Source organism: Triturus cristatus, chromosome 1_2 (genome assembly GCF_964204655.1).
Source record: "Triturus cristatus chromosome 1_2, aTriCri1.1, whole genome shotgun sequence".
Lineage (NCBI taxonomy): Eukaryota > Metazoa > Chordata > Amphibia > Caudata > Salamandridae > Triturus > Triturus cristatus.
The window spans coordinates 938,595,362-938,883,719 of NC_140580.1; positions in this window are offsets into that span (position 1 = coordinate 938,595,362).

Consider the following 288,358-nt stretch of genomic DNA (forward strand, 5'->3'; position numbering starts at 1 on the left):
GCGGAAGCAACCGGACTTCCGTGAATCAATATCACACACCTTCCTGTACCTCCAAACGGCGAACAAGAAATGCAACGTCCCACACGAAAGCTCGTCAATCACAGGTGATTTATTTTCTCATAACATCGCCTATCGTTCCTCACGACGCGTTTCGGGCATCTAGTGCCCTTGATCACATAATGAAATGGCGGTACAATTCAGGTATATATACTCTTCTTTTTTTTCTTTTTTAGTGTTTTTTTACGTTTTTTTTACGTTTGCACCATGTGATAATGGAAAGTGACAACATACTATACATATAGGCTTTTTTTCTTTTCTAACTTTTTTAACTTTTTTAACTTCTCACTGGTTTTCAAATCACTGAAATATATATATATATATATACATATATATGAATGTTCATTTATATTTATTATAAAAACATTTTAAATATCTTTTTGAGATAAATAAACTTTTTTAATTTTCTCTTCTCTATACTTTTGTAGTAGTACAACTTACTCACTTCAAAATGCAATTCACAAACCTATGAGTGTGAATCTCCACATCCACCACTCCTATCTATTCTATGGGGAGATGTAAATTTACTACGATGGGGCCGATTGCGATGCCGTCAGAAGCTGCTCCAACCCTCAGCCGAAGCCCATCCTACTGCATCGTAATCAGCAGTTTGGATTAATTTATGATCGACCCATTTGGATGGAGTTGGTCGGAAATTTATCCAAACTGGATTTCCGAATGGCTTCCGACAGGCTCAGAGAGCCCTTCTGCCATTCAAAAAGCCTCCTGTAATCCCAAGGGTGGCATTTTTTAATCCGAGGCATTACAATGTCGGATTCCGATAGCCTTTCTGTGCCGGCCTTTCTGACACACAAAGGCTGGTAGAAGTCGACTTTTGGAGTCCCCAGCAGCGCCCCCATGGGTGGAAGGCCTCCTGTTGATCCCTGCACCTCGCGGCAGGCACCTCTTCTTTTTACAGAGAGCATGCATTCAGGTCGGAATGCATGCTCCCATTGTAAAGAATAGGACTGTGAGCGAACAGTGAGCCCGATTCACAAAGGTAAAGTTAGAGGAAAGTCTAACTTTATGACTTTCGGTATTCACAAAGGGCATATATGAGTAGTAAATGCCCTTTGTGAATACCGAAAGTCGTAAAATTTGACTTTTGTCTAACTTTACCTTTGTGAATCGGGCCCAGTGTTCAGTCGCATCCTAATTGCTGTGTTGGGACCGCTGACAGGAGGTCGGTCGGTCCCAGTACCCAATCGATGATGGACGGACTCAGATCTGTCCGACATCAAAATCTGCCCCTTAGTAGCAAATGTGCGAGGAACCAGAGGGGAGTGGTGGAAAAAGGGGCATATTTACTACTAAATGGGAGATGTTTAGGGAGCAGTAAGGAAGGTTTTAGGGAGGGACATGCACCCACAAAGGAGTTAGCCCATTGCTTTTCGCAAACAACACCTCTAAATTTACTGAAGTTAATAATGGCACAAAACAGTAGTGAATGTACTTCAGCTTAGAGATAGAGGAAGTCCAGTAACACAAAAGGCAGACCACTGGTTCTGTAACAACCTCCCATTTAAAAGAAATAGTAGGGGACTTAAAATAAAACTGCAGATGCCAACATTCTCACTAAGATTGCTTCTTGAGGCTACAACCCCAGCTATAGAATCTTGTACACCTGGACTAATCGTTTTTTTTCCCCTCACGCCATGCAAGCGATAATACCAAAAAGGCCCTCCACCTCATTGGTATTACGCCATGGGTGCTAAACATGCAGTCATGGTCAAATTGGATGCTGAGAAAGCATTTGACCGTGTTGACAGGGCCGTCATGGCTGATGTATTGAGTCATGTGGGGGTCCTATATTCATGTCTTAGCTCCTACCAGGTTATCAGGCCCCCATGCTATACTCCGCGAAAACATTTTTTTCTCCAACTGGGTGCACATAATCAAGGTGCGCGCCAGGGTTTCCCCCTCTCCCCTCTCTTTTTTGCACCTCACATTGGAACCGTTGGCACAAGATATTTGAAGTAATTTCCAGATTAAGAGAATCCAGTTTGGCCAACAGGACCTTCAAATTACTATGTTTACTGTCGATGTCCCCCTGTCCCAGTCTGATCCTGAAGCCTCTATCCTCCGGGTGCAGCAAGAACTACAGCATTATCAAGAAGTCTTGGGGTTCAAGATTAATGTATCCAAATATGAGAGTCTGAATATATCGACCCCTCGGGCTGTAGTACAGCAGGCAATCACCACCTTCTGATGGATGACAACCTATATTAGAACATTGGAATGTTGAGGTCTCCATTGAGGACAATGGAGTGCTCCGGGCTTGCAATGGCTGGTAGAATCCTGGAGCATCAGCATTCCAATGTTTGGTCACAGCAACAGTTGTGAACCAAGGCCGCACAGAAATCCCATCTGGCTTCGTGAGGCTCTTTTTTTACAAATTAGAACATTCTGCCCTCTTGGGGCAGAATGTTCTACTAACCTTAGAGCCCTCCATAGCGGCCTCTACCCAACATTAAAGGTTCTTCCATTGTTAAAGGCCCTCATCTTTGGCTCAGCCCTTTTAACACTGGAGCGGGCCTTTAATGGCCGGTAGAGCCCACTACGGCGGGCTCTAAGGCTATATTGTGTACTTGAGCTTGGCGTTGGCCTCTACTCTGGCTAAAACTAGAATGCTAAACCTCCAGCATGTTAAACGGAATATCTGCTGCAAAATCAGTAGCTGGAGGCATAGCTCCCGCTCTCTTTTTGGAAAGATTGCTGCATATAAAGTGATAATCTTGCCCAAAGTACTATAGGTCCCATTACGATGGCGGGCGGACTTTGTCCTCCCGCCACCGTAACAGAAAACGGGACCGCCCGCCAGAGGCGCGGCAATCCCGTGGGGCCAATTAGGATGCAACTGCCACCCTGGCGGTCGCATCCCGCATCTTTTACATTGCGGCGGGCGGTGTAAGCAGCACCCGCCGCAATGTAAAAGTTGCATGTTGTGCATTGGCATGCACAACGTGACAGGCACCGCGCGGTGCCTGCCACGTTGTGCATGCCAATGAAGGGGGTAACATAGGTACCCCCTAAGTGCAACCAACCCCGGGGGCCCACAACGGGCCCCCAAAGCCATTTACCGTATGCCTTTCCATGGCGGAGTCTCCACCATGGAAAGGCATACGAACGGCATACATCATAATATGGATGGCGGTGCCTGCACGGCCACCATATTGTGTGCCTTTTCCACCTGGTGGGCCGGCAATCGGTCGGGCAGAAAAGCAACAGACGGACTTTCCGTCCGCCGCGGTACCCCCCGCCAGAGTAATATGGCGGGAGGGAAATTGTGGTGTGATATCATGCGGATCACCACCACCCGCCACCGCCGGCCGAGCGGTGGAGATCCGCACGAAATCATAATAGGCCCCTTTATCTCTTCCAGACACTGACCCTTTGAATTATGAAGGAATGCATAGCTGATCTTCAATCGTTATGTGCCCACTTTATCTGGGGAGGAAAGACGGAGAGGATAGGTTGGAGACAGAGGCTCATTGTGTCCACAAGCTGGTGCTTGAGTTTCCTGATTTGGCCTACTATTATGTTGCGGCCAATCTACGCTATCTTATACACTGGACTCCAAGGGACACAGGAAAGGGTTGGCACTTGATTGACCACAATATGGTAATGGGATCCTAATGGGAAAATTCCCTGGTGGCCTAGATCTGAGAGAACAAAAATGCTCCATGTCTCTCCCATCACAAGGGCAAACTTGGAGGTCTGGGACAGAGTAGGGATTTCCTCCCCTTCTCACCTCTTTGGGTTAACTATGACTTCACCTCAACAAGTGGTTGGAGGGAGGGTGTAAAACAAATCGGACTCGTGCATCCACAGATCCCACTAAACATTCAAACAACTGAAGGAAGAGTTCCACCTCCTAGAGACTGAGAGATATTGTTACATGCAATTGCGCCACTGGCTCTTAAATCCCAGAATTAAGAAAGGAGGCACAAGAACCCTCACTCAGGCCATAAGCATGCAATCTTCATTATATATGGCATGCTTCATACTAGTGCAAAAGAAACAATTGATGGACAGAATGCTGGACAATTCAAACATTCACCCGAGTCACAAGGATCCAGTGGTGTGGTGAGCACGGGACCCATGTCTGGGCGTACCCTTTTCACTTAGTGCGACATATGTAAAAGAAACAATTGATGGACGTAATGCTGGACAATGCAAACATTCACCCCCAGTCACAAGGATCTGGGTTAAATCCATCATTCTTTTACTCACCACACCACCCCAGTTTGGACCCAGCCATATGCAAATCAGTCTTGACCCTGCTCCTTGTGGGAACAGGCCAGCCCTTACTGGCAAGCCAGATCCTCCCTGAACCGTAAAAAAGCATCCTGGGACCAGTTTCAGGGCATCACCCTTCATCAGCCAGGCTAGCTTGAATCCAGTGGTGTAGTGATCACGGGACCCATGTCTGGGCATACCCTTCCCACTTAGGGCGACATGTGCAAAGGAAACAATTGATGGACAGAATGCTGGACAATGCAAACATTCACCCCCAGTCACAAGGATCTGGGTTAAATCCATCATTATTTTGCTCACCACACCACCCCAGTTTGGACCCAGCCATATGCAAATCAGTCTTGACCCTGCTCCTTGTGGGAACAGTCCAGCCTGAACTGCCAAGTCAGGTCCTCCCTGGACTGGAAGCAAGCATCCTGGGACCGGTTTCAGGGCATCACCCTTCATCAGGGCCTGGTAGATGGAGCTGGGTATCACACTCGACCCCGGGCAGTGGACGGTAATCCTGTCGCGGGGCGGACAAGTATGCTTCACATTTGGGAGGGCAGGAAACCATCCTTATGATACTCTATCGGTGGCACTACATTCCAACCTGTCTAGCTAAAATGAAGGGAGGCCATAGCCCCCTCTGCTGGAGAGAATTTGGGGAGGAAGGCTCCTGCCCCAAGATACAACCCTTCTGGTCCTCGGTCCTCTCTGCAATAAAACATATTACTGACTCTGACCTACCTCGGTGTGCAGTGATTCTCCTGGGTCATCCAGTGGCGGAGGCTTACTCATAGTTTGGTTCCCTGGGGAAACTAACATGGCACTTCTTACTGGCAGCTAAGCAGGTCCTCCTAGACCTATTTGGTAAGCCAACTCTGCTGTCTGAACACAAATGAATTGAGCGGCTGTGGTGGATCCTTAGCATGGAGACGCTGGAGCCAGGAGAGGAGAAAATCTTTACCAAGCAATGGGAACACCTTTTACATTATTTAAGGAAGATTATAGGAAGCTATCACGCTTGATGCGCCTCCGCGGACTGAGACTCTTTAGTCCTTCTAAGCTCGAGGACCATTACACTGCAACCTACTGGCATTATAGAGACCAGCTGGACCCCGATATGGTTGACAATGAATTCTGAGAGGTTCCCTTCACAATTGAAATGGTGTGGACATTTTACACGGGGACCTGGGGGGTGAGAGAGGTAGTGCAAATGGCTTGCGGGTGGAAAGGGGGTGTTATTAGAGATGATCTCGTTGCTCACACTTGTGATTGCTAATTCTTCTGATCAATTAATCAATCTATCAATCAATACACTTGTAAAGTGCACTACTCAATCGTGAGGGTCTCAAGGTGCTGGGGGGAGGGGGATACTACTGCTCGAATAGCAAAGGTCTTGAGGAGCCTCCTAAAGGTTAGTGGGTCCTGGGTCTGCTATAGGAGGATGGGGAGGGTGTTCCAGGTCTTGGCGGCGAGGTGGGAGAATGATCTGCCGCCGGTGGTCCCTCTTCAGATGCGGGGGGTGAGGGCGAGGTCGGTGGAGCGGAGCTGTCGGTTCGGGGTGTAGAAGGTGAGTCGTCTATTGAGATATGCCGGTCCGGTGTTGTGGAGGGCTTTGTGTGCGTGGGTGAGGAGCTTGAAGGTGATCCTCTTGTTGAAGGGGAACCAATGTAGGTCTCTCAGGTGAGGCATGATGTGGTTGTGGCGCGGGATGTCGAGGATCAGGCGTGCAGAGGCGTTCTGTATACGTTGTAGTCGTTTCAGGATTTTGGCCGAGGCTCCTGCGTAGAGGGCGTTTCCGTAGTCCAGCCTGCTGCTGACGAGGGCCTGGGTGACCGTTCTTCTTGTTTCGGTGGGGATCCACCTGTAGATCTTGCGGAGCATGCGGAGGGTGTTGAAGCAGGAGGACGAGACGGCGTTGACTTGCTTGGTCATGGAGAGTGTTGAGTCGAGGATAAACCCCAGGTTGCGTGCGTGGTCGGTGGGTGTTGGTGCTGCTCCCAGTGTGGACGGCCACCAGGAGTAATCCCAGGCTGAGGGGTTGGAGCCGATGATGAGGACCTCTGTCTTGTCCGAGTTCAGCTAGAGTCCGAGTTCTGATGATGCTTGACTGATGTTTAAACATGATGTAAAAAGTTAATGAAAATGAATTAAAACCTAAAATAATACTGCAGAGGGACTAATGGTAAATTACATTAAATTATTTAAACTGGTTGAAAATATAAATAAATGTAATTTAATGTTAACAAATATCTAAAAATAAACATTTAACTTTTTATTTTTAAATATTTTAAAAACTTTTGTTGTTTTAAAAAAGTAATGCAGAAATGTTTATTAGAATATAATTGAATTAATTTTAATGAATTGTATACATCCCTTTTAATACTTTTTCGAAAAATTCAAAATAATGTCATTTTAAAATTACTATTACGTTTATTGTGTTGCATATAAAATAAATATCTAAAATTAATTTACAATAATATTTAACATAAAATATTTGTACTTACTTAAAAAAAAATACAAACTTCAGTATTTCTTTTTTTTTTTAATGGTTAACTAACAGAGAGCATCTTAAGCATGATTTATCATCACATAGTGTATTTTATTTTCTCCAGTTGATGTTTCACAAACTGACATTAAACAATAGACTATAGTTCTTCTACAAAAAGGGATCTAGTCCTGACAATCCCCCGATCTTTAGCACCCTTGACGTAAGGCAGAAACATAGTGAGTTTATCAAAAACATGAGTGGGTCTTACCGCTGCTCCTGGTTTTAATCTTCTATCACTGGACAATTTTAATTGATGACTATTCTTCTTCTTTAACTACTACTTAACAAAACACATTACTGTCCATTTATTCCATCAAGGAAGAGGATAGGTTGCTCACACTTCCTACAAACAAAGGCTCATGATGAGCCCACGGCGAACTTTGTACCAGAGCGAGGAGTGGACTCTGTGATGAAGCATGATGCTTTATGTGGGTGCAAGTGCAGTGTCCTGTTGAATACAACCTGACCCTGTAGTACGCATACAGCAGTTATGTTTTGTTATGCTTTTTGGACTTATAAAGTGCAAACAATTACCCGAAGGTGTCTAGACGCTATTAGAACACATATTAGAACGTCATTCTCCAAGGTCAATTAGTTATTAAGCAGTAGAACGAGGTGTGTTATCTATTTCTAGCCATCGGACCATAAGACCCTTTTTTGGGAGAACAGAGTTTAAGCCAAAAGCAAATGAATCAGAAGTGTCATTCACCAATGGTATTGGCTTTGTGTAGTTGCTCATTGTATATGTGATTAACTAGTACACACTTTGTGCAATGTCTTCTCTACCATTATCCTCGTTCCATCTCTTCCAGTCGTTCCCTCACATCCATCTCCACCTCACCAAGGGGCATATTAACAAGAAGCGGCGTTAAAATTATCACCGCTTTGGCGGCAGAAAACTGCAGCTAAAGTGGCGATAATGGGCTTGATAATATGCTCTATGGAATTCCAATTGAAGCCCATGTTAGATGTGAACGACATCTAACCTAAAGCGGCGATAATTTTATCGCCTGTCTTGATAATATGCCCCTATATCTCTACTTTTGTTTATCTTACACCTGTCTCTGTACTGTTAGTCTCCCTCTACCTCTCATTTGTCACCTCCTTCTATGCTTGTCTTATTCTCTTACCTCTGTTCTGCCAGGAGTTCCCATCTCACTTACACTTTTACCTGTGTTCTCTTCCTAGCTTCACCCTTCACATTCTTTTCCTCAACTCTTCCTCCATCTCCGTCTTAATCTCATATTTATCAGTCCCTTTTCATATATCTTCTTTGCCTCATTCTCGCCGTTTTTGCCCCGTTTCATTCATGCTTACTTCCCTGTCCCACTGTTACCCTTCTCTCCCAGTTTTCCATTCTCTACTAAATCTTTCTTTCATCTCTAGCCTTATTCCTTCTTACCTCTACCTCTCTTATATCCACTCCTGTCTATTTAGTTATCTATCTATCTGCTTCTGTCCATCTAGCAATATTTCAAGCGCAGCATACAGCACAAAGAGGTCTCTTGGCGCTTGCTGCATATAGTTACAGAAAAGGATGAGAGTCCGCCGACCAATAACAATACCTTTTAGAGTGACAATTAAGAAAATAATCAACATCAAACTACCACGTTTTTAGCTATCTCCTACACCCCAAGTTATTTATTTTCTTCTCTCAGAGACTGAGGGAGATAGTTCCAAAGCAGAGGCCCTTAAACTGTAAATACAGTAACACTCAAAATGTGATATTTGAAAATGGGAACTGGTCGTTCATAGCAACTTTTGAAGCAGGGTAAAGATTTCAGTTCGGATTGTACTTGGAAAAATTATTTCTCAGAAACAAAACAGGACACATGTTGTCGTTTTAAGGACTCTCTGTCTACAAATCACACCCTCACCTGCATCCCACAGTTTCTTACTCACCTCCAACTCCCCTTCTCTCTTTCCTTCACCTCTCACTCTACCAGCCTCGTTTCTTCGTCTCTCACTAACACTTCTACTCCCACTGCTTTCATCCTCTTACCTGCATTGTCTCAATGTCTTCCAAGTTCTCTTTTCATCTACACAGGCCTCATTCTTTCATTCTAACTTTCCCTGCTACATCCCTCCCTCTTTTCTTTGCCTGCTCTCTAATATCCAATCCCTCCATCCCGCCGGTGTCTGTCGCTGCCCGCTGGTTCTCGGTTTTCTGCTGCTCTCTCGGCTTCCCTGTAATGCATTTCCTTCTATTCGTCCCTCCCTGTCACCTTCTCTATTCTCTTGCCTCTCTGTCTCATCCTGCTATGCATGTTCACCCCCCCTTCAGCAGGCCCTCTCTAACGCAGCCTGCAGACTCATCCATCAAATCCCTTACAAAAGCGCTTTCAAGGCAACGCTCTGGGCTCTCAAAAGCAACATACATCATTTTGGGATGTACAGATGTTGGGATGTTCTGTAGCTGTAGACATATTGCTATTGAGATTAAAGGCAACACTGCGTTTTACATTTCATTAAACATGCCTACATTCGCTAGATTCTTGCCTGTTTTTTCGAGCATCACTAATTTACTTGATTTTGTAAATAGAAGAAAAGACATATGTGGAAAAAAAACAGCTTGTAAACTGCTAACAAGCAAAAGTGCTTTCAAAATATTAACCAGCAGGATGTCTGCTGCAGGTCTCATTGAAGCTTTTTCATAAAGCGTTTGCTACCTTAGCATTGAAACCCAGTGGCGTAACGAAACTTGATGGGGCCCCCCTGCAAAGTACATGGAGGGGGGCCCCCCTCCTAGCGGCCCAGACCACCACCTACCTCTTTTCCCCACCACCCAAAAATCTGGTATATTTTTATTTGAAACAGCCAACATTTAATGAAATGCCTCTCCTTCAAAGCTTTAATAAGAAAGTGGGAAACACTCTTAATACATAAACGACACCATTTGTAACATTATTGTCAAGGGTAGATTTTTTTAACTGAGACAACAATCAGAACAATGCCAAGGAGTGGTCCTATTCGCTTAGGAACTGCCTATCGCTGAATAACAAATAACTATTTAGGGCCCCATTAGTATGGCGGGCGGACATATCCTCGGGAAACGGGACCACCCACTGAGGGTGCGGCGGACCCGCACTCCCGATTAATATGCGCCCGCCACATTGGCGGGCGCACCGCGCATCTGCAACATTGCGGCGGGCGGTGCAGAGAGCACCGTCCGCCGCAATGCCACAAAGGCAGGTTGTGCGTTTCAATGCACAACGTGACAGGCACCGCGCGGTGCCTGCCACGTTGTTCATTGAAAGGCACACCCCCATGTGCACCCCCCACCCCCAGAATCCCTGGGGGCCCGCTACGGGCCCCCAATTGCAAAAACCGCCTGCCAACGCCGCCACGGAAAGGCAACACCCTGCCTGCATAGTAATATGGATGGCGGTGTCTACCAGACACCACCACCATATAAACTGCTTTTCCGCCCGGTAGGCAATCGGGCAGATTGCCTACCGGCGAAAAACTGGTGGACGGTCTTCCCATCTGCCGGGGTCCCCCCCGCCATGGTAATGTGGCAGGGGGAAATTTACAGCGGGCGGAGGTTTTTGGCGGGCGGATCGCCACCGCCATACGGGCGGTGGCGATCTGCCCTTTATCCTAATGAGCCCCTTAGGGTCTGAATTGGAATTTACATTGATAGACAATAACTTGAAACTTTGAAAGACAAACCCAAACATGCAATTTCACAGACTTGACTGACAATATACATGAGGATTACACAAGACATAGCTTAGTATCCTGCCAGCTCTAAGAGAGATAAACTAATGAATTATCTGCATGCCACCCACTTGCGACTGTCAAGGGTGTGCATGATAATAACGTGAACTGAGGAAGCACTTTTAATTTCTACCATCATGTCTTTATCAGTAAGCAGGACAAAAACAGGCATGTAAACGAGGCTGATGATGAAAACTACTTGGATGCTTCAAAACACTTGTGCAGATGTTTGTCTGTTTGAATTGATCATTTCTGTAGTGTAAACAATGCTAATTGCAAGATTTAAGAAGCACAGACAAAAGAAAGCAAAAGCATAAATAACACAGCATGTAGCATAAAAACAAACCATATCAGCAAGTACCTAATGACAGAATCTATACAACTATAGTTGGTAAAGAAAAGGAAAAAGTGCAAATACTTTCAAAGTGCAAAATAAAACAATGACCAGTCCAGCAATATACAAAAATCAAGCAATAGATGCAAGAAGGCGAGTACTCAAGGAAAAGATACAAAATAGCGGAAGGGATGGGATTAGGGGGTAATTACTCAACAGTTGGATGAGGACGATAAGGGCCAATAATGCAGGAGTTAAAGGGATAGATGCAAGAAGAGATGATATAAATGTACGGCTGCAAGGGGGCAGGAGCTAAAGGGACAGAGCCAAAAAGACAGGCGATGAGGGGCTGGAGCTGTCTTGAATGTATTGTATTGTTATATTTATAGAGGGCTTACTACCCCTATATGGAGCACTGAAGCGCTTGCCTGCATGAGTAGCAAGCTACACTATGTGTAGGGTGTGTGGCTGGAAGGGTGTTGTATTTGTTTTGATACTATGTGGGAAGTGTTTCCATGTTGTGTTTGAGGACCACTGACGGGGGTGTGTGCAGCTTAGTGTGCATGGGACACAGTGCTAAGCAGTCTGATGGATTAGGAGGTGTGAAAGATATGCATGCTATTTTGGTTTTCATCGCTCTGCAGGTCCATTTATGCTATTTCCTTTGTTCATAATCCCACTTTAGTGGTTAAAGGACCTCGTCGTCCATTCTGAGATACTGTGTCTCCTGTTTAAAGTTAATGGTCCTGAGCAGGCCTAGATTAAAGGGTAGGGATTTGTGGAGATATCCTCTGGAATGGACTTTGTTAAAAGCATCCCGTATCTCATTTTCATTGTGAGGTGTCAAGAAGTGGTTGCCGGTGGTAGTATGTAGATCGTTGGATCAGATCAGAATAGTCTCTGTGCTGCATAACACGTCTGCAGCAGGTTCAGCTGACTGTGCCTGAGCTTACTCAAGGTGAGGATGAATGATGAGTGTGTGAAGCTGTACTCCGCAAGATGAGCGAGTTCAAGATGACAGTGTGACTGATGCCTTGAGGAGGTATATGCATTTTTGGTGCAAATACCCATCCACAAATAAGTTAATAAATAGGGATTTGCGCCACAAACATGGCTGGTTGGTTGTAATGCTTGAAATGGAAATATAAAAGTGTAAGTACTCCATCATCTGGAGTAGCTGTTTTTAACTGAGAAGCGATGGTACTGTCCTGGTAAAAGTATTGCACTAGCGCTGAGAAGTGCAGGTACCTTCCCAATAAATGTAGTGCACCAGTGCTGAGAAGTGCAGGTACTCTCCCTGTCAAATTTTAGAAGTGCAGGCACTCAGTACCAGACAGCACCTGCCCATTTAAAGCACTGGTTGCATGGAACTGCCCATGAACCACCTATAGTACACTCCCTTGACACAACGTATCGCAAAGTGCAAGTTGTTCTTAACACTGTATTCTTATAAAATTTCTGGATTACAAACTGTAGAAAACAAATAAAGATGGCTCAGACTTTCTAACAGAAAATAAGTTTGACTCTTTACTACTTTGCCGGCAGGAGACATGTTGATGGAATTAGAAACTCTTTAATGTCTCATTAAAAGCTAAAATAAATGCGAGTAGAGGACAAAAGCAAACAGCGTGATTCAGGCTGACCCTCTCTATCTCGAGGGTACCATGAGTGAGGCAGCTCTGAAAACCACAAATCACTGTCAAGTGTCAACCCCCAGCAGCTCCACAGAAGTGATTGTCATCATTAATGCCAACTGTTGATAAAAATGCCTGGAGTGTATTACAAAATCAAGGAAGCCAGGCAGTGTTGTGTTCCATCATAACCACCCAATTGACATCAGGATTCCAGGCCACTGTGCTAGGGTGACATTATTTATGCCCCAGTTCATACAATATATATTTTTCATTAGTTTTGTGGTAAATAACATAGGGGACAGGCATTAATACCTCCCATGTGAATGAATAATATGTTTAAAAAATACATGCATTAGATTAAAATGTAGGCTTTGTCACGCTGCTTATCTTGTTGTACCATTTATGATGACATGAAGCAAGAATATTTGCTATTTGACACTAGGCAGTCTACGGAAGAGGAAGTAGGTGCAATCATGTGTAGTACTTCCGACTACTGCTAATTTCTCTTACATGTTGGAGTAGTGTAGTTAAAATAAATGCCAGACTACTCACTATGCATAGCACAAACCACAAGCTCGCATTTGAAAAATGCTTTGTGGGCTCAACCAGCTCCGAATTCTGTGAATTTCGGCCAATTCAGAATTCCTCCATCCTAATTTACTCAGAGATGTGTGGATGAAATATTTCTGTAGATGTAGTGTTTGTTTCTGCAGCATGATACTCTTTCAGTAAGGTAATTCTTCACGTTGAGGGAATGGGATGTGAGCACACTTGTAATACAAAGAGAAATGAAAATGTCTTTTCCATGATGGGCCTAGATGTGCCGGCACATGTGGTAACTATGACCATCATATTTACAGATGGCCCCATGAACATCTAAAGGATTTTAGGGGCCCTGGGCCAAGCATATTTTGAAGGCCCCTTGTGAGAAGTTGGCCTGGTATATGCTGGTCACTAGTTAAAGTGGCCACCTTGCACCAGTACAATTCGACTCTTATGGTAGATAGGTTTAAGACAACCTTTTTAAGAAAGCTATCCTAGTGGTAGCTGTGGAGAGCAGCCTTCAGGCTAAGTCTCAGAGGAATGTAAAGCAGCTTGTTTTACCTTATAATCTCTTGAATCACTAAATGAAAGGACACCACACAGGTATATATATATATATAAAATATATATGTATTTATTACTAGACACACTCTACTAATCTCTTTATGAGATTAGAAGTTAAGAACATATGCACAAAAAAACGTTTCACAACAAATTAAGCACTTATATGGCTGGGGCCCTAGGGGCGTACCAGACCATATACTAAAAAAGAGGTACAAGAAGAACGACTTGAGAAGGGAGAAGGCCTATGGTCTTCAGAAGCGCTGGGGCCTCACTAATCCACCCAAGGCAGGTAAGTAAAGGACCCACAGGAGACGCATGCAGTGTGAGAACACAGCCACGGATCCCAAAAGACTTCAATGGAGCAAGTCGCAGTTGGAATTTTAAAGTTTTAGGATACTTCGGGAGAGTCTACAAGCAAGTCACTTACAGGGTAAGTAGTTCTAGAGCCAACACACACAGGAGCACCGGAGTACTCAAGTTACCTCACCCAGGGAAGCCGGGTGCATAGGTGTCTTTTGGTGTCGGTTCGCGGCGTCGTTTTCAACGGGAGTCAAAGAAGACTTGCTGCTTGTGAAGAAAGGAAAAGTGTCCGGTGGAATCCAAGGCTGGATTCTGAAGAAAGAAGACCTGAAAGCAGAGGAGACAGTGTTCAAAGTCACTTGCCAGTGACCCGGGCCAGGAAGCTGGATGCCCATAGTAGTCGGGTGATTTCAGGTGATCACAGGTGTCTTGATTCTTCAGCCACGAGGTCCAGGAGGTGTCGACGATGACCAGGAGCTGGATTCAGAGTGTCCCACAAAGTCTGCAGCTTGCTGAGGTATCGGCAACCGGATTGGAGCCAACAAACCTTGGCAACAGCAAGTCTTGTGGAAAGTGAATAAAGTCAGCGGTGCAGACCAGCAAGGTCTGAGGGACTCACCCAGTGAGGATAAGTCAGGGCAGGCCTGGAGCAACCAGGGGAGCTCTTTGGTTCTGTGGAAAAGTCTTCAAGGGACCCACAAGCTAACCGGCAAGGGATCGCAAAGACGCCTCGTGAGGATTCACTTCACAGGAGCCCACGGTCACTCGGGACAAGGTAGGCCTCTGATTTTCGAGGGAAATCCTACTGGAGGCTTGGGCCACAAATGGTCCAAAGTACAAGTTCATAGAACGTCGTGAAGGGGTTGCACTCGACAATAGTGCACGGTACCCGGTTATTGCTGTTCCTCGTCACTCGTGGGGTCCACTCACCTCAGCTTCACTGGGAACTCACAATGGCCATCGAGAAGTCAGGAAATCTACTTCCAGGGCTGCAGGGACTTCGGACTCTGGCGGAAGCGGGAAAGTTTGCGACCGTTGATGCAAAGTTTTAGTGCCTGCCAAGCAGGGGAGTCACTCCTTGACTCCAAAGGGAGATTCTTCAGTCTTCCAAAGGTAGTGGAACGTCGAAGGTCCAGGATTCTTCTTCAGAGCGTCGTCCAGGGATATCTAGTTTGCAATGGCAAGGGTTCCCTAACTTATACTAGAAGGAAGGGAGGGACTAGCTCTATGACCACTCCTATGGGAGGGTCAGGGGAGTGGGTGGCTACACCCACTTTCCTTTGTCCAGTTTCGCGCCAGAGCAGGCGCTGGTAGCCCCTGAACTGGTTTGAGCTGGCATATGCACAGAGGAGCCTACTGCTCCCCCAGTGCAGGACTTCAAAGCACTCTAGGAGTGCACCCACCCAGCCCCAATACACTAAATCCTGTCTGGAAGCTGGTTACACCTCCCTTTGACAGGATGCCTATTGTTGGGCCTCCTCCACTGCGAGCTTCGGTCAGCAGCAGGAGGGCAGCCCAGTGTCTGTGCTGGTGGCATCCATTTTGTGATGCCAGGGCTCTTCAGGATTCTACTGTGTTTCCACAGTGGGTACATGTCTATCCCTGTAGAAGGGTGGGACCATACTCCCACACCAGTTACTGGTGTGGGGGTATGATTCCAAACCGTTTGACACCAAACACGACATGTTTTGATGCAGCCATACCAAAGTTAGCATTTACCGCTAGGTTATAATGCACTTAAGAGTATATGGTTTAACCGCATCCACAAACAGCTACAGAGAATGGACTCTGAGAGCTGCAGAGGGGCCCTGCTCAGGCAGAGGCACCCCCTCACATGGAAACCAAGCACCCTACCCTCAGGATTGATAGGGCCTGCCTTAGGGGTGACTGATAGGTTTATATGTGTGTGTGTAAGGTGAGATATAGGAACCTATACCTCAGTGAGGAGTGCTAACACTACCTCACCCAGGCTGCAGTAGCAGGCCTGTGGTGTCAGATTTAGTCTGCTTCCCAGGGGTGGCATAATACATGCTTCAGCCCCTGGTAGGCCTGTGAAGTGCCTATGCCCTTGGTACCTAAGGTACCATATACTAGGGGTTCATAAGGTACCACAGTATCCAATCACTAGTGCATCTAATATTCACTCCAAGTTGTTTAGAGAGAACAAAGAGGCTGGGGCCCTGATTAGCAGGGACCCAGCCAGACTATAGCCAGAAACCAGTGTAAACATCAGAAAAAAAGTGGGGACAACATAAGTGCAGATCCTACTCTCCTACACCCCTGTTAGGAACAGTTTTAAATGTATGATCCTCTTTCATGTCCTCGTTGGCCATGTCAGAGACAGTGCACAGGCACACTGGTCCAAATTCAAATTATGTTTACATGTAATATTAAGGGATAGGGGATGTGTGTTTTCAATATTGTAACACAGCAGCAACTCACTAATATTAACTGCAAATAATCTCTGTGACACTCTGACATTTCTCATATGTGAGATCCTGATTTGATCTTAAAGAAACTTTGTTATGGCTGTTGCATGTAACATAAACACAACATTTTGCTACAAAATGTCTGTAATAGACACTCACATATCACCCAAATTGAAAATAAAGCAAGTGGTTGCCGAACATCAACTCTGCAGAACATCATCACTTCAAAAATTGCCTAATATTCGCACGGTTACATAAACAGAAATGGGGGCATGTGTAATTTACTTTGAATGTCTGGATGGGAAGCATGATTGGATATTTTTAGCAAACTGAAAAATTAACATTGCCATATTAACAGAACACCACACCGCTCCTCCAGAGGAAGCATGTGAAAATAGAAAACAATTTAGACTTGTCAGTTGTCTGCTTTCTTTCATAGTTCCCCTAGGGTGTAATGGAATTGCTGCCTATAATCCTTAACCCCTTCAGCGCGGCGCAGATTACCGCGCTGTGCTGAAGGTTCCATTGAGCGGGCGGGGCCATGACGGAGTGGTTCCGTCATGCGCACAGCGCGACCAACGCGCATGATGGAACCACTCCGTCATAAGAAGCGATGAGGTTAAGAATGGCTGCAGCAGCTGCAGAAGTCATTTTTATTTAGGTATGTGTCCCCTCTCCTCCTTGCAGTGACAGGAGAGTGACCCACCCTCTAATAAAGAAGCATCAATAAATCTAACAATACCCTCGTAGGGCCACAGGCTTGAATTCAACAATATTTCATGTAAGGCTTTGTGTGGCTCCCCCCTACCCCCATCCCTAATGCGTACTACACACAGCTTTTGCTCTTCCATCAGCCTCTTGTTATCCAAAATATCCATAATAAAAATACATAAATGCCGGGGCTTTCAGTCAGCCTTCTTCATCCAATGGTGTGGTCAAGTGTTATTCTCATTTTGCTTCTGCCGCACACCCCATATAACACTGGGCAATGGATCAGCCATGATGCCTTGCACTGTGATCACACTTTGTCTACCATGTGCATACCGCATGCTGAAAAGGAGTGCACTTTAGTGCCACAGCTGATGTGCCCAGTTTGCTGGGATACTCTATTATTTTGAGAGTTTAATAATATTTTGGGCATTTTTTTCCAAATGCATGTGTGCAAACGAATAAATAAACTTTGGACACTGACCATGGTTTAACTTCCTATCTTTGACAGTGTATGCTGAAACTCCCAGGAACAATTCATGAAGGGCTACTCAGAAGGTGGACATGGCAGCAAGGCCCTGTGCGCCGAGGGAAAGTCCTTTAATGTCTAGGTGGGAAGATGCTCAGCCCATCAAGCACGCAGAAGCTTCAACTCTCTCGTCTAGCCTTCACAAGAGAGAGGAGATTTTGTAATAAGGATTGAAAGGCTGAGTCTGCCGACTGATTTGAGTAAAAGGGTGAAACCTGTCTACTTTCCTCTCCTATCACTCGTTGAGTTTATGTCCTATGTCCAGTGGAGCCCTGTACAGCGCTCCATTGGCTTTTGGCTACGTTGGCACTATAGAAATACATTGTGATAATAATAATTCACCAGTAGGCCGTAATTATGTCCCATGCTTTCTGCATCCGAATTTACATCCAACCACCTGCTGATAATATCCACATTTCGTTCATCCAAGGACGGACGGTTCCCCAAAGTTACAGAAATTTCCCCAAAAGGCCCCCGGCGCTGCTCTTTACAGTCTCCCACCCTCCGCTCCAAAACCCCCGGGACGCTCACCGTGTCCTACAGCCAGGTCTGCACCTAGGGCCCCGCTTCCCTGCGGGTGAATCAGCGGATGAAGCCCAGGTAGAAAAGCAGCAAGTAGTCCAGACAGCGCTCCATGGTCACCGGGTAGGGAGGGGGCGGAGAGCACGGCAGTCAATTCTCCGGGGTGCAGGACAAGCAGGCAGGTGGTCACGGACCCATCGGCCCCTGCACGTGTAGGTTAGACTGCGCATGCGCGTGACAATTCTTTTACACCAGCGCAGCTCAGCCCCATACCGAGGCTCCACTGAAGACAGTGCTGAAGCGCGCACGCGCGCAGAATGCAGTGAAAAGAGAGGACCATAACTTTAAACCTAGGTCACAAAGACGGACACTTGCAGAGTTGCAGTGTGAGTGTACTGCGTGCTGCAGGGGGCCCCCTGGAGCTCGGGGCCCCCCCGCACCGCGGGGGCTGCGGGGGCCTTTGTTACGCCCCTGTTGAAACCAGTAGACATCGGCAGCCAGTGCTTAGCTCACTCGGCTGTGAAAATTAGCTGTATTATGTTACAGAGATTATATGGTAACAAATTGCAAAACAATCTGTGTTTCTTGCTTTCACTCTGTAAAAGAGCTATAGAGTACTTCACGTCGGTCCATCTTTTATTTCATCAAAATATCAAACCACTGTTGTCAGGTAAAAGTGCTTCTGTACAAATAGTTTACATAGAAAAATATATTTTTTTCCGAGGGACGTCTGAAGCCTTTTTTTGTAGTCCTGAGATATTCACTGTTCAGCAGCCTGTGTAGTTTACCATTGATGCCCTTGGGTCACCAACACTATTGCATTCTAAATGAACAACTTAGGGGCCTATTAGGATGGTGTGCGGAAAATCACCCCGACCGCCATGGATCCGGTGTCCAAATTAGGAACAACCTCCAAAAAACACCGACCGTGGCGGAACGAGGCCAAGAAAAACCTCCCGTAGCGGGCAGAGATGGCCAAACCCCGTCCGCGTTGGTCGCATTCGCGGCGGTAAACAATCAAACCGCCGCTAGGACAGCGGAGACACCGCACGTCAAATTAGGATAACCCCAATGCCCCCGTGGTACGTTCCGCAGTTTCCAACCACCGCGGTCGCAAACAGCGATGAATGGGAGAGCCAGCGGAAGAGCTGCAGGACAGCCACCGCTGCAGACGCTCCGTGACAAATATGGGGGATGAAAGAATAAACCCACAACAAGGCCACAAAGTGCACACAGCAAATTAGCCATGCACCCAGAAACACAGAACACACCCCAATGACACAACCACATGGCAAATACAAAAATAAAAATCCCAAGGACAACCCACACAACACAGCTAACAGAAATACCTCATTTGGACAAACCCACATAGCTGAGTATAAAACCAGCCCCTTCCCAGACCACAATCCTTTGCAACATTCCAAGACTGAAGGCCACTAACCCTGACAACAAAGGATAGGCAAAGCAACACACCAGCACTACTCACACCACACACAGCACCACCACCACTTCCACACCTGCACCTCTGACCCTCCTGCACATCACACACCATACACATCACCCCCAACCCCACCACTCACACCCCTGCCCCCATAACCCCTTTGCACATCACACACCATGGCAACACATAAAATGCCAACATTCACAGAGAGTGAGTTGAAGGTTATGGTAGATGAGATAGTCAGAGTGGAACCGCAACTGTTTGGTAGCCTGGTCCAACAGACACCATTAGCCACAAGAGCTCAAATGTGGGCAAGGATAGTCGATAAGGTCTATGCAGTAGGGACCATCCCGCGTTCAAAAAATGAAATCATGAAGCGGTGGCATGACCTGTAGAGGGTTGTCAAACAGAAGAGGAGCAAGAACCGTGAGCTGGCTGACAGGACTGGCGGTGGCCCTCCCATCCCACCAAAACCATTCAATGCATGGGAGGAGAAGGTTCTTGCCATACTGCATCCAGAGAGTCTCACAGGAGTGGCCGGGGGTGTGGAGGCTGGTAATTATAAACAAATGACTACCACCACACTGCTATGTACTGTCTTGCACAACTACAAAGCTACACCTCCTAGGCCAAAGTACATTCATATGTACCACAAACTCCCCAACACGTCTCACAAATCCAACATTCACTCACTCACATCCACCCCAAACGTAGCTAGCAACATCACCATTGGGGCATGTGCACAGGCAGCCAGCACAACAACTTCCACCAGGCCCCCTTGTCCCACAGCTCAGTAAGATGGAGCACTCCACACCCAGAAGCAGTTGGAATCCATTGGCTCACCACAAACAAAATAACAGGTAGGTAGCCATCTTGCTATGGAGGCTGTTTGGGGGTGGGAGGCCTGCACTACAACTCCCACCATGCCCTCTGTCCCACCCCAGAGCAGGATGGAGCACTGCCCCCCCCCCCACCAGAAGCATCAGGAAGCCATTGCCCCACTACAAACAAACTAACAGGTAGGTAGCCATCTTAACAGTGAGGGGTGTTTGTGGGTGTGAAGACTGTACTACAACTCCAACAACACCTGAGCACGATGGAGCACCGCCCCCACCCAAAAGCATGTTGCAGCCATTGCATTGTTGACAGTCATCAAACTTCACAGGGAGGTCTTGTGGGGGGGGCCGCACTACAACTCCCACCAGGCAGCCCTGTCCCAACACAAGCAGTTTGGAGCACTCCACACCCAGAAGCAGTTCCAAGCCATTGGCTCGCTACAAACTAACAGGTAGACAGACATCTTCCCTGGGAGGTCTGTTTGGGGGTGGGATGCCTGAACAACAACTCACCCCAGGCCGACTCGTCCCCCAGACCATCACGATGGAGCCTCCCCTCCCTCCCAGATGCATGTGTCAGCCATTGTATCACTACAAACAAACTAACAGGTAGGTAGACATATCATGCTTGCTTGTCACACCCCTGAGCAGGATGCAAGCCTGCACCACACACACACACAGATGTGCCAAGTCAAAGCCAAATGGGAAAACATAACAGGTAAGTAGCCAGTATGTGCACACAACCATTCTCCTGAAAAAGCATGGTGCCACATGACAACACCAGCCCTCTCATTGCACACACATACACACAGATCCTATTGCCACTCACAGTGTGCACACAGCTAAGCAAATGAAACTGTCACAGCAACCAAAGTGTGACACACCAATGCACATGTAGAAGAAAGTCTGGGCACAATCATGCACAGCACTGAATTCCATGTGTAAGTGCCATGGGGTCAGAGCAGCAAGGACCAAATGAGAAACAAGAAAGCATGGTTGGTGGTACAAATAGATATGCACATGACAAGACCAAGGTATGCAGGAGATGACAATGGCCAGTTCATGCCCAGATGTAACGTCTGACAGGGCAGAGTAAGCCTAAAATAGTCGTCACCTACATTTTTAGTTGCGCTCGACCCTAGATGGCAACATGTCCCTGTACTCACAGATTATGCACGTTGCGCATGGTAGGTATTGACAACTCACACCATGGACAAGTAATGCATGTACCACAGCATCATGTCAGGAGGCACAGTAGTGCACATAGAAAACAAATTGATGATTAGTCAACTGTGTGGTGTACAAACAGTGAAGGATATACAGCTAAAACAAAGCTTTCGGGGTGCACTACAATGACCATCTCCCATCTGACCCACAGGTGACCAAGAACTCACTGCAGAGGACAACACCAGCAACCTGCAGAGCCAGTCTCCCCCCTCAGTACATGGACTCTCAGATGTTGACACCTGGGATTCTCTGGACGATGAGCTCGAAGCCGGCCCATCTGTTGTGCCAGGGCTTAACAGGTCCCAGGACCCCATTGTACCCCCCCCCCCACACATCTGCCGCAATACCAGAGTCTCTGCAGACCCCTGCTGTCACGGCCTGTGCGTCCTCCACCACCACCACCACCACCAGCAACATCACCACCACCAGTGCTGCCTGCAACACTCCCCCTGTCCCAGAGGATGACCACCCCACCGACTGAGGAGGGCAAGGAGAGGAGGCGGGTGCCTACAGTGGTGAGGCAACAGGTCCGTGGCAGCAGGGAAGGTGGTAGGGGCAGGGTCACTCACAAACACCAAGAGGCTGAGACCCAATCCCTGAACCACATTAACAGAGTCCTTGGGGCATATGAGCGTGCCCAGGGACGAACGGGCCGGTAGGAAGAAGTGTTCCGCAAGCTCATCCTGCTGATGAGGTCCATCGACACCCGCATGGGACAAATTGTGGACCGCTTGGGCCAGCAAGTGGCGGTACTGAGTGACAGGCCTGCACCACAACCAACACCTCCACCTCCCTCTGGTGGGCTGTAGGATGACAGTTCACCATCCTCCCCTGCGGCCACAGAGAGGGGTGAGTCCTCAGACCCCACTGGCCCTACAGCAGGGCCCCCTCTGCCAAGCGACGAAGGGGCCGTCCGAAGAAAACCCTGGGAGTAACTGGAGGCAAAGCACCTGCCAAACACCAGTCATGGAGCTAGCCATGATGGCAACCCTCTTCACTACTGCATTGACTTTTTGGACTGTCCTTCCCCACACTGCTTTGTGAATGACATCTGTCTGTTGGACTGGGTCACCACATCAATGTTGTGACTACTCGATTATATCATTTACCACAACTGTCAACTCACTGCTCCACTAATCACCTCAATGTAAATGTTCACCCCCTCACATGTCACCATTGTAAATAATAAATCCTTACACACGTTGTTGTGTCTGCTCCGTCTTTATTCCAGAATGTACAGTTTTCAACATGATTACAATGTACCAGGAGTATGGAATGTATGTAGGCAAGGAGAGGTTGAAGGCACCTAGGAAAACACAACAGAACAACATTCACTAGTCTGGGTGTGGCATCACAGACATCACACAACACCTACCATCAAGATAATCCAACATGCACACATCACAATGGACAACAAGTGCCAACATACACATCCTGTAGATGTACAAAATGTAGGAAGGGGGAATCTGACTGCATGTTTGCCCCCACTTTTTGCCTGGTGTTTTGCTGGTTTTCGACTTAGTTTGGCTGGGATCCTGCTATTCAGGACCTCAGCCTATCTGCTTTCTCCCTTAAATTGGTTACAAGTACTTTAGGTACACTCCAGATTGGATTCTGGGGTACCCTTATAAGTCCCTAGTATATGGTTTACCATGTACCCAGGGCATAGGTACCCCAGAGGCCTACCAGGAGATGCAGCATGTATTATGCCACCCCTGGGAAGCCTTCCAAAATGGCACCACAGGACTGCTACTGCAGCCTGGGTAAGGTGGTGCATGCACCCCTTACTGAGATATAGGTTCCCTATATCTCTCAATATCACTGCACATATAAACCTATCAGTCACCCCTATGGCAGGCCTTACTAATCCTGAAGGCAGGGTGCTGGGTTTTATGTGAGAGGGTGCCCATGCATGAGAAGAGCCCCTCTGCAGCCTTTGGAACCTTTATCCCGGGGTTGTTTGTGATGCAGCCAAACCATATACTCTTAAGTGCATTATAACCAACTGGTAAATACTAACTTTGGGATGGCTGCACGGAAACATATCGTGTTTGGTGTCAAACATCTTGGAATCATACCCCCACACCAGTAACTGGTGTGGGAGTATGATCCCACCCTTCTATAGGGAGAGACATGACAGCACTGGTATACCCGGTACCAGCTAACTGAGCCCTGGCATCACAAAATGGATGCTGCCAGCCACAGACACGAGTCTGCCCTCCTGCTGCTGGATGAAACTCCAGCAGGGGAGGCCTGGACAATAGGTTTCCTGCCACAGGGAGGTGTCACCACATCCCAGACAGGCTTTAGTGTATTGGGGCTGGGTGGGTGCACTCCAAGAGTGCTTTGAAGTTCAGCACTGGGGGCACATTTGGAGTCCCTGTGCATAGTCCAGTTCAAACCGGTTGCAGGGGCTACCAGCCCCTGCTCTGATGCGAAACTGGACAAAGGTAATGGGTGTAGCCACCCCTCTTTCCTGACCCTCCCATAGGTGGGTCCCCAGAGTATGTCCAACCTCTTCCTTGGGTATAAAGAAGGAACCCCTGACTACAGGACTTTAGATTACACCTGAACGAAACTCTGATACTCAATCCTGGAATTTCGATGATCTACATTGAAACTAGATGACTGAAGAATCTCCCTTGGAGTAAAGGGTTTATTACCCTGCAAGGCAGGCACCAAAGACGCATCTGTCCGGTTTGCATCTCTGAAGCTCCCGCCGGGCTCCGAAGAATTTTGCAACACAGGAGGTGGGTTTCCGTGGTCTCTGAGGTCAATCTGTGCACTCAGCAATTCTGAGGCATATATCCCTCGTGGAAGACCGTGCAACCTGAACCCCTGGACACCGCGACCATTTGCAGAAGCATCAGTTTTCCAGCAACTCCTGCAACTGAGCTTTAGGTTACTTGTAGCCCTGATCCCGAGCAGCATTTGCACTGAAGATTGTCCGCTTACACTCCACGAGTGTTCCGTGAGCTGGCCCTATGTGTTGTCTCTTGAGGTCCCTTCGCGATCCCTAGTCCGTCGACTGGTGGGTCTCTGTGAAGGCAACTTTACTTCTAATTGGGCTTACCTGGTTGCTCCAGACGTGCCCTGACTCTCCATCACTTAGGGAGTCCTTGCTGGTTCACACTGAAGCATCTTTTTTGTCTTCCTGCGTGGGTTGCTGTTGCCAAGGCTTGTTGGGTCCAATCCATGCACTGACACCGCAGCATTCGACATCCTTCATGGAACAGTTCGAATCCAGCTCCTGGTCATCGTCAACGCCTCCTGGTTCTCGTGGCTGCAGAGTCAATCTTCACGTCTTCGCACCTGAAACACCCGACATCGGTGGGCATTCGTCTATCATGCCCCTGGTCACTGGCAAGTGACCCAGACTCTGTCCCCTGTGCTTTCAGGTTCTTCTGATCTTCGATCCAGGCTTGGATCACACCGGACACTTCTCTCCTTCCCGGCAGCAGCACTTTGCAGCAGATCGCCATTGAAATCAACAACGATTCCCGACACCAGTTGACACCTATGCACCCGGCTTCCTTGGGTCAGGTCACTCGAGTACTCCGGTGCTCCCGTGGGTGTTGGCCCTAGAACCCCCTAAGTCTAAAGGGGTTTGCTCAAAGTCCTCTCCTAAGTGTCCTTAACTTCTAAAATTCCAACCGCGACTTTCCCATAGAATAGTACGGGGGTCGCGCCTGTGTTCTGACACTGCACGCGTCCCCCGTGGGTCTCCTGTGTCACTACCTTGGGTGGTTCCTTGGGGTCCCAGCGATTCTATGTGCTCTAGGCACTATGTCTAGTCAAGTTGTGGTTCTTATACCACTTTCTTAATATATGGTTTGGTCCGCCCCTAGGGCCCATTGTATATTGTGCTATTTACTGTCGTTTAGAACTGTATTATTGTGTGTCTTGCTCTCTTACTTCATAAAGAGGTTAGTAGAGAGTGTTTAGAAATAAATACATATATTTTATATATATATATATATATATACCTTGAGTGGTTCTCCTTTCATTTGGTAATTCAAGAGGTTATAATCTGGTAAACCAAGCTGCTTTACACTCCTTCAAGATTTAGCCTGAAGGCTGCTCTCCATAGGTACCACTAGGATAGCTTTTAATAAAGGTTGACTTTAAACCTATCACCAATAAGGGTTTGGACTGGTGCAAGGTGCCCACTATAACTAGTGGACAGCATGTGCCAGGCCAAGTTCTCACACAAAACTACCCTGTCCCAGAAACATTGTCATCCACCACTGAGTCAACAACCGACTGCAGTCACAAAGCCCACATACACCTTCACAACAACAGCAACATCATCAGACAATGGATCCGTTGTACACTGTCACTCACCTTCAAGTGAAGTAGCAGGTGATGAGCTGTTGACGCAGGTCAACACCTTCCTCCTCTCCACTGTCCTCATCACTGGACACGGGTTGGTTTGCAGCCGGGGGCCTTTGCTGCCCATCATCATCCTGGATCAGGGTGATCTCCTTGCGAATGGCTAGGTTGTGGCGCATGCAGCATGCCACTACAATCTGACACACCTTCCCGGCCGAGTAAATCAGTGCACCTCCGGTCTTGTCCAGGCAGCGGAAACGTGACTTCAGCAGACCAAAGGCACGCTCCACCACAAGACGTGTCCTCCCATGGGCATCATTGTAGTGGACAGCAACTGGTGTCCTGGGATTCCACAGTGGGCTCAGCAACCAAGGATGGTTGGGCTATGCAGAGTCACCTATGTGTGACAAACACAGATACACATTGCAATGTTGCTGGGTCAGAGGACAGCATGTCACACACACAGCACGCTATTTGACTAGGCATCCTCACCCACAATCCATGCACGCTCGGGAAGCAGATTAGCCATCAGCTGTGGTACAATGGTGTTCCGCAGGATGTAGGAGTCATGTGCCGAGCCTGGAAATTTGGCACACACGTGCGAGATGATCATATCTGCCGGGCACACCACCTGCACATTTATGAAGCGGAAATGTTTCTGATTCCTGTAGATGTGCTCACGTGCCTGTGGTGGTACAAGGCCAACATGGGTGCAATCAATGGCACCAACAACATGGGTGATGTGTCCAAATGATAAAAATCTCCCTTCACAGCAGCCAAGTAATGCCCCCTGGGGAAATGGATATATGTGTCCTTGTAGATCATCATAGCGGACAGAACATCACGCAGCACCATGCTGAACATAGGTTGTGACATCCCACCTGCGCTGGACACCATGTGCTGGAATGATCTAGTGGCAAAAAAATGCAGGGCCGCCATCACCTTAGACGTGGGGGTGAAAGCTGTTGGATATGTTTGGCGAGGCTGCAGGTGGGGCTCCAACTGAGCACAAAGGGTCTGTAGGATGGCTCTATCCAAATGGAATTTCCGGATTCTCCATGACTGCCAGCACTGTGAAGGGACGATGCAGATTTGGTCTCCTCCTAGTTGAGATGAAAGTGGACACATGTAAATGCAATACCAAATCAAATCAAATCAGCTTTATTCGGTAAGTTAATTTCAAACCATAAAAGCATATACAGATTTTACATTTTGACATTTATACAATACAAAAGAATATGAATTTTAAAAGTGCAAATGAAATTTTTTAAAGAATATCTCATATTGACAATAGAATAAAAATATGTGCAGAATAGCAATCTTAGGGTCAAAAAAGAGTCAAATTACTAACATATTTCTTTGCATGTTCAAAGGTTTAGCTCTCACTATGTACAGTTCTACAATCAAGGGTATGGTTCTATACAATACAGGTAAATTAAAAAATTGAGAGATTGATATAATTAAAAAGGATCGAAATGGATATTACAATAAAATGTACGTATAGATCCACAATCTTCATGAAAAGGATAATCAGTTATTATCATTATATTTTAAATGATCGTAAGTTAAATAGATTATGACATTACGAGGCGGAGAAAAAGATGGCCCCCTAGTGCAATATTATGATGTTTTGGGGGAAATACCCAAATCAACGTTGGGTGCCCTATGTTTGAATCGTTCCGTCCTGACGTTTTATATAGTTGGATAGTGAATCCTCAATGGTGTTTAGGCTCTATCACTAGTACCAAGAGAGTCTAAAGCTATGTTATTTCGGCATTTGATGAGATTCTTTAAAAAGGGAATAACATTTAAAATTATGCATTCATTGTCAAGACATTGGAGAAATGCAATACATCATGAGATGGGCACAGCATCTCACGTTTTGGCGGACACAACGCCAACAATGACTGTCATCAAAATTTTGTTACAGACCAGCTGACATGTAGGGACTCCTTCAGCTACACTGATCGTACACCTGTCAACTGACACACAGCAAGTACCTCCAAATCATACTCGCCATATGAGAATGCACATATGGATATGGCCACGTTCACCATGGGCACGTACTCGGAGTATATCATCCAGCATTAGTGTAAAAATGCAACACCACTGTCTCACACCTAGCTGCTGCACCTGACACACCTTCAGGCGTTAGTCGAACCTGGCACACATCAATAACACAATGAGCACAGGCTGAGCGTACATGACGAGTGTGTGTATAGTCAAACATATGCAAACAGGCACATATGGACAATCTTCATCTTGAAAAACATCGCAGTGATTTTCCCTGCACTTTCACACCTTGACATGTGTACACATTGGGGAGTCCATAACAACATTGTCCTGTGTACAGGCCCATCAATATCACAAATGACTTGTGAGGGAGTACATGCCAATCTAAGAAATCACATACACAAACATGGCATGTGTAGTCAGCAGTGGGGTACATGGCACATTGGCATTGTGTGCACTGTGGATGACTGCCAGATGGCCATTGACACAGCATGATGTGTCCATTGGTGCTGTCACAGTCACCCGCCACCCATATCCCAGTCACCCATGTCACTGTATGGCACCCAACTCGCGGTAGCTACCGCCTGGCCCCGCGGTGTGTCACCGCCAATGCCCGGGACACAATCGCGGTAGTGATAGGCATATGCACATAATAAAATTGCGATTGGCATGCTCCGCCACCCAAATCCGGTCACCCATGTCACTGTAAGGCACCCAACTCGCAGTAGCTACCGCCCGGCCCCTGCGGTGTTTCACTGCCATGGACCATGCCCTTACAGCCAATGGGATCTGCTATCGCAGTGGCCTGATGCAATTTTGAAAATCGAGGTAGGTGTGCTCCGCCACCGCGGAGCCAGTCATTGGATGCATTTGAAAGAGGCTGACCTGGAACACCAATTGCAGCAGCTTAGGACCACTGAAACGACACCTGGGGGCTATATATGTGTGGGAGAGAGCCCCACATTTCCACTGCTCACAGAGCCTGCTGCATGGGACCCCTCACCTGCTGCTGTCTCCAGGGACTGCTGCCTGAGACCCCTCACCTGCTGCTGCCTCCAGGGACTGCTGCCTGAGACCCCTCACCTGCTGCTGCCTCCAGGGACTGCTGCCTGAGACCCCTCACCTGCTGCTGCCTCCAGGGACTGCTGCCTGAGACCCCTCACCACCCACTGCCGCCACTGCTGTCTCATGTCCACAGTGATGGTAAGGACAGAGAAGATCTGTGCCAGTCCCTTCACAAGCGAAGAGCTGGATGTCAAGGTGCTCACACAGTGCCCAAGGCTATATGGTGCCCCAAATGTCATGGTAAGTCTTCAACAGTGGGGGTGAGAGTGCAGGGGGGGCACACATCTAGTCGGTCTGATGCAGTATGTGTCTGAGAGTGTGGGGTTGTGTTATGCACTGCCTAACATGCTGTTTCCTAGGGTGAAGGGGGTGTACCCTATTCCACACGTTTCCCTGCCTGCACATCAAGATTGGAGGGACATGTGTTGCCTTGTCAGCCATACAGTGACGCAGCAAGTTGGTAATGCAGGAGTCAGGCCAGTAATTGCTTGTGTGAATGTCTGTGTTGGTCCCTGTTGTCCATCTCAGTGTGAGCCCACCTGGCCTGCACAGTCACCGCCCAATCTGACAAGGACACATCACTGAATGTACAGAGTGTTACATGTGTGTTTTTTGCAGGACTCTCCATCAATGAGCCATCTCAGCCCTGTAGACTGCACACGACTGGCCCTGTGAGAAGGGTGTGGGTTTGTGAGATCATGTCCCTCAATGTGACATACATGACACAGTGAGCAATTCACAGGGCAAGGTCGTTGAGGCCTGCGCAGTGTTGGACACAGTGAGTCTCCCTCCAAACATATGTTGATATGTGATGTATGTCTTGCTCTACCTAGAAATGGACAGTAGATGTGGACAGAGTACACATGGCTTTCTGTGCTGGCATCCTTCTTGTATATGAGATGTACAGGTACTGTGCCCCTCTTACACCTGCATGCATTTAAGTGTGCTCCTCACATGCAGATGTACCATGTGAGATGCATTCCTGTCTCTGCAAGACATATCTGTGGATTTGGGATGAATCAGTTTCATGCTACTGTCCTGAGTGATTTTGTTACATGACAATGTGTCACTGATGTTTGCCCATTCTTGTCTCCCATGCCTGCAGCTCAAAGTACACCAGCGTAAGGCCATGTGGAGGGCCAATGTGAGCAAGGTGCGGGCTCTGGGCGTCTCAAACCGACGGCGCACAGACTGCCACAAGAGGTGGGACGACATCTCACAGCTGGCAAAGAACGTTGCGGAGATGACACTGGCTGGTCCCTCGCACTGGCAGGTTGGCACGGCGCAGCATGACACCACTAATGTGCCGCATCTTGGCCGTGACACACCCTGAGCTGGATGCACGATTGAAGGAGCATCAGCAGCAAATTAGGGGTGAGTATTCTGGGAAGGGTGACTTTGGCTGTGTGTGGCTGCATGTGTACACAGCCTGTGCCAGCGCTGGGCTATGTGATGTTGGTAGTGTGATGCAGTGGCTTGTAAGTGGCCTCTGTGCTGGGTGCAGCTGTCATGCATTTGTCCTACCTGTACTTCCTAAGGGAATTCGAGTACTGGGCGTTTCAATAGCATTCTGGGTGGTGGGCTTCAGGTCTGAGCTATTTGTGTTACTGTTTGAACGGAGCCACGTGCCGGATGTTGTGCTGTGTGGTCATCACATGGCTCACTTATGCCTGGTTTTCTTGTTTACACGCACTGTTTGAGTAACAAAAGTGTGTTTGCACAATGTTATTGCACAGGGTGGCAGGCAACATGTAGATTTAGTCATCTTCATGGTTGCTTTGCTTGCATATGTTTGTTCTGTTGCTGCCACTGAACTGACCCTACATCTCTCTCTCTCATGCAGCATCTCCCGTGGTCACAGAGAGACAGGGGACGGACACCAGTGGTGGGGAAACAAGCTCAACAGCTGGACAGGAGCCCAGTGACACAGATGTGACCAGCGCATCGGAGGGGCACAGGAGTCTGCTGGAGGAATCACAGCCCGAGACGCAAAGTGCAACGTCTTCTGATGCCAGCGGTGACGCATCCATGTTGATGGGCACAGGGAACGGGGACTCTGCATCATCTTCCACCACATAGCGTACAGTGCCCACCCGCCCAGCCACTTCCTCTGGTGCTGCCCGTGTTCACACCAGTAAGAGGGGAAGAGTGTCCTTCATCCCAGTCACCACAGCCCCTGCCCCTGTGTCCCCTGCTGCCACCAGTGCTGAGTCTGTGGACCTTTTGCGACAGCTGTGTGTAGGCCAGACACCTCTCCTCAATGCATTCATAGACCACGACAAAAAATTGGCTCAGGTGGTTGCTTTCATGGAGGGCATACATTCAGACGTGGGTGGGCTGCACCGGACTGTCCAGTCTTTGTCCTCCGCAGTGACAGCAGCCCTTCAACTGGCACAATCTCGGATTCCAGCTCCAGTCCCTTTGTCCACCCCAATGCCAGTGGCCACGTCTGACAATAGTGACCACGCTCCACAGACCTCAATGTCACAATACAGCACATGTAGCACACAGCAGCAGCAGCAGCCCAAGCGGTCCAGGCCGCAGACACCATCCCCACAGAAAACCAAAGCCACCCCAGAGCGCAAAGACAAAAGCCCGTCAGGCGACACCAGGGGCCAAAAAGCAAAGAAGCAGATCTCAGGGTCACATGGCTCAGAGCCATCTCCAGCCAAGGACTCTCCTGTCCCAAAAGCGTCTCGCAAAAACAAGCAGACAATTTCCGTGCCCACTGAGAAGGTGGTGCCTGCCAAGGGTACACATAAGAAGGGCTCCTAGGTAGATTCACCCACTACTTCAACTCCCATTCCAAGCCCAGTGAAGCAGGGAAAGGAGGGCACTGTAGCGGGAACACCTGGTAGACAGGGGATGGAGGGGCAAAGGCAAGGCCATGCGAAGCATACCACTGGATCCAACACGTCCCCAGAGGGAGGGCCAGCGTCTGCACCTGCTGCAGCCTTGGTGTTGAGTGTGCCTGTTGTGTCCACACCACTTCCCATTAATCCAAAGTCAGGCAAGCCATTTAGAATCCCCAAGAAGTGGAAAGGCACCCCTCCACAATCTCCCAGCCACACTGTGTCTCACGGCAGCATGACTCCACCTCCACGTGCCACTACACCACCTGGTCCAAGCAGCCCTCTGGCTTGCCAATCCACTGATAGCTCTACCTCAGCTGGGCCTCTCTCTCCCCAGTCAAGTGCTCCAACAGTGCCCGACACACAGCCAGCTCCCAGTCCGACTGAAAGCCAAGTCTGAATGGTGGTCAACCTCACACACCTGTCTCTCCCACAGCGGTGCCTGTGCTGCCCATCGTGACACCCCAGACTGTGTTGCTGACCATGGCAGGGTACAGTCCCACACATTCCCTGTGCAGCTTCTCATGGACTCACTCTGCACTTAGCCCTGCCCACTGGCCTTGTCCTTCACTGCTGTGTGCCCCCTGCCTGCGCAGCTTCTCATGGACTCACTCTGCACTTAGTCCTGCCCACTGGCCTTGTCGTTTACTGCCGTGTGCCCTCTGCCTATGCAGCTTCTCATGGACTCACTCTGCACTTAGTCCTGCCCAATGGCCTTGTCGTTCACTGCTGTGTGCCCCCTGCCTGTGCAGCTTCTCATGGACTCACTCTGCACTTAGGATTGACTTCCCCACCCCGGTCCCATGTATGACAATAGACCTGTCACGAGCATTCCGTCACCCCCCTTAGTATTAGATAATCTCAACACGACGACTTATTCTCCCTCTGGCATTTCTCCGGGGCGGAATTCATTTTCTGCCACTGTTCCTTATTTACCACTTTTAGAGTCCCCGTCCCCGTCGACAGCCCCCTTCACCAATCCCCCTCCTTCCTATTCGGCTCATAGCGATCTTTCTCTTCCGACTAATTCCCTGCACTCCCCAGAAACCGTTACGGCCCCATCAGATTTGTCGTCCGGCATACTCGGCACGATTGAGCCCACCCAGGGTGATGGCCTGCTGTCTTGGAACGTGGCAGGTCTCCTCGACAAGTTGTCCAACCCTGCCTGGACTCAAATCGTATCCCGATACAGCATTATCTGCCTCCAGGAAACCTGGACCCCTACTGAGCTTCACCTCCTAGGTTATCAGACCTTCCACACCCCAGCTTCTCCCAGCCCTCATGGCAGATATAAGGGAGGGCTTACGACCTATATTTCTGTTGAAACCAGATTAACACCAACCTATACCACAGGGTCCCCCTATTACCAGTTAATCAGTCTGACCGGCGGTTCTACTCATAACGCCGTCCTGGTTAATTTCTACAATAACATACCTAATGCCCACCTGGCCACGGTGCTTAATGGTTTAAAATTCGACCTATTAAATAAAGAGTCTCAAATTAATTCTGATACTCTAATCATCTTGGTAGGTGATTTTAATTGTCCGCTTTGTCTTCAGAACATCAGTGGTGCCTGTGGCCGGATGACCGAAATGGATGATTCCCCCAATCACTTTTGCCACACTAAATTGGGGGATTTGCTAAACGGATTATTATGTCATTTTAATTTATCCTTTGTTAATGATTTATGTTCCCCCCCCAAATCCTTCAAGCCTACTTACAACGGGAGAGGTTGTCACACCACGATTGACTACACATTCATTTCTTCAAGGTACTCTGGCCTGATCACTAACTGGGAGACTCTTGATATTCCTATCAGTGATCACTATCCTATCGAGGTCACTTTAAAGTTAACCTTGAATACCAATGGCACAGTCAGGCAGAACACCAGTTACTCTCCTCCCCTGCAGTTGGGTACCACCACGGGTCTCTCCCTTAAATGGGACAAAGTAGTCCCCGCTATTTTTCTTAATAGGCTGGTCACCAACACCTATGACCATTTTCAAATTTGTCTGACACCGGCGGAAAACCCACAGTTAATATCTAGTTCCTTTTCCGCAATTCTGATAGAAATTAAATCTCTCCTGGCGCGAACCCCGAAGAAACCTGCTCCCTCCCCCCACGGTTGGTTTGATAGGGACTGCTCCAAAGCCCTACGTCTGCTGAAAGCAGCTCTGAAATCCAACCCCAGAAACCGCCAAGAGATCCAGTACGCCAGACACATTTACCGCACTAAGCGCCAGGCAAGGAAAAAGCAGCTGAAGCTGATGGCTTGGGCAGCCTTGGTGGAGGCCTCCGAAAAGAGAGACAACACTGCCTTCTGGAGGGCAGTCAACGCCCCTTTCTTTCGACCCTCTCAGCCCCCGACCTTGGATTTAGCCATCACTCCTGAAACCTGGGTCACTCACTTTAGTTCCTTATATAATCCCACCAACCTGGAAAATGTACCTTTTGAGACTGACTCTGTATCCAATCCCTCCCCTGACCCTACTTCTCTCACCTCGTTACCTTTAAATATTATTTTTGATCACGCTGAGGTTCTTACGGCCTTGAAAGATAGCCCCTCTGGGAAAGCTCCAGGCCCAGACTGTGTCCCCATAGACCTTTTCAAGTCACACCTTGACTTATGGGCCCCTCTGCTCACTAACGCACTGAATTCTATGAACATCACTGGTTTTATTTCCACCTGGCCAGAGGCCATTGTCGTCCCGATTTTTAAAAAAGGCGGGAGGGATAACCCCGCCAATTACCGCCCCATTTCACTCCTAGACTCCCTCATGAAGGTAGCCGGGCGAATTATTTTAAACAGATTACACGACTGGCTTAGTACTCAAGATATTATTTCGGACACGCAATACGGTTTTAGACATGGCAAAGGAACCATCGAACAGAGCTTAAACTTATCCCTTATAATAGCCAAAAATACCCAGGCGAAAAAAAGAAATCTTTTTATAACTTTTGTTGACCTTAGTTCAGCATTCGATTGTGTTGACCATGGACAGTTATGGGATTCCCTTACTGAGATTGGCTTAGATCCCACTATAATTTTATTCATCAAAGAGTTGTATAGGGACGCCTCGGCTCGCGTGAGGTATGGAATCAATGGAGAATGCTCAGATAGATTTGTCATTAGACGAGGTGTTAGACAGGGCTGCATCTTAGCTCCTTTACTTTTCACGCTTTATATCAACTCTGTCAGTTACCACCTCTCTAGAACTTTCCATGATTACCCTACAATTAATGGTAAACCGATTCCTATCTTGCTTTACGCCGACGATGCGGCAATTATGTCCCAGACCCCCATGGGGCTTCAGAGGGCTGTCACTGAATTCACTGAATTCATGTCGACGAGAGGCTTAAAAGTCAACACCTCCAAAACCTACACTATGTCCTGCGGTCAAGGGATTGGAAAAAAGCCATGCACCATTTTCTTGAATGGTAATAAACTAACCAACGTCGACAGTTTTGCTTACCTGGGCATTACATTCAATAAGAGGCCTTCCTGGAGAGCCGCGGTTCAAGCCAGAGGCTTAGCAATGTCCAAAGCAATAGGCGCACTTACAAATTTTTCAAAAAAACTAGGCGGTCGCCCAATACATCCTTTACTCTAGATCTATCGCGCGAAGTGTGTCTCAACCGCCACTTATGGCTCTGGGATCTGGGGGATCGAACCGGCCGAACAAATCCAGCGCCTTGAGAACGCTTTTCTACGCTACCTCTTGGCTGTCCCGCCTGGCACCTCCACTCATATGGCGCATAGTGAACTGGGCCTTACTCATATTGTAGATACTATTCACTCCTCTCCCCTAATCCTATGGCACAAAGTCTGGATTAACGAGGAAACCCCTTTCAATAGGGAAATCATTATAAATTGCCTAAAACTGACAGAGGTCAGAAACATCAAATGGTTAAATTATGTTAAAAGGCTGTCCAATGACATCGGGCACCCGGAATTCTTCGAGGAACCATCTACCCTAACTCATATATCCAGAGCTGAGCTAAAGCGACTCGTTTTAAATCATTTGTATCAAAAACGCTGGCTCTTGGATATACAGAAGCCTACTATTGTTGAATATCAAAATTCGATCACCGTCACTGGCATTCAGCAATATCTATTACTAGAACCATCTCCATTCACCCGTATGCTTCTGACCCGTTTTCGTACCAACACGTTTTTTAGACTTCTAACTTTCCCTAACCCAAACTGCTGGCTCATTGACCTTCAAAAATGCCCTTGTGATGGCCTTTCGCCCCAATCCAATATCCATTGTATTCTTTTCTGCAGATTTTATCAACTGCCAAGGACCACTTTTTTAAAACCATTGCTGAAATCCTGGGGTATACGTTCATGTAAATTGGCATACCTTAAATTGAAAACCTTAGATACCCCCCTAGCCCTGGCAGCCATGTCATCATACTTGAAATTGACGTTGAGGCTGAGATTATCAATGCAATCTTAACCAGCCCCTCACTTTGTTGCCTGACTGTATCTATTTTATTTTTTTAATTCCCGTGATTTTAATCATGTTATTAACTATGTGCAATTCTTGTTGTATTATCGATTTTACATGTATGTACTTCTTTGATATTGTTGTTACATATCGAATAAAGTTCAGTATCTATCTATCTATCACTCTGCACTTAGTCCTGCCCACTGGCCTTGTCGTTCATTGCTGTGTACCCGCTGCCTGTGCAGCTTCTCATGGACTCACTCTGCACTTCGTTTTGACCACTGGCCTTGTTGCTCCTTGCTGTGTTGAACTATTCCCTGTGCAGCTTCTCATGTACCTCATCTGCACCTTGGACTGCCCACTGGCCTTGCTGTTTGCCCCTTGCCTGTGCAGCTTCTCATGTACCTCAGCTGCACCTTGGACTGGCCACTGGCCTAGCTGTTTGCCCCCTGCCTGTGCAGCTTCTCATGGACAACTCTACACTTCGTTTTGAGCACTGGCCTTGTTGCTCCTTGCTGTGTTGAACTATTCCCTGTGCGGCTTCCCATGGACTCACTCTGCACTTTGTCCTGCCCACTGGCCTTGTCGTTCACTGCTGTGTGCCCCTGCTTGTGCAGCTTCTCATGGACATGCTCTGCATTTTGTGCCTTGCTTTTCTCTAATGGGGCCTATCTGTGCAATTTGTGAATAAAGACAATTGCTCCTGTTGTCTGTTTTGTTAGTGTCCTTACTGAATAAAGTGTTTCCTGTGTGTATATGGTTTACTGTGCCACATGCCCTGTGTGCCACTTCAACATTGCCAATGGCTTGTCTGATTTCAGTTCTTCCTGACTGTGATACTTGTGGGTGCAATGATGTTGTTTTTAGATGGTACGCCGTTGTCATTTTCATTCTTTGTTCATGTTGGCTATATTGTACACATGTCAGGTTTGGGGGCCCTGCCAGCACAGTGTGGGATTCTTTCCACAAGTTTGCAGGCAGGCTGGCCAGCAGTGTAGGTGTATGGTCATGTTGTGATGGGCAGTCATCCTAGTCACATGGGTTACTTTCAATGTGTGCACTTGGGTGGTCAAGAAATGAGCAGTGTGAAGGGGGTGAGTTTGTCGTGAGTGTTGATGTGTGTGTGCCCATGCAATGTCAACTACACATATGTGCCACCCAGGAGTAGAGTGCCTGTTTGTGTGATTATTCAGGCTTGTGATTGTGTGCACATGTGTGAGTTGTATGTTGTGCACTGTGCAGTGTGTTGGTGTGTCCTTTCAGTTCTGGCTGACTCCTACTTGTTGCTTTTGCCAATTGTGTGTATGCAAAGTGTATGACTGGCAAGTCAGGGTTTTGTTTTGTTGAACAGCCATTTGTCTTGATACTGTTTGCACTCACTGTGCATACCTTCTCAACCACACTGACATTGTGGCTGTGATATTCTCATGCATTGCGGTCACATGGTACTGTATTGCCTCCAGTGTGGCATGTGGTGTGCGGTGTCATACCATCCCCTATCTGTGCTTCAGATGCCTTGACATTGTGAGTCAGCACTCCCTCTAATTGTGTATGGTACACTCCTGCACACCACTTCACTTTGATGTCAGCTGTCCCCTTGTGTTGCCTGTGTGTGCCTCCCGATCACTTCATTGTGACACCGTGCTTTGTGGTGCAGATCTTTGGCCAGGAGCACTGTGCCACTCTTGACATTTCCCCAATTAGTTATCTGTGTTGTTCTAGTACTGTTCAGCAGGCATGGTTGCTCATGTGCAGTTCAACTGTCTGTGCTGCCCAGTCCTCTGGTCAAGTTGTTTCCACTTTTGTGTCCAAGACTTGTGCATCTGTGGGTGTAGTGTTAGGTGTATGTGTGTATGCTGGGGTACTGCTTGACTTCCTGAGTGTGATGTTGTCAGTGTGCTGTTTTGATTGTTGTTGTGGGTGTTCATGGTGTGTCACTCATGGCTGTGTGGGACTGTTATGTTTTGTGTGCACACACTGCTTGTTGGTCATGCAGTGCTGTGGGTGTATGTTGCCTTGTCCTAGCCTGGTGTGCATCCCCTGATGTCCTGCTGTGTTTGCTATGTGATGTATTGTCATGTGCATCTGTTGTGTGTTTGATGTGGCTGTGTTGTTCTGTGATGGTGCACTTCTTGTCTGTGTTGTGGTATGTTGTCTGTGCATTGTTCCTGACAAGGTTGTACACTCCTGTTGTGTCTGTGCTCCCATTGCCTTCCCACAGTTTGGCTGCACAGGTCATATGTGGTCTTGTTGTGGTTCTGTGTGTGTTTCTGTTGAGTTATGTGTTTGGCTGTTGTTTTTGTGCAGACATTGTGGAGACCCCCAGGGAGTGTGATTGTTTCTCTGTGTATTGACTGGACATTATTGACACCCTTCTGTGTGTCTGACACTGGGGTTGTGTGCTGCAGGTGTGAGGGGGGTATGTGTGATGAATCCTACTTTTGTTTGACAGTCATGGAGTGTGTCAATGTGCCCTGTGTGTTGTGCTGCTAGCATACTGCTTTGAAGTTGTTGTGTACATATGTGTGGTTGTTCACAGTTTGACTTCATGGCCTTCCTTTCACCCCTGTGCCTATACATGGGTTGCCTTGCAGTTGTTGCACTGATGTGACTGTGGTTTGAGTTCACTCACTGTGCCAGCCATGTGTGCTTTGATGGGGTGAGGATGTTGTTCTCTGTTCCTTGTCTTGCATGTGATGTACACATGCTTGTTGGTTGTCTGCTTGGCCTTCCATTCAGTGTGGGGTATGTCTGTGTGACTTGGCAGGCTGTGTGTCCAGTAGGAAGTTTGTTCTTTGCATGTGTGTGTGTGTTCATCCTGTGCTTGTACTCAGCTTTCGTGCCATGAATGTGGTGTTGTTGTGGTGTGTGGGTTGGTCTGGGCCTGTGCTTCTGTGCTGTGTGTTCCGCTGCAGCCACTCCTGCTGTAGCTGTCTCCCTAGTTGTTTGTTGTGTGGTGCAGGGTGTGGATTCACCTAGCTTGGTGTTGGGCATGGGGGTGCACAGGGGGGTGCACATGGCATGTCCATTTATGTTGGGGGCAGTGTGTGGAGTGGGAGGTGTGGCCCTGTGTACTTTATGCCCTGCCCATGCCTGGCGCTGGCCCTGCCTTCTGCATTGTGTGCATGTTTTCCCTTGTCTTCACCGCTGCGGTGACGTGACCGGGACATTACTTGGAGATCACGTGAGTTGTGTGACCTGGCTGCGGAGGGGTGGCTTGGTGGCAGGTAGGACATGTGTGGGTACACTTGTGGATGTGTTCCTGTTCCCACCAGGGTGTCTGACGTGGCCAGGTACCCTGTATCAGCCCATGAGTTGTGTGTTGTGGTTGTGTGTGGGATTGTGTTGTTGCGTACCTGCGGCGGCATCCACGACGGTCCATGAGTTGCTGGTGATGTCTCACAGCACTGGAAAGACCTGAAGAGCTGGATCCATTGGGGTCGGGACCGGGAATTAGGTTTCGTGCTCCACTGTCGAGCTTCTGCCGTCTCTAATTGGGTGGTTTCTCCACTGCGGTGCGACTGGCTTTTTGAGGCATCCTGGGCCCGATTCACAGAACTAACTTAAGACAAAATCCTAAACTTACTACAATTTTGGTATTCACAGAAGGCCCTTACTCATTTTGGTATTCACAGAAGGCACTTACTCATTTCGGTATTCACAGAAGTTAGGACTCCTAACTTTAGGACGCCTAAATGCCTTCTGTGAATACCGAAAGTCTTAAAATTAGGATTTTTCTCAGTTTAGGAGTAGAAAAGTTAGGACTCCAAACTTTCTCCCTTGGAGTCAAGGAGTGACTCCCCTGCTTGGTAGGCACCAAAACTTTGAATCAACAGTCGCAATCTTTCCCGCTCCCGCCGGAGTCCGAAGTCCCTGCAGCCCCAGAAGTAAATTTCCTGACTTCTCGACGGCCATTGTGAGTCCCCAGCAAACCTGAGGCAAGTGGACCCCACGAGTGACGAGGAACAGCAATACCCAGGTACCGTGCACTATTGTCGAGTGCAACCCCTTCACGACATTCAATGAACTTGTGCATTGGACTACGTGTGTTCCAAGCCTCCAGCAGGATTTCCCTAGAAAATCAGAGGCCTACCTCGTCCCGAGTGACCGTGGGCTCCTGTAAAGTGAATCCTTATGAGGTGTCTTTGCGATCCCTTGCAAGCTGGCTTGTGGGTCCCCTGAAGACTTCATCAAACCAAAGGGCTCCCCTGGTTGCTCCAGGCCTGCCCTGACTTACCCTCGCTGGGTGAGTCCCTCAGACCTTGCTGGTCTGCACCGCTGACTTTCTTCACAAGGCTTGTTGGCTCCAATCTGGTTGCCGACACCTCAGTAAGCTGCAGACTTCGTGAGACACTCCAAATCCAGCTCCTAGTCCTCATCGACACCTCCTGGACCTCGTGGCTGAAGAGTCAAGACACCCATAAATCACCTGAAATCACCCGACTACCGTGGGCATCCATCTTCCTGGCCCCGGGTCACTGGCAAGTGACTGTGAACACTGTCCCTTCTGCTTTCAGGTCTTCCTTCTTCTGAATCCAGCCTTGGATTCCACCGGACACTTCTCCAGTCTTCACAAGCAGCAAATCTTCTTCGGCTTCCATTGAAAACGACGCCGCGACCCGACACCAAAAGACACCTATGCACCCGTCTTCCCTGTGTGAGGTAACTCGTGCACTCCGGTGCTCCTGTGTGTGTTGGCCCTCGAAGTACTTACCTTCTAAGTGGCAGGCTTGTAGACTCTTCCGAAGTACCCTAAAACTTTAAAAATCCAACCGCGACTTGCTCCATTGAAATCAATAGGGAACCCGCGGCTGTGTTCTCACACTGCACCCGTCTCCCGTGGGTCCTTTACTTACCTGCCTTGGGTGGATTAGTGAGGCCCCAGCGATTCTAAAGGCCCTAGGCCTTGTCCCCTTGCAAGTCGACATTCCAAAACCTCTTTTTTAGTATATGGTCTGGTACGCCCCTAGGGCCCCAGCCATATAAGTGCTTAATTTGTTGTGAAACATTGATTTGTGCATATGTTCCTGACTTCTAATCTCATAAAGAGAGTAGTAGAGTGTGTCTAGAAATAAATACATATATATTTTATGTATATACGTGTGTGGTGTCCTTTCATTTGGTAATTCAAGAGATTATAAGGTAAAACAAGCTGCTTTACATTCCTCTAAAGACTTAGCCTGAAGGCTCCTCTCCACAGATACCACTAGGATAGCTTTCTTTAAAAGGTTGTCCTAAACCTATCTACCATAAGAGTCGAATTGGACTGGTGCAAGGTGGCCACTTTAACTAGTGACCAGCATATGCCAGGCCAACTTCTTACACAAACACATCATGCTCACTTTACGCCACAAACATGCACCCACAATCTTACGAAGATTTGCACAAGCACATACACTCACACAGTCACAAATATACATATAACACTCCAAAGTTACAAACACGCACAAAGAATGTATTCTACATAATTGCTGTTATTGTTATTGTCTGCAAACTAACTATAAGGAAAACTTACGTACAAGGGCAGGCTCTGTGGAGCTAACTTGGGTGATGTTATAAAAGGTAACATAAAGTACATCTCAGACCAAATGAGCAAGCCCACCAAGGTTTGCAACTGCTCTTACAAATCTTGGTGATCAAATAGACTCCTTAAACCTGTAACAGCAAATGGTGGAGAACTAAACCTTAGACATGATAGGCAAGGAGCAAGAGTGAAAAGATGGTTAACAAACTAGAAGAGAAAAGCAAAGTAATCGCTCCGTCGAAATCAGAAAAACTTAGAACAAGGAAATCTACTAAAAGCAGTGGAAGTTTAAGAAATAAGGGTACAATGGAAACAGTACTAGCTCAGGAACAACGAAGCACTGCTAAACATTGCTTTGAACAGTCCACCTGGATTGGTTTTAGGTGGCGGCTCACAAGCAGCGTTAGCACATTTTGACAGTAAGAACACACAGGCCCCTTTTTTGCAGGGTGTGACATATAATCACCTGGGACTGCGCTGTAGTTTAATGTGGCAGAAACTGTTTATGTAAATTATAATAATGTGTATATGAAGTGTGGTTTGAAGATCTGTCAAGGTCTGTAACTGTCCATCAACCTCAAGAAACTAGGGATCTTATCTCACACACATAGCACTAGGAAAAACATATTTTCACACAAACAGCTATGAATCCAGGCTGGCATTTCCGGGAAGGATGTGTGAATTACTATTGGAACTAGGACATCTAAGTCAGTTTCATACACTCAAGTAATGTTTAGAGTGTTCTTTAAGGTAGAGGACCTGCGTTGGCTAAGAACAACCATGTCCATTCAGCTAGGCGTTATGTTTTCAAAATATTGAAAATACATTAACTTTTGTAATAAGAATCTTAATGTCCCTATAAATCCAATCTCATTTACTCACTGTAAGCATCTCCTAGACTTCGTCAGTCAGTGATGCGTAGTCATTAAGCACCATCCTTTGGTGTTTAAACCCACATTTATTCCACTCTCTATGTCCCTGTTCTCTTTGGGCCTCATTTACAAGCCCCAGGGGAGACGTAGGAGTGGTGCAACAAGGAAAAATACTTAGATTTCTCCTCGTTATTTCTTCTTTCTCAGTGTGCTGCATTCTACAGCATGCACAGAAAGAGAAAAATAGCATCAGTGATTGTTTTGTGCAGAAGGTGTCCCTTCCTGCACAAGAACAAGCATTTGCAATGCAATAGGTCTCGCATTTACGCGAGTTTGACCTATTGGCATTGTAAATGACAATGGCTTTTATTTATGTTTCAAAAACCAAAACATAAATAAAAGGCAATGTCATTTACAATAAAAATAGCTCAAACTCTTGCAAATGCGAGACCTATGGCATTGCTAATGCTTGTTAAACATGCTCTGGGAATTATTAATGCTCCTGCCCAGATGACAATGCTATTAGTGAAGTAAGAGGCGAGCCAGGAATCATGTGTACCCTATATATGGGCTTGATTCTTGTTATACATGGAACAAACATTTAGTTAATTATGAAATCTGTTTATTGGCATTTTTGTTTTTATAGAATACAATGAAAGTACATGGTACAATTGAGCGATCTAGTGGCTAAAGACTGAAATAGGTCCAATGGTACATCTCTAGTCATGAGTATAACAATGAACGTACATGGAACAAACATTTAGTATAGTAAATAACTTTTTTTGTACAGCAGATATACCGAACTTGCATATTTGAATGTGCTCTTTTATGTGATAATAAAGAAAAAGGTGGCTCCACACGACAAAATATTTGCCTTGGATCACACAATTTGTGACCAGTTCACGGGTTAAGTACATTACAGCTAGGTCGAGTAGATTATTAAAGTTACTAGACTTGCAAGTCTAGTAAAAATTATATGATTTTTCGAGCACTGACTGGGCTTACTTTTCAGTGTTGGAAGTATCTATGTCACCTTGTAAGTGCCTCTAGAAAGATTGTGTAAGCTATTTCTTAGGAGCAGAATGTAAAAGTGTTTCTTTCAACAGCTTTACATATATAAATTGCATGCAAAAATTCTCCACCTGCTATATTCCAAAAAATCCTGCATTAAAAATGTACATTCTATCAAATGTTTTACTTACTTCCAGTCCCTATTTTTTGTAAGTGCACCACTGTTTCCCTTCTACCTGCCTCTCCTGTATGTAAGTTATTCTAAATCTGATGCCTATTGAGCTTAAGCTCTTTCGGAAACCATAACTATTTTATTAATTCCAGCAAGCACTTGCTTCTCACATAGCCCGCTCTAATGCTCACATTTGTGTTAATAATGCACCGAAAACAAACTAACGTGAATGCACTGAATGAGCGTGAAAAACTAACCATGACAACTAATGAACTGATCACCAACTTTCAGTATGGGGTAGCGTCCTACTCCGTAAAGCGCTTCAACGCCTCACCAGGGGTAGTAAGCCCTATATAAATGTATTTAAAAATTCAGGCGGGCAGCATGTGGGTTGTCCAAAGAGCAGAAAAAGCAGATTTACAAAACGCTTTTCCCATATGTTATAAATAGAACAGCCAGTCCTAATGGGCTCTGCTAAAAAATAAGTTCTTCCTTCTTCCTCCGAGTAAGGGCAATATTAAGTATCAATTAGCACATGGAAGTGAAGCTCTGAAATAGTGCACGGCACGCAACCCCACTCTGCAGTTTGCAGCACCGCTCTACATGGGCGATCCCAGGCATGAAACACCAGACGGGAAGTCCTTAACAATCAGCTCGTGGTGCGGTACAAGGACCCAACAGCCTGAGTGCAGCATACGACTTGCCGTTCGCAAGTGCTGGAGGTTCACGGTTTCACTGAAGACTCTGACAGTGAGGCCGGGAGTGCACCTAGAGAGGAGATTAAGCGAGCTTCGCTGCCGCCCAGCTCGGCCTCCGCGCGCTGCCCTCTAGATCCACTCTCCTGTGTCTCTGACGATGCTGGCCCGGAAGCACAAGTTCCTGGAGCCGGGAGCGCGTGGCCGAGCATGCCCGCCCGTTGAATAGGAGCAGCATGGCGGCTGAATTAGAATTGCTAGCTGCTCTTGGGTGTGGATCACAAGGAACCGTCACCTGTATTACCGAAATAACCGCTCCGCCGAACCCAGACTCCTTTCTTCCACCCTGCGCACCAGCTATGCTCGGGGACATGGAGCATATGAAGCTTGAGTTTCCATCACTGCCGCGGTTTAAAGAGGACTCGGAGGTAAGAACCCCAGAAGTACTGCTACTGATCAGGGGTGTTGTGGGTACTTATGAATAATGTCAAGGTGTGCTGTGATTACCAGAGACAAGCACTTACTTTGGTGCGTGTTGACGAGCCGGCAACAGGAGGCACTAGCAAGTGCTGAAAGCTACCATAGGCTCCGTCATTGACCCTGTTATGTTTGACACTTTCAGCAGCCATTGAGTTGTGCTTTGTATATGTTTGACATGTAAGTACGGGAATGTGCTGGGAGTACTTAAGACTTGTAGGCACTGAGTTATGGTCTTCATATTACAGAGACCAATTTAAAAAGCTGTCTCCGTGGAGCCGACGTGGGAAAGGGAAAGTGAAAGTAACGCCGTCGTACGCGTTCATGGGCGCGTTCACAACCTCAAGTCGCCCTTGCGTGTGCTCATCTCCTGTCTCCCTTCCGAAGCAAGTCAGTAACAATGGATCTCGCTAGCGCCAGCGCTTCGCGCTGCGTCGCCAGGCGAGACCTAAAAATCATCTCCGCAATGCAGGCACCCTTGCAACATGACACATGGGTGCCTGCTCTATTACTTACCGGTAATCTTCATTACTCTGGTTTCCGTTATCCTCGTCCCATTCATTACAAAGTGGAGATAACCATCTCCCGACAGAAAAAAACAAGAGGAATGCTGGGAACCTAATACTGCCCCTCCCACCGGGAGTACATAAGCAGTACTTACCCAGCATCCCATCTGTACAACCAAGCCCAAACAGGAAGGCCGGCCACCTGGGAGGGAGGGAGGGGCGTATGAATGGGACGAGGACAACAGGACCCGGAGTAATGAAGATTACCGGTAAGTAATAGAGCATTACCCCCAGGTCCCTTATGACCTCGTCCCATTTATTACAAAGTGGAGAATACCAAAGCAGAAAACCGGCCTTCCGAACCCACAAGCACACCCAGGAAACCACAACAAAAGCAGCAACCCAAGGGAGCACCGAGAAGGAGGGAAAGGGGGACTGCAGGAAGCAACCGGCCCGCAACCCAGAAAAGGACAGCAGGGACCAAACAAGGACCGGAGACAATCAGAAGGCCAGGGCCCCAACCAGGAGGCTGCCAACCAGAGAAACCGGAGACAGGGCAACCAGGACCAAGACCCAAAGGACACGGCCAAGGAACCCACCAGACAAGACCGCCCAGCCCAGAACCACCAGGGAGGCACACAGGACCCGGCAGCCACACAGACACAGAGCAAACCACGACCACCCCGAAGAAGGCCAAAGAAAGAAGCCAAGACCAGCCAACAGAGCGCAGGCACAAGCACCGAGACCAACAAGGAAGGAGGAAAGCACAGGCCAGAAACTGGCCCACCCCACCAAACCGAACGACCCGGCCCCAGACAGCCCAGAGGAGAAAGTCAACCAAACCCCGCTGAGGAGGTCTAGAAACCAGGAAAGAAAAACCAGCACCCACAGGGCCACCAAACGACAACCACCAAGCACCCAGCCCAGAGGGAGGAGCCGCAGGAAGAATCCAGGGGCTGAACAGGAGCGAGACCCGAACCAAACCGAAAAGGACAGGGAAGAAGACAGAGACCCAGAACCCCAGGAGGCCAAAAGCCCCACAGGGAAGGAGGCTGCAAACCAAACCAGGACGGCCACCAAACCCAGAACAGAAAGGGCAGAGGAGGTCAACCCAAAGACCACAGGCCAGAGACGCCCCCAGAAAGAACCAGCCGAAAGTCCACCAACAATGGGGAGGCCAACAAAGACCGGAAACCAACAACGAACAAGCCCAGCAAGGGTGGGGACAGGGCCACCGGCCACAACCCCCAAAAACCCCCAACCCAAAAAGGGAGGGAAAACAAGGCAGTACGGGAGTCCAGGGCAACTGGGAACCCTCGGCTGCCCTCAAACCAGGAAACACCCAAGTACAAACCCACCGAACCACAGAGCCAGGCAGCCAGGACCGGAGCCAAGCAACCAGCCAATGCAGGAGGACCCGCAGGCCCAACCAACCCCCGGAAGGAGCCCACGCAGCGCCCAGGCCAAAAAAAAAGGCCAGGAGGAACAGAGACCCCCCAACACACCACAGCCGGACCACATAGAAGGCCAGAAAAAGAAACAGAGGAAACCGCCAAAGCGGAAACCGGAGGAAGCAGAGAAGGCAGAGGGCAAAGCAGCAGCCAAAACCCAGACAACGCGCAGCCAGGAGGGTGGACCCCACAGAGGCAAGAGGAACACCACAGAACCGCACCCCAACCAGAGAAAGGGGCGGGGCACTCAAACAGACACACACCGGGAACAGATCCCGGGGAAGCAAGGAAAGACAGGAGTGAGCCAGGATACTAGAACCAGGAAATAACCAGGAACGCCCAGCAAAACACCCCCCAAAGCTGGCCGAAAAGCGACAGCACAGCCAGCAAACCAAGGAGGCACAGCCCGAGGCCAACCCGAACCAGCAGGAAGCCGGCAGATCCGCAGCAACAGGAGGCAACCCAGGACATGCTTTCCCAGAAGCCCCGAACACCAGGACCCCACACAGGGATGAACAGGGGAACCGCAACCCAGGAGGAAGCCAATGAAGAAGGAGCACCGGGGAAAAGGGGAAAGCCCGAAGCCCAACTGCATCCAGCGGAAACCCCAGGACCAGTCAGAAAAACGGACACCCAACCACAGGCGAACCATGCCCGGGAAAAGAACCGCCGGAAGGAGCAGGCCCAGAATGACCCACCAGGACACGGTCACAAACCCGCATAGCGCCCCGCCAGGACACACAAAGAGAGCACAGGCAAGGACGCAGAGCCGAAAAAGGCGGCCAACAGGTGCTCAAAACCCGCAGGAGTGGGAAAGCCCCAGCAGACACCCAGCCAGGCACCCACGACGGAATTCAGACGAGACCAGGACCCCCCAGGGAGCAAACGCACCCAGAGCCCAGACGGACCACCAACAAGGAGAACCGCAGAACAGAAGAGGGGAAACAGGCGCCACGCCAAGGACACGGCAGCAGCGAAAGAAAGCCAGGCCCAAACAGCAGCAGCATGAACCCCAGGGACCAAAGGCGAACCACCACCGGAAACACACCCCGGGAGGGGACACAAAGGAAAGGAAGAGCAGTCGCCCAACCACACCCGCCAGAGAAGGCCACACCAGGCACCACCAGGCGGCCCCAACCCGGAACAAACCAGGCCCGACCAGGCGGAACCCCATAGACCAGACGAGAGCAGGAACGTCGGCAGAACCAATAGGGGCGGCCAGGATCACCAAAGCAAGCCAAAGGCAAGCACAGTGAGCGACAGGGCAGGACGCTGGAACACAGGGTGGCCAACCCACTCAACGGGACGGAAGCCGGAAAAACAAAAACGCAAACCGGACCCGCAGGCAGAGGGGGAGAGTGTCACAGAGAGCACCAGGCACGATACCAGGAAGCCCCAAGGGGAACCAGGCACAGCCCAAGGGACGGGAAGACCAAAGCCAGGAACCAGGAGTCCCCGTGCACCAACTCCGACCAACCACGCAGAAGCCAGGAAGCAGAGGTGAACACCCAGCACATTCAAGCGGAGCAGAAGCCACAACCAAACAAGCCACCCGCAGCGGAGGCAAGGCCCCCCAAGAAAGGGCAGGCAGACAGACGGACCCAGCACACCCAAAGCCAGACAACAACACCCGCACCCGCAACACCCCGACAGGGATGCACAGGGGCAGCAAAGAAAAGCGGGGCAGCAAAGAAAAGCGGGGCAGACCCCGGCAGGCCAACAGGAACCCAGGGGAGCCCACAGGACCCCCCCCCACGCAGCCTCCAAAGGAGCAGGAACACCGTCCTACCACCAGCCGGGGGCAGGGAGCCGAGGAGGAGCCCAGAGCAGGGAGGACCAGAAGCACACCCCAACAGACCACAACCGAGGATGCAATAGGCGACCCCGACCCACAGAGCAAGCAGCAGGGGGTAGAATGCAAGCAAGCAGGCAGGAGGCCCCGGGACAAAACCGGCACCCTCACGAGCCACAGCCGCCAAAGGGAGCAGCAGAGCCCACAACACTATGACCCCTGCACGGCACACAGCCCTCAGAGCACCCCAAAGGTAGCACCCACAGGGCCTGAAAGCCCAATGCGACATATCCGTGCCATGAGATGGCGATACCACCCCCTCCCCCAGGAAACAAAGGAGGACTGGACACCGGAGCAGGACCCCAACAGCAGAGAAAGCGGTTCACTCCGCCCTGCCCTGCCATGGAGCGCCACAACCAAGGCATCCCGATGGCACCAACAAAAGAGCGACGGAAGGCACCAGAGCCTGCACTCCAACAAGGCCCCCACCGCCAGCGTGCAGACACGTTCATGCTCGGAAAAGTAGACAGAAGGAAGCCCCACGGTGCAGTGGGACGCGGATCCGCCCCTGAACCGGGCAGGCTGCAGCCCGAATAGCTCACTCAGAGGCCAGTCCACCACCGGACCCGCCATCCCCTTAGTTCCCGTGTCCGATTCAATGCCTCAAAGCCAGGAGAGGGTGTTTGCAATGGGAAAGTGCCGAGAGCTAGCGTCTCAGATCCTGGGCGCCAGCAGCAGCCCTGAGCCTGGTGATCAGAACACTGCATCTGCGCAAGGGCACACACACTCACAGAGAAGCACACCACAGGCAGCAGCACGTCCCAGAAGGCCCCGGGAGCCAAAAGCACCACAGCCAAACACACCAGCAGCGCCGAAGCACTGCATAGCAGCGCACATGAAGGAAAGAAACCGGCAGAAGCAGGGAGCATCCAGGAAAGTAAGGAAACCGGCAAGTGGCACTCACCCGGAACAAGTACCCAGGAACAAGGCCCCCACCCCAAACACCATCACACCAGGAGACCGGCAGGAGCACATCCAGCGAGGCACATCTCACCCGCCCAAGCTCGGGAAGACGAGCCCGTGACCCGGAAGAAACCGGGAACTCCAGCCCCGGTCGCAAAGGGCCGGGAGGCCAGGCAGAGCAAGCAGGAAAGAGGCTCCAATAGTGACTGACTCCCAGCAAGCCCGGCAGGCCAGGAGACAGTCCAGGGAACCCCGCACCCGCACAGCCAGGCAGCCGGGCGGGGGGAGAAGAGAGCACCGCCACTCCAGTCCAGCAGGAGCAACACCAGCACAGTCAAGTCCATTCTGTCGACAGACAGAAAAAAGAACAGGCGGGATGCTGGGTAAGTACTGCTTATGTACTTCCGGTGGGAGGGGCAGTATTAGGGTCCCAGCATTCCTCTTGTTTTTTTCTGTCGGAAGATGGTTATCTCTACTTTGTAATGAATGGGACGAGGACATAAGGGACCTGGGAGTAATGGCTGACGCATGGCAGCCAATTATGCGCCAGTGTGCAGGGAAAAGCACACGGATGCCTTGTATTGTTGTTAATATGATGCAACCCTGTGCTTTTAAAATGACGCAGCTCGGCACAGCAAAATGGCTCGTGGTGCCTCACTTCATCATTTTATAGTAAATGGGGCCCTGATGCAGCACAGCACCTTGGTGCCGCAAGCCATTTTCCTGCGTCGAGCTGCGTCTTTTTAAAAGCACAGGGATGCATCATATTAACAACAATACGACGCATCCATGTGTTTTCCCCTGCGCTGTCGCACAATTGGCTGCCATGCACCAACGCAGGTACCCCTGCACCATGTTACAAGGGTGCCTAGTTGCGGAGATGATTGTTTGTGTGCAGGAAGGGACACCTTCCTGTACAAAAACAATCATTGATGGCATTTTCCTCTTTCTGTGGATTCTGCAGAATGCAGCACACATAGAAAGAGGAAAAAAGTAGAAGAAATAAAAGTATTTCTCCTCCATGTGCTACTCCTATGCCTTCCCTGGGGAGGCGTGGGATTCTGGCGTATTCTCAGCTTTACAAAACATTGTAAATCTGGGAATGTGTCAGGCTCCATGGATGATGCCTGGGAATATCCACCGCAACACCCATAGGATGCCTCTTTCGTGCAGAGAAATGCCTGAAAGGGGCCGATACTTACAAGGCTATGAAAAGTCATGCAGGGTGACTTTACATGGCCTGGCAAATATGGGCAAGCCCATTGAGCCACTGGTGCGTCAAAAAAAGTGATGACTCAGCGGCTTCTTATTCATTTCTATTAATTCTGTCATGATACATATTGGATCAGCCTTTTACAGTGGCTCTCTCATGAGAATGCAATCATGTTTGTTTAACAATGTCATTACATGGCCTTAATTTTGTTCAACAAAACCTGTCAATTTCTAACTGTAACTTCGCAGTTGAGAGTTTTCCTGAGAGATATTCAGCTTCCTGCGGAGTGCTTGTCTCTCTTCCCATGCACCCCCCCCCCCCCCCCCTCCCCAATGTTCTCACTGGGATACAGCTCAGGATAGAACCTTTCCTTATGAGTGAAGACTCTGCCCACGTGGCCCCGCATCCATTACAGCTGGGGACTTTTCCGGTGATTTTCTCAAATTGCTGCTAGCGTTTCATCCCATCGTAAATGGGCGCCTGATCACTCAGCGTTTCTCTTCCTCACGCGGCGCAATGCTTTTAGCCTTTGCCCATCTCGCAATTTAGCGTTTCCGTCTGCTGTGTGGGGGATCCTAGGGTGAGTGACAATGCAATAAGAGGGATCTCTCGGCCAATACCAGTGCTTGGTCCACAAATTGGTGCTGACCTTCTTGGTTTCCCATCTCAGATATCGGCTCAGCAAGCATCCCACCAGCTTGTAGATTTTGGGTGCATTTTCTCCATGAGAGTTGCGACCCCTCACCAGAAGTGCGTCACAATCGGCAGCTCCAAAGCGTATGGAGAACGCCGCCATCATTCAACGCACAGCTGAGGCCGTGCTTATCATCTGTCCCCATGATGATGTCTAGCCTGTGAGGGGTGAGGTAAGTGGAATGCAGATAATTGCACATATTTAAATCTAGTATTATGCAAAACTTGGTGTGGGTATTCCAAGATTTTTTCTTATTCCTTATCCTTTTGGGGGTCTGTATATTCTTCTTACCCAATCCACATACAGTCCAATCAATATACTATTTACTATAAGGATTTTATAAAGCCAAGATACCAATCTGTGTCCTCCTCCCAACATCTGGGGATCCTGCAGCACTTCATGAGTTTGTGGATCCAGAGGCTTGGGCCCTCCAACGATCCATAGAGACTGTGTCATGGCCCCATATATCAGAAACTGGGACTCTGGGGGCCCCATTTCTGTCTTTACAGCCTCTAAACCTTTCCAGCCCCATCTTCATAACTCTCACCTACAGTTAATATCCCTGCTTCCACCCTGTCCCCCATTCTACGAGTTGTGAAGAACCGCCCCTCCCCCTGCCCACTGGGGGCCCATCAATGGCAGTGATGGGGCGTATCTCGGATTGAGTGTGTTTTCTTGATCGCTCTTTCTCCGTAGGTCGTGGTCCAGGGAGTTGAAGGAATATTCTTTGTCTAAGCCACTTCTCTGTCACCATGAATTCTATCAAGCCCCAGTCATCTGCCCATTTGATAAAGTCTTGACCTGGTCTAGCTGGAGGGGGCCTGCCAAGGGAGATTGGAGCAGTCCAGATCCAAATCGACTGCACAATTAAACTCGCCACCAGTGTCATTGGGAGGTGCATCCCCCGAGCCAGGATCAGAGCTATAGCTGCCAAAAACAAGGTTTGTTCTGTGTTGGGAGATAAACAGTGCCAAGAGTCAACTGAACTCCAGCTACCTTATCCTGTATCATCACACTTCTACCCTCCTGTCTATCTGTACATCAGCAGCCTCCAATGGCCCCCAGGATCTGATCCATCTCAAGAAGCCACTAGCATTGCATGAGTAGCCTGTGGCATGAATCAGTCCCCTGCGCTTGCAATTTCACCCCTTTTTGGTCTCTGGCATTGTTCTCCTGTAGAAATGCCACACACACCCTCTGTGCTTAAAGTGTGTCCTTCTTAATGGCTCATTGCCTTAAAACTCCCCAGCTCTCTCAATCTCTGCGGCAGCCTTTCCATTTCTCCATTCGTTCTGAAGCAATGCATGGTGCATGCCTACTCGACACCTTTGGTGTGCACGTAGGCCAGTTGTGCAGATGAAAGAACTATTTGCTAATGTATATGTAATAAGTACTAATTTGATGTCTAAAATTTACAGACGTTAAAAGATGTGTTACATGCACTCATGAAACCGAAATCCATCAACTATGTTTAATCTCAGCATGCCCCACAGGCACAACCGTTACAGTCTGTCCGGCCATTTATGTCAGAACATTTGTCAGTTTAAAATATATCACTGTCACGCAGATTCCTCCTGCCATTAGAAACAGCCATCGCTGCATCACATGTTTCCACAGAAATGTTCATTCTCGCAGTGGCGCACCTGGAGACTGACGTGCTTGAGCAGAACTCGTCAATGCAGCTTCACAATATCTTTCCTCTGTGTGTATTCCTGAGACAGCACACCACAAGCTCCTAGATAATATCCTGCATGTATGACAGGTTGAACACCATGGAATTCAATTTTAAGGATATATGCTGCAAAACTCACTATGCCTTAATGTTTTCTGACATTTACCACGGGCCTCCAAAGAGCCACCACCAAGGTAAATTCGGGCATTAATTTCTGGCTATAAAAGTTGTAATCCAGAAAATCAAAGTTGTCAGCTATAGAAACAATAAGGCATAGGGACGAATTATCATGTTGCCCATACAAGCCTCTTGCACACATATAAAATACATAATTACCTCTAACTTTAAGATGCCGTGGACCCACAAGTACCAGGTAGGCTGGATTTTCACGACATAATTGTTTAGCGTAATAATAGGCATAACAGATGATGCAAGAGAATGCATGAGGTGTCTTCTCTCAGAACTCAAAACATATGGAGAAAAAAACTTCTTACTATCTGACCACCAAACAGGATTCTGACTTGGAAGAGGCACAGAATCCACCATGATATCAATTCAGGACAGCCTCAAAGCTACAGTCAATAAAGAGGGAGTGGTAGCAGTCATTATAATGGACCTATGAGCAGCATTTGTCAACACACATCATGAGCCCTTACTGAGCAGACTAAATGATTGGGGCAGGAAAGGAAATATCTTTGACTGGATCAATTCCTACCTTAAAGACTGATCAGGCATTATCTATAGCTCCCCTATTATCTTCGAAACCACTCAGCATCAAGAGAGGACTTCTGCCAGGTACAGTAATCTCATCACTTCTGTTCAAGGTCTATATTAACCACTCCCAGAACTCAGCTATTCCTTCTCACATGCTACAACTATTGTGACGATACCCAAATATTTCTCAAACTGGATGAGCCAAATGACCATGAGCTTTCAGAATTGGATGACTGCTTCAAAGCCACTGAACAATGGGTAATGGAGAGTAATCCCAAACTCAACTCCTCAAAAACAGAAGACCTAACATGCAGGAAATGGGAAAACTACAACCAGCTCATGAAGTGGTCTGAAGAACTAGTAACCCCCCCAACAACCTCCTCTGAGGTAAGGAATTATGATGGATTCAGCCTCCTCCATGATCCTACAAGTACACCTATTGACCAATTCACATTCCCTGCCATGAGGGCACACTAATGCCTCTATTTTCACCTTGAATCGCAGCAGAAGGTTGGGCAACAGCCTCACTCATCTTATCATCTCTGGAACATGCTAATAAAATATATCATGAGGTATCAATATCTACTATAAGTCGACACAACTTTTTCACCTCACGATTCCTGATAACATCTCACTGGCTATAAAGGCAAGGCACTGGCTGCCTGTACCCAGAAGGTCTACCTTTAAACAAGTGCAAAATACACAAAGAAATAAACAGAAAAGGATCAATATTTAAACAGACTGCACTCAAGAAATACTACCAGAAAATTATGGTATGCTCCAGATTCGTCCCTCACCAAATTGCTCTACCCTATAAGAAGACAACTGACATCGGTACAATCCTCACAGTAAAACTGCCACACTACGGGTATATTCACAAGAACGTGTGATAACTACCGCAAGAGTAGCTTAACGCAACTCTCAGCATCGCAGCCCATCGTGGGTAAATAACCCGGTGTCAACGTGGAATTCACAACAAGGCGGTACCATGCGATAGTCTACCTAAACCGCGGACATTATCCGCGATACAACCACCTCGATGGAGATAAAAACACAAACCACAACACAAGAAAACCTGCGATGGGCCAAAGTGCGATGAGGAAATCAGCAATAAGCAGCGCCATGCCTGCAACACACACCTGGCAGGCGGGAAAAATCACCATAAAAGTAGAAAAAACACCCAAACACAAACTGAACAACACCCAAGCACCATGGAGGCAGCTGGAGCAGGCGCAGAAGACGAGCGCAACCCCACAAGCACCCCGGACGACCAGCCTGGGACCTCGAGTACAGGGAAGGGCAAGGACAAGAAGAAGAGGAAGACGAAGTTCAGTCCCCAGGAGTACAGGATCATAGTCACGGAGGTGATGGAACACCATCAACAACTGTTCTTCACATCCAACGTATCATTGGGCACCAAAACTGGAATATGGAGGGACATCGTGGACAAGGTGAATGCCGTCGGAGAGCACAAGAGGACAATGGACGAGGTCAAGAGGTGATGGAATGACTTCAAGAGAAAGACTAAGGAGAAACTCGCAGCCAACCAGAAGGCAGCAATGCAGACTGGAGGTGGGCGCCACAGCTCGTGCTGGATGACACGGAGGAGCTGGTGTCGACAGTCATCAGTGTGGATACTGTGGCCGGAGTCGGGGGACCAGACACTGCTCGACAGGACACAACACAACCGCAACAGGGTGAGTGACCACCAGGTACTGGGGGGACAGGTGGAGATGGCCACGATGGCACACATGCACAATCAAGCATCGCACAGTGCACACCCTCAATGACTCTGGGTCATCGCCCAGATCTATAGACTGTCACAATGTACAATGCCATGCTGTCTGAATGTCATCATGTACCATGCGGCTACATACATGTGGACACATTGCAATACACCATCTCCCCTTCACATTGCAGGGCCACCGTCAACACCCCCTGCAGAGCAGTCCCAGCCACTCTTCACTGATGATGAGAAGGACAACCCCAGCATCGACGCACAAGCCCTCCTAGACATCATTGACATAATCCGTGACTCACCTCCAGTATCAGGGCTCACCAGCTGCATTGAGGAGACCCCTTCCCCCACCCAAACCACCCAGCAGGAGGCACCCACGGCCCCAGCAGTCTCCCAAGACCCCAGGAACAACACACAGCCTTCCAACGCCGTGTGCTGGAGGCCCAGCGGGAGACGGCTGAGCAGGTGAGGGTGGGGTTCGACCTCATGGCCACCAAACTGGACGCCATCCATGGGTGTTTAGGCCCACTCCATGGTCTCCAACGAGCCCTGACTGACATCGCTGGAGTCCTGACGCGGAGAGAAGAACACCTGTCCGCTCAGAGGGGCACCAGCGATACCAGCCGTGAGCTGAAAAGGATGGCAGCCACCGCTGTACATCATCGAAATGTAGCTGGGATCTACCATGTCCTGCAGATCATCATCATGGCATTGCTGCCACAAAGCGTGGCGCAGATGAATGCTGCTGCCCACACACCATCCACATCTCCACCTTCTGGTGTGCCATTGCCTCACAGTGCGGCAGATGTATCCACTCTGGCACCTGATGTATCAGTGGCACACAGTGCCTCAGTCGGTACTGCAACACCCACCGGTGGGGCAGAACACACATCCGGTGATGAGGACATGGATGGGTTTGTGATCAGAAGGCACTAGCATTCATTTCCGCCACCTAGCCTGTTCTTCTGCTTGGTGCCGCACACGGCCTCATGACCTTCCACTGACCCCCGATAAACTCCGATGCACTCACCTTGGACAGCGACATGGACTGCCATATCCTGTTTGATGACCAATGACAGGGCGACCAGACTGCGGACTGTACCCTTCCTCTTCCGCAGTACTTGTCATCCCCGGATGGACTCTGGCTGGCCCTCCACGGGCCCATATTGTGTAGTGTGCTCGGCATTGCCCTGTACTGCTCCAGCTGCAGAACTGCACTGGATGTGCAATAAACATCCAGTGACGCACTGCTGTGTCATGTCTTTCATCATTCATGTATGAATGTGTGGATGAATGTAGGGACAGTGATTTCCCTTGCGTCAATGATGCTCATCCTATGGGATGCCAGTCAGAGGGTGCTACATTGCATATTGTGTACCGGGTTCCGTAAACACTACAACAGGGACACACGCATCAGTCACGTCCATGTCCAGACATGGACTGTACCACTCCCAGAGCCCACGAGTCATTGTTGCAAGCCTTGCGATGGTCCTGCGTACGGCAGGCCAGACCACTACGCTTACGCTCCGAGGGGGGCCATCATTGCTACCCGTCGCAGGCGTACTCTCTGGTGGTGTGCAGGTCACTGGTCTAGTTGTCAGCATGTCACAGCCACTGCCTGAGGGCAGGTTTGCACGCACATCACACCCATCCGGCACAGGCATCACAGGCCATGTGACTCCGCCAACATAAGGGACCAACAACTTCACATTCCCCTCTGCCGGCCGGTGGTGAATGGATGACGGATGCTCCACGGTTCTCCATCATAAAGGGCCCATGAGTTGTTGTGCACAGGGTTAGTGGCACCCGAGGCCTTGTGGCCATCACGGGCCCACCACCACTTGGCGTTGACTGGGGTGGCACAGGGCACCTGGAGCATTGCGGCCGGCACAGGCATCCCGCCACGGGACGGTGACTTTGGGTGCACTGAGTTAATGGCACCTTAAGCTGCTGAGCGGGTGTGCAGCCTGCGACGATGCCCCGTCCTGGCGGTCCGGACAGCTCAGGTTTTTTTGTGCCCTGCTGGACCGCAGTGTAGGCCAGAGCCAGCGGGCAGCACAAGCCTACCGCCACGTGGCTTCGCTTCCGGGATCCCAGAGTTATTGGCACCCATTGGGCTGAGCAGGTGTGCAGCCTGCGATGATGCCGGGTGCACTGGTATGTCCTATGCCATGGAGAAATCAAGACCCAGCACCAAAAGTGAGACCTGGTGGCCTGTGGAGCGGGGCTGCATGGTGTGGAGGGTGCCATGTCCGTGGACCCCGGGCTTGTTGCTTGCAGCGACACGTGGTGGTACCTCCTGTCTACACGCCGGTGGTGGAAGGTGAGCAGTGAGGCCTGGGTGGGCATGCTCTGATGGGCGGCGGGAGAGGCTGGGGTGCCTCTGCCTGGGTGTGCATGGGTGGGCAGGCAATGTTGTCTTGTGCAAGTGTGTGTACTGTGCCAATCATGTATCTGGACTCTGTTTCAGATGATGGCTCTGTCTCAGATGTGTGACCTGGTGTAATGCTATACATACCGGCAAGTGGTTGGAGACACACCGGTGGCAGCAGGTGAGCAGTGTGGCCTGGGTGCGCAGGGGCGGCACTCTCTCTCTCTCTCTCTCCCTCTCTTCTTCTCTCTCTCTCTCCCCCTCTCTTCTTATCTCTCTCTCTCCCTCTCTCTTCTTATCTCTCTCTCGCCCCCTCTCTTCTTCTCTCTCTCTCTCTCTCCCCTCTCTTCTTCTCTCTCTCTCCCCATCTCTTCTTATCTCTCTCTCCTCCTCTCTTCCTCTCTCTCTCCTTCGCTCTCTCTCTGTCCCTTGATGCGCGCAGGGCACACCTTCTCATCATGATTTTTGTCTTGCAGGCTGTGACCTACGGATTGTCCCGAGGGGAACTGCCATGTGTCTTCATTTCATTTCAGTGTTCATTTTATTAAAGTTTCATTTGTTGCTTCGAAAGTGAATGTGTGATGCTCATTTTTGTGACGACACATGCATGTCACCAGTTGTGATTGTGCGACATCAAGCGGATTATTTTGTACATGTTTAGGTGTAGCTGATGTGCCATGTCTTTGGTCGGGGGGTGCCGGGGAGGGGGGTCCTGGGGGTGGTGGCGGCGGGTGTTGTTGCCCTTTTGGCCCTCCGGGCTGCATGTTCAGTTGCCCGGGTGCATTTGTTGTTCTTCAGGTGTGGGTCTGGGCTGGGCTCCCTTTTGTGGTGCTGGCTGTGGCCCGACTTTGCACCAGGTCAGAGCAGGTGTTATGGTCAGAGCAGGTGTTATTTTCCTGCTGCTAACGTGCCTTATCGCCTGTTTTGTGTTCTTATCGCAGTTCTGGCTGGTTGTGTGAATGTTGTGGAGTGGTGTTGACGCGGCTTTTGGCATGGGAATGCCTACTCTGCATCTCATTAGCAATAGTTGCGGGGGTCATCTGTGGCGATGATTTTTGCGGCTGCTATCGCCGGTAAACTGGTGCTGTGGGCTGTTAACAGCAGCTTGTGATTGGGGCAATACGTTTCTCGCAACTTTGGCTGCGAGAATGTGCCGTTAACTCGGCGATAGATCCTCGTTAATATCCCCCCAGGTATTCCACTCCCATAAAAAATACAGGCTACCATAAATCACCTGGAGCTTCGAAAGATGCTGAAAATGTGGCTAATTCCCAGTTGAATCTTAGAATATGAAATAAAATAGGGATGCCGCAATCAACAGGAATTGCACTTTTAGTGTAACAGAGAAACTAGAATGTTCACATACTCCTGACCATGACCTGCAAAATACGGTGTCCTGGAACGTCATATCTGACACGTCACAAACAAAGATGGCATGCCAGGTTACATCTGGAAATGAGTCCTTCTGCTATCACGCACATCTATGCACACCTGAACAGAAATAATGAAATTCCAACAACTTTCAGTGCTCATATAATCTGAATGATACAACTCTGTAATTACAAATAAAAAAAAATGAATAAAAACATGGTCTTGTACTTGCGCTACCTGATATGACACAACTTGTAACCCATCACCAAATTGCATTTGACTTTCATGACAGGCTTATTCAATGACCCTGTTAGATGAATTCATGATTTCAGTCTATGTCTCCTTCTGTCCATTACTGCTTGATATTCCAAACTAAGTCACTGAGATATTCCCACTAGACTCGCTGACCCAGCCTGAACAAGCATGACCCAAAACACCTATAACTGTAGTCTCTAAATACAAGACTGCCATCCAATAATTCAGTGTACTAGGACAACCAAACAACAGTATAATACACATTCTGTAATGCCTGTCCTCCATTCCATTTAATGACAAAGACACAATTAGGAATGCATATCTATACAAAATGTAAGCATCTGCATTAATAACAACATTTCACAGCTAACTTTCTGCTATTCCCGCTGTGGCAACGACACACGTGTTGGCTGGCTAAGAACTTCTATGAATAAAAAAAGAAAAAGAATAAAAGAAACGAAGAACCTCATTACTATGTTTGTTTTGTGATTAAGTGGATTTACATATGCTGCTGCTGTAATTTTTTTTAATAAATAAGCGTGTGCTTGGGATTGCAACCTCTTGCTGGAAGGGAGAGATGCAGCTCTCCCCGAAGCTGGGTTTTGGTAAATTTCATCACTTCCGTAAGACCGCAACTAGTGCTGACATCATCATTGGCCGCCACACCGAGACCCGAGGGAGAGCCAAAGGAGCTGCAGCGGTCGGGCCGGCCTATGGCGGCGCCCTTATAAATTAGTCACATTAATCTTATCAGACCAATAATCGCCTCATTAATAGGCTGGGTGAGTGTGCAGGTGAAACTCCGCTCCGCCGGTGCTTAGATGGCGTTTTTTCCCCAAACTTCGTGCTCTAAACGGAGCGTGGAGTAGCAAAACTACGACAACTTCACCAGAAGAGCAGTTTTTTCCACCTTCCCTTAGTATGCACTAGAGCCATGTGTGTAACATGAATTGAAGTCCACAGCAGAGCCCTTGTGGTCTGGAAGAGCACACCATGGGCACCCTCATTAACCCCTTGTGTGCCCCGCCCTTTCCCCGCCCTGTGCCGGGCGTTGAATTGCGGGCGGGGTTCATGACGAGATAGTCTCGTCATGGGCACAGCGCAACCGCGCTCCATGACGAGACTATCTCGTCATGGGCACTGAAGGGGTTAACTAGTGTGACTACAGTCAGCTACTCAGGCTGTAAATGGCTGAGGGGAGGCAGCAATAAGGATTATTATGAAAAAGCAAGCTTTTTTATATTTCTCTGGCAAGGACAGTTGCGTATCAATCTCTCCCACCAGTTTATAAATATGTCTGTCAATCCCCTGTCACCCGGTCCTTTACCCATCCTTGTGGGACATGGATGTAACATGCAAATGCCTATTTACATGTATTTAAGATGAGTGTGGCGGGTGAGTGACACAATTTACCACAGCCACAATGGAATCCATTTTGAATTTTTCACATACAAGTGGTTCCGAAGGTAAAGGGTGAGAGACAGCCCTGGGAGTAGATGTGAACTGCAGGGCTCCTCTAGGAAAATCTAGGGTTTCCTTCTATGGGCATGAACATATTTGCCTATTTACTTGTATAGAGGATGTGATGGGAGACAGCCTAGACGGTACATGTGAACAAAAGGGAATGTGCTGAACATTCTAGGTTGTCCTTTTATGGCCATGGATATATATATTATGATTTGCATGTATGGAGGACTTGATGAGAGACAACAACCCTGCGTGTCCCTTCAGACGGCTAAAAGCCAATGAGCATTACCACCAAAGATTTTCCCATTGGGAACAGTTGTCATGATCCCTGGCTTACCTTCCAGGTTTTAGTGGGCGTGCCAGCACACTACACTTACTGAGTATAAAGCCTGGCAGTGGTCACAGAAAGGTGGAAAAAGACTTTCCATCTCAGGAGTACGCATCTCAAGAGGAGATCAGCACCCAGTTGAAAACTATAATTCCGATGAGTCCAGAGAACTCTCATGTTGTTTGGAAATGGCAGCGGACATTCTGAACTAGTCGAGGGTAAGTTTCCTCGTTATTCCAAGTGTCCTTGCCAGGCTATCGAGATACTTTGATGTAGCAGCCAAGATTTTGCTTCTAGATCTTGTGGAACCTTTGGAGACTTTTTTTTATTCTTTGAAGCCTGTTTGCCACATGGAAGTTGAACCCAGGAAACAGAATTACCCCTCATTAAAGTGCTGATTCTGGATTACCTTTTGGAACTATAGAACTATCCATTTTGTTGCACATTTATTGAATCCTAGATTACACAAGCAAATGGAAAGGATTCTCTTCACTTAATGACTTTTGAAATATTCACAATACATATATTGTATTAAGATGGGGTTGGTGGCAATGGAAAAGACTAAAGGGTATCAATGTAAGTTATATAAGGGATAAAGTACCCTTCTGTCCATTATAAGTAGGGCTTTATGTTTTATGATAAAACAAATTTAACATTCCAGCTGTATTTATCCATATTTCATAAAATGATAAATTTCCTCATTTATTTAATTGAAAATCATGCAGCTCTAATTTGATGCCTGTCACGCTTTAGCAAATTAAGCGGTCACATACAGCAAAAAGTTACACCGTCAGGTAAATGTTACCGCTATACTGAAAATATATGTATATGCCTATATATGAGGATTTGTTGTCTATCTGCTCAGATTTTGTACTAGAATTCATGAAAGACAGCAAGGAGAGTCAATCACAAGAAACACAATTTCAAGTATTTATCCGCATTTAAAAATAAATACAGATAGGAAAAACATTGTTTTCTTTCTGTGTTTATCTGTAAAAATGGAAAACTGGGAGCCTTAATTATAAGGATATTGCAAATCACAAAGGACTTCCATAGCCTTGTGGAGGAACGAGGACTCTAATGCAAAATTAAAAACTTCAAAAACCTGTTAGATATTTGTTGCAGGCAGATATTACAAACAGTTCTATACAAGTCAGATAAAAAAAAAATAAGCTGTAGCAGCTCAGAATGTGTAGAAACATGAAGAAAGATTGTAGCTTTTCTCTATTTTAGGAGTGCACAAAATAAACATATTCCTCTGCGTGTCATTGTAAAGCAGCGCTTTCCTTGCTTTAAGCAACAGCTTCAATAATGCTGCATGACCGAACCTGTCTTTCTCCTCGGCTGCTGGCTCTTGCAGCAGGCATTGTGATGCCAAAATTCGACTGTAATGTCCTTCAATACTGCCGCGAAATGACAAAACAAGCATCACTGAACGGGAGGCATCGCCTTATTCACTTCAAATACATTAACAGAGCATACTACGCCCCAGAACGCTTGTTTAGATGCGGATTGCGAGAAACTGCCTCATGTCAGCGGTGCAAGGGTCCGTGGCGAACTTTTATGCCCACGGTATGGAGCTGCTCAAGTATACTAGAGTGTTGGGGGAAAGCATTTCATGCGATAAACGAAATTACTGGCCTCACACTTGCTTTAGATCCGTTTTTAGCTCTCCTAGGTTATAACAAAGAGATTGATAAAGATGTTAGACAATTAGTGGTGATGGGGCTACTGTTGGCTAAGAGGAGCGTTGCGATGAGGTGGGGCAGGGGTCCGACTCCTACAATCGAGGAATGGACAAGAGACATGACTTACTGTAATACCAAATCTGATACATACAGCGAACTCCTTCCATTAAAGTCTAGGCCAAGGGCACACTGGAGTATATTTCAGCAGAACTTGGTGGGTAAGGAAACAGTTGAACCTGAAGGCACTGGTGACTAACCCTGGGTGTAGTTTGCATAGTGGCGCTACGCTACGCGAAGTGCACTTCGCACTACGCGATGTACGCGAACTGCATAGTGCGGTAGGGAAAATGCTGTTCTCACTAATTGCACAGTGCCGGATGCTTGTCCGCACTGTGCAATCATTGCAAATGGCATCTTGCACAGTGCAAGCGGTCGTTTTCTGCCGCTTGAGTTGATTTGTACTTGAGCAGCAGCTTTCTCAACGCGGACTGGTAGTTTCTCATCACAAGCGATCGCGAGCATACGCGACCACTCGCAATGAGAAACCTGACCTCCCCGCATTGAGAATCTCGCTAGGAGGTTTATTTTCCACGCTCGCGATCGGCAACCTGTTGTTGCTGATCGCGAACGAGGAAAAAGTCTCGCCGGGATGTCATTTTCCTCGCTCGCCAACTTGACGTTGGGGACCGCGAGTAAGCAAAAAATGCCCGCTAAGCTACCCGTTTTTGCACTGTGCTACGTGCAATTCGTGTAGCGCGTAGTAGCGCAAACTACACGAGCGTAGCGTAGTACTACGCCCAGGGTTACTGGTGACATAGAAGAACCTATTAATCATAATAGGAGTGGGGATGACCCGGTAACCCTGGTTTGAGCCCGTGAAATCCGGGGAATCACCTTACTATACTAGGTAATACCTACTGGAGTTGTAGATAGTATTATGTATGGTTACGTTTCACTTGAAGCGTTCTCATTTAAGCTAATAAGATGCTCCTTGTGATTATGCCTATACAGCATTCTTGAATTATCAGTGTATCACCATATCTGTGTTGTGTTAAAAAGAAAATAAAAAAAATTTGAAAATGACCTTAAGACTGTTGAGTTCTGACATCTTTTCTTTAATCAGCAACTTGGTGCATCACAAGTCGCTGATTATAAAGAAATTAGTGAAGGCCGTCTATCCACGGTTTACAGAATCCCATGTATTATCTGATTATAACGAATTTTTGTTATGTTACAGTTTATAAAAAGGAAACTGTGAATTTATACCAGCACCAGACTGTGTACTTACAAATTAGAAAGAAGTTAACTTGTCACAGGGTTGCAATAACATTAATTACATAACTAATATCTCTGTTGTGTTTTAATAATAGAAGGACACAATAAGCAACAAATTCTGTGCAAGCTTGTAATATGTTTCAAAGGAGCTATATACCTATGTAAGTACAAGCATAATGTCATTTGCTATTATGTTTTGTGAGAGCCGTAAGGGAAGATTGGGGGGGGGGGGGGGGGGATTGGGAGCAAAAGATGCAAAAATAGCACTCCCTGAAACCCCATTGACAATGCAATACTTCTCTGGTTCCTATTAGCATACACTCTTATGGAACAGTGATCAAGCTGTACTCTTTTTTGGTTACTCTATGGGGAGCAGCATAACTAAACAGCTACTAGACAATATTAAGGTATTTTATAGTCAGAGTCCTTACTTAAACTAATGATGGGTATGCTATGTATCTGGTAAAGTGAAGTGTAGACCTTTTGTGGGGAGTATGACAGGTTCGGTGATATAGAATAAGTTTAGTCAATGAGTAGTTGTAAACTGCTCATGCTTGGAGTTTGTCTGTTTCTTGCTTTGAAGAGAGGGCCCCCATATTTTCTCAAATGTCTTCATTTGGTAGTTCAGCTTATAAGTGAATCATGAATCACTGTTATTGCTAGCACTTGAGTGAGTAGGGTTCAGATTTCTCTTACATTTCCTGCGTATACAATCTTAGCTGCTGGTAAGGAGGTGTTAATCAATTTTTTGGTCTTGGAATGTGCATTGAGCACAGGAATATCCTGCATATCATGGATTAATGCTAGATCGATGGAGAAAGTTAAAGCCAGATTACTCATTTGCTAAGATTCTCCATACTGATGACCAAACACTATGCACTTTCAGAGAGAACCAAAGGATACATGTCATATCTTCCCCAGGTTGATGCAATTCCAACAACATGTTGAGGGACTCAGGTTTGCTTTGTGAAGCGTATAGAGGGGAAGGCCAATCATCAAGGATTTTAAAAAGACAGAACTTTATTTAAGCCTCCCCGAGACTTCTGTTATGTGTGTGATGGAGTTCACCCTGTCATCTTATTTGTAGACCTTCAGCAGATGCTGCTTCCTAAGAAAGGTTTCCATAGGTTCATCCACCATCGCCATCATCCACAGGAACACCATCCGCATCACGACCAACACCGACGACACCCTCGCACCCGCCGAGCACCTGCACTTCCAGGTCCACATCAACCCCAAGACCACCCTCAGAGGCACCCTCATCTACAGACCCCCGGGACCACGCACACAATTCAGCGAAGACATCGCCAACCTCATCAGCCCGCACGCCCTCCTCTCCGCTGACTACATCCTCCTCGGGGACCTCAACTTCCACCTGGAGAACAACAACGGCCGCAACACCACCACCCTGCTGGACAACCTCGCTAACCTGGGACTCAAGCAGCTGGTCACCACCCCCACCCACTACGCCGGACACACACTCGACCCCGTCTTCTCATCCAGCAAGGACATCGCCTTCAGCCACGCCACCGGACTCCACTGGACGGACCACAGCTGCGTCCACTTCAGCTTCAGAAGGACCACGATCCACCACCACCAGCAACAGGTTGCACGCAGAAGCTGGAACAAGATCACAGCCGACCAGCTCGCGACCTCCCTGAGCATGAACGCTCCCACCAGCGCAACGAACCCAAGCCAGGCGGCCACCAACCTCGCGAAGTGGATCAGCAACTGTGCAGACGACCTCGCCCCTCTGAAGACCCCGCCTAGCAGACCCGGCAGCAAGAAAGCCCCATGGTTCACCGACGAACTCAAGAGCTCCAAGAAGAACTGCCGAGCCCTCGAGAGAACATGGCGCAGAGACCCAACACCGGACAACATGACTTCCCTCAAGCTCGCCACCCGAAAGCACCACCAACTCATCCACGCCACCAAGAAAACCGCATTCAAGGAACGACTGGACAACAACGCACACAACAGCAAGGAACTCTTCAACATCGTTAAAGAGCTCTCCAACCCCAACGCCGGAAACAACGACATCACCCCTTCGCAAGACCTCTGCAACTCCCTCGCCTCCTACTTCCACAAAGGGATCGCGGACATACACAACAGCTTCAGCACTCAACCGACGCACGCCACGACCGAACCACCGCCCCCCACCACCACCCTCCACGCCTGGACCCCGATCAGCACCGAAGACACCGTCCGCACGATGAACTCCATCCACTCTGGATCTCCTACCGACCCCTGCCCTCACCACGTCTTCAACAAGGCCGACGCTGTCATCGCACCCCACCTGCGGGACATCATCAACACCTCCTTCGACACCGCTACCTTCCCGGAGAGCTGGAAGCACGCCGAACTCAGCGCTCTACTAAAGAAGCCATCAGCCAACCCCACCGACCTCAAGAACTACCGCCCCATCTCGCTGCTCCAGTTTCCTGCAAAAGTCATCGAGAAGACCGTCAACAAGCAGCTGGCCGCCTTCCTCGAGACGAACGGTTCCCTCGACCTCTCGCAGTCTGGCTTCCGGGCCAACCACAGCACCGAGACCGCCCTGATCGCAGCCACCGATGACATCCGAGCACTGCTTGACAACGGAGAAACAGCAGCCCTCATCCTCCTAGACCTCTCCGCGGCCTTCGACACTGTCTGCCACCGTACACTAGTGCAGCGACTCAGCAACGTCGGAATCCAGGAGAAGGCACTGGAGTGGATCATCTCCTTCCTCGCCGGAAGGACACAGAGAGTCCGCCTCCCCCCGTTCAGATCTGAAGCCACCAAAGTCATCTGCGGCGTTCCTCAAGGCTCCTCGCTCAGTCCAACCCTCTTCAACGTCTACATGAGCCCCCTCGCAGACATCGCACGCCAGCACAACCTCAACATCATCTCCTACGCCGACGACACCCAGCTGTTTCTCTCCCTCACCAACGACCCCGCCACCGCCAGAGCCAACCTTCACGAAGGGATGAAAGAAGTAGCCGAATGGATGAAGAACAGCCGCCTGAAACTGAACTCGGACAAGACGGAAGTCCTCATCCTGGGGTCCTCACCCTCCACCTGGGACGACTCCTGGTGGCCCCCCGCCCTAGGCAGCGCACCCAAACCAACAGACCACGCACGCAACCTGGGCTTCATCCTGGACTCCTCCCTCTCCATGACCAGACAAGTCAACGCCGTCTCCTCGTCGTGCTTCAACATCCTGCGCATGCTACGTAAGATCTTCCGGTGGATCCCCACCGAGACCAGGAAGACGGTCACCCAGGCCCTCGTCACCAGCCGTCTGGACTACGGCAACTCCCTCTACGCCGGAACCACCGCCAAACTCCAGAAGAGACTCTAGCGAATCCAGAACGCCTCAGCACGACTCATCCTGGACATCCCCCGTCGCAGCCACATCTCCAGACACCTGAGAGACCTGCACTGGCTCCCGGTCAACAAGAGAATCACCTTCCGACTCCTCACCCACGCACACAAAGCCCTTCACAACCAAGGCCCAGGATACCTCAACAGCCGCCTCAACTTCTACGCTCCCAAACGCCAGCTTCGATCGACCGGCCACGCCCTCGCCGCCGTCCCCCGCATCCGAAGAGCCACCACAGGGGGACGGTCCTTCTCCTACCTCGCCGCCAAGACATGGAACTCCCTCCCGACCCACCTCCGCCTGACCCAGGACCACCTCGCCTTCAGGAAGCAACTCAAGACCTGGCTGTTCGAGCAGTAGCGGACCTCCCTCCCCCAGCGCCTTGAGACCCTCTGGGTGAGTAGTGCGCTATATAAATGCTTTGATTGATTGATTGATTGATAGGTTTGGAGTACTTTTCACAGTTAAATGTTTCCTAGAGGTCAGTTATTAGTTTTTTAGTAGCTACACCATTTAGTCGGGTGTTTATGTATTATATATTCTGGGGTAGTACAGGGCAATCTCCTCAATTTCTGTGTAAGACAGTGTTTCAATTGCTGATATCGCCAATCTTGATTTTGATCGAAATAAAAGTCTTCACACAGCTGTTGGGATGTTTTGAGTGAGCCCTCTGTCAGAAGCTGCCTAAATGTTGGTACAGACCCATTGAGCCCAGTGGAAGAGTGGTATATCAATGAAGCCCCCGAGTCGGCGCGGACCTAGGGTAGGTGGGAAGGCATCCCGTTCTGCGGACTTCTGACACTGTACTATCCGGTGTCTACATCCAGCGCCAGCTCGTTGGATATCGTAGCCCTGTATTCGAGGGCGTTGTACCTCACCTTCACTAGTAACCACTTATTAGGGTGCTGTACGTGTGGTAAGTGCCACAGTAGTCACTACCACTACCAATAAGTGTGTGAATCACCTGGTCCTGAAGAATTGCGGTTATTTAACTAATGCAAGAAACATGTTGACCACACATTACCATAGCGTAAAACAGTCATTTTAACTGGAATATTACGCACTTTATTGTTTTTAATCTAAGAGTGGGACCCCCGTCATTTAATAAACTTTGTTATTTAGGTTTCCCACTACTTATTTTTAACACACTTCCTTCACCACACACTTTTTCACTTTAGGGCCCTCACCTGCACTCACCTACCGGCTATGGAATAAAGATCTCCACTAAAAGGCGCCACTGAGGTCGCCGATCGGGGATTGCAGCGCCGCCCCGATTCGGAGCAGACCCTATGATGATACTTGACATCTGGGCCACATGCTGACGACATATGACAGCTAGTCTGCCGGATGTGTGAGGGTCTTTTTCCTTAAGGAGAACTCTCCTCCTGACTTTGGGGACACGTACATCTCTCTACTCACTATTAGCTCTTTTGAGGAACTGCATACTTCCATAACTATTCATATCAATGAATCACTCAGCATTGTTCCATAATGGAGCGTGTTAAGTGCCGGAAACCATTTAATCCATGTGTTTTATGTATATGGGGCAAGGTGCATATTGTTCGGTGTATGATGAGGTTCATTGGGTCTCTAGTGACATTTTTACTTTTTTATCCTGAGGCATCACTTTGTATGTGTTCTGCTATTGGGACACAGCTGGGCACTTACAGATCAAAATTAAAGTGATATGTCTTTTGAAACAATTCATGTGTTGCATAATAAAGCCCTATGTTATGTAGGCATGGCTCCCCCTGAGTTCATTGCTCTGTGTAGTTTTGCAGCATCCAATTTGGGGGTATGTCTCCCCACGCATAGGATTTGATTGTATTGTTGAAGTGTTTCAGCTGGTTTTGTGGGATACTCATGCAGAAGATGTAGTTAGATCCAGAGGCCACAACCATTATGATTGTTTGGATTCTGCCCCACATGGATAGCTGCAATTGTTCCCACCTTGCGAAATCTGTGTTCAGTTGGTCGATCATGATTGTTAAATTGTCTTTGACCATACGATCAACGTTCCCACTTACAAAGATTACCAGATACTTAAATTTGTGGGAAATCCATTCAAAATGGTAGGACTCTCAGAGAACTTTCCGTTATCAATTTGGTCATGAGCATGGCCTCACTTTTCATCCAGTTTATTCTGCACCCTGAGAGAACAGAGAACGTCATTAAGATTTCCATTAGAATGGGTACTGACACTTTCGGAGAGAAGTGAGTGTCAGTTGTGTATCTTCTGCATAAATCATGAGTTCTTGTTCCTTTGCCTTCATGTTTATCCATGGATGTCTGTGGCCTGTCTGATTGCTATCGCCAGAGGCTCGAGTGCAAGCAGGAATAGACATCAGCACAATGAACACCGTTGTCCTGTGCCCATCTGGATAGTGATCACCTCAGACAAGAATTGGTTACAATTCACTCCTGTGGTTGTATCAGTATACAGACCTTGGACCATCGTGGTGAAAGTGGGACCTATACCCATTCTCATTAGTAAACGTGAAAGGTAGTCCCACTTCACTTTGTCAAAGGCCTTCTTGGCAACTAGAGAGAGGACTACCCTTTCATCAGTTTCTGCCTTGGACATCCGGAGTAAGTAAGAGTAAGTGCAGGAGAGTTCTCAAGTTGCTCCTTGATGTCTTTCTGGGCACAAAGCCCACTTGTTTTTTATGGACTAGAAGCAGGATTGCTCTCAAGGCTCGTTGCCAGGATCTTTGCTAAGATCTTAACGTCACGTAACAGCGAAATAGGCCTGCAGTTAAAATAGCAAAGAGGTCCCTTTTCAGTTTCAGAATAGGTGATATGCAGGCCTTATTTAATTCTGTCCATATTCTCTTCGTCTCTGCTACTTCTCTGAAGACCTTCCCTAATAAAGGATCTGTTTTTAAAGCTTTAATCTTGGAGAATTCGCAAGGAAAAGTATCTTCCTTGGGCACCTTTCACGTTGGTAATGATTTTATGGCATCTGCTATGTCAGTGCCAATGATACCTTGATCCAGTTCCCCATGAAGTCAGCGGGAAGACAGGGCTCTGGAGAATGTTCCAAAATGCCACTTATTGTGGAGTTATGCATATGTTTTGTGTAGCAAATAAAGTAGAAATTTGTAACTTCACTTGTTATCTCAGGCGGGTTGGTGAGCAATGTATCCCACCCACCCCAAGTTACATATCACTGGGATAGTTGATCTGGCTTCTCTTTGCTTGAGCTGCATGACAAAAAACCTGCCTATTTTTTCACCATGCTCATAGTGCTGTTTTTTGAGGTGATCTAACACTTTTTCCACCAAAGATGTGAAGATCGTGTTCAGTTCATATTTTGTCTGTGTTCTAAAATGATACTCTGAAGTTCACTTGTGATAGTTCTGTTGTAGATACGTGATCTCTGTATCTAAGGCTTTGCATGTTTCATTCGTGTTCTTGTGTCATATCGAAAAATCCCGCATCATCAAGCGTAACATGTAGGATTCCCCCACAGTAACTTTGGTGAGGTTAACAAATGTTCATTTTTCTGCAAATGATTCTTGGGAGCCTACAGTGAGCCTATAGTGGGAGATATTTATTCTCCAAGTCTTGATATTAGTGAAGAAAGCATCTATTCCCAGTAATGAGGTAATGGGGTCATAGTCTGACATCAATATTATTTAAATTTCACAACTACAGTCTTTAGGAATCATGGCATTGTTGACCAACATGTAAGCAATCCTAGTTTCGGTTCCAGGGGTACATGAAAGGAAAGTGTGCCCCTCTCCATTGGATGGAACCAACCCCATGGATCAAGGAGACAATGGACTATCATTGTGTCTTTTAATAGGCCCGACTGGTCATCCTTCAGAAGTTTGGGTCTCTGACTTGTCTAGTACAGTTTTAATTGACATGTTCCAGTCCCCTCTAATTATGAGTCAGGATCTTTAGAATTCAATGCTGAGTCTATTGAGTTTTGAGAAACAGTCCTGTTTCTCATTTTTCTGTGCCTCTATGGATCATAGACAAATGCACAGCCTTGTAACTTCAGTTTGGCAAAGACATATCTCTCAAAGGGGTCCGACCATGTTTTCAAAATCTCAGCAGGCAAACTCCGGTGGATGATGATGTGTGTATTGTTTTTCTGAATTGTGGCTCCCTGATGCAGAGATCACCTCCCCCCCAATCTGTCTTAAATTTCTTTTTCAAATATGTGGTTCACCTTGTCTGGTTTCCTGCTGGTCTAATATGCTAGTTTTTTCCTACATTTAACATAGTTTGATAAGCCAATTACCTATAGTGAACCCAGTGAAATGACCTTGGAACCGTTAATGATGATTAAGGACTCTTCATTGTATTAACAGTAGTATACTTTAGTGTAAAAATCTTCACATCCTTAAAAGGCAAGGTGATGTCACATATCACTTGATGTACTGGGGGAGAAATAATGTTAAGGTTACTGCAGAGTATTCAGGTGTTAGTGGCTCACAGGTAAATAACTAAGTAACATGTACAATTTCTAGCACTAGCCATCAAGTGGTGCCACTGCAAGCCAAGCAGAGGAGTTGTATGAGTATTCACAGGGTCCTGCAGGAAATCAGAATTTTAATCAGGTGAGATGCACTTCATGTGTCATTTTCACCACTCGGTGAAACAACTGGTCTAGTCTGAAGTAAGCCAGATTTGCACATATCTTTCAGAGGTGTGTGAGGAAGCCAACCAGTTAAAGTGGAGGAGAATTTCACAAAAAGTGCAGTTGTCATGTTTTCAGGGGTGATTTAGATTTGTCCCTGCCCCTTGGTGGGGGAGGTTCTCTGTCAGAGATTTTGGCAGGTTCTCTTTGGAGGCTCTGCACTTTGCAAGATATACCAGCTGAGGTAAAGTGTGTCTCTTGGATGAGCAGCACATCACCTACTCTATGGAAGCTCTGTACTTTCTAAGATGTGGCGGCTAAGGTAACCTTGTCTCTAGGAAGAGCAGTCTATCACCTTGTGGAGGTCATTTTATGTCCATGATCATCTCTGTATGTTTCTCAACAAAGTGCTTTAGAGTGGAAGTCCTAGTTTTGTCATCTATGGTCATCATGGTAGCTTGATCAAACAACTCATGGAAGGCACTTTTGACTTGTAGCAGGAGGAGCAAGGCTCGTAACGTCTTGTGGATGACATTCATACCATAGGAGAAATTAGCAGCTATGGAGATTTTATGGCTATTATAAGTAAGGGCCACGTTTCCTGATGTTTGGACTACTTATCCGATGTACAGGTGCATTAGAAGGCAAATTATTATAAGCTCTGGTGAAGAAGTGCTAAGCTGCCTCCTTTGCAACAGCTTATGTGCTCTTTGAAATTCTGCGGGCAGTTGGAATTCTATGGGTACAAATTTGGGTAGAAAGGTGGCTAGGAATTTGATCATATCCGTGCCTTCTTCTGTTTCCGGGATACCAAAAATCTGAAGGTTATGTCTCCTGGCCTTATCCTCCAGTATAGTAACCACCTTCTTGAGGTTCCATAGTTCATCGCCCAAGTCTTGGGCATCAAGTAACTGAGCCTTGATCTCATCAATTGCATCTTAAAAGTCACCTCTTCACGATGTATGGATTTTAATTGCTTGGTGGTATTCACAGTGGCCATTTCTACTGAACTTTTAGTGACTTTTAGACTTTTTAGCTCCGCCATCATTGAATGCAGGGCAACAGAGGTCATGTCGGGTTGCTGCAATTGTTGCTTTTTTCCCTTCTACCTCCTGTCAGAGCCTCACAAAATAAGAGTTGTCTGTAGGAGTTATGTTACCCATGTGAGAATTATATACTGAGATGTAAGATATTCTATCGTGTCCCCCAGTAGTTATTACTCTGTAGTTTTATTGGGCACAAGGAATGTTGAAATAACTTGATGGAGCAGATAATACATTAAATATACATTATATGTACAAAGCCAGGGCCAATACAATGCTCTTGTAGTATCTGCGCGCGTTAGAAATGAAAATAACATAACATACCGATGCACTCAGGACCCTAGTCTTTGAAAAAAGAAGTCGAAAACGTACATATTTCCCTGAATTTGGCTCCTCTTTATTCTATCTAGGTTCGCGCCGGGGCAGTCTTGTAGTATCTGCGCGCGTTAGAAATGAAAAATAACAATACCATGTGTGGGAATAGGCAACAAGTATGACCCCCTCACTATTGAGCAGTAAGCTGAGCATTCATACAGTGAGCCTGCAGTGATTAAAGTCCACCACCCAGTGGTGCACTGTCCTCACTCTTTCACAGGCTCTTGTAACTACAGTGAGATGTTGCAGATATGGCCTCCTCCATGTTGCATTGTTACATCATCACAAGTTTCCATGTCTAATCCAACATGGCTGCCACTTTGGTGTTGCAGGGGGCCTTGCAAATCAGCATCAATGAGGTCAGGCAAGATGAGCCATTATCTAAGGCAGAGGACTCCCCTACTCTTAAGCTGCTCCCAGACTCTGCCAATGCTTACCACCTGCAGCGCCCAGACCTCTCTCTTTTCTGCTGGGAGGCAGCTTGCCAGCACCTCTCTGTTGGTTCCTCACCCACTGCAGGCGCTCAGAGGGCTTCACAGTGATGGTCAGTAAGTGACAAAGTATGCCACCTCTGCAGTCAGCAGCCTGGCTCAATGTGGGTTCACTATGGTCACTCTCGTAGTGTGGTGAAGGGCTCATCTTCCCTGTCGCACCAGAGGGCTCCTGTGCTTTGGTCCTGTGGTGATTACTGACAAGAGAGATCACTGAACTAGATGAGATGAATAGTTTAGAGAGGCTTTGCAGCAGAGCTCTCTCAAAGTCCGCCTTCAAGCCCATGGCCAGGACCTGCCTCCCCTATATTCCAGTTTGCACAAATGCAAAGGTTCCATTTTAACAAATGGAATCTGAATCACAGAGATAATTCAAAGGTATATCTTTTTCATAGAACTGACAGATCACTCAATACCGTGATTAGTTACTAATGATATTCTTTAAGCTTCTGATGACCATCACAATGTGTAGATGTCAATGCCAAGCAGAGTGACAAGTCACAGTGGCAATATCCAGTGTCTCTGTTTTCTCTCTTATGCCATTCCTCTTTTTCACAGTTTGTGTCTAATCCATATATTGTCATTGTGATTCGTTGACAGTGGACACTGGGGGCCCGATTCACAGAACTAACTTAAGACAAAATCCTAAACTTACTACAATTTTCGTATTCACAGAAGGCACTTACTCATTTTGGTATTCACAGAAGACACTTACTCACGTCACTTCGATATTCACAGAAGTTAGGAGTCCTAACTTTAGGACTCCTAAATGCCTTCTGTGAATACCGAAAGTATTAAAATTAGGATTTTTCTCAGTTTAGAAGTCCTAAAGTTAGGACTCCTAACTTTACTACTACTAAACTGAGAAAAATCCTTATTTTAAGGCTTTCGGTATTCACAGAAGGCATTTAGGAGTCCTAACTTTACTACTACTAAATTGAGAAAAATCCTTATTTTAAGGCTTTCGGTATTCACAGAAGGCATTTAGGAGTCCTAAAGTTAGGAGTCCTAACTTTACTACTACTAAATTGAGAAAAATCCTAATATTAAGATTTTCGGTATTCACAGAAGGCATTTAGGAGTCCTAAAGTTAGGAGTCCTAACTATACTACTACTAAACTGAGAAAAATCCTAATTTTAAGGCTTTCGGTATTCACAGAAGGCATTTAGTAGTCCTAAAGTTAGGAGTCCTAACTATACTACTACTAAACTGAGAAAAATCCTAATTTTAAGACTTTCGGTATTCACAGAAGGCATTTAGGAGTCCTAAAGTTAGGACTCCTAACTTCTGTGAATACCGAAATGAGTAAATGCTTTCTGTGAATACCAAAATGAGTAAGTGCCTTCTGTGAATACCAAAATGGTAGTAAGTTTAGGATTTTGTCTTAAGTTAGTTCTGAGAATCGGGCCCAATGGGTCTTACTTTGAATTTGGCAGATGGGATACTCTGTCTAAACGAGCCTATATCCCGTCCTCCGTATTACAACTGCCATAGGCTAAAATGAACTTGTATACTGCGGGCGAGAAATTCGCCAAACTCTAATAAGGCCTCTGGTAGCACCCTCCCATGCAGCCATGATGGCTCTCATATAAGTTTGGGAGCAGAGGCTGCTCAGACAGTCAATCTCTGCTTTACTTTAGGATTTTGTCTTAAGTTAGTTCTGTGAATCGGGCCCATAGAAACTAGGAACAATAATCACTAAAATAGGATCTGGGCTACAAGGTTAGTACTTCCTGCCTGACGTTTAGACAGTCCCCCAGGCTACTCATTACAATTAGTGTACCATTAGCAGTGCCACCTGACGACTATATGTGGTAATTCTGTTGTGTGTTAAGTAATAACGTATTGTTCTTTTGCAAACTAAAGTACTGCCTGGACAGTGATCTTTTGATTGTTATTAGATATTCTGTTGAGTTCTGAGTTGCTAAACCCACACTATCTCTTTCAGTAAGACATGAACCGCTCATCTTTTCTAACCTCAGCATCATGTGCCTGGTGTTCAGTTTTTGACACATTAGTATGGTTAAGCCCCATGACACCAGTAATAAATGGCTGGGATATACATAATCTTAGCACAGTATCTCCTGACTCTCCTGGGACTCCTGAAAAGATTCCCACATCCATGGATTTAAAACTTGTTTTGTTGTGTAAGGAAGGCTTCAATTCACTTGTCCAGGCCATCAAGTTCAGAATTTACAACTTTGAAAACATTTAAGGGGTTTTGTATGCAGAACTCGTCACCCCAAGAGTACCATTACAGGCAGTAGCGGCCCTTGGAGGGAGTGCCGCGGGGCGAGGGAGGCGCAGGGTGTTGGGTAGTAAACTCCGGCTCACGGCCGACCGGAGTTATGTAAGTAAGTAAATAAATAAAACAGTGAATTTGGTTGGATGAGAGGCAATATATAGGAACAGGCACTTAGGTACACAAGAACACGTAATAACAGGCATTTACAGATGAATGTATTTATGGTGTTATTCTTTGTTGCTCTTCACATGATACATTCAGCCAACACGTTTTGCCCAAACATGGGCCTCTTCAGGGCAGTATGTTATTGCGATAGGCGTGTCCCTTGACGCGTGTGTCCAAGAAGATTAATAAAACCGAATCCTAGTGCATATAAGTTAAGCTCATGGTAGAGCGAAGTTCTACGGGTATTATGGAGTATGGTGTTCTTCAACGCGGTATTAGCCGCAAGTGAAAACCTGGAACCGTATCCGTAAGCGATGTCCTCAGGCCAGCATGGTAGAAGCGAATTTCATTGCGCGCGCCAAAACGCATTTGGCGTTTCAGCGCGCTCAATGAAATTCGTTTTATTTCAGATATACATGAATAAGAAAGCTTCATTATGTTTTCAAGCAAGTATTTGCAAAGCAAACAGGATCTAATGGGTTGAAACTGGAAGTGTGCGCTCTTGGTAGCTTTGTGAGCATTTCTGTTTGATATTCTAGCACAAGACTTATGTGAAACCTGGCTTTTGGCATGGCATGCACATCTGTTTAGACATTAATACGTTCCGAGGTTGCTGGGCTGTACATCCTATGTGATTCAGTAGTTGCTCCCTTGAACCTTGAAACAGCTGTTCTTCCAGCTACAAATGGACTCAACTCTCATACAGAGGTACATATTCAATCTGAATTTAGTAATTTTCTACCTCATCTGAAGATGTGCATAACCCTTTATTAAGAGACATCTGCAACCCCAGTCCTTTTTGTGACTCATGGGGGTTAAAATGATCTACCTTTTAGAAGGAGTGCATGAACTCTTACATCTTGACCAGATAAACATATGTGTTCTTTCTCCACCAAAACATTTGGTACATGGCTTCCTTCCTGGGATGTGTCTCTTATCCCCCAGCACCCCTACATTGTGGGAGGATGTGTGATAAGGTGCTGTATGGAGAAAATGGCAGAGCACTGTATGGGCATTTGCAGCAGCATATGCTTGGTGAAAGGCTGGTTGGAGGGGAAGTGCAGGGCACCTTATAAGTGTTTGCGTAGGAATGGCAGAACACATCTCTGCTCGTCCCAGACACTAAATTATCTGGCTAACAGTTGGATTGTGGTAGCCACTGAGTGTCCTGCAGGTACTGAAACCCTAGAGTCATGTGCTTCAAGAAGTACTGGATGCTGGAAGACTGACCGCAGAGGTTCGACCACATAAGCCCTTAAAAAATATTGATTCACTAAACCTCTACAAAAGTTAGAATGCCCTGTATGTTCTGCTCAAAAGGGCAGTCTTACACCACACACATTATTCAATGGCATACCAGATCGTGGACTCCAATAAACATGCTTATTTGTAATTGGTGCAGACTTTTCACAAAATGATGAACTAAGGAATGGAGCAAACACTCTTGGGAATATGGTGGCTCCAGAGAATGGTGGTGATTCACTCTGATACAGCACATTGGGTCGGTATCACTCTTTGCAACATAGCGGACTCTTGAGGCTATGCAGACTCCCCAAATATGATGACTTCTCTTCAATGGGACCTATGCTGGAAGACACACCTCTGCCAGATGGGGTGGGCATCCTTAATAAGGACATGGCCACCTGTTAAACTGCAGGAAATACTTTGATAAAAGCTATACCTCCCATCCACTATTGTCTAAAGTCATTTGAATGGCTGAGAAGGATGGAACTAGTAACATAGACTGAAGTTGGCCCACACACTGTGTCTATCACTAAGCATAAATTGCATGCACGTTAAGGACTAAGGGTAATGCTTTTGCACTGGTAAAAATAAGTAAAGGTATAAAAAAAAGTATACAAGGCTAGAGCTAAGAGAAAAAAAAAGAAAATTAGGGGACCAGTTGTGTTTGGAAGATGGGAGGTAAATCGATTGAAATGCTAAAGGACTGATTTTGAATATGGCAGTAAAATCCAATGTTCTCCCTCATTGCATGAGGGTGGAGTAAGGTAGGTTTCCTGAAGGCAAAGTTCCTGCCATCTTCACCATCGGGAATGCCATGACTATAGGCTTCATTCTTTTGAAAAAGCTGATGCACTTGCCACCTAACATAGACTTCTTGATCCACAAAATTGCATGGACCTACCAACAGGGCTCCATAATGTGCTAGGAGAAAAGTTTCAACACTTCAGGAGCACTTGTGATATGGATAGTGTGCTTGTTGGGAACATCTCCTGTAAAAGGCAGTGGCTGCAAATCCCCCATGCCGCCTGGGCTAGTTGGAATTTACACCACAGACCTTTTCCCACTCGCCACATGGCTGAATGGCTGCAAGAGTCATCTCACGAGAAAAAAAAACACTTTCTTTTGTTTTGACATGTGAGAACATGGTGGGTCTTCCTCTACTGGCGTGGCAATGTGTTCATGGCTGTCTTAACAACTGCCATGTAGGAAAAATATGATCGCCCCCTAGGTGTTACTCGAACTATTATATATTACTACAAATGTAAGACAGTTGTGTGAACTGTTAAGTCACTCACATTGCGAATTTCACACCAATATATAATGATGGGGAGTTCCTTGAATAAGGTAAAACATGACTTAATTTGTGGGAGGGGTTTAACTTCTATAGTGGAAGCTTTGCTTACTCTCACTGTTGCATTGTAATGTGGTTGGCTGGTGCGATTTTGATGGGCTACATATAATATGCAACAGATTAATATGTTATGAGGGATTTTTTCTTTTATAGTTTATATGACAAGTGGGCTGTTAGATGAGATATGGCACATATGCGAATAATGTGAGGAAATAAAGAAAAAATATATAAACGTGTTCCCGAATAAACAATCCAAATCACACATATTTATGTTGCTTTTGTCACTGAGACAAGGTGGGAAAACCAATCTGAGATGTGCAATTTGGGAGCGATATGCCCCTTCGCATCAGAAGGAAGTTAATTAATTGGAAATAATATTATTGGAAGAGTGTAAGGAGGTTCCGTCCAACTCAGAGTTGTTTAGTCTTATCAAAGGGCTATTTCAGCTAGAGACTCCGGAGGATGGTGAAAGTCATTCACTGTATCTGTTCTACTAGCTGATGTGCATACGCATCTTTCAGCAGACACATCTACCATGCATTCCAGCATCTATGCCTAGCAGATGCAAATTGGACATGGTCAATGTAACCACAGCCTGGCCAGCCTCCGTCACTTGCCCATTGTAACCAAGAGCATATCCGTAAGTCATACATAATAGTTGTATACCCTAGTATCTTGAAGCAGTATTGTTTTGTGATGGCCACAATACATGGGCAATGAAATTAAATATTTGTGCATTGGATTGTTTATTCAGGAACACATTTATCTATTTTTCATTTATTTCCTCCCATTATTAGCGAATGTTCCATAGCTAATTTTACAGCCCACTTGCCAAATAAATTACACTATAAAAGAATAAAAACGAGAGCGTGGCTTACACGCTCGGCAAGATGGCGGGTGCCCGCTGAGCTCCATCACCTCACGGAGCCTACGAGAGAGATTGCGGCTGTTTTAGGACCTCGTTCCGCGTCTGCTCATCAGAACGAGCTTACGGATCCATGGCGGCACATATTGGTAGCAACTGGTGAGCCCGAACATAATTTTCTACCCACTTTCACCACACCTCCATTTTCCCTAACACGAGCGGCCGCCATTTTGTATGCACGGCGGTTGCATTGCTGAAAACTGTGTGGATCTGCGGTGATTCATTTCGATGTGTTGCGGTGCTTTACCATAATATTGAATGTGCCTGTGCTACCTCAAGCCTCAGTCTTATCCAGATAGAGGTAGTATGCTGGATAATAAATAAGCAACCAAAACCAACAGCTTCTGAGGCAACTGGAATGTCATATGATGCCTGTATGGGAAAGCTCTTGAAATGATCTCTTGTATTTGTAATTGATTGTGGCACCTCCTCAGGATTACCATTGCCTCCATCTCCTTCATGCCGTGCAATGTACACAAGTTATATTACTTCCTTACAGATGGAGACTCTGCCTCATTAATATACTGCCTTCTCTGTTTCTCTCCTGATTTTTACTCTGTGAGGACAGGCTTTTAAAGGCGCTATCTCGTTTCTGTAGGTGTTTGAGGCAATCCTTAGGGACCCCATTGTGTAACGTTCACAGGAGCTCCTCAGAATCTGGGCGATGCACAAAGAGTTCCACTTCGTAACATCCCCAATTCTGAAGGAAAACACACAGAGTTTTGAGGTGATCAAGCGAGGGAAAGGGAATTAGGGTAGGAACAGCTGGGGATGGGATATCTGTAGAGAGGGGACACAATATTAATACAGTTCCGTAAACAAGGGCTACTCTAAAAGAGTCTTACTAATATGATTTGTACCTTTAGGTTAACGCGACCTCTGTGTTCCTTTCGTGAACCAGAAGAGATACCTCTCTCTCACTGGAAGGGTATACTCTTACAACAACAAAGCACAGCCACGTTACACCTCCATCCCCATCGATGGTTACTAATGCATAAACCAAACATAACTCATACGTACCATCTTCTTTCATTCCCAAAAGAAAGGGATGGAGAAGAAGGAAAAACAAAAGAAACAAAAGAAGCGGCTGGTTTCAATCCTTTGATTAGTGCACCCAATCCAGGCAAGACAGTTACTTGAGTCCTTGACCCAATACTTGATCAGAAATGCCAGAGGGAAAGGTTCCACGGAAGGAGCAAAAAGGAGAACAAAAAAAAGTGCACTAAAGTAGCAAGATCGAATACAGAAATATGAGTTGTCTTTACCCCAGCCTTTGATCCCACAATAGTCAGAATGATAACCTCCTTGGTTACCAAGAGAAAGAAAATACTCCAAAAGTCAAATCAAATAGTATTAGGTAAAGAATAAACAAAGTACTGGAGCCGAACACTTGTACCTTTTCTTCCACGCTCCTTAGGTTAAGTGGTCTCCAAATTCGAATGCCGAAACCAAGCCACTCTATCCCGAGTAGCATGGAAGAAGGAGAAAGCTGGAGAACCACTCTTCACGCCGAAGAACAACGGCCCTCGGACAACAAATCCCCTACCGATGCGAGGGGAAGCCTCTAGGGACCAGGAAGCCTAGACAGCTTCGGAGGTGTTACTGATGAAACAAAGACCCCACCAGGCAAGAACCTCCAGACGTAACAAAGTATCCACAGAGAAACGAGACCCATGTAGCCGCACAGCCTCACATACGATTTCCAAACAGGAATTACGCACGCCGCTCGGCATGCGTCATTGGCTTAAATGCACCAAGCCACTCCCCCTTTCAGCGTGGGCATTCCGGGATCTGTAGTGCACGCCTCAACCCACCAAGCTACAACGGATAATGAAGGCGCAACCGAGTCTAACACCTGACACATTGCCCCATTCTTCTCTATGCCTTGCATTGTGCTCAAGCTGCACTATTCCCTTACTGATGGAGTCATTGCCTCATTATTATATTGCCTTCTACGCCATTCCTGTCGTCTTTATTGAAGCAGATTATGCCTACCGTTCATAACTGCCTTGTGTTTGAGAGGATGTAAACAGATTTCTGTTCTGTGTGAGGTATTTTTTTTCCATCAGTTTCTTCATAGCTTGAATTTTATTTGCAATACCTCCACTGTCTAATCTTTACCACGTCATAATTCTGCTATCTGGAACTGCGTTGAGTCATTCATCTGCATTGGGTCTGAAGCATTTTTATATTCTTGTTGAACTTTTTCTGAGCATATATCTTTATGGAAAGGATCTCTACTTATAAAGGACCTCCTCACCGACAAGTTCATTTTATCAAGATGGCTAGTGAAGCACTCTCTCTGGCAAAGGCATCTTCATCTGGTACCAAACCGAAAAGAGCCAAAAATGATCCTCCATTGCCGTTCCAGTCATCCTCAAATCAGGTTTTTGACTCCATTCTAGATGAACTACGTGCATTGAAACCTTTTATGAATACCACTAATGAAAAGCTCCAACTGATTGAGGAACGATGGATTAACATGAAAGGTAAAATGTCTGAAATGGAGCAACGTATAAGCAACCTTCAAGATGTGGCAATTAAAGTACCCTTATTGGAGCAAGAAATTTATAAGCTTAAACTTCATGCAGAGGACTTAGAAAACTGCAATAGAAGGAACAATCTTCGGCTGTATGGACTGCCTGAAAATGTTGAGGGTCCTGATCTCCTATATTTTTTGAAGAAATTTCTATCGGACCTCCTCGACCTTCAGTCCTCAACTCCTGTTAACATTCAATGTGCTCATCACCTTGGTCGTCCGCAACCTCACTCCAACAAACCACGTGGTATTATTATGCTTTTCCTAGAATTTTCTGACTTGATGCCTGTACTAAAAGTTGCTAGAGAAAAACTCTGTCTTGTCTGGTCTGGACATAACATCTTTATCTCACAGGATCTCTCCAATGCTACTAATGCCAGACGCAAAGAATTCTAGCTCTACGTCCGCAGTTAAGATCTATGAATATTTGCTATTGCATCCTGCATCCTTCTCTTTGCAAGATTACTCATGAAGGTGTTTCCCGGTCTTTCGAGGATCCATCTCAACTAAAACAGTTTTTGCATTCTATAACTAGAATACCTATGGACACAAATGTTCAATGTTCTTAAATTTCTCAGTCTGTTAATGCTTCATAATTTGTTATCTCTTGTTACGGTTTTTTGATCTTTACATCTTCACTATGTATTCTGTGGCCTCAATATCTTATAATATTTCAACTCTTTTATTTCCCTATCTTCCTCAGCTCCATTCCTTCTCGTTTGTTGTTCTTGAGCGCTAACATGTGTAATTCTGATTTTCTTCTCTTTTCATCTCAGATGTGGTTTTATGTCCTTGATCTGTCCCTGTTTTTCATTTTATTTTCTGCTTTCTATCCATCTTTTCTTTTTATATATATTCTCTCTCTTTCACCTCCTTTTTACTTGTAATCCCTCCCCTTTTTATCATATCTCTGAGTAATCATTTTACTTGTTCCCTTATGTATTCATTAATGTTAGTATGCTCCATGATCTTTATGACTTATGTTTTCTGTCTTTTATGTTGTTGTTTGCAGTTCGTCTTCAATGTGATCATTCCCCTATTATTTAAACATTATCATGTTTAATGTTATATCGTGGAACATCCGTGGTCGGGGGCATCCTGTCAAGTGTCAAAAGGTACTTTCTCATTTATCAAAACCCACTGTAATGATGTTGAATCTCTTAAACTCAAATTTCAGGGGGTGGGTCACGTTGTTTTCTATCCAGCTGTTAACCGTAAAGGTGGCATTGCCATCCTGTGTCATAAATTTTTTAAATTATAAATTGTATCCACTGAAATGGATATGAGTGGACGATGGGTAATACTTCATGCCACAGTCTATAATAAGCCTATCACCTTTTTTAATATATGTGGACCGGTTAAACCTGACCCAGATTTTTGGCACAATATTAAACTAAAATTATCCTCAATCACTAATCCAAATATTATTGTTTCTGGAGACTTTAATAATTGTCTTGACCCCTTTTCTTATAGAAAATCAGATTCTAAATTTAAACCTGATAAAACACATAAAGCATTGCAATCTGCTATTGCTTCTCATCCACTCTAGGATGCTTGGAGAACTAGTAATCCAGATTGTTACAAATTCACATTCTTTTCCAATGTTCACCATACTATGTCTCGCATCGATTATGTATTGATTTCAAAAACCTTGTTATCCTTGCTTCAGTCTGCTGAGATTGGCTCTATCTTTATTTCCGACCACGCCCCGTTCTCAGTTTATTTTGATTTATCCCTTGCCACTTCCAAACACAATAGGTGGAGATTTAACAACTCCCTATTAGCAGATCAAACTTTTATTTTAAAGGCTACTTCCTTTATACAAGAGTTTTTTCAACTTAACAAACCAAGTGACACCTCTATGCATAACAACTGGCATGTCTTCAAAGCCTCGTTTTGGGTTTTACCATTGCCTACACTGCTTGAAAGAAAAAGTTATTAAACTCCCAATACATCTCTTTCCTCAATCATATTAAAACACTTGAACACTCTTATTACACTTCCAAATCTCCTGTCCACCTCCAAAGTCTAATTAAGGCTAAATCTGAAATAAATAAATAGGCAACAACCGGTGCTTGCAATATTTTACTTAAGATAAAATTCAAATACCAGGGGGACAAAACAATGCGGGCAGAATGCTGGCTAGTTATTTAAAAGTCAAATCAGAAAAGAACGCCATTGGACCTATTCGTAATACCCCTACCAACACTTTATTATATTCTGACTCAGATATTGTTAAGGCATTTTAGTCCTACTACCACTCGTTGTATATGGAAGACACCCATCCCACTCTAACTGATACACAGTAATTTTTTGATGGTCTCCCTTCTCCCTCCTTGGTTCTGGATGCTATAGCTCTTTTGGAAAAAGATATAACTCTTCAGGAGATATTGGATGCAATTAAATCTTTAAAAAGAACTAAGGCCCCTGGTCCTGACGTTTTTTCTATTTAACTTATTTCTTCCTTTTCATCTATTTTGCGCCACATTTTCTTGAGCTCTTTTCCTCCTTTATATTACACTCCAAACCGGAATGCTCCTTTCTCAAAGCTCTTATAGTACTTCTCCCTTAACCCGATAAGGATCTCTCCCTTTGTCAAAATTATCGCCCAATCTCTTTAATCAATTATGATTGCAAAATCTTTGCAAAAATTCTAGCTTCCAGATTGGAAGGGGTTATTCCCTTCCTTATTAAACCTAATCAATCTGGTTTTATAAAGGAAGACTCTCCTCAGATAATGCTAGGATGCTCTCCAATATTATCATGTCAGGGAAAACCTACTCTGAACCCCTAGCCGCATTATCTCTTGATGCTGGAAAAGCTTTTGACTGTATAAATAGGCAATTCATGTTCAAAACTCTCCAATGGTTCCGTTTCGTCCCCAAATTTATTTCACTTTTCAAATTATTATACTCTGATCCCCGGGCATGTGTGTTTGTCAATGGTCTTTTATCTCCTTATTTTACCCTTTCTTGAGCGCATTCTCCATGACCCTTTGATAACTGTTTTTTTCCGTAATTCCCATGAAATCAAATTATCTGCTTATGCAGATGATATCTTCATATACCTTTCAAAACCCTCAGCCTCCTTACCTCCTTTTTTAATGGAGATTGACTTATACTCTAAAGTATCAGAATACAAATAAAATTTCTCTAAAACTGAAGTTTTACCCTTAAACCCTTCATGCTACCAATTCATATTTTCTGCTACCAACTTTAAATGGCATCCACCAAAGATTAAATACCTTGCTGTATGGTTTTCTTCTACCATTCCCCAAACTCTAACCCATAATTTTACTGCTTTAAAACTTAAGATTCAAAACTTACTCTCCTCATGGTCCCCCCTACATTTGTCTTGGTGGGGCAGGTTGGACACTATTAAAATGATGATTGTGCCGCTTATTCTATTTCTACTCTCTAAGTTACCCTTTAAAATTCACAATTATTATTTTAATCAAATTAATTCCATTTGTACTAAATTTTTCTGGAATAATTAACCTGCTCGTATTGCTTCAACTGAACTAATTAAACCAAAAAATGAAGGGGGTGTACGATTTCCCAATTTTAAGCTATACCGCACTGCTTTTCTAATTAGACAAGTATTTGCACTAGACAGACAACACCATGATGCTCCGACACCTAGTTGGATTAATTTTGAATGTTCTTTATTACATGACTTTTCTTTTTATGACATCTGTTTCATGTCCAATTGCACTTTCATATCTAGATACCCTATTTTAAAATACTCCCAACACTTGTAATATTCGCTGTTTATGGATTGTTCTAACTTTCACCAAGCCTTTCTTGCCTCATCTATTTGGTACAACAAATTTATCAGGTTTCGCCATAAATAATTTTACTTCAAACACTGGAAAGAGAAGAATATTATATACGTACACCAACTTGTATCTCATAATTCAGTTTTGCCTTTTGATGCATTACAAGATCACTATGACCTACCCTCTTCCTGTTTCTCTCAATACTCTCAACTATCACAGGCACTTCAGTCATTTCTTTCATCTAAAAACTTTCCTATTACTGACACTCCATTCATTCCCTTAACTCCCCTACATAACATCTCATTTGACTCCAATCCTTAAGCCTCCCTTATCTACAGCCTCATATCTACTTCTATCTCTGACAGACCAAAATCCAATATTGAATTAGCTTGGGAACTAGACCTGTCCATCACCCTGTTGCCTCAAAAATTGGACAAACTATGGCAGAAAGTTTTTTTTCACCTCCAGAGCTGCTAACATTATTCAATCTTTATTTTTTCTTTACAGTAGAGCTGTTAGAACACCAATATTTCTACACAAAATTAACCCATCCTCCTCTCCCCTTTGCGGGTCATGCCTTTCCACCAATGGTACATTATCTCATTTGACTTACCACTGTCCCAATGTTCTCAAATTATGTAGATCCATCTGGACTAAATGTTCCAAGATTTTTCATATTTCTATTCCCCTATCATTTCAAAATGTATTTCTTGGATCCTTGTCTGTTGATCCACATGATACTGTATTTAAGCTGAAGTTATTTGATCTTTTTCTTGCACTTGCATTTAAAGTTATTCTTACTTTTTGGAAAGACAATTTTAAGAAATGTGTATTAACATGGTGAAATCTTATTTGTGACGAACATAGAATTTCTACTGCTTCATCTTCATCTGTAGCTCAAAGAATTAAGTCTGATTTACTCTGGTTACCCTTTACTACTTTTCTATCTACGGACGCTTCTTTCCACAAATTCTTTCCTGTTAGTTCTTCTCCTCTCCTTTCCTCTCTTTTCTTTCTTTACTTTGTCCCTTCTTTTCTTTTTTCCACCTTTTTTCCTTTTTTCACTTCTACAACTCTAAAAATTATTTAGATGGATTATTTATTTGCTAGGTATCCTAATCTTATCCACCTTTTTGTTGTTACATAAGGTTGTATTTGTTGTTACTCTCTTCTGTCTATATTATGTATTATCGTTTCCATTTATTGTACATTTTGCCATGTTTTCTTCATCCCTTATTATAACTATGTTCCTGATACCTGTTTATTATTCAATAAATATTATTTTTTTTAAAGAATAAAAACCCTAAAAAAAATACTAATCGCAGCAAGCAGTCACATTACAGTGCAACAGTGAAGAATTCAATTCTCAGATGTTAAGCAAAACTCTCACTATGAAGCTAAACCTCTCTCACCAAATTAATATGTTTCACCTTATGCAAGGGACACCCCATGATTATAAAATGCACTGTCTACATTATATTTTTCCCACACTATCAGTACGTTTTCTCTTGTGTGCCCTTCCAAGATACCTCTAAAGATCTCTGTCTATCTGACTCAACCTATGTGCGATAAATGTAGAAGCCCGACGCTTGATGCTAAGTATTATTCCGTGAAAGTATGCTGTGGTCAGTAATACATCTTGACCTGTAAGCAACTGAGATAAATCCATGAGATCTCTTAGATGCCACCTTTAGCATTTCATATTTTATCTTATTTAGACATGCAGTTTTGCTGGATGCCATGCTTTTCCAAAATCACCTGATAACCAGGGAACTCTGGTTTTAAATTTGGGGGCCAGATTTACGACATGCAAAAGAGCGCCTCGCAAATTGTGAGTCTTTTGCGACTCGCAATTTGCGAGGCGCTATTTTGCATGTACAACAGTGTTTTGACCACTGTTTGTGATTCCTAATGAGGTATGGTGGCCTGCTGGGCTCTGCAGACCACCACGTCTGGGACTGCTTTTAAATAAAGCAGTTTTTATTTTTAATGCAGCCCTTTTTCCTTAAAGGAAAACGGGATGCATTTAAAAACAAAAAAAAAATAAACGTTTTTGTTTCATAGTCCCTGGGACCACTGCCTTCCCTAAAAAATATTTTTGGAGACAATCACAAAGTAGAAGGGGTCCCCTGGGGACTCCTTCTAAATTGCGACTGCCTTACCACCCTTTTGAAGAGGGTGGTAAATTGCAAGTGTTTTGCGGCCGCAATTGCGGTCACAAAACCTTCGTACATTGATTTGCGGACGAAATTAGGAAGGGAACGCCCCTTCCTAATTGCGACTCCCAGTTCCTAAATAGCGAGTCGCAAATAAATTGCGACTCGCTATTTAGGAATTATGCATGCCAACAGTGATTTTGCATGCGCAAACGGGTTCGCAAACCCGTTTGCGCATGCAAAATCACGCCGTACATCTGGCCCTAAGTCTTTAGCTTTAAACTCACTCTGGCAAAACTGCACTAGGCTCTTCAAACTCCAAAGACCATGCTTTCAGTGTACAGCCATACCTGGGTTGTTGCGTCCATATACAGAGCTAAGTGCCAAAGCTTGCCTTTGAGCATGGACTACATATGGCACAGCTTTTTAGGACCTCACCTGCCAGCGGCAGTGCCCTCTGGACATCTCTAGGATCACTCTCTGTTGCTATGGAGCTCTAAGATGCATGTGCTGCAAGAGAGAATTTCTTTTCTTTTCAAAGTAGCAGGGCCACACGCATTGGCCCTGCCTCCTGTTCTCAAGGAATGTGCCCACTGAGTCTGTAATTTACATTACGGGGCCTATCCACAAACTGCATTTTTTAACATGTTTAGTAGTACTACAATAGTCTGCTCATGTACCGCAAAATGCAATTCAATAACGTAGGTGCTGAGGTCTCTACCTGCCCTTCTTCTATCTTTTGTGGGTGGAGCGCTCACTGCTGCTTTCCCTAACTGTTTCATGCCCACTAGCCAGTTTTAGATTTCACCCATTTTTTCAATTTTTTTTCACATTATTGATTACTTTGCGCTGCGACCTCACTCATATGTTTGGCTCATCATATATGGTTTTAGGATACCATTCGCACTCCAACAAAACATCCTAGAGCTCCTCCCTCACAGTGAGGGGGTTGTAGCCCTCAAAGGAACTAGGTGTTTCCTTTGGGAGGAGAATCCCTATGATGAAGCATGTCACCTTTGGTGAGTGAGGGATTACGTCCTATAAAGGGATCTGCCCTTGGATGATCTTATGAGCACAACTCTTATGTTTATTTAATACATCCTCTGAATTCTTCTTGAAGGAGTATTATCAATTTATATAAACTATTGGTATATGATTAGACCCTAGGATTTCTTTGTATTTGTCATTAGTTGTTTGGGGATATAATCCTCAGTGGTCTTTAAAACCTTTCCCTTGGACCCTCCCTCTCGAACTGCATTATTTTTCAATATGTGGGGATATGCCTTGTGCTTCATGTACCCCATTGCTGGAGTGTGGCGTAATAGGCACAGTCCAGTCAATGGGGCTACATACCGCAGAATGACTTACCTGGATTCCGGCTCCACAGGGTTGTGACATCAGGGTAGAGCTGCTTAGATGTAAGGGGGGCCAGAATAAAGGGATGCATGGCAGAGACTGCTGGGGAGAAGCAGAATTGGGTGAGTATGTATCCCAAACCTTTCCTTTCTGAAGACTCCAGGCAGTCGTTCAGACCACCACGGTCGGGTTGTCGGAAACCCACATCGTAATCCAGATGGCGGTCTGAGATCCCTGCACTGCCCTACGGCTTGTTTTTTTCCAACCGCCATCTCAAAAGTCAGAGAAAGGCTGTAGGAGTTGGCACTCTGTCAGCGGTTGGCTGGAGTACACGATGCATGCATTGTAATCTGGCAGTCGGACCGACCGATTCTGATGAGACCGTGGCAGTCTGACCGCCTCCGATAGGACCACGGAAGCTGGTCTGACCAGCATCGCAATGACCCACTAAATATCAACAAAAAGACAGTTTTTTAGTAAAGCCAAGGACATTTTTCTCACATGCCAATTGGAGTATGAAAAGGTTTCATTGATAACATAAAATCGTCTGTGAGTCACGCAGTACATTCGTACATTGAACGCAGGCAGGTGCCTAGCTGAGCTCAGGAGATAGAATGAGAATACCCTTCAAAGAGTTACTAAAATTTAAACAGTTTTGACATAGCAAGGTCTTTTGGCATTTTAAGCCTTGAGAGTTAAAAAGCAAAAGTGGCTCCATGTCAAAGGCAGGCACTATCAGTGGGCAGTGGCAGCAGGAAACCATGACTGCAGCAAGTTCCAGTTTCACGAATACAAGCGTCTTTTTACACTTTTTTCACAGTCAGGTGCTGCAGGCAACGAACATCTGACACTTAGATTGCAGCTGGATGCGTAACGTAGCGGTATATCTGCCACAACCATCAGGGACCCAGTCCCAGCACTCTGAAACTCTGCCCCTTTTAAAGTGACTTCCTGGTACTCCAGGCTGTTGTAAAGGTAACATACCAGAAATGTTCACCTGGGCAATCCGCCCCATTGACCCGCCTCAGGTACTCTCCAAGTGAGTCCTGGTCACTTAGTGCCACGCCCATCCCTTCTCTCTAAATTCTGGCTTAGACCTCTTTTACACATTTTTGTCACAGATCCACTTGTTACTCCAGCCCTCCGGCAACATCATCTAAATTCTACGCTATTTCGATCTCTAAATGGAAATAGTCTTAATTTAGTGAAAGGGGGACTTTTATGGGCCCCAATTGGATAGCTACTTAATTACTTTGCTTTGACTTAATTTTTGCATTTACTTATCTGTCAATTTTTATTGTATGTCTTCATTGTTTGTAATTATATTGTTTATTTAAGCATACCCGCTTATCACTTTTGGAAAGAAGCCTTTTGTCTGTGGTCTGCATCCAGGGAGCAGATTACCTTTAAGGAAGTATTTATTATTTGCACTTCGTGCCAGAATGCTTCAACCAGATTATGCAAGAATTTTGACACAGAATTAATTGAAACCTCTAACACCCCTCTGACTAAAGAGTGGTTGACCCCAACCCAGACATTTCTGTTACCCTTCCTCTAACCCACTCCTACTCCCCGACCCCACCCAGCACAAACCATTTAAAAAAAAAAAACATTGCCTCAGAGAAGGGCAGGATCTATCAAAACCAATGTAATAAAATAAATAAATGAATCATTAAATACAAATCTCGGTTTTGTGAACTAAATTAACTTTCCATTGCTATTTTGAAGCTGGAGCTCATGACCTTCCAGAGCTGGGAGACCATAACAGCTATTTGAGTTTTACTCTGAAGCTTACGCAGAGCAAAAGCGGTTTTCAGTGGGGTAACATATGTAAAGCACTAGAGACTTGTTACAGCTTCTGAGCCAGTGATTTCCTTGGACACTGAAGTGACGTAATGCAAGTTCTTCTTGAGGGTGGTGAGTGGCTGGGCAAGTTCCAACTCAAAGAAACAATCTGTGATCCAAGTCAAAATTGGCATAAAATGTACTCAATGCAATCTGCATTTTGACATCACATACTTAAGATCTAGGTTGCAGGAAGTGGCTGACTGCTGGACCTCTGCACCGCCCGCTAAGGTCAAGGGGAACCCTGAAGCAGGATTGTGGGCACTTTCCAGCACTCTGGCTTATGCAAGAAGAGAGGGGTGAACAAGCAGCATAATTGGTGGGAGAAGGGTGCCGGCTCTGTCTGATTCTCCCCGAAGCATGCTCATGTCCCGCCGCTGTAACAGGTATTGTGAACTGACCATACAGTGCCGCCGAACACCTCTGCGGACCCAGGAGCTAAACCATAGTGACTGAATAGGCCGTAGGTGATGGGCAGATCTCTCCTTACCGATAAGCTCTACTACCTCAATGTCTAAATCTAAACAAGCCGGGCAACTCCTCAGAAGCCATAAAGCATAGCAAAACGAAGGGAGCTTGTTGGACTTGGCAAGGTCATCCCAGAACTTTTTCTTCCTCCTGTATTTTTTCTGATCTGTCTTTGGTGGTTTGACAACTCTGGGCACTTTATCAGTGCTGTTCAGTGCTAAAGTGCTAGTGCTCTCTATGGTAAACTTGGTAAGATTGGTCTACACCTGTTTGAAATATTTAATTTACCTGTTAGTCCCTTGTACAGTGGTATCCCATATGCCCAGGGCCAGTAAATTAAATGCTACTGGTGGGCTTGCAGTGCTGCTTGCGCCACCCACCAAAGTAGCCTTTCAAACCTGTTTCAGGCCTCTGCCACTGCAGGGCCTGTGTGCACAGTTTACTGCCACTGTGAGGTGGCACATAAAGTGGTTACCACGGCAGTGACTCCGCTTTTACTACATATCAGCCACCCCTAAGGTAGGCCCTAGCTGGCCCAATGGGCAGGGTGTGGTGTATGTAAAATGTAGGACATGTAACTTAACTGTGTGGCATATCTTGGTAGTGACAAACAACCTGTATGGTTTCTCACTGCTGTGAGGCTGCCCTCTCATAGGAATGCATTGGGGATTCTCTGATATGTGCTTCAGTGGTAATTCATGATCTGAGAGGGGTAGCGTGATACAGTTTGGTATGTTTGGAATAGTGGTAATAAATGCTGCGTATTGGTGTTCGCAGATTTATTATTACTATTTTAGAAATGCCACTTTTAGAAGTGAGCATTTCTTTGAGCTGAGTGTCTTTGGTCCTCTTCTAGGATGTGTATTAACTATCTGGCTTTGAGTGACAGAGGCTGGGGAGGTGCGGTGCGGTGGCGTCAGATAGTCTGGAGGAGTCAGCGCTAGGATGAATAGGCCTGGCCTGCATTTGGAGTGGTGGGAGGAGTAGCACCTGCACCTGAATAGGGCTGTGCCTGCCCTCCAAAACGATGGCTCTGCCCCCTGTGGTATTTCTAGGGCAACGGCTTACACTTATAATGGATAGTGTTGTGCTCTTAAAAAATGCCCCCCAGAACTGGTTTTGGACTGGTCTCAGAGCTTTGTGCCAGGGGAGGACAAAGACACTTACCAGTATAAGTATTGGGGCTGTGACCCCATGTCGGAGAGCTTATTTGGGAACTGGATCTAAGGAACACCTTGCCAGGAGGAACCGCCGTGGGATCCAGCTATTACTTGCTGGGAGGCCCTGCATGCTGTCCTGCCTGTGTCCAGTTCTGGCTTGTGTATTCCTGGGGAAGAGCCCTGCCTGCTCCCTGATGGTGTCTTGAAGTAGGGAGACAGGCTGAGCGTTTCATATTTTTCTTATTGTCCAACAGAAGTCAGGCGTAGGTTGTGGGCGGGGCCGCCTTTCAGGAGTGAAACCACTGGAGACTTCATTCTGGGTCCTGCTCCTGCCTTGCAGGGAGCTGTTGCGGTTGGCCCAGGGAAGGCTTACAACGAGGGTGGGTGTGGACCGAGCTGATTCCCGCTCCTTCCCCCGGCGAGGATCTAGTGGAGGCATTGAGTTGCTGACTAGTCCACTGCAGGGCTGGTCCGACTGGGAGGAACAGTTTCTTTTGGCAGCACCATATCCCCACGTGGTCTTGAGGGGTACGCTGCTTTTGGTTCTGCAACCGCACCGCACAATCGCGGGCGGCTGCATCTGGAGGCATATTAGTGTGGGAATACTTGTACGGGGTGGAACCTCAATGGAGGCTCATGGCCCCTGGGTGCCAGGGAGCGCCTGGGAACCACAGAATTCCCTTGTGTCGGCCGGCAGGCGACCCAAGATCCTATGGGGGAGAAAAAAGGTTACCGCTTTTCTCTAAGTGGGAAGTGGAGACTTCTGTATTCAACGCTGAGTGGTGAATTACTGCCTCATAAGCTAATGTAGCACGCTGGCAAGTTACAGGCGCTATGCCCTGAGATGATTATGTTTTAGCTGATACATTGCCAGGGTCCTGGTACCCCATGTACAGTGTCATGATTGTATTGCCCTGATGTAAAGGTATAGGGGGTGTTTTACCAATGGTGATATTGGAAGGATATTCCTAAAATGTGTACTGTGACAAGTTTTTACGGTGGTGCACTGTGGCAGAGGTTTATGCCTAATGTGGTGTACTAAATGCACTCTTACCAGTAGTTACTGGTCGTCCTCACTGCCTGTGATGTTTATGATAATGGCCCAATTGGCCTGTTGGTTTATATCATATTTGTGAAGTCATGACAAATGCCTGCTGGCACAGAGAATAAATGTGATGGTGTTCTAATGCAGTGGTTCCCAAACTTTTTCAACCCACAGCTCCCTTGACCTATTGGCCGCTGGCCGCGGCTCCCCATTATGTTACTTTTTTTGGGCGTCTGGAGGGATGCAAGAGCTGCCTCATGCCGATGAAGGTATTATAATCATAGATGTAACAAAATAAAAATATAACAGCTGTTTAATAAAAAAACTTTAATTGGTTAGTTAAGTCAGAAACAATACTATTTAGCACTGGAGCATCCATATGGAATTTTAACAAAATGGCCTCTAGCATGTTGGAGGAGAAGACACTTTTTTTCTCTTGTTGGTAATTAGAGTGAGGATAGAAGGTGTGTTACATTTTCCAGAGGCGCCCAGTCCTATTGGTATTACTATGTGTAAATGTATTGATTATGCTAATCTTATAACAGAAGAATTGTGAGTCACCTTCTGAGGATTCAAACGTATAATCTGCAAATTATTCTAAGATCTCTACACAAATCTAAGCCTCTGAGCTACTTTAATGGTATACTTTCCTGAGAATATGTTACTAGCAGGGTGCAACTCTGCTGCAGGCATTGTAACATTCAAGCTATCCATCAGTAGTTAAAGCATGCTTGTGGCAAACTGAGGGCCAGATGTAGGTGGCTAAATACTGGTTGGTAACGCCGAAATTCTGTAAATTTCAGCGTTACCGACCGGTATTTAGCCATTCCTAATGTAGGTAAGGAATCGCTAAATAAGGAATCGGTAAATACCGATTCCTTATTGCTCTTGCATTTAAGGAATCGGTAATACCGATTCCTTATATGCAATGTAGGAAGTACATTAAAGAGTGCTTTTGAGCCTTAAGAAATCGGTAATTACCACCAACTACAAGTTGGTGGTAATTACCGATTTCCTTTAAAAAATCACTTTTTTGCTTTTTGTTAAGTGCCATGTGGCACACATTCATGCCCTTAGGGCATGTATGTGCGCCACATGTGCACACATGCATATTTCAGGAGTGCAACAGGGTGTTCTTTTGACACCCTGGCACCCTTGAAAGTGCTCCCGCTATTAGCGATTCAGTAATACCGAATCGCTAATAGTGAATGTCTTCACATTCATTCCTATGGGCCTCCAAGCCCATAGAAATGAATGGGTAGGTATTCCTTATTACCGAATCTCAATTACCTATTCGGTAATAAGGAATATTAAGGATTCGGTATTTTTTACCGAATCTTTACCTACATAGGAAATGCCGATTTCTTAATAGCGAATCAGTAAAATTCGCTATTAAGAAATCAGTATTTCAGATTTACCTACATCTGGCCCCAAGTCCTGTAGTAGGCACACTAGTAGATAAGATAGTAAGGCATCTTTCCTTTGAAAGTGAACATATCGCTAGAATCCTTGGTCACAAGTGCTTAGTTAGTATGCTCTTCTTTGCTCCAAGTCAGTAGGACAGGAGAAATCATAGCTATGGTAACTTTATGTAATTTCCAGGATACAGTGGTGAACATTAACCTAATTCTAAGATGCATATATGGCAGATAGCGGCAGCCATAGTAGAGTGGTGTCTCCAACTTTATTTACCACAAGAAATTGCCCAAAATGATCACAGGGACCTGATTTGTGCACACACCTAATATTTGTACTCCGTCAATGGCATGAGTAGAGGAACACCGCTCCATAATGCACAAAAGGAAAAATCTGAAGATCCTAGACTTACCTGTGGCATTTAGACAAGGATTGAATATAAATGTGTGTGCATATGCTGCTGCTAATAAAAATATAATATATAAATCATAAATAGTATATTTGGGACTTTGTATGGACCCAGCTGCTTTGTCAGCACCAAGCCACATGCTAAAAAGTCACAGTTGACAAAAATAAAGTTTTAAACAACGTTAGGCAATGCAAGAAAAAATATACACACTCCCCCTCCATAAAAAGCCAATAGTAGTGGCTGTATGCAGCCAATTTATGGTGTCCTGTTTATTAATATGGGCAGGACAACGCTAACCAGTGTTACATTGTATGAGAAGTGAATGTTATTTTAAAATGAGCATACAGAGGCCAAGGCCTGTTCAGTAGGTGCCAATAACTGATAGAGGTAAAAAATCTAGGGCGTCCAAAAGTAAAAATTATGGGGTACATCTTGGTCAGAAGGGATTGTAGAGAGCACATCTATATAACAAAATATGACAAGTCAGTATTTCATGTCTCTTTAACAATTACACACCCTCAGTAGATCATGCCTCATTAATAAGACATATTAATAAAAAACTATCTGTTTCCTGCAGCAAACCTGAAATTCGAAATGCTAGAAGACATTACTCTGTTTTATGTTTCTACCAGTCTGCGTACACCATCCTCATATTTTACTGAAGTTATCCTCTTCCACTGCGCACTGCTACAAATAAACATACTCAAAAGTGAAAGTGGAGATAGCCACTTGTGAGAAAATAGTTCAAAAAGGCATTTGCAACTTTAGGATTCCTCGTGTCCATGGCATCTGTCTCTTCGAAGCAGACTAGGCTGCATAAGAGTAATTTCGGGACCCAGGCAGAAAGAGCCCCACGTTTAAAAGATGCAAAGTAGCAGCATTTTCTGAGGCTATGATTGGACGCTGCTGAAACCTTTGTGTGTGTGCCCAGTGACAGCAACAGCTGTAACTCTTTCAGTGCTAGAGATATCCGACATCACTGGAGTGTTCACCTACCAGTGGTTCCCAAACTGTGTGATGGTGCTCATCTGTTCACGGCGCCCCTGACTAGTTTTGACAGCGCACCGGGGTGCCGCGGCGCACAGATTGGGAACCACTGTTCTAATGTGTTTTATGGATAATACAAAGGCTATATTTATATAACCTTGTGTGAAGTTTCTTTTGTGATGTGCCTAGTGTGTCGCTGCTGGTTGAGTGTGTTGCGCAAACGCTTTACACATTGCCTCTGGGATAAGCCTGACTGCTCTGCCAAGCTACAAAGTGGGTGAGCAGGGGTTATCTTCACTGTGTAACTCCCTTGCCCTGACTAGAGTGGTGGGTACTGCCTGGCTTAGGTGCATACCCTAGCCAACCAGAAAACCCATTTCTAACAGAGATAAACCTCCTACATCTGTGGAAATATTGACCTCCTCCTTAGACACGTTACTGAAGGTGCTGAGATCAAAATCACCCTGGGCGCTATGGAAAAAAATAACGGTACATGTAAAATTTCATTCCGCTTGTGGAATTGGCAGGATTTTGGTCACTCCGCATTACTCTTTAAAGCAAAGTTCTGGCTAAATTCCACCATGAGGTGATTGGTTGAATTTTGCTCCAGTTTGAGTAATGCGATGACAATGGGAACAATGCAAGGCTCCAGATGGAAAGCTGGCAATTGCCAACGAGATTTGGCGCCCTATAGAGTGATTTCTGGTCGCTAGGAAGCCTTCCAGCTCTATTTTCTATTGTGGGCAGCTGCGTTCAGAAAGCTGCTTCTTGAGTAGATTTTTTACTCAAGAAGCAGCAAAATCAACTCCCAATATCACATTCGAGCAACTTTTCTCCCTGAACGTATGATGCGTTTTAACGCGAAACACATTTTTTAATTTTCCTTTTTTTTCAACAGGAAGGAATTGCGACAGAGGCTCCAACGTCCTCTTCTTGTCCAGAAGGCTCTCCCCCCACTGCTTTGTCTACCCCTTGGTCACTTTTCATTTGGATTTTGAGAGGAAAGGATCACTATCTTCATTGTCTGCACTCCATGCTGCTTATACCATTGGATTGTTAAAGATTTCTTTTTGAGGAATCAGGTAAGTTAAAGAACTTTTGTATAGGTTTGTTGTGTGATGGAGGGCATGCGCCATTATTTTTTAAATTTTTTGTTTTTTCATTCATTTTGCTGTATCCACTTTGTGGGCTTACAGCCCGCCCATCGCTTTTGAATTTTTGCTTTGCGTGCCCTTCGCAAAGGCTTGGTTCTCTGTGGACAATGTTTGTTATATGTCTCTCCTTTTGTGTGTCAACCCCTTTCTTGGAACATGGCCCTATTACATGTATTCTATCCCTTATGTGCATGTAGGTTTGTGTAAACGCACTATTATTTTCTTTTGTTTCTGCTCATGTTTTCGAAATGCCAGCTTTTCTGCATGTACACATTCACCTGACTGGAGCTCAGCAACGATTGCTGTAGTGCTAATAAACGTACGTATTGGCATTTGACATTTTTTTACTGTTCCGTACTTTGTTTCCAATCAGCCTGTTTTGGGGTTTTGCCATTTTTATTTTTTTTTACAAGCTGCATGTATCTGTATTGTTCTTTTGATTTTGATCATCATGTTTTATAAATCGTATCAGCATTCACCATTTTTTCCCACTTCGGACCTGCATTTTGTTTTTTTTCAGCATTCTATTATTATTTATGTATTTAGTCATGGAGACACATTATACAACATTACATTCATTTGTATATTTTTTTTTGTTTAAGCACAGGGAGATTAGGTGATTTACTCAGAATCACAGCATGTTGAGCCGATGCAGAGACTCGAACCTGGCTGCCCGCGCAAATTTACAGTGTTTGGCAATTTAAACTGAACTAAGCCACCCGGCCTGTACTCTGTCATGGAATACATTACTGCTTCCCCTGTAATTGCTTCCTCCTCTTTGTTTTCCCCTGTGATTGCTTCCTCATCGTTGTTGCATGTAGTCGCCTCCATTCATTACTGTTTGTGGCCCCTCATGCACACCTTTGATTCTGTTTGTTTCATTTGCATGATGCATATTACCATAGCGCATAGTTCAAATGTCGGCGGCACTGTGAAGGCACTAATCTTTTATTGAGATAAAGTTTACTTCAACGATCTCTACTTGCACATACAGTAGACATGGGGATTGATGCTATTTTTTCCATATTCATGGCATATGACAAAATCATAGCGCATCGTCCTTGTGTTGGTGCTCTTTCTCGCTTGTGTTTTCCTCTCATCTCTATCTTTGCTGTTTCCCATTTTCCTACGCTTTAACTTCATTTAACCGCTTATCAGTTGCTCTGACCCCTGTATTTTTTCATTTACTGCTAAACCAGAAAAATGCTTTTGCGCTACGTTACCAGTCCATTTCAGATCGTGAATAGAAAAAGGGCACCCAGGTCATACAAATTGATTGTACGCAAATTATGGACACTAAGGGCACACACTAACTGCAATACTGCCAGTGTGGTTTACCTGATCACATGCCCTTGTGGTTTAAGGTACGTGGGGATGACCGGCAGGCATGTGAAACAACGTATCTGTGAGCACCGGAGTACCATTAGATGCAAGAAAAGCACAACTAAATTGACTGAACATTTCCTACAGGTGAATCATAGAACTAATGACATAAGGTGGACCATCATAGAACATGTAAAAGTTAATGAAAAAACGCAACTCCTTCTGTTAGAAAAGGAACAACGCTGGATATATAGACTGTACACACACAAGGTAGGGCTGAATGACAATATTCTGTGGCACTCATTAAAACAATGCTAGGGAAATTATTTCATATGTGTTTCACACCATCCTCAGCTCCTTCTGTCATAAATATATAGCCGAGTGTAGAGGTAGTTCCGCACACGTTCTGACAATTGTGGGGCCGGGGGGTGAATGCGTCTGCTCTGGACACTACCTTATTTCTGACTGAATAATAGAAGCATTCTTTATTACCCTGATATAGCGTTACAGTGCTCAGGTTTAATCTGTTTTGATACACTCCCCGGATAATTCTGCTTTTAAATAAGCTGTTCATTCCATTATTAAACAACTTATTTATTCACAATGTGATACACTCCCCGCGTAATTCTGGCTTTAAGATGAGCTGTTTCATATTTAACACCTTATTTATCCACATTGTTACTCGATCGCTTTCAACGTGTTAATAAAGTTACGTTGTCACCCACCCAGTACAGGAGGGGTTAACTCTCTGAAACCCTCCTACAAGTCACACGTGACGTCATCACGCCTCACGTGACTGATGCGGAAGCGCTACAGCGCAGCAGCATCTTTTGACTTAAATACACTTGGAACCCGGACACATACATCATCGGGATTCTGTTTTGGGCACCATGCAGGTGCGAGAGGCGGGCGTACGGGCTTGATGGAGTAAGTAATGCTGGTGGTTTCGGCGGACACTCGCATTCGGAACCCAGTGTTTCGCGCTTGTTACTTTCCTTCACTCTACTTCTCTCCTTTTCTCTGTGTGACATTAGCCTACGCCCCACTGCGGTATCCATGGGGCAGGATGAAGTAACACCATAAATAAGCCAGGAACTGCTTTTTCCCTCCTCCATGTTAGTCTGTCTTACATACACACTAACATACTGAGGTACTCGATGTGTGTGTTTTTCTAAACCTTGTGTGACACACTCCAAACCTGGATGCTCACAATGCGGTGAGCACTTTGACACTCACACACTACAATGAACGTGTGTGTATGGTAATCTAAGAGGGGTCTATTACTCACGGTACCCCTGTATAGAGATCATGACCACGAATTTGCTGTGAGTGGCGGTGAGTGCGCAGGTTGATTGCACAATACAATTATCCATCACCAGAGTTGGGTATAGCCAATTGCACTTCATAGTCAGCATAGATGGATGCATGGGTGGTCTTGCACCTTGCTGTAAGTTTACGCTACAATGTGAGATTTACCCTTACAAAACTAATATGTTCGTTTGTTTTGCAGAGTATTTTCCATTGCCTTTCATAGAATGCTGAAAGAAAAACAGTAAGTTTGCGGTTTAACTTGTGACACAGAGACCGGTGCACCTTAGCACTTGCATACCCCTCGTGCCACCTTTGGTCCTTAAGAAAGCCTTGCAAATTTGTAAATCAGGGGCTGAAACATGTAGACCGCGATTCTTTTTCACCATATACACTGTGTGGATGTCACGGGCCAATTTAAAACTGATAAGACATCCCCTACTGCTTTTATTGTTCCATCATAAAATTTTAGGGGACAATAAAGTCAATTTTATATCACTTCTTTTTCACGGACACTCACCCTTTCACCTTAAACATCCTGCTCCGTGGTAATCAGGCATTGAAGCACACCCGAGTGGCATTCGGCTGCTTGGGTGAGAACCCCATGATGAAGCATGTCACCAACTAGGTTGGTGAGTGAGGGTTCTTTTTTAAACATAATAGTTTTCCTATTTCTTGCTTTCATTCGTATTTTTGGCTTAAGATTTGTTTGGAATCACTTTTTATTATTATTCAGTGTGCTGTACAGAATGAACTAAAGGCATTGGCAGAGGCAATAGGTTGCACAGGGGAGTGCTACTGACTGCCAATGCAGGATGTTCAGCTCTGCAGAGGAAGCAGACTTCCCTCACTTGAAGCTCTCTGCACAAGCGCTGGGTCTGAGTTGGTTCACCATCAACTGCAGTTGGGTCCTGTTTGTATGTGGATAATTGGTTCAGCTATGGGGAAACACAGGGAACAATGTATATTATTTTTGTTCTCTAAGATGAAAAAAAACAACTAGACACGATTGTATTTAACAAATTGCAGGCATATTAATACCAGACATTCATTGAAATGACATTACATATAAAAACCAAATGTCAAACTGATATGTATATTTCATTTATTTTTTTCACAGTTTTTTAACAAAAATATATAATCTTTTTTTTGCATTACAAAAATATACATCCAAATATTAACAATTGTTTTTAACAAACTTCATTGATGTGCATGCGTTCATTACATTCTGATAATTAATTGCAGAAAAATCTCATAGTTGTCTTATTTCTCCATTCTTGGTATATTCACAACAACAATGCCATCATATTTTTATGGTCATATAATCAATGATTGAAACCATACATCAATTTAACAATGTAAAAGGAAATGGCACACACCAGCCATCATTTTTTTAAGGATTATTCCATTTTACCCCCTGCCGCCTGCCATATGCGCACACCACCTATAATTTTTTTAAGGATTATTCCATTTTACCCCTGCACCCGCATCTGCGATAGGCGCACACCAGCAATACTTTTTTTAAGGATTATTCCAGTTCCCCACTGCAGCTCCTGCCTGCCTCATGCGTCTCCAAGGCCTTGGAGGCACATAAAGTAAACTTTTCAATCTGTATGTTATTGAAATATTATGTTATTATGATTTGGAATGGAAAAACTATTGTTAATTATTTGTGATGTAACCTCACTAAATTATATTGCCTGCAGATCCAATCTGCAAATGCCATGCTTCATTGAATGTTTTTTGTGTTTGTTTGCTTTTATGTGCAAAAGAGACATCATCACATAAAGGACAGCCAGACACAAGGCCGGCAATGACGCACACCAGCTGAGTCCTCCTCTGCTTCCGCTTGTGCAGCCAAGTGGTAACTGCCAGAGCTAAGAAAAAACTTGAAGATGGCCACAAAGAAGACTGTTCCTTCCAAAAAAGTGGCCAGTGAGGAGAAGAAGAAAGACATTGCCACCACTTGCGTGCTGCCCTTCACCTTTTACTTTCTTAGTAATACCACGGACATTCTTCTCACATGCCAACTGGAGTCTGAAAATGTTTAATTGATAACATTTATTAGTCTATGAGTCACGCAGTAAATTAGTACATTGAACACAGGCTAATGCCTAGCTGAGCTCATGAGATCGAATGGGAATGCACTTTAACCCCTTCCCCGCTCATGACGGAACCGTTCCGTCATGAGCCACGGTTGGCGTGTGCTCATGACGGAACGGTTCCGTCATGACAATCCTGTTGGCGGCCGCTCCGCCTGCGCGGCGCTGTTTCCCCGCCTGTGCGGGGCGACAACGCAAATGGGCGGAGTCATGACGGAACCGTTCCGTCATGAGCACAGCTCAACTGTGGCTCATGACGGAGCGGCTCCGTCATGAGCACAGGCCCACCGCGCTGCCCCCCTGCCCCCCCCAGCGCTGCAGCGGAATGTCCGCAGCAGCGAAGGGGTTAAAGAGAAACAAAAATATAAACAATTTTGTATGAGCAAGGTCTTTGTCGTGGGCAAGAAACCATGGCTGTAGCAAGTTACAGTTTCACTAATACAAGCGTGTTTTTACGTTTTTTTTCACAGTCAGGTGCTGCGAGCAACTGAGATCTGACACTTAGATTGCAGCTGGATGTGTTCCATTTGCGGTATGAACATAGAGGTGTTTCTGCTACAAACGTTTTGGGGTCCACTTTCTGGATCTATTTGCTTCCTGGTACAATACCCGGCTTGGGAGGTTTTGCATGAGGGTCCAGCAGGAGGAAGCTTGGGGGGTGGATGCTCTTCTGATTCATTGGCCCAACCGACTCCTTTATGCTTTCCCCTGATTCCCAGGTGTCTGTCCAGGCTCCAGAGGGGGGACAGGGAAATGATCCTAGTTGTTCCATTTTAGCCCAGGAGGGCGTGGCTCCCGATTCTCAGGGACCTGGCACTTCAAGATCCCTGGTTTCTTCCAGTTTGCCTTTCTCCAGTTCTCATCCAGAGTCCTCTCCTAGAAGCTACAACTATCAGAGGTTGACAGCAGGGGGTGGATGAGGCAAGGATTAGACTACTTAGGCTTTGTATGGGCGCCATTGGGCTAATTTTCAGTCTTAGTGTGCGACTCTTTTGGTTTCTCCAGTTGCTTGTTCCCTTCTGGAGGTCTTGTGCTTTCTTCGGGATGGGCATGACAAGATGTTGGCTATGTCTACCTTGCAGGCCCAGTGGAAAGCTATTAGGGCTTTGTAGTGATCAAGTCACGCAAGTAGTTGTAGTTCAGAGAAGTTTTATTCAGGATAGTTACAAGATGATAAAGAGACCCCACCAGGAGCAGCCATCAAGCTGCACAGCCCACTCAACTGTGTCTTCTCAAGCTGAATCATAACATTCTAAACAGCATCATCAAAGTAACATTCCATTGGTGTTAAATAGCATTGCATTTACTAAAGTCAGGATATAACATATCCCCCTTTCTTATACGGAAAAGCAAAATGAAAAGAAAACGAAAGAGTGGAGATCGAGAGAATTGAACATACCAAAGTAAAGAAAAGAACGAAGAGAAGAAACAACAAGAAGATAGGAAAAGAAAACTGATAGAAGTTCAAGAGAACAAGAAAGATGGAAAAACAAGTGGAAAAACAACTGATAGGCACAACCCATCCTCCCTTCTACAAAGAAAAAGGAAGGACGAGGGAATAAGTGAATATAACAAAGAGCAAGTTAGTCAATGTAAAGACAGTATATGGGTCAAGACCCATAGAATCTTCGAACATCATGTGGAGATTATAGAAGGTTAACCGGATAATGAACCCATGACTGTGAACCCATGACTAAACCCTAGGAAAGAAATGGTTAACAAATGCAAAAATATTCTAATTTATGCATAAATGTGCTAAAGGTACTAAAACCCATAGCAAACTTACAATGTAGAACAACTGAACTAATCGTACAATCCTATGAAGGAAAAAAAATGGAGAAAACTGACTGTAATGTGAATATAACAAATGAAACAATGGACTCCAAGAAAATTATTGTACAACTGAAACCCATTGCAGTCCCAGAGTAGGGAAGCAAAAAGCATGCAAAAAGGGACTCTTGACGGTGAACCTTTGCATAGATCCTCTGCGAGAGGGAAAACAGACTAATGAAATGGACTCTTGACGGCGTTTACCAACTTGGCGTATACCTAGGGTCCATGGACAAAAGTGAAGGCAGACCGGTGATCCACACCGGTGAGCGACTACTCACCCGAGCTTTAGAAAGCACAAGACACCCTAGCATATGGGACAAGACGTAAACATGCCTAACGTGCCACTGTATCTATATTGCGCATATAGGCATTTGTACAGAAACAGTAGAGAACATAGTTTGGTACAAAAATATTACAAATATGCATGAGGACTTTGTGAAGATGATACAAACGCTATACCAGCCCACACAATGCACTTCTTAATATTGATATTTAGGCAATACCGAGTAGAGGGAATACTCGGGTACTGTCTTTAAATCACCTAGTAACCCAGCTGGTTGGTGTGTTTTACTAAATAAGACATGTACATGTGACTTTTCCTAGCTTATTAATAAATACAAAATATAAACTGTCAATCAACTTTAAAGAAACACAACCTTAAGAAAGGTAAGAACGTGCACTGTAGTGAAGGTATAAGTCATGTAATGTAATGTCCGTGTAAGGAAGCACCTCGACTAGAGGTCATATGTTATATACAGGATGATAGGGAAAAACCCAACAAACACACCTCCGGAGAGGTCAAGAGATTGTGCATAGTGGATGTACACCAAGTGTACTATGAGACCACACATTAACCAAATGAGAAACAACAGACCTTGTGTGAAGGTCTGTTAGGCTGCACATGTCGCGATAGCGAAACACCCAGGACTGAAACCTAGACATTGTGCACTGTGTGAAAGTAAAATAGTGTGCATCGTACAACACAAAAAAAATATTGTGCACCAGAAAAAGAGACGACACCCCAAGAGGTAAACACAATGTGCACTGTGTCAGTAAACTGTGTAATTAGAGTAAAACCTCAGGTAGAGGCACAAAATGTATGTACGAGAGAAAACCCAAAAACTAACCCCACGTAGGGCCAACCCTCATGCAAGGGAAACGATACCCCATGAACGGGATCCACTCATGTGTAGGAGCCATGTGAAGTTCAGCTAACCACTGTAAAGAAAACTAAACATCCCCAACATAAGGGAAACTTAAGCAATGAAATGTGGAAGCTGAACTGGCTTGCGGCAAGAACGTGGGCTAAAACATCTCGCAGTAGAGAACTTGAGTGTGTGCACATCATAGGAGACACCACGGAGGCAAGAGAAGCTCGGTATGGCTGAGTAAGAGATAGTGTGCGTGGTAGAGAGGCACGAGGAATTTTCAAAAAGCAGCGGTTGAACTGCCATTTAGCCTTGCTGAAAATCAATTACTTAAAACGTTATTGAAAATGTATTTCCCTTGTAACAATTGAACACACAACACTCGGTTGAATACACAGTACCCAGCAGGCTTCTAAGTGTAGAAGAGCACTTCACTCGACAATGGAACACAAAATCAAGCAGGCAATAAAAAAAACAATGCCAAGAATGCTTGATATGAGGAAATAACCTCTGCATAAAATGAAATCTAGTTGACTGGTACACACATGAGAAAACATACTTCTTCACCAGACAGTGTGTCAGATTGATTGATTAATTCATGCATAAATAAGCAGATGGGACTAACGCCCATAACGTACACCCTGTGTGGAGTAAACTGGACTGTATACTCTATACCCAAAACATATCTCTAGTGACAGTAAAATACATAAGATGCAAAGGGACAATAACCTATGCATAGTCGCCCTGAGTGTAAAAAGATGGGAAATAAAATCAGAACAAACATAGCGTTAATACCCCTAGTGGTGATGACACAGGGAAAACGAAAAGGGGCTGAATAATGTGAGCAAACAGATATGGGTGAGAACCCATATATTTTATGCAAAGGAACTTACACCCATGCATAGCTCCCTGGAGGGAGGTAGAACAAAGTTGTGCACCAAAGGGTCTAACACACCCTATGTATGGTAAACAAATAAGACGAGAGGTGTCCAAGTATGGACAACTAGTGTGGAGCTTCCACACTGTGCACTAAAGCAACATAAATGTTAGCTTTTTCGGGTAGGAACCCGAATACATGGGTAGGAACCCGTGACTTTATGGGGGTAGGAACCCGTGACAAATCTCTATGGATAGAGAAGCTTAACAAAAATGCTAAACGGACTAAAACCGTTGCATAGTTGCCCTGAGTGTAAAGAGATGCAAAAGGACAAAACCTAATGCATGATTGCTTTGAGCGTAGCAACACAACGTAAAACAAAGAACAGTAGCTGTAAAATGAGCAGATGGGACTAAAACCCACTGCTGGCAAAAGGGACTACAACTAAAACCCACTGATGGCAAATGGGACTACAAACCCATTGCAAACTTTCCACTGCAATGTGAAGGGAAACTCCAAACATAGAACATTGTAAATGGAGCTTGGATTCGCTAATGCCATTAATACAGGTAGGTAAAATAAATAGCATGTTAAAATTCCCCACCCCCAGAAATGCAGAAACACTCATGGGAGACTGTGAAATTGGCAAAAGCAAAGGCATAAAAGAGTTCGATATACGTGCAAAACTCTCAAATATGTTACAGCAAAAACACTTTTCAAAGAGACATAAGCAAAGGCACACAGGAGTCCAATATACGTGCAAAACTCTCAAACATGCTACAGAAAAAACACTTTTCTAAGAGACATGTAGTGACCGATATGTCACCCGAGTATCGGAAGTCTGGAAAATAAAACCCTAAGAAAACAACACACCAAGAAAACAACACACCATGATTGTCTTCTGTGCTGGCATACAGTTTACTCCAAGTACAGCGTGTAACGCAGCAAGAGTGCTAGATAAAGTATCTTAGATCCACGAACCAGGGAGTCCCTCTACGATGACAATACCTGAGGTGCACTCTCATTCCCGGTAACAGTTTACTCACACCATGCATCACGAGTGCCTCAAGATGGTGCGACTTGGTTCCTGACTTGACGTGAAGGACGTGATGGGAGGCAGAACTGGAGAAACCGCACACGATCAGGAATCTGCACAGAGGTAAGCACGTGAACACATTGTCAAGAGTTGTGTTTAAATTTGAACAGAGAAGTGTTGGTTGGAAAACGCTGCAGACAGGAGATCTCAGAGTAGCCCAACAATAAAATAAAAATGTGTCTCACCTTGACTTTCTGAAATGTGCACAGAAAAATACCTGACGTGTGAACAGGCACTGTCCTCACAGCAGCGGGTTGACAGCTGTCAATAGAAAAACAATGATGCCTTTTCACAGCAGTAGAAGGGTGACGGTCTCACGGAAAGTTGTGAGATGACCCCAGATGTCAGTCCACGAGTCTAGTCGATGCAGCACCAAGAGTATACACTGGCACAATCAGAACAGTGGTGCTGTTCACGCTGCAGAAAATGCACAATTAGTTGTGAAAAACTAGATGCGGGAAAACAGTTAAACAGCAGAGGTTTTTCTTGGTGGAGCTGCAGTCACAGCACGCCGTGCTTTGGGCTCTAGTAGAAATAGTTGAGATGCTGTAGGGACAGCAGACCAGACCAGCAGAAATCTTTCTTGGAGACTACCCAGGCACTCACCAGGCAGACGCTCTCAAAACAACTGAGGCAGGCAGTAGACAAGGCTCCTTAAGAGAACAGACATCCAGATAGTAGAAACTGTCTTGTCTGAAGCAAATATAGTAGCGCACTTCTTCCCCAGACAATGTGCATACGTAGATATGTGGCAGGTGAACAGAAGCTGAAGCCACAAGACAGGACAAGAAGAGTGCAGGTGTTGGTGAATGCCAGGCTTACAGTACAAAGCGTAGATGTTATTAAGCAGGCTTAAAGAGCGGAACAGCACAGGACACAGACGTTGGGAGGTTTGAAAATCGTCAGGCTTACCATCACTGAAGGCACAGCACTTCCCCAGACGTCAGTAGGCTTACCCTCACTGAAGGCCCAGCACAAGTAGAAGTAGGCTTTCTCTGAAAATTAGGGATGGACTCAGGAGAGTAGACAGCCTTAAGTAGATGAACAGCTATTTAAGTAGGACTTGCCCAGGAACACAAACAACTAACAGACCGCTGTGGGCGACCGATGGGAGGTCACTGGTGGGGTCAAGGATGCTTAGTTTGAGGAACTGAAGAGTCCGTACATGAAGTTGCTTGAAGTTTTAAAGGGTGACATACGCAGGTTCTTATGAAGATCGTCGCCAAAAATTGTAGTGATCAAGTCACGCAAGTATTTGTAGTTCAGAGAAGTTTTATTCAGGATAGTTACAAGATGATAAAGAGACCCCACCAGGAGCAGCCATCAAGCTGCACAGCCCACTCAACTGTGTCTTCTCAAGCTGAATCATAACATTCTAAACAGCATCATCAAAGTAACATTCCATTGGTGTTAAATAGCATTGCATTTACTAAAGTCAGGATATAACAGGCTTTCCGTACTCCATGGGGTAATCTGGCAGATTTTGAGGCTCTGGTGTCCCATTTGTTGAATTATTTTTCTCATGCTCAACCTTTGATTGAGCCCCTTTTTCCTTTGTGGGATCTTCCGTTGGTGCTGACGGCTTTGACCTCTAAGCCTTTTGAACCTCTGGATGAGGCTGATATTGTGTTTGTTACTCTGAAGGTTGTTTTTCTCATGGCTATCACTTCGGCCAGGATTGGGGAGTTGGCTGTTCTTATGGCAAGAGAACCTATTCTCTCTTTTTTTGAGGATGGTCTGGTGCTTCATTTGGATCCTTCTTTTGTGCCTAAAGTCGCTTCGTCTTGCAACCAGAATCGTTAGGTGGTTTTGCCGGCTCTATTGGAAGTTTCTGAGGCTTCTCAGGAGTTGGGGTGCAATCTTTTGGATGCAAAAGAGGGTGTTTCAGGTTTATTTGGATAGTACTTCACTCCTTATCTCCTTTGGGTTTTCTCGTAGGGGTGAGAAAGCTTCCCTAGTTTCCGTTAGCAGATGCATCAAGCAGCCATTTTTTGGACTAACTCTGTTTTAGAGCCCTCTCCCCTCCCTCCAACCCCCAATCCTCCCACGTTATGCATGGCCATTGGAATTTTGGGCTAGGTGTGCTGGATTCCATCTTGCACTGACTTCTTCTGTATCTACTGTTTCTCTTGATTAAAGCTTTTTCAGTTTGCAGCATTTTGGCTTAATGCTGTACCATTTGTTAGGCTTCTACTGTCAGAAGGCCTTGCTGGGACGCTCTGGTATTCCTCATAAGTAATGAATGGGATAGGGACTGAAGGACATAGAGATAATGAAGATTACCAATAAGTAATCCAGGCATTTATGATACACACAACAGGGACCCAGGCCAGTCCCGGCGCTCTGAAACTCCGAGCCCTTTAAAGTGGCCTCCTGGTACTCCAGGCGATTGTAAAGGACCATGCCAGAAATATTCAACTGGGGAATCTGCCCCATTGACCAGCCTCAGGTACTCTCCAAGTAAGCCCTGTTCACTTAGGACCACGCCCACCCCTCCTCCTCTCCTTCAAATTCTGGCTTAGACCTCTTTTACACATTTTTGTCATAGACCGTTTTGTTGCTCCAGCCCTCCAGCAACATCATCTAAATTCTATGCTGTTTCTATCTGTAAATGGAAATAGTCTTAATCTAGTGAAATGGGGACTTTTATGGGCCCCCGTTGGATTGCTACTTTATTATTTTGCTTTGACTTTATTATAGTCTTATTCATTTTTGCATGTAACTGTCTGGCAATGTTTATTGTAATTCTCCGTTGTTTGTAATTATATTGCTTATTTAAGTTTGCCAGCTCATCGCTTTTGGAAAGAAGCTTTGTCCGAGGTCTGCAACCAGGCAGCAGGCTACCTTTAAGGAGATATTTATTGTTTGCACTCCTTGCCAGAATGCTTCAGCCATATTATGTAGTACTTTTAACACAGAATCTTGGAAACCTGTAACACCCCTCTGACTGAAGAGTGGCTGACCCCAACCCAGACATTTCCATTAACCTTCCTCTATCCCCATACTCCCCCCACCCAGCACAAAGTGTTTTAAAGTGCATTGCCTCGGGCAAGGACAAATGAAATAAAATAGGTAAATGAACCATTAAATAAAAACCTCTGTTTTGTGAACTAAATTAATTTCCTATTGCTATTTTTAACTGGTAGCTCATAGCCTTCCAGAGCTGGGAGACCTCAGCAGTTCATTGAGTTTTACTCTGAAGCCCACACAGAGCAAGAGCGGTTTCCAGTGGGGAGGGGTAAAACTTGTAGAGCACTGGAGACTGGTTTTAGCATCTGAGCCTGTGAGTTCCTTGGACACTGAATTGTCGTGCTGCAAGTTCTTCTTAAGGGGGGTGAGTGGTTGGGTGAATTCCAACCCCAAACAATAATCTGTAATCTAAGACAAAATTGGCATAAAATGTACTCAATGTAATATGCAGTCTGACATCACAACTCAAGATTTAGGTTGTAGGAATTGGCAGACCGCTCGTCCTTTGCACAGTCCACTAAGGTCAATGGGAACCCTGAGCTGGCTTTCCAATATTCGGGCCAGTAGGTAACGAAACTTGAGAGGCCCGCCCTGCAAGGTACATGGACGGGTCCCCTTCCTGACTCAATCAGGAGCTCTTGGTTCAGGGTACTGTGCTGAGGGGCCCCTGGAACTTGGGGCCCCACGTACCGCAGGGGCTGCAGTGTCCTATGTTACGTCACTGACTCTGGCTAGTACAAGAAGAGACAAGTGTTCGGGCAGCGGAATTGGTGGGAGAAGGTTGCTGGCCCTGTCTGCTTCTCCCCTGAAGCCCACTCATCCCTCTCCCCTGCAAAAGGTACTGTGGACCCGCTGTGCAGTGCCGCCCAACACCTCTTCAGCCCCAAGGGCTAAACCGTGGTGATAGACTTTACTGCTGCTTCTATGCCTCGCCATTTCCATGACGGGTGCCATCTTGAGTGGGGAAGGACAATGCTGAGTAGCCACCACTAATACAAAGATCTGCTGATTTAATTTGAACGCCAACGCTGTAGATCACAATCATCACATACTTACCCATCTCCTGGACCACAACATCATTTGGGGGCATATTTGGAGACACAGTGAAACCCTGTCGACTGACTAGGCCGTAGGCAATAGACAGATCTCTCCTTACCGATATGCTCAACTAAATTAATGTCTAAACAGGCCGGCCCACTATTCTTTTCAGGTGTAAAGCATAGCTAAATGGAGAGAGGAGAGCCTACTATATGTGCAGAAATATTAACCTCCTCCTTAGACATGTTACAAAAGGAGTTGAAGGAGATCAAAACCACCTTGGGCTTCATGAAAAAAAATATAGGTGGGTGGATGGAATATTTCATTCTTCCTGTGGAATTGGCAGAAATTTGTTCACTCCGTATTACTCTTTATTGCGTAGTTCAGACCAAATTCTGCCACTCACCGCATAGGAGAATTTTGCTCCAGTTCAAGCAACGGTGATGACAACTGGAACACGAGGCTCTAGCAAGCAAGCTGGCGAGCAAGATTTGTCATCCCGTATTTCTTTTTCTGGTCGCTATTAAGCCTTCCAGCATCATTCTCTAGTGTGGGCGGTCGCAAGTGTACATGTTCATTGGGTTGCTTCTTGGGTAGATTTTCTACTCAAGAAGCAGCAAAATAAACTCAAAACTGGATTTTCAATTAACTATTCTAACTGAATGGATTATTCTGGTAATTATTTTAGAGCGAAACACATTTTTTCATTTTGCTTTTTTTTCCAACAGGAAAAAGTGCCACAGAGACTCCAGCTAACTCTACCTGTCCAGAAGGCTCCTACCAGTGCTTAGTCCATCCCTTGGTCACTTTTCAATTGCATTTGGAGAGGAAAGGACCACTGTCTTCTTTGTGTGCAGTCCCTGCCGTATATGCCACAGGATTTTTAAGGATTTTGTCTTTGAGGAATCATGTAAGTTAAAGAACTTTTGGATAAGTTTGCTGTTTGATGGAGGGCATGCACCAATATTTATTTACCTTTTTTGTTTTTTCTTCCATTTTTTAAATTTGATTGTCGGTGGCTTGAAGTTGCAGTAGGAGCCTATTTTGCAATAGCGTTTTTAGTGTTCTATAAGGGGAAACGTTTGCACAGGTTTGACACTTTTAAAGTACTTTTTCTCCATTTTCTTATGTGTTATTTGGGACTTTTGCACTAGTATTTTGTTCATTTTACCGTGGGGCCTAGTATGCCCACCCCACAGGCCACGGACAGCCATCTATTAGTACTAGCTATTGGGTATATACTAAACAACTGTTTCCGTGGTATATGTATTTTTTTTCTAAAAATCTATTGATTTAGGGATGACCCTGGATTGAATCAAAATATATCTTTTTTGATGTAACTTTTTTCTGCAAAGTGTTTAAGTGTTTTGTTTGGGTAGTTATTGATGCCTTGAGATATTTGTGGTTGGTGAACTTTTAAAGTTTTTTTGTGGCATTGCTGAATTAATGGTAGTGATTTCTGCGTGTTTACCATGCTTCTTTGCTGACCAAGTGGGCATTTTTTTGTTTGGCCAATGAGCGCGTGCATTTGCCAAAGGCCACCATGTTGTCTTTTCTTTGTTCTCCATGCCAGGGGGCAGGGTGGCCATTTCCTTTTGTGTAGTCAGTGTGCTTTTTCCATAGGCCTGCACGTGTCCTTTGTTGTCCATGACTTTCCCCTTGGTGGCCATGTGGCTCTTGTAATCAGTGTGCTTTATTTTTGCCATAGGCCTGCATGTGTTCTTTGTTATCCATGTCTTTGCCCTTAATGGCCATGTGACTGGTGGCCATTTTGTAGTCAGTGTGCTTCGCTTCTGCCTTAGGCCTGAATGTGTTCTTTGTTTTCCATGCCTTTGCCTTGGTGGCCATGTGGTTGGCAGCTATTTTCAGTATGCTTTGCTTTTGCCATAGGCCTGCATATGTTCTTTGTTGTCCGTGCCTTCACCCTTGGTGGTCATGTGCCAGTGCGACCATTTTGTGTAGCCAGTGTGTTCCTTTTCTTCCGCTTTTCAAAGGATCTTTCTAGGGACATTGATAGAAGAGGCCGATGCCTTTTTTCTTCACTTTTCTTTTTTTCCCTGATGTGAGTGTAATGTGCTCGAGGATGATTGTAGTATGTATGTACAGTTGGTTTTTAAAGCATTTGTTCCCATTTTCCCATGCTCTCCCATGCCTTCCGTAGGATTTCCCATAGTACCTAGGGAGATTTTTTCAATTATTTGATTTTTCCCTGCACACCCTGCCTGCTGTAGGCTCCCACCAGCAATATTTCTTTAATGATTAATCCATTTCCTCCCTGCACCTTACGCTTACCACAGGTGCACACCTGCAGTCATTTTTGTAAGGATTGCTCAATTTTCCTCCTGCACCCGCTGTCTGCCATAGGTGCACACCAGCAATAATTTTAAGTGCTATTCCATTCCCCCCTGCACTCACTGCCTGCCATAGGCGCACACCAGCAATTATTATTTTAATGATTATTCTGTTTTACCCCTGCATCTGCCGCCTGCCATAGGCGCACACTTGCAATAATTTTTAAGGATTATCCCATTTTCCCCCTGCACCCTCCACCTGTCATAGGCCATAGGCACACACCAGCAATAATGTTTTTAAGGATTATTCCATTTCCCCCCTGCATCCGCCACCTGCCGTAGGGCATAGGCGCACACCAGCAATAACTTTTTAAGGATCATTCCATTTTCCTCCTGCACCTGCCACCTGCCATAGGGGCACACCAGCAATAGTTTTTTTGAGGAATATTTCATTTTTCCCCTGCCCACAAGAGGCACCTTTTAGGTCTTAGGGGCACATAAAGTAAACTTTTCAATCTATATGTTATTGAAATATTATTCTATTATGGTTTGGAAAAGATATACTATTGTTAATTATTTGTGATGTAACCTGACTAAATTATATTGTCTGTAGATTCAAACTGCAAATGCCATGTTTCATTGTATGCTTTTAGGTGCACAAGAGACATCATAAAAAACAGTACAGCCACCCAGAAGACCGGCAGTGACGCACACCAGCTGAGTCCTCCTCTGCTTCTGCTTGTGCAGATAAGTGGAAACTGCCAGAGCTAAGAAAGAGCTTGAGGATGGACCCAAAGAAGGGTGTTCTTGAGAAGAAAGTGGCCAAGTAGGAAAAAAATTAGGATATCACCACCAATGGAGTGCGGGCCTCAACTTTTTTCAGGAAACGTGGTGTACATGCTGCATCCTCATCTGAGCAACAAAAGTCTGAAAAGCAGCACACCTGCATCATCAACAGGTCCACCCCAACTTAAGTCCAAGCTCAAGCTCTTGTCTCTCAGCGAGGCAGCTCTGCAGTCATGGCGATGAGCAGTGAGTCTGAAATGGATTTGTCTCGGCCGCAAACTAGTACCCAATCGTTGCAGGAAAGTGGACAACAGCCAGCAACAGTTCCTTCTGAAGTAAGTGCAAAACAGGAGGTTAAGCTTCCTGCTAAGCAAGAAAATGCTCTTCAATTATTAGCTTCACAATCTCCAGCAAAAAAATGAAATGGTACTCCATCATCTTCTCGAAGACCCCCTTCTGATGATCTGGACATGAATTGGACCCCGGCCGAGTCTGAGACCCACACGAGAGACAAGTGAAAAGGAAAATTCCTGAAAGACTTAGAATTATGGAAAGTGAAAGTGATAAAGATGAACCAGTGATTGTCAGTATGGAGAGCAGCTCAGAGGACACTGAGATGACCCCTCTTATTCAACCTGCTCAGAGGGATGTGGTTTCACCACCACCGCCGGCTTCCATATTTGTAAGACCCCCGTCAACACACCTGTATCCACCACGACCACAGTTGAAGAGCCTTATTACGAGTTTGGTGATCCGTGGACCACCGTACCCACGGTTCAACCGCTGCAAGCTTGACGGTCTGACCGCCATATAATGAGATGGTTGGATTGCCTTTGCATAGACCGCCGGCGAACTGCCGACACCACTCCGACCATGGTGGCCAATGAGGCTGTGAGACCACCAGTGAAACTGTCGGCTCAATTACGAGTTACTTTACAGCCACAGCCAGCGTCACCGTGCCAGTCCAACCACCACATCTGAGATGGCAGAAAGGGAAGTATATAAGGCTGAAACTCACCTCTACCCACCTCTACATGTCTTCTGCCATTATGCAGCCCATCGTACCCGTCCTGCCATTGCTGTACCTGCTCGATCACGTCCAATACCCACTCCGTTGGTGATGAAATCAGCGGTAAGTCATACAACTGCCAGTTTCCATAGACTCCTCAGAAAACCAATGCCCCGCCATGGACCAGGCAAGGGAGTTGGGGTCCCTAAGTAGTATACACGTTTACAGAGATTGTCTGGGATTGTTTCATAAGAATAATCAAAAATACATCTGTAGGATGTTCTCCTAGGACAAAACACTGGTGCTGCACAGGCACACTCTACACAAATGGAAATGTATTTGCAAATTACATACAGTGATAGTGATGTGCGCATTATCTTGTGTTCCACAACAGAATCTTCTCATCAATATCACACACCTATTAATCTCTGTCACACAGATATTTTGCCCTTTATCACTTGTCTACCATGTTAATACTGATGGTCACTTTTCATGCAGCTTACCATTTCTCAAGTGTTGGTAATGTGAGATTGAAGTGACTACAACTACCATGAGGCCCTCTCACTGCAACTCTAACCAAGATGCTATAGTGAATGGGACACACTCACATTGCACACATCCCAGGTCAAGACAAAGAAACCTCTGTATGGATGTGTCATTAAAGTGAAACATACCTTAGTGGAAACACTATCTGCAGGATAGCTATGCCTCTATCAGGGGTAACCCTGATTGGCTGGGGCCCTGGGGAGCAGTACGCTTTGCACACGTCTGACAAACTCAATGTGCACTGGACCTAGGAACTGACGTATATCAGGGACATAAAAAGCAAACACAGCACTAACAGCATGTGGCACGCATCTAGTTTAAGTAGCTGAAAGGTACACAAAAATGGACACATGTCCATGTGGAACTCCACAAAGGTATGACAAGTTGACACCCTGCATGTGTGGATACACAAATATCTAACTTCAACACTTCAAACACATATCCAACCTACAACATAGGGAGAATTGCAACCTAAATAACGTTGACAGTGGCCAAGCCAAGCTGAAATACTTATCATATAACATGTCACCCAATGCAATGTCTGCCCCATTTGGATGTCATCCCACATAGACATCCATCCAACATTTCCCATTGTCCTGTGTAACTCCAGCACTGGCTCCAAGGTCACATCATACAAACCACTTCAACTGCATCAGTAATCAGGGGTGAAACAAACACAACTGTGCTTACACATCACTAACGATACAATAATACCAAAATAGTCAGAAACGTAATGGCAGGAACAATGTCTTCAAAAGTAGGAAAGGTTTTGTTGAATGGATGAAAAACATCCTGTAAAACAATGGCCAATGGTCAGTCCATATTAGCACGCCGTGCCACAGCACAAGACTGTGCCACCACACTTGCCCTTACTGACACTGCCAGTGAACCTCCTCACAAATGGGCATCCATTGGGCATAGCAGGAACCTTGAAGATGGTACTTTGGAAGGGGGTATAGGTTTAGGGAGGGGTAGGTTTAGTGTTGGGAGGGGTCTTCTTGGGTTCGGGGGGTTTTGGGCTGGGTTTAGGGCAGACGGAAGGCTGTTTTTCAGGTGTGGAGTGGGAAGTGAATGGGATGGGTTTACTTTTAGGAAGGTTTTTTCATTTTTGGGCCGGGTTCAGGGGAATAAAGAGACTGTTTTTCAGGGGTGGAGTGGGAAGTGGAAGGGATGGGTTTACCTTTAGGAGGGTTTTTGAAAGGGATGGGTTTACCTTTAGGAGTGTTTTTTTCTTTTTTGGGCTGAGTTCATGGGGGTGGGAGGCTGTTTTTCAGGGGTTGAGAGGGAAGTTGAAGAGATGGGTTTGGGAGAGGTTTTTGAGGCTTTGGGAGTCAATTTTCACAGGCGTAGGGGCAAGAGAAAACAAGACAGATTCACCAGGAAAACAGGTAGGATGTTCAGGATAGAGTTCAGTTTGGGAGAAAAAGGGAATGGAAGTGTGAGGTGTGTCTGCTATATGCATTGTGTCTTGTGTTGTGTCTGTTTTATGGATGACAGTGAGCGTTTGCTTTATTTGGTGTGTGTAATGTGGATGTGCTCAGTGTTGTGGAGGGGTCTGTGGGTCAGGGTGCAGTCTCTGCAGGAATGCTGGGTGTTGTGGAGGGGTCTGGTGCTGTTGGTGTGGTGTCTGGGGGAATGCTGGGTATTGTAGAGAGGGTCTGTGGCTATTGGTGTGGTATCAGCAGGAATGCTGGGTGTTGTGGAGGGGTCTGTGGGTGTGGAAGTGGTGTCTGTAGGTATGGGTATGTCTGTGGAGGGCCCTGTATGTGTTACTGTGGTACCTGGGGGTATGCTTGGGGTGGTGGGGGTGGTGAGGGAGGGAGGCGAGTGTCTGCTGTGTGCATATATGCTTGATTTTTCTGATGTGTTTGTGTGCAGTGCTTGTGTCTGATGAAGTGTGTGCATGCTTAGGTGTGCGTGTGCTTGGGAATGGGAATAGGGATTGTGGATGGGGTGAGGGGCAGAATGGGGTGGAAGGTTGGGATAGGTGGAGTGCTGTTTTGAGGGAGGAGGCCAGAGCCTGAAAAGATCTCTGTAGCCCAGACATGGCAGTGTGAATGCCTTCCTGGTAGGCAACCATCTAGGTCAGCTTGTTGCTTTGCCCCTCGATGGCATTCAGGACTACAGTCTGACCCACAGAGATGCTCTTCAGGAGGCCAATAGCCTCCTTACTCTGAGCAGTGGGGCTAACAGGGGGAGGGGCTGAGGTGCCTGGAGCAAAGGAGATCGCTCCCCTCTTATGGGAGAGGGAATCTCCAACTTGTGGGGGACAACAGGAACGGTAGCGACAGAACTGGGGGTGGTGAACAAGGATGAAGGTGGAACTAATCCTGTTTCATCTGCCACCACTAGGGAGTGTCCACTGGAGGATGACTCAGATAATGACAAGCTTGAGATGCTCTCCTCTGGGGCACTTTTGTATACCATTGTAAAAAGATGTAACCAAATAGGATGCATTGAAGACTGAGATCTGCACAATGCTCAAACAAGACCCAGGGTCAAACAAATCTAACTATTACTCATAACATATCATGATGTCATGAAGGTCAAGCTAAACACCAATGTAGAATCAATTAGTGTTGGGGCAGACATCATGTCACATGCAAATGCTTATTGCACACTGATGATACTTTGGACTTCAACTTCATCATATGTACCCCTACCTGAAAAGTAAATGAAAGCTGGACACGTGTAGTTTAGCTATGTATCACATTTGCCAAATAAAGCTCCCTGAAAACATTGAGATCCAAGCATTTGGGACATAGATATTCTGAATTCACACACCACAACACTCCATATAACCATATGAACATCCCCAATCCTGCTTGGTACAGGTGATAGATTGTATATCCACAAGCCAGTACACTTTTGAAGGTATCCCTATGACATGAAGATGTGGGATCACTAGAGTCCCAATGGGCAGGCACATCACACCACTCTTTAGATTGCGTAATAAGGATCATTGTGGACACTCACCTATGATTCCCCACAGTTCTACATCTCACTCCCTCATGCATGTCACCAGTCAGTGAATGAGTGTTTTGAAACACTATTGCAGATGAAACATTAACTGGTAAAGGCACACTGGCCAACATGTAGGCACTAATGCTGATGGCATCATTGATGTTTGAACTCTCATTTAACTGTTTATCCGGTACTTACCAATGGTAATGGTTGTACAGTCGCATGTACTGTGAACTCTATGTCATGTCACATGCAATAGGGCCACCAGCAAATGAGAGACTGTATTGAGGGCACATCACTCCTCACACAAGCAAGACAAGTTGCATGTGTGGTACAATTGTCTCTCAGATTTACTGAGAACATGAGATGGTTACTCACCTCACTCAGCCAACTGTCTGCTCTAAAGGAGAGAATTGGATATGGACAGGACATCACTTATCCTACATCAATCCTATCACTTGTGAAACACATGTCTGTATTGCTTTTTTGGCTGGGTTCAAACTGGAACGGCATGGTGAGCAAAAAAACGATGGATTTAGGCCCAGATCTCTGTACTGGGGTGAATGTATGACATTGTTCTGCATTCTGTCCATCAACTGTTGTTTTTGCATTTGTCCCCCCGAGTGGGAAGGGTATGCCTAGACGTGGGTCCCGTGCTCTCCATGCCACTGGAATCAAGCTATCCTGGCTGAAGAGGGGTGAAACCCTGAAACTGGTCCTAGGATGCTTGTTTCCAGTCCAGGGAGGACCTGGCTTGGCAGTTCGGGCTGGACTGTTCCCATGAGGCACAGGGTCAAGACTGATTTGCATATGGCTGGGTTCAAACTGGAACGGCATGGTGAGCAAAAAAACGATGGATTTAGGCCCAGATCGCTGTACTGGGGTGAATGTATGACATTGTTCTGCATTCTGTCCATCAACTGTTGTTTTTGCATTTGCTTTTTTTGGCCACAGGCTTGTTTCAATTCTCTGGGTGAACAACCATTACAACGCAACTTTTACAACGCACTGCCATCACAACGAAACTGTTACAACGCAAATGCTGTGACAATGCATGCCATTACAACGCAAGTCTTTACATCGACTTGCACTAGATGGCGTGCTAACATTAAAAATAGTGTAGTTTACTATCCAAACACCTTCCCTACTGCAACGTGGACTGGAGTTAGAATAGTAAATTACCCTTTTTTAATGTTAGCACGCCATCTACTGCAAGTTGATGTAAAGACTTGCGTTGTAAAGACTTGCGTTGTCACAGCATTTGCGTTGTAAAAAATTTGTTGTAACAGCATGCGTTGTAAAAGCATGCGTTGTAACATCATACATCCAATTCTCTGTCGCTATTTCAGGTAAAATGTCACAACCTATGTTCAGTCGGGTACTCCAAGAGGTGCTAGCAGCACTTTTGTGGCACGTGGCCAGCTACATCCAGTTCCCCGGGCATGAGTATTTAGCCACTGTGAAGCAGCTTTCTATGCTTTTGGTCACATCCCACATGTTATTGGATCCGTTGATAGCACACATATTGCCTTAGTACCACCACAAGACAGGGAGAAATTTAATTGCAACAGGAAGCACATCTAGTCAATCAACATGCAAGTTGTCTGCTTACCGGATTTGTACATCTCAAATGTCTGTGCCCAGTTCCCAGGATCGGCCCATAATTACTTCATACTGCAGAACAATGCCACACCCCAGTTGATGTCACAAGTACTAACGGAGAGGGCCTGGCTTGAAGGTTAGTGTGATCTGTCCAAACTCCATGTGGGTGATGTCAGGTAGCATGATCTGAAAGTGTGTAACTCATTGCTGCATTTCTGGCCATTTTTCCTCAAGGAGACTCTTCCATGGTTGTTGGCACCGCTGAGGAATTCTACAGTGCCAGGCAAAGTCCACTTCAATGAGGCCCACGGAAGAACATGACAGCCATTGGAACGGGCTTTTGTGCTACTGAAGGCCAGACTGAGATGTTTGGACAAGACTGGGAGAGCCCTCCTCTACTCACCCGGGAAAGTGAGTAAGATCACCGTGGCCTGCTGCATACTCCAAAACATTGCCCTGCGATGGAATATCCCTTATATCGCAGAGGATGCAGGCCACGAAGACTCACCAGGTGGGGAACCTAAAATAACAAATGATGATGATGATGATGACAGTAGTGAAGAGGAAGGAGCTGACTTGCGTCAAGATCTCATCAAAAACAACTTCTCCTGAGTGTAAGTATGGTATGAGATGTGATGACTTTGACTAGTATTGCAACTCTTTTAGTGATGTTGTGAGGAGGATGTTCATGCTACATACTGGGAATATATGGGTCTGGAAATATCTCGGGAAAGGTGTTTATATTGTAAGTGTAGCTTTGTTCAGCTGTAAATGTTGTCTTGGACTGTGTTCTCTAAAAGTTGACAATGTGATGTGTTCCATGTGTATAGTTCCTTGACTAATCTCTCTGTGTTGGTCTGTTTTAGATTCCTTCACCATCTCCATTTCTACACTTCAGAGTTTTGACATTAGCAGTTATAGGATGCGGTTCAGCTGTATGAAGTTTGGTCCTGGTAATGTCTGTCACAGAGTTTGGGTGTACAAAGCTGGTACCAAGATAGCTTGCACAGCAATAGAATGGAAGTTACCTGGCTTCCATTTGACTTGTTCCTTGTGGTATGTTGGTCCTAATGCAATATGTGTGCCATCATGTGATCCAACAAAATGTTGTGTTGGGCCCAATTCATGCTATTCTGCCTTCACATTGGCTAAATTCTCATTGTGTGTGAACTGTATGTAGCTGTTGATGTGTTGTCCCCTGATTGTAGGCTAAAGTGATTGTGGCACATCACTTATATTTGTTTGTGACATTCCACCAGATACAAGCAAAATTGGATTGAAATTACCCTGTGGTCAGAAACTGTTGTACTGACATGTGTCTTTTTATTTGTTGATTTGATACAGGATTCCTTTTGTGAGGTAGGCAATATGGCTCAAGCTGATGATTTAGACCTAAGTTATTGTTGCCTATTATGTAGGATATTGTCAGATGTATCCCCGCCTTCCATGTTGGAAAGTCTGTAATAGATTATGTGATCGCTGACACAGAATAACTGAATCATGTCTTATTTTTAATGTTTCTGACATCATGGCAGTCTATGATTTGAACAATGAAATAAAGATGTTCTCAGACCAGACACTTGTATGTATGTGCTGTTATGGCATGGTAGTGACCCTGAGTTGGACATTGTTTACATATAACATGCCCATGCTTTCAGAAATCCCTAGTTTTGACATTGCAAAGATCACATGGAAGTACATTGACATTGTTATATGTGAGAATTACAACAGGAGACAATGATTTGGTGACGTGAGTTTTTAATGAAGTGAACAAGGATAAGATCAAGAAATTAACTAAATACTACAGAGTCAACAAAAAGCGAAGTCTTCGTGGATGAAACCATTGTAGTAGAGCTCAAATTGTCAGAAGTCCAAAGTCCAACATTCTTCTCCCATCAGATATTGTTAAGTTTGAGTTTATTAAATAATTGCTAAGTTACTTAAAATGATTGCAAATAAAACATTTGACAAGATATTGTTGCATACTTCAATGTCTTGCATATAAGATAACAGGATTAAAATTGAGTCTTTAAATTCAGATTTAAAAGTATCAATTTGTTAAAAGGGCTGGGTTCAGTATAGTGACCAGAATCTGCCACAGTGTCGCCTGTTAGAAGGCTGTACTGTTCCTGGAAGGATAATGTGTCCATTTTCCTTCAGTAGCAGATTGGGTCTGCCGGGCTAGAGAAATTGTATTTTGACGTAGACTTTGCTCAACCTTCACCAAAAATTTAACAAAGTGGCAATTCAGCTGGGGGTTCCCTGGGTCAAGGCAGGCCAGAACCGCCTGCCTTATTGAACGGATTCCCCATAGATTAAGAGCCCTAGTTAAAAGCTGACTCCTTTCCTCGTGTACAGTATTGCAGGAGCAAACTAAATGTAGCAGATCTTCCTTCCCGGACCCACAGAGGCGGCAGGCATCAGGGAGATTTCCACGCAGCCAGGGTGCTAGGTGATCTTTTACTGGTAGTAGCCCCAGCTGATATCTTAAGAACTGCAGTTTGATGAAGGGTGGGTAATATTTTTGATAGTGTGGCCTTGTCCTCAATGACTGATTGAATTTTAAGTGACTTCATAGCCATATGCTTCAATGCCTTAAGACTACAAGGTGTATCCCAGAGTTGTGTAAGGCCTATAAGGTCGAGGGATTCTTGTAAGTAGACTCTTGCCGGTGACGTGTTGCGGCACTGTAGGTCTTTCCATAGCATGTGGTTCAAGGTGTTTGATTCAGCTTTCCGAATCTTATTCCAGCATATCATGCATGCTCCGCGCCTGGCTAGTGACTTTTTTATCAAACCAAATTCTAATCTTATCTGTGCAGGTGAGGTGTAACTTGGCAGAAAAAAAAATGAATCTATAAGCACAGATGATTGAGGTGTCTAAAGTGCTGGTGCCCCGGCCTCTTAGAGGTTCACTTCCATATGAGGTTGTTGGCAGAAGTTTTACTCTCTCGAGCAGGGGCGTCAGGGAAGGGCCAGCAAGTTTTTTCTTCAGGTTAGGTTATTGAGTGCTATGGCCTGAGCTAGACCTTTCCTTTGCAATGCCTCCTTCTGGACTGTGAAGGTGCCTTTCTTATCAAGGATAACCTAAGGATTTTGTACTACTCCATGCTTTCCAGTCAAGTGTCACCCCAAAAACAAGCCTGTATTTGAGTTTTCTTGTTGTGTTGTTGTAACCCATGTTTTTTGTTTTGCTAAGATTGATCGTCAAGCCATTGGCAAGTGAGTAGGCCTTCATGTTGTCTAGTAGCCTTTGAAGCCCCACCCGAGTGCAACTGATTAGCACCAAGTCATTGGCATAAAGAAAGCTTGATATTACTTTTCTGCCTAATTTAGGAGCATGGGAGTTACAGGTCTGTAGTTGTTCGGTCAGGTTGGCCAAGAAGAGGTTAAATAAGGTTGGCGCCAAGCCACATCCTTGTTTTAGACCATGTGTGGTTGAGATTTTTTGGGAGGGGTGCGTTCCCGCGCCTATCTTGACTTGCACCCCTGTTTGTCTCTGTGCAGCATTATCAGCATATTCATCAGGTTTTGCTGTATTCTCCAGCTTCCTAGCTTCTGCCACAGCCTCCCCCGGTTCACAAAGTCAAAGGCTGCTTTAAAGTCGATGTAACAGAGAATTAGCTGTGTGTTGGAAGTACAGGCATCATCCATTAGTAGAGAGATTGCTAGGATGTTTATGATCATGCCGGAAGATTTACAAAAACCCGGTCTGATTGTATGGTATAATAGCATTGCTGGAGGCCTATGCTGTTAGCAAGCATGGTTCCCGTGAAGTATTTGGCATTGTTGTTAATCAGATTTATTAGGCAATAATTTGCTGGAAGGGACCTGTCTTCACCATTAAAAATTGGAGAGATGTTCGAGGCTGTCCAAGACGCAGGGAGATTACTTGTGCTTCTGATCTGTGTGAACACCAGTGCTAAAGTTTCTGTCCAGAAGGCTGGATTGTGTTTGAACATAGCTGGAGGCATACTGTTAGGGCCCAGGGCTCCTTCTTTTCACCCTTCGGATAATTTGCTTTTTGATGCTTTCTACATCCACCTCGGGCTGGCCTTCGGCTTGTGCTGCAATTGAAGTTTCCCAAGGATCCGTCTGGGGGCTATATGTTGCTTCATGGTTGAAGTGTTTTTTATGTATTGTGCCCACGTAGCTTCAGTGATGTAAGAGTCAATTCCTCTGTGGCCTGATTTAAGGAGTTGGTTCACAGTTGAATAAAATCGAGCACTATTATTGTGTTTTAGGTCAGCGTGTAGTTTAGCCCAGAGTTTATCTTCCTGTTCTCTTTTTATTCACCATTTTAATTTCTTGGTCTGTTTTTTATGTTGTCTTAGAGGTGCAAGGGCGGTCAAGTCACCTGGTCTTTTCCACAGAATTGGAAGAGCTTTATTTCAGTTTTGTGCTCCCAGAATCTAGGGTTGTGTATTGCACAGATGTCCTCCTTGTACACTTTGTTAGCAAAGTTGAGTTTGTTAGCTTTTGCATGTATTTCCCACAGTGGTTCTATGAGGTTTCCCACATGATGACAGCGTCAGATTCTACACCTCAGATTTTGGAGTATATCCCCTGTGATTGCAGGCAGCTGCATAAGATCAGCTGGTGTAGTCTTGACACATCTTTAGTGTGTAGTGTAGGTTTTGTCCGTTGTCTCAACAATATGTTTTGGGATAGCAAGGTTTGAAGAAAATAAAACCTCTTGCGGGAGGTGATTGCTGCCGGGTCTGTCTGAACTATGAAATGAATGAACATATTGAAATATAGAAAGATATACAAAGCTGTAGTCCAGACATGTGCTGGTTCTTTTGGAGTGGAATGTGGCTGCCAGATTGGTATTTTCTGGGAACCTGCCATTCAGGGCCCTGAGGCTTAGATGTTTGAGGTCTTCCAACCAGCGGCTCCCAGTTTTTGTTTGCAGCCCAAGTATGTTTCTGCCTTGGTCGAGCATTTCCCATAGCGCAGTTTGGACTATTCCTAGCTCGCCAATGGATGTGCCCAGTAGATGTAAGTTTAAGTCTCCAGATATAATAAATTGTGGCGAGTCGTCTTCTTCTGCTAACCTCGTTAGCTCTTGCACTATCTTTTTACAGTCTTTGGGCTTGTTTTTGGGGTGGATGTAGATGTTAATACAGATAATGTCACTGGCAGCACTTTTGATTAAGATGGTAAATTGTGTTGCATCCATTCCAGAGGATTTGATGATATCCCAGGCTGTTGCCGAGGCTAAATTGGCTGTCGAGGTGTAATGGAAAAGTTGACAGGAATAGCCCACAAAGTGAATGTGTAGCACACACAGGAGGACATTAGGGGCCAATTTTGTTCCGGCAGTGGTGTGTGTCGTGCCATCCTGAGTTCCTGGAATTTGTGGGCTGACACCCCCTCTTTCTGAGAGAGGGGGGATCTGCAGCTGCTGAGACAGGGGCACGTGCAGGCATGTCTTCCTCTGACAGGGCCTCCCTTCCTGTGACTGCGGCAAATGTTGACGGTCTGGATGTACTCGGACCACAGTAAGGGTTAGATGCAGGTGGAAAAGCCCTGCAAAGGGTGATACTGCTGTCCTGCAGCACCCCAACCAGGAAGGCCATGTTAGTGTTTATGCCAGCCACCTCAGTGTGGATGCCGGCCACCTCGGTGTGGATGTCGGCAACCTCCTGGTATGTGGCCCTCGGCAGCTGCTTCATTTCCCGAATTTCAGTTAATACCTGGCCCATGACACTTTAGGAGTCCTGGTAGACTGCTAGGACTCGGGTGATGGCAGCAGGGAGTCGTGGGCCCAGTGGGCTCACTCTGCGGTCCCACAGTTACCCTCCCACTATGCCTACCCTCACAGGTCTGTGCCCTTGGCACAGGCTGCACTCTCCCACTGAGTTCTGGTTCTTCCGTGACTGGGGTGGTGACAGCTGGCTCAGAATCAAGGACTGGAGGGCACAGGATGGTACTAAATGTGATAGGTGCACAGGTTGGGGGGCAGTGGTTGGCTGGGTTGTTACAGCTGTGGTGGGAGATGTTGTTGTGGGCACATTGAGGCCCACTATTGGGGTCTGCCCAGGCTGACCAGATGGACTAGGACCGTTATCCACGTCCACTTCTTCAGGAGCATTATCATCACTGCAGGCTCCGTCCTGGGGTGAAGAGGAACTCTGTTCAGTTTCCAACCTCTGTGCAGGTGCAATGGCGGGTCTACCTCTTGAGAAATAGAAAACATTGTTAACGGTGGAAGTGAGGTATCTACATCCATGTTGTTTGTGTCAAAGTAAATAGGGACCTAGAATGGAACAAAATAGATCAAGATTAGTACTGTCATCTATTTGCATGAAGTTGAAGTTGGTTACTAGACATTTGAAGACATTCAATAGATGTAGTAGATTTAATCAGCTCATTAGATGTGCAGATATGTGGCATTTTGGCTTTAGGGATAGACATGACATCTCCAAAACCCTGCTACAAACATAGTGCAGTCATAACGTGCATTTGTCCAATCCAAGGCCAAGTTGTGTCTAATACAGGCAAACACTCAGCTTGATTGTATATTTAGCATTGTTCATTATGTGAGAAATGCAGAGTCAAGGGTTTACCTGCCATTGATAATCAGCTGAGTTTCCTTCACGGCTCACATATATTAGGCGTACACTGTTGATATGGTGTCACTCATGCCATCAATAATTCAGTTGATGAGACCAGGGCAGCATCAAGCAAAGTATTCAGGCATATATCTGAGTGGAGCATTGTCTGGACACTGCCCAGTCCATGATCAGTGAAGATCAGTTGTAACATGGCAGGCAAGTGGGAAGGGGCAAAAGGAGTTTAGCGTCTTGTTTAGAGTTGGAGTGACAGGGCCTCATAGTAGTTATAGTCACTTCAATCTCACTTTACTAACACTTGGTAAGCTGCATGATGAGTAAAGATCCGTTGTAACATGGCAGGCAAGTGAAAAGGGTCAAAAGCAGTCTAGCGTGCTGGTTAGAGTTGCAGTGACAGAACCTCAGGGTAGTTGTATTCACTTCAATCTCACTTTACCAACACTTGACAAACGGTTATTGTACCATACCTGTTGGCAACATGCATTTGGGATGGACAATACATTAAAATATTCACACTTATCATGGGTCCTGGATTGCTATTTTTATGGTAATGCACTTACAGACAACATTACAACATGTGACATGTTATGGAGTTGTATACATGTGGTCTTATCTGCAACAATACACATTGACACAGACAAACCAACGTCTCAGATACTTTGATTACTGCATGTTAGGAAAGTAGATACAGAACACAATAGCAAAAGCAGAGTTGAGCGCAAACAGGACATTGTGATATTGTGCTAGTTATTGAAGTTTAACTCACCAGAGTCCACTCCCCTAGCTATTTCTATCAAGCACTCAGAATGAAGAATGGCCAAGACCTTCTCCTCCCAGGGAAAGATTTGTAATGGGGCGCTTGAAGGGCCACCGCCAGCCCACTGAACCTCCAGGTGGTGGTTGTTTTACCAGGTACACAGCCTCAACCTGAGGTCAGTCCACCTCCTAATGTCGGCCTGTGTACGCAGGGTGGTACCAACAGCATTCACTCTGTTTACTATCTTGTCCCACATTTCTGTTCTCCTACTGAGAGAAGTATGCTGGACTTGGGAACCAAAAAGTTGGGCCTCTGCTCTAATGATTTCATCCACCAGGACTGCCAACTCTTGCTTAGTGAAGAGTGGGGTTTTCTGCCAGGCATGATGAGAAAAACAAATGTGAGTATATTAAAGGAAAAACAAACAATTGCTACAGACAAAAAGGTGGAAAACAAATATTACAGGTGATGGGGAGTGCAACATGGGAAGTTGAAAATGGGTAGGTGAGAGAAGGGATGCCTGTCTTGTGGGCTGCAGTTGGAAAGCAAAGGATGCTGGTAAGGAATAGGGTGTGTTTTATAGTGTGATTTGCAGACGTGCCACTTGCCAAAGCACAGCAGCTGTGTAGTTTTTAAATCCATGCAATGGTCACCATTGTGGTGGTTTTTTCACACGTACTGCGGCAGTCTACTGCCTAAGGGTAACCGCCGCTGAGAGACTGCGAGTACGACTGTGTAGTCGTAATACGATTGGTGGGTGCACTGTGGACCTGATCGCATCAGTGGACGCAACGCCAACCTTGCAGTCTTCTGAGGTCCCAGCGTGAAGAGCGCCGTGGCTGCGATTGGCGGGTTCAGACAGCACAATTTGTACTACGGCAGGCAGTAGATCGCAGGAGCAGCGGTGACGTAGAGGACACGGATGGGCCGTTTGGGAGGACGGACCACCAAACTTGTAACCAGGCTCAGAGTACTCACTAAAGAAAGGTGAATGACACAGTCACCTATCTCCAGTTCTTAATGCATGGACAGTGGCACACTAAAAGGGTTCCCCTCCCGAGTTTGGGACTTCTTTACAATCAGCAAGCAGTAGGATAACATTGCAATATGCTCCAACTGTCATGCGTGTTTGTCACGATATGCCAGGATTGCCCTATGGTGCTGGAGGCCAAGGATCCCATCTGAGAAAACATCACACAATCTGTGGGAGGAGCATCTTCAAAAGATAAGTGCTGGTGGTGATGAGAGGGGGGAAGCAGCTGGGTGTCCAGTGATAGAAGAAGGTGGTCATGAGGAAGAAGAGGATGACAGCATTACACAAAGAAGCCCTGTACCCTGTAGCGTGCCAGCATCACCTGCATCAACAAACTCCAAATGCAACAAGACTCAGTTGCAGACACCTCCACCACATACAGTGATTCTCCCAAGATGCACAAGTTTTAAGGGAGTTTGGCGTCCTGCAGTAGCGATGATAGTGATGGAATAATCCCATACAGCTTCAAACATCTTAGTAGAGTTTACAGCAGGGTGTTTTAATGTCTTCGACCTGGAGGTTTCAAAATTGGATTTCTTGCCACGGACAATGGCAGTAATATAGACAAGGCCATGGCATATGGTGGATATTTTGGGGTCCTGTTTTTGGGGCATTGCATCAACCTGAATGTGCAGGACTTTCTCAAAAAAGAAGATATAGTCAGCAACATACTGCTCATCTGCCAAAGAATCTGCACTAATTTCAGTGATTCTTTTAAAGCCCAGAAGCAGTTGAGGATCATTCAGCGTGCAATAGAGTACAGGGATAAGCCCTCATACAGGAGGTGCCAACACATTGGAACTTGACCTACTATTTGTTGCAACGTCTGTTTGAGGAATACAGACTGACCACCAACTATGAGGACTTCAAAGAGAAGGGGATGCAACTGGGAAAAGCATGACAATGGAGATAGACAAATCAGGGGTAGTCAAATGCCTCACACAAATGCTACTTCCTTTTGAGGTTTTCACATGGAAAGTCAGCAAGGAGGACAGTAAGATGAGCCAAGCAATCCTGTTATTGCATCTGCTACAGCAACAGTTGAATAAGGTGTTATAAAGGTTTTCCAGCGTGAACAAAGAAGGATATGAGTTGGTTCAGAGCTTAATCCTTTGCTTGAATTACAAGCCTGCAAAGAGAGATTCTGTCCTCCAAAGCATACATATGTGCCACAATACCTGATCCATGGTACAAACAAATACCGGCCACTTTAATTCCTTTTTCCCTTTACAAAACTTGGCTTGTTGATCAAACAAGAGACTTGGGAGAAGAACAGCTGTAAGTTACAGGCCTGGGCAGAATTTTGGATGTGCAGTCTTCACCCTCCAGAGAGGACAGTGCTGTTGTATCACAGCCATCACCATCATCATCAGCAACATCAGCAACAGCAGAATTTGACCCAACCTTGGCAATGGTTGAGTTTTAAGTGGCTTAAGTCAAGTGTAGAGGCGAAGACAACAGAGGTCGAGGAAGTGAAAGCACAAATAACGATTCAGCGAATGGTCCAAGACTTTCTGGATGACCCAAAAGAGGTCCATCTGGATTAAAATCCATTGGTATATTGGTATTGTTAATATTGATAAAGGCGATGTAAAAGTGAATAACAATACCTTCATATATAAGAACAAAATCGCATCTCTTTTGACGAGTTCGCTCATTGTGAACTCCACGTGAACTTCGACTCAAAAATATGTGGTCAGCAAGACCCCGAGACCCAGGCCTGAGGTCACTTATTTCCAGATCACAGGTGGGGTGGCACGTAGCCGGCAAACAAACGCGTGAAAAGCAAATATCAGATCGATTCCACAGATAGGCGCAGCAACATCACAATGGTCCAAGGAGATTGGCCCCAATAAAGCACACACGGCCAGAGGCATAAATGCATTCCCATAACACCATAAAGTCAGGTGCCACATGAAGTTAGGAGCACACAGTCAATTAGGAAACAGCACACACAGTACACAATACATGCAGTGATCACGCGTGTCCCATGCCGGACATCGGGACACGTTACCCACTGGCCCCATTGTGTTCACACAAGGTTGAGGCCCACCTGGATCCCACACTGAACCATCAATTTATGGCTCCAAAGACCACGGCTCACTTTCCATTCCAAAAAGGATCACCAGAACTATTTTATGCCATTCAACAAAATGTATAAAACCCATGGCCTATCATCTGTACCTTGAGACAGTCCTCACACCGTATGCTTGTAACTGTTCTCCTGGCAACACTGCTTAATTAAACAAACTCTTCCTGTTTTGCCAAATGACTCATGTTTTTTCAAGGTATTTCATTTTCAAGCAACATTTTGACGAGCCGCCGTCGGAGGTGATTGGTACCTTGAACCCAACTGAAGCCAAAGGAAGGGGGCCCCGCCTGGACAGATTAACATCTGTGCAAAAAGGTAGGTGAGCAGACACAGCAATTGATTGGAAGTTCTGTTAAATTTGCGGGGCGGAGATCCATCCTGATGCAGCTGTCACAGTGGGTAAGAGACTACATCAGAACCTTAGTAAAAGCATTTGGCACATGGCAAACTAGGGAGAAGCATAAAAGATAACCTGAGGGCCCTGCCACTAACAGATCACTGCCATACTACCTATTTCGTCCTAACTGAGTATTCGCAAAGTGACCTCGGAGGCAATCCCACGGAATCACCTTTTTTTGATAGTTAGCATGCTAGGAAAGGTGAATGTTTATTTATTCATATAGCCCTTTATGGCTCCCAGGATGCTTTTTTTGTGTTAGGCTATTCTGATTGGGTGGAGTTGGCACCACAAACTTATTTTTTGTAGTCTAAAAGGGTTTTCTTAGTGCCACTGGTTTCTTGCCATTGATGGTTTCTAAAAGAAGTGAGAGGAGTTGGACGCTTGGACCGCTGGGCATCATATAGATGGTACGCTTGGCCCCTGGGTGTGATATAGGGTGTGATTCGGACAGTTAGGTAAAAAGATTTGGACCTAGGAGATTAGGTGTAACTTGTGTTTGGGCAAGCGGGGCCTCTAGTTCTCGAGTTATTCCCTTTTTCCATGAACTATTGTAATTTTCTTTGTCCCTGACTATCAGGCTCACTTAGTTCCGTGTACCGCACAGATCTTCCTCTGGTCACAGGATAGCATAAGCTAAGAGCGGACTAAGGAAATGGTGTAAATTTAATTTAGTCACACCTCAATAAATCACACAGCCCTGGGGAGAGGGATAGGGGTTCGATGAATGGATGGGAAGGGGGATTTGATGGAAAGGTTTGACTAAAACAAACATTACACATGGTCAACATTAATCTTTGCAGCCGACCATCAGAAATATGTTATGGGAGTTAAAGGAAAGGCATGCATGATGATGAGTACTAGTGCAGGTAAACCAAATAAAATTGTCTGTCTGCCCCTAGAGAGACACAAGTTACATTATGTTCTGTTGTACCGAGCTTTGAAAGATAGCAAATAAAATGAAAATATCTGTAGGAGTCAAGTAAACTAACATTAACAATACACACAATTCTAATGATTAAAGAGAAAAAATGATACTGTATTGCCAATTTGGGAGTTGCATCTCCATTCCTCTTGGACTGTCCGTCAATCTTGGGTGCCTGGCGGATGCGGTTTGGTAAGGTAAGTGTGAGTATGTTATATTGTTTTTCCAGTATGACACAGGGTAAAGGGGCTGTAGATTGAAAAGCAAAAATGATATTGAAGAGTCAAGGGGACAAGTTAAACTGCATAAGGAGTGCAACAAGAAGACTCAGAGGCAGCATGGCTAAATATCTGTTTCCTGCAGTTACCTTCAACAACAGGCCCCACACCCAACCACCACTTAGCTTCGAATTTGAGCCAGACAGCACTGAGCACACACACACCCAGCAACATAGCATTTTCCCATTCAAATAAAAAATCAATGCACCGCTGTCAGTCAGACAATTCACCGCCACCACTAAATAGACTTGTGTAGGTCTGGTATTGTTTACCTTTAAGCCACTTCAAAGTCATCATCATCATCATCCAAATCAATTGGTTTCAGTGAATTTGAAAGCTTCCATCTTCTTCTGGTGGCAGTTCTTGAAGTAGCCACGCTCACGCCCACGACCTGAGTCATTCCATCATCTCTGATCCTCCTGAGTCCGACCCCAAGTATGGTGTCTAACTCCGTACCAACAGCGTCCAGAGTCCCGAATCAAAATGCAATAGAATTGCCTGTAGCAGTACAATTTTGTTATTGAACAACAAGAAGGGAAAGATTGAGTCACTTTTTGTGTAGACTAGATTTGTGTTTGCAACTTTGCATTATCTAAGGGACTGGTCGGCTCTGAGTCTTTGAGGAGTAAAAGCATAAAACAATAAAAAACAAAGTAGTGTGGACTGTGCGGAGTGGACCAGGTGAAGGAATCTCGCTAGGAAGGAAAAAAAAAAATTCAGGGGAAAATTATTGATCAGCTGTCGGTACTTAGGCCACAAACATTGTGATGTGAATCTCAATCATCAATAACACATTAAGAGTAACAAACAAACACAAAGTCTCACACTGCCTGCCACCACATGAATCATCTTTTCTCAGTATTAAAACACATGATGATGACATATCACAACAAGTTCACATCACAACAAACAACAATTACTCAGCATGCAATGCATGCCAGCATTTACCTGTTCTTCCGGTGTGCTCACTGTGATCGACTGGTGGTCCATTGCAGAATGCAGATCCTCCATTGTTCGTAAAGCAGAGAATTGCCATTGTAAAATTGAAATATAATAATGTCACATGTGGGGCAGTCCCTCTAGGGTAGGAAAAGATAGTGACAGGCCACGGCCCAGGGTTGGAGGCAGGCACACATTTGTTTGTATTCGCCATCTAATGTCTGACTTGAGGGAAATGGCTTAAGAGGGCGAGTCGGTCGGGACTTCTTCACTGCACAAAATTGCAACTCCAATCCGGCAATAAATTGTGTCTAAGAGTAAGACGGTGGTGATGAATTGGTCAACCAGACACACATAAATAATAAAGTAACTAATGCTCCCTAGCTATATCCTTTTTTGGGGGGCTTCAAAGAAAGAAAGCCTAGTAGTCAGGGAAATAGAGCGCGCCCTCAAACTCTGGTGGTTCACCCAGAAGTAGGTCATCTAACACACTACTTCAATGATCTGAGTCTCCATCATCTTCCACCGGTGGTACTTCAAGTATGGTGTAATCCGTTCATATAAAGTGCTGATTCATTTTGATCATAGTTAATCTCTACATGTTTTGGGATGAGAGACTCGTCCTTCTCACTGTGACAACGGCACGGGCAGCACTGAAAGCACACTCAGTGGAGACACTGGCTATAGGGCGAGCCAGATAGTTTATTGCCAGACTGCTGAGCACTGGTCATTGGCACCTCTTACCAATATACCAATGGGTTTTGATCAAGGTAGAACTCTGTTGCTTCATGGCCTGGACCATCTGCTCAATGTTCATTGCTGGTCTTCCATTTTACTCGACCTCTGAACTTGAAGGCTGCCCCACAGGACTTGTGCCTTGGAGCAGTGGGCCTCTAATTCCCTGCCGTTCTTTTTCTAGCTCACTGCCTTGCTCAGCTGTCCATGTTTTGAATTTTCTAACATCCCGCCTGAAAAAGGATTGAAAGTGGACAGTAATGGTTTGTACCGTGGATCAAGAATTGTGGCGCAGATGTAATGTTTGGAGGGCACAATGTCTCTTTGCACCCTTTTATTAGCAGACAAGCGAAGGATTAAGCTCTCCACCAAGTCATACGCATCTTTTTTTCTTCCACACCTGTGTATATTGCAGACACCTTCTTTAGCTGTTCCGGTAGTATGTGCAACAACAGGCATTCTATTATGACGCTGAATGACCCTCAGCTGTTTCTTGGCTTTAAATGAATGGCTGAAATGAGTGCAGATTCTTCTACAGGTGGACAGTAAGTTGCTTACTTGGTCTTCTTTTTTGAGAAAGTCCTGTACAATGATGTTGATGCAGTGCGTCAAACACAGGACCCTGAAATAACCACCATCGGCCATGGACTTGACTATATTACTGCCATTGTCCATGGTAACAATTCCAATCTTAAACCCTCTTGGTCGCAGCCATTCAAAGACCTTGTCTACCAAATGTTTGCAACTGTATGGGATTTCTCCATTGCGAACATTGCTACTGTTGCATGCTTCCGAGCAGCATTAAAAAGCTCAGCAGTGTGAACACATGCAGATATTTTTTCTCTAGCCCCCCACAAAAGAGTTCCAGTGTGGAGTGATGCACATGTAATCAGTAGCTTGGCAACTGCCACGCATGTCTGTTGTCAGGTGGATACTGTGGACAGCACTCTACTGCAAAGCTTGTCCAAGCAATTCAAGCACATTGATATGCTGCGCTGGAACAGGAACTCTGGTAAAATAGACCCGGCTGGGAACCTTCCATTTCGGGTAGAGGGCTGCAACAAATTCAAGAAAACCCACCTCTTCAACAAAAGAAAATGGAAGGAGGTCCAGTGCTAACATTTTAGCTTGCTTGGCGTTGTACAAACGTGCCTTTGGGTAATTGCGCTCATACTGCCCCACTGCCCTGAACATGGCAGGAATAGTAGCATGAATTTCTTTCTTTCCTGATGCCACTGATGTAGGTGAATTCTTGAGAGCAGACGGTGGTAGGCTCTTCAGGGGGGCAGTCACTGTCCTCTGTTGCCTTGGTGTCTCAACTTGAGTCTTGTTCCATTGCAAAGTTGCTGTTGTGGGCGATACTACTGCACTACTGGCGAGAGGGCTGCATTGCGTAATAAAGATGTCTTTCTCTTCTTCACCTTCCACCTTGGTCGGATTGGATTTGGATTCCCTGCTTAGCCGGCTTTCACCCCCTTCACCAACAACAATTGCAGTTTTTTGGCCGCTAATGTGCGCCCCTCAACGGATCATATGGTGCTTTCTCAAATGGGTTGTTCAGCCCCCGGTACCATAGTTTGTACCAACTTTACCTTGACTAACTGTTGCTCTGCAAAGGGAGCATATGGCAATGTTTGCTTCCTTCTGACTAACTGAAAATAAGTCCCAAACAAGGGAGCTCAACTTTCAGAAGCTGGTGCCACTGCCAGTGCTGGATAAGCTAGCTGTAGATGGGTGGTTTGACATTTGACAGTCTGCAGTACCTACTACTGAGGTGGTGGTGGATGTGCACAGTCCTTCTTTCTGGCAGTACTGTGGGTGGTGTGTTGTTGTTTCTTGTTATCTTTTGTTGTGCACCTAAAAGAAAAGAAGCAAGAAGGACATCAGGGAAACATGGCATTGTTGCAGTTCAATTAGTAGTACAAACAAAAACAATATCATTTAGTGTGGTCACCGCTGTTACTCCCTTAATTAAAGATACAGTGTATATCTCATTATTCGTAAAACAGAAAACCACACCAACATATACTTTCATGGTCACTAACCGACCACTTAGGAAGAATAAGAGAAAGCAAAAACAACAATATACAGATAAAACTGTTGGCTTTATGTGCGGCATGGGATGGGATGGCATGGGATGGCACTCAGGGAGGTTCTGATAAATGACAATGGAAGGAATAATTCCTAGACAACTAATGCTGCTGTGCACCTATAGCAGACATGGGTTTGATTGATGCAAGATGTAGTGGAAATTGGTATGAACAAAAAAATATACATAAGTGAAGTTATCCTCAATGTTATTATTAAACTGCTATTTCAATACTCAACCATCTATGCAACCTATGGCAAAGGGCTGAATTTGGTTGGGCACACAAAATGGCTGCCAATCAGTGGCACGTTGTCATCAACAACAACACTGAGCAGGAAGGAAGGAATTCATTGGAAACAAAGAGAAGACATGCAGGCCTATCGGGAAAGCACACTGGCTGGATCCACAAAATGGCCGCCACCCACATGTTCACAACAAGAAGCAGGAGGCCTAAAACAAAGAACAAACGCATGCAGGCCTATGACAAAAGCACACTGGCTGCCTACATAATGGCTGCCAGCCACATGGTCACAACAACAACCAGCAAGAAGGCATGGCCACAACAAAGAAGACATGCAGGCCTATGGCAAAAACACACTGGCTGCCTACACAAAATGGCCGCTAGCCACATGGTCACAAAAAGACGCCGGCGGCCTAGAACAAAGACCACATGCAGGCCTATGGCAAAAGCACACTGGCTACCTACACAAATGGCCACCAGCCAAATGGTCACATCAAGAAGATGATGGCCCAGAACAAAGAACTCAGGCAGGCCTATGGCAAAAGCACACTGGCTGCCTACACAAAATGTCTGCCAGCCACATGGTCACAAGAAGAAGCTGGAGGCCTGGAAAAAAAACGCATGCAGGCCTATGGCAAAAGCACACTGGCTGCCTATACATAATGGTCGCCACCCACATGGTCACAACAAGAAGCTGGAGGCCTAGAACAAAGAACGCATGCAGACCTATGACAAAAGCACACTGGCTGCCTACACAAAATGGCCACCAGCAACATGGTCACTCTAAAGTCACAACAACAGGCGGCAGGAGACCTATAAAACAAAAAGCACATGCAGGCCTAGGGACAGTCCATTGACTATACAAAATGGGCACATGGCATCTGGAACTAAGGCAAATGTTGGCCAATGGAATACACACAAACACACACATTGGCCAGACAAAGGAGGCATGGTAAAACAGAGGAAAACATCATTAATTCAGCAATGCCAAAAACAAATATTATTGGGCTAAAAGAAATGGTTACAACACACATCCTTCAAAGGCACGCATTACCCCACCTAGTCCTATACACTGTTTGTATGAATAAAAACATAAAGTACCACAAAAAGCACATTTTCTATTCCAATCCAAATCCATCCACGGCCTAAATGCTGTAAACACCACATAAACAGTTGTTTCATTCACCCATGACTAGCACTGGGCCTGCTCGTTGGAAGGCCAAAACATGGAGAATATGTAGTAAACCGTGAAATATTTTTCCTTCACAAAGGAAGAAAAATAAAATGCAGAGAAATCAGTGATCACTAGGCCCCTACTGAAACAGTCCATCCATCACAATAGATTTAAAAAATACATTATCAGTACAAATAAATCCAGGTACATGGCCCCAATCAAACAAACACCACTAGTTTTTTAATTTACTTGTGAAATCTCAAATACAAAAGTTTTTAAATCCAATGTGACGTAGCAGAGTAGACACAAAGAGTGATTCTTCCAGCTCCAAATCCAAATGAAAAGTGACCAGGAGATGGACAAAGCACTGAGAGAAGCCTGCTGGACAGGAACAGAAAGTTGGAGACTCTGAGGGACTTATTTCCAGTTGAAACATAGTAAGAAAAATTAAAAAGACTCCTAGCACAAAACAAACACTGTCCAGAAAGAGTGCTTTTTGTAATGTGGTGAAAATCCGTTAAGTAGTTTTAGAGTTATTTTAAGAAAAATATTTATGTATAAAGAGGGATGAGAATCCTCCAGGGATCCTATGCTGAGATCTGATTGGCTGCCACTACTTCAACCAGGAAGTGGTAGCAGCCATCTTGGGACTCAGGCCTTGGCCTGACTCCCAAGAAAAACATTAAAAAAAGGGAGCGGGCAGGGTAGAAATACCCTGAACCTCATGGTCTAGTGGTGGGGTCCTAAAAAAAAGAAATTTGTTTTTAACTTTGCTGTGAATTTGTGGAGGATCCACAGCAAAAAAAAAAAAAAAAAAAAACAAGCACGGTCTCCTGTGCGTGTTTTTTTTCACCCCCTGGGGTGGCCAGTTCCCAGGGGGATATTTAGCATAATAAAATGTATAATATGGCAGGACCATGAAGCTCCCCTCCCCAGGTCTCTTTCGGTCCGTGGGTTCCCCGGCACCTGGCTTTATAAATAAGTGGGAGGGGGCACGCACCGCCACTCTCGGGACCGATTTTGCCCAGAGGACCCTCTCCCCCGGGACCTGGCCATAAGTGAAAAAGAGGAGGGGGCACGAAGCCCTCCTACCCAGGTCCATTTTGGTCAGGGACCCCATTCCTCTGGCCCAGCTGTTATGGTAATGGGAGGGGAGCCGTGCGGGCCCCCTCCCTGGGCCGCTGCCCCGCCCTCCCGGAGTTAATAATTGCCCTGGTCACCCCATCCCAAAAGGCCAGCTCCTGCTATGTCCTGGGGTGCCCACCCCCAGACAATAGCGGTTTCCTTCCTAACACTGTTGGCGGCAGGCAAACCTGTGTATGCTCTCGCCTGGTGGGAGGAATTTCAAAGCTGCGGCAAAGCAAGAGCAAACACGAAGTGCGCTCCCAGCTGGTGGGAACGCGGACTTCAAATCTGTTTTCCTGCCTGCAGTGTTGCGGGCAGGGAAGCAGATCTGAATATTGCTGCTGCCTATGAGGAAATAAAAATTGTGAGACCTATGTGTCCCCTATGTGCCCCCCAACGCTTTATGTACACATGCATGTAACCCATGCATTTCCCCTCCATGGCCTGTCTATCACGATGCTTATGCTATAACGTGGCCTGCCGTCATCCAGTCTCCCATGAGAGAAACGACAAATCTGCACTGAGGCCTACACGTTTTGCATCATGTTTTCCCGCATTTTCATGAAAAACCCATGTTTGTGGCTCAGCCAGAACCGAAAAGAGGTTTCAGGCCTCAGACGCTCTGAGAGCTGCAGCTGCGTATCCTTGGCCTTGCACACTTGGGCCTCAGCCAAAGGGGCCCTGTCCGAGGTGCCGAGACAGTATTGAGCACGGTTATCTGCTTACTCCTACTGAACCACATTCCTGCCTGGAGAAGGAGGAATAAACACGACCCGTCTGCAAAGGAGAGAGCCTAGCCTTTCTGTCTCTTTTCGTGTGATTGCAAAGCTTACGTCAGTGAAAAGCCCATAGCCCCCATGTAAGGCCTACGCAGTGAATGAAGAAATAGATGCCACATTGGCTCTTGGTGATGGGCAACCTATGTCACAAATCAGTCCATGCCCCAGACTTTAGATATCAGATAATACAAGATGTGCTGGTCGTCCTGACACTGAAGGCCTCACTTCCAGACTCCCCGATTGCACAGCAGCCCTTCCCCACGTCAGTTACACGTCATGCTCGAGTTGAGCACAAGTAAGGCAAAGTTCCAGTAAAGTTCCAGCTGATCACGCAACCCCTTCTAGGCATCCACCCACCCATGACATTCACCTATGATCATCAAGTGGACGCCCACATGGACGCCCACCTTCACGCCTACTTACACACCCACATGCTCTTATCTCATTCTCTCTTGCTCTGCCTGAAGCACTCCTGCTTACGTATAATATTGAATGTATATATACTGTACTCTGTGAATAAAAGATTGAGAATTATTGAGAAATCCCAGACCCTTCCTGATCCCTTGTGGTGATGGAACTATTCTCCCTATAACTCGAGTTATTGGAATAAAGCCCTTTTGAACCTGATACCACAGACTCAGCCTCTTGCTTTATGCATGATCATATTGATACATATAGAAATTATGAGTGCGTAATACTTTATTTACGACATTAATGGCGCCCGAACAGGGACAAATCTCTTTCCCCACGCGCCGGAGATGAAGGTCCAGTTTTGCCCCCTTCCACAGCCGTGACGGACTTCAAGTGTACACGTCGCGGGTTTTTCCCGCCAACTCCCTCAGGCCAACGAAGGAGACGGACTGCGACCAGGCATCCATACGAGGCGGTAAGGATTGCGGATCGTCCCGACCCAGAGCCCTCCCTGCGAGAGAGCTGTGTCCGAGGTTTCTAGAGATCCACCAAAGATACGCCATTCCCTGCGCAGCGTCAAGTGTCCGAGGCCTTCAAGTTCTGCTTCCCGGTGAGTTTTTCATGGGGGTTGCATAAAGACGGGTTCATTTAATGAACACGGTAAAGACGTGTCTCACTTGTGAGACCGGTATGTTTTCAAGTTTTCAAGTATTCAAGAGCATGCATCAAGTATTAAAGAATTAAAGTAATCCAAGCATTCAGGTGCACCGATATAACTGTATGAATGTTATTGTCTTAGTCAGGTTCAGTTAGGTTTGAATGTGTCAGGTTTTTATGTAAGTTTGTTTCATTGTGATTTTTGTTTTTTGAGTCATTGTGATTTTTGTTTCCGGTTACATTCCAACATGCCGTTGTTTTCGAAACTGCGTAAGATATGTACCAGAAAAGGTGTACTAGAGGAACCAGTTAACATTCCGCCTAGAGACACACCTAGACATTTCATGTACTGTAAGCATGGTTTAGATGCCGTGTTGTTTTTAGAACTATGGGTGGATTACACGAAGGATTTAGAGACAAAGTATAGATGGCCTATCACGGGAACGTGGGATGCGGAATGCATCATGAAGGTAGAGGAAGAGCTATGGAAGAGAAAATGTAGACCTGCTCAGAAGGATGCCATTGAGTTTTGGCGCAAGGAGTCACATAGAAGAACAGAAAAAGAGTTCCACAAAGCAGAGAGAAGTAAACAGGAGTCCGAAAAAGCCAAAGAAAAGAAATTACAGGAGGAAGGGGAACGGGTAAAAAGAGAACAGACTGAAAGAGAAAGAAATACTGTCGTTGCTGGTATTTATCCCGTCCTTTCAGAGGAACTAGCAAGAGTGGCCCCAGTAGAAAGACCCATTAGAGTGCCACCGCAAGTACCCCGAAAAATAAAACCAACAGCATCCGAAAAGTTTATTAACACCTACCTAGAGGAATCCCCACCAGCATACGTGGACGGATCTTTCCCTGCACCCCCAACGCAAGCCCAGCTCCAGGAGCTCGAGGACGGCGGGGAGGGAGGATCCGGGACAACATCAGGAGGGGGACCGACAGTAAAAGTAGACATCCCCGAATGTATATATGATCCAGATCCAGGAAAGGGCAGAATGCTCGTGTTTTCACTAAGGCTTAGACGAGCAGTCGCAGATTTGGAAAAATTACCAGATATGGATAAACATCTAAAGAAAATGTACACATTCATAAGAACAGGGGAAGGTCCTGAGTGCATAGCAGAAGCCATACAAAATAGAAAAGTAATTATTAAGAACTTTATCCTTCGCTTCCTGATTAACTGTCTGATCAGGGAAAAAGACGAAGGTGACGGGGACGTAGACCGTTGTTATATTGGTTGGAGTGATCGCATAGATGCCGGTCAGCATGATAAATCAGGTCAGACAGACAACATGTTGGCCAAAATCCGAAAGGCAATAATAGCCTCACACAAAGCAGGACCGGACGAAAAGGCTGAGTCAGCCTCTGATGACGAAGCAGGGGACAAAGACAGGGTACTATATGTGGGCCATGCCCGACGGTTCGAGAGGCCCAAGGGCCTCAATCACCGTAAACAGGGAACGGCTATAAAAGAAAGATATTCCCTTGAAAGTTTATTCCAAATCACCGAAAAAGCGGTGAATAAATGGTTAGGTAACGATCAGCCACTCACCCCGACCGAAAATGAATTAGCACGGTCAGCCACCCTGTAGGTATCCCAATATGATACATATAATAATGATATCGTAGCACAGACGTTCTTGAGCCTCCCACCAAACGAACAGCGCATAGCTGGTGTTTACATGGTCCAACATTTGATTACGTTGTATGAGAGTCAATATTCTGGTCCTGGTCTATTGTATAAGTTGCTGGACGACATAATACTAGACAGGTGGATGAACATGGGTACTGAATTGATTAATGTCATCCTGGATCAGCGACACAAATATATAGTATACGTGACTAGGTCCCTGCTTCCCGCTCCACCACAGGATAAGGGACAGTTATACGACAAGCTGAACCCCCTACGAGAGGTTAATCCTGTAAAGGATGCAAACAATGTGCTGCAACGGGTGTATGTCTACACCCCCTTGTCAAAATTAGAGATACTGGAAATGAAAAAAATGTTGCCCTCCCATGATAAAGACCCGGGGGGTTTTCACCGAGAACTAAAAGACATTCTCCGCTTAGGAGAATATACATATGCTGACATTCTAAAGTTATTAAAAGTACTATTGCCTGCTGGTATTTACGAGAAGCTTAAAGGAAAGGACTGGGAGGTGGGAGAGAAAAAGATTAGCTGGGATCTGTTGGAAACAGAGGAAGAAGAAAGAGGCCCGGGGGTTGGTCTGGGTCCCCGAGCTAAAGACTTACCTGAACTCCTTGTACAAGTTTTGCCTAGATTATTAGTTACTAAGAAAGAAGACTGGGATGCTATTTCAGCCTGTAAACAGAAACCAGACGAGGACACCAGCGATTTTTACTCTAGGTTTGAGAAATGTTTTACTATCAATAGTGGCCTTAAACCCGGTAGCGATTCATATCCCCATCTGTTCGTGAGCAAACTAGTAGAAAATTCCCTGCCAGAGGTAAAGTATAGGGTACTGAAGGTTGAGAGTACTTGGCAAGCAAACAGCCCTTCCCAAATGTTACAGATGTTACAATATCACCAGAACAGAATTAGAGAAGAACACGACCAGGAAAAGAGATGCATGAAAGACACAAAGATGAAGATGCTGGTGGCCCAATCGACACCGGCACACACAAACACGAACAAGAATAGCACGAAACAAACTAGTGGGACCTGTAATTATTGCAAGAAGCCAGGCCACTTCGTAAATGAATGTGCAGTCCTGAAACACAATATAGCTATAGGTAAAACAAAGCCACGTCCTTATCCTCCCAAGGAAAATAACACACATCAGACATCAGATACGTTTCCACCGCCGCCACCGCCTGTCCATGCACCTGCACCAGCCCACGCCACAACACAAATGTATGAGCACGCTCAAACTAACTATCCAGAATACCAAGCATATTCATGAAACAGCCCAGAGAGGGAATTCGACTTGCCCCTTATTCCAGTTCCTGTGGACCAAGAGGGTCCCTATGTACATGCACGTTTACTAGGACAAGATAAAAAGTTTTTGATTGACACTGGGGCGAGTAGAACTACCATCAGTCATTCCGAGGTTCCAGGGGCACCCCTCTCGGGCTCAAAGAACATATCCCTGGGCTTTTCAGGAAAGCCTATTATTAATGAGGTTTCAGAACCAGTCTCTTTAGGAGTTGGTCCACTAATACATACAACAGACTTACTGCTTACTAAATCATGTCCAGAAAACTTACTTGGTATAAAGACATTAAAGGAACTGGGAGCAATTATCTGTTGCTCGCCAGAAGGAGTGCAACTGTATTTACGTGATTTCAAGGGACATTTTGTAATGAAAGATATTGACATCAGGCTCCGAAATGTACCACAGCACCTATGGGCACAAGGCCCGACTGACGTAGGTTTCATGAACATTACACCACACCAGGTCACCCTCAAGGAAGGAGTAGTGCTGCCACGGATTAGACAATACAAAATCCCACCTGAGGCTGAAGTAGGGTTACTGAGAATAATCGATGAACTCATTGCACAAGGGGTGGTGGTAGAGACGGATTCAAACATATGCAACTCACCTGTTCTTCCTATTCTTAAACGAACTGATCCCAATACAACACCTGTCTATAGATTAGTTGTGGACCTGCGAGAATTAAACAAATGTGTGGTGCCACAGTACCCTGTGGTCCCGGACATTTCTTCATTATTGACTACTATTGATGCGAAGGCTACGTTCTTTACAGTTATCGATCTGAAGAACGCATTTTTCAGTATCCCAATACATCCAGACAGCCAATATCTTTTTGGTTTCAGTTTAAAAGGCCGCAGCTTCAGATTCACAAGAGCACCACAGGGCTTCACGGAAAGTCCTAGCATCTACAGTCAGGCACTCAAACGACAACTAGACAGTATTCATATGCCTACCACTACAGCACTGATACAGTATGTAGATGACATTCTCATCCCTGCAAGATCGGAAACTGACTGTGAAAATGCATCACTCACGGTTTTACACTTCCTGGCTGACAAGGGGCACAAAGTGTCCCCTTCGAAGCTACAATTCTGTGAACAGCAAGTGGCGTACCTTGGGCACTTGCTATCCAAGGAGGGCAGGCGACTGACACCAGAACGTATTCAATTGATTTCTGGCCTTTCACAGCCCAAGACACAAAAGGAGGTACGTGCATTCATTGGCCTCACTTCATATTGTAGGCAGTGGATCCCCCAGTATGCTTACATAGCCAAGCCCCTAATACAGTTGATGACACAGGAGGCAGCTTCTACTAATGTCCTCCCTTGGACACAAGAACACACTGTGGCATTTGAAGAATTAAAAAGAGCTTTATGTCAAGCACCAGTTTTAGCAATCCCTGATTACAACAAATCTTTTATGCTTTTTGTGACAGAGCGAGATGGAACAGCACTATCTGTCCTAACACAAGATCATGCAGGAAAACACAAGCCCTGTGCTTATTTTTCTAGTACATTGGACCCAGTAGCACAGGCTTTGCCTGCGTGCCTAAAATCTGTTGCAGCAACAGCCTTAGCCATAAGACAAAGTGACTCGATAGTGCTGGGCCACCCCCTGACAGTACAAGTACCACACGCAGTGGAGGTTCTCTTGAACCGGACACAAACACAACACCTGACTGTAGCGAGACTGACAGGTTATGAGCTGACGTTATTTCAACCACACATAGAGATCAGACGATGCAACATACTGAATCCTGCTACTCTTTTGCCTTCTAGTACAGAAAACATTCCACCACATGACTGTGTTGAAGTGATACATACCGTGACTAAATCAAGACAAGACTTGACAGATGTTGCACTCCCAGACCCTGACCTAACACTCTATGTTGACGGCTCTTGCATGAGGACGGGGGCGGGAGAATTAGTGGCAGCGTATGCAGTGACCACTGCTACTGAAATCATAGAGACTAAAAGAATAGACATACTGTCAGCACAAGCAGCAGAGCTCATCGCCCTGACACAAGCGTGCATAAGAGCTAAGCACTTGAGGGTAAACATTTACACCGATTCACAATACGCATTCGGGGTAGTTCATGATTTCGGAGTACTGTGGAGAGAAAGAGGTTTCTTGACCTCTCACGGGGCCAAGATACAGCATGGCCCCCTTATACAAGCCCTTCTGGAAGCGATACATTTGCCGACAGTCATAGCTATCCTGAAATGCAAAGCACATACTAAAGCCACAGATACCATTTCTCAAGGCAATGATCTGGCAGACCGAACTGCTAAACAGACAGCTCAGACCCCACTAGACATGACGAACTCACAGATACCATCAATGACCAAAGCCATGACAGTAAGGGATCCTTCCAGGGATGTGCAAGACATACAGACACATGCTACCCTAGACGAATTAAAGAAATGGTCGGAACAAGGAGGGGTACTGACTGATCAGGGTTGGATGACTAAGGGCAAAGCAACATGGTTTCTTCCTGATTCGATGGTACAAGTGATCATAAATACCGCACATAGTCCTGCACACTTAGGAGAGAAAGCAATGCTAGACAGCTTACAGAATATCTGGTTCAACAAGCACCTGCGTGCAGCAGCGAAACAAAAAGTCAGAACATGTATGATCTGTTGCCAATTCAATCCAGGTAAAGGCATTCCGATGGAACAAGGTGGATTCCATCCACCTGACCACCCTTTTGAAGTCCTCCAGATGGATTATATCCAAATGGACAGATGTAGAGGTTACAAATATGTCCTGGTAGTAGTATGTTCACTGACAAGGTGGACAGAAGCTTATCCAGTTCCTGATTATACTGCTGTAACTACCGCCAGACAATTGGTGCGAGAGTTTTTCCCACGTTATGGATTACCGCGTGTCGTATATTCCGACAACGGTCAGCCTTTTTCCTCTGAACTCATGAAACAGGTGTCTCTTCTGTTAGGGTATACCTGGAAGTTCCATTGTGTACGACATCCTGAGGCAGCAGGCCTTGTAGAAAGACACAATCAGACCTTAAAGATAAAACTAGCAAAGATTTGCGCAGACAAAGGTGTAGATTGGATGGTAGCCCTGCCGGTTGCCCTCTTTTACATGCGAATGGTAGCCCATTCTAGAACAGGCTTATCTCCCTATGAAGTGGTCTTTGGTAGACCACCGAATATGTGGGGCACTCCAATGCCTAAAAAGATTACTGATGTTGATAGTAACATGCTGACAGATTACCTGGCTTCCTTGATGTCTGCACTACTCTCTTGTCGTTCGCAGGTTGCTGCCGCCTTCCCTGACAACACCCAGGTCAAGGAACACTCCATCGCTCCTGGGGATTATGTCCTAATAAGGAACTTTGATAGATCGAGCCCTCTTGAGCCGAGGTGGAAGGCGCCGAAGTTAGTGTTATTAACCACGAGGACAGCCGTTAAAGTCGAAGGACGGAAAGGATGGGTTCATCTTCATCATTGTAAATGCTACTTCGGGAATAACGATTCTTTTAAAAAGGACACAAACTTTTCAGACTTTGAGCCCCCTTTACTAGAGGAGACTCCCCAGCAGGAGTACAAAGCTAAACTTAGATCTAAAAAGTCAGAACCCGTTTGATCAATTAAGTCCACTAGGTGGTGAAGCGGTTGAACATGTATTCTGGCTTGCATAAGATCTCGGACAATAATAATGATAAAAAGAGCAAGATGAAAAGCAAATACTGTAAAATATTACGTGGTAGATGTATAGTGACTTTGATTTTTCTATCTCTTCTGTGCATCACGATAATATGTATCAGCTTAATACTACATGCTATTTTTCCTCCTATTGCCTCACTCTTACACTCCTCCACTAATGATACCATAAAGCACACATTTAGTGATCTGCCATCCCATGAGCTATCATATCGACTTGCCTTACGCAACAATACCTTTATTCAGATGCTGCACCATTCACATCAGACTAGCAATGCTACAGACTGCTGGGTCTGTGGCCGACTTCCCCCGTATCAGAAGGTGAAGGGAGTTTTGCCTCTTTTCCCTTTTCTATTCTCCCATAATGGTTCTTGCGGAGCATGGTTTGCCTTAATGACATCCATCAACGGTGATGCCAAAGAATGTCAAAACAAGGAGTGTAGTGGCGACTGGGTATGGGGTAACTTGAATAAAGTCATGAATGAAGCATGTTTCCCAGATGAAGAAGGTCTTCCCCAAAGGAAAGGTACAGATCTAGAAAATGAAGAGTATCTGCAAGGAAATGCGACCCTCGACTTTATAGTGTTGAATGTCAAGCCCATACACAATTTAGGTCCATCCTCAATTACAGTCCTGCCAGTAAAAGGGAACTTGTGTGTCAGAAAAGAAGGCTCAGTACATTTGGGGCACAGCGAGTGTAATGCTATAATAGTGTTTAAAGACAAAGGAAAGTCCTATTTCAGAGCATCACGACACACCTACTTTATTTGTGGCCAGACAGCCTATGTGCAACTGCCCTTAGACTGGGGTGGGACGTGCTACATATCATTTCTTTTACCACCCGTTTTCTTGGCCCCATCGAACTATCATCAAGATCTCCAACTAGCACTTATCAGACACAGACGAGGGCTCGATGCCTCCGGCATTGACCAGACTGAGACAGCTTGGGAGCAATATACAGATTTCAACAAAGGATTCTTTTTCTTCATAGGTCCCGTCCAGAATAGTAAACTTATCCGCAGGCTAACAAGGATTCTAGAAACAGTTGCAAATGAGACTGCATCAGCCCTGGGGAACTTGACCCAGGAACAGTCTGCTATGAGAATGGTCGTTCTTCAGAATCGTCTTGTTCTTGACGTCATCCTGGCGGATAGGGGCTGGGCTTGTAGGGTCATCGGCTCCAGCTGTTGCGTTTTCATCCCTAATAACGCACCGTCTGTATACAAAGCAATAACAAGGCTCCACAAGATTGCCCAAAGCATACATCAAGACCCAGGCACGTGGACTTGGTCCAGTTGGCTCTGGGGAATAATATCGGCATGGGGATGGAAAGTGTTGACCGTCTGTGGATTAATACTACTAATGATATTCAGTTGTTGTCTATGTCTGCAGTGTGGCCCGGCCGTTTGCGGTCTGTGTGCTACTGCATGTGTTCCACATCCCCATTTACAGAGCATTGAAAATGGAAAAATAATGCTGCAAGAACAGATTGACTGTCTCATGAGAATAGATGTGACATGAAGGGTCCACTAGGGGACAAGGAGGGAATGAGGAAATAAAAATTGTGAGACCTATGTGTCCCCTATGTGCCCCCCAACGCTTTATGTACACATGCATGTAACCCATGCATTTCCCCTCCACGGCCTGTCTATCACGATGCTTATGCTATAACGTGGCCTGCCATCATCCAGTCTCCCATGAGAGAAACGACAAATCTGCACTGAGGCCTACACGTTTTGCATCATGTTTTCCCGCATTTTCATGAAAAACCCATGTTTGTGGCTCAGCCAGAACCGAAAAGAGGTTTCAGGCCTCAGACGCTCTGAGAGCTGCAGCTGCGTATCCTTGGCCTTGCACACTTGGGCCTCAGCCAAAGGGGCCCTGTCCGAGGTGCCGAGACAGTATTGAGCACGGTTATCTGCTTACTCCTACTGAACCACATTCCTGCCTGGAGAAGGAGGAATAAACACGACCCGTCTGCAAAGGAGAGAGCCTAGCCTTTCTGTCTCTTTTCGTGTGATTGCAAAGCTCACGTCAGTGAAAAGCCCATAGCCCCCATGTAAGGCCTACGCAGTGAATGAAGAAATAGATGCCACATTGGCTCTTGGTGATGGGCAACCTATGTCAGAAATCAGTCCCTGCCCCAGACTTTAGATATCAGATAATACAAGATGTGCTGGTCGTCCTGACACGGAAGGCCTCACTTCCAGACTCCCCGATTGCACAGCAGCCCTTCCCCACGTCAGTTACACGTCATGCTCGAGTTGAGCACAAGTAAGGCAAAGTTCCAGTAAAGTTCCAGCTGATCACGCAACCCCTTCTAGGCATCCACCCACCCATGACATTCACCTATGATCATCAAGTGGACGCCCACATGGACGCCCACCTTCACGCCTACTTACACACCCACATGCTCTTATCTCATTCTCTCTTGCTCTGCCTGAAGCACTCCTGCTTACGTATAATATTGAATGTATATATACTGTACTCTGTGAATAAAAGATTGAGAATTATTGAGAAATCCCAGACCCTTCCTGATCCCTTGTGGTGATGGAACTATTCTCCCTATAACTCGAGTTATTGGAATAAAGCCCTTTTGAACCTGATACCACAGACTCAGACTCTTGCTTTATGCATGATCATATTGATACATATAGAAATTATGAGTGCGTAATACTTTATTTACGACACCTACAGCAATGCTAGCACCCACTGGATGCAGAAAAGCTGGGGCCGCGGGGGCGGCCCCAGCTCAAAAGGGATATGTTGACCCATGACTGACTGGGCCCCATTGGATGGGGTCCCCGGGGCTGAAATTCACCTAGGGTGGGGGGCCATATGGCCACCTCCCCATTCCATATTTGGCCAGTCCCCCGGGAATAGGGTCCTCGGGGCCAAAATCAGCCCGGGAGGAGTACCGCGTGCCCCCCTCACATTTATGGGTTTGGGGCCAAAATCGGCCTGGAGAGGGGGGTTCCATGCCCCCTCCCCCATAAATATAATGATGGGCCCCAGGGGAAGGGGTCCCTAAGGCCAAAGATGGCGGGGAAGGAGGACCACATACACCCTTCCACTAATGCACCAGATGTTGGGGGTGGAGTACCCGGGGATGAAATCGGTGCTCCAGTTGCTGCTTGGTGCACTGGATGCTTGTGCTGTGGCTCACACACCGCCGCACCTGCCCCCAGAGCACTTGAAATTCCCGCTGGGTTTTACCCTTACCGAGCCTGCCGCCTACTTCCAGCATGCGGGGGGGGCGGCGCTGCACCCAGAAAATATGTGCACTCACTTCTGCCTCGCTGAAGATGGGGCTGGTCTGCACCCCCTGCTCACCACCTTTGCCCACAGAGGGTGCAGATGGCGCTCCCTGCTTGCTCTCCGGGTGCCATCGGAAGGGAGTTGGACTGAGTAAGGGAAGGAAAAAACAGGAGGACAGAGAGGACAGGCCAAAAAAGTAAAACATAAAACAGAGTACAAAAAAAGTTTTAAAAAACACTCAGAGAATGCAAATACACCCAGGGAAAGGCAGGAAGTGATATGGAAAAGGTGGGATTGGGAAATGAGCGCCCAGATGAGGTGAATTTGGTTGGATTGGATAGGGATAGAATTTGGAAACGGCTGGGAGAAAATCAGCCAGGAGCAGGAAAAACAAAATGGCATGCTTTCATTTGCTCTGAGTTTTCAGTGAGCAACGTGCTACCAGTGCTAAATCGCATCACAAGCAGTGCAACATGCATTTTCCACCCATTCACAGAATCTCAACTTTTTTTAACTCAGCAGAATTCTGCGAGTTCCGCCCACCCTTAGACAAAACCATGATAGAAACAGTCGCAGAGCTAAGGTATATGCGCTCTGAAATGTCAAAAATACATACTCTTAAAGATACCTCAGAGCGGTGAATTTTGACATTTGAACAAATAATGCTAGCTACGCCCAAACGGGGGCAGAAATATGGCACTTCGAGAAGAAGGTTATGGAATATGAAGACCGTAGTCATTGTAACAATGCCCAGATTTACGGTATACCAGCAAAGGAAGAATGCAAAGTCATGACATTAGCTAATAACATTTATACATCAACTGCTTAATGTTTCCTTCTGTCCTCCATTGGAATTTCAGAGGGCGCTTCGCCTCTGGCAAACAAGACAACATAACAATTCGACTTCCAGACCCATTGTCCTCTGCCTTCTGCGATATCAACATGTACAACTTATCCTCCAAGAGGCAAAGAGTCATTGTCAATATAAATATAAGGGAGCCAGAATCACCTACTCGGCTGACTGCTAACATGAAACAAATACAGAGATGGATACTGAAATGCAGACTCTGGTAGATCCCTTCAGGCTGCCTGACACGGACCGCCCTGATGTCTCACTGAACTCATTACCTCCAAGATCTAGACAATCTCATAGGAATAAAAACCAAAGAGGCTCACCACTAACAGACCTGTACAAATCTAGATCACCTCTAAAACTATAATGGAGTTTGTCTACTGACCAAATACTGGTGACACCTCGATGAGCACCCACATATATCATAGTACATGTACATTATATACGGCAACCAAGATACTATAGGGCAGGCGGCATTATCCCAATGAAAGATACTCACCAGTATAAAGCCTAAAGAGATAAATGAACTGCTTTGCATGTTCTCTTTCCTGATTACTCAACCAGGGCCACCTCGGCCCAAAATGACCACGCAGACGGCAAGTGTTCTGAGATCACTAATGGTATGGTCCCTAAATGTTAACAAATTCATAAGCTATGTCTGCTGGAAAAAAGTTGTAACCTATCTCCAATCCACGAAGCCTGACATTGCCTTGATCTAGGACACCCACTTATCTCCAACAGAGTCAGATAAGGTGCAAAGAGATTGGGTAAGAACAATTATAGCAGCTTCCAGAACAACAGCAGAACCATCAACTGAGCCTACAGATACCACTTATATGAAAACCAGGGTAGCGCACTCATTCGTAAACATCTCTGATTCTTGTATTTAAAACGTGGAAAGATATTTCCAGTTGATGCATTTTTGCCCGACTCTCACTGCATGGCCAAACATTCACGGTGTGCTCCATCTACGCACCAAACACATCAAAACCAGAATTCTTCACTCACCTGAATAGAGCCTTTGTTGAACTTTGATCATCTATGGTGATTCTGGCAGGAGACTGGAACCGTTCCACTGACACAGACTTAGATCCCTCTAGTAGATCAGACCTCCAGAATTACATTGAAAGAGGTCTTTTACAGGACCAACTGGCAGACCATGTATTTGTGGATCCATAGAGACTACACTACCCAATTGCAAGAGAGTACACATTCATATCCTGCCCCCACAGTAGTGAAACTGAAATAGATTACTTCCTCACACACTATATCATTCTGCCTAGAATCCTGAATTACAGAATTGGAGAAAGGTCAATTTCAGATCATGCACTTATTTACATGCAGGTAGACTTTCATATCCACCACCCTACAGGTAGAATTTGGCAGATGATTTTACTTTATCAGCTCCCGGACAAAAAGAAAGATCTGAATATGTAATTCAGCACTAGTTTACCTTAAATGACCAATAAGCCGACTCTGCACAGACTTTATGGGCTGACAGCAAATATTCTATCAGAGGCCTCATGATACAAGACAAAGCTAGACTAAGCAGAACTGATGCCGGTAAACAAATCACATTGGAGTTTGAAATAGAGAAACTACATAAACAATACACAAACACTCCAAAAGACTCCACTCTCCAACTATTAACCTGTAAAAAATAAGAACTGAATACCTTCTGTGTCAAATCAAGTTGAAAAAGCACTCTGTCAACTTAAGAGCAAAACCTATGAAAACGGTGAAAAGGCAGGCAGGCTTTTGGCTTGGCAACTTAAACAACGAGAATCCTATGCGGCCATACCTGCTCTACACGATAACCGAGGCAACTTACTAATTCACGAGACATCGGTGCAGAATTTACATCCTTCTACACTGGTCTATACACATATGACTCACAGAAAGAGCAAGACTCTGAAAAATGCTTTATGGATCACATACCGATTAAAAACACAGATGAAGAAATTGGGTTGGGAATTTGGACGGGCCTATCAGTAAAGCTCCCGGGGTACATGGATCCCCCATTGAATAGTTATAAAATCACAGTAGAGCAGTCAGTCCCTCTGCTGGGACAGCTGTCCCAAGAAGCAAAAACACAAAACGATCTGAAGCCAGAATTTCTGATGGTAGTAAGCCTTAGAAGGAGCCTCTACACTGTGACAACTAAAGGCCAATATCATTCATTAATAACAATGTCAAAACTCTATCTAAAGTAGTGGCAAACAGTCTCAATCGGAGATGCCATACCTCATGCACAAGAATCAAGCAGGACTCATCCCTGATTGTTCATCATGGAACCACCTCCAGAACCCATTTGCATCTACTCTGGAGCTCTAGGTAGGGAAATGATGCAAGAGTGGCCCTCTCCCTGGATGCAGACAAAGCTTTCGATCGAGTGGAGTGGGATACCTGTTAAGCACTATGGATAGAATGAGCCTGGGCTACTGATTCATAAATATAGTAGAAATGCTATATACGGAACCCACTGCAATTGTAACTGCATCAACTCACACAGCTTTAGCATAGGCAGGGGACCCCAGCAGAGGCTTCCCCTGTCTTTAATGCTCTTTCCACTTGCCCTGGAACCCCTAGCAATTGCCATTCATAATGATGACATCATCAAGGGGATAGTGACGACAGCTGGGCACAGTAAAATCATGCTATATGTCTATGCTTTACTGTTGACCCCCTCCTCCCCGGAATCGTTGATTAAAAGACTTACAGAAACAATTGCCACATTTTTGTTGTTTACTGGCTATAAAATCAACTGAGCCATTTAGGTATTCTATTTAATTGCAACTTTCAAACAATGATTACAGTTATTTTGTCAGCACTTACTGACCAAATGCAATGTCACTTTTTAAAATGGACACCACTACAATAGCCCCACCCCCGCGCTTTAACTATTTACGCGGCATGATGCCAATAGCCATCCCTCACCACCTGCTTCAAAGGATTGATCTAGTCATCATCTTATATATCTGTCAAAAGGAAAACCCCAGACTGGCCGTGCTGAGAACGCATGCAGAGACGTCAGGTGCACACCAGCTCCCATGCATAGGCATGCATTATTATGCACAGCACCTATCGCAACTTGCTTATTATTTTTACACTGATTTGGAGACACCTGACTGGCTAATGCTTGAAACTGCTGCCAGAAAGGATGCCTCAGGTGCCCAATTAATCAGCCTTTGGAATATTTCGGATGGAGCACTAGACAACCCTTCCATATCTAATACAATTCAGGTGTGTACAATTCAGATGTGGCCCAAAGTCCTCAAACTTCTACATCAAGATGGCTTTTTCCATCCCTGCGCACCTCTCTGGAAAAATGCACAGATACAGATCAGGGGCAAACCACCCGATTGGTCTAGTTGGGCACAATGAGGAGCACATCCGCTGTCTCATGTTCTCTACGGTACCACAATGAAGCCTTTGCAAGAACTGAGTGAAGGATACCAATTGAAATCTGGTGACCTTCTCCAGTACTCCCGACTATGGAGCTGTCTGCATGCCATCATCAGATGGAAGAAATACGAGCCAGAGGACTCTTCAGTACACACTTACCTATCTATGGAATGCTAATAGACCACATGTTCTTGAAACTGACAGGCAAAATCCTCCAATAAATGCCGCAACCACACGTGCAATTGGATCCACATTATCCAAAGGCGGTTCTAGGAAGGAGCACTGGTCGCTCACGGCTCCAGACGCATCTCTTGGGCTCTTATCAAGGAGGCCATGGAATCACCAGCACACGTTTGACTTCGCCCACACTTGGATACGGTCCATTCCCGCAAGGAGACCATCTTATTTCGGAGTTCCATTCAACCCTTTGGCACGATACATATGCCCTGACGAAGTTCAATCCCTTTGAACCAAACGCGTTGGCTGAGACTTGTTGCACATATTTGTTGGATTATCAAATAAAGAACGTTTTTCACAGATAAAAGAGAAAATCGACCATTTATTGTTACGGAAACAAACCACTGGGGTAGTGCACCACTCCATTTGTTCTCAACGTTTACATATCTGCCTGGCAGTTTGCATCTCCCAACGGCAGGTGCAGGAGCAGTTTGTGTACACCAATTGTGACTTCATTAAGAATCACCAACAACGGGAATGTAACTAAGAGGTGCGGCCATTGGAGTCCGCCGTTGACCCTTGTGTTCCACTGGAGCTTAAGGATGTTGATTACTAGGCACTCATGAGCATGGTCTCTGAGGATAGGCTGAAATTCGGTTACTTCAAGACCATACACAATTGGCAATGGTCTCCACTTAAACTATTCAGAGCTAAGATGGCAACTGATGCCACATGCTGGCATTGTAAAAAAACAAACATGGAACATGGTACACACCATGTAGTCCTGTACACTGATGCAGGACTTCTGGTCTCAAATATGGGAGCACTTGACTTGTATGAGTGATCTTGCTCTAAAGCCCACAGTAGAGCTGACTATACTTCATTTATCATCTAATATACCAGAACTTATTACCCGCAAGAAATATGTGCTGGCCCTGCTCTGGCCACAGCAAAGATTTGCATTATATGAAGATGGAAAACATCTACGCCCCCTACTCTAAAACACTGGAATGAGGCAAAGGCGAAGTTGAGAGTTAAGAGAGACTATGGGGCTGATTAGGATGGCAGTGAGACTGCCACCGACAGTCCCTCGTTGGCGTTCTCACCGTCATTCCAGTCATGTTTTCCGCCTGCCGGCGGGCGGTTTGGTGCCGACCGCCACGCATCTAACAGGCTCCTTGAGCCTGCCAGTACAGCGGAGGCAGAGATGCCTACAATGAAGACAGTGCCTGCCAGGCACAGCCAAAGGCATTACGATGTCCCTTTCCGCAAGCCCTTTCATGGCGGTGAACCTGCCATGAAAAGGCTGGCAGAAAGGGACATTGGGGGCGCCTAACGGACCCCTTACACCCTGGCCCCCAGACACGGGACTTGGGTGGGCACCTATGGTGCCCCCTACATATCCCTGCACCATGCGGCAGGCACTGCCACGTAGTGCATGGATGTGTGCAGTGTCCCTTTATTTGCACTGCAGCGGGCGCTGCTGCCAGCAGCACCCGCCGCAATGCAAAATATAGGCATTGCGACCGCCGTGGTGGTGGTCGCATCAAAATGCCTACTGCGAGACCGCCTACAGCATGTCGGGCGGTCCCAGTCCCCGATAGGGTCGCCAGCCATCGTAATCGGGCCCTTATTTACAAACTGAATGACCAGCTCAACATCTTTGAAGAGATATGGACCCCATTTTTATCCTGATATTTCTGGCTTGTCATAAAAGTGGATTCGTATAAGATGATTTTGCTTTCTTGTATCCTTTTGAGTGTTTTTCTTTCTCTTTTTCTGTTTTGATTTCGAGGGTAAGAAGCAAAGCGAAGCATCTCAATGAGAGCATTGACTTGCAATAGCAAACAAGGGTTGGAAACAAGTATATACGTTTTACAATTATACCATTCCAAATGTAATACTCTTTTATTGTACAAACAATCTAAATGAATACCGTATGTCAAGTAGCTGGATTGTATTCCACACACACAATTTCAGGGCCCTTGGGATATAAAATTGAGGGAAATGGGTCCCTATCACCTCTACTGCTGTTTTTTTTTACAGGGGGGAATCAGCAGTCACCAGGCCAGGAGTTCAGCCATGCTAAGAAACAGTTTGGGAGAAGGACCATTCCAGATGTATTTGCTTTTGTGGAAAAGGCTGCAGCTTTATTAAAAGCAAGCAGGGCTCACAGTTACTGCCAATTCTTCAATTTAGCCACACACGCACTAAACGTACCTAAACAATGGTTCAAACAATGAAATGTAATCCATTGCCCACCCCTTAACATTACCCATACCTTAAGTATCTAATGCCCCCTTGTCCCTTTAACACACAACACTTCCAACCTGTTTTTCTGTTAACTTCTAAATCCTCTTCCGTACTCCGGAATCTCCACCGACTTCCTTTCCAGCCTGCCACAGTAGGACCAGGCTGCCTCCTAATCATTCCTTGATCACATTTTTCTCCACTCGTCTCCTCTCCTTACTAGCTTTCCTGCGCTACCCCCAAAGTTCACTTTCTGCTTACCTCTAGCAACAACAAATACAAATATGTAATACACACGCCCTGCCTGGTAACATGTACCAGGGTGGTGGGGGGGGATATTCTCACTGAATGGATTGATTGAGAATTATATTAGGACCAAGTGCACTGTGATGATGCAACAGTCGAACACCGGTCGACGTCATACATCTTCACGTCATCCATGGCCTCTCCAATGTCCCTGCACAGTGAGTGAAGTTCCCTCCCCTCTGCGATGGGCCTGTTTTGGGACAAGGCCGTCTTTTTGGAAGTAAACAGAGGTCAAACTAAGTAGCAATTCTATGTCAGGACCAGAGGCTCCGATTGTGCTTCTCATGTTTTTTACTGATAATTTTCTCAGCAGCCAATAAAAATACAGAAACCAAAAATACTTCAATACCCATGAATGCACTTCGTGTCACATGACTAACCATAGAGAGTATCCCCTAGATAAACTCCAGTCCTGATTACAGCTTCTCTTTTTTTGCTGCTTCGCAGCCAGTTAAGTGCCTTACTTTATTTGTTCTTCTATTGGATTCTAGTATATTTATATGGATTGTTTATTGCTGATTTGTAGCGCGTAGTGCGTCTTCGTAATTTGGGGCATTTTTCCGCTTCTACGCGGTTGTACTTTCTTTATTTATTCACCTTTTAGTGCCGGTTGTTCATGAATTTTTTATTTGAGTCTGCTTGGTAGCATGTAGCGCGTCTTTGTACTTTGGGCTCTTTTCCACCGTTACGGAGTTGTTCATTGTTGATTTGTTCCTCCTGTTGTACCGCTCGTGCCTTAGGAGCGCTCCCGGACCCGCGTTGAGTCTCCGTGGAGAGGGAGATTACGTGAGCGAGGACACGCATCGTTCAGATGCGTAGTCCTCTTTCTGGTTTTACGGGTGGCCTACTCTGCACATGTGCGGCGGCCATTTTACCCGTTACAACGCTGTTTTGGGTTTAACGAGCTCGGGAGCAGCGCTTTTTATTGCTCTTGTCCCACAAGCTCGTACAAGGCTCCTGGTGACGCCCTGTCATAAAGTTGAGTGGGGCTGGATAATTTCTGCATAGTCTCTACCTAGAGTGGATCTGGCAAGCCCTACCTCCACATTTTATAGCGTTTTGCACTTCAGTTTAAGCATTTCTGATAGACATACTTGCATTGGCTTGCCTGGGGTTTCTCCACTCCCTCTTATTGAATTGCTGTTGCAATTGGTTACAGGCATTGTCTGTGTAACTTGGCCCTTTTTTGTGTGAGATGGACAGTCCTCCTGTGGGAAAGTGTGTCACTACAGTGTGATTATGTCGTATTTTTATTTTGAGGAGGAACCCTCTGGGTCCATGGAGCAAGAGCTTGTTGAGGCGCTAGATGCAGGGGTACAACACTCGGTCAATAAGGCCCTGGTGAGGGCCATTGAGCCACTGAAGCGTTGTTTATGCTCTCACGTCCTTCAGCAGGGCTGGCTCCCCATCTACGGCAGCCGCCCTACCACCAGTGGGAAAGGGTCCAAGAATCCCCACGTGGCAGACTTTGCGAAGCTGGTCAAAGAAATGTCTAATGATCATGACTATGGTACTTCCTCTAAGGAAGCAACCATTTCTGAGTTACCTCAGGGGGATGGCGAAGATACCTCCTCGGACCAAGCTTCTGACCAGGAAGAGTCCCCTAGACCCTCCAAGAAATAAAGTAAAGAGCGTTATGTTGACGCACCTCCTCAACCTAAGCTCCTAACCTTTGAGCTGGCAGAGATAGTGCATCCAAATTCCACCGCCTGGCTTCCACTCCAGAGGTGGCCGAGTATGTTTAATCTCACATTAGACCAGCTTTCAATAAAGATGTGAGAGCGTGACACAGATCGGAGTGCCCAAGGCCTTAATTGGCAGATAAGGTGGCAGAGACGCCAGAGGTGGATCCTTCTATTCTCACTTATCTTAAAAGGTATTCCAAAGACCCAAAAAATGGCATAGACCGGGCATGGAGATCATGCCAAGACAAACTTTTAGATTTGACAGGTCCCCTCAATAAGATTTTGGAGTTGGGCTTTCAAACCAAGGAGTCCGCAATGGCTATTAACCCGGATGAATTAATTGGATGGGCACAAAGAGCGTCTTTCAGCTGGGCAATGCAAATTGCGCTATGTCAAGCGAAAGACGTCGCTCAGTACTTCTGAAACTTGATCCAAAATTGGTAGAGCTCTCCTCTTCCAAATCAGGTCCACTAGCTCAAGGACTCCTCTTCGGTCAACCCTTCCTTAAGGAGCTGACGAAGTTTGTAGCAACTTTTAGTGGTCTAGATAAGGTCCAGGGATCTCTTAAACGTGCCTACCGCCCGGTTTTTGGCAGGGCCGGGTGATACAGAGGGCGTTTGTTCGCCCATGGTTACAGTCAAGGTGCACTGCGTGGTCAGTACCAGCAACAAAGAGGAGGTTACCAAGACTCCAGTACAATGGTAATTCCTCCTTCTATCCAACCCGTCAAGCCAATAACAGATTCCAGAAGGGCAGATATGGAGGACATCAGGGCGGTCAGCAAGATACCGGTAATTCAGGTAAGACTGAATCCGTATACAGAAGTAATGTTGGGGGGCAGGATACAGTTTTTTCTGCACAATTGGCACACAATCTCGCAGGATGCATGGATCTTAGAGACAGTGCAGGGGTAAAAGATAGTTTTACAATTCCCCACTCAAGTTTTTCCTCCACACCAAATGTATTCTTCCCGACAAGATCAGGTCTTCATTTACGAAGAGATAGATTCTCTCCTAAAGAAAGGGGCCATAGTGGCCACGGATCACCATCCCAGAGGCTTCATCAGCAGCATCTTCCTAGTAGAGAAGGGGGGTGGATCCAGGCTAGTTTTAAATCTGAAGGATTTCAATGGATGGGTCGTATATCGGCAATTCGAGATGGAGGGTATTCATCTTCTACGTGACCTCCTTCAGGAGGGGGACTGGATGGTCTGTCTGGACTTGAAAGATGCATATCTGTCTGTTGCCATTTACCAACCGCATTGATGTTTTCTCCAGTTCCACTGGCGGGGAGTGTGGTACGAATACAGAGTCCTTCCCTTCGGCCTCTCGTCACCACCTTGGTGCTTCACGAAACTTCTGCGGCCAGCAGTGGAATCATTGAGAGCGCGGGGATTCATCTGATTATATACTTGGACGGCATCCTCATCATGGCTCCTTGTCCTCAACTAGTGATGACCCATCTAGAATGGACAATCAATCTTTTGCAGTGTCTCAGTTTTCTTGTAAATTCAAAAAAATCGATCTTAGTTCCAACTCAATCGATCGAATTTCTGGGTTTTCTGATCGACTCAAGGAGTTGTCAACTCCTCTTGCCAGCCCAGAAAATCAGGTCTATCAAGAGAGAGTTGAGGTTGATTTTGCGCAAGCAGAGTGTGTCATTGAGATCTGTTAGCCCTGATCGTAGGGCTGTTAGCTTCCTCAATTCAAGCGATCTTCCCGGGTCCCTTTCACTACCGGGCACTTCCACGGCTCAAGATTTGACATCTCCAGAAAGGCCTTGGATACTCAGATCAGATTCCTCTTACCGAGGAGGCGAGGTTGGAAATGTTGTGGTGTCTTGACCACATGGAGGCCTGGAACAGTCGAGCCCTCTTCGGATCTACCCATGATGTAGTGACAGAATCCAATGCCAGACGGATGGGTTGGGAGCCCGCTGCGGCCAGATTTCCACAGGCTGCCGCTGGTCACAGGAGGAACTTGCGTTGCATATCAATTGCCTGGAACTCCTGGCAGGCTCCTTTGCGATCCGCTGTTGAATCCTGCTTCACATGGACAACGTGTCAGCGGTACGCTGTGTACAAGCTAGGGGGGACAAAAGCCCGGTTTCTAGCGGAGATTGGCAAGGATTTTTGGCACTTTTGTCTTCAAAACAATATTTTTGTGATAGCGGAGTACCTTCCCTGCTGCAACAACGAGATAGCCGATTGGCACTCCCAACACACAATAGCGGCTCGTGGAGGGAGTGCCGCGGGGCGGTGGGGCGGGGCGGAAGGGGCAATGTGGGGGGTAGTAAACTCCAGCTCACGGCCGACCAAAGTAATGTAACGAAATAAATTAATAAAACTAATTTCATTGCGCGCGCTTGCATGCAATGAAATTTGTTTTATTTATTTATTTAGTTACATTACTCCGGTCGGCCGTGAGCCGGAGTTTACTACCCCACACTGTGCTCCTCCCCTGCCCCGCCTTGCCCCACTGCCCTGTGGCACTCCCTCCACAAGCAGCTACTGCTGACACCTACAAGATTTCAGTGACTGGAGACTACATCCACAGATTTTCCAGTCGCTGAACCGGCTTTGGGGCACCTGCCAGATAGACCTGTTTACATCACGTCTCAACAGGCAACTCCCAGCATTTTACAGCTGGCGTCCGGATCCGGAAGCTCTTGCCACTGGTGCGTTTCTACAGGACTGGCTGATGTCTCTATGTTATGCCTTACCGCCGTTTGTGATGATTCCCAGGGTTCTGGCACAAACCAGACGTCATCAATCAGAGTTGATTCTGATCACTCCACTATGGAGAGTGCAAGCATGGTTCCCAGTACTTCTGGAGATGCTTTGTGCAGTGCCGATCCTTTTTCCACAGCAATGGAAAGTGTTGTTGGATCCTCTGAAAGCTCTGCATCCTTTGAAAGAATTAGGGCAACTCCTTCTGGTAGCATGTCGAATTTCAGGGACAGATATAAGATCCCATGCCTTTTGCGAGATGCTGACAGATTTATCAGCGAAGCATGGTCATCTAACACACACAAGCGATATTCCTCGGCTTGGAAACAATGGTATTGTTGGTGGTCTCAACGGGATGTGGATCCCGCTAAAGCACATGTCTCCTTCATTGTAAACTTTCTAGCTTCCATCGCGGCTTCAGGCCTAGCCTATAGAACGCTGAATAATTTCCGGTCCGCCATCTCAGCAGGTCACGGGTCAGTGGATGGCAAACCGACAGGGGGGCATCCTTTGATATGTAAATTGCTCAGGGGTATCCGGATCGTGAAACCCCCTTGTCCCAAAAATTCAGAGTTATGGGATGTGTCCTTCGTTCTGAGATTCTTGGAGACTTGGCCTTCCAATAAGCATTTGTCAAGAAAACAGCTTTCTGCTAAATTGATTATGCTACTCTGCTTAGTGTCATGAAAAGGGTCTCAGATGGGGGCGCTAGGTGGCGCGCTGACAAGATGGACGCCAGAGCGTGAAGCTCCTGCCATCTGGTGCCATAATCCTGCGATTTATCCTGCCTGCGGCGCGAGTGATCAATGCTGACGCTGCGGGCCGTAGACCTCCCGCAGCCTTACGGAGGAACTCAGAGCTGGCGATAGCCCGCAGTCCCAAGCTGAGCCGCGCTGAGTCTGGAACCGGCCGGAGGAGTGGAGCGGGCCCTGGACCTCGGCCGGCCGCAGGGGCTACTCTAGCCCGCGGCTCGCCACGAGGCAACGGGCCGTGCTTCAGGCAGAGAAGGCGGGACGGCGGCCAGCCGCTCGGGGACGGAAGCCGATGTAAGCGGAGGTGGGCAGCGGCGGACCCGGTGACTGACTGCCACAGCGGGGACTCAGCCTGCCGGACTGGTGCAGCAACAAAGGCGGCGCACGCACGTGGGTGACTGCGGCCAGCTGGCGACCTAGCGGAACCCGCGCTGGTGGGGCATCGCTGCGGGGTGAGTCTGTGAGGCCGTTCCTGGAGTCCTGTGCGAGAACCTGGCTCAGAGGACCTTGCTGAGTGACCTGGATGCCCATCCACCGGCACTGCCTGGGTGAGTCGTGTGGACCCGACCCAGAACGCTAACGAGGGGTGTGGCAGGGAGGCCTGGGAGCAAGGTGGGCCTCTCTGAAGGCTGCAACAACGTGGTGGACCCGGCGGCGGCGGACCCGGTGGCAGCTGATGTGGCTGATCGGGGAGTGATGGATCGCCCCACTCCTAGTGGACACGACATTAGGGCCCGGGGCCTGCAGGACTTGTAGCCGGTGCCCAGGCCATTAAACACAGTCCAGGTGGTGAACGGCTGAGAAGGCGGAGGGGGGCTGCTCTGCCTCAGCAACGAGGACAGTGACTGAACCCGGTGTGAACCCCTGCGGCGCTGGCACATTGTGGAGGGACTTATGCCCCTGTGTATCCTATGCGCACAGGGGGCGTCCCAGCTGGTGGCAACTGTGTGGAGGGCCCGACCTTAGTTGACACTTGGGGTCCTGCCCGGGCTGCACCACTGTATATGCCCAGCTGGTGGCAATGGAAGGATGGCCCGTTCGCTAGTGGCCCAGAAGCAGTGGGCGGCGGAGGTGGCATAGCATCAGGCCTGGATGACGCGGGGCACAGACGCTGTGGTGGAGGAGCGATGCCAGATAGGGGGCACCAACATATTGTGAGGACAGTGTGAGGCGGTCTCGGCGGCCCCGGAGCCCGAGGATACTGGGCAGTGGGCATCGGATAGACAGTGACCACGCCGTCCCAGGAGAGATATTTGCCTCCCCCCTCCCTCCTTTCCTTCCCCCGCGCCATTGGGGAGAGCGTGGTGTTCCCTCTGTCACACCTCGGTGAGGCAGGAGTGGGAGTCTGGACTGTCCGTCGGGGGGCGGGGTTCCCGGCGAATGCCCTCCGCACGGCAACTGGCCATGGGCCGGCTGCGGAACAAGCCGTCCGTGGGCCGGTCACAGACGGAGAAGCTAGGCCCCACATCAGGGCGTCATGATGGAGATATGGAGCTTCCGGCGACAGCACTCGAGGCGAAAATGGACACAGTATTGGCGGCGGTTGGGTACTACATTGGAGCAGACCAGGGCCTCCCTGGAGTCCCGGATTGACAAAGTCACGGTGGACTTCACCCTCCTCCACGCGGACCATCGTAAGTTGGCGGACTCTGTCACCCAGCAACGCCAAACACTCCAGGATGTCCAACCTGTGGTGCACAACCACACCATGGCCCTGCAGGACCTGATCGACCGTGTCCATGCCTTGGAGGACCGTGCCGAGGACGCGGAAGGGCGCTCTCGGCGCAATAATGTTCGAGTGGTGGGCCTGCCGGAGGGTGAGGAGGGACCGAACCCGGAGCAGTTTGTTGAGGGGTGGCTTCGTGACATCCTCCCCCCGGGGGTGCTCTCTCAGCAGTTCGTGGTGGAGCGTGCACACAGGGTCCCGGCGCGGAGGCCTCAGCCCGGGGCACGGCTGCGCCCCTTTCTCTTCAGACTCCTCAACTATCGAGCCAGGGATGTGGTGCTTCGTGAGGCCAGGAAGCTGGATACCATCACAGTGGGAGGAGGACAGGTGATGTTTTTTCCGGATTATACTGCTACAGTCCAAAAGCGGAGGAGCAACTATCTGGCAGTGAAGTGCCAGTTGCGCGACCTGGAGATCCCATATTCCCTGCTGTTCCCGTCGCGCCTCAGGGTGATCACGAAGGAGGGGACCCGATTCGTCGACGCCCCATCTGATGTCTGGGACTGGTTGGAGGAGGCAGGGCTGAGCGGAGGTCGGAGACCTCCGGATTCGGGAGCTCGTGGACGCCAGGAGAGGAGACCGAGGCGGCGGCGACGGAGGGAAGCCCGCAGGGCAACGGGGTCGAGCCCCGCCGTGGCACCCAGTCCTGAAAGGATGCGGCTGGAGCGTCAGGGAGCCCTGGAAGCGGTGGCAACCCTGGGGTCCACGAGCAGCCAAGGTGCAGCGGCTGTTCACGAGCATAGTGAACCTGAGCCTAGTAGGTCGTCTTCCCCATCTACCATACTTTCAGAAGATCAAGTTCTACCACTAGTGACACCCCAGATGCTGACCACATTGTATGAGCCCAGTGCATTGAGATGGTGGCATCTACCGAAGTGAGGGCCAACATGACTGGGACAGGATGTCGTGGTGACTGTCGGGGGGGTCTTTCCCTATTCCCCTGTATGATGTGGTGCAGTGTCGGATACTGGCATGCACAAGTCTGTTGGCTCATGTTAGGTGGATGGGGTGGCGGAGAGCCCCCGCTGTGGGAGGTCAGCGGCGGGCGGTGTAAGTAGGCGCTGTGGGGCTACTCGCTCATGCTTAGTACCACTTGCATCATAGGAGGCACATATGGCGAATGTAGGAGTAACGCAGGGACAGTGCTGTTTGCATTAGCTACAGCCGCACCGCGCATCCGTTAGCTATTACCTGGCTTAGTTTAACTCAATAAGTGTTTAGCTTACAGTTTGGACAAATGCCTATTTGGGGGTTTGCCCTGGTAGTTACACTGTTATCGTTATTCATTACATGTACTCAGCAGCACGTAAGTGTTCCTTTGTTGGGGGGGTTCTGTTGCAGCACACCGGCATAATTCACAGAGTCTATGTTCACCCCTCCAACCGACCCGTCCCTAGCCCCGTGGCCACTGTAGACCTCAATCACTCTAGATGGCTACCACTGACGTAATTACATGGAATATACGGGGAATGCACACGCCTGCGCATCGTTATTCCATTTTCACTTATCTGCAGCGGCATAAGGCGGCCATAACCCTTCTTCAAGAGACTCACATGACGCAGCCTGAGCTCGACCGGCTGCATGCTCGTTGGAGGGGCCAGCTCTTGGGGACCACATACTCCGCGCATTCCCGTGGTACACTGATCTGGGTGAGGGCGGGCACTCCGTTTACATGCACAGAGGTAGTAGTTGACACAGCAGGGCGATACACATTGGCTCGTGAGAGACTTAACGGTCAACACATATTACTAGGTTCCGTATACGCCCCGAATGTCGAGCAGCCGTCGTTTTTGGCCCACTTGTCCACAGTGCTGGCACCATATGCGGGTCTTCCTTGGCTACTGGGTGGGGACTTTAACTCTGTCCTTGACATGCGCCTAGATAGGTCCTTTCTACCCCTCCGCAACACGCAGGCGGTCTCTAATGCGCGGACCCTCACTGACTGGTTGGCGTTGGGCATTATATGATCTGTGGCGCACCCGGCATCCCGACGATCGCATCTACTCGTACTATTCGGTGGTACATGACCTTCACGTTCGTATTGACAGGGTGGTGGGCTCCCACTCTTTGACTCCCCTGTTGGACCAGGCAGAATATCTGGGTCGGACCCATTCTGACCACAACCCTCTTAGGCAGCGTCTCGCATGGGATCCCGGTCGGCCCCCCGTCCCCACGTGGCGACTCCAGCCGGCGGCTTTGGAGGATGCTGAATTTCGCGCCTCCCTAGGCACAGCGATCGAGCAATTCTTTGACCTAAATGAGGGGACGGCGAGTAGCGAACTAGCAGAGTGGGACGCTCATAAATCCACTATCAGGGGACACTGTCTGGTTGCGACGTGGAATATCCGTAAGCGGCTCGCACTGTCGCTCGCCAGCCTGGAATCATGCCTTCTCTCGTGCAAGCTTCATGGCGAAGGTGTGGGTCGTGACTCGGTCCGACTGGCACGGCTTCGGGCACGCCATGCTGAGTAGCTCGAGCGCTTGCGCTGCCATAATTATGCTGCTCATTCAGCTCGCGTTCACGCCACGTCCGACAGGGCGGGACGGTTACTGGCCTGGCTGCTCAGACGGGAGGCTGCTCACACGCCTATAGACGCTATTAGTAGGCCCGACGGGTTGCTCGTGTACACACAGTGGGAGATCCATCAGGTAATGACGGAACATTACGCGGCCCTATAGCGTTCGACGGGGCGCCGGCAGGCACAGGACCTGGATAGGTTTCTGGAGGCTGCCTGTCTGCCCACGGTCCCAGAGGAACATCAGGAATTGCTCGAGTGCCCCCTCACCGAGGAGGAGATCGGAGATTGCGTGGCCTCTCTGCCTTCTGGGAGGGTGCCGGGGCCGGATGGGCTCCCAGCAGAGTACTACAAGGCCTATCGGGAGTCACTTGTGCCCAGGTTGCATGCTCTTTATATCGCGGCTGTAGGAGAGTAGGGTCTGCTATCCTATGGTCACCCCAAATTTTTGCTTTTTGCTTCAATGGTTTTTGACATATTGAGGCTGTGGGCCTGCTAATCAGACCCCCAGCCTGCTGTTCTCTCTAACTAAATTGACACTATGCACCCTAGGTGCATAACCAATTGGAAGCGGATCACCCTGTGAGCCCCTGTACCAGTGTACACTAGGTACCCAGGGCATTGGTGTATCTAAGGCCTGCCAGGGGCTGAAGCATGTATTATGCCACCCCAGGCTTGGCCTAACAAATTTGACACAACTGGCTGATCACTCAGCTGGGGTAAGTTGGTGTAACCACCTCTTACTTAGGCGTAGTATACCTATACCTAACCTTAAATGGGACACATGTTAACCTATAAGTCACTCCTATGGCAGGTCTTAACAATCCTGAGGGCAGAGTGCTTGGTTCCATGTGAGATGGTGCCCTGGCATGAGCTGAGCCTGTCTGCAGTGGTCGGAACAACTTCCTTCTACCGTTTCCAGATATCGTCATACCATATACTCTTAAGTGCATTATGAACCTCGCGGTTAAATGCTATCTTTGGTTTGGCTTTATCAAAACATGTCGAGTAAGGTGTCATATGAATTGGAATACTAACCCCTCGCCAATTCTGGCGACGGGGTTAGCATTCCACCCTTCTAGAGGGACACGACATGTACAGTACCTGAAACCCGGGTAAAATCAGACATAGCCTCAGCTCCACAAAATGGATGCTGCCACCACCGACACAAGTCTGCCCTCCTGCTGCTGGGAGTCCTTCCAGCTTGGGAGACGTGGACAAAGGGTTTCCTGCCAGGGGAGGTGCATGCACCACCCCAGACAGGATTTTGTGTATTGGTCAGGTAGGGCTTCAATAGCACCAGACATGCCTGAGGCCCACAAGGAGCCTCGGTGCATATGCCAGTTCAAACCGGTCCTGGGGCACACCAGCCCCGGACCTGGGGCGAGCTGGACAAAGGATTGGGGGTGTAACCACCCCCCTTCCTGGTCCCACCCATAGGGAGGGACCTAGCAGGTAGTCCGGCCCCTAGAATCCGAATAAAGGTAGGAGCTGTGTCCAAAGACTTCAGACATCCTGGAATCAACTTTACTACAAGAAGAAGACGGGAACTTCAACGCTCTGCCGCACAGAGGACTGAAGGAAATCTCCCCTGTGGTCAGGGAGTGACCACCTTGCTAACGCAAGCACCATCCAGCGAATCAACGTCTGCTTTGCCGCCGCCTCCTGCCAGAGCCCGAGCCCAGAGACTGACAAGACCTGGACCTCCAGACCTCTCACCGTCCGATCCACAGTCCCTGCAAAGAAGGAACCCGTGGAGGCACCGAGACACGTGGAGCCAGCCATCTTGGAAGACCGACGACAAGCTGCAAGCGCAACAACAGAGGCTCCCTCCAAGTTGTGCTTTGGGTCCTGAGAAGCCCAATACCCAAGCAGCATCTGCACCAAAGGTGAGCCCTCCAGCATCTCCACGATCTGCGTGGGGCCCCTCTGCACTTTGCATCTCGACGCGCCTGCCCGGTCCCTGGCCCGTTGGCTAGTGGCCATTTTGGCGACGAAACTTGAAACCAACGACACTGATCTGGTTGCTCCAGACTGGCCCTAGCTGTTCTCCAAAAGAGCAGCTCCTCTGACCTTGCTGGTCAGAACAATCAGCTTTCCTCTCTTTCCACGACTCCTGCCTTTGCCAAGGCTTGTTTGCTTCTTTCGAGTCGCCGACACCGCCGACAGCGAGGGCCTGCGTGGGACAGCTCGTGAACCGACTCCTGGACGTCGTCGACCTTCAGGGACCACGTGGCTGCGGAGACAAGCTACCCCTCATCACCTGTTTGCACCCGACATCGCCTGGTACCTACCTGGTGCCACGCCGGTCACTGGCTAGTGACTGTGAACACTGTCCCCTCTGCTTTCAGGTCTTCTACAACTCCGATCCACTCTTGGATCCAACGCATCTCTTCTGGGCCGACCGCCTGCAGCATCTTGGTCATCAGGCCCCATTGAATCGATAGAAGAAACCCGACGCACTTCGAGACCTATGCACCCGCTTCCTGTGGGTGAGGTAACGCTGGCACTCCGGTGCCCAAGTGTAGAGAAACATCTCTAGTATCTGTGTTTCAAATCTTAAGATCGTAGTCCACCCAGAAGATCCTTTCTGCAGTAACTTTGTAACTTTTACGCACCCATTGAAAACCTATGGGAGCACGCGTGTGACTTTACTCGCTGCACACGCGACCCGTGGACCTCCTGGTCACTAACTAAAGTTAGCTCCTTGTAGGCCCAGCGATTCTAGAGGCCCTAGGCCTTTTCCCTTTCCTGTTCGTGGTACTTATACCACTATTTTAGTATATGGTTTGAGTGGCCACCAGGGCCTATCCATATAAAGTGCAACTTCTGTGTATTATAACATTGTCTTGTTTAACGATTTGTGCTCCTGTGCTCATAAAGAGTCTAGGGGATACTTTGAGAAATAAATACATATATATTTTGAATATATATCTGTGTGGTGTCCTTTCATTGGTATAAAAGGGGGTTACATTTGGTAAAACAGCCTGCTTAACACGCTTTAACGAGTTTAGCCTCAAAGACTGCTTAGCCTACGCTACCACTAGGGCAGCTAGTCCGAAAAGGTTGACTTACAACCACACCATAAGGGTTGCTTGGCATGGTACAAGGTGGTCACTTTAACTAGTGAACATCATATACCAGGCCAACTTCTCACATTGGTGAGCAGCGGTTGGATTTGAGCTTGCTGTGTTTTACCATTGTAATCTCTTGGTTACCAATTGAAAGATCACATAGGTACCTGTAGGTACATATAAAACAAGATAGATATACTTAAGTTCTACTGAACTTAGTTGTTGTAGAGCAAAGGGAGTAGCACACCCTGACTACAACTACTAGATAGGTTTAGTAGGTAAACCCAAGTGTAGGTAGATTGCAACACATCCACCCACACTTAAGAGCAATGGAGGGGGCAGAGGGGTCCAAGGTACCCATCTCTGTCGAGAGTGACCCCCAGAGGGCACCAACTCTCTTTGCTACCCTAAATCAAAATGAGCTCAGGCAGTTGGCAAATATCAGGGGCCTTAAACAGCCCAAGAACCCTACTTCTGCTGAACTCAGAGAGCTTCTACAAGCTGATGAAGATCAGAGAGCTCTCAAGAAAGCCCCCCAGTTAGGCCCCTTAGGGACTGGAACAGGAGGCCCCCCTTCTGAAGATGCTACGGAGGTACCGCTCTCCAATAGTCACCCCTTAGATGAGATTCATACTACAGAGGATGAAAGTGATAGGGATACAGATGGTAGTGAGGATGAAGGGAGAAATAGCCCAGTGCCAAGTGTTATACTTGGCCCAGCTAAACTAAGGCTATTGGGGACTGACAATGGGATCACCCCATTGGATCTCCCCAGTGGACTTAACCAGGGGCTTGGGAGGCAAAGGAATCACTCAGGTGACTCTAATGCTTCTCATGCCTCTAGAGGCTCTCAAGGTCACTCCAGGAGAAGGATGACCACCCCTCAGAGGAGGGAGCATGAGGCCAGAATGCAGGAAGCCCAGCTGAGAATCAGGAAACAGGAGCTAGAAGTAGCTCTCATGGAGGAGAAACTGAGTAAGGCTAGGCAACCTAAAGAGAGTGGGTCTATACCCACTGGTGGCAGCATTGTCCCTAAGGACAAAGATAGGGTCTTTGACAATAGGAACCTGTACGAGATTGTGCCCCCCTACAAAAGTGGGGATGACATCCACAAATGGATGACTGCTCTTGAGAGAGCCTGCAAAGTGCAGCAGGTTCCTGAAGACCAGTGGGCAGCAATCTTATGGCTCTCCTTTGAAGGAAGAGGCAGAGATAGATTCCTCACTGTTTGAGAGGAGGATGTCAGAAACTACAGAGTCCTGAAGAGTGTCCTAGTTGATGGGTTAGGCTTAACCACTGAACAGTACGGGTTAATGTTCAGAGACACCCAGAAGACACAGACTCAGGACTGGTCTGAATACATTGAATGTGCCACTAAGGCTTTGGAGGGTTGGTTGCTGGGAAGTAAGGTATCTGATTATACAGGATTGTACAATTTGATGATGAGAGAACAGATTTTAAATAACTGTCAGAACCAGCAACTGCATCAACACTTGGTTGACTCAGATCTGACCTCTCCCCAAGAATTGGGAAAGAAGGCAGACAAATGGGTCAGAACCAGGGTTAAGCAAAAGAACCAGAACCAGGGCCAAGGGGGTGATCAGAAGAAAACAGACCAGAAGGGTGGAGATCAGAAATCTAAAGACCAGAAGTCTTCAACAGGGCCCCAAACTACTGCTAAGGAGGGTGGGTCCCAACAACAATCCAAGGGAAAGAAGAAAGAAGGTCAAAAGAAACCCTGGTGCAATCATTGCAAGAATACAACTCACTGGACTAGTGATTGTAAGAAGGGTGGAGCCCCCAACACTGTTGCCCCCTAAGGCACCTGCTCCCAGTACTACTGTTAGCAGTGTTGGTCCCCAGACAAAGGGTGTAGTGGGAATCACTATGGGAACTGAAGGAGATTCTGACTTAGACAGAACCCTTACACAGGCAGTCTTGATCTGTGATGGGGACATAGATTTGTCCCTGACTGTGAGCCCCAGTAACCTGGGCAAGTACAGACAGACTCCTTTAATTAATGAAAAAGTGGCTCAAGCCTACAGGGACACATGTGCCAGTGTCACTATGGTGACACCAGGCTTTGTGGATCCTGGACAGTACATACCAGGTGAGAATTACCTGGTGACCAATGCCAGCAATGCCACTACTTCACATAGTGTGGCAGTTGTTAACTTCTCATGGGGAGGGGTAACTGGCCTCAAAAGGGTTGTGGTTAGTGCAGACCTCCCAGTAGAATGTTTGTTGGGCAATGACCTAGAGAGTTCTCTATGGTCAGAAGTGGAGTACAGGACTCATGCAGAGATGTTAGGTATATCATCACATGCACTTGCTGTGACCAGGTCACAGGCCAAAAAGTGCCTCACTGAACCTCAGGTCTTGGATCCTGGAACAATGGACCAAGCACCTTCCAAGAAGAAGGACAGGAGGGTCAAGGCTGTGCCTTCCCCCCTGCCTACAAGTGTGGATCAGACTTCCCAGGAAGATGATCTCGAGACCCTTGAAGGAACTGTCCCTGAAGAGCTTGAACCTGACCAGGTTGAGTTTCTGGGGACAGGGGGACCTTCTAGGGCAGACTTGGGGCAGGCTCAGTTATCCTATCCCTCTCTTGAACCCCTCAGACAGCTGGCTGCTGCTGAGGCTGCTGGGAATGCTCAAGGTACCCATAAAGTGTATTGGGATGAAGGGCTCCTTTATTCAGAGGCTAGAGACCCCAAGCCTGGTGCAACCAGGAGGTTGGTTATACCTCTGCAATTTAGGGGCTTCCTTCTTACCTTGGCCCATGATATTCCTCTAGCAGGACACTTAGGCCAGAACAAGACTTGGGACAGGCTTGTCCCTCACTTTCACTGGCCTCACATGAATGAAGATACAAAGGAGTTTTGTCGCTCCTGTGTGACCTGCCAAGCCAGTGGCAAATCAGGTAGCACAACAAAGGCCCCCCTGATACCACTACCTGTGGTGGGGGTCCCCTTTGAAAGAGTGGAAATAGATATAGTGGGTCCCATGGATCCTCCCACTGCATCTGGGCACAGATTTATGCTGGTGTTAGTGGATCATGCCACCAGGTATCCAGAGGCAATTCCCCTTAGGACCACTACAGCTCCTGTTGTGGCCAGGGCCCTGCTAGGAGTATTCTCCAGAGTGGGGTTTCCTAAGGAGGTGGTTTCTGACAGAGGTACCAACTTCATGTCAGGATACTTGACAGCTATGTGGAAGGAATGTGGTGTCAACTACAAGTTCACCACACCTTATCACCCACAATGCAATGGGCTTGTTGGGAGATTCAACAAGACCCTAAAGGGTATGATCAAAGGATTACCTGAAAAGCTCAGGCGAAGATGGGACATCCTTCTACCCTGCCTTCTGTTTGCTTACAGAGAGGTCCCACAAAAAGGAGTTGGCTACAGCCCCTTTGAATTGTTGTTTGGGCACCCTGTAAGAGGCCCACTGTGTTTGGTGAAGGAAGGATGGGAGTTACCTCTCAACAAGCCTAAGCAAGACATAGTGGACTATGTACTTGGTCTCCGCTCCAGGATGGCTGAGTATATGGAGAAGGCATCCAAAAACCGTGAGGCAAGCCAGGCCTTACAGAAAGCTTGGCATGACCAAAAGGCTGTCTTGGTTGAGTTTCAGCCAGGACAGAAGGTATGGGTGTTGGAGCCAGTGGCCCCAGCAGCACTCCAAGACAAATGGTCTGGACCCCATACAATCCTGGAAAAGAAGGGAGAGGTCACCTACTTGGCGGACCTAGGAACTCCCAGGAGTCCCCACAGGGTACTCCATGCTAACGGGTTAAAAGCATATGTTGACAGGGCAGACATGGGCTTGCTCATGGCTACAGATGAGGGACAGGAGGAAGAGAGTGACCCTCTCCCAGACCTGTTGTCTCAGAACCCTGAAGATGGTTCAGTTGAAGGAGTGACCCTTGGAGGCAACCTCACTGAACATCAGCAGATTGAATGTAGACAGGTTCTACAATCATTTCAACACATGTTTTCCTTGATACCTAGTCAAACTGACTGGTGTACCCATGTGGTGGACACTGGTGACAGTCTGCCTGTAAAGAACAAACTTTATAGACAACCTGACCACGTCAGGGACTGTATAAAGGCTGAGGTACACAAAATGCTGGAACTGGGTGTCATTGAACCCTCAGAGAGCCCCTGGGCTAGCCCAGTGGTTCTGGTCCCCAAACCTCACACCAAAGATGGCAAGAGAGAGATGAGGTTCTGTGTGGATTACAGAGGACTCAATGCTGTCACTAGGACAGATGCACATCCTATTCCAAGGGCAGATGAGCTCATAGACAAACTAGCTTCTGCTAAGTTTTTGAGCACATTTGACTTGACAGCTGGCTATTGGCAAATCAGGTTAGCTGAGGAGTCTAAGGCCAAAACAGCATTCTCAACCCCAGGTGGGCATTATCAATTTTTGGTGATGCCCTTTGGTCTGAAGAATGCACCTGCCACCTTCCAAAGGTTGGTGAATCAAGTCCTTACTGGGTTGGATGACTTTTGTGCAGCATATCTTGATGACATTGCTGTCTTTAGCTCCACCTGGGAGGATCACCTGGTCCACCTGAAGAAGGTACTGGAGGCTCTGCAAAAGGCAGGCCTCACTATCAAGGCTACTAAGTGCCAGATAGGGCAGAGTAAGGTTGTGTATTTGGGCCACCTTGTAGGTGGAGGCCAAGTTCAACCACTGGAGAGTAAGATACAATCCATCAAGGACTGGTCTCCTCCAACCACCCAGACTCAAGTTCGAGCTTTCTTGGGCTTGACTGGGTACTACAGGAAGTTTGTTAAGAACTATGGGTCCATTGTGACTCCTCTTAATGATCTGACATCCAAGAAGATGCCCAAAAAGGTTCAGTGGACAGTAAGCTGTCAAAAGGCATTTAATGACCTGAAGAAGGCCATGTGCTCTGCACCTATCCTGAAAAGTCCTGACTACTCCAAAGAGTTTATTGTCCAAACAGATGCTTCTGAGTTGGGTGTGGGAGCTGTGCTGTCACAACTTAATGTAGATGGTCAAGACCAACCCATTGCTTTTATTAGCAGAAGGTTGACCCCCAGAGAGAAGAATTGGTCAGCATTGAGAGGGAGGCCTTTGCTGTGGTGTGGGCCCTGAAGAAGCTGAGGCCATACTTGTTCGGCACTCACTTCAAGATTCAGACCGACCATAAGCCCCTCTTGTGGCTAAATCAGATGAAGGGTGAAAACCCCAAACTGCTTAGGTGGTCCATTTCCCTACAGGGTATGGACTTTACAGTGGAGCACCGGCCAGGTACAGACCATGGGAATGCAGATGGTCTCTCCAGGTACTTCCACTTAGGACATGAAGACGAGACTGGTCAAGGCTAGTTTAATGTCCCTGCGTTTGGGGGGGGTTGTGTAGGAGAGTAGGGTCTGCTATCCTATGGTCACCCCAAATTTTTGCTTTTTGCTTCACTGGTTTTTGACATATTGAGGCTGTGGGCCTGCTAATCAGACTCCCAGCCTGCTGTTCCCTCTAACTAAATTGACACTATGCACCCTAGGTGCATAACCAATTGGAAGCGGATCACCCTGTGAGCCCCTGTACCAGTGTACACTAGGTACCCAGGGCATTGGTGTATCTAAGGCCTGCCAGGGGCTGAAGCATGTATTATGCCACCCCAGGCTTGGCCTAACAAATTTGACACAACTGGCTGATCACTCAGCTGGGGTAAGTTGGTGTAACCACCTCTTACTTAGGCGTAGTATACCTATACCTAACCTTAAATGGGACACATGTTAACCTATAAGTCACTCCTATGGCAGGAGTTAACAATCCTGAAGGCAGAGTGCTTGGTTCCATGTGAGATGGTGCCCTGGCATGAGCTGAGCCTGTCTGCAGTGGTCGGAACAACTTCCTTCTACCGTTTCCAGATATCGTCATACCATATACTCTTAAGTGCATTATGAACCTCGCGGTTAAATGCTATCTTTGGTTTAGCTTTATCAAAACATGTCGAGTAAGGTGTCATACGAATTGGAATACTAACCCCTCGCCAATTCTGGCGACGGGGTTAGCATTCCACCCTTCTAGAGGGACACGACGTGTACAGTACCTGAAACCCGGGTAAAATCAGACATAGCCTAAGCTCAACAAAATGGATGCTGCCACCACCGACACAAGTCTGCCCTCCTGCTGCTGGGAGTCCTTCCAGCTTGGGAGACGTGGACAAAGGGTTTCCTGCCAGGGGAGGTGCATGCACCACCCCAGACAGAATTTTGTGTATTGGTCAGGTAGGGCTTCAATAGCACCAGACATGCCTGAGGCCCACAAGGAGCCTCGGTGCATATGCCAGTTCAAACCGGTCCTGGGACACACCAGCCCCGGACCTGGGGCGAGCTGGACAAAGGATTGGGGGTGTAACCACCCCCCTTCCTGGTCCCACCCATAGGGAGGGACCTAGCAGGTAGTCCGGCCCCTAGAATCCGAATAAAGGTAGGAGCTGTGTCCAAAGACTTCAGACATCCTGGAATCAACTTTACTACAAGAAGAAGACGGGAACTTCGACGCTCTGCTGCACAGAGGACTGAAGGAAATCTCCCCTGTGGTCAAGGAGTGACCACCTTGCTAACGCAAGCACCATCCAGCGAATCAACGTCTGCTTTGCTGCCGCCTCCTGCCGGAGCCCGAGCCCAGAGACTGACAAGACCTGGACCTCCAGACCTCTCACCGCCCGATCCACAGTCCCTGCAAAGAAGGAACCCGTGGAGGCACCGAGACACGTGGAGCCAGCCATCTTGGAAGACCGACGACAAGCTGCAAGCGCAACAACAGAGGCTCCCTCCAAGTTGTGCTTTGGGTCCTGAGAAGCCCAACACCCGAGCAGCATCTGCACCAAAGGTGAGCCCTCCAGCATCTCCACGATCTGCGTGGGGCCCCTCTGCACTTTGCATCTCGACGCACCTGCCCGGTCCCTGGCCCATTGGCTAGTGGCCATTTTGGCGACGAAACTTGAAACCAACGACGCTGGTCTGGTTGCTCCAGACTGGCCCTAGCTGTTCTCCAAAAGAGCAGCTCCTCTGACCTTGGTGGTCAGAACAATCAGCTTTCCTCTCTTTCCACGACTCCTGCCTTTGCCAAGGCTTGTTTGCTTCTTTCGAGTCGCCGGCACCGCCGACAGCGAGGGCCTCCGTGGGACAGCTCGTGAACCAACTCCTGGATGTCGTCGACCTTCAGGGACCACGTGGCTGCGGAGACAAGCTACCCCTCATCACCTGTTTGCACCCGACATCGCCTGGTACCTACCTGGTGCCACGCCGGTCACTGGCTAGTGACTGTGAACACTGTCCCCTCTGCTTTCAGGTCTTCTACAACTCCGATCCACTCTTGGATCCAACGCATCTCTTCTGGGCCGACCGCCTGCAGCATCTTGGTCATCAGGCCCCATTGAATCGATAGAAGAAACCCGACGCACTTCGAGACCTATGCACCCGCTTCCTGTGGGTGAGGTAACGCTGGCACTCCGGTGCCCAAGTGTAGAGAAACATCTCTAGTGTCTGTGTTTCAAATCTTAAGATCGTAGTCCACCCAGAAGATCCTTTCTGCAGTAACTTTGTAACTTTTACGCACCCATTGAAAACCTATGGGAGCACGCGTGTGACTTTACTCGCTGCACACGCAACCCGTGGACCTCCTGGTCACTAACTAAAGTTAGCTCCTTGTAGGCCCAGTGATTCTAGAGGCCCTAGGCCTTTTCCCTTTCCTGTTCGTGGTACTTATACCACTATTTTAGTATATGGTTTGAGTGGCCACCAGGGCCTATCCATATAAAGTGCAACTTCTGTGTATTATAACATTGTCTTGTTTAACGATTTGTGCTCCTGTGCTCATAAAGAGTCTAGGGGATACTTTGAGAAATAAATACATATATATTTTGAATATATATCTGTGTGGTGTCCTTTCATTGGTATAAAAGGGGGTTACATTTGGTAAAACAGCCTGCTTAACACGCTTTAACGAGTTTAGCCTCAAAGACTGCTTAGCCTACGCTACCACTAGGGCAGCTAGTCCAAAAAGGCTGACTTACAACCACACCATAAGGGTTGCTTGGCATGGTACAAGGTGGTCACTTTAACTAGTGAACATCATATACCAGGCCAACTTCTCACAGCGGCCCTTGAGGAGTGCACCTTGCCCGCCTCCATGTGAGAAGCCTACTTGGTGTCTCTGCTCAAGCCTGGACGGGATCCCACCAATCTGGGGTCATATCGCCCCCTTGCTCTACTTAATGCTGATTACAAAAATGTGGCTAAGGTGCTGGCGGAGCGGCTGACCTCAACAGTGTTGGTGCTGGTACATGGGGACCAAAACGGTTTCATGCCCAAGCGTAGCACCTCTCTCAATCTGCGGCGGTTTTTCCGGGTAGCCCATGACAGTGTGTAGCAATGGCCTAGGGCGGGCTGTCTGGTCCTAGATCTTGAAAAGGCCTTTGATTGCCTAGAGTGGGGGTACCTAGTAGCGGCACTGTCGCACTATGGGCTGGGTCTCGGGTTTCTCCAAATGGCGGCCCTTCTGTACAAGGACCCCACGGTGAGGGTGAGAACTGGGACATATATCTCTGACGCCATTCCGATCTGTCGGGGCACCAGTCAGGGGTGCCCGCTCTCACCCCTGCTGTTCGCGCTGGCATTAGAGCCCCTTGCCGCCACGCTTTGCAAGGTGCTGGCTGATGGAATCCCACTGGGGGATGCGACGCACCAGGTATCGCTTTATGCAGACGACTTACTGGTCTTCGTTAGGGACGTGGCACACATCCCAGTCGAACTGGAGCGCATTCTGCTCGACTTTGCCGCTCTTTCAGGCCTCAGGATGAATGCTGCAAAGTCCTGCCTCTGCGTGTTCCGAACCGACACCCAGGACCCGATCTACCATCTCGGGGGCGTGCAGGTCAAAAGGCAGCCGGACACCTTCTGGCAGACCTCGTGGAGGGCAAATTGGGCAGAGCTGTGGCAGCGGTCAGGACTCAGATGCAGTTCTGGGGCACCCTCCCCCTGGCGGTCATGGGCGAATTGCCTTAGTCAAAATGGTGATTCTACCCCGGCTCCTGTACTACTTCGCTAACTTGCCCACCTATATCCCGGCCTCTTTCTTTACAGCCCTTGCACGGTCCCTTCGAGACTTTGTATGGGGTAATGCCCGTCACAGAGTTGCGCTGCCCAAGCTGTACCTCCCCACTGACCAGGGAGGCCTTGCGATGACGTGTTTTGAGCATTATTACCTAGCTGCGCAGCTGCAGTGGATAGCCCGGTGGTTAGCGGATAGAGGGCGGGACGATACGGCGACTGCGGCACCCCCCCTCCCCCTAGATGATCTCCTCAAACTATTCCACCCTGCCAAGAAAGTAGCGAGACCTGTGCCCCTCCTTGTGGTGGTGGCCTACAAGTGCTACCGTCGTGCTCTCTACCTCACTTGGGTCTGGACCCCTTATGCCCCGGCCATGCCGATTGAGGGCTCCCCTAGCGGCCAGGGGGTGCTTAGTGCCTCTAAGCTCGCGGACTGGACCGCGGCAGACATACAAACAATGGGGGACCTTTATCGGGACGGTGTTCTCCTCCCGTTCGCCACTCTAGCGGAGGAGACAGGGCTATTGCCTGGCCACTTCCTTCGCCACCGGTCTCTGGTCGCGATGCTCGCGAGCCGATGGGGAGATCTCCGGGAGGAACAAGAACAGCATCTTATGATGCAATACCTTCATGTGATGGGACGAGGGAGGCACCTGGTTCGATGGTTTGCGGCCTCCCTGCGTCCGCATGCAGCGATTAGCCTGGCCCCGCTGCGTTGTAAGTGGGAGGCGGATCTGGCCCGACCCATGGCTGAAAAAGAATGGGACAGAGTACTGCAGGGCCCGACGAGGATTCCCCGGAACATGCAATTTTTTATATTGCATAGAGCGTACCTTACGCCCGAATCCAACAACAGATACTTCCATCGTGCGGACGCGGGTTGCCCTCGCTGTGTAGAGCTAGATGCCGGACTGGTTCATATGTTATGGAGCTGTCCTGCGCTGTGCTCGTACTGGCGGGTGGTGCATGAGGCACTCCATACATGCACAGGTCATAACATCCCGTTCGAATGGCATGTCTACCTGCTGCACCTCTTCCACAGAACTCCCTCCACGAAGATCACCTCTCAGTTTATTGACCTAGGGTTGGTGGTGGCGAAGCGGTTACTCACTAAGCGCTGGAAAGCAGCTGACCCACCTCATGTGCGGGCATGGCGGGGCTCATTCCTAGTGTGGGCCAGGGCGGAGGGCACGGCTCTTTCAAGGGAAGAAACACTGGGCCTCAGGAAGACGCCTATAGCACATCAGTGGGAGGTACTATTGCAGGCCATGGTGCGACTAGACGGGGAGCATGTGGGGATTTGTCACGGCGCAGTGTGGGCACCTCCCTAGAGCGGCCAGATATTAGTAAACCCAGGAGCGAGCTAGGCAGTACTGCGGCAAGGGCCTAGCTGCCCAGGTGGGGCGCAAAGCAAATATGACAATGCCAATAAAGTAATTGTATAAGGGGCATCGAGATGGGGGGGACGGATCAGGGGACAGAATTAGGTGACGCTAGACCGCAAACCGGGTGATGCTGGGGCTGTTGTTGTTTTGATTGGGTATCTGAAGTTCTACCCCATTATGTCTTGGTTCGCTAACTGTTTATGGAAAGGCGCCTGGGGAAGGTGGGTGGAATGTTAACAGGCCTCCATGGGAGGGGAGTCTCTCAGCGGCAAGAACTTGACAGGGACTTCATGGTTCCCCCGCAGCTGAGACGCCTCTAATGCTGATATGAGACCTGGAAATATGCCTACCTTCCACCACTTTATGTACACCTGCCTGGGTAAATACCGATGATATCGCTATTGATGTAAGTTGCTCTGGCTTCAATGTGTGCTGTAAACCTTGATAAATGCCGATAAACAGATTTTATAATAATGAAAAGGGTCTCAGATGTCCATGCTTTAGATCTAGCAGGTCGTAGGTTTTCCCCTGAGGGTGTGACTTTTGTAATTACAAAACGTAGTAAATGTAATACCTCTTCAGTAGCTTACCCAGCTTTTCCTAACAATCCTAAACTGTGTGTAGTACATTGTATAAAAGATTATGAGGTGAGTACTGCTGAATTTCGTCAAGACATGAGGGGTCAATTGTTAATTGCGCTACAAAAACCCTTTCACCCAGTGACTCCAGCTACCTTGTCTAGATGGGTGCGTTGGCTCATGAGCGAAGCGGGTATCGATGTCTCAAAATTTGGAGCACATTCAGCTCGTGGAGCTATGGCATCTAAGGCTTTCTCTGTAGGGGTCAGCCTAGCAGATATTATGAATACAGCTGATTGGTCATCTGAATCAACGTTTAAATCCTTTTACTATAAGCGTTTTGTGGATGCGGCATCAGTAGTGGTGGCTAAGCTTTAAACAAGCATAATCGGAGCCTCCGGTCCTGACATAGAATTCAAAATTTGAGAACATATGTAACAAGAATTTTCAATTCTATTAAGGACACGGAGGCGAGGATTATCCCACCCAAAGGCATGTATTGCATATTGTAAATTGTATTGTATGGTTTTTGAGTATCTTTATACTGCATATATGTTCCTATGTTTTCCTTCCCTTTCTGATGTATTGGTGAGATATCAGAGGGTGAACGATGTTACGGTCTTATCCTTTTCATTTCAGGTGCTGATCTCCAGTAGAGCTCAATGGTCCATGTTTTGGAAGGTCTTCGCGCTTTTCACGGAAGTTAATGCGACATGTTGGTTCAGTAACCAAGTCTGGAATAAGGAGCCCCGTTGGGCTGCAAGTTTTCTCTGCTAGAGGAGGTTCTTCTATGTTAAAGATGGTTCTTCAGGATCAAGTTGTTGTTTATGACTTAAATGTTTGATGTTTTGTCAAAGAAAGAGGATGCTGTAATCAGTACTGGAGTATATAGGGTATACTCTCTATGGCTGGTAATGTGACACGAAGTGTATTCATGGGTATTGAAGTATTTTTGGTTTCCGTATTTTTATTGGCTGCTGAGAAAATTATCAGTAAAGAAATGAGAAGCATAATCCTCGCCTCCGTGTCCTTAATAGAATTGAAAAATGTTGTCACGTATATTCGCAAATTTTGAATCCTTTGGCATGGCCGCACACGCTAAACATCCCTAAACAATGATCTAAACATGAAATGTAATTCCCACCCAAAACATTACCCACCACTTAACTCTCTAACTCCCCCTTGTCCCATTTTACTCCAAACACTTCCAACCTGTCTCTCTGTTAACTTCATAAATCCTCTTCCTTACATGGAAAATCCATTGACTTTATTTCCAGGCTGCCTGCGCTGACTCAGGCTGCCTCCTTTTCTTTCCCTGATCCTCTTTCTTCAAACTCCTCCTCTCCTCACATTTCCAGCTCTTCTCCTACCATCACTTGAGCTCTCTCTTTCCTCTGCCACAAAAACCCACCCTTGTGGCGTTCTTTCTGTCCCCCCACACTTCATCACATATCTCTGTCAACACTGCACCAACCCCACCTGTTGCACCACAGGTGAACCATAGGCATCCCTTTCTGGCCTCCTCCTACCTACATCACTCACTGTGAGGCAGTTCTTGTTATGAGTGCTCTTACCCTTATGGGCAGACCACTTGTGCTCAATGAACAAGTTACTTACCTTCGGTAACGCTTTTTCTGGTGGATACAGTATCTGCCTGTGGATTCCTCACCTTGTGAATATCCCCTGCGCCAGCAACGTTCGGAAACTTTTGTAGCAGTCCACGCCGATGGGGTCGAAGACGACGTCACAGAGACACGGCTCCGCTCGCGACTCCGCTGACGTCACCGGCTCCATAAGAAGACCTCGTCGGCGTGATGACGTCAGTTCCGCCCTTTTTTCCGTGCCTTCGAGGCACACGGACGGACTGACAGCAATATATACACAGTATACACCGAACATAATATGCAAAGCAACACACACAGTGTGGAGAATAAGTAGAAAGGCAAAAGAAATAACACAATGCCTTTGACAGTAACAAATACCCTTTGAAACATCATTAATAAAATCGTAGGTATAGAAGGATGGACAACGGGGAGCCGGGTGGGTCAGTGAGGAATCCACAGGCAGATACTGTATCCACCAGAAAAAGCGTTACCGAAGGTAAGTAACTTGTTCTTCTGATGGATACATCTGCCAGTGGATTCCTCACCTTGTGAATAGATTCCCACAGCAGTCCCCACTCCTGGAGGAGGGTGTCCACCCTTCTATACCAGAAAGTCCTGAAGGACGGAACGAGCAAATTGTCCGTCCCTCCTCACCTCGGTGTCCAAGCAATAATGTTTTGCGAAGGTGTGAAGGGAGGCCCAAGTTGCTGCCCTACAAATGTCCTCCACAGGAACGCCCCTAGACAAAGCAGAAGTGGAAGACTTTGCTCTAGTGGAATGAGCCCTTAAACCCTCTGGAGGTTCCTTACCAGCCAGGGAGTAGCATATCTTGATGCACAAGACAATCCATCTGGAAAGGGTGCGCTTGTGCACCGCTCGACCTTTCCTGCATCCAACAAAGCCCACGAAGAGCTGGTCATCAACTCAGAAGTCTTTACTCCTGTCCAGGTAGAAGCTCACCGCCCTCTTAGGGTCCAAGCGGTGAAGTCTCTCCTCCTCCTTGGAAGGGTGAGGGGGAGGATAGAAGTAAGGAAGGGTAATGGACTGCCCCAGATGGAAGGGAGTTACCACCTTAGGCAGAAATGCAGCCCTGGTCCTGAGTACCATTCTTTCAGCATGAATGGTCAAAAACGGGGGGTTTGAAATTAGAGCTTGAAGCTCACTTACCCTCCTTGCCGAGGTGATTGCAATGAGAAAAACCGTCTTAAAAGACAAAACTCTCAAGGGACACTTGGGTAAGGGCTCGAAGGGAGAACCCATAAGATAAGTCAAGACAAGGTTTAAGTCCCATTGAGGCACAATAAAGGGAGTAGGAGGAAACCTGTTTGTGAGGCCCTTAAGAAAACAAAGAACAATAGGTGATTTGAATAACGACGGCTGATCCGGCAAGCAAAGGAAAGCCGACAAAGCCGATAAGTATGCTTTTACAGTAGCCACAGCAAAGCCTTGCTGAGCAAGAGAAAGGGCAAACTGCAGAATGTCAGATAAACGAGCCTTCACATGATCAATTGACTTCTCCCCACACCAGAGAACAAATTTAGACCACCTATAGGAATAGATTGATTTGGTGGAATGACGTCTGGCAGACAAAATTACATCTACCACTTCAGATGGGAGAGAAAAAGAGTTCAGGTTGCCCCTTTCAATCTCCAGGCATGAAGGTGTAAGCTCTGGAGGTGGGGGTGTAGAACCTGCCCCTCCGATTGCGAGAGGAGGTCTGCCCTGAGAGGGAGACGGAGCAGAGGGCACGAGGAGAGGTGGAGAAGATCTGCGTACCACACCCTTCTTGGCCAATCCGGGGCGATCAATATAACTTGGGCCCGGTCTTGGCGAATCTTCTTCAGAACCCGAGGAATCAAGGGTATGGGAGGAAACGCGTAAAGGAGTTGTGAGCCCGAACTCAACTGAAACGCGTCCCCCAACACTCCCTGCATCGGATACTGGAGACTGCAGAATGACGGGCAGAGAGCGTTCTCGCGGGTGACGAACAGGTCAACCCGAGGAGTCCCCCACATCCGAAAGACGTGACGAACCACCTCCGGATGGAGCCTCCACTCGTGGTCGGCAGAGAACTGCCGACTGAGACTGTCTGCACGCACGTTCAGCACCCCGGCCAGATGATTTGCCATCAGACAAATCTGATGGTCCTGAGCCCAGGACCATAGACGCAGGGCCTCTTTGCAGAGACAAAGAGACCCCACTCCTCCCTGCTTGTTGACATACCACATCGCGGTAGTGTTGTCCGTCAGGACTTGAACAGACTGACCGAGAAGGGAAGGGAGGAAAGCCTTGCGCCCGCAATTCTAGAAGGTTGATGTGAAGCAACCTTTCCTCTGGAGACCAAAGACCCTTGATCTCCAGACCCCCCAGATGCACACCCCACCCTAAAGTGGATGCGTCCGTTATCACTGTGGCCACCGATGGAGGTAGATGGAAGGGCTTTCCTTGGGACAGATTGCCCTCCACGCTCCACCAAGACAGATCAGCTGCAGCTTCTCTGGAGATCCTCACAAACTCCCTGAGATCTCCTTTGTGCTGATACCACTGCCTGCGGAGACACTACTGGAACGCCCTCATGTGCCAGCGTGCATGGTTGACCAACAGAATGCAGGAAGCAAACAGACCGAGCAGGCGAAGGACCTTCAGGACTGGAATGACCGCTCCATTGCAAAATAACGGAATCATTTCCTGTATGTCGAGAATCCTTTGAGGCGGAGGGAATGCTCGACACACAGTAGTGTCCAGTACCGCACCTATGAACAGGTTGCGCTGAGAGGGCACCAGGTGAGATTTGGGCACGTTTATCGAAAAACCCAATTTGAACAACAGCTGAGTTGTATCCTGCAGATGACGTAGCACCTTCTCTGACGACTCTGCTTTGATCAGCCAGTCATCCAGGTAGGGGCAAACGGAAATCCCCGACCTTCTGAGATGGGCTGCCACCACTGCCATCACCTTCGTGAAGACTCGGGGTGCAGTAGTAAGACCAAACGGAAGGACCGCAAACTGATAATGTTGCGACCCTACCGTAAACCGGAGATACTTCCTGTGCGACTTCAGGATGGGAATGTGGAAATACGCATCCTGCAAGTCGATCGACACCATCCAGTCCTCCTGATTCAGTGCTTGAAGAACCTGAGCAAGGGTGAGCATCTTGAACTTCTCTTGCTTCAGATAAAGATTCAAGATCCTGAGGTCCACTATCGGACGCAATCTGCCGTCCTTTTTCAGATTCAGGAAATACCAGGAGTAGCATCCCTGACCCCTCTCCTGCTCTGGAACCACCTCTATTGCACCTTTCTGTAGTAACTTCAGGACTTCCTCCTGTAGGAGAAGACGGTGTTTCTCTGAGCAAGCCCCTTGACAAGGAGGGTAATTTGGAGGAAATTCCCGAAAGGGAAGGGCGTACCGATTTTCTACAAGATCCAGAACCCAGAGATCTGTAGTTACAGATTCCCAATCTTGTAGAAAATGGGTAAGCCGGCCCCCCACAGGACCAGCATGATCCAGAATGGCGGATCTAGGGCTGCTTTGCGGTGGTGGGAGGGGCTGAGGAGGAGGAAGAGGAGGAGGAGAGTTGACGGCCATGTGTGCGACCCCTGATTCTACCTCTGTATCCTTTGGACAAAGAGCTTTGCTGCTGCTGCTGCTGTTGCTGCTGGGTCTGTCTGTAGGAACGAAAGGTTGCCCTTCCGAAGCCTCTGTATCTTTTAAAAGACCCCCTCGACTGGGATTGAAGGCCCAAAGACCTAGCTGTAGCCTTGCTCTCCTTAAAGCGTTCAAGAGCAGCATCAGCCTTCTTACCAAACAAACCAGACCAATCAAATGGCAGGTCCAACAAAGTCGACTGTACATCCGGGGAGAACTCAGAAGACTTCAGCCACGCACCTCTCCTGGTGGCAACAGAAGACCCCATGACTCTTGCCACTGTGTCAGCCGTGTCCAGCCCACTTTGAATCACTTGGCGTGCCGCCACCTGGGCATCAGTCAAAACTTCATTAATGCCAAGTCTATCTTCCTCCGAAAGCTTTGGCGCCAATTTTTTCGCCGAGTCCATGAGCGCATGGATATAGCGTCCCAATAGGCAAGTCGCATTCGTCGACTTAAGGGCCATGGTGGCGATGAAAAGACCTTTTTGGCCGACTGGTCTATCTTTTTAGCTTCTCTGTCCCCTGGAACCTGAGGGAAAGCACCCTTGGATTTACCCGAGCAAGCCACTTGAACCACCAGGCTCTCAGGCGATGGGTGCGACGTTAGAAACTCAGGGTCCCCTGGAGCCGCCCTATACCTTCTTGCAACCGTCCTAGAGACTGCGGGAGCAGAAAAAGGCTTATGCCACACCTCCAATACAGGGTCAATAATGGCCTCATTAAAAGGCAACAAAGGCTCCGAAACTGTACTGAGCGAATGCAGCACCCCAGTCAGAATATTTGATCTGAACTCCGTAGTTGGCAACTGAAGCTCTAGCAGCTCTGCAGCCTTCCTGATGACTTCATGATATGGCGCCACATCTTTCGAGGGTTCATCTGAAGGTGGAGTGATTTCCCACTCAGGAGACAAATCCAATCCACTAGCCTCCTTAAGCTCCTCAAACACCTCATCAGACTCAACCAGCTCTCCCTCTTCAGCCTCTTCCAAAAGGTACCTCCTTTCATCCACCACTCTCTGTGCTTCCCTTCTGGACCGAATCTGTACAAGCGGCTTCGGCGGCGCCGTGTTCGAATCCGACGGCACCGGAGCCGGCGTCGAACGTGGATCCGCATGAGCAGCCGGCGTCAAACGAGGTTTAGCCGGCGCCGGTGAAGATGGAAGCGGCGTCGACGTCCTCGGCGCCGGTAGATGCCAAGACGGCATCGCTGGAAAAAACGGCATGAAAGGGGCCTGTGGATAGACTTGCGGCACCCCCAAATTAAACGCCATTGACCCATCGGACCTGCAGGTGCACCAGTGGTGTACATGGCTCTCGCGAAGACCCCATACATCGCATTCAGATAATGCGAGGGGTCCTGACCTGGTCCAGGAATGCAGGGTACTGGTCAGGCATCACCGGACTAGGGCAAACCGGCGGCGACGGTGGAATAAGCGGCGTCACAGGCTCACCCGGGACTTGAAGATCTTCAACTGGGGCCGGAGATGGAGCCGGAGATGGAACCGGCGTTGGGAATGGCACCGGACCCGGAGATGTAGCTGGAGCCGGCGAAGTCACTAGAGGAGAAGGACCAGGAGGAGAATCCGGAACTGGTGAAGGAGACAAGGATTCCTTTCGGCGACTTCGACTTCGGAGCCGAACTCTTATCAGAATGATGATGAGAAGAATGCCTCCTCTTCTTCTTATGCTTCTTGGTTCGCGAAGCATGCCCCGGAGTCGACTTCGACGCCGACCTCGACCTCGATCTCGACTTCCTTCTTCCTCTCTTTTCCTTTTTCATCCTAGCGATGAAGAGCTTCGCCTCCCTTTCTTTTAGAGCTTTGGAGCTCATCTTGCGACAGCAAGAGCAACCATCCACATCGTGGTCAGATGACAGACACCAAACACAGTCGTCATGTGGATCCGTGATCGACATGTGTTTGCCACATTCCCGACAGGGCTTGAAGCCCGACTTCTTCGTTGACATCTTCTTCAAAGAGAAACAGGGAAAACCCAGAAGAAATACAAAGTAACAGTACAGCTACCAACAGCAATTCCCGAAATCCGTTGGCGTCGACGACGCGGAAAAAAGGGAACTGACGTCATCACGCCAACGAGGTCTTCTTATGGAGCCGGTGACGTCAGCGGAGTCGCGAGCGGAGCCGTGTCTCTGTGACGTCGTCTTCGACCTCATCGGCGTGGACTGCTACAAAGGTTTCCGAATGTTGCTGGTGCAGGGGATATTCACAAGGTGAGGAATCCACTAGCAGATGTATCCATCAGAAATACTTTCCTATTGCCCTGAAACCCCACCCCCAATAGTCAAGCAGTTCCAATTTGTTGGCGTTCTAAGGATGGTACCCCATAGACATTGCTCAACCACAAAAAGCTTGCTAATTAATCAACATACTTAACCCTCTTCAAGGCCATCCCACAGCTAGCCGCCAGCCAAAAGCCAATTCCCCGGCTCATTGTTCACAAGCATTGGCATAGCCAATAGGTCTCGCTATTGGGACCTTATAAGTATTTAGTTATGCAGCACAATATCCTTGGTGCAACAACATCAACTGTTGCATAGCTAAACACTTATAAGGTCCCAAAGGCGACACCTATTGGCTATGCCAATGCTTGTTTAAGGATGTTTCTCATACTGAACGGCATTCAATATCAGAAGAGTAATTTTAAGGTAATTAAAGTTTGTTTCTGTATATGTTGGGGTGAGAAGCATAATGCTTAATTTGTGGAAGCCTCATGTTAATGGATTGGCTTTAAAATTAGAAATGTATAAATGTCAGAAATCTGAAAGCGGTCTTGCAATCCTATGCACTACCTTTCAGTCGAACCGTGGAAAGTACTCTTCTTAAATAAAGGTTAAATGTGGGAGGCATGGCACAGTGGTAGGTTTTGGCAAAAGTCCAGGTTCAGCCATTTTAGATTTTGCACCCAACCCCTATCCCCAAAGATTTATTAATTGCGACCAGCAATACAATAGCCATAGTGTCATACCCCATGCTAGATTCTTTTTTTTTGTTTGTTTTTTTTTTTAAACCGTTTATTACAAAATTCAAAAAATATACACAGATGGGCCTACAACCTTCAGGCCGGCCGCTAGCAGACAGAAGGAGCATATGGTACAAACAGTAGCGCACATGCTGCGGCAAAGGGAAATGCACAGGAGTTAGCAGCGTTGATAGCCACACCATCCGGAACCCATATAACGGTTTCTTTTTGATATAAATAACAACAAAAAACAAATCCACAAGGCAACCCACAATCGGAAACAGCGACATGTGCTCCCCTAGAAGGGGGACCCTACCAATCCATAGGAGTATCAAGGGGGGGAAAAGGTCAGGACAGGGACTAGGTGGACTCAGTGCCCGGTACCGGGGCGATAAACCGGCTAAGGGGACGGGCCCGGAGACGGATCGGGCAATAACGGCGGGGTACAGATTCCCTCGCGGTAGGCGTTCCAGGGGCCCCATACTTTCACCCATGTCCCAGGCTTACCTCTCGCAACATACACCACCTTTTCCCGAAACATGCACCAGTCCATGTTGTCCTTCCAGGCCGAGACGGTCGGCGACCTCTGGGAACCCCACAATTGGGCAATGTCGCGTTTGGCCACCATGTATCCCAGAGTCACCCACCACGTCTGCGGCGCCGAGTAGTCGGTTGGCTCCCACACATTCAGAAGGCATCTCCTCGCTTCAGGCGGCAGCGACACATGCGTAACCACCCGCAGGACCTCGTGCACACCACGCCAGAATCGCTCCACCTCCGGGCAGTCCCACAAAATATGAAGAAAGGTCCCCAAGGAACCACACCCACGCTTACACAGCCCGTCCACAGCATAACCCATACGCAATAGCCTTGGCCCCGTGACGTAGACCCTATGGAGTATCTTGAGCTGGACGAAGCGAAGGCGGGCCGGTATGGCCACCTCTTTCGGGGAGGACACCGCAGAGACCCAGTCCTCGTCGTCCAGCTCCAAGCCATCGGCAACCCATGCCTCACGAAGGCTAGTTAGCGGTCATTAATAAGTTTTTTATAGATTAGTGAAATCGTGCTGTCCGGTACATGTCCATCTAGCACTCTGTCTTCCAGAGGGGAATACTCCGGGATGGAGGCAACATCCGGGAAGACGGAGCCTAGCACATGACGGATCTGCATATACCGAAAGTACTCCCTGTCCTGCAACTGGAATTCCGTCTGCAGCATCTCGAACGTTTTGAATCCCCCCCTAGTCCAAAGATCACCCACCCTGCTGATGCCTATCATGTCCCACCTCTCGAAGCCCTTCGAAGTCCACAGGGTGCCCAACTGCTCAGCTGCGTATAGTGGCGACGCCCGAGTCAAACGATCTTTCCACCCCATCGCTACATTAGCCGCGTGCCACACTTGTACCATGACACGCGTGGGCCCCGTCAGACGTGCGTCGAGCGAGCTGGAGTAAAGCGCACGGTTATAATCACCACCCGGCAGTAACATCTTATCCATTTCAAAGGCCGGGTTTAGAGCGGGCCCGTACATGCCGTGATTAATCGCAGCCAGCTGGGAGGCCCAATAATACCGCTTGATATCCGGGAGGGCAATCCCCCCGTCATACCACGGGAGCGTCAGCTTCGCCAGAGCGATACGCGGCTTCCCCTCCCAGAACAGGCGGCGCTGCAAACTCTCTACTTCGCGGAAGTAGCGCGCCGGGACGACGTCCATTGTGTTCTGCAGAGCGTACAGGAAACGCGGCAGCGACATCATCTTAAACAATGCCGCCCGGCCGAGCGGCGAGAGCGGCAAGCGCCTCCAACGTGCGACATCCTCCTTCAGGCGCTGGAGGGGGGGGAAGCAAGCTCTGACTATATCGGGCCTCCGCATCCAGGGTAATGAAGACCCCCAGGTACCGAAATCCCCGTGGGGCGATCTGGATAGGACAGCCCCGCGGAAGGATAGGTTCCTCCCCAGAGAGAACATAGACGCACGATTTAGCCCAGTTGATAACAAGGCCGGAGTTAAGACCAAATGAATGCAATACATCAACCAGTACTATCAATGACTTACGTGGGGAAGCCAGGTATAGGAGAATATCGTCAGCGTAGAGAGATACGCGGTCCTCATACTCGGGGGTCCAGCGGAGACCACAAATAGAAGGTTCCCACCGCAGCCACTCCGCCAGGGGCTCCAAGGCGAGCGCGAAAAGGAGCGGCGATAACGGGCAGCCCTGCCGCGTGCCTCTGCCCAGCTCGAATGGAGCCGATACTCTACCGTTCACGACCACCTGTGCCAGCGGGCCAGAGTACAACAATTTAACCCAACTGATAAACCCAGGGCCAAACCCAAATTTCGCGAGCGTCGCCCAAATATATGGCCATTCCAGTGTGTCAAACGCCATAGTGGCGTCCAAGGACGCCAAGATGGCCGGCTCCCGTATGTACGGGACACGTGCGAGCACCCCATGCAACGCCGCAGGTTAAGCGCTGTGTTGCGATGGGGGATGAAGCCGGACTGATCTTGGTGAATCAAGTCACACACTACGCCGACCAGCCGATTGGCCAGCACTTTGGCAAGAATTTTGGGCTCCGCATTCAATAGCGAAATGGGCCGATAGGATGTGACTCGGTCCCGCGGCCTCCCCTCCTTGTGGATAACCACAATTGTAGCCAGACGCTGGTCTAGCGGGAGGGAACCCGTCGAGTGGGCCGCAAGGAACATAGCACGGAGATGTGGTGCCAGCGTATCCGGTCGCAATTTATACAACTCGATGGGAAGACCATTAGGACCCATGGCCTTGCCGGAAGCGACCGAGCGTATGGCGAGGGCAATTTCGTCAGAAGTTGGAGCGGCGTCCAACGACACTCTGTCCTCCTCCGAAAGGGAAGGCAGCGCGATATCTCTGAGCAGGGCATGGGAATCCTCTTCAGAGCGGAAGGACACCGGGGAATACACCCCACGGAAATAGTCTGCAAAGCAAGAAACAATTTCTTCCGGTTCAGTGACACACACACCATTCTGTTTCTCAATCAAAGGGACAACTCGACTCGCTCTCTCCTTTTTGTCCAGCCACGCAAGCAATTTACCAGCCTTATCACCCACATCATACAGTCTCCCCTGTTGCTCTCTACTGAGGCCCCTGGCCGCCTCCGTGACGAGGGCCTTATAGGCCGCTTGCTTGAGTCGGAGAACATGTAATTTGTTATCCGTCACCCCACATTCTAGATCCCCCTCCAACTCGGTTATCTCAGCTTCAACACGGGTCACCTCCTCCTGCTCGCGCCTCCGGGAGTGGGAAATAAGGGACAGGGCCTCTCCTCGGAGTACCGTCTTGAACGCCTCCCACAGTGAGACCGCCGAGGACACAGACCCCATATTCTCGTCAAAGTACCAACTCCGCGCGGATGGTGGGGTCACGCAGGTACCAGGGATTAATCGGGACCACCCTACCCTCTCCCCTCGGAAGAATATCAAAGCGCAACAAGAGCGGGGAGTGGTCCGAGATACCCCGTGCCAAATGGCTCACCTCTCCCACCCTCCCCACATGAGCCGCCGGAACCAGGACATAATCTAGCCGTGAAAGGCTGCCATGAACCCCGGAGTGGAAGGTATACTGGAGCTGCGTGGGATGTTTCAAACGCCAACAATCCACCAGCCCCAAGGTGTCCAAGAGGCCAGGCAACCACGCCTGGGCCCGGGGGAGATCCCTAGGGGGGTGACGGTCCACAGTTCCGGAAACCACAGCATTAGAATCCCCCCCCACCACTAGAATCCCATCCGGAAGGCCAAGGAGGAGGCGCCCCAGGTCCGCAAAGGTGGTCGTCTGCAGCCCCGGCGGGACATACACTGACACAAAAACGACCACTCTGCCCTCCATTCTGCCCACCAAAACCGTGTAGCGTCCCCTGTCGTCATGGAGCACCTCATCAATCTCCAACGGAAGCGAGTTCTTAACCATAATGCCCACACCCCTTGAACCAGACGTGAAGCCCGAATGGGCCACAAGGCGGTAGCCCCGTCGATTCATAGCACGAAAGGAGTTGCCAATGAGGTGTGTCTCCTGCAGAAAAACTATATCGGGCGAAATTCGCTTCAAGAACTGCAGGACCACACCTCGTTTTATCCTGTCCCCAGTCCATTAACATTCCAGGACAACAAACTCAGTCCCCTACCCCCCATCATAAACAGAAGCCATCGCTCGTCCCCCAGAGAGCACTTTAAAGATAACACAATGATACATTTGCCTTGTGGTGTAAACGAACAACACCCCACCCCAACCCACCCGCCCCAACAAAACTCCCCCCTCCCTGCACCCCTGCATGAGCCCGGACAGACCCCCAACTTGCAGTGTGCCTGTCGCCCCTATATAATGAAACTAGCTAGACCCCCTAGAGGAGGAAAGAGTACCCCTTCCAGACCCCTCACAACCTCCATGGGAGAGGAAAGAACAGAGACAGAAGCTTAGTCGAAAGTGGCATCATAGTCGTCCAGAGTGAGGACCAATATCAACCCCTCAGTCCCGATCCAGTGGGCCGTCTCCTCCCGCCGCCCCCCCCCGCCATCCCGACCACGATCCCCAGACAGAGTATCCAGCCAGTCCACGGCTGCTTCGGGACGATCAAAAATGTGCGTGCGACCATCCACCTCCACTCGCAGCTTGGCCGGGAAGAGCATGGCATATTTTAGGTTCATGTCCCGAAGTCGGCGCTTGACGCCCAGGAAGCTCAGTCTCTGCTTTTGGACCGCTTGAGTAAAATCAGGGTAAAAGTTCACCTCCGTATTTTCCAGCTTAATCGGCCCTTGCAGTCTGGAGGCTTGCAAGATCGCGTCCCTGTCCCGAAAGTTAAAAATCCGGGCAATGAGAGGTCGCGGAGGGGCTCCGACCTTCGGCCTTCCCCCGGGAACTCTGTGGGCCCTCTCCACGGCAAAAAATTTACTCAGTCCCCGAGGCTGGAGATGGGTAGCGATCAGGTCTTCCACAAATAGATCCGCCGCCGCTTCCTCCCGTCCCTCGGGCACCCCGATGATGCGGATGCTGTTCCTCCGGGCCCGACTCTCGGAATCCTCAAGGCGCCGATCCATAAGCGCACTCGCCTGACGAAGTCGGCGCACCTCCGTTTGTAGGGCTGCCACCTCAGTCGTGAGGCCCGATGTGGTGTGGGCCAAAGAATAAACCCGGTCGTTGGTCTTAGAGAGATCAGCCCTCACCAGGCCAACATCCACAAGGACCGCGTCGATCTTATGTGCCAGGGTATCGAACCGCTGGCCCACCGAGGCCTTCATCTCGGCAATGGCGCCCATGACGTCTTGCAGAGTCAGATCCGTGGGCAAGTCCGGAGCATCAGAAGGGCCCTCAGAGGACTTGTGTGGTCCGCCAGGAGATCCCCTCTGAAGGGTATAGCGGTCCATGATGTTGGACTGGTGTGCGGCGCCACGCCGGGTCGACTTGGTCTTTGATCGATCTCCATCTTCTTTCGTGGCCATCGCCACCGTTCTCACACTCGCACCAGCGACGCCGTAGAGGGCAGGCAATCGGGGCCACAAGCTCCGAGGGGGGCCACCCCAGATCGGCGGGGTGGATCACAGCCGGCAGGCAGGCAGGGTCCCCCAGCGAGGCCACACCAACGCAAAGAGCTCCGAGATCTCACTCGCAGAGAAGGCGAGGGGGCGCGAAAGTGAAAGCGAAAGTGCGGTGTACGCGACCCACCAGGCCCAGCCCGCCGTTGTTGTTCACTTTGCCACCAGGTCACCCCTCAGCGCAAATCCGGGGTCCGGCGAGGAGAAGGCCGCAAACTTCAATCGGTGCTCACTCCGGCACCCGAGGTCCGATTTGAGAACGGGAAACGGGTACCACCTCAGCTCAGGCTCACCAACACAGTCCCCTCAACCGAGGCAGGATAAATACAGGATAAATGTAGGAGGTTGCGGAGGTCCTCGGGAGCCTCGCACCTACGCGGCCATCTTGGTTACGCGCTAGGCTCCTCCCCCATGCTAGATTCTTAAATACAAAGGACCAGTCTAATGTATCTAATCAGTTGCCAAGCATCGCCTGGAACCGAGATAAATGTAAACGATTGGAACCTGAACCAAAAATGGGTTGAGAAATGTATCTAGGGCATCAAACAATGCAGATGAACTGCAAGGGATGAATGCTCTCCATCCGATGATGCATGAAATACATTACTTTTTATATCAGAATTTAAAATAAACTTTAAAAACACACACAATATATATCAAAAAGGTGATTGCGAGCCCGTGTATCGGATGTACCCTGCAAGTACTTAACACAGAACAGTTTAGCTGAAATAACAACAGGCTAGTCTAGTCAATACGGGCATTTATTTAAGCGTTTCGCATTCCATTGCTTTTATTGTAATGCGTGTTTTCGGCCTTTATGTAAGAGATGCAAAATGTAAACTTACAATTTAAAGAAACAGAGAAAGGTATTGCTGCAATTTCTAAACGCAAAATTTTAAAGTCATGCAACAAAGAAGGCATGAGTCAAATCGTCTTCACTGTAAAAAGATTATTCACACCGATCATCATGAATGCAAAAATGAAAAGTTAACTGCACTGTTTTAATATTTTCTTTGTCAAAGAGTTAAGTTTAGCACGCTGTATTTTGGTCGCTCCAAGCACAGGGGGCAAGAAAGGTTGCTTTTGTTGATGTATTTTAAATGTATGTGCCTTAGCGAGGCGCTTGGGAGAGCGAGGCTGACCAGGAGGGAGGGGAAAAGGGAGGGGGTAGTGCAAGCACAGGAGCCTGATTACAGCAATAAAAAGACAGATGGCAGCTGTGCACGAGCACGCTCTATTAACGCAAGCTGCAGGCCAGCAAAAGCCTCTGGTGGCACTTTTAAAAGCCACTTACTAAGTGTCTCGAAGAGACAGCATGCGCTGTCTCAGGCGAGACCTAAAAAAGGCTCACCTTCAGTGTGCCCGTCTCCTCAATGTAACCACCCTAAAAGTCCATTGAGACTGTCCAGGAGCACGACCGATTCCTCTAATCCTTTCACCTCTTGTGGCCACTTACCATATCCTTGGCAAAGCTATGCCATCAACATTTCAGAAAACGACTTTTTAGCTGGGCATCCGCTACCCACATCAACCACCTGCTCTCAGTAGGACAGGTTGCCTGCAGCCCTCGCAACCCCACTACTCATCCCAAGTCATGACCCGCCACCATCAGCAGTAAGCCTCAAACATACTGGGTAATTCTATTTACAAACCTAATACTCTCTTACTCCTTAAATTCCCAAACCTGGAATGCCTTAGCTTGTGACATCTGTTCGCTCTGGGGCTAACCGCACCCCAACTTCCAAAGCCAGTTTTTTGCATCCCTGGCAGCAATACGTCTTGGCAGTGCATCTCCGACTTGTCCTTGCTAGGTCCTAACTCCCCACTACAACACTTTTTATGGCAAAAAGGTTCCCATCATCCTTGCCCTGTCCTAATTGCCCCCCCCCGAATCACTTCTTCAGAAGAAAACCATCTCCATCCACCACACACTAGCTGGGGGCCTCCACGGGACCATCAAGGGGAAACTCCTACTAAACCTATGTCTGTCTACCCCATTTCTGCACCCAACTAACCATAACTATCGCCTGTTCGATACGACCTCCTGGCACTACATGGTCCTTTAGGTCAACTCTCTCATCTAACTCACTGGTGTGGCCTTCCCAACACCCATTCAACATTGTTTTTGCACATTACCTCCTATGCACGTGACTATCAGGCATTCAGACTCCATGAGGGAAGCCTGCATTCAACCTCCCATGTGCCATCCTGTCTCTATAACATGGCACCTTAGCCTTCAGTTCAGCTACCTGACTCCCTTCCGATATCATCCACCCCAAGCTGATCACTGCTGCTACAAGGAGCTAACCTCGTTCAACCATGAAATGCATGTTATACCACCAGCGGCCACACCCTTGTGGTGCAATCTCTAGCATATGCTACTGTGAGCACTTCCGACCTGCCCCTGTGTAATTGCTCTTTCTCTGCTGCCCCATCCCTCTCCTGAAAGGGGCATCTCCAAAGTTGGATACAGTCACTTGCAGTCTTCGTATAAGACTTCTGACCCCTATGCATTATTGGGGACAGCGCTCCTTTTCTCCACAATCTCCTTCCTATCAGCTGAACCAGCTCCCCAAAGAGATCACACCCACTCTAGTGACATCTGGGCTTTTAACTGTTCTGCACCCGGCTGTTGCAGTATCTCCCAGATCCCCCTGCCAATGGAGGAACATTACCTTCCTAAGCCTGCCCTCAGCCAAACTCTAGGTCCCTTGGCCAGGTCTCTGGCGCTGTACCATCTGTCCAATCCTAGCTCTAAAACATGTGGTTCATTGCTGTGTGGGCCCAGCCTGCACCTACCTGGCATTACGCCAGTAACCCATGTTAGACCTAAGAACAGTAACTCGTTTTCTTTCTGGTTTGAGCTGGCATTTTTTCCAGAAAAACTACAGGCTGTAGGTTGACTACTATAAGTTCTTACTAGTACCCTTCTTTCTGCCTCTCACCCTCCTCAATGCATCTCAATTTCTACTGTCCATTAAATTCTTGGCACGTTGAACACTTTTCAATAACTTTCTTTTACCAATTTGAGTTGACATACATTCCACTTGCAACCGTTTTTTCCACTTGCAACCGTTTTGGGATTTGAAATTGGCATGCCGTCCTACACCTACCTGTCAACACCCCACATTCAGTGAGCGTCACCCCTTTAATACAACTGCTCTCATGGCAAATAAAAAGTCTCCATAGGATATAGTACGGTCACACACTTCTCAAATCTATATCACGCACCAAAAAACGTTCCTTCTAAATTCACCCTCATGATATCTCCCTTTTAAACGCGTAACATCACTCTCATATAGTAGTCTAGAGGTTGACAAATCTGTTAACCTACATGGTGGCAAACCTACTCAGACCAGACTTGAGTTCCTACCTTTGAATCAGAAATCAGTCACCCTAACCAGTGGACCAAGAGTGAAACCCCTTATCCTTCGGACTCCACGTCTTGCACTTTTCCCATTTGATTTACGTTGCTCCTTCCACTACCCATAGCCTTATTGTCTCTAAGGTTACCATCTTTCCTAGAACAGCAGCTTTGCTATTCTAGAAGGGCCAAGCACTGGTAGGTGAAAAAATGGTAACATTTTCAATATTCTTTTTTGAAATGGTAATTAACCCCTTTAGTGTTGAGTTTTTTATATCTGGCCCTAATTTCTGGAACCTCCTGAGGCTCAGCCGGGAGTAGTCAGACTGATCTAACACTATTATTTTAACTATCGGCGAAAACTTTGCTTTTAAAGACTTTACTCACTTCTACTGTTATTCCGCTGCAGTGTGCAGGTTCCTCTTCGCACAGCATAACGAGCGCTGCTCAGGGCGAAATTGACGATCTTCGTTGACCGCCATTCCCCACGCCCTGACTGGGACACACCCACCCCGAGGCCACGCCCCCTGCAAGGCGTTGATAAAAGACGCGCCTGCTTGGTACGAGTCCAGCTAATTTCTGGAACCTCCTGAGGCTCAGCCGGGAGTAGTCAGACTGATCTAACACTATTATTTTAACTATCGGCGAAAACTTTGCTTTTAAAGACTTTACTCACTTCTACTGTTATTCCGCTGCAGTGTGCAGGTTCCTCTTCGCACAGCATAACGAGCGCTGCTCAGGGCGAAATTGACGATCTTCGTTGACCGCCATTCCCCACGCCCTGACTGGGACACACCCACACACCCACCCCGAGGCCACGCCCTCTCCCTCTGTCTCATTTCCATAAATATGTGCTTGAGCCGGAAGCGCAGCGGACGAGCGCAGCGGGCGCGCCGATTGCGCGCCGAAGGCGCGCTCAAGGCAAGCTCGTCTGCGCTCGTCCGCGATAAGGACGCGACCGGGGCCGATCTCCCTCCCCGACTCACTAGCCATACTACCGTAATATACTCCTGGACTGAACTGATGTCTGCGAGACCCCCCCTATGTGGGACCTGCCCGCTTCCTACCTCAGACGCTCGGAGTGAGGTTTTTTCCTGCTCTGTCTGTAATTTTTCCCTTCCTGCTTTAGACCATACCATCAACACTATACACTCATTGAACCCTCCTTCCACCCATGGAGCTCAGTCCTCCCTGACCCTCAGAGCTGCGCTGATCAATTGCCGATCATTGAGCAAACATGCCATTGACATCTGGCAGTCCCTCCGAGATAACAACTGGGACCTGCTCTTTTTAACCGAAACATGGCTGAACGACACTACCAATCCTGCAATCACTCTAGCCTTACCTGAGGGTTACAACATTATCTGTGCCAATAGACCTAATGGCACACCGGGAGGTGGTATCGCTTTAATTCATAACTCCAAATGGGCGGTTACCCTCCCTCCATTTAATCAAATCGATTGTATAGAAGGCATGCCTTTCATTGTTCAAATCTCCCCTTCCTCCTCTTGCTCTGGAATTCTCATCTACCGCCCCCCACATTCCAATTCCTCTCACTTACCGGCCTTAGCTGACTATGTTATTCAGCTTAGCACACGATATGCTAATTTTACTGCTTTAGGAGACTTCAATCTCCATGTTGATAACGACTCATGCCCGCACAGTAATCTCTTCATTTCTACGCTTGCAGCATGCAACCTAGTTCAACTAATATCCCTACCCAAACATAAAGCGGGTCATATTCTGGATCTGATCTGCTCCAACCTACCATCTATCCGGGTGACCCCCCCTATCCCGGTCATTTGGTCGGACCACTTCCTTATCCCTTTTGAGATCGACATCTTTTGTCACATCAGACCCGTTATCACTCCTAAATCATCTGGTCGAAACTGGAGTCGCATTACCCCGGAAACGCTCCTGGAATATTAAAAAAATTCTCAACCCTGCTCGTCACTTGACCCGGACCTACAAATCAACCACCTGGACACATGGGTCAGGCAGGCCTTAGATGCTCTGGCCCCCCTTAAACCCATTAAAACTTACAGGGCTGCACCTTCTGCACCCTGGTACTCTGACGAGCTTAGGCAGAAAAAGGCCTCCTGCAAATTTCTTGAACGCCTCTGGAGACAGAACTATACCATGGATAGTAAAATCTCGTATAAATTAGCCCTTAAAGAATACCGGAGATTGATTGTAGAGCACAAACGACACTTTCTGGCCTCCAAAATTATGCTCGCCAGTAATGGTGCAAGGGAGATTTTCAACATAGTTAGATCCTTCACAGACCCCAACGCGCTGACCCGCACCCAGCCTGCCTCACAGTCCTTATGTGATAAACTTTCCCAATTTTTTGAGGATAAAATAGAAATCATCTATTCCTCCTTCCCTACCCTCAATACAGCAGGACGGGAAGAAAAACCCACTACTCTCACGCCTCTATTGTCCACCCTAACCGAATTTGCAGCCATCTCGGAAGCCGAATCTATGGCAGAGCTACTTAAATGTAAATCAGGCTCGCCTAATGACCCCTGGCCAGCCAAGCAATACAAAAAACTCGCACCTCTACTTAACCCTTACTTGAACCTCATCTGGAACAGCTCCCTCAGATTGGGCTGTTTTCCTGCTAAATGGAAACATGCCTCTCTGGTCCCTATCCTCAAGAAGTCCAACTTGGATCCAGACCAACCTAGCAACTACCGACCCATTTCCCTCCTGCCTGCACCAGCGAAGATTCTGGAAAAGCTGGTGCACTCTCAGTTGGCGAACTACATTGAATCCAATGGACTTCTCCACGACTCCCAGCACGGCTTCAGGTCGGGCCACAGCACGGAGTCGGCCCTTATTGAAATGGCGGACTCGGTGAGGTGGACGCTTGACCAGGGGTCGAGGGCGGTGTTAGTGCTGTTAGACTTATCAGCAGCATTCGACACCGTCTCTCATAAGATCTTGCTGAGAAGGCTTGAGGATCTGGGTGTGGGAGGTACTGTGCTGAGATGGCTCTCATCTTTTCTTTCGGGCCGCACACAGCAGGTTTTTACCCCTCCCTACACCTCCCCTGCCAGACCACTTAAATGGGGAGTCCCTCAGGGCTCTTCCATGAGTCCGCTCCTTTTTAATGTTTATTTCACCCCTTTGGCCAAGCTAATCGCCCAGACCGGGATTACATCTACCTCCTATGCTGACGATATCCAGCTTCTTTTTACTTTTGATACCCCCTCTGTCTCTGCCTTTGATCCGCTGAAATCATGCCTTAGGGACATCTCTAGTTGGATGGACGCCAACTCCCTCCGACTTAATGCAGGAAAAACGGAGGTCTTGTTTTTCAATTCACCTTCCCCTTTGGATTCCAGCCTGTGGTGGCCAGATGACCTGAGCCAAGCACCCATCCCAAAAGACTCGGTGAAAAATCTAGGGGTACGCTGGGATAACCATCTTAGCTTCAGCAATCAGGTACAAACAGTTGCAGCTTCCTGTTTCGCCAAAATCAGGACCATTAAACGCCTTATCAACTACTTACCCGCGGACTGCCGTAAGACTGTGATCCAGGCATTGATAATCTCCCATCTTGATTATGCCAATGCCCTTTATCTTGGCATCACAGCAGGCTTATGTCATAAACTTCAGACAGTCCAAAACGCCGCCGCTCGACTTGTGGAGAGAATTCCTGCTAGACACCATATCTCTCCACTTCTCCGCAAACTGCACTGGTTATCCATTGCTAAAAGAAGTATCTTTAAAGCCATGACGCTCGCTTTTCGAGCCTCAAAAGGCACCGGATCGGCTCACCTGAAAAACATCCTGCGACCATATGCCCACTTTAGGACACTGCGCTCCAACTCTCTATTTTTTCTCCACACTCCGCGTTTCAAACAAGTTCGTGCAGGTGGAAAAACCTTTGAGGTTTGTGCCTCCCAGCGCTGGAACAAGCTCCCGCTAGCTTTACGCACCTGCCAATCAGAATTAGTTTTTCGTAAATCTCTGAAGACCTTCCTTTTCTCTTCCTAGATAGGCCCCCTGCCCTCTCTTCTTTTTCCAGAAGTTCTCAGCGCCGGGACGCCCCGTTGGGGCAGCTGTGCGCTTTATAAAATACACAAATAAATAAATAAATAATGTAGGGTGACCAGGTGCCCTAGACATATCGTGGCAATCCCATCTTTCACCATCTGTCCTGAAAATGGCAGCACATTTAGTAAATGTCCCAGTTTTAGAGAAGGTCCACTCAATGAAGAGGGAGGCGCGTTTTCAAGTGTAACAGTGCACAATTAGTTACCAGGCCCTTGCAGATAGCAATATGGTTAGTAGACAGTGCTGTTTTTTTTTGTTTTTTTTAAGTCCACCAATCCCTCCTTAGAAGCTCATTATCTCTGTTTTCATCTTGAGAAGATGCTAGCCAAGTCACTCTGCGCTCCTCGGACGATGCAAAATTCTTGTCCCACCCCTATGCTAGTGCAAAGTCCTCGTCCATCAAAATCTAGTCACAGCCAACCAGGGACACAGCCTGCTCTGTCCCCGTCGAGCAGTACTGGGCTGGGGCGGTGTTGGGGAGTAGACACTCATCAGAAAGGAGGTGGGGGAACTACGCTTTTGACCCCAAACTCTATTTGTTATTTCAAAAGCAGTAACAGAGGTTATGCAGTCAGAGTTATTGTGGATTTCATTAGGTTCCACATGCCCACATTGTACAAAAATATTAGGGAATTTCCGGGATAAATCAAACAACATCGAACTGGGACTAAAATATTGGGGCCTCCGTCACCACAGAGTTGTTTGCCTTGGAATGGAACCCCTTTGGATAATGCTGAGGCTTGGTAGCGACGACAGGTGACGGTTGCGCTCTATTCTAGTTGGTATAACAAATGTGAGGGACGGCGAGAGGAAGGGAAATCCGCACTTGAAAAAAGAAAATAAGACTTAACTCCTGGGGCTCCATGCGGAGGCACAACATATTACCTTCGTAAGTGCGAGCGCGAGCGGCATTTGGCGAGCAATCCCCAAAGGGGCTGCACGAAATGTCATCCGTGGGAAGCCAATTAAAGTTTACTTAAAATATTAGCATACCAGCGGGAGGGTATTTCTCAGCTGGAGTGACTGCGCCGTGGGAGAGCGAACAAGACCGGAATGGGGGCGTGGGCCCGTCTGCAGACTGCAGCTCAGGAGCGTTTACCTCAGAGACGCTCGAGCGCGCGCAGGTGGAGGGGAAACAGTATGCGCGCGCAGAAGATTAAAGGCGCCTAAAAGTGCGCATCCGCTCTGCAGGCGAGCATTACCGACTCCTTTCAATATTTTAACAGGAGCTGAGATGCAGCCTCAAAGCCTGAGAAGGTGACAAGCACAAGCGCAGGGATCCTCGGGAACTGTGTGCAGAGCTCCACCTAAGACGAAGTAGAGCTGTCAGGAGAGGAGGATGAAAGTCAACGCACCGACATTCATCCATCACAAAATGTCACCTGAGGAACGAAAGAATCATCAGCAGCGCTGACAAGAGATCATTTCTGTCAGACCATCAGAAATGGGCCCTTTCATGAATCAAGTTCCGGAAGCATGTACCACCTGCTAGCTAGAGGGTGGATGTATGTACTGCTTTGCAGGAGCAGCCAGACGGTATCTATTGTAATAACATTATTATAGCACGTGCTACCCCCGAGGAGGCGTTGAAGTGCTTCCTGGCAGGTAGCACGCTACTTAGCACGCCACTCTGGCACCCAAGGTTAGTGGTTAACCCAGTGGTCAAATTGCAAAAAATGCTTATACAGAAAGGGAGTTTGTGATTTATGAGGACAGGTATGGGCAATTTGCAGAAATATAATAGTGAGTAAGGCTGACAGGCAGGAGTGGCTGGTAAAACTTTGGTGGGGCGTGGATCGATGCCAAAAAACTCACCAAGACAGTGATGTAGGGTATCAAGCCATCAATGGTGACGGCACTCTGAACCATGTCTCTCCTCTCCCCAACAGTCAAAATGGAAGGAAGGGGGTTGACTTCCTGTATGAATCCAACCAATCCTGGAGCTACCCTTATGCATTTTTCAGCATGAGAGTAGCTCCAGGATTGGTTGGAGCAGGCTAACCCAGCACTCATTTTGAGGCTCAGGGCCTGTGCCTGCAATCCCCCAGCTGCTTTACTGTGCTGGGATTGCTGTGTCTGAAGTGCACATGTCCTTTAGCCGGCCTATTCGACATGCGCACTGAGTACTGGAACGGGTAGCAGTCATCCTGCAATCTTCAGGAAGTTGCCCTGTCCCCACCCTCACACTGGCGTTTCTGCAGCAAGGGCCAGCGGCAAACAGAATATTAAAATGGTAATGACCATTTATTATTCTGTGTTTACTGCTGCGCTTGCAGCAGGCGGGGCAATGCTACTCCGTCCGTTATGAGAAACAGCCGTTGCTGACAGGCATGCAATAGAGGAGGCTATACTGCAGCTGTAAGGCATGTAGAGGATGGAGGCTAAGGAGGAGGTCATTTGACAGAAAAGAGAGAGAACAATCAATAGATTTAATTCAAGTTCTATTTTTCAAGCAGGATTTTAAGAATGTAGTGGGATGATGCATTTTCACATGACATGCAATCTGAGGATATAGAACCCATAGAAAGAAAGGTTGATGGTTGCTACCTGTGGGCAGGTGCTATATGTTGTCACATCTTTGGTTGATCTATTTGGCTGGTAAACCCCCCACTTGTAGAGTGGGAAGCCTTTAAGAAGGTCATCAGGGGGTGCTGCTTGTCCAAATCTGCGGGATGCCGGAAGTCCCTCTTGTAGGATATTGTAGTACATGAACTAATACTTAGGGCCCTAGAGAGCCGGCGCCCAGCCCACCCGGAACAGAAAGCAGTGCTGGAGGCTAAGGAGAGAGTGGCGAAAAATGTAGAGCACATCCACTGCTCGATCACAAGGCTTATATGATCAGACACACACCGAAGAGGACAATTGTGGTCCACTGCTGGCCTGGTTGGCCAACCCCTCCCATCGTGGATCACCAACTCTAGAATTTCTCACCACAAATAATTCTCTCCTTTACACTCAAGGAGACATAAATGGCTAATTTTTAGACTTTTACTCCCTTTTATATGCTGCTTTTCCAATTTCACGATATTGCACTGTTGCTGAGTGGCTTGCTGCTCTGCTGGGAAGTGAGCTGACCGAGGAGGAAGTGAAGACATTAGGGGGAGACATCACCGAGGGGAAAATCTGGGCTGATGTCCAACGCATGACCCGTGGGAAGATCCTAGGAACAGATGGCCTACCGGTGGAGTTTTATCCCACATACCTTGACATTTGTGTCCCCGACCTATCGGACTTATACAAGCACACACTCACTGCCGGAGCACTGCCCCTCATGTTGCGTGAGGCCCTTATCGTCCCTCTTTTCAAACCAGGGAAACCTGCCAATGATGTGTCCTCTTATCAACCCTTGTCCATGCTAAATATGTATTACAAAATTCTTAGCGGTGTACTTGCACATCGCCTGGTTTCTCACATGGCTGGGTTGATCCACCCTGATCAATCGGACTTATACCTGGCTGTAGTACAGCCCTCAATATCAGGCGGCTTCTGGCAATTCTCAGAGAGAGCACAACAGTCCCAAGATGGGTGGGGTGCAAATTTGTGGACATAGAGAAGGCTTTCAATAGCTTGGATTGGAGCTATCTCCATGCTTTCATGCTTCAGTTGGGGCTTGGGCTCAGTTTGTGGCATGGACGTTTTTATTATATACAGACTCTGTTGCTAGGATATGCATCGGAAGCATGATATCTGGCCAATGTATGGTGGACTGGGATGCCTGACAGGGCTGCCCACTGTCTCAGTTGCGTTTTGCCTTCTCCGTAGGGCCGTTAGCATACAGTGCACACAGTAGTCTGCCCTTTTTGGGTGTTCACATCCCCGGGATGACATTTTATCCACCTCTACTCAGATGACATTGTACTCTTCCTTCACAATCTGCGCATGAAGCCAGCGAGGGTAGCTCATCTCCTTTCGGCCTTTGGAGAGGCGTCCGGCCTCAAGGCAAATTGGCTGAAAACCAACCTGTTCTCAATGTGCGACGATGGGGGAGCAACCCAAGATCTCGGGGGCATGATTTGGCAGCCAACGGTGGTACACTATTTAGGAGTGCGAGTATACCGATTTCTCCCTGATATCCTGGAGGGTACTACAGGTGCGGTGGTCACCGCTATGCATCAGAGAGTGGGATACTGGAAGACCTTGCCCCTATCCATGGCGGGCCGTATCATGGTGGCTAATATGGTGGCTTTACCTCGCCTCCTATATATCTTTGCAGTGCTCCCTCTGATGATTCAGTGGTTCACGTTCTGGGAGCTAGACTCTATGCTTTTTGACCTTATTTGGAACAAGGGTCGGCGATTTGTGGCCATTACTAAATTGCATCACACGACAACAGATGGGGGCGATGAATGCTCCTAACTTTTATCTGTACTACTTAGCAGCCCAACTGCAGGAGTGTGTGGGCTGGTTCCCTGGATGGGACGCCCCGGGACTGTCACGATTATCAGAACCCCCTAATTCACAGCATCTTTGGACCCTCATACTTAACCTGAGATGAGCCATCCATAAAAGTCCTACAGGCATGTTGGATGTACGTTCTTAATAGGGTACGTGTGCAACCACCATATTCCCCTAATTTACCGCTGCCGGCATTGCTCACAAAATTATAGGGAATTGAAGAAGCTTGCTTACTGGAATGGGAGACAGCGGGGTTGGACACGGTGGGCGTGTTGTATGCTGATGGCATGCCGCGGCCATTTGATGACTCATGCATGAACTCATGGATGAACTCATGCATGAATCATGAAATCCCAGCTGGAGAATTTCTACTATACAATACTTTGACGGCGCGGAGTAGAACCCAAACCCCTCCCTAGCTGTCGCTTCCTTTGTGACACCTCCAATGTCCGTTGACTGGTCTCTGATCTTTATGAGGCTGTAAGGGACAATTCCTGTTACCCCTTGCAGGGCTGCAGGGTCGTTGGGAAGAAGACCTGGGAGCCCCCATTTCAGATGGAGATTGGTCCAGCATGTGGGGAGTGGCACCCAAAACTTTCAGCAATGCTCGTTTTAAGCGAATCCATTTCTGTGTCCTCCACTGAGCATATCCACACGTTTGAAGCTTAGCATATACTTTCCCCCGACATCGCCCGACTGCCCGCGCTGTTGAGTCACTCTTATGGCGAATGCCAATTCACTGACCATTTGATTTTTCGTTAACGCGCACATTTCCTGACTTGCAATGGTGCTTTCATATATATTTTGCATTATTTGCTTTTGTCATTCTCGATAGTTAATATCGCATTTGATTGGATGAAATATGATATATGTGCATTGATATATTGTACAATTGAAAGTGCTGCTATGTTATGGTTTTCTACTCCAATACATTTTTTTTCAAAAATAAGTAAGATTTGGGGGATTGGACTAGAGATGGGTGAGCCTACAAATTAACAGCAGGGAGAGCTGAGCCAGAGCAGAGCGAAAGCTCTGGTTGGGCTCTAATAGCCTATATACGAGCTTAGTCCTGGAAATTCTTGACATCTAAATCATGCAACAAACATCATGTAAAAATATGATAGTCTCTGTCAAATTAAAAAAGTATTTCTTTAACAAGCAGAAGCATTTCACCCTAATATATTGGATTATTTTTGTACAGTGCACACCCCAAACTCACTAATTGGAAAGTGCTCTCATATGTCATAGCGAACAAAAAGGAGGCTCTGTAAAATAAAATATTTACCAAGGATCACATAATTTGGTCAAAATGAGAAGCACGAGTTGGTCCCAGGTTTTCAGTTTTCACATTATGCAATTAATCCATTAAATGGCTACCTCTTTTTTCCCTTTTTAAGCCCAAAGGTTTATGCTTTGATTTTAATTCTTGGTGCACCATGGTCGAAAGTGAGTGGCAGGCAGAAGCCACATTAACCTCTTCAGTGCCCATGACGAGATAGTCTCGTCATGGAGCACGGTTGCGCTGTGCCCATGACGAGACTATCTCGTCATGAACCCCACCCACTAGTGCAATGCCCGGCACAGGAGGGGGAAAGGGTGTGGCACTGAAGGGGTTAAAGCTCAGCTCGTTTGGGCTTAAGGATCAAAGAGGACTTTGAGCTGAGCCAGAACCAGGCCTCTGGCTTGAGTCTTGAGTGGCTCTCCCACCTCTAGAGGTGACCATCTCTGTGATTTGCATTCATCACTCTATTAAGTATTTCTTTGAAATAGAGACAGGGGTGGAATGTTTTTAGGGAAATCTCGTTCTTCCCTGACATTAATAATGGGCTGTTTGTAAAGGGATAGTGCTGATTATGTTCTCATTTGATCTTAGAGGGTCTTGTAGGGTCTTGTAGGGACATCTGTCTGTAGCCAGTGCGGCCGGAATTTGCAATTGCCCTTGTTTATGTGAACAAGATCATATAGATTCTCTAATGGATCACTGTAGGGGGCTGGCTTAGTATATGGTGCTCACTTATGTAAGTGTAGCACCCTGCACTAATCCACACAACCCTTATGGTGATTTTAGTGGTCTTAGACAACCTTAGGAAGCTCTGTAAGTGGTAGCTGTGGAGAGAAGCCTTCAGGTGTAATCCAGAAGGAGGGCAAAGCAGCTTGTTTTACCAATACTTAATCTTATAGTGTAGGTCAAGTGAAAAAGATCCACTCAGTGTAGTTATAAAAATATGTATTTATTATAAACACTCACACATTGCAATACCTCCTACCTAGAGATATCACCACTGATGTAGCGCTTAAAAGTTTGAAAATTGTAGGGGTGCGTTATATTTACTGTTAGTTGGCACCCGCATATAATCAAATGTGTACTCAGGTATTTTGTGTGCAATGTATTAAGAATTGTATAACCTATGTCGATTTCAATAGAAGTGTTAGCTATGTACAAGCATCTTATGTATATATTAAAGCAATGCATAGAGCTTAGTCCTTTTGAACAATGTGATGTTAAAACGTGTAGATTAGAATTCGTGTCTGTAGACTGTTTAGTTTGACCACACATGAAAGAAAGACGTAAATGTCAATACTGTGATTTAAACCTGCTTGTGTAACCGAAGTAGTGGCCAGAATTCGCATATATCGTTGAGGCGAAAGGCCTGGTATTTTCTTATGTTAGCCAAGGGCAATAGGCCAAAAAGGATTTATTCCAGTAGAGGTTTTAGGCTGTAGTAAATTGCAAGTTAAAAGATGTGAAGTATGTCTGCCTTGCATGATCTCACCCCAGGTGCAAGGACAGTTGCTCGTTAGTAGAGAAGCTCTTTGTTCACAAATTGACTTATGTAGTAAAAGCCAGACATGGGAGTGCATTGGAATGTGCCAATCGTAACTCCTAGTGCGGATGGCGTCTGGGACTCAAGGCCAAGCGATGGACGATGGAACTGGACAGCGCTCTGTGGAAATTTACTGAAAGACGACCCCGCAGAAGAGGAGGCGCAAAGGGCGTGTTCTGGGATTTGGGGTTCTGTATTAGGGAAAGCGCCCCGAGGGTGGAGGCAGATCAGAGCAGCCCAGGGCAGAGGAAGGCTAGGCGAAGGGATAGAGGGGGCAATTTAGAACAAGCTCTCTAAGTGATGACTTCTTAGGAAGTTTCACTCTGACACCTTTTTACTCGACGAGGGTCTCAAGGGATTGCTAAGTAGGGATGTCATCTAGTGCAGAGTAGGGACAGAGATGGTATGGTTCAGTGTCCCTAGTATCGACATTTGCTTGGTGGTTTTCTACCTCATGCTTTTAGAGATTGTGCTTTTAGTTATTTTTAGCCGTATGCGGATTCTTCGTAGGGTAGCATTTGTGTTAGTGCCTATGTACTTGTTGTGCCTCGTATTGAGGACTTTGTATCTTCAAATCTTTATGCTGATAATAAAAACTAGAGAGCCAAGAGAGTAAGTCTCGAGTCCTTGATTATGGCAAATTGTGGACAGTAATTTTGATAATTGTGTTTCCCTCCACGCTATTGGGCAAGTAAAAAGTTCCATACGACCAGAGTGGGTTCTAGTAGATAATTGCTAGATACTAAAATGGGCCGGAGCAGTTGGTAGCAAACGAGGATGGTTTCTTTCCGATAGCGAGGGAAGATTAGATAAGGATAAGTGATCCTCGAGGCCCAAAAGACGATAAGTGATGCTGAATCATCAGATGGCGAGCAGCAGACGGCAGCAGATGAGCATCGACGGCGAGTAGCAGCACGGCCGAAAGCAGCAGTTCCAGGAGTGAGTATGAAAATGAGATGTTGTAGATTGCGGTGTTGATTTGTTGTGTGATGTCTTGCGGAGTTGATGTGTATGTCGTGTGATTGTGAGATCAGGCTGTGAGCGCGCGCAGCCCGGGAATTGTGGTGTAGAAGACACCTGAGATAGATTTTGTTGACCACCCAAAGGAGATCGTGAGGTACCATCGATCACCTGGACCGAGATAGGGGGAGTGAACGTGTGTATGGCAACTTAACGCTGGTCGTGGGTTGTTGTGTGCGGATCGGAGTGTTAGTAACCTATCAGTGGCGATCTGTCTGGCCGGACGGGGGCAGACGGGCGCCAAGCGAGGTCAACAAGGTCGAGAGACTGTGGACGAACAGTCAGAGGCTGTGGACGGACAGCCAGGGAAGTAACTTAATCGGTTATTTCAGTGTATGAATGGAACGAGAGCAAGCGTGAAACGTGTTTGGAGAAGGGAACTGCTGCGAACGGAGGAAGGTGACGTCAGAGCGTGTCGCGCTGTGATAGGCCGGTTGGTGTGAGTCGCGCTGTTATTGGAGGATTTGAGAACAAGAAGTAAATAGAGCGCGAGAGCGAATTCGCTCATCATGAAGTGTCTTAGGGCTTTGCGAGAGTTGTGTAGAGGCGATAAGCATGTGGTTGTTCGTGGGGGAGAAGAAGCCCCTCCCGAGGATACCCCAGCACATTACATGGCAAAGAATGTGGGGTTACATACTATAGTTTGGATTGAGAATTGGCACAAGATTACACAAGGTGAAGGGGAATTAGCTTTCCCGAGGTATGGCTCATTTAGACTAGCAGTGCTGTACCAACTGAAGACGGTGATGGGGTCCTTAAGACCCTTGCCAAGACCGGCGCAGTTCGAAGCATTACATGCGTGGATTAGAGCAGCGCATGATAAGGAAAAGGGAAGAAGTCAGGAGAGGATGAGGAAGTCGATTAGGGCATTTCAGGATGCCAAGTGGGACGCAGCGGAGAAAAGATGGAGAGTGCAGACAATTGAGGAAGAGAAATTGTATCCCGTGCTGATAGACTCGACGGGGATAAGGCATGTGAAGGCACAGGAAGAGGAGAGTGACTCCGATGATGGGGTATTGCAAAGACTGTTAGACGAGAGACCACCTCCTTATAATCCAGACGAAGTGGATGATAGGTGGGGTGAGAGGGGAGAAACTAGAAGGGTAACGATCCAACCTGAGACCCGAGTAGAAGGGTTGGTTTCGTTTGAAACAGCGAGTTCACAGGGTCAGTCTGAGGCTAGTGGGAGGATTGAAAGAGAGATGAGGTTACCGGATGCATTGAGGGTACCGGTCACCATTGGACCGATTGTGTCGATATACAGTCCGGAATCAGAGGAAAGAGAGAGGTCAGAACGAGTGGCAGAAAGGACGAGGAGAGAAAGCGGGGAAAGTGGGTTGGAAGGGGCAACGGCCCGACCTCCAAGCCCTGTACAATGGAGTACACCATTGGCAGCAGTGTCAGACACATCGAGGGGAGAGGAAGACCAGAGATCGGAGAGACCGAGGACTCTGATGGAGTCAAGGTCAGATTTAAGGTCATGGGTACCGCCAAAGAGGCAAATGAGCTGGAATATGGGCCAAGCGGGGAAAGCTCCAGATGGCTTTAAGAGTTGTTCTGCTCCCATAGAGACACCAGAAGAGAGGAGAGAGAAAGAACCAGAATGCGAATATGATGAGGGAAGTGGAGCAAGTTGTCAGGTGTTGAAAGGAGCCTTGAAGGCAGGGATGATAGACATAGTAAGGCTCAAGGCAGAGGTAGATGAAATTATATATGGAAGTCTACCTCTTGAGAGGATAGTATCTTACAATCCAGATGAGCTGTTTTTCGTGGCGAAAGATGTGACGCGGAAAGCACGAATGGCACACGAGAAATTGAGGGGATTGGCGAAGGAATATGATGTGGATTTATCCAAGACTAGGGTGTTGCAAGGAAGTCATAGGATGCATTATACTGAGCGGGAGCTAGAGGAGAAGAGGGTTGTTGGACTGAGGTCACATACTAGAGAACTGGTTTTAGCCATGCGGCCGTGGTTGACGCTTGATAAGTGGGAAGAGAAATGGTCAAAGAAAAAGACCTCAAGGGGAGCGGAAGGAGGAACTCAGGCAGAGGGATTGCTACTAGCAAAGACCTTTCCCCTTAGGGAAGTGGCGAATGGAGGATATGTGCATGTACCATGGAGCAGGGGGGATTTGGCATCATTTACGAATGATTTTCCCAGGCTCAGGGAGAAGCCTGCAGAGTGGTACAAGCAGGTTGAGCGTTTTGTCAAAATATCGAAGGTGTTGTGGATAGACTTAAATACCTTATTCGATATTGTGGTTCCAGGAGATCTGTGGAACGCATGTAAAATTGCTGTTGATTGGCCGGACTATGAGCCTGATAGGAACCTGATTACAAATGGTCCGTCGCCAGTAGTGATGAGGCTGTATGAGAAAGTAATTACCTGGTTGAAATCGAAGGTTTCACCCCAAGATATTGATTGGGTGAAAAATAGACAGGACGGTGCAGGAGCCAAAGGAGACAGTACATGAGTTTTATGAGAGACTTTTGAAAGCTTTTAAGCAGTACAGTGGCCTGGACGAGCTGGAAACGAAGGACATGGGACAGTTTGTGTCTAAGTTCGTGCTGGGTTTGAAGCCCGAGGTCAGTCTCATGATACAGCAGCATTTGATCTGTTGGCAGAATAAGCCCGTAGATGAAATCTTGCGGTACGCTAGGTACTGCACGGATGAGATTGAGTCAAAGCACAAGAAGATGAAGGATAACCTATTGCTCATTCAGATGCAAGCTGCTCAGGGACCGCCGAATCGGGGTCCAGTGGTGCGGAGACAGGGAAATTATCAGACAGGGAATCAGAATGTGCAGGGTCAGGGAAGGCCGAGGCCCGTGGACCCTAGAACAGGCATAGATGTAGCGATCTTGAAAAAGACGACTGCTTGTCACCAGTGTCACCAGGTGGGACACTAGAGGCGCGAGTGCCCCTTGAACCCCTATAATCAGCCGCAGATGGAGGGAGGAATGGGTCAGGTCCCTGGGGCGGAACAGGTACAGACGGTGACTGTACCGAGAATGATGCAAGGGGGGACCGGCATCTCGCAAGTGCAGGTTCCCCAGCCACCCAGAATACAGAACATACAGCAGGGAGCTCGGACTTATTTGCAGATGCCCATGTTCGAAGTAGGAGAGGAGAGGGATGCAGATTTGCTGGCCCAGTTAAGTTTAGGCCAGGATGATGATTGCCTACTTAGAGCCATTTTAGAGGTAGATCAGAGAGGACCTTTTGTGGAAGCGGAACTCGATGGACACCCTACTACCTTTTTGGTAGATACGGGGGCTACCAGGTCAACGATAAGATCAGCAGTAGTTCCGGGGGTAGCCCTTTCTGGAGAAAGCATACAAGTGGTTGGAGTAGCGAACAAAAGGCTAGTTAGCCCTTTGACAGAACCGATTCCAGTTAGGATAGGAAACTTTAGGGATCGACATCAGTTCGTGGTGTGCGATTCTAGTCCTGTTTGTTTGTTGGGGAGAGACTTATTGTGCAAGCTCAATTGCACAATTTACTGTACCCCGAAAGGAGTAGAGGTGCAGACAAGAGATGAGGATGCGACCTTTAAGGTTGCAAATCAGCGGGTGTGTGTGGAAGTATACCCAGCTTTGACAGGGGAGGAGCTTCCACAGGATTTGAGGGAAACAGTATCGGCTGACGTGTGGGACCTAAGTGGAGAGGAGATTGGCTTAGTCAGGGGAGTGGAACCAGTGAAGATACAGGTTAAGCCAAATGCGGAATTTCCGAGAACACCTCAGTATAAATTATCCCCTGAAACGATTGCTGGGATCAAACCTGTGATCGAGTCTATGATTAGGCAGGGAATACTGGTGGAGATCATGGGTAGTCCATGTAATTCGCCCATTATGGGATTGCAGAAACCAAGTGGGAAGTTCAGGATAGTACAGGACCTGCGAAAAATAAACGACATAGTTGTTCCATGTTGTCCAGTGGTACCGAATCCATCTGTGATACTGTTTCAGATCCCATGTGAAGCTGGATGGTTCACAGTGATTGACTTGTGTCAGGCATTCTTTCCGATTCCCCTACATGAAGAGAGCAGATTTCTTTTTGCATTTAGACTAGAAAATCGTGTATTAACGTGGTGTCGTATCCCACAGGGGTATACGGAGAGCCCATCGATTTTCAATCAACTCTTGAAGAAAAACCTAGAGAGTCTTGTGTTGCCACAAAACTCCGTTTTGGTGCAATACATTGACGACCTGCTTGTTGCGTCAGAAACAGAAGACGCTTGCAGGACTGATACAATTGCGTTGCTGAATTTCCTGGGAGAGAATGGTCACAAGGTGTCTCCAAGCAAGTTGCAATACTGTTTACCTGAGGTGCAGTATTTGGGGCACAGAATTGAGAAGGGTAAAAGGAAGGTGTCTCCAGATCGCATTGATGCGATTTTGAGAATGCCGGTTCCCTCGACGCAGAGGGAAGTTAGAATGTTTTTGGGAATGGTGGGCTATTGCCGCCAGTGGATCCCAAACTTTTCCTTTGAAGCGAAGCCTTTACAGCGGCTGACGCGAAAGGATGTAAGTGATCCGGTACCATGGGACGACGACTGTTTGAAATCATTTCTGAGGCTGAGAGAAGCCTTATGTAGCGCTCCTGCGTTGGGAATGCCGGATTACAACAAGGCATTTGCATTGTTCTGCTGCGAAAGAGAAGGTTGCGCATTAGCAGTGTTAACTCAGAATCATGGAGGTGTCCGTAGACCAGTTGCCTATTTCTCAGCTACGTTAGATCCGGTAGCTTCTGCGTTGCCCGGATGTCTCAGATCCGTTGCGGCAACAGGTGTCAGCATCGAGAGATGTGAGAGCATTGTGATGGGTCATCCTCTGACTGTACATGTGCCACATTCTGTTGAGTTGTTGATGACTAGGACTAAAACACAGCACCTCACGAATAATAGGCTGACTCGTTATGAGCAAGTTATCCTTGCAGCCGATAATGTGATATTGAAGAGGTGTGCTGTTTTAAATCCTGCCACATTGTTACCTGTTCCCAAAATAGATGATAATGAAGATTGTGAGGACCATGATTGTCTCGATGTGACTGAACTATGCACCAAACCGAGACCAGACATTGTCGATGAACCGCTCCCAGTGTCAGATGAGATTTTCTTTGTGGACGGTTCATGTTTAAGAGATGGTGTTGGTCGACTGAGAGCAGCGTTTGCTGTATGTACCATCACGGGGGTGGTTGAAGCCGCTTGTTTAGAAGGAGTACACTCCGCGCAGGTGGCTGAGCTCATTGCTCTGACTCGTGCCTGTTTGGCAGCGGAAAAGATCCGTGTAACTATTTACACGGACAGCCAGTATGGGTTTGGTGTGGTTCATGACTTCGGACAGCTATGGTCCCAGAGAGGGTTCATGACGTCTTCAGGTTCTCCCATAAGAAATGGTGATCATGTACGGAAATTGCTAAAAGCATTGCAAGGTCCTGATGAAATTGCTGTTGTTAAATGTGCTGCACACACAAAGGGAAATGATTTTGTTTCATTGGGTAACAACTATGCTGATGAGGTAGCCCGATTTTGTGCAGAGCAGGGATGCAATTTCACGGAGACCCACATTGAGGAAACTGGGGAGGAAGTGGTGTATGGTCAGATGTTAGCAATGGCAGACTCATGGGAGGAACTGAAACAGCTTCAGGAAGGGGTCTCGGATCAGGAACGAGACAGCTGGATACGAGCTGGATGTGAGAAGGGAGATGTGGATATATGGGTTTCGAATGATGGACGAGCAGTGTTGCCGGAAAGTTTGTTGAATCCCATGGCGAGGTTGATACATGGTGCTGTACATCTTGGTAGGGATGCAATGATGAGAGTGTTTCGTCAGACTTGGTATAACCCGAAGTTTCGGGCAGTGGCTGAAACCGTGTGTCAGAGGTGTGTCACCTGCCAACAGATGAATGTAGGGAAGAGAACTGCTGTGACGTTGAGTCACATAGGGAGGTCAGGTGGACCTTTCAATAGGATGCAGCTCGATTTTGTTGAAATGCCGAAGTGTAATGGGTTGAGGTACATATTAGTGATAGTATGTGTCTTTTCCAGGTGGGTGGAGGCATACCCTACACGCAGATGTGACACACTCACAGTAGCAAAACTATTATTGAGGGAACTCATCCCAAGGTACGGGTTCCCGACGTCCTTTGAATCGGACAGAGGAACTCATTTCCACAGCGAAGTCATGAAGTTGCTTTGTGCAGCTTTGAATATAGATCAGAAGTTACACTGTAGCTATAGACCGGAAGCTTCAGGGATAGTGGAGCAGGTGAATGGAACTCTGAAGGCTCGGATGGCGAAAGTGTGTTCGTCTACGTCTCTGAAATGGCCTGACGCATTACCCTTGGTCCTTATGAGCCTTCGAAGTGTGCCAGATAGAAGGACTGGGTTGTCACCCCATGAAATCCTCATGGGAAGAGCGATGCGTTTGCCTGCCATACCTGCTACTGCTTTGATAAATATCACTGATGATATGATCCTGGACTATTGTAAAGGCCTTGCTGACGTGGTCCGTTCTGTGTCTCAGCAGGTGCAGACAGCAACGGTTCCAGCTGCGAGTGACCGGTGCCACGACTTGGACCCAGGCGATTGGGTCCTAGTCCGCAAGCACGTGAGGAAGAGTTGTTTGGATGCTAGGTGGCACGGCCCCTTTCAGGTGATCCTTGTCACGAACACAGCCGTCAAGTGTGGAGGTTTACCGAATTGGGTGCACGCTTCTCATACCCGTAGAGTTCCAGCACCCTTGGAAGATACAGCCCCTCTCGAGAACAAAGATCCCAGAGAGCCGATAGAAACACCTGAGAGGGCCAGTCAAGCTGTAAGGGTTGCTGAAGCAGCTGATGGTGCACTGAATCGAGCTGAGGGAGAACGTGAAAGAAGTACTGACCCAGAAACAGGCGAAGGAGCAAGAGGTGCAGTGGGCAGTACGGAATCAAGTTCTGCCGAGGAGGAGGAAGCTAGTGCACAGGGTATCGAAGGGAAGACCGAAGGTGCCACCGAAGCAGAAAGGGTTTGGCCCGCAAGACAGAATCGGGTAAACCTAAGGTCGGTACCGGACACAGATCTTGCACCAGTTTCGGAGGAACCAGAAGAAGAATCAGGCGACGAGGAGCATCCTCAAGGTACTCTGAGAAGATCAAAGAGAACTAGGGTGCCAAGTCGGAAGTACGCCTCACCAGAGTGGGCATACCCAGTGACTGATGCCAGGGTTACCGAGCATGGGAAGATTGAGGTCGATGACATTGGTCAACAGTGTCCCGCTCCAGAGAGTGGAAGTGTTGCTGAAAGTTCCGGGATTGGAGATCGAAGGAATATTGACGATTCATATTCCGAGTCCGCCATTTCTGAGTGTCATTCGAGGTATGATCTTGGACAATTTAGAGTTCCCGACGTTCACAGCATTGCCAGATCCACAAGAACTGATTATCCTTAAGCTCGAAATATTGCAGGGAGTCCTGGAACTGTTGGGACCAGCGCTTATGTTAGATTGATTTGAGAAGGTTGCAAGCAGAAAAGAAGATAACCTAGACCCGAGCGGAAGAAGAACAAAATTAGGGATTTTTCCGTTATAGAACGAAGAAAAGTTAGGGAGGGTTGCCTAAGTTCACGAAAGAGACATTAATGAGAAAGAGACTTACCCTTTCAGAGACTGTATTGGACATTGAGCATATTCCGAAGATGGCAGATCCTGCAAACCCACATCGTAGGGCTAAATTGATAATAGGCACATTGATAGGAGTTGTGATAGTCACCATATTTGCAGTAGTGATAAGTTCATACATGGTGGCTCACAGGCAAGAGGGGAAGGTTCAGGGAGCACCCACACCTAATACCCCAGGGCAGAGAGGTGTCAGTATCAGAGAACAGGAAATATCGAAGTTGAGGGATGATCGCAGACTCCACATGGATTTGTCGAGGGGTGATTTTAAGCTTAATGCTTATGCAAAGTTGCTGTACGAGTATGTTGATGCGATGGATGTGAAGGATTGTTATGTGTGCATGCAGTTGCCTGCTTCAGTGGATGAGGGTATCAAGTACCATCATCTCCCATTGACATATGGGATTTCTTGTAGTTTATTGCTCAGTCTATTTTATGACAGGAGGCAGTTCGAGTATTTCTTTTCGAATTTTGATACGGTACTTCCTGAAGTTCCAGCAATTAAACATCTGAATAAGTATGATTATTATAAGAAAGAGGACAGGCTCCTGAAGTATTTTAGACCGACTGTGAAGTTGGATACGGCGCATGCTCACAGGAATAACCTGACATGTGCGTTGTCTGAGACGGAGAAGAAATTCATTGATCAAGTAGAAGACAGGTATAGGAAATTGACCCAGACACGAGACACCGGAGATAGCCCAGTAGATTGGACTGAGGAGGAGAGAGCTCATAAGTCTAAGGGAAGTTATGGACCAATAGCGTTAGATGAGGTACAGAGAGGGAATTTGTGTATTGGACGGCCGCAATCCGATACGGATAAGGTCGCAGTGGGACATAGCACCTGTTCTCAGACCTTCACTTTGGAAGCCTCTGTTAAGAACTTTATGCAAGGGGTGGTACAAGTAATTCCGACAGTGTATTATGTATGTGGAAAGAATGCGTATGTCAGACTGCCTGCAAATTGGTATGGCATATGCTATTTGGCTATCATATTCCCGAAGATTTATCACACAGAGGACTTGGAGTTGTCAGAGACGAAGCGACAGTCTAGAAGACGTAGGGCTACAAATGCAGGTGCAGTGATTGGGGATATATACGGAGCAATGATACCTAGTATGGGTGTGGTGTTGAATGATGTGAAGATCAGGAGGTTGGCGACTGTAGTTGACGAGTTGTCTATGAATACGGCGAGGTCCTTGTTGTTGGTGGCTGGAGAGATGTTGTCGATACGGAATATGGTTATGCAGAATCGCCTTGCTTTAGACGTGTTATTAGCCAAAGAAGGCGGGGTCTGCAAATTATTGAAGGTTCAGGAATGCTGCACATATATTCCAGACAACACGAAGGAGATAGGGAAGTACATAGATAACATCACGACTATTCACAAGGAGATTATGGATTTGACGGAGGAGAATGTGTGGGAGAAGATTGGGCAAGGATTTGGAAGCGTGGGAACGTGGTTTGCGAATTTGGGAAGAGGATTTCTTGGATCAGTGCTGAAGCCAATTATCATTGCTGTAGTTTGCGTGATTTGTTTGTGGGGATGCGTGAAAGCATGGAAGTGGTATCAAGGAGGCAAGGTTGAAAGAGCTCTTAGAGCAAATGAGAAAAGAATGGCGAAGTTTCAGGAGCAGCAATACGAGAGTCTTAAGAGAATGGAGGGAGTTCGACATGGCAAAGTTATGACTAGTGTGGTTTAAATCAGTTCTAAAGAAGAGAAATGTAATGGGGTGATGACGGATGTCATCAAAGGGGGGAACTGATGTAGCGCTTAAAAATTTGAAAATTGTAGGGGTGCGCTATATTTACTGTTAGTTGGCACCCGCATATAATCAAATGTGTACTCAGGTATTTTGTGTGCAATGTATTAAGAATTGTATAACCTATGTCGATTTCAATAGAAGTGTTAGCTATGTACAAGCATCTTATGTATATATTGAAGCAATGCATAGAGCTTAGTCCTTTTGAACAATGTGATGTTAAAACGTGTAGATTAGAATTCGTGTCTGTAGACTGTTTAGTTTGACCACACATGAAAGAAAGACGTAAATGTCAATACTGTGATTTAAACCTGCTTGTGTAACCGAAGTAGTGGCCAGAATTCGCATATATCGTTGAGGCGAAAGGCCTGGTATTTTCTTATGTTAGCCAAGGGCAATAGGCCAAAAAGGATTTATTCCAGTAGAGGTTTTAGGCTGTAGTAAATTGCAAGTTAAAAGATGTGAAGTATGTCTGCCTTGCATGATCTCACCCCAGGTGCAAGGACAGTTGCTCGTTAGTAGAGAAGCTCTTTGTTCACAAATTGACTTATGTAGTAAAAGCCAGACATGGGAGTGCATTGGAATGTGCCAATCGTAACTCCTAGTGCGGATGGCGTCTGGGACTCAAGGCCAAGCGATGGACGATGGAACTGGACAGCGCTCTGTGGAAATTTACTGAAAGACGACCCCGCAGAAGAGGAGGCGCAAAGGGCGTGTTCTGGGATTTGGGGTTCTGTATTAGGGAAAGCGCCCCGAGGGTGGAGGCAGATCAGAGCAGCCCAGGGCAGAGGAAGGCTAGGCGAAGGGATAGAGGGGGCAATTTAGAACAAGCTCTCTAAGTGATGACTTCTTAGGAAGTTTCACTCTGACACCTTTTTACTCGACGAGGGTCTCAAGGGATTGCTAAGTAGGGATGTCATCTAGTGCAGAGTAGGGACAGAGATGGTATGGTTCAGTGTCCCTAGTATCGACATTTGCTTGGTGGTTTTCTACCTCATGCTTTTAGAGATTGTGCTTTTAGTTATTTTTAGCCGTATGCGGATTCTTCGTAGGGTAGCATTTGTGTTAGTGCCTATGTACTTGTTGTGCCTCGTATTGAGGACTTTGTATCTTCAAATCTTTATGCTGATAATAAAAACTAGAGAGCCAAGAGAGTAAGTCTCGAGTCCTTGATTATGGCAAATTGTGGACAGTAATTTTGATAATTGTGTTTCCCTCCACGCTATTGGGCAAGTAAAAAGTTCCATACGACCAGAGTGGGTTCTAGTAGATAATTGCGAGATACTAAAATGGGCCGGAGCACCACAATACACACAATACTTTGATAATAGAACACGTAAGTAGCACAAATACACAGTGGTCTCCAGTGAGAGACCAAACCATATACTAAATTAGTGAAATGCGAACCACGATCTAAGTCAAGACTGGACCCAGAAGACGTAGACGATCCGGGGACCCAAGGAACCACCCAAGGTACGTACCCAGGAACCCCACAGAGGCTCTAAGCTTTGCAGGTTGGGAATTCTATAGTTTGGAAATTTTAACTGAGAAAGCAGTGCCAACAATAACTTTCTTTCTATAAGCAGGAATTTGTAAACGTGGTGCCAGTCTACCTTCCTGTACTTCACAATGACACACCTGTTACCAAGCAGTGAGCTCCTGCACTGTGCTGCAAGATGCTGTCAGTAAGTACTGCACTTCTTGTATAGTTGCATGCAAGCAATCAGTGACTACCTACATTTCTCTGCATGGTCACAATTAATTTTCTGTCAAATAGGAAGTACCTGCAAATATTGGCAGTACAGTATAAGGCATTTTTACCAAGGTGCATGTGCTAACATAAAGTGCCTAGAATGTACTCTGCATGTTGCAAGTGATGACAAATAGGATGTACCTTCATTTCCCTACGGGATGCTGCCAGGAAACGCGTCCCAGCACTTCTCGCCATGGTGCATGTGTTTCCAAGCAGTGACTACCTGCACTTCTCTGCAGGACAATCTCAAGCAGCACCTTCCTACACTTCTTTCCTTGGTGCATTTGTTGCCAAGCTCATCTGTAGGATGCTGATGCTCTCTGAGGCAGTGAGATGTTGCACAGATGTGGAGGGGAGATGCAGGTGCTGTCAAACATCAAGCACCAGCATTTCTCTGCAGTCTGTAGATGGGATCAGACTGTGAGCACTATGCCTCTTCAGACGTCTACAAGTGTTGAGTTCACACACATAGTTGCTAGTTGGAGATGTTATCAGAAAGCGAATACCTACACTTTTCGTCAGATTGGAGTGTTGTTAGCTAGTTTTTACGTCTCCCTTTGAAAGCTGCAGGTGCTGTCAGGTATTGTGTACCTACACCGTTGCGAGCTGCAGGTGCTGTCAGATTATACATACATTTCTCCACTGATGCTCTCATGCAGCAAGTATCTGTGTTTGGCTTCATAGTGCCTGTCCTCCTTGTCTTCAGCGTGCAGGTGCTGTTAAGAAGCCTACTCACACTCGTGTTTCAGGGAGTGGATGTTGTCAAACAGTGATTGCCTGCACTAATTCGTATGTGCAGTTATCTAATGATTACTTTCACGTGCGTTCAGTATGGGGTGCCGTCATACAGCGAAAACCTGAATTTTACCAGTGTTGTCAAACACTGAGTACCTTCACTTTTTTCATGGTGCAGCTGCTGTCATACAGTGAGTGCTTGCACTTGTCTTTAGGTTGTAGTCGCTGTCAGACAGAGAGGATCTGCATTGCTCTGCATGTTCTACTGAGTACCTGCACTTCTCTCAAGGGTGTAGGTGCTGTTCTAAAGTGAGTGTCTGCACTTGAATTCAGGGTGCAAGTACTGTTATGAAGCGAGAACCGGCACTTCTCTGCTGGTGTGGTAATACCATGAACACCTTAGAAAATACCTACTGTCAAGCAGTCAGCACCTACACTTGTCTTCAGGGTGGAGGTGCTGTCAAAGAGAGAGAAAGAGAGAGAATGTGTACTTCTGTGCAGGATTGTCTACAACGAGTATATCCACTTGTCTACAGGGTGCAGATACTATCATGAACCTAGTACCTGCACTTGTCTGGTGTTTGTGGTCATATGTGAGTTCCTGCACTTCTGCTCAGGGCTTAGGTGCTGGCGAATATTAATTACTTGCACTTTCCTTTAGAGTGAATGTGTTGCCAAAGAGAGAGGATGTGCACTTCTGTGTTGATGCTGTCATATAGTGAGTACTTGTGCTTATCTTCAGGGTGTTGATGATGTCATAAATGACTACCTAAGCAAACACAAGGAGATGATGAATAGGGAGCTGAAACCTTTCAGATATTCATCCCCAGTCACAGATCTAGATTGAATCCATCATCGTTCTTTAGCTCACTTCGCCACTCCAGTTCAGACCCAGCTATATTCAAATCAGTCTTGACCCAACAGTCCAGCCCAAACTGCCAAGCTAGGTCTTCCCTTAACCGGAAACAAGCATCCTGGGACTGGTTTCGACTTAAGACCCCTCATCAGCCAGGCTAGCTTGAACCCAGTGGCAAAGTGAGCAAGGGACCCACGTCTGGGCATACCCTGCGAGTTTAGGACTACCTGCACTTCTTCATCGGGGCTGTTCTACAGTAATTACCTTCACTTGACTGTATTTGTGCGCATCTTCAGGGTGTAGACGATGTAGTAGAGTAGCTCCTACAGACCTTTGTCTGTGCCTGTCCTACAGTAATTACCTTCACTTTTCTTCAGGGGGTGCAGTGCTGTGAGACACTGAGCACCAGTACTTCTCTGGGGGTTTGGGGAGGACTGGTTTGCCCAATGTTGAGGGCCCTGACTGTTTGGTCGGCCCTCTGGGGCCGACCAAACCTGTCATGCGCCCTCTCCCTTTTCTTCATGTAGGCTGCATGCAGCCTACATGGAGAAAATGGTCTCCACAGAGACACCCAGCTGGGCGCCGTCCCTACCAATCACAACGCTGCCATTGCAGCGTTGTGAATGGCTGAGGGAAGGGAGGCTCCCTGCTTCCTGTTCAGCAGGAGAGCTGAAAAACGGGACACAGCCAGGAGCCGCGAAGGCGCGGGAGCCGGGAAGTAAGTAGCTTTTTCTCTATATTATTTAACCCCCCCACCCAAACCCCTACGAACCAGCACCCCCACCTGCGTTCTGAGAGTACCGGCACTGCTATGAGAGGCACAGATGCGATTGTAAGACAGTTAGGGGCATATTTACAAGACCCTAAAGCCACCACAACGTCACTTTTCACAACGTGGCTTTGCCTTATTTACAAGGCAGGGTTAAGCCACTTAACGTGGCCTAACGCTTCCTTGTAAATAAGGCACCCTTTCACACTATACTTAGCGTGAAAGGGGAGGGTAATGGGTTTTGCGGTAGGTGTTCCACCGCAACACTCATTGATTTTGACGCTGCCCCATATTTACAAGGGTGGCATAAATATGGGGCACTGCCAAAATTAAGACCAGGGAAAACCTGGTCTTACCCTTGCAAAATGAAGAGAAATGTTTAATTTCCCCTCGTTTTCTCTGTTTCCATATGTGCTACGTTATGCAGCACACATGGAAACAGCAAAACGCCATTGGTTGCTTATGTACAAGAAGTTGTCTATTCCTGCACATAAACAATCATTAAAAAATGATGTTTTTAAACTTCTATGTGTGCTGCATGAAGCAGCACACATTAAAGTTACAAAAAGCCATTTAAAGGTTGTTTATGTGCAGGAAGGGATAGGGAATAGTTTTAGGATGAGCTGAGCGCCAGTGCTGTCTTTTCGACGGTCACAGGTTCACGAATAAAAACTATTTTAGAAGTTTGAGAGAGACTTGAGAATAATGCAAAATGTGTTATCAAAAGAACATCAGAAACCTTTCCCGGCGAGAATCAGAAAACAACATACATTTCATTAGTCCGCACCTGGGTAAAGCCATGACCAACATATGGAAGGGGGAGGGGAGCGGCCGATCTCTAAAGTATCATGGCAAATTAGTTTTCTGATGAGTTAACAAAACATAACGTAGGCCCTTTTTATATGTAAATTTGCTGCAGCTGTTCAGCAGCTGCACTGACACCAAATAAATCATATCATGCAATGGTTGGAACGTTCACCTTCCTACATATAGAACACACAACGGCGCAGCTGATAGGTCTGACCCTAGCAAGCTGGTGAAATGGTAGTTTATGTATATTTTAAACAAAAAAATGGTACGCTAAAATCCATGAAAAATGTAAAAAGGATAAAAAATGGAAAGAAGCATTGACCAAATAAAGAATTGTCCCCCCAGCACTGGAACCGAAGAGCACTTCTTTGTAGGCGGATGTAGACGCGATCATGAAAAATGTCATCTCTCTCACTGTGCAAGAGAACAAACGGCTGAAACAGGGGGGCCCATTGGGAGACGTCCATTAGAACGAAGCCGGAATTCCGCTGCGCCTTCACAGCGCTGGCAATAGCATGAATGCGCCTTTAGTACGCATTTGTTCTGCATGCAAGTCTTTATAACAACTTGCTTTAAGGGGGTGCATTGGTGGATTGATGTTGGATTTATGGTATAACTCTTTATTGGTTTATCACAAAATACAGCATGGAAACTTACAGCCATAGGTATCGGGTAGCCGGCTTAAGGAGTAGCCGTCTGCAAGCTTGACAAAGCTAAGGCCAACAACCCAGAGGCAGGCAGCGTAGTTGATAGGCTACATCCGACCACCCTACCAGGCTAATATCTATAGCCACGTTTATCTAATACTTAGTCCCATGCTAGGACATGCATGTGGCAACTGTTAAATGACTTCAAACTTGGTAACAAGCCGTAGGAAATGGCAAAGGGGAAAGGAAAAAGGGGGAAAAAAGGAGAACTATACCCCCGCCCCCCACCCATTCCCTTCCGCACCATAAATTGGGGGGCTTCTAAGCTTCTTGTGGCTTACTTGGGTGATAGGTATCAGTGAGTCGCAGAACCTGTAAGAGCATAGGGCATGTAACTTCTCTGAACTCTTTGCTGAGGATGGATTTGAAAGGAGCCCATAGTTCCTGGTAAGCTTCCCCTTTACCTTCTGCCAACAAAGACAGTCGCTCCATTCCCAAGGCAACCAGCAGTGATCTGGTACCCTCTCGGAGCCACACAGGGTCAGTAGCTTCAGGCGTGCTGCGTTCAGCGCTAGTGTTATCTGTCTCCCCCTAATGGAGCGCAGGGGAAAGGTTAGGCGGTTGGGGAGACCCAGCAGAGTGTAAGCGGAGAAGCGAGGTAGATCTGTGTCAAAGGCATAATTTATGTCATGTATTATTAGGTCCCAATATCTTTCTAGCTTGGGGCAGTGCCACATAAGGTGCATTAGGGAACCAGTTTGGCCACAGGCCCGCTAGCAGGAGGCTGAGCGTCCTTTATTCCAGTGGCTGGGCCGGGGTCAGGTACCAATACGTGGCCATCTTACAGGCTGCTTCAGTACCCGAGGTGTAATGCCCCATGTGGTGTGCTCTACAATAAATATCCTGCAATTCTTTGTTGGTAAGTTGGCTGCCCAGTCCCTCCTCCCTTCTAAACTGCCCCTTGGACTTCGTGAGTGAGATAGTCAAGGAAAGGAATGCATAGAGTTTCTTTTATGGACCTTCAAGCGATAGCCGGCAACAATCTTTGGCGGGAATCATGGCTCCCGCGCAAACACAGGGCATGGGGTCTTTATTCATCACCAGTCATGGCAACCACTCTTGAAGTGTGGGACGCAACGGCGACTCAATATGGGTTTACCGCCTTCCCCTCCCCGATGACCCCGCTGGTTGATAATCCGGTCTTTCCACCCGGATGTAAATCAGAATCTTTCCAGGGGTGGCGGGAGAAGGGATGCAAAAGGGTGGGATCTCTCTTTGGCCTGGAGGGTATTATATCTTTCGCCCAACTTCAGGCACACTATGCAATCCCCGCTTCGGATTATTACATGTACCAGCAGGTGCACCACTGGGTAAACTCCCCTGAGATGAACACTGGCTCTGCGAGTCAGCTCACACCGTTCGAAAAGTGGCTCATCACCAAAGATGATGTTGGATTTAAAGCCCAACACCTTCTCTACTGTTACACAGACTGGATGTGGAATAGTAAATGAATCTATTCCACAATCCAGCGCCCCCCTAAGGCAAATCGTGATAACGACTTGTGTGCTGAACGAAAGCATACTAAAGACGCGTTCGTTTTAATGACGGCACTGTGAAGGCATAGCTGGATTCTGGCTTGCGGAATACTGTCATACATTCGGACCCAATACCCTATGCTGCACTGTGAATGTGAATGAAAGTAGAACAGGCTAATGTATATAAAGGGTGGACCGAAAGTCATCTATGTTTATATGTACGCATTTCTTTATTTATGATTCTTTTTTTACACAAGTGTAGCATGACATGTAAAGGTGTGTGTGTGTTTGTATATTCCTGGTACTAGGGACCACAGAATCTGATGATTGTTAATTGCTGTACAGCTACAGAGGCAGGCCTGTTAGGAACTAAGGGCCCGATGTATATGTTAGCAGGAAAGCATACTCCGTCACAACTGCAATGGAGGATTCTTATTGCCAACATAATAGTCCGCCCACCAGATTTAGATGTGAGTGGACCTTTGGTTTCATCATGGCAGGGATTATGCTGTGGAGTAGACGCCACCAGTGTTTTCCCTCTAATTCCGTCCACCAAATTTAGATAGGTGGAATTAGAGGTACGTTTTCACTGTCTGCCACTGCCAGGAAAACCCTGGGGTTAAGGGACAGTAAAAACTGCTAAATGCTTCCGTCACCATGGGAAAGGACTCCCACGGTGAGGGAAGCATTTTATTTTTTATTTGCAAAAACAAAATCCCACTTCATAATTTTCTTTTTGAAAATAAAAAGGAAATCAGTTTGGTGCAGGGCTCCATCATGTTGACGGAGCCCTCCACCAAACTGCGAAAAGCATTGACAGGAACCGCTGTGACGGCGGTTCCTGGCAATGCTTCAGGTGCCTGCTTGGTGGACATTTCTTACTCCGTCGTCCTTGCGGAGAAATGGGCCCTCTGCCAGATTATATATCGGGCCCTAAGTCTAACATCAAACCAAAGGAGGGGACTGTGGGCTTTTATACGGTCCAGCATACATGCCCAGATAATCACACTACCAAAGAGGGGTATGCAGTTCCTGAGTAGGTCAGTAAGAAATGGGGAGAGAGTGCAAAACAGGAATGGTAGGTAGTCCTACTGCGAAGGAAGAGAAAGGGGGATCTCTCCTTTCGGAATTAGGGCCCTCACACACCCAGCCAGCTGGGTGTCATGCTTCATCTTAGGGCCTGTTCCTCATCGGGTCGGCGCTGCAATACCCGAGGGGCACCCTATGAGGGGATCTTTGGCAGAGATCTTTTATTCCTTGGCCTATGGTGCTGTGGGTGTGAGGGGCCTACCAAGTGTAGATGTAGTGATGTTTGTACATGGCCGCCTTTGAAGAGAGTGTCATCATCCGCCCCTCTAACCCTTACATCAATAATTTCAACCTTTGGAGGAGATTTATCGATGATATCCTGGTGTTCTGGAAAGGAGACCGATCAACTTGTGACTAATTCTGCCAATGGATCAATAGTCAAAATCCATATTTACATTTTACTAGTACCATCTCTGAAACTAATGTCCCATTCCTTGACCTTAACATCAGAATTTAAGAAGGTCAACTCAACACAAATTTGTATAAAAAATCTACCGACAGCAACAGCCTGCTGTTGTCCAGTAGCCACCATCCCAGAGCCCTGTAAGAAAATCTACCCTTTGGACAGTTCCTCCGTATCAGGAGGAACTGTAGCTCTGTGGAGAACTACAAAACTGAGGCTGCCAATCTAGCAGAGAATCTGAGAAAACGTGAATACCCAGCACGTCACATTGCCCATTCCATGAAAAGGGCGAGGAATAACAATTGCGAATCCCTTTTGGAGACAATCCACAAAGAACCCACAGAGGTACTTACCTGTGTTACCTCTTTTACACCTGATTCTAACCGTATCAGGGGTATTATAAAGAAACATTGGGGGATACTTGGCACCGGAAAATTGTTACTACCCACACCCAGGTTTGCATTTAAGCACACTAACAACTTAAAAGACATGCTCAAACACACAAGACCCAGGGTCCACAGAGCTAACCAACAAAGACTACTATGAGATCTCCCCCCCGTAATGGGCCACTACCCTTGTGGCTTGTGTACTGTTTGTCCCCAAATGACACCAGCCAAGGAAATAGTATTTTCTAAAAGATTCACTTGGAAATTGGGGAGACACACAAACTGCAATACCACCAATTGCATATACATGATTACCTGCCCCTGTAACCTGAGGTACATTGGGATGACTACCAGGATGATTAAGACTCGCATCACTGAGCACAAGAGCAATATCTGCTATCACCCTGTCACCACCAGAATGTGCACACATTTTGAGACACTCAAACACCCACCTGATGATCTACGTTGGGTAATACTTAAGGCACACCCACAGATAACCTCGGGGGCATTGTTCAGGATTGAACAAAGGTGGATACACCGCCTGTCCACTGACCAACAGGGACTTAACAAAGCTATTCCTTGGAGCACTTTGAGTAGAACCTAGCCCTCTGGTCTCTGCCTACAGCAACTATTCCTCTAATATGTAACTTTTTTGACTGGATCCTTGGGTACATAATAAATACCACCTTTAGAATGTTACTCCTGTAGCACGGCAAATATGACACCCAAGATTTACTTTTTTGTCTTCCTGGCCCCATCATATACCCCGCCAGTAGACTTTAGAATGCTGTTTTCCACCCTTCGGCATTTAACCATACCTTACGGTAATTTGACTCCATTAATTGGCCACAGTATAATCCTACATCCACCTTTGGCTTTTGATATACACTCCAAAATGGCGGCCACAATACGGCACAACATGAGCCATCTTAATGACCACCTGACTTCGCCATGCATCTCGCTAGGAGTCTTGTATACAATACCCTCTTAGGCACGTTTGCCACCCTTCTATACTCCATGGTGCTAGTATAGCTGTTAGTAGTGCACCTTTGGCACCTTTTCAATACCCCATGGTGCTTATTCTCACCACCTGGCCGCCGTGCCTTGCAATTCTGAACCACCGTGAGGCCACTGTTACACTTCTTAAGATGGCCGCCATTTATATGGAAAACACCTTCAATATGGCACCTACTTGTGAACTCGACTTCGCCAGTCCGCCTTATAGCGGATCAACGTTGACGATTGGCAGCCCTGCCTGACCCCGGAACCGGCTGACTATATCACCCCTACACACCTGGTGAATAGTACCATCCTGGCTCCGGCAGCGCGGGGCAGGTCTGCTGTGGCAACGCGATGTGCAATTGTGAGTATTTCTTTTGGTTTCTAAGCCGGAATCCTTTTGACATAACGTGACGAGGTGAGTTTGGGTTGCTCAATGCTTATCACTGCAGTAGCAGGCATACGCTGCACTGCGAGAGGACCCTACGCCGCTTGACCCGCTTTGAGTTTGGGGTTGCGGTCCGCCCCCCCAACATGGCTTCCTACTATGCCCATCGAGCTAGATGGGGTATGGTTGGGTTGAGGTGCGGGCGTGGCGCGTCTCCAGACTTGGGCTTGCGGGGGCTGGACTCTCTCTCTGTACTCAGGTTCCCACTGACTTGCGTTGCTGGTTCTAGCCCCTCCTCACCACTCGTGAGTGCTTGGCAGCCTGGCCACCCATACTTACCATTTGAATTCTCGCTCCACAGTCCCGACATACCATTCTCTTTTCCCAGAACACTGTGAATCCACGTGTCTTTACCTGTCGGACACTGATGGGGCCAGGCTACTTTAGCCTTTAGGTGAGTTATGAGGTGCATGAAATAACAAAGCTACCTTTTTAATACAGGAGACTTAGCCTGACAGTTTTTTTAACACTTGCACGATTATGTCTAGCTCACTAGCGTCATAGCGATCATGACGCATGCCTGCATTCACCGTTTGCACCATATGGGTCACAAAGAATATATACAGACACTGTTTGCATAGGAGAGAGTTGTTTTAAACAGGGAACCATACCATGATGATTGCTTAATCGTGTTATTTGTTTCCCATAGGTCGTCCATCACATCTTTGGGTACTCCACCTTTACCTTTAGATGTACTGCGTGGTAATTTGAGGTTAGTTAACCTGTACACCACGGAGTGTAGATTTAAGATTCACTTCTTGGTTCTGAAGAATTGCCGTTAGATCATTCTGACATCAAGGCAAGAAACATGTTGACCACATAGAGCAGAGCGCAACATCCTGACACATAGAATCAGGTAGTTGCCACTCTTATATTTTTTATCTGATTGGAAGCCAGCCACAATAAATGTCCTTCTTGGACTTCCTTACCTGTTTTAATCCAGCACCTTCACTTCACTACATCTACACTTGGTAGGCCCCTCACACCCACAGCTCCATACTGCAAGGAATAAAAGATTTCCGCCAAAGAGCCCCTCATAGGGTGCCCGTCGGGTATTGCATCGCCGACCCGACAAGGAGCAGGCCGTTTGATGAAGGATGACACCCAGCTGGCTTGGTGTGTGAGGGCCCTAATTCCGAAAGGAGGGATCCCCCTATCCCTTCCTTCGCAGTAGGACTACCTACCATTCCTGTTTTGCGCTCTCTCCCCATTTCCTACTGACCTACTCAGGAACTGCATACACCTCTTTGGTAGCCTAAGTCTAACATCTCCAGATGTAGAGCATTTGTGAAGCAGAAGATAGTTACATTACCAGCTCTCTAGGAGGACCATTTAACATTCAAGCAATATTGAATCTTGTTAAGCTTCAGCTTCAGAAGTATCTTAAAACCAAGAACACAGTGTGGGTAAAACAGGAATGTACTTGTTATGTTATATTGATTTGGATAGGGCACTATTCATTTGCAGGGTATCCATGCATTTAGGAAGGTGTGTGGGTTTGTGGTCCCCGAGGTGCTTATTAGAAAATCCAGGTCTTCAACTTATTGTGGAACTTAAGAAGTGAGGAGGAAGCTCTGAAGTGTTAAGGGAGATCATTCCATGTGTTGGGTGCTATGTAGGAGAATGAGAGAGTTCCAGTTTTGCTTTTGCGGGAAATGTGTGCAAGTGAGACATCGTCCCTAAGCCCCACCTATATGTTGAAAAAAGTAGGGCTTAGGGACTATTCCTGTGGGACTTCGCATATCAGTTTCTTAATGTCTGATGTGAAGGGTGGCAGCCTGACCCTTTGGCTTCTTCCCCTGAGGAAGGTATAGATCCATTTGAGAGCAGTTCCTTGTATGCCAGTCTTATAGAGTCTTGTGAGGAGGGTGTTATTGGAGACAGTTTCGAAGGCCGCAGAGAGATCAAGCAAGATGAGGGCTGCTGTTTTTCCTGGATCCAGGTTGATTTGAATGTCAGCGGAGGTCGCAATGAATGTTGTTTTTGTGCTGTGGTTCTTTCTGAACCCTGATTGAGTGTTGTCTAGAAGATGGTGAAGTTTGAGGTGCATTGTGAGTTGCTTGTTGATGGCCTTCTTAATCACTTTGGATGGATAGAGAAGCAGGGAGATGGTTAGGAAGTTGCTTAGTTGATTTGGATCGGCTGTGGGCTTTTTGAGGAGGGCATTGATTTCTGCAAGTTGCCATTCATTTGGGAAAGTGGAGGACATGATGGGTGGTGCTGATTGGGGATGTTCTCAGTTTGTGTACGTGGTGGGGGTGTGGGTCCGTTGGGTCACCTGAGTGAATGGTCCTCATGATTGCCGCTGTGTCGTTTCCGGTGAAGGTTGTCCATTTGTTCAGGTGGCCATCTTGGTTGGTGGTGGGAAGGTTAGTAACAAGTTTTCTGGGGTTGGGTTGGTGTGCGATGTTGCTGAAGATGTTTTCAGTTTTGCTGTGGAAGAAGTTGGATAGGTTGTCGCAGAGTAGTTGGAAGGCAGCGATGGTGGTGACACTGGCTGAGGGCGAGGTGAAATCCTTAGTGATCGAGAAGATTTCCTTGCAGCTGTTGAAGCTTCCGGCAATGTGGTCCACCGGTGCATTTTTTTTTGTTGTCTTTTATTTGCTGGTGAAAGCGTTTTAGTGCAGTCTTGTATGTAGTTCTGTCAGTGGTGTCGTGGCTGGCTCCCCTTTTTATTTATAGCTGTTTACAGAGTCATTTGGGGTCTCAGAGGTCTTCTGCATACCACCTGGCCTGCTTGTATGATCTACTATGCTTTATAAAAAATGTCTTTATTATTTTCAGTAGATAAACAACATTCACTTACAGTCATAAACAGGCTGCTCAACTTATGACCTCTTCTGTTACAGCCCAACTATCTGTTTGCTTATGTGATCAAGACCACTTTTCACGCTGTACTCCATAACATGTAGAACATAAATTCAAAACACCCATCTCCCCCTCTCCCCCCCCTCAACCAGCATCCCTCGCTCAATATTACGCTATGCTCTTCAGGTGTCTTATTGGGTATCATTAGTTGACCTTCCCGTCTTTTTAGGTATTATCCGTTTGACGTCGTTCCCTCTCATTTATGTCTTGTTGTGTGGGCAGGGTCATCCCTACTACCATTTGGACCATCATCTCCCAAGCTAATAGAAACTCTGGTAGCTTCTCATCACGTCTATTTTTCCTCATGTGTTCCTCCTCTGCCGTTGACCATTTTATAAGGTCTGTCCTCCACTTGTTTATCGTCAGGCCCTGTGGGGTTAACCAGTGTATTGCTATTCGCCTCTTTGCTATCGCGAGTCTTAGTATCAGAAAGTGTCTGCTTGTCTTACGTTTGGGATTTCTTGATATCAGTCGCAAGAGACAGCTTCGTATTTCATGTGCTACATTCCATCCCGTCACCCTGTTAAGTATGTATTCCTCGTGTATTTTTTTCCAATCCATCGGTGTCAGCGGATGATCGCTGGCATCTTGACACCTCATCCTATCTGATGGGGCTTGCCCTGTTTATCCTCCCTCTAGGTGCGATATAAGTGAGTAACGAATTCCATTCTCCTGCCATTGTGATCATAGTGATGAAAGTTCGAGTGTGTTCTGGGCCGTCTGGAAAAGTCGGCCAGAGCTGCCTGGCTGTGGCTGCTAACTTTCCATACTGCAAGAATTGTCCGTCTCCTAACTAAAATGTTTTTCCACCGCGTCGCGGTAAGTTATGAACCTGTTTTCAGGATATAGGTCTGTCAGCATCAGGCAACCTGCACCCTTCCATTTCTCGACCATCATTGCCCGTGCTACTTGGGTGAACTGTGGTAAAATCCAGATATCTACTTCTGGTGCATAGGTCCCTCTCTTAATGACCACTTTTACTGTCTTGTTCCATATCCTGGCCATTAGTTGGACCAAAGGGGGATTTGCTTCCTGTATGTCCCTCCCAGTTGCTGTCTACCATAAGTGCCTGTGAGTGGAGTTCTCTCCCAGGAGGGGTCTGTATCTAGCCATGATATTGCATGTTGTAATTGCAATTCAAGGTAGTATAGTTCTAGGTCTGGAATTTTCATCCGCCCTCTATCCCACTGCTGTTTCATTACCTCTAGGCCTACTCTAGAGCGCTTCCCGTTCCACAGAAGCCGCGTTAGTAGAACACTTAATTCCTCAAATACTTTACGCTGAATTTCATAGCAGGACCCCTGCATAACGTCAAGGCATCTAGGTAGAACCACCATTTTAATAAAAGCCACCCTGCCCATCAGGGACAGTTTTAGTGTGTTCCAAAATTGTACACTGCCGTGCAAGCCCCTTACTATCCTTCCCATATTCAATTCGTAGAATCGATCTTCCTTTCTGGCGATATGTATACCTAGGTATCGAACAGTTTCTAGTTCCCAAGGGAAGTCTAACTGTGGAAGTTGGGATGCCTCACTACTCTCTGCTCGTCCCATTGGGTACAGCCGAGATTTGGATTTATTAATTCGCAGGCCCGTGGCTTCCCCGAAGGTTTCCAAGGCACTGATGAAAATCGGAACATATTGCGTCGGGTGACCCAGGTACACCAATGCATCGTCGGCATAGAGTGTCACTACATGTTCCGTCGGCCCAGTTTTTATGCTGTGTCCCTTCAGTACTGCTCTCAGATGGCATGCCAGTGGCTCCATTGCCATAGCAAATTTTAAAGGTGAGAGCGGACATCCTTGCCGCGTCTCTCTGTGGAGTCTCAAGCTTTCTGACACATACCGTCCTGCACAGACTCAAGCCGTTGGCTTTGTGTATAATAGCTTTACTCATTCAATGTATTGGGGGTCTAATCCCATTTTGTGTAATACAAGCCAGATATGATCCCAACTGACTGAGTCAAACGCCTGCTCGATGTCCAGGAAGGCCAACGTGCTTTCCTCTGACTCCAAGTCCACAATCTGTATAATATGTGCAAGTCGACGGATAATCCTTAGGGTGTTCCTACGGGGTATAAACCCCGACTGGTCTTCATGGATGAGTTGGAGAAGATCTGGGAGCAGCCTGGTCGCTAATACATGACTTGTAAGATTTAGGTCCAGGTTCAACATGGATATTGGTCTGTATGAGTTGGGTAGCGTGGGGTCTTTGCCTGGCTTAGGGATTACCACTATGAGCGCTTCCTGCATTGAACTCGGTAGTTCTTGCTTCTCCCTTGCCTCTGTAAGTGTCTCTATCATTCTATCTACAACCAGTACTGGATATTGCTTATATAATTCAGCCGTAAGGCTGCCAGTGCCAGGTGATTTCACTTTTTTAATGTGTGCGATCGCGTTCTTTAGATCTGGCTTGGTCATTGATGCACCTAGGGCCTCAGGGTCCAATCTAGGCATCAATCCCTTCCAGGTATGCTTCTATATTCAGGGTGAGTGTGGCATTTTGTATTTTAGTGCATATTTGTTAGATGTTCTGCAAATACTGCATTAATTTAGTGTTGTGTGACCATTTTGTTTAATCCATCCCTCATTGCCAGTATTGGCTTGGGCTGTGTTTCCATTTTAATGAGTCACGCCAGTAGACAACCAGATTTATCCCCCTCTGTGTACCATCGTCTTCTTCTTTTATTTCTATTGTATTTATCCAACCTGTCTCACAGTTCCCCAATCTTTTGTTGTTGCTCCGTCCATCTCTAGGGGCCCTCTATATCTGTGGGGAGTGCTGCTTCTAGTGTGGCTGGATCTCGCTCTTGAGTCTGTAGGTCTCGGTCTAACACTTTCCTAACCTGTGCCTCTGTTGACATGCATACTCCTCAGAGCACCACCTTCATTGCGTCCCATTCTAGTGCCCTAGTACTGGCTGTCTTCCAATTTGTATCGAAATATCCTTTCAACTCAGTTTCTATTGTGGCCTTGTAGACCGGATCTGTAAGTGCTTCAGCATTTATTCTCCATAATGGCATTTTAGTTTGGGGTCTGCAGAATACATACTCCACTAGTAATTGGGAATGGTCAGAAAGATATCGGGCTATATATTGCACCTCCACCACTCTGTGCCTGGCCTCTGCTTGTATAAAAAGGTATTCTAACAGACTATGTGTGTTCGTCGCTGTTGTGTGGCAAGAATGGACTTTGTTGTATGGGTTACGATGTCTGCGGGGAAGGCGTTCGCGGCAAGGTGAAAGGACAGCAGTGCGGGCAGGACCAGCATTAGGCCACTAATTGTACAAGCCTACAAAGTAAACGGCGACTAAAACAAAAAAGGGAGGGGGGCACAGAAAAAGACTCTATATAGGGCTCTGCATTCGATCAATCCAGGAGCCTGTCCCCCCGTTGTTTGCTGAGTGCATGGCGGTGACGGAGAGACTCAGAAGAGTAGTGCCTGGCGAAGATTGTGAAGGGCAGCCGCGTTTGAGTATACGCAAACCTGTGAAGATGACCTTCCTCACCCTCCCCCGACACCTACAACAACGGTGGCTAAGACCGTATGGTCCAATCAAAGGCAGTAACCCACGGTCCGATAATGGTCAAGGATAAACCATCAAGAGGTGGACAGTCCAAAAAAATTGTGCAATATACAGTATCGGGCCCTGGACCAACAAAACAGCCCAGAGGAGACTTGGAAAACACCACCAACCAAGGCATAATGGCACAGGATAAAGCAGATATATTAGAGGCCATCAGGGACTCTCAGGCGGCACTGGAGACAAAGATGGATGCAATGGACATTACCCACCTATGCCTAGATCTAAGGAAGGTGGCAGAGAGAGTTACGAACACTGAGGAGGAAGTGGTGACACTGCGAGAAGAGGTCCAGAGGCTCCGCATGACAGTCACCGCACTACAAACTCATTCAAATCGTGTGGAAGATAGAGTGGAGGATGCGGAAGGGCGAGTGAGAAGGAATAACCTTAGGTTTTTGTGTTTTCCCAAAAAAGCAGAAGGGCCGGCAGTGGACTTATTCCTGGAAAACTGAATCAGCACGACGTTTGCCAATATCAAACTCTCCATATTCTTTTCCATAGAAAGAGCCCAACGGACCCTCGGGCCCATGCCAAGCCCTGGATCACCGCCTAGAGCTCTAATAGCACGCCTTTTCAACTACAGAGAGACTTAATTCCGCAACTTATCCATGCTAACGGTCCACCGCGATACTGAGATCGTGCCATTCAAATATACCCCAATTACATCAAAAAAGTGCCAAATCTCCGAAACTGCTTTCGGAGTAAAACAGCAGCTGTTTTCTGAATCACCTCAAGATACAATGTACTGGATGGGTCTGATGGGACTGGACCAGAACCAGGGATGGCGTGAGCAGCAGACTAGAGACAGGAGACAACGAGAGTAGCGCCGGAATGCAGGACGGTAAAGATCCGGTCCACGAGAGGCACCGGAGACGGGGCGTATCCTGGTTGGAGCAGATGGGACTTTACGGACAGAGACAGCAACTATACCATTGCAGAATCAGTACTCCCCTCTCCGCTTGGTGCAAGAGACCCAGTCGCAGACTGATGGCACCCCAGAAGGATAAAGGGGGACCAGGATCTACATTCCTGGTGTAGGTATTGGTCTGGAGACGATGAGAGAACATAAGAAAGTCCTGTGAGTAAAGAGAATGGGGAAGAACATAGGGGCATATTATCAAGCCAGGCGATAAAATTATCGCCGCTTTAGCGGCAGAAAACTGCCGCTAATACGGCGATAATGGGCTTGATAATATGCTCTATGGAATTCCAATTGAAGCCCATGTTAGACGCCCTTCACATTTAACATGGGCTTCAATTGGAATTCCGTAGAGCATATTATCAAGCCCATTATCGCCGTTTTAGCGGCAGTTTTCTGCCGCTAAAGCAGCGATAATTTTATCGCCTGGCTTGATAATATGCCCCATAATTGGCAGGGATTGGGGGTATTGTTAGCATCTCTGTTGGGGCTGGAGCACGGGAAGGGCAGAGAGCAAATTGGGAAAAGGGAATCGAGGAGGAAGCGGTGGTGTGTGGTTCCACCACTAGATCCCAATAGGACAACCCAGCTGCTGCGCACATGTGCGGCCTAGCTGGGCCCCAGTGGTCCTGCGGGGTAACACGGTGACTGGCGGTCTGGCCACATAGTAGAGACTACTTAACTGGACTAGAATTGGATAACAATTTCATTTTGTTGTTGTTTTTTGTTAATCTGAAACGATAAGGGCGAGGTACTAGGGAGTGGGAGGGAGAAGATAGGTTTGGGGCGGAGTCCCCGGTCCGTAGGCCAATTGTTGAACTATGGGAGGATGGAACTACTGCCTGTGGGTGGGGGGAGTTGGGGATGTTATTGGTATGATGATAAGTTAGAAACCAGCAGAGAAAGCAGGTGCTCTGCTAAACAGAGAAAGAAGTATAGAGATGTCGCAATTAAGCATGGTGCTAGACAAGAACCCGCCTTGAGATGCGGAGAGAAACCTCTGGACGATTCAGTGACATGAGGGTTAATGAACATAAGTACAAGTTTATAACATGGAATGTTCGAGGGCTTAATAATTTTGTTAAACGCAATCACATAGTGGCCTAGCTGAGAAGATACGGGATCTCAATTGCATTTCTGCAGGAAACACACCTATGGGGAGATAGTTTTAAAAACGTTTCACAACGCTGGAAGGCTCAGATATACATGTCAACAGTTTCCAGCCCCAGGTAACTATCAATATCCATAACCAGCTAGTTAAGTCCATGTTCCTGTATCGGGGTGAATCTCAGCAGCTATCTTATGCAGTTTAGAGATTGCATCAAAAACTGAAGGGGCGTGATCAGGGATGAAGACACAGCAACTGCTCCCGAAGATGCGACATGCACCACCACGATCTGCAAGGACAACGTCAAGCACCATCCGATTTTGAAGTGCAAAAAATTCTCGCAATCTATAGTTCTTCAGTGATGTTCCCAAGTGCCATAGCTGTCTGGTTGGTCACAGCTTCTACAACACGTGTCAGACGCCTGATCTAGGGAAGAGGTGTGGCACAGCGGCCAGGGTGACTGCCTCCGGAATCTGGGGATCAAGGTTCGATCCCCGGTGCCGGCGGCAGATTAACCCAGCACCATGTGACTCTGGGCAATAGGTTGCTTAATCTTCCCGACGGCCCCCAGCGCCTAGAAACCCTTACGGGTAATTGTTCACGCTTTACAAATGTGGATTATTATTATTATTATAAATGTGGATCTTTCTGCTGTTCAGAGCAGCACCAACAAAGAAGAACAACCCCAAATTAAAGTCAACATATTGCTGCAGAGCAGTATCAGTCTGATCCACCTCATCATGGTTTATTGTCCTCTTTGATCAGCTCTTAGAAATGTCACTATATAGTTTATAGTCTTTATGGTAGGATGCAGGAGCCAAAAACACAGGTGGTAACAAAAAGGAAACATAACAAGTTCCCGACCAACCAATGGGTAAATGATAGTACCCTTTATTCCCGCATATAAAATATGTATTGTGTGATGACATAAAACTGCTGTTATTTACTCCAGTTATATTTAATACCAAAGTACAGTCGCTTTTCTCCACAGGAATACTACCAACACTGTTCACACATAGGTCTGCTCGAGCTCTAGTAATAGCTATAACAGTAGGTCCATTACCCTTGACAGTTCGAGTGTTTGAGAAAACATAGCGCATAGAGGAGTTTCCTCTGCGATACTCCTCCATTTCCCATACAGTTCCTTTAGCTTGTGGATCTCCTTCCTCATCAGGGTAACAGTCTCTGTTCAGTTGGGCATTCAATCTACCTACATCAGCTTTAGTAATGTTCGCAACTTCAGATGCCCACAACAGAGCAAACCAGGCCCTACATGAACCATTGTGCGAGAATGGCAGAGGAATGAAAGGAGTTCCTCCCTTTTTCTGATCAGCTGGCATCATTCCACACACCCAACAGTTGGTAATGTTCGTAGCATTATGGGTGTGATGCAACATCTGAATGAACGTATTATTGAGATAGGACATTCGATGCTGCTGCTCATGATTGGGAAGGGAAAAATAATGATGCTCAATGGGGACAGGAGTAGTGGCAGTCAGTGTATTTCGAACAGGAGCCACTTCCTCTACAATCCAAGTCGATGTCTTCTCCATAGGCATGTTTATCTCGACGTTGAACAACAAAGCAGATGGAACCCTAAAGTCCTGGGCAGCCGTTGGTTTCTTCACTGAGGTTGAGATGGGTGTCACTATAAGATCCCCCCCCTTTTGCAGCACAGCCTTTACTAACTCAGGACGGTGGCTCAACCAGTCTTTTTCGGCAATGGAGTTTCTCTCCTGGGTCGCAGCTGATATCGTGATGCACCAGAGATTGTATGGTCCAGGAAGACTTCCTCAGGTTCTTCAGGTGATGTAGCTTGGCCTCTCTCTGTGTCCAGGATATCACAGTGGTCGGTGAGTGCAACCTGCTCCACCAGGGCAGATGGCACATTCTTACAATGGGTGGAGTGCACCCAATTCTTTTGATTGGTCACTCGGACTGCAGTTCTGGTTGCCAAGAGCACCTACTCAGGGGCACACCACCTCGGTTCCAGGCTATTCGACCTCTGGTAGACTTTGATCATCACTTGGTCACCGGGCCGTAGATCATGGCCATCTCCTCGCGACCTGTCAGGAAGAGCTTCTCGAACCTGTTGATGAATAGAAAGCAAGCTGTCAGTCAACTGTGACAGGTAGTTACTCATCAACACACAAGGTACATCATGTATAGGGCGTGGCTTAGGATTCCCCAAATATTCATTGGCCTTCCAAATACCTCCTCATACAGTGTGAGGCCAGATCGTGTATGTGGCACCGATCTAATGGACAGCAATGCCAAAGGCAGTGCATCGGGCCATTTCAGAGATGTGGAAGCCTGGATTTTTGTCAACTTAAGTTTGAGGGTGGAATTATATCGCTCCACTAGCCCTGCTGATTGTTGGTGACGTACATCAGATGTAACGACGCCGGGAACTGAAATGAACCAATTACCACGCCTCTTGGAAACGGAAAGATTTCCAGTGGCAGAAGATTCAGCTAAGGGAAAGACCGATCAGGAAGCGGGAGAAGCAGCCGAGGAAAAACAGAACAAAAGACGAGTTGGTTCTCACGAGCGAATGAATTAGTAAGGGACTCTAACAGCCCAAAACAAGAAGGGACCAGAACCAGATTACAGTTTCCCCTTCCCCATCGAATTAAGCCAATAGGCAAAAGAAGACGCCAGTAATCTACAACTGGTAGAGACAGATGTCCATTCGGAACCACATAAGAGCCCTGATGAAGACCTCTTGAATAAAACACAGGTCCACTTTTACCACAGGTCGAAACGCGTCGGCTAACAGACAACTAGATTTACTTGGGATAGTAATCAGACACCTTCGTCCCCAGGAGAACAAAAGCAATACATCTAGTCAATGCCCTGCATAACTGACTTTGAATACTGCTCTCTGACCCTGCATAGGACCAGAAAGTAATTTACGTAGAGGCAAAAACAAGTTTGAGTTCCCACGTTTGACAAAAAAGAGGAATATCTGCGTGCTGTGGAGATATAATTTCCTCATGTTTTGTCTATATTTGTAGATCCGTCATTTAGTTAATGTATCATATGTAAAGTAATCTCTCAATGTTTGCATAAAGTTTTGTGTATGTTTTATGTAAAGGACATGTACTTGACACAGTGAAGAAATGTTATTTTTGCTTTAAAGAATTTAAGTTTTGTACAAAAGAGATAAATACTCGCAGTCAATAAATAGGCTTGCTGAGACAAGTAAAAAGTGTGATCAATGGTATCAGAGGTTTTCGCTTTACAAAAAAGTGTGGGTGGATAGCAGCATGGAACGTCTGCTTGATTCTCAATCCTTTCAAGACATACTCAACAACTTGCCCAATGAAATGGGGTCCGTTGTCACTCCACAAAAATCGACAAACACCAAATCTAGGGAAGAACTCTTTTAGAAGCACCTTTGCTGTAGTAAGAGCTGTATTATCTTTCGTAGCATATGCCTCTATCCATTTACTACACTAGAACATACTTCAAATTATTACAGCGTTCAAGCTGGATTTAATCCATTTGCAGAACCTCAAAAGGTGCAGTTGGTGTGGCAAATGCTCCTTTGGGAGTTTGTGTGCCCTTTCCAGGATTGTATTGGAGACAAATCAGACAAGACTGGACTATCCTTTTAGCTGTGCCGGCAATTTCTGGAGGATCCCAAAATTGCGTAAGTAACTTCGCTGTCGAGGAAGCTCCAACATGGGCCGGCCCATGTGCCATGTGAATCATGGGATGTAAATAGGCTGTGGGTAATTGCCATTTGGTCATGTCTTTATTTCTCCAGCAGCCCTCATCATCCAATGTTCCCTCCTTAGAACCATTGGTCTAATTCATCAGCAGAGGCAGATCTCTGCATGTCCAGCACTTCTTGCCTGGCATCATGCCAACGTTCAGCCTGTGACTTAACCACATACATAGATTTAATGCTTTGTTGCATTGCAGTCTCACAGACTGTGTGATCCGCAAAAGCATTGCCCTGTCCTATTTTATCAGTCACTTTCTTGTGTGCGCTACACTTAACAATCGCTACTTTCTTAGGATATGTCAAGGCAGTAAGGAGATTATGCATTAATTCTCCATGCACTATTTGTGTCCCATGTGATGTAAGGAAGCCTCTTTCCTTCCAGAGTAGCCCAAAATCGTGAGCCACTCCAAAGGCATAGCAGCTATCGGTGTAGATGTTAACAGACAAGTCAGTACTAAGCTCACTCGCCCTCGTTAATGCTATCAAATCAGCTGCCTGAGCTGACTTCTGTGGGATGCGAGCTGTCTCAACTACTGTCTGAAGTGTTGTAATTGCATACGCAGCTGATGTCGTGCCATCTGGCAGTTTCAAACAGGACCCATCAACCCACAATTTCCCATCAATACTTGAAAGGGGCGTATCTTGCAGGTCAACACAACCCTTTGTTTGTTTCTCAGTAAGGAATATATAATCATGGGACTCTTGTGACTGGGACTGAGTAGCTGGGAATAACAATAGAGTAGCCGGATTAAGAGTTGAACATCTTTTCAAGGTGATATGAGGGGCCAAAAGTGTCAATTCATATCCTGTCAGGCGAGCACTAGTTAAATGCTGCGTTTTGGTTTGGTTCAAAAGGGTATCAACTGCATGGGGTACTAACACAAGCAATCTGTGACAAGACTATTCCCTCACTCTGACGTATGGACACAGCTGCCGCTGCCACAGAGCGAAAACACCCAGGCAACGCACGAGCGACTCGATCGAGGACAGCTGAAAAATATGCACAAGGACGCTGCTTATCACCGTGTGTCTGTGTTAAAACAGAGAGAGCACAACCATCCCTCTTGTGTACATAGAGTGTGAAGGCCTTAGTGTAGTCTGGAGTGCCTAATACTGGTGCAGAACATAGAGCTTGATGCAATTGTTGAAAAGCAGTCTGGCATTCAGTAGTCCGTGGGAGGGTCATCGGAGTATCTTTAGTCAAAAGGGTCAACAAAGGTTTAACAATATGTGAAAAGCTAGGGATCCATTGCCTACAAAAGAAGTAAGGCCAATCAGTGCACGAACATCCTTCTGAGTATGGGGCACAGGCGTGTCTAAAATAGCTTGAATGTGGTCTGGTGTGAGTGCACATCCCTCTTTAGGTAACCTACTGTCTACAATATTGCAATTTCTTCCTAGAAACCTTGTGATGGTGAGATGCAAGAAAGGAGAGCAATGACAGTGTTCCTTCTTCACACTGTTCAGGGGTATCTGCAGCCAACAAGATGTCATCGACATATTGTATGAGAGACACCCCTTTTAGTACAGAGAAAGAATCAAGCTGTTGTTTCAATGCCAGGCTATAAATGCTAGGACTCTCTTTATACCCCTGTGGAGCTCTACAAAATCTGAATGATTGATCAGTCAAAGTGAAGCCGAACAAATAAAGGCTGTCAGGATGAATAGGTATCGGGAAGAAAGCATTCTTCAAATCAATCACAGTAAATGTAGCAGTCAGAGGACCCATGGTAAGAAGTGTCGTGATGTCAGAGACTACCGGGTATTGGGGCACTACGATCTTATTAACCTCTCGTAAGTCAATGATAAACCTGTATATTTTAGTATCAAGGTACTAGTTAGTGATGCCAAAGCAATATCTTCTCTAATGAGACAAGACCACTCAACCATGGGATAGTTATCGTTCAAAATAGCACGCACACCTTCTGGGGAAAATCGTATCGTAGCACGAAAATGTTTGAGCATATCGAGACCCACAATATTGTCCGGTGTGTTAGGGGAAAGCAAGAATGGACATGCTGCATTAAACTTATCAACTTAAAATGCAAGTGGTTGTGCCAGTGGGCTAAGGGAAGGTATCCCATCAAATCCTATCGATGTTATTGTTAAGCCAGACAGGGGAGCCCTAGGAACCAATTGTTTAGACAGGGCGCTATGAGTAGCACCTGTATCAACCAGAAACCGATCGGTAGAACCCAAGACATTTGGATCTACATAGGGACCGTTCTGATCTACTGGGACTTCAACTGGTTCCTTACCCCATCCTAGGCATTCCTATGCATAATTAGAATCCTTCAAATCATCAGTCGAAAAATCAGACATTTGATATTGATTCGGCCTGTCGAAAGTATTAGAAGAATTTTGAGTATGCTCTACTGCCTCAAACCTAGTGCGATTATTCATACCTCCCCTATTACCTGAATTCCCTGGGCGGCTTCTCATTTGTCCTCTACCATGCTGATACTGCTGACCCTGCAAAAGTGGGCACTCAAAACGCCAATGTCCTATCTCCTTACAATAAGCACACTGATCGGAGGACAAAGTAGCTTGAGGGAAAGAGGGTGCACTAGCGCGAAACATCGCTCGTCCGCCTCTACCACCACCTCTATAAGATGGACCATAAACCTGAGCTAACATAACCTTTGTTTTTAAATCTTTAGCCTTTTTATCCTCCTTGCCTTTCGCTTCCAATTCCTGACGTTCATAATACTGGGCCATTGTTAAAAGAGAGACTGGGGAAGACGTAGTCCATGAACTCTCGCTAGCCTTTAGGAGACTAGCTATTCCTGGCAACATGTTCGCAACAAATTTGTCAACGAACAGGTGCTTGCCCGTGTCATCTGTCAATGACTGCCCACTAAAGTCATGGAATGTCTCCTAATAAGGTGTAAAGAAATCAGAAACTGATTCATCCGCCTTTTGCTTACAAGATGCTACTATAGTCCAATCTATCTTTTTAGGAGGTATATGGGTTTTCAACTTAGTTATTATAGCCTTTGGGAGGTCTAATATTGCTTGTTGCGGTTTCTGTGCGGTTTCTCTTTCTGCATATTTTCTCTCTATTTCTGCCCAAATATCTCCGAAAGTTGTATGATCATCTACTTTCCGAATCAATCTCTACATATCAGGGGGTAAGATAAGCCCAAAAAACTTTTCAATATCAGGCAAAGTCATAATGCAAGAACTAATAGCTCCTTCAACTTCTTCATAAAAAGCAGACAGATTTTTCCGCGGGTCAGGCAGAGCAGCTTTAAGAGCCATGACATCCGCTCTACTCCAAGGAGTATAGACCCAATTATAAACAAAATATCTCTTCCCATCAGTTGAATCTTTATTATCACTAGTTTCCGCATCCCTAGGAGGGACATATAAAGGCACAGCTTCATGCATTGGTTTCCCATGAACTACAATATCTTTATCTGTCCCTGGATCTTCCTCCTGCGGCACAGGGGTCTGAACTATTTGTTCAGCTGTAGCAGCAGCCTTTTTCTCCTCTCGCAAACGGAATGCATCAGTTCGTAGGGAAGGGAGAAAAAGACCATCACTCAATTGTTTATGATCAGATTTTATATCAACAGGCTCTAATCCTTTGGAATGTTTCCTAAAATTTTCTAATACTTCTCCAGTAAACGACTCTACAAAATATAATTGCTCTGACTCTGGCCACTGCTGAACATCTGCTATAATGTCTGGAGCAGAGGTGGCACTGCAAGCTGCTTTACGAGCAGCAGATCTAAAAGTGGCTGCACGGTCAGCGGTCAAGAAGGGGCGAGCCTTCCATTTACTTTCTAATTCTGACCCTTTCTGATCTAAGTATGATTTATCATCATATGAATCATCCTCGCGGGCAGAGGGAAAAGTATATGGAGGCGGGGATCGATCTAACAAAATTGAATCGTCCTGTGGTTTATTAAGTAGAGGATAAAGGGGGCGCCGGACAAGGTATTAGCCATTTACCTGTAGACGACGCTCCTTATCCTCTTTCTCTTTTATTTCCTTAATTTCTTTATTTTTAATTTCCAGCGCTTTCAGATAGATATTTTTGCGCTGTTCTTTATCTACTAAAGCTTGCTCTTTCCTCACTCTCTCATGCGCTTCTTTCTCTCATATTCGTACACAGTCAAACATATCTTGTCTGCTTTTATGCTTAAACACGCATTGTTGCACATACTGAATCTTTCTAAGATCAAATGACCCATTTATTGGCCATCGTAGATCAGGATCCTTTTTAGTGTATTTGTTCCACAATGCACTATACATTATGGAAGAAATACCGTTTTTAATGTACATATACCTATTTGGTGTCCCCTCAGGGGGAGCCGGCTGACTTCGTTCTAAAACCATTTTGTTACCTCCAAGAAAGCAACACATCCTACGAAGCGTACTAGTGACAGGCATGTCGCAAATATTATAATAAATATAATATTATAAAAAAAATAGTACTTATCACAAATACAGTGCCGTTCAAGAATTCACAAGCTAGAGAAAAATCTCCACATTGCCTGCCTATATGTATTGCAATGCATATATCAACAAAAACAAACCAGAATCTTGGCCAAGCAAATCCAATACAAAAAGCGTCGCTTTTAGCGACCTTACCAAGCAAAAGACTCCAGCCTCCAACTGCCAAGCTTTGAATCAACCTAATGGTCTCTGTAAGACGAACGCTAAGGAATCTCAGTCGGGACCGGACACCACCTGGAGGGTCAAATAAGGAAAATCGGAAAAACACTTTGGTCTGCAAAGACAAGGGTCTCCTTCACGCAGTGTACATCCGCAGCGAGATTCCAAACCTCTGTCGAGACCACTCCTTCAGGCATCCGCATCTCCGATAAGTCCCATGTGATGGGGCCAATGTGTGTGAGGTGAGACTCTTCTAGTAACCCACCAGTACAGGGGTTTCGCCCTTCTTTGTCCTTTACTCCTCAGATCAACAAAATAGAGATTGGCACGGAAGCTGTACTATCAAAACAACAGTTTATTATTACTCATGAGTGGGACTGCATCGACACAGAGCTCTCAGGCAATGTATGAGGCAGTACATGGAGTACAGAAACCATGGGCCTTTTAAAGCCAGTTTGTAGCTGAGTAAGCGTGAAGGCTCAAAAAGAGGCGGTACAAGTATACACACGAATAGCTATTCACATATAAGGGTACATACAAATCTTATAGTCAACAGAGTGGGAGGAGTTACATAGTTTCTGACATCAGTTAAAATAGCCTGACAGTTACAGTTAAGATAGGTGCATTCTAGCAGCTGCAGGCCTTTCGGAGCATGCGCAGTGCTCTGGCTCAGTGCTGAAGGAGTTAACTATAGATGATGACTTGGGCGAAATAGAGAAGCAGGCAACAGTGAAGACGTGAAAGCACATGGCAAACATGTGGCTAACTAAAATGGATGCCACAAACAAAATGGATTCAGCTCATGCTAACAGTGATTTCTGCCAACTTCCACAGTAGGAGTGTAGGGTGCTGTGATGTAATTTACTGTGCTGATGGGTGATGGAAAATGAAGCCCTCTTGCTTGGCTTCTTCTTTTAAAGACGGTTTTGGCGGGAAAACCAGTCATGTCACTTCCTGTGTAGGTGGATGATGGGAGATCTAGTAATGTCACTTCCTGTGCTGATGTGAAATGAATTCCTCTTGTTTGTTTCTTCTTTTAAAAACAGTAATGTCACTTCCTGTCCGAATGTATGCTGGGAAATTCAGTGATGTCACTGTCTGTGTAGGGGGAGGATGGGCGATCCAGTAATGTCTCTTCCTGTGCTGATGGGAAATTAAGTCATCTTGCTTGTCTTCTTCTGTTCAATATGTTTTTTTTAAGGTATATCATGTCTCCTGTAAATTAGTTGTCGTTCTTTAAGCAACAGATTACTATGGATTTCTGTTTGTCTCATCGTGACCTACAGACATCAGTTCTCATGAGAGTGATGAGTCAGAAGGTTATATCCAGTGTCTCTGTTTTCTCTCCTATCCCAGTTCTCTTTCCCTATCTCCATTTCACTATTGGCCCACATATTTCTACTGCTTGTGGTTGTTGGTGGATGTGGGGAGGAGAGGAAGAGTCCATTGCTTCCCTTCATTTCGGTGTACATTGTTAGTGCTTTCTGTCAAATTGGCTAAATATGCCCCATCCCCTCCTAATTCACTCAAAAGGCACTCAAAATGTATGTATTTTGAAATGTTACCTTGTCTTCACTAGATTTCATTATACAACTTCACAATTACATTGCAAAATGTTGTAATCTTGACATTTGTCTCTCTGCTGCCTTTACTTACTTCCTTTCACCACCTCTTCTTTTCCCATCCCTTGGTTCATTTCCTTTGACTGAATTTGAATTAGGCCTGGGCGGAGATTGTGGAGTTCCACTATGGAAAATCAGCACAAACGGCACCATGTGCAGCGAAAGAGGGTGATTCTTTTTTTCTGCCTCTCAAGTAGATGTTCTACTTGAGCGGCAGCTTCCTCAATGCTAACAGGTTTTTCAACGAGAATGGTTGTGACCATCCGTGACCACCTGCGTTGTGAAATTTCGCTGGGAGATGGTCTAGCGTTGGATATTCCACGCTCGCGCTCACCAACTTAACTTTGGCGAGCAAGGAAATACTCTTCTCCTCTTCGCTGAGCGGAGTTTTTCGGAACACTGTGCGCTCCGCGAAGTTCACCGCCCAGGCAGTTTGCAGAGGTCCGCGTACCCGAACTCTGCAAAGTCACCCAAAAACTCCGCCGCAATATGTGGAGCTGCGCATGCAGCAAAGTGCGTTAGATCATGCTGTGCATGCTGATTTTTAGCGCCAGCTGTCTGTCCCGTACTGGAAATTCAGTGTGAATGGCACCATGGGCAGCGCAAGAGGCCGATGCTCCTTTCTGCCACTCGAGTAGATGTTCTACTTGAGTGGCAGCTTACCCAGTGCAAACGGCAGGTTTCTCAGCATGACCGGTCGTGACCATCCGCGACTGCCCGCGTTGAGAAAACTTGCTGGGTGGTGGTCTAGCGTTGGCGAGCGCAACCGGGAAAAAAACTCAGCTCCATGGAGTGGAGTTTTTTTGGAACTCTGTGTGCTCCGCGGAGTGAGTAAACTCTGCAAACTCCGTGAGCAGAGTAGAGTTCATCACTCAGCCTAATTAGAATGCTGAATATGTTGGCAGTTGGGGTATGTGTCTGCTTTTCTGTGAGGCACCTGAATTGGGTCAGCAACGGGGATTGCCTGCAGTGGAGGGGCAGGGTGTTCCAGGTATTGGCGGTGAAGTAGGAGAATGATCCTGGACTTGTGAATCCGTGGGATGGTGTCCATGGCAAGGTGGGTGGAGATGAGTTGTCTGGCGGGTACGTGGAATGAGAGGCGGTGGTTCAAATATGCTGGTCCTGCATCATGGAGAGCTTTGTAGGTGTGGGTGAAGAGCTTGAAGGCGAATCTTTTGTTGACCGGGAGCCAGTGGAGTTGTCGGAGGTGTTGAGTCATGTGGCTGCGACGGGTAATGTCGAGGACCAGTCTGGCTGCAGCGTTTTGAACATTCTGTAGTTTCCTGAGCTGTTTCTGGGTGACTCCAGGGTAGAGTGCGTTGCCATAGTTGAGTCTGCTGGTGATGAGTGCATGGGTGACCGTCTTCTTGGATTCTGTGGGGATCCATCTGAATGTCTTACGAAGCAGGTGGAGCAGGTGGAAGCAGGATGAGGATACCGGGTTGATCTGGCGGTTCATTGTGAGCGAGGAGTCCAGTATGATGCCGAGGTTGTGTGTGTGGTCCGTGGGGATGGAGGATTCCCAGTGCGGCGGGCCACCAGGAGTCGTCTCAGGCTCAAAGGGCGGGCCCCATGATGAGTACTTCGGTCTTGTCAGAGTTGAGCTTGAAGCAGCTATCTTTCATCCAAGTGGCAAAGGTCTTCATCCTGCTGTGAAAGTTGATTCTGGTGGCTGTAGGTTCGCTGGTGAGGGAGAGGATCAGCTGGGTGTCGTAGGTGTAGGATGCGATGTTAAGTCCTTGGTTCCTGATGATGGCCGCGAGGGGGGCCATGTAGATGTTGAAGAGGGTGGGGCTCAGTGAGGAGCCCTGGGGCACTCGCAGCTAATTCCTGTAGGTTCCGAGAGGAACTGTGTTCGGCTGTTAAGGAAGTCCAGAGCCTTGTCACGGATGCCGGCGTCGTGGAGTCTTGTGATTAGGGTGGGGTGGGAATAGGTATTGAAGGCAGCCGAGAGGTCAAGTAGGACGAGGGCTGCAGTTTCGCCCTGATTAAGGAGGGAGCGGATGTCGTCGGTAGCGGCGAGGTGTGCGGTCTCAGTGCTGTGGTTACTTCGGAAGCCGGATTGAGGGATGTCTAGGACGTTGTTCTCTTTGATGATCTCGGAGAGTTGGGAGCCGTTGGCCTTCTCGATGAGCTTGGCTGGGAAAGGGAGGAGGGAGATAAGTCTCAAGCTTTTGAGGTCTGTCTGGTCGGCGGATGGCTTCTACAGCAGGAGTTTGATCTCAGCGTGTTTCCAGTCGTCAGGGAATGTGGCAGTTTCAATAGAGCAGATAATGGTGCAGCGAAGCTCTGGGGCGCTGGAGGTGGCTGCTCTGTGGAAGCTGTGATAAGGGGATGGGTCAGATGGGGCTCCAGAGTGGATGCTCTTCATGGTCTTGAGTGTGTCGTCTGTGGGAAGCGGAGTCCAGTTGAGATGGGGATGTTGGGGTGCAGCGAGGATGCGTGCCCTGGTGACAGGCGCTGCGGCAGGGACTTGGGTGTCAAAGCTGTCATAGATTTGCCTGATCTTGTGGTGGAGGAAGGTGCTGAATTTGTTGCAGAGGTCTTGGGAGGGTGGAACATCTGTGGTCTCGCTGTTGGGCCTGGCAAACTCCTTGACGGTGGCAAAGAGCTCTTTGCTGTTGTGTGAGTTGATATGACCTTTTTCCTTGTGTTTTTGAGGAGGAGGTGGTTTTGAGCGTTGCGTGGGCTTATGAGGTTTTGTTGTTTCTCCATCTCTTCTCTAGTTGTCTGCAGGTTCATCTGGACTCGTGGAGGGCAGGAGTGAACCAGCTGACTTTCTCGGAGTGTGACTTGCCTGGTGTCTTCTTGAGGGCTGCCAGAGTGTCAGTGCAGTTGAGAGTCATTTGTGAAAGTTGCGTGCTGAGGTATTGGCGGTGGTGTGGTGGTGCTGAGTAAGGCGAAGAGATGTTCTTTGGTGGCCTTGTTCCAGCTATGACTGTGCAGGGGTGGTAAGGTCCTGCGGTGAATGGCGGGAGCGGTGAAGGCAAAGTGCACGCAGTGTTGGTCGGTCAGGAGGAGGTCGGTGGTGTGGCTGTAGGTGATGTTCCCGCTGGCAGAGAAGACTGGGTCGAGCATGTGACTGGCTGGGTGGGTCAGCTAACTGACTAGCTGCTTGAGTCCGATGTTGGTGAGGTTCTCCAGTAGGGATGCGGTGTTCTGGTCACTGGGGTTGTCCAGGTGGAAGTTGAGGTTGCCGAGTAAGATATAATCGGTGGATGCGAAAGCCTGGGGTAGGATGAGGTCTAATATGGCGTAGGTGAAGGGCAGGGGCCGGGAGGTCTGTAGACGAGGGTGCCGCGGAGGGTGGTGTTGAGGTTGGTCTTGATCTGGAAATGGAAGCGTTCCATGGTTGTTGTAGGGTCGTTCGAGTGAATGGTCAGGCAGAGTGTGTTCATGTGACGATGGCGATGCCTCCTCCTGGTCGGTCAATGTGGTCCTTGTGGGTGATTTTGTAGCCGTTGGAGATGGCGGTGGCAATGTCTGGACCAGAGCAAGGGTTGGTCCAGGTTTCCGTGAAGAAGGCAATGTCTGGAGAGGCGGCATTGAGGAGGTCCTAGATTTCTTTGGCGCATTTGTGGAGGGAGCACGTGATGAGGAGGATGCAGTTTGAGCAGGTCGGTTGCGCTGTTGGCCGGTTGGCGAGTGAGTAGACCAGGCGTGTTGGCGTGGGTAAAGGTGTGGCTGCAATTCCGGCAGGAGAAAGGTCCTTGGGTGCCGTTCTGTGAGGCGAGGTGGCAGGCGGTGTTGCGTCCTATGGTGAGGGCGAGAAGGGTGCTGGGGTTGTATCAGTGGAAGGTCCGAGAACCAGAGTCCATGGGGCTGGGCGTAGTCCAGGTGCGGACTGGCACAGATGGGCTTGCCTCTGGCACACAGTGGTCGCCATTAAGAATAAGAATAAGGAAGATTTGTTTTCAACTACGCTTTCAAGTGCATTTCTTTTATTAAAACAGAGCATTAATTGCTTGTCTTAAAGATTACTTCTCAAACTCTAGTGATCAACGCACCATCAAACTTTTCCTTTCTTCAAGTTGACTAATTTAACTTCTGTTATTTGTGTGGTTGCCACTTCACTTTGCCACATGGGCAGGTTGCTACCATGCCTTATGTTAGTGTTGGCTCTGTATCCCCTGGAGAGGCAGGTGTTTCAGGGCCAGTTTCTGTGCATCTTGGCTGCAATTGAGAAAAAAGGCCTACAAATATTCTCAAGGGACTCCCCTGTGCAAATGTGTGCTGAGTGCTCTTGTATTCATAATGGTTGTTTGTGTGAAAGCAGCTGAAGAAAGACTCCTGTTTGGTGGCTGAAAGCAGTGAAGCTTTTCATTTGACTAACAAAGGGCACGCTGTGGTTTTGAAGCTAATGTGCTGAACGATCTTGGTACTCAATTTGCAGTCAAACAGGTATTTTCACTGTATAATTAGGGCTCCCAGGTTTTTGTTGAAACTGATTTTTACAGATAAATACAGACCAAAACCTATTTTCCTGTCTATATTTATTGTTAAATACAGAAAACAGGACTTCTTTGGATGAAGCTCACTACTTTCAATCATGAGTGCCAGCCCTATAGTCGTTCAGATTGACAGGGAGGGGAGTTCAATAAAGAACAAAATATTTTCTAATCAAGCTTAAGTAAGTGCAGATGTACAGCTGTTTACGCTATTCTACAATGCAAATATTTTCAGATATCTATTTTGTGCTGTACATAACTAAAACCTATTGGGCATTCCAATGTATGTATACATCAGTTAAATACATGTGAAAATATACTAATTGCAGCTTCATTTATACACTAAACACAAAATAAAGAAAAATAGATGAATTGAGAAAAAAATAGCAAAAAATAAATATGAATAAATGCAGATGGAAATGTAAAATAAATAAATACCATGAAAACCGGAGCTTAAATTATAACGAAGAATGTCCTACTTACCAGCACAAGTACCACAACAACCAGCTAAGTTACTGGTGAAAACAGACCGGTTTTCTCATCCTTGGTGGACTCATTACTTAAGGGTAAGACTAATGGGCAACATGCTGGGAGTAGTGGGGATGATGACACCTCTTATCCTCATCCATACAGCAAAGGGTGTCTGAGCAGGAGAGGCCAGGGTTTGGCTGCATAAGGTGTGCTTGGCCTTTAAAACTTGGTTTCTTGTAGTGCTTTGAAGATGAGCACTGCAAGCCCTCTACAAGAAACTGATGACACTTACACCCCTGTTTATCCCAAAATGTGTGGTATATGCACCCTTGGGACCATATCGAACCCTTGCAGACAAGTTTGAGTACATCCTTGATAAAAAAGGATTACTAGTTCTTCAGGGGCACCTCATGTTTTCAGGGCAAGTTGAACAAGTCAGATGCACCACTCAGGTACATAAAGCACAAATTAACAAAAACAGGTTTTGTCTTTGAACATTTCCCCACAATAGGATTGCTGCTCAATTCCCACGAAGAACTCTAAATAAAGTTCATCATCGGGTGTCATTTTACCAAGAAGTAATTAAATAGGCTTTTTTGGCACCCAACGGCGATTGCTGCTGCAATGAATTACACACATATGCCTCTGGCAGCATGGGTTTGCCTACCATCCTAGAAGAGATGTGGGTGATTTGGTACACCTTTGCAGTCTCACACCAGGTCTATTCATCCAAATCATTGAAGCTGACACATTCAGCTAACATAGAAACATGCTCATTCACACTATCAATATCCATAAACTGAATCAGTTGCATTTCAAAAGTCTTCCCGATACTACTGAAAGTGCTGAAATGCCATTTTCTTTAGAACTCAGCCTCACCTGATCGAGTTCAATCATGCTTTAGACCAGACACAAAATGTAGACTGCCCTCACGGAGCCCTTTACTGGCGCCAGGCTAGCACTGGAGGACAACTGTGTCGCTATCTTGAGCCTTTTGGGCAGTGCTTAATTTGTATGAAAAGTAAGTGCCAGGGCCCTTCTCAGGAGGCTACTGCAGCCCGCGCCACCCATTGCTCCTGCCAGTGCTGCCAATGACAGTACAAACATAACTACTAACCATCACACTCCTACAAGTGTGATAATTCAGACTATTCCAGGCCAACCAAACCTACAATAATGGCATGAGCAGCATGTATTATTCTTTTTAAATAGATATTGACTTATTAAACACTGTTGTTGTGCTCATCTCAAAATTGGACAGATAGCTCTACCATGTGGTGAACTATCACGAGAGCCGGTGCCGAGCACTGGAAACCACTGGCTCAAATTAAGCACTGCTTTTGGTTGTATTAATGTTACAACAAACAAATGATGGACGGAATGCTGACAATGCATACATTCTCCCCCAGTCAAGAGATCTGGGTTAAATCCATCGTTCTTTTGCCCACTACACCACCCCAGTTTAGACATGGCCATATGCAAATCAGTCTTGACCCTGTGCCTCATGGGAACAGTCCAGCCCGAACTGCCAAGCCATATCTTCCCTGGACCGGAATCAAGCATCCTAGGACCGGTTTCTGGCTATCAGCCGTCATCAGCCAGGATAGCTTGACTCCAGTGGCGTAGTGAGCACGGGTCCCACGTCTGGGAATACCCTTCCCACTTAGGGCGAAAAGCGTTACAACAAACAAATGATGGACGGAATGCTGACAATGCATACATTCTCCCCCAGTCAAGAGATCTGGGTTAAATCCATCGTTCTTTTGCCCACTACACCACCCCAGTTTAGACATGGCCATATGCAAATCAGTCTTGACCCTGTGCCTCATGGGAACAGTCCAGCCCGAACTGCCAAGCCATGTCTTCCCTGGACCGGAATCAAGCATCCTAGGACCGGTTTCTGGCTATCAGCCGTCATCAGCCAGGATAGCCTGACTCCAGTGGCGTAGTGAGCACGGGTCCCACGTCTGGGAATACCCATCCCACTTAGGGCGAAAAGCGTTACAACAAACAAATGATGGACGGAATGCTGACAATGCATACATTCTCCCCCAGTCAAGAGATCTGGGTTAAATCCATCGTTCTTTTGCCCACTACACCACCCCAGTTTAGACATGGCCATATGCAAATCAGTCTTGACCCTGTGCCTCATGGGAACAGTCCAGCCCGAACTGCCAAGCCATGTCTTCCCTGGACCGGAATCAAGCATCCTAGGACCGGTTTCTGGCTATCAGCCGTCATCAGCCAGGATAGCCTGACTCCAGTGGCGTAGTGAGCACGGGTCCCACGTCTGGGAATACCCATCCCACTTAGGGCGAAAAGCGTTACAACAAACAAATGATGGACGGAATGCTGACAATGCATACATTCTCCCCCAGTCAAGAGATCTGGGTTAAATCCATCGTTCTTTTGCCCACTACACCACCCCAGTTTAGACATGGCCATATGCAAATCAGTCTTGACCCTGTGCCTCATGGGAACAGTCCAGCCCGAACTGCCAAGCCATGTCTTCCCTGGACCGGAATCAAGCATCCTAGGACCGGTTTCTGGCTATCAGCCGTCATCAGCCAGGATAGCTTGACTCCAGTGGCGTAGTGAGCACGGGTCCCACGTCTGGGAATACCCATCCCACTTAGGGCGAAAAGCGTTACAACAAACAAATGATGGACGGAATGCTGACAATGCATACATTCTCCCCCAGTCAAGAGATCTGGGTTAAATCCATCGTTCTTTTGCCCACTACACCACCCCAGTTTAGACATGGCCATATGCAAATCAGTCTTGACCCTGTGCCTCATGGGAACAGTCCAGCCCGAACTGCCAAGCCATGTCTTCCCTGGACCGGAATCAAGCATCCTAGGACCGGTTTCTGGCTATCAGCCGTCATCAGCCAGGATAGCTTGACTCCAGTGGCGTAGTGAGCACGGGTCCCACGTCTGGGAATACCCATCCCACTTAGGGCGAAAAGCGTTACAACAAACAAATGATGGACGGAATGCTGACAATGCATACATTTTCCCCCAGTCAAGAGATCTGGGTTAAATCCATCGTTCTTTTGCCCACTACACCACCCCAGTTTAGACATGGCCATATGCAAATCAGTCTTGACCCTGTGCCTCATGGGAACAGTCCAGCCCGAACTGCCAAGCCATGTCTTCCCTGGACCGGAATCAAGCATCCTAGGACCGGTTTCTGGCTATCAGCCGTCATCAGCCAGGATAGCTTGACTCCAGTGGCATAGTGAGCACGGGTCCCACGTCTGGGAATACCCATCCCACTTAGGGCGAAAAGCGTTACAACAAACAAATGATGGACGGAATGCTGACAATGCATACATTCTCCCCCAGTCAAGAGATCTGGGTTAAATCCATCATTCTTTTGCCCACTACACCACCCCAGTTTAGACATGGCCATATGCAAATCAGTCTTGACCCTGTGCCTCATGGGAACAGTCCAGCCCGAACTGCCAAGCCATATCTTCCCTGGACCGGAATCAAGCATCCTAGTACCGGTTTCTGGCTATCAGCCGTCATCAGCCAGGATAGCTTGACTCCAGTGGCGTAGTGAGCACGGGTCCCACGTCTGGGAATACCCATCCCACTTAGGGCGAAAAGCGTTACAACAAACAAATGATGGACGGAATGCTAACAATGCATACATTCTCCCCCAGTCAAGAGATCTGGGTTAAATCCATCGTTCTTTTGCCCACTACACCACCCCAGTTTAGACATGGCCATATGCAAATCAGTCTTGACCCTGTGCCTCATGGGAACAGTCCAGCCCGAACTGCCAAGCCATGTCTTCCCTGGACCGGAATCAAGCATCCTAGGACCGGTTTCTGGCTATCAGCCGTCATCAGCCAGGATAGCTTGACTCCAGTGGCGTAGTGAGCACGGGTCCCACGTCTGGGAATACCCATCCCACTTAGGGCGAAAAGCGTTACAACAAACAAATGATGGACGGAATGCTGACAATGCATACATTCTCCCCCAGTCAAGAGATCTGGGTTAAATCCATCGTTCTTTTGCCCACTACAGTTGGGCTGGACTGTTCCCATATGGCACAGGGTCAAGACTGATTTGCATATGGCCATGTCTGAACTGGGGTGGCGTAGTGGGCAAAAGAACGATGGATTTAACCCAGATCTCTTGACTGGGGGAGAATGTCTGCATTGTCAGCATTCCGTCCATCATTTGTTTGTTGTAACGCTTTTCGCCCTAAGTGGGATGGGTATGCCCAGACGTGGGTCCCGTGCTCACTACGCCACTGGAGTCAAGCTATCCTGGCTGATGACGGCTGATAGCCAGAAACCGGTCCTAGGATGCTTGACTCCGGTCCAGGGAAGACATGGCTTGGCAGTTCGGGCTGGACTGTTCCCATAAGGCACAGGGTCAAGACTGATTTGCATATGGCCATGTCTGAACTGGGGTGGCGTAGTGGGCAAAAGAAATATGGATTTAACCCAGATCTCTTGACTGGGGGAGAATGTCTGCATTGTCAGCATTCCGTCCATCATTTGTTTGTTGTAACGCTTTTCGCCCTAAGTGGGATGGGTATGCCCAGACGTGGGTCCCGTGCTTACTACGCCACTGGAGTCAAGCTATCCTGGCTGATGACGGCTGATAGCCAGAAACCGGTCCTAGGATGCTTGATTCCGGTCCAGGGAAGACATGGCTTGGCAGTTCGGGCTGGACTGTTCCCATAAGGCACAGGGTCAAGACTGATTAGCATATGGCCATGTCTGAACTGGGGTGGCGTAGTGGGAAAAAGAACGATGGATTTAACCCAGATCTCTTGACTGGGGGAGAATGTCTGCATTGTCAGCATTCCGTCCATCATTTGTTTGTTGTAACGCTTTTCGCCCTAAGTGGGATGGGTATGCCCAGACGTGGGTCCCGTGCTCACTATGCCACTGGAGTCAAGCTATCCTGGCTGATGACGGCTGATAGCCAGAAACCGGTCCTAGGATGCTTGATTCCGGTCCAGGGAAGACATGGCTTGGCAGTTCGGGCTGGACTGTTCCCATAAGGCACAGGGTAAAGACTGATTTGCATATGGCCATGTCTGAACTGGGGTGGCGTAGTGGGCAAAAGAACGATGGATTTAACCCAGATCTCTTGACTGGGGGAGAATGTCTGCATTGTCAGCATTCCGTCCATCATTTGTTTGTTGTAACGCTTTGGTTGTATTAATGGCATTTGTCTGCTACCTTTTTAGTGCTGTTGTCATTTCCAAAGCTCAGGACGGGGTCTAATTCTTTTGTTTCTACCAGGACTCCAGCAGTGTCACTTCCTCCTTTAAATTCTGAACTTAAGATTCTTTTCTTTGGCATGCCGTAAGGATTTTCAGTGCAACTTTTTTCAATACACACATGGCTTCTTTAGCTGCACTCAATTCAATCACTTTTTTTGGTATATAAAACACATAAACCGCAAAAGAGTATACAATAAAACATATTTACATACATTATTGTAAAAAACAATCCATAAAACCTACAAAAAAGCTGCAGCCTAAAATGGTCAAAAGGTTTGTAGATTTCAAGTGGGTTAAACATTTTCTTAGAGACGAACGGCCAGCAAAACAAAACTTGCGACCGTACTGCAGACCTTTACATCTCCTAAATTAATAAAGTAAATCAATGCTGGTCTATATGTAGTAAAATGCATATATTTTTATTTTTAAATCTTTATTTAGGTTTTGTGAGAACATTTAAACAGTACAGCATGTCTAATACACAGGTAGAGCCATGATTACAAAGGAAAAAAGAAGAACAAAAAAGAACAAAAAAATATCGCGATAGTAGATAGGTACATTACATCGTGCAAATCAACATTCAATGCAGTAATCACTGTAGCAATGTTTGTATATGAGAGGTCCACTACTGCAACCGACATATTTGTGCAAGCGGAATCTACAATCTCTGCTGTGCGTAGGCAATGTTTAAGGGTGGACAGGAGTCTGTCAACATGCTCCAGAACCGGAGGCACGGGTAGTACTTGTGGTATCAATTGGATGTGCGAGTAAATATGCCTTTAGGGGTCCCAAATATCTCGATGGCGCGAAGTGGGGGGGAGGAGCTCTGCAAAAGGGAATGTTTGTTCCTGCCAAAATAACATGTCGCTGATCCATTTCTTGAATTTGGGTGTCCTGCCCCTGCTGCAGATCAGCGCATATAAATCTCCCTACTTCCACGGACAGAGTAAATCCACAGTCGCGCGCACATACACTCATCATACGCTAGGGCCCATCACACTGACATTTATTCTATTACTCTATCCACACTGAATATAGGAGAGAAACCTAAACCAATCTGCATCTAAACGAGGTCAATGCGACCATAAAGAAATTGTCCTGAGTCATGATTTTAAACATAGGAAATACATTTGAAACTCAATAAATGACAAAGAATAACCACCCGACACTGGAATTCAAACAAATGGTTGTTTATCTAAATTAGTTCAAATGGAAAGTCAATAAATAGCAAAATCATTATTCTCATAGTTACCTATTCTAGCTAAATGGGTCAGTAAAGTATCCCGAGTCGCCGTCCTCACGATCAGCATCGATCCTCACGAACATAGGTTCAGGAAGAAGTGGCCTTAGACCCTCCCTAGTCTAACATTATTTATAATTAAACTAGCAAAATAAAAGTAACAAATAAACACTGAACATCCGTTGAGCCGCTGAGCAGAGCGAGCAGGAAAGGATGTCGCTTTGCAACATTTAGAAAACCTCCGCTCAGAAAAAATCACAAAAATAAAAACACGGAAGAAGGAAACTAGAGCTGAGAGAACGATACATTTATGAATGCTCTTCCTTGGTACCATAGTGAAGCCACCGCAAGTTATCTTAGTTCATTGTGGCTTTATTCTTTTCCAAGGGCAAATGGAAGCAACCCGGAGCTGCTGTCCTCACGGAAACTTTTAATTCAGACAGAGGCTGTGGTCAGGTGACTTTCAACCATGTTCAGCAAGGCCTCTCGTCAAATCTCAGTCACTCGAGTGCAGGCTGTAAATAGCGGCCATCTTGATTTAGGCCAAAACGGACCATCTTAATTAAAAGAAACACAAAACAACGTTGCCACATCGTAATGATTATACAGTGTTAATCCCCACTAACTCCCTTATGTGTATGTAATTATCTAGCCTTCTGCAACGCAAAGAAGCATTAGAGCACGTTATTTAAAGCGCAAACACGAAACAAATAGCACTTTTGCGACACTCATTTAATTAATTTGCTCACCAATTTAGTTCACATATTAATAAAGCCACATAAATGCATTCCCGCGTATAATTTTTCTCTTCATTAGTAATGTTGATTAATAAAGACACCAACAAAGTTAGTATTTTAATGATTATAAATCAGTAATTTTAATCACGACATATAACACAAACTGGAGTTTAAATCTCAATTAATTTTCAATAGAAAACCCTGCTCCAGCAATCCCCCCTTTGGTGATATATATCACCACAAAAAACCAACCCAAAAAAAAAAAAATTAGTCCCAATTTTAGGAGAAATTGAAAATGTCTTTCATGACACAACATTAAACACCAGATTCTCTTTCATCATCCCTCTTCGACTCCAAGTAAACACTCTCCCTCATTCCTTCTAATTCTATGTATTGTGGGTTTCTCTTTGACCTCTTTTGTTTCTTTGCAGAATTTCCTCTAATTATTCTCTTTTTCCCTCCCCTGTTTTTACAACACAAACACCCTAATCTAAGCATCAATAAGGCAATAATCACACATGTCAAAGGAAATAATACTTTACCAATAATGGTACTACCTATCTTAGCAATAAAACTCTTAACAGCTAGTAGCTTATTAACTATTTTAGTCCAGATACTTTCAGCTTCCAGTGGTACTAATTCTTCATGCAAATCAGTAATATTTTTGATATAGACCTTTAGGTCTCTGCTTTCATCAGGAATGTAAGTGCAACAATGTTGAACTTTCAGCATTCCACAAACTCCACCCTCCTTGGCCAATAGAATATCAAGGGCAAGTCGATTTTGCATAGACATGGCACGTACGGCAATCATCTCCGTATTTACCAAAAGAAACCCTCCAGCGGTACTTGTCGATAAGCGATCCACCACTGTTGACAGTTTCCGAATTCCATATGCATTTAAAGAAATTCCCACTGCTGGAATTAAAGCTCCAAAGATATCACCTACAATTTCTGACCAAGTTTCTCTCTTAAAACGGGTTAGTAGATTAATGTGTTTTACATCTTCTATCCTATCTATATGAAAAATCTTCGGAAAGACCAGGCCAACATAACATGTGCCATACCAATGGTCAGGCAACCTGTAATAAGCCCTGTTCCCACAAATATAATACACTCCCGGGAAAACTGGATCTTCACCACCTTTAAAACCCCATCCTGTTGCAATAAAGTATGTATCATGACACTCACTAGTCCCAACAAAATAACTATCATATTGGGATATCCTTCTGGTAATGCATAGTTTACCCTTCTGTGGTGCATCTAAAGCCAAAGTTGGACTGGCCCCATTCTTCAACTCCTTTCCCATCTCAATATCCCATATTGTCTCACTCACTTTATATTTCCCTGCCTTCTCATGCATGCTCACTCTCTTTTCCTCTACCAAGTCTAGGAAAGCCTTTTCCTCTTCCTTCAAACTGCAACTTAAATTGTTTCTAAAAATGTAATCTAATGTTAACTCTTCTGCCTCAATAAAAATCTCACCAAAAATGTTAGCTTCTTTAGCTGGATTCAGCTTCTTATCCATAGGCAATTGCCCACAAATGTTATCTTTGTTAGACATCTCATAATCTATTTTCCCTAACAGATAAAAAACACTACTTAGCACACTACATGAAATCCCATACGTAGCTGGTAAATGGTGATAAGTAACACCCTCTGAAACGGACGCAGGTAATTGCATACATACGTAGCAATCCCTAACTTCCATTGTCTTTACGTATTCGTACAACAACTTTGAAAAAACATTGCTAGAAAAATCATTAATTGATCTATCTTTATGTATGTAAATGTTACTACTTCTAGTCGGAACTACTTTCTGTGAATTCTTCTCTATATTAGTCACATTCTCAGTATGTATTCCAAAAGTATCTATTGTAACCCTAAAGGTAACTAATAAAGCTAGTACACCCCATAATAGTATTAATAATCCAGTACAGCAGCAGCATATTCTACACCATCTTTTCAAAAAGGCACATCTACTTTGATTATTTTCTGTGTTAGCCATTTTACTACTTTGGCAGTGTCTTTTGACTTAGCCTCTTCTACTCCACTACTGAGTTTCTAGAACTCTAGTTTATTCCAAACAGTTAATTTTATATTTTCTACTTTTCACTTTCCTCCAAGGGACTCCTTCAGTTTACTCAGTTTGGATTTTCATCACTTTTCACTTCTTCTTCTGCAACATCAAATTGTATCAAATCTTCAACAACATCCTGTGCATCCGACTCTTCTCCAATGTCAGTCAGGATAACTTTCAGGATTCCAACAGTTTTCTCCTCAACCACTTCTCGTACGGTCCCCTCTGGATTTCCTTGACTCTCTGCCTCTTCGCCTTCAGACAGTGCCACGTACGTCCATTCCGGTGACCTATACTTCTGGTTAGGTTTTCTGATTCTCTTGATCTCCTCCGGTTCTTTTGAGGCCTTTTGTTTTTCACCTTTTGCTTGATTCTGACTCGACACCTCGTTCACCTGTTCAGCTTTCGATGAACTTGAACTTGCACTTGCTCGTGTCAGTCTGTACCTTAGCCTCTTTATCCTGTTGGGCCAAAGATCTCCTCTTACAACCCTCTTTGGTCTCACTTCTTTATTATTTCTCTCTCCAATCCAAGTTCTCTTTCTCAGAACTCGACCCTCTGATTTCTCATTCTCACTCTCATCTGATTCTGTCTCATTTGCCTCTTGTCCATGGACAATTTTCTTTTGCTCCACAGTCTTTTCCACCACTGATTGAGATTTCCCTAACTCTGTCCCTCCTCGGGTCTCCGACACGCAATCTTCTTGCTGTCTACTTTTCCCTTCACCTAGCTTATCAGGAGTGTTCCCTACACCTCCTCGGGGGTCTTCCGCAATCTGTCCCTCTCTATCTTCTTCTGACCCTGCTTCTTCAGGTGTAATCTCAGGTGAATTTTCAACATCTGATTCAGGCGTAGTCTCTGTGGAATTGCTCCCTACTCTTCTTTCTTCTCCACTGTCCAACGGAACTTCAGGCACTCTTACAGAATCAAATCTCTCCTCTGAGACTCTCAATGTTTCTCTTGAAGCCTCTCTTGGAAAGAAAAAAGAATCACCTGACTCTCTTTCTCCTTCCCCCCTTTCAGGATTCTTTTTTCTTCTCACTGGTTCAGTTTCTGCATCATCACTGGAATCTGACTCTTCAAAATACTCCTTACCAGTCCCATCCTTAGGATTTGGAACTCTCAGAGTATGACTCGCATGAACCCAGTTCTTCACACCAGCACACTTCACTGCAGTTGTCGTAGTCAGAATGACTTGTCTTGGCCTTCCCCACCTTGGAACCAAGCAATTTCTTCTCCTGTGCACCTTAATCCTCACCCAGTCCCCTGGACTCAGATCATGGGCTTGCTTCTTCTCAAGTGTGGTAGCGTCTTCTCCAACCTGGTGAAATACAGAATGAACTGCGTCAGCCAGGCCTTTACAGTAATCCAAAATCATGTCATCAGTTATTGTCATCAACTTGTTGACAGGCACAAATGAATGTCTCATCGCACGTCCCATTAATATTTCGTGCGGACTCAACCCTGTGGTTCTATCTGGAGTAGACCTAATAGTCATAAGCACTAGAGGCAAGACATCAGGCCATTTCATTCCATTGGCTAAACACATCTTACCAATTCGGTTTTTTATTGTGCCATTCATCTGCTCCACAACACCAGAAGCCTCTGGTCTGTATGCACAATGTAGCTTCTGCTGTATGCTCAATGCTTCACAAATTAAACCCATGAGCTCATTGTAGAAGTGTCCACCTCTCTCAGACTCAATTGACACTGGGAACCCGTACCTAGGAATCAACTCTCTTAACAGTAACTTTGCAACTGTTATTCCATCATTCCTCCTAGTCGGATAGGCCTCTACCCATCTTGAGAACAAACAGACTACCACTAGAACATACCTCAATCTGTTCACTTGGGGCATTTCAATGAAATCTATTTGCATTCTCGTAAAAGGACCTCCTTCTCTGCCTATTGTTCCTAGACTCACCACTGTCTTTTTCCCAGTATTGAACTGCTGACAAATCAAACATCTCTGACAGATGCTCTCTGCAATTAGCCTGAACTTTGCATTGTACCAGGTTTGCTTAAATGACCTAATCATTGCGTCCCTTCCCAGATGTCCCTGACCATGGTACATCCTTGCCATTGTTGACAGCATGCTATTCGGCATGACTGGTCTACCATCTCTATAGATCCAAACATGATCTGTCTCTCTTGGGGCACAACCTGCCTTGATCCAATCTCTCATTTCCTCATCTCCTGCTTCATCCTGCAACTGTTTCACTTCATCCCACGTTTCTAGGACATTAGTAAACATCACAGAACAAAAAGACATTTCCCTTTCTCGTCCCTTGTTAATCAAATTATTGTTCTTTGCACAATACTGTGCTATGTCATTGGCAAAACGATTACCAAGAGTAACAAAATCATCTCCTTGTCCATGAGCAGCACACTTCACAACTGCTAGCTCTTTAGGCAGCTGTATCGCCTCAAGCAATTTCCCAATCACTTCAGCATTCTTTATTGGAGTCCCACTCGACGTCAAGAAACCTCTCTGAAGCAAAAGTTGGCCAAAATCATGAACCACTCCAAATCCATACTGACTATCAGTCATCACAGTCACTCTCAGATTCTTCCCAATCTTGCAAGCTTTCGTCAATGCCACCAATTCAGCCACTTGAGCAGATCTTACTCCTTTCAAAGACGAAGCTTCCATAACTTCTGAAACCTTGCACACCGCATAGGCTGCACTCAGCACACCATCATCAGTTCTCAGACATGATCCATCCACAAACAGCACATGATCACTCTCTGGCAATGGCAAATCTCTTACGTCGGTCTTGGTTTTGTGCAGTAATCAAGCACATCCAAACAATCATGATCAACATCATCTCCAACATTCACATTGTCAGCATCTGGCAACAGAGTCGCTGGATTCACATTCACACATCTCTCGAGAGTCACATTTGACGCTCCCAGAATGATTTTCTCATATTTAGTCAGTCGACTGTGTGACATATATTGAGTCCTGCTTCTTGTCAAAAGAATTGCCACATCATGAGGTACGAATACCCTTACAGGATATCCCATTATTATACCCTCACTCTGTTCCAAGCTTCTGCATGTAGCAGCTACTGCTTTCAGGCAACCTGGCAAACCCACAGCTACGGGATCAAGTGTCGATGAGAAGTACGCAATCGGCCTTCTCAGTTGTCCATGTTTCTGAATTAACACTGAAAGTGCACATCCATTTCTCTCACTGCAGTACAACTCAAACTCTTTCTCATAGTCTGGCATTCCCAAAGCAGGAGCTTCACACATTCTGCTCTTTAACTCTTCAAATGCTGCCATTTGTTCTGCATCCAATTCCAATGGGTCTTTCACTTCACTTTTGGTCAATTTAATCAGTGGCTTTGCTATCAGGGAGAAATTACTTATCCACTGACGACAATAACCCACCATCCCCAAAAACATCCTCACTTCTCTCTGGGTCATCGGGGCTCTCATTCCTCTGATAATTTTGATCCTGTCATCGGTCACCTTTCTCAGACCCTTTTCAATATTGTGTCCAAGATAATGCACCTCTTTCTTGCAAAATTGCAATTTGGCTGGAGATACCTTTAACCCTCCATCTGCCAGATGATTCAGTAAAGCTATGGTATCTACTTCACAAGCTTCACGTGTCTTCGATGCCACAAGTAGGTCATCGATGTACTGCACTAGTACTGAGCTTTCAGGCATGATCAAACTCTCCAATGATTTTTTCAACAACTGATTGAATATCGAAGGACTCTCTGTATACCCCTGTGGGATACGACACCATGCCAAAATACGCTGTCCAAACCGAAATGCAAAAATCGGCTGGCTATCATGATGCAATGGAATTGAAAAGAAAGCATGACACAAATCAATCACCGTGTACCACTCGGCATCATGAGGAATTTATTTGATACAAAATCACTGACGGATTTGGCACAATGGGACAACATGCCACCACAATTTTGTTAACCTTTCTCAAATATTGTACAATCCTGAACTTTCCATTAGGTTTCTTTCGCCCCATTATCGGTGAATTACACGGGCTACTCAGTAACTCTCTCAAAACACCCTGTTGAATCATCTTGTCAATTATAGGGGTTATTCCTTCAATTATCTCTGGTGTCAATCTGTACTGTGGGATATTAGGATAAACAATTCCCTCTTTCACTGAAATCTTCACTGGATCTACATTATTCATCAATCCCACATCTTCTCCAGTAAAATCCCAAACCGCTGTTTTTACTGTGTGTCTCAACTCCTGAGGCAAATCATCTGGATTAAACACAGCATATGCACCAACAATCTCACTCTCTCTATTATCTAGAGTCATCCGGTACAAAACATCCTCATCTGGTGTCTCAAAAGCTATTCCATCCGGAGTACAGAAAATTGTACAATTCATCTTGCACAATAGGTCCCTACCTAACAAGTTCACTGGACTAGTGTCACAGACTACAAACCTGTGCATGTCTGAAAATTTCCCTATTCTTACCCTTACTGGTTCGGTAAGACGAGTCTTAATCTGTGTATTGGCTACACCAACTACTTGGATTGCTTCATCCGAGAGAGGAAGATTTCTAATATCTGCTGACCTGACAGTTGATCTCGTCGCTCCTGTGTCTACCAAAAAAGTAACACTCTCCCCATTTATTTTCCCATCTACAAATGGTCCTGCCTGGTCTATTTCTAGAGTTGCACCAAGTATGCACTCTTCCTCCTCTCTTCGGCACCGTCAATAGTCCCCTTCAGACTCACTCCCCTCATTCTTTAACCAGTACTGCTGTACCAGGTTAGAACGTCTCGGTTTTATTTACCTGCTCATCATTGTAGAATCCTGAGTCCTGGTTATACTTTTGGGACCCTCTATTCTGCGGCAAGGGCGGTTTTGGCTCTTGGCTCTGCTGTCTGACAACCTTCTGCTGTTGCTGCTGTTGATTACACCCCTCGTTCTGCACCTGTTGATTTAAGGGTTTATTTTCATTACTCACTAATGGTGGATTGGTACACTCAGATCGCCAATGCCCCAATTGTCCACAGTTGTGACAAAGGAACTTTTTCTTTGCCTCCTCTAGATTCCCTTTCCCTTTTCCTGCATATCTGGGCCTATTTCCTGGATTATTCGCTTGTTCCACCATCTGTGCTTCTTGTCTTTCAGCAACCTTCACCTGTGCCCACATTGCTTTCTCTTTCAGCTTTCTCTGTTTTGCCTCAATCTCATCACTGAAGTACTTTGCATGTCTCAAGATTTCATCAATCTTTTTACTCTGCCAATCAATTGTATGCTCACGTATTCTTTCACTGATTTCAGGTCTCAGGCCATATACAAACCTGTATACAAAATGACTCAAATCCTTATCACCCAGGTGCTCATCTCCACTGAACCGTTTAAAAGCCAGTATCAGCCTTTCGTAAAAAGCATGAACTGATTCTTTTGCTTCCTGATGTGTTCGATCTATCTTAACCCAGTCTGTCTCTTTCGGGGGTACCTTATTTTTCAGGAACACTATAACCTGCTCATACTTCTTCATTACCTCTGGATCTGGTGCTCCCGTTTTCGGATCTCTTGGGTACTCTTTTGCAGGCCAATCTACAACTATTTTACACTCTGCCCACAAGTCTGCTGGAACAATTATATCAAACAGACTATTCAGGTCAATCCACAGCACTTTTGACAATTTCACGAACCTGTCTACCTGCCTATACCACTCGACTGGCTTTTCTCTTAATCGAGGGAAATCATTCGTAAATGACAAAATATCCTGTCTAGTCCATGGGACATGTACGTATCCTCCTCCAGGAATCTCTCTCATAGGATAAGCATCCACTGTTTTCTCTTTTTCTCTCATGGGAAAAGCTGAGTAAGTCCTGTCCACTGAATCTTCCCTTTTCTTGTACCACCTATCCTTCCATTTTTCCACATCACCCCCATTTTCGCAATAAGTCAATCATTTCTTTAATCTGCCCTGTTCTACCAACACCATTTAGATTCTCAATATCCTTGTCAGTGAAATCCACCCTGTAAGGTTTCTGCAAAGCTTTCACCTTATCCATGTCAACTCCTTGTTCACTCGCTATTGCCTTTAACCTGTCATGTGTACTCTTAGCCCTCCAGGTGATACTCTTGCACATAAATAACAACTCTCCATCATGATGGTTTTTTAATATTTCTGTAGGAATTGTTCCTGCAATAAGCTCCTCCAATTCTATGCGCAACCTGGCTACATCAATTGCCTGTGAATCTTTATCCTTCTTTTGAAGAACTTTCAACCAATCATTCAAATCTTCAGCTGTTATTTCAGTAGACTTTTTCACTGCACCCACTTGTTCTGTCATCCTCTGTGGTTCCAAAATCGTTCCTCCCAAACAACCAGTATTCAATCCTGAATTAGGCTGCACATCTGATCCTCCACTACATGTGTCATGTCTCGACTGCCTCAAATTATTTTCACCCGTCCTCATTCTTGATTCCTCCAAAGTGCAAGAACCAACCAAACCATTACCTACATAGGGAACTGTCAAACTATTTTCACCCATCCTTTATTTATCAAAAATAGGCACAACCGGACCAATTGTTACAGGCACTGTAACTGCTTTAAGATTTTTCGTCAGCTCTCTAATTTTCTCAGTCAGCTCAGATGTGGTTCTGGCTAATTCCCTTGTTTACTCATCACCGATTCGATTCTCTCTTTCTCGCTCTCTCTCTCTCTCCCTTTCCATGAAAGAGCTACCACTTTTCAGATCAGGTGTCACAACCTCAGTTTTAACAATTCACAAAGTATCTCTTATCGGAGTAGCAACTGGCGTGCTCTCTTCTGGTTCTGGTCTATATGGAGGTGGTCTCTTGTAAATCATGTCATCCAAGACCTCATCCTCATAATCATTAGGCCCATACCTTCTCACTTCTGTATCAGACACCTTTTCTGCACCTTTCCTCCCTTCCGCTTCTTCAACAGTTCTCATAGGATATAATCCTTCTGACATACTAGCATCTCTCCATCTCCTCATTCGATCATGATGAGTCTCACGATCATATTTCCTCCCGAACATGTACCTATAATTGCCTCCACTCCTCTGCTTTTCTCGCTCATGCACCTCATCTTCCCATTCCACCAACGCCTCGAACTGTGTCGGCCTTGGTCTAGGCTCTAGACACATCATCTTTTCCCGTAAATTTCTCAACACGGCCAGATTAAATGAACCATGTTCCGGGAACGCTAAGACACCATCCTCTTTAGTATACTTAGCCCAGTTATCTAACCATATACAGGTATGATACCCATATTTCGCAACCATGAAGGATGCAGGAGTTCTTGTCGGAGGTAGCAATTCACCTTCTCTAGTTATTATGTTCTTATCCTTGTCGAACCACCTTTTAATTTTACCGAACAAGGATTTCTTTTTCTTTTCCTCCGCTTGATAATACATTTTCACGCTTACTACAACCCTCTAGTCCTTTCCGCAACTGTACGATCTTTAGTCCAATAACAGCGCGACTCACACCAACACACCAATCCTGGAGTGTCTACGTCACCCTGTACTCCTTCCAATCCCTGCGCGGCTCACACCAACGCACCAATCCTAGCGCGAGCACTGTTCTGATCCACTGCCCAATCACAGCGCGGTCTGTATGACGTCAGTAGTCGCTGCAGACGCTTCTGCTCTGTCTCCTGTCACTCGTCTACCCCTCCTTTACAAAGCCTTCTCAGTAGACTTCGTTTCAGATTCTACAAAATCTATTAGTTACAACATATAAACATCTCCATTGTCTGCTTCGCTAACCACAGAATAGTAAAGAAAAACTCTCTCACAAGAATCCTGCTTCTCTCTAGAACAGCGCTTGCCTCTGCTCTACCACGGAATAATTACTTTCGTTGACACAGTAGCACATCCCTCTACTCTGCCCTTCTAACATGCATCCAATAACTGTTTCCTCTAGGACTGCTCCTAAAAGTCTCACAATCAATTAAATGCCCATACATTCACACACTTTCACACCAGAAAATGTAGCACATGCACACAGAATCCTGCCTTTCCCGAGAACAGCGAACAGTCTGTCCCACTACAGAATTATAACATGCGTTAACCAAGCAGCGCTTACCTCTGCCCAGTCCTACAGACAAGCTCAGAGAATACCTATTACTCCTCCAGCGATAAGCTTTAACGGCGAACCTTACGGATCCCTGGGACTTAAGACCAGAGTTTCACAGATAACCTTCGCTACCATACACACTCCTTTTATACCGAAAATATGTCCCTAATAGTAACACACGACGATGTCACTGATTCCGAACCCAGACAATGTGACGCGCAACTTCAATTGTCACACGTTTTTCCCCGCATACATACAGGGCCAACAATCCCGTCTTTCCCGAGAGCAGCACTCACTTCCCTCTGCCCTACTACGGAACCGTCACCAGCTCCCCACGTTCCAGAAGCTGTACACACTACATAGAACTCAATACGACGACTTCAACATATAGTATTAGTACATATATCACCATCAATCAATAAATCAATAGATCCAAAAGCCTATGTACAAGCAATCTATCAGATCAAGACAATAATCTAACCATCATACTGCTACCAGGAAACTGCTGCAGATCAGCGCATATAAATCTCCCTACTTCCATGGACAGAGTAAATCCACAGTCGCACGCACATACACTCATCATACGCTAGGACCCATCACACTGACATTTATTCTATTACTCTATCCACACTGAATATAGGAGAGAAACCTAAACCAATCTGCATCTAAACGAGGTCAATGCGACCATAAAGAAATTGTCCTGAGTCATGATTTTAAACATAGAAATACATTTGAAACTCAATAAATGACAAAGAATAACCACCCGACACTGGAATTCAAACAAATGGTTGTTTATCTAAATTAGTTCAAATGGAAAGTCAATCAATAGCAAAATCATTATTCTCATAGTTACCTATTCTAGCTAAATGGGTCAGGACAGGTCTCTCAGTAAAGTCTCCCGAGTCGCCGTCCTCACGATCAGCATCGATCCTCACGAACATAGGTTCAGGAAGAAGTGGCCTTAGACCCTCCCTAGTCTAACATTATTTATAATTAAACTAGCAAAATAAAAGTAACAAATAAACACTGAACGTCCGTTGAGCCGCTGAGCAGAGCGAGCAGGAAAGGATGTCGCTTTGCAACATTTAGAAAACCTCCGCTCAGAAAAAATCACAAAAATAAAAACACGGAAGAAGGAAACTCGAGCTGAGAGAACGATACATTTATGAATGCTCTTCCTTGGTACAATAGTGAAGCCACCGCAAGTTATCTTAGTTTATTGTGGCTTTATTCTTTTCCAAGGGCAAATGGAAGCAACCCGGAGCTGCTGTCCTCACGGAAACTTTTAATTCAGACAGAGGCTGTGGTCAGGTGACTTTCAACCATGTTCAGCAAGGCCTCTCGTCAAATCTCAGTCACTCGAGTGCAGGCTGTAAATAGCGGCCATCTTGATTTAGGCCAAAACGGACCATCTTAATTAAAAGAAACACAAAACAACGTTACCACATCGTAATGATTATACAGTGTTAATCCCCACTAACTCCCTTATGTGTATGTAATTATCTAGCCTTCTGCAACGCAAAGAAGCATTAGAGCACGTTATTTAAAGCGCAAACACGAAACAAATAGCACTTTTGCGACACTCATTTAATTAATTTGCTCACCAATTTAGTTCAAATATTAATAAAGCCACATAAATGCATTCCCGCGTATAATTTTTCTCTTCATTAGTAATGTTGATTAATAAAGACACCAACAAAGTTAGTATTTTAATGATTATAAATCAGTAATTTTAATCACGACATATAACACAAACTGGAGTTTAAATCTCAATTAATTTTCAATAGAAAACCCTGCTCCAGCACCCCGACCCCACCTACATGCTATTCTTCTTTTAGCCAAGAGGAGGCCAAATTATACAAATTTCCGATATGCCACAGTCAAATCCTCCATCTATCCCAGCAAGGCCAGCAAAGGGGAAAACGGGAGCTGCAGTGAAGTCATCTGCTCCAATGCTGTGAGCACTTGCCGCCAGTATGCATGCACAACGCTACAATCCCAGGCAAGGTGCAGGAAATCTGCCCACGCTGCATCGATCGCATTTGTCACTATTGCGCAATTTATATCCACACATTTTGACCAGGGTGTTGAAAGTGCGGTGTAAAAATGTATAATGGGTAATGCGTAGTCGGCTACTGGATGAGCTTTGTTCTGTCTGACTGCAACAGTATGCCCATTGCTTGTCAGTAATGTCATGTCCCATCTTAGCAGTCCATTTGTCTCTGGCAGCACAATGGGTTGAGTCCAGATTGGTATATAGGCTATGATATAGTGTAGAAACTAAATGCGAAGCAGCGTCGGTGCGTAATATCATGCGCAGTGGGCGACCTCTGGGGGTTCCCAGAGGGTATGCAAGTGTGTGCTCTTTAATGCCCTGTCGCACACGAACGTATAAAATATGTCCATGGGAGAGGGCGGTTGCGTTGAAAACAGTTGCTGTAATGTGCGGAATTTACCATTGAGGTAGAGATCCCCCAGAAAGTGATACCGTATGAAGCTTTAGTTTTTTTTAAAAATACCTTCCTGTAATACCGGCATCTTGGGTGATAAACCAGAGGAAGTAAAGGTTAGTACAGCTTGGGGGCTTGTAGATGTCTGGCAATACCTTGCCATGCCTTCATCGTACAGACGATCGATGATGGGTCAACCCCTCGTGGCGCGGTGGTAGTTAAAATGGCACCCTCGAGTGGTATGGGATCAGATAACCAGTGCTCCGTTGCCACCTGTGGCATGTACTGGGGGGGGTGAAACAAAAATGGGCGTAATGAGCCTGCCGCAAAGGTAATAAAGCTCAAAGTTAGGGATATCGAACCCTCATTGGGATATAAGGTCTAGTGAGTGTGTCCCACTGCAGCCGGGGTTGTTTGCCACCCCAGGTCAGCCGTATCATTTCCGAGCGGAGTGCAGAGAAGAAATGTCTGCCTGGGTCATACGGAATAGTAAAAAAAAGGTATAGTAACTTGGGGAGGATGATCATTTTTATGAGGGAGGTGCGTCCTGCCAGAGAGAGAGGGAGAGCAATCCACCTTGTGACACTGCTTTTAATGCCCTCCAATGTCCTACCATAATTGAGACGCATCAGGTCCTCTCGGTCAGTCATGATGTGTACCCCTAAGTACTTCACTTCATCAGTGCACCACTCTATTGGAAAATCAGTGGCAAATGTCGACACTGCCGGAGTAAGGGGAAAAATTAGTGACTTTGTCCAGTTGATATGAATTCCAGAGAGCCCCCCAAAGCGAACGAACTCTCGGAACAATGGATTCAGATTGTGGTGTGGCTCCCGAACATATAGGGTGATGTCATCCACATAGAGGGAAATGAGAATTGGGCGGAGAAAGCAGTGGAGTGCCTTATCATGATGGTGTTGCCTAATTTTGGCAGCAAGAGGTTCAAAGGCCAGCGCAAAAAGTAGGGGAGAGAGCGGGCATCCCTGCCGGGTGCCCGGGTGATGGAAAAAGGAGGAGAGGCATGCCCATTAATTAAAACCCTTGCTTCCGGACCCGAATATAAGAGGCATATGCATGCCAGGAACCCTTTAGGCAACCCCATGCATTGAAGGATAATGAATAAATAATCCCATTCAACGGAATCGAAGGCCTTCATGGCGTCTAAAAAGACTGCTACCAAAGCCAACTGAGGGTCTACCAATTGTAAAATAGAGAAGAGTGTACGCAGATTATGTGATGTCACCCGGCCAGGAATGAACCCAGCCTGGTCCAGAAGAACTAGTTTCTCCATTAGCAAGTTGAGTCTGTTAGCCAATATTTTGGTGAGGATTTTCACATCAGTATTCATCAGGGAGAGAGGGCGGTAGGAGTCGCAAATGTTCAAGGGCTTACCAGGCTTCAGGAGTGAAGTAATCAGGGCTTCCCTCATCGAGAAAGGAAGAGTCTCTAGCTCCTGGGCTTCCTCGTATACTTGTTTGAGTATGGGGAGTAACTGATCAATGTATGTTTTATAAAAATCAATGGGTAGGCCGTCTGAGCCTGGGGCTTTCCCTGACTTCATCTGCATAATTATGCACATATCTCATCATTTTCGAGAGGTGCGGCAAGAAAATCTCTCTGATCATCTCCCAGCCAGCCCAGAGCTATGTCTCTTAATTATATTGAAAAGTCTAGAGGTGTGCTTCTGCGGGTACTATATAAATCAGCATAAAATTCAGTGAAGACCTGAAGGATATCCAGACTGTCTCTATGATGCTTGCCAGTATTATCCTGAATTTCGAGGGCGTAATTAGAGAACCTGGTCATTCGAACTTCCAACGCCAAGGCTCTGCCTGGGCGCTCGCCCTCCCCGTAATTGTGCGCTACAAAATACTTCCCCCGAAATCGAGCCTCCCGGTCAGCAGTGTCTTTGTATTCTGTGAGCGTATCTCTAAATGTTGCCTGCTGAGGCCCAGAGGCATCCCTCCATAGATCTTTTTCCAATTGTTTTAGCTCCCCCACAAGTGTCCGCAAACTGCGATGGAGGTCTCGCAGGACACCAAAGCTCTTGGCAATACATGACCCTCTAATCCAGTAAAATTCATATTTAAAAGTAAAGGTTTCAGCAACTTCCTTCTTGAGACACTATATAGTTTAAAAAATAATATAAAGTGCATGATAGATTGAGGTGATGTCTCATCACAAGGTCAACGTTTCCTTGTTACAAAGTCTCATCTTAGGGAATGCCCCCAGGTGATAAACTAAACTTAAGTGGAATCATGCAAGTATGTACCTTTGAAAGGTATCTGGGATATTTAAAAGATAGGGTTGGGCACCATCTTGATAGATCGCAGGGAAAGCATCTATATGTAACTCAACACGAGCTCGCTCTTGTTCCCTTATGGCGATACACATTGACTTAAATTCCTTTCTAGAATATCTATGTCTCAACATTGGTATTTGCAAAAACATGTGCCCAATTTAATTAAAAAGGTTTTACTATTAGGTGCCAGGGAATCTTATCAACATGGTTAATCAAGGCAGTCCTTTAATAAGTCTCTAGTAAATGATGTTTACGGCTTTGAACAAACTGTGTGCCAGAGGAGTGCCAGCTTAACATATAAAACATCCTCAATGAAGGATATACCTTACTCCTTCTGTATAACAGACACAGAGATAGATTTCGGGAGAGCAAGCAAGTATCTAAGAAACTTGTTCTCTTGTCTCTGGACTATCAAATTAGAACCAGTGCCCCATAGGCCTGCCGCATATAGGACACCTCCCATATATCTACTGTTATATATAACTAACATTTCTCTTATGGGTTTGGAGCCTAATTTGTAAGCAAATATAAAAATGCCTTCTGTTGAATGCAGAAAATTGGTGGAAACGTATTGTTTGTGCCTGGTTCAAGTGTCTGTATCAGAAAACTGGATCCCTATATATGAGAATGTTGCTATTCTTGTTATGAGCTCCCCATTTATATGGAGTGTCTATGTTTTTAGCCTCCCCTTACTACAGATCATAGTGAAACTCTTCTTAAGGTTAACCTTCAGATCCCTATTGTTTAGAAATGCAGTAAAATAATTAATCAGGTACTGTAAACCATTCACAGCATCAATACAGCATCTTCTGCATATAACAGTTAAGGTACATTTCGGTCTCCTAATCTAGATCTATCCAAGGTAAGTGACTGTAGTTATGCATCCAACCCATTAATATAAAGGGAGGAAAGAAAGGGCCCAAGCACACATCCCGGTCTTACACCCCTGTTTATCCCAAAATGTGTGGTACATATTGAACCCTTGCAGACAGGTTTGAAGACATCCTTGATACAAGGATTACTAGTTCTTCAGAGGCACCTAATATTTTCAAGGTCAGTTACAACTTGTTATGGTTGACCAGATCAACTGCACTACTCAGGTCCATAAAGCACAAATTAAGGAAAACAGGTTTTGTCCTTGTATATTTACCTACAATTGGATTAAGATTCAGTACTTATTCGATTGTACCCAAACCCTTTCTGAAACCATATTGAGAATTTGTTAAAATCAAGTGCTCCTCTGCCCAAAGCTCCATCTTCTCTAACATGTCCCCACCCATCAGCTTAGTTGAAGAGTCCACGAGTGATAGTGGACAGTGAAAGGAAGGGTTCCCCTTATTGCGCTTTTATAAATTGGAATAAAAATGGTCTCCTGCCATGAAGGTGGGAGAAACCCTTCTACTTCTGCTTTGATGATGTTAGTTAAAAGTGGGGCCCAAAGATCCACTATGTTTTTGTAGACGTCCAGAGGGACACCATGCGGGTCTGCGCCCTTCCCTTCACAGCTTTTATCTAGGGCAGTTATTGCTTCCTTCAAAGACAAAATGACTAGGTTTTGATTTTGTAAATTCGTTATTTAATGTAACCTTGTCAGCCTTTAAGAGGGTTAAATACTGATGTAAAATGATTCATCCAATCATGGGGGGGCAATAAAAGAATCTATTGAAAAAAAAGTCAATCCCCAGAAAAGGCTCATTCATTGTTTTACAAAACAGGGACATATGATTGGTTTCCGCTGCTTGCAAAAGATTAATCCTGACTTCTTCCTGGAGTTGCTTTTTCCTGTGTGCCAATGCTTTCTTATAAGATACCCTAAGGCTAAGAATCACCACCCTGCCCCTTGGTGTTGAATGTAGAGCAGTTCTCAGGTTCCTAAGAGTGGTTGTGTAAGCCTTGTCAAACCAGCCCTTAACTTTCCATTTCCCTATCTCGGCATGATTTTATTAAAGCAGAATTGATTTTTTCCAAGAATTTATATGTGAATGCACAATAGGGGTGTAATTCGCAGTGCGATCCAAACATATCATAACATCCTGTTTACACTAATTAATAATAGAAACAATAAATTTGTCAGGGTTTACTCCAGATCATTTCATTCTTATTCCCTTGGATGACACAATCAGAATTCACCAAGATGGTAACTTCACATATAAAGAGACCTTAATTGTCAAAATCAAAGGATTATGGTCACCCACTGAGCAACTTTCGACACGAAGATACCAAACCTTTTTTATCATGTTACAAGAGCATATACTGTGATCAATTGTTGACTGAGCCCCTCTCCCTACAGTTGAATGGAGGGGAGTTACCCTATGATTGCTACTTTGGTCTGTTAGCTTCAAATTATATTTGGCCAGCAACAAATTCTGGCTTTCGCAATAAGTATTATGCAGAAAGTGAGGTAATGCCTCCCGTATCGAAAACTCCACATACTTCCTTTGACAGAAGGGAGCATATACCAATATTAAAGTCCTCTTTCCATATAATTAATGTATTCTTAGTATTGAAGCCTAAAGAAATATCTAAATCCTTTTCCTGGGCCAGGACCACCTTCCCTTTGACTTTATCAAATATGTTATGACTACAACAAAACAAATTAATAAAAGGGGGGATCTGTAAAGGACTTGAAGAATATGAAGGTGATGCAATTGAGATCAGAACTGCAAGACCACCCTCTGCTCTCCCTTCCATAAATGGAGTAGCTAGAGTAGATATCAAATCAAAGCCCTCGCTAAAAAAGCATACACATATTACATGTGCAGAAGCTGCATATGTCTGCCACTCTTTCGTGGAAGGTTTCCTCGCTATACCTGCCACATTCCATGAGTTTATTATAATCTCAATGGGTGCCTTATTAAAATCAGTGCCCAGCTCTGGTTGTCGGGACAACATATTACCATTCTAGTGATGATTATTACAAATTGTTTGTTTCTCCTTCCCACTTCTTTTGTATTCAGTCAATTTACATTGTCCAGAGATCCTAGGGCAGAGAATCCTTTGCAAGAACTCACACCCTCAGTTACTATAGTTCTCAGTACATCCCATATATTGGTCTGGCCAGAGAACTGCTTCAGTTTTACTCAACATTGAATTATTTGACATTTGAGAGGAGGATGGACATGTCAATATTTGATTACCAAAATCAGGAGTAAAAAAATTAATCACAACACAATAACCAAACATAGATTTTCTTGATGGGCCAATACACTGTACTCTCCTCAACATCTGAATTTCCTTAAATAAAATCTGGGTGAGCACAACCCACTGTGACAGTCAATATACTGCCTTGTCTATTAGATCCCTCCAAGTTTCTGATCTAGATGAATGAGGATGAGGGACTCCTTTCAATATTATCACATGCAAAGTAACCTCTGGGGGTAAATAAAGCACGTCCTGTGATCGTGGATGAGGGAAAATGTCTGACTCAATGTAATTAGAGAGACAGCTCCTAAAGTATAGCAGCCTTAGGTTGTCCCCTCCGGGTCGTGGGATCCTGTATTTATGAACGATCTGCAAGTTCCTTGTCTTGAAACAAAGTGCCATGCCCAGCGGGCCCACTTCTGTAACCTTAGGTGAATCAAGCAACTCAGAGTCCATAAGTTTACTTCTTATGATATTTAGAGATTTTTCAGAAGCATAGCAAGCGGAACAAATGTATCTAATAAGTACTTGTAAAGTACTTATTAGATAAATTTGTTTTAATAGGTCAATCTCTGAACCCTTGGAGATTAAGGATCTGAAAGCTATGCTTCCTAGAGTGATTCTCAATCCTCTAATTCTTCCTTCAGACCTTGACTTTGGGCAGCAGACAAATTCCATTGCATTCTTAAGTATGTCTTGCTTGTGAGCATGGCCTGGCCATGCACCAATATGGCTGCTTGACCTAGAAGCTCCAGAGCAGCCGCTCCATAAATATCACCTTATTCCGTCCTATCGATGTAAGAGCAACACCCAGCCTGATCTGCGGATCTCTGCCGCTCCCTGGAACGTGTTGGGCCCCTCGGCGGTGAAGATCGCAGTGCCATCGCCTGCGGGGAGCCTCCTGCCAGCTACAGAATGGTGTGACCCTCGGAGGCCCCGCGACAACCGGGGTCCCTGGCGAGCCTGAGGGTGGGTCGGCGGCCACACGAAAATGGAGGCCGGAGCGGGTGAGACGTTGGGCTGTGTGTGAGCGCAACAGACACCTTGGCGCCCAGCGTGCACAAATTCACTAGCATAGACACAGCGGTTAGTCTCCTCTCCCCCCTGGCCGCCCTACCGCACTGGCTTATTGGTTTACTCACTTGCCACGACTGCTGACCCAGATACCAGCGTGGTGGGACTGCTTTTGTGGGCCCTGGGACTGGGGGGTGCTTGTGGATGCCTCGTAGGGCATTGAAGATTGCAGACCCATCGCCGCATAGCGCCTCCCGCCGGCTGCATTCTGCTGGGAGGCCCCATAATGACAGGGGTCGCGGGCAAGCCTAAGAGGCCGCGACGGAGCAGCCGCGTGGGGCCCGAGGCCGGAGCAGGAGAGGCATCACACTGTGCAAAGGCATGGTGTGTGTGTTGGCACCATGCACACTCAAAATTAAACAGTAACATGCAGCGGTGACTCTCCTCTTCCATTCTGACCGCCCTGCAGCGCCAACTTGCTAGCTTGGAGCACGGATGCGCTTGGGAACACCGAGTGGGGCATCCCCCCGTTCATTAGAGCCTCGATGACTGCTGCTGCCTGGAATGGGCGCGGGGATGTCTAGAGCACCGAGGCTGTAGGAGGTGCTACAGTGGAAGGGACATGTCCGTGCGAGCACTGTGAACCGGCTGTCGCAATTTTCAAGACATAAAGAGGACCCTGAGGGCAGCTAACAATCGATATGCCATGCTCTATCCTGCGCACCTGTGCTTCCAGCTTAACGGGGAAACTCACATTTTGTATTTGCCCACGGACGCCACGGAGTTCTGGAAGCACCACAGGCCGAACTGGGAAATTATCTGCCGCCTTTCAATTTTACCCTCCTGCACACTACTGAAGCCAGACCCTCTGTGGACTACTCCACTGGGGCCGAACTCATAACCCTTTATCAGATGCACTGACGAGATATCCTTTGTTTGTAAAACACTTCTACTATTAAACATTGGCCGCACAGGCTTTCCTAAAATAACACTTCTAACCTAAGGCGACCGCCTCTGGGCATTGCTTTTCCCCTAGGAGATCTCCTACTGCTTTAGGGTGACCAGGCGTCCCTGATTTGCCAGGACGGTCCCCGTTTTTCACCACATGTCCGGGCATATTTCGAGAAATTTAGCTCATGTCCCTGTTTTTGGAGAGGCTCGACTAAAAACGGGGGAGTATTTTCTTATGTTTTACAAAGCAGGGATAGTTAGCAGTTGTCCCAAGAAAGCAATTTAATTCACAGGCAAGCTACTGGGTTTAAAAATTGTATCTTATGTATATTCTTACTGCCTGTTTTGTAATTCTCTGCTGAGGAGCGCTGTCATTCTGGGCGCTTGCTTGAAGTAAAATTATAGTCCTTCTTCTATTTTTGTGAAATGTCCCGGTTTTTTGTTTTAAAATTCTGGTCACCCTATACTGCTTGGTTGGGAAAAATGGGATTCACTGGATACAGGTTGGGTGGATGTCCGATGTGGGTGGTGGGTGTAGGGTTGGGAGTTCTTTCATGTTTTGTAACAAATGTAAGTTATATGCAGGATGCAACCTTTTCAGCGGCTGGCTTTGCAATATTGTACATAACGATACTACCCCATATACCTTGCTATGGCTGCAATGACACGGCCAGGTGGGAGCGTTGGGGCGCTGGACCTGAGATGCATGTCATGGAATGTGAAGGGCCTGCCAAAGCCCCAAAAGGGAGGCAGGTATTGGCTTACCTTGCCAGGCACAATGTAGATATAGCCGTTTTACAAGAGACCCACTATGCTCCCACATCAAACAATCGCTTTGCCTCCACCTGGGGTGTCAATAGTTTTTTTGATAGTTAAAGCACCTACTCCAGAGTGGTCTGCATATTGATTCACAAGTCTATTCCATTCCAGGCTCAAAGTTGATCAAAGACCCCGAGGGGCGTTATTTGATAGTGGCAGGACGCCTTGGCACTAAATGATGCTGATGGTTAATGGATATGCCACTAATTTAGATATGCATAGCTTTTTCCATGGCGTCTTCACATACATTTCCAGTTTCCCTCTTGACTCCATTATATTGGGGGGAGACTTCAATCTCGCCCTACAGCCTACCCTTGGCACTACAGGATTGGGTCATGTCACTAAACCACACTCCGCATAGAGGCTTTTCCTTCTGCTCAGCACCACATGGTACGTGGTCCCGCATGAACCATTGATAGCTGTCCTCCGACCTCTTGCTCCACGTGCGTTCGGCTGATTATATGGCCCCAACCCTGTCAGACCATTGGCTGGTGCTGCTGAATATTTCCAACTCAATATAGGCTCAGTGCCTCGCTACGCCACTCTATGGGAGGCTTTTAAAGTCTATATACACAGCATCTGAATAACCAAACAGGCGGGAGTTCTGAGCACCATTCAACGTGATCTGGACGGGACTGAAAGAATGCTGAGAGATCTCGATACATGCGCCCTGGTGGGCAAACCCCCCTGCTTCTATGCATCAATGGGCAAAACTCCTTGAAGAGTTTCAAGGACTTGCAGCCTCCGAGGCCACTTATCTGGGAAAATATGAGCAAGCCTGGGTGTATGGGGAGGGGAAGAGGCCGGGACGGACCTTGGCTAGACTACTTAGCCCCCAACACCAGGCCTCCTATATCACTCAGTTGACATTAGATGATGGCGCACTTCTCACTCAGGGCTTGGATATCTTGTCTGCTTTTCTCTCCTACTACTCTTGCTTGAATACTACTTGCTCCCCGCCGACAGATGCTGTCCTTACTGACCTATTCAGCTGAAGTAGCAATTGTCCGGATTGAGGTGGGCCAGCGTCTTTTCCTGGCCTCACCTATAAAAACTGACGAGATCTCGCAGGCCATTGACCACCTTGATGGGGCTCGTGCCAAAAGGCTCAGACGGCCTCACAGGTATATTTATAAGACATATAGGGCCTTATTGGTTCACCGTCTTTTGGAGGTCTATGCGGAAGCACTTGAATTGGGAGAACTCCCTCCCACGATGCCAGAAGCTGTCATCTCCTCACTTCTTAAGTAAGCCAGTCGATAGGTGTGCCTCTTACAGGCCCCTGTCCCTCCTGAACCAAGACAAAAAAATTCTGGCTAAGGTGCTAGCGATGCGCATCTCCCTCTTGATAGATCAAATCATCTCTCTTTTCAAAACTGGCTTCATCCCGAACCGATCAACGTCTATCAATCTGGATACTATATTTGCAGTACTCAATCAAATTGAGCCAGGCCTCCCTGCTGCCACGATCGTATTAGATGCCGAAAGGGCGTTTGATTCTCTGGAGTGGTCTTTTTTATACATAGCGCTCAGTAAACTGGGCTTCCCCCATGGTTTTTGCAATCTCATTCGCCTCCTATACACAAATCCAGTAGCCCAGCTTAGGGTGAATGGAGAACTCACAGACCAGTTCAATTTATCAAGAGGCACCAGTTAGAGCTGCCCACTGTCGCCCCTACTGTTTATAATCGCTATGGACCCCCTCATACGGCATCTTCAAGAACGGCATCTCCAACAGGGTCTCAGATTCCATCTGGGCCCTCTCTTGGCCTCACTCTAACCTGAACCTGAAACTAACTTTCCCCCTCTCCTCCGGGAAGCGGTACGTTTTGGAGTCTTCTCTGGGTATAAATTGGTCCAAGTCCGAAATATTCCCACTGATGGATGTCACACTCCCCTTTACTCTGGACTTACTTCTGTGCTGGTGCGATGACCTCCCTCTGTTTCTAGGCATTATATTGCATCGCACTGCCTCAGAAGTCATCCGCCTAAATTATGGCCCCGTGATCGACCGATTCTCAATGCAAGTAGATCAGTGGATAAAACTCCCACTATCAATTGCAGGTAGGATAGCCATTAATAAGATGGTTATACTGCCCCGCTTTTTGTATCTCTTTCTAAATATTCCCATTCCACTTACATCTAAATTCTTCGAGACACTTTGGAGCATGCTGGTTAGATTGGTCTGGGGCAGCGGACAGGCCCATATAGGCTGGCGAACACTCATGATGCCTTTTGCACCTCTACTCCCCGCACTTGCCATTGCCTAACAACCCATGGCTATCTCCGACCACTGAAACATTAACTAGACAGACCCTTTCCCAGTGCGGACTTCACACTATAGGGAACCTGTTTCACGAGACCCCCCTCGCTGGATAGATTCCTTCTGCATAGAATGTGGGCTTCCATATTTGCCGCATTACAATCCTCGATAATGGAACCGTAGGAGTTCCCCCCGCTCCCTATAGCTATTACATCACATGACAATGCTCATCTAGTCTTCCGTTTATATCATCTAGCCCAGTCGCTCCGGCCTGTGGTGGTGGGTAAGACTCGAGCAGCGTGAGAGAGGGATTTGGGCCACCCTCTGTCGGATAAAGTATGGGCATACTGCTGTGAACAGACCCGTTACATATCGAGCAATTACAGACACAAGCTCCTCCACTTCGAATATTTACATAGAGCCTACATCCCACCAATGCTCCTTGCCAAAATGGACCCTGCTAAATCCCATAGTTGTCCCAGATGTGCAGCCACCAATGCCGACTTTATACATTTAGGTTGGAATTGCCATCCATTCTTGGGTGTCAGTCCTCCGTTTTGGGTGTCAGTCTTCCGTCATCTTACACTAATTATTGATACTGAAATTACCCCTTCCCCTTTCTTAGCTCTGCTAAAATACATCAAAACATTAGGTGCTGGAATCGACGCTTTTGCCGCCATTGCCTTATTACTGACTAAGAGACAGATCTCCACCCATTGGGGCAGCCCTACAGCACCAACAGGTAAAGCGTGGATGAGGAACTTAATGTAGTGTGATATCACAAGCGTTGTATATGCAACGTTGTCGCCCCTCTCCTCCAGGCCTAAAAATATTTTGCAGCCACTTTGTTCCTACCTGCTGCTCCAGCCAGAAATAACAGACTAACATTGGGCACTTCGAACCCGATCTGTGGCCTAGTGGCTGGTGGTGGGCTACAGACACAGAGAATATTGCGGAAAGACATGATATACCCCTAGCCTATGCTTTGGTGACGCTGTGAATGCTCCTGCTCTGGCCTGAATTTTGCTCTTTTATCCTTGTTATTGTCAGCCATACAAACTGTCAGTTTGCGTTTCGAACTGCTAATATTCCAAAGTATTCCTTCACTTGTGGAACATGGTGCAAGGGCCAAATAACCATGATGGAAGTCTTATATCGCGAACAAGGAAAGATTTCGCCGGGATGTGGATTTTCCTCGCTCGCGCTCGCCAACTTGACGTTGGTGAACACGAGCGAGGAAAAAAAATCTGCTCTGCTATGCGAAGCGGAGTTTTTTGGAACTCGTAACACGGAGTGCGGGAAACTCCGCGAGCGGAGCGGAGTTCACCACCCAGGGTTAATCTAGTTATCTTCTGGCATCTCCGGACAACATTAGCATAGCGGGTGCTGAATAAATATTCATATAGTGGGTTAGTGCTTAGGTATTAAGGCAATGTGACATTTATTTTTAAAGTGCTCTGATTTGCTGATACAATGTTACATTTGCTCACACCATAGTGAGTCCATGCTTTCTGTAATTCTATATGCAAAAATAATGTATGAATACCCTTGATTTGAGGGTGAGTGATTAGCTTTCCTGAATGCTACTAGAAATGCTGTGTATTTCTTTCCTGATTTTACTTCTCAGTTGGGACTTAAATAATTCCAGATTTGTGCATACTCTCTATATCTCTGCATTGAAGTGCCAAACCATATCACTTTTCATTGATCTCGGACGTAATTATTGAGTGGGACAATCACTCCATCTAAAGTAACTAATGAATTGCATTTCTGATATTGAGGCTCTAGGAGGTGCATTAACATGGGTACACATTGCCTCATAAAACTAAGGTTTAACACTTTTGCCAATCCAGTGAAATGTGGGAAATTTGGTTGAAATAACATTAGGGTATCCAGATTTTAGGGTACACCATTTTGCTCCCATATATGCTTAGTTTTGTCTGATCTCAGTTGTGGAGTTTCCGCCCGAACCTTGGCTTCTTGAGTCAGTCAGATGGGGTCTCTTTCCATACCTATCACTAGTGCCTGAAGTCTATGTCTTTGTTCTGATTCAGCTCTCATTTGTACACTGCAGATCAATAAGCACCCCTTGTGAGTGTGTGTGTGGAGGGGGGGGGGGTTATTGAATTATGCCAGCTGACTACATTATATTTTGTACAATTAACTCAAAATCCGGATGACAATACATTCAATTGTGACTTTCAAAGTTAGTTATGGAGTATCTTCTAGGCTGGGTCTTTCCTTCTTCTCTTCTAGACTTGTCAGTGTCCCTGAGGAACAAATACAACGTTGCAGGTAAGTATGAGTGACAAATAAAAAAAAAAATAATAATAAATAAACTCTAAAATGTGGTTCTTTGTCTAGTTTCTGGGTTTTTCCCTTTCTATCTAGCTAGCTAATAAAAAGGCTGTTTGGACTGTATTTCCTTTTTTAAATTATCACTCCCTCGTAGTTTGTTTTTTAGGTCTCGCCTGACCCAGCGCATGCGCTGGTCTGGCAAGACTTATTGAGAGGGCTCCAAAAAGTGCTACCAGGCCATCCTGGAGCAACAGTGCATGTGCGCGGGCGCGCGCGCCGCCCTTTACCGCGATTACTTTCACGGCCGCTTTGATGTTTGATTGCGATCACTTTCGCGGCCCCACGGCCGCTTTGCAATTGCCAATAGGTCTCGCTTTTGGGACCTTATAAGTATTTAGTTATGCAACTGTTGCATGTCTAAACACTTATAAGGTCCCAAAGGCGAGACCTATTGGCTATGCCAATGGTTGTTGCCCTTATTTTCAAGTAGTACTGAAAAAGAGAAACCTTCCAGAGTCAATGATAGGGCGTTATCTCTTTTCCCACCCCGTACCTGCTAAGTAGTAAAGAGGGAGCGAAGTTTCTTCTCTTTGAACCCCGTTCCCCTTAGATGCTTGAATTGTCTTTTGCTTTTAAATTATATGAATCCCATTGTCCAGCACCAACTTAGTTCTACCACAGCTCTCTGGACTGTGGCAGGACCATAATCTTCACTGGCACCAGTCTTCAGACCACTCCTGTGGCTCCTCGAGGTTCTCCTTCGCTGTGTCTCCCTCTTTGTCCCCAGGTCAAGTGCGGTATCGCTCTCT